At 35.4% G+C, this 288358-nt stretch overlaps 6 protein-coding genes and 1 long non-coding RNA gene across 19 annotated transcripts in view; 4 read left to right on the top strand and 3 right to left on the bottom strand.

Annotated features, from left to right (window-relative positions):
- The window catches only part of LOC136039422 (uncharacterized), a 17528-nt gene extending 17150 nt beyond the window's left edge, over window positions 1-378 (top strand). For both annotated transcript variants that reach the window (XM_065723159.1, XM_065723157.1), the window contains one exon: window positions 1-378. This exon is cut by the window's left edge and continues 352 nt beyond it. In XM_065723159.1, the coding sequence (XP_065579231.1) occupies window positions 1-328 (328 nt within the window). In that variant the 3' untranslated portion in view covers window positions 329-378.
- The window catches only part of LOC136039424 (uncharacterized), a 64163-nt gene extending 22845 nt beyond the window's left edge, over window positions 1-41318 (top strand). For 2 of the 5 annotated variants that reach the window (XR_010620443.1, XR_010620445.1), the window contains exons 2-3: window positions 25057-25903; window positions 36481-41318. This is a non-coding gene — a long non-coding RNA (uncharacterized LOC136039424). Of the gene's footprint in view, window positions 1-11345; window positions 11557-12784; window positions 12913-25056; window positions 25904-36480 lie in introns of those variants that run through there. The other 3 variants (XR_010620442.1, XR_010620444.1, XR_010620446.1) reach the window with 3 other exon arrangements.
- Window positions 1361-5838, bottom strand: LOC136039418 (putative nuclease HARBI1). The gene is made up of 3 exons (XM_065723148.1): window positions 5809-5838; window positions 4343-4480; window positions 1361-2495 (listed from the first exon to the last, which is right to left on the bottom strand). The coding sequence occupies exons 2-3, from the start codon at window positions 4460-4462 to the stop codon at window positions 1419-1421; spliced, it is 1197 nt and encodes a 398-aa protein (XP_065579220.1). The 5' UTR covers window positions 4463-4480; window positions 5809-5838; the 3' UTR covers window positions 1361-1418.
- Window positions 41319-50663: 9345 nt separating the features above from the next.
- LOC136039417 (sideroflexin-1-like) lies at window positions 50664-78781 on the top strand. Its single transcript, XM_065723146.1, has 7 exons — window positions 50664-50873; window positions 55668-55834; window positions 59701-59871; window positions 64125-64395; window positions 67408-67525; window positions 71638-71822; window positions 78534-78781. Exons 2-7 carry the CDS (start codon window positions 55671-55673, stop codon window positions 78591-78593), a joined length of 969 nt encoding a protein of 322 aa, XP_065579218.1. The 5' UTR covers window positions 50664-50873; window positions 55668-55670; the 3' UTR covers window positions 78594-78781.
- Window positions 78782-90817: 12036 nt separating this feature from the next.
- Window positions 90818-125081, bottom strand: LOC136039416 (uncharacterized). Of its 3 annotated transcripts, XM_065723144.1 has the most exons (8): window positions 124988-125081; window positions 107990-109479; window positions 104006-104484; window positions 101597-101815; window positions 98115-98282; window positions 95840-96065; window positions 93510-93658; window positions 90818-91953 (listed from the first exon to the last, which is right to left on the bottom strand). In XM_065723144.1, the coding sequence occupies exons 2-8, from the start codon at window positions 109464-109466 to the stop codon at window positions 91885-91887; spliced, it is 2787 nt and encodes a 928-aa protein (XP_065579216.1). In that variant the 5' UTR covers window positions 109467-109479; window positions 124988-125081; the 3' UTR covers window positions 90818-91884. The 3 variants fall into 3 exon arrangements, 2 of the variants coding, with proteins under 2 accessions (XP_065579216.1, XP_065579217.1); XR_010620436.1 differs by lacking the exon at window positions 95840-96065; XM_065723145.1 differs by lacking the exon at window positions 101597-101815.
- A 1901-nt stretch (window positions 125082-126982) lies between these two features.
- LOC136039414 (soluble calcium-activated nucleotidase 1-like) lies at window positions 126983-160133 on the top strand. Of its 4 annotated transcripts, XM_065723141.1 has the most exons (8): window positions 126988-127054; window positions 139534-139641; window positions 141437-141889; window positions 143106-143313; window positions 147259-147462; window positions 149259-149416; window positions 155277-155342; window positions 158535-160133. In XM_065723141.1, the coding sequence occupies exons 3-8, from the start codon at window positions 141449-141451 to the stop codon at window positions 158748-158750; spliced, it is 1293 nt and encodes a 430-aa protein (XP_065579213.1). In that variant the 5' UTR covers window positions 126988-127054; window positions 139534-139641; window positions 141437-141448; the 3' UTR covers window positions 158751-160133. The 4 variants fall into 4 exon arrangements, with proteins under 4 accessions (XP_065579212.1, XP_065579215.1, XP_065579213.1 ...); XM_065723140.1 differs by lacking the exon at window positions 139534-139641 and having other exon boundaries at window positions 126983-127054; XM_065723142.1 differs by lacking the exons at window positions 126988-127054; window positions 139534-139641 and adding an exon at window positions 139650-139796.
- A 10106-nt stretch (window positions 160134-170239) lies between these two features.
- On the bottom strand, window positions 170240-274495 carry LOC136039413 (uncharacterized). 3 transcript variants are annotated; one of them, XM_065723137.1, is made up of 10 exons: window positions 274375-274495; window positions 265753-265865; window positions 222254-222365; window positions 211187-212805; window positions 201322-201476; window positions 194224-194410; window positions 186500-186599; window positions 178067-178148; window positions 173522-173675; window positions 170240-170440 (listed from the first exon to the last, which is right to left on the bottom strand). In XM_065723137.1, the coding sequence occupies exons 1-10, from the start codon at window positions 274472-274474 to the stop codon at window positions 170360-170362; spliced, it is 2703 nt and encodes a 900-aa protein (XP_065579209.1). In that variant the 5' UTR covers window positions 274475-274495; the 3' UTR covers window positions 170240-170359. The 3 variants fall into 3 exon arrangements, with proteins under 3 accessions (XP_065579209.1, XP_065579210.1, XP_065579211.1); XM_065723138.1 differs by having other exon boundaries at window positions 222254-222362; XM_065723139.1 differs by lacking the exons at window positions 265753-265865; window positions 274375-274495 and adding an exon at window positions 232794-232940.
- Window positions 274496-288358: the final 13863 nt, after the last annotated feature.

Genomic DNA, 288358 nt, shown 5'->3' with positions numbered 1-288358 from the left:
GGTAGTTTTAAAAGACACTGTGACAGCATCTGAAGAGAATGTTCCCTCGCCTGCCCCTGGTGAATTTTCTGTTGAATCACCTGTTGACACAGAAAGTCCATGCTCTTCTCAACAAGCGTTCAGGCATAATAAGAGGAGGAGAGTTAACAGCGAATGCTCTCTACCACAAAATAAAATAGCCTCAAAGCCTACTGTGGCAGAGGCAATCTTACAAATGAACGAAGATGCAAATAAGCGTCACAAGGAACGGATTTTACGGCAGGATTTAGCTTTGGAAAAAAAGAGTGCTGCTCTGGAATTGCTTCAAAAGCTAATTGAAAAATTTTAATTTATTTTAGTTTTTTCTTCATCAATGTAAAAAATAAATGAACTTAAATATAATAAACTTTTTAATATTATTTGAACAGGGAACAGTAAACAATCACAGGATAGGAATTAGTTAAGTGTATTATTTATAAGAAAGTAAATTAGAAACAGAGTATATATTCTATGTTTTTTTTTTCATATTTGTGTGGTTGTGACCTGGAGCAATTTTCCAATGAATCATTGTTCTTCCAGAAAAAGAAACAATAATCTTAACAATCATCTGGAGTATTTTATTTATAGGCCTTCTTTTCCATACAATTCAGCCAGGAAAAAATACCACAGCACTTGATGCCTTTTGCATGCTCCTTTCCAATATAGGGACTAGTTCCATTTTGTATCATTCATGGGGACCACAACAACTCATTATAGGCTTGTTTTTAGGGTAAATTTGTAGTCTTGGATAGTTCACAGCATAAATTTTGTTTTCCTTATTCTTTATAGTTAGATGTTAGTATGAAAATAATTTGCAGAATTCTTAAAGAGCCTGAAACTCCTCAAAAAGGACTAAAGTTTTGCTGAAGTCATGTTCAATGGGTGTTAGACTCTTTTTAAAAATTCCTTTAAATTTGTTTTTAAATAACATTTTACTATGTAGTAAAAGCTTGCAAGGGCAGCCAAAAAAACATCTAAATTACTATCCAGGCCCTGTTTGAACAAATAGACAGAATAGAACAAATGTTTTTATTCCCTTCACTGGCAGTGTCAACAGATAAGCCAGGGATGTATTGTTTTAATTCCCAGAAAAATTAGTTTTATACCTGGTCTCAAAAGCGAGATAGAATTTGTCCTCCTGTCTGTTTAAAGAACGGATGTACAATTGAAGTTTTGTTCTTTTCTATCTTACATTTAATGGGCTTAAATGGTATATGTTCCTTTATTCATCTGTCTTGTTCCTTTTCCTTGTTTTTGTCTCATCTTTAGAATGATATAAAAAAATTTTTTTTGAAATGACATACTTGAAGTACCTATTTTGACCTATCTGGTTCCAAAGGTATAATTGAAAACTTTTTATTTTGTAAACATGGAAAACAAATCGTAAGAGGAATAAATACTTATGTTGCAGTAACTTGGAATGAAAGCCTAAGATTTGCAGCAATTTGGTCACGTTTACTTTTTCCATCTCTCTGTTGGTTTTCTACTATTCTCACATCAAAGTCAGTATTAGTCAAACTTGGATCCCTGTAATTTTCAGCATCAACAGGAATCAAATCACTGTTATCCACACAAATGTTATGTAATACACAACATGAAATCACTGACTTACATATAAATGCAATATCTGGGGAAGGGAAAAACTGTAAGCGACGGAAACGACCTTTCATATGGCCAAATGCCCTCTCAATTGTCATTCTTGTAGATGAGTGTCTGAAGTTATAGTTCTGCTGGTATCTAGTTAAATTTCCTGTCTCTCGATAGGGAGTTAATAGATATGGGCTCAATGGATAAGCACTGTCTCCTATAATATGACAGTCTGGTGGAAAGTTTGTTAAATTATTTTCTATATCTTGCCCCAGGTATGAAAGTCTATATACACGAGCATCATGTACTGAGCCAACTTGACCAACATAGCAATTTGTAAACTTTAAATTATGTTGGCAAACTGCTTGCATTTGAACTGAATGGTACCCTTTTCTGTTCACATATGAATCACTATGCTCAGTAGGAGCTGGTATTGGAATATGAGTTCCATCAATACAGCCAATAACCCCTGGAAACTCTGACATCTTGTTAAAATGTTCCCTTACATTCTGAGCATGCTGTCCTTCTGGCCATTTTATGAAAGAAGATGCCATTTCAACAAGAACATCTGCCATTCTTCTCAAAATTCTAGCAACAGAAGATTTTGAAACATTAAACCTCTGAGAGACTGATCTATAGCTGTCAGGGGTTGACCATACCCATAAAGCAATTAAAAGTTGCTTACTGGGGCAAATTTCTGGCTCACTATTGGCCTGTTTAATCATCAGTTTGGAGCTAATTTTCTGCAGCTGAGCTTCAGCTGTTCCCCTCTCTAGTCGGAAGTGAGACTTAAATTCTTTGTCACTCATAACAGGGATTGTTACTTCATAAAAGCCTTTTATTTTTGATAGATAAATCTTTTCATTGGCTTCTCCAGCAGTAGCACATGCCTAGAAAACAAAAATCATGTACAAACTAAGCAAAATATTACTTAAAGAAAACTATAAGTGGTTTATAATTGAGGCAAAACATTAATGACCCTGATTCATCTCCCAACAGTTACTGGCCACACAATTTACATGAAATCAAAGATTCACATCATCAGCTAACCCCTATAATTCAATATATGTGACAAAATAATTTCTAAAGAGCTTTGTTTTATTTCTTCCTACAAATACTAAAATTCTACAACAGAAAGACATTGATTCATATTAGATAACTAATTTTTGGACAATTTTTGATCACATCCAATAATCTATTTAGACGAATTTACTGTAGCTACTAGCCCCTGACAAATCTTGGAAACAGAGTCTTTAGATGTAAAGTATAATAAACCAAAGATGTTATCATTGCAAGTTACTTAGTATTACAATGGACACCACCAAATTAAGTATTTATGTTTGTGCTAATTTGTTGTAAATTCAGAAAAACAAGTTGATGTTTATGTTCCATCAGAAATTTGTAATTTTGCAACAAGCCAACAACTGCATCCATAACCAAAATGATAAGATGCTTATCAATGTATTTCTGAGGAAAAAAAATATATGAGGGGAGAATTTTCTGCAGGAGAAATTCTCCACAAAGAGGAAATTCTAGCTAGGAAAAGTTATATGATTTGATTTCCCCTCCACAATACTCTGCTCTTTATGCTACAGTTTGACCTTTTGTCCCAATTCTTTAAGAGCAACTCTTGAAACACAAGGGCCATTTAAATAAAATGAGAAAATTTTTTCAGACCTAAAAAACTATTTCTATGTAATATAAAGAAATTACAAATTATTGGCTTTGGGCAAAACGAATGTTACCAGATAGTACATAAGAAATTGCGCAACATGTTTCTTTTCCAAATGAGTTTTTGCTAAAATTAATAATATGTATTTTTCAAGAAAATCCTGACATGGGAAAAATGGGGACAGTTTTTGGAATTAACATATCAAATAGCATGAAACTGGGCAAAATACTTTATGGAATTTTCGAAACTTTAATTTTGCAGGCCAATATTATCTATGAGTAAATTTATTAATGCCTAACCTGAAAGAATTAATTCCAAGAAATTAGAAGTTTATTCTACAAAGACAGTGACAGGTGATGTAGTCTATATGAATATTTTTGCTATTTAACCAACATTCTTTCTTGGCAAAAAAGAAAATAACTACATGAAAACCATAAAATAGCCCATAGTAAAATAAAGAATATTTCTGCTATTTAACCAGCAAAATAAAATGAGCTAAATAGAAAGTGTAAAACAGACCATAGCCAAAATCCAGGAAGCAAAAAGAGACCTGTTGGTTGTACAGGCTGTCAGGTACTTAGTCAAAATGTTCCTATTGGGTTAGTTGGTCTATATGTATGGTAAATTTTTTCTTCAAATATACACATCAAAATAAAGACTCACAATGATTGTATACAAGATGATAAATAACATCATAATCGCAGGTTACAACAATAAATGACTTTGTAGCAAAACAAAATACTGTATTTTAAAATAAAATCAATTTTTTTTTCTAAGTCCTAAAAAACTATTTCTATGTAATATAAAGAAATTACAAATGGTTGGTCAACATAATACTTATCTCCACTCCAACATTCATTTATAATATACCCCACAATAGAAAGAATGGGGTAGCTAAGTAGTAATGCTATTTGGCAGTTGCTGCTAAAGTGTCAGCAGCTTTTGGAATTCTGTTTAATTGTGCTATTGGCAACTTTGGAACTTTGTTCATACCTGAATATACAAGATTGTGTCTAGAAAAAGTAGAACTTGCAAGGTTAAATTGAATATTATATTACAACTTACCACCATCAATTCTTCATCTTCATCTGATTCTACATCAGTATCCATTATTTCATCAATAAGCAACTGTAGAACTAAATAACGTTGTGCCACATCTGATGTACCACTGACAGAGCTCATCATATGAAGATTTGAAAAAAACTGTAAAATTGTAAAATCTAAAATTGTTGTGAAAAGTTGTGATCTGATACAAGTTTAATCTACTCAGAAGCAAATACTATAAAATTCTGTAAACAAATAAAAAACACAAATTCTATAAAAATGCAGACATGAAACCCTTACAATTTTCTATGAATAAGCTGAAATCAGTCAAGTATAAATAAAACAAAATCCAGGACACGAGCAAAGTCTTTTGGCTGTGCTAATTCACGAAACTGTGGATAGAAGGCAGAAGGGAATATATTTTGAAAATTTGGGGGGGGTTCCTTGATGGATGTACCAAAATATATATATTTCAATGAAAATTCCCAAAGCATTTTGCCAAATCTAGGGGAATTCCTTTTCATTTGATGCTACTGTTGGACCCTAGATCCACTACTAAAAAATCATTTAGCAAGCTTAATTACTTTTCAAGATAGCTTAGTGAAAAGGCCATCACTTAGAAATCTTAACTAGCCTTGTCTAAAATTCTAACCTTAATATTTCAATTGAATGTCAGAAGGTGATAATCCTACTCTAAAGAGTTTCAATAATCAACTCTACTATATGCTATCTCAGACACTAATGCACTGAAATTAATATAGAAACAGGATATTTACATCAAATCTAGGTTAATGACCACAAATTTATTGCAAAATTAATACTTTCCCATTATAAATTTAGCATTAAGTTATTTATACAACATTAATATGAAACAATTAATATAGAAACAAGATATTTAAATCAAATCTAGGTTAATGTCCACAAATTTATTGCAAAATATAATACTTTTCCATTATGAATTTAGCATTAAGTTATTTATGCAACATTCTGCTTTTCTTTTAGGGAACAAAGTAGGTCAATTTTACACAGTAGGTCAAATCTAAAATATAGGATAGGCTAGCTTAACCCATCAGGAAACAATGCAGAAAAGACTAATTCTGGTAAAATTCTAGTTTAGCTACTTTTTGCAATCTTGGCAAGGGGTTAGGTTGTTCAAACTATACCCAGGCCAAACAAGTTTATACATGCAACTAGAATATCCTGTTCATATAGGCCTACCCCTAGAGTATATCAAAATTTTTGAGTTCAATGTCAGTTCCAAAATATTCTAAGACTTTCCTCTACTAGTCAGTGGCTTTAGCTAAAATATTTACAAGGACTTATGCGCAGGAAGTTATTCTAAGTTCAGAATAAATGAGTCTAAAGCAAATTTTTATCAAATCTTGGTCGTAATATTTTTTTCTATCTGAATAAGACCTTAGTTACTACAAAAGCCGTTCCTGGTGAATGTAAAATTTAAGTAACTTCTCTAGTTACTTTAAAGTTACTTGATTTTTCAGCTGGAACACCCTCTTAGACTTTTGGGCAATTCATTTTAATTTCCTTCTTCTTCTTATTCAGCAGACGGGCTTTTCAGTCAATACTATTTAGCCCTTTTCCTTTTGGCTCACTCTGTGAAATCGACAGAGCTATGGAGCTGGTTTGTCTTATATGATTTGTATCTGCTCAGATTTCTTGAAGTATATCTTTTGATACCAGCAGTTGAATTATAAGAGAGTATATATTGATCTCTGTGCTCTGCGAGAGAGTATGGTCAGCAAGACTCTTGGCTGTTAGTGGAATTTTGTGGTGTTTGAAGCATTCTAACATTTTACATCGCAGGGTATACTGTGCAGACGTCAGCATATTACATTCAAATAGGCAGTGATCTATTGTTTCATTCTTAAGATTACATGACCTGCAAAGGGGGGACGAGGAAACTTCGCCACTTGAATTAGGGATCTGATAAGAAAATGCCTGAAAATTTAGCCCATTTGAACCTGACCGAATTCTATGATAAATCTTGGAAAGGTGCTTACTTGGGAAAGGTGATAGGGTAGGATTCTTATTATTTATCAGTACCTCTGTAAGTCTCCAGCGGTAAATATCTCTAATGGGGATTGGTCTCCCACTTGGCTGGTCAATATTCAAAGCATTTTTTGCTATTTCATTTGACTTATGGTTCTTCTTCTTCTTATTCAGCAGACGGGCTTTTCAGTTGATACTATTTAGCCCTTTTCCTTTTGGCTCACTCTGTGAGATCGACAGAGCTATGGAGCTGGTTTGTCTTGTATGATTTGTATCTGCTCAGATTTCTTGAAGTATATCTTTTGATACCAGCAGTTGAATTATAAGAGAGTATATATTGATCTCTGTGCTCTGCGGGAGAGTATGGTCAGCAAGACTCTTGGCTGTTAGTGGAATTTTGTGGTGTTTGAAGCATTCTACCATTTTACGTCGCAGGGTATACTGTGCAGACGTCAGCATATTACATTCAAATAGGCAGTCATCTATTGTTTCATTCTTAAGATTACATGACCTGCAAAGGGGGGACGAGGGAACTTCGCCACTTGAATTAGGAATCTGATATGAAAATGCCTGAAAATTTAGCCCATTTGAACCTGACCGAATCCTATGATAAATCTTGGAAAGGTGCTTACTTGGGAAAGGTGATGGGGTAGGATTCTTATTAATTATCAGTACCTCTGTAAATCTCCAGCGGTAAATATCTCTAATGGGGATTGGTCTCCCACTTGGCTGGTCAATATTTAAAGCATTTTTGGCTATTTCATCTGCCTTATGGTTACCTATTATACCTGAGTGGCTTGGAATATACTGTATATGAGTTAAAATACCTTTTGAAGCAAAAATATCAATAATCCTAAGACAAAGAAATGTGTCAATATCCATCTTATTTTGAGAAGCTGACGAAAGAAGCTCTAGGCTTGACAAAGAATCAGAATATATTATAATATTATTAATATTAACTTTCATATATTCATTAACCATGAGGAAATCTAGTGCCATGATTATGGCGTTTAGCTCGGCAGACATTACAGATGAATTATCTTGTAATCTCTCTCCTAAAGCGATATTATGGGTTGGGAAGAAAGCTCCGCTTGCCACTTTCTCATTCATTTTGGACCCATCTACAAAAATTTGGAAATAGTTTTTATAAGCAACATTATTTATTTCGGCAAATTTTTTCTGAATAAAAGAAATGGGGGTAAGTTCTTTGGTCCACTTTGAGAAGTCAGTCTTTATTATGGGGGTTGACCAACTCCAAGGGGGGGTTTGGGGGAATGTGGGTGCAATAGATTTTACTGGCACTGGGAACTTCTTCTGGATATTTGCATATTCATTTGCAACGCCTCTAAACATAGATGGATTTCTTAACCAGTTATGCAGGGTATGAGAATCATTGGCTTCAATTTTTGTAAGGTACTTAATTAGTAGAGATCTTCTTCTTTCATTTATTGGTGATAGTCCACTCTCAGTAAGCAGAAACTTAGTTTTTGTTGGTTTCCTAAGACCAAATATAAGACGAATTATATCATTTTGTGTCGTTTCGATTTTTTGCATGTGGGTCTTAGCACAAGCACCATACACTATGAGGCCATAATCAATATGGGGTCTTATATATGATTTATAAAATTGAATTAGTGTTTTCTCATTACAGTTCAATTCTCCAGGGAATTGCACATCTTCCGGTTCTTCATAAAGCGCTATCAGTGTTGAATTTTTCCGCCCAGCGTTGCCACTCATTCTGAAATTATGGCGTCCAATAGCTCAAAACGCCTAAAACCCGCAACACCCGAAAAAGGAGTCGATAAGTGTGCTGTCTCTGGTTGTGTTCTGAGTGAGTCCTCGCCAGCCATTCAGTGTGATGAATGTCATAAATGGCTCTGTGCAACATGTCTAGGAATGAGTACAGCCAAATACAACATTTTCTGCAAAATGAATGAAAGACTTGGAAGTATTTGGACATGCCCATTATGTAAAACAGGTTCCAGTAAGCCTGATGTTCCAAATATAGTGAAAAGCACTCTCGAATCCCATTGTAGTGAAATGCGTGACATGTTTGCTGGTTTCAGATCTGATATGCAGACTTCTTTGGACACTGTGAGGGCTCAGGTGGAAACGCTTGAGACGGCTATACAATCAAAGGTTTCCATAGATGATGTGCCGAAACTTGTGGAAAACTCTATAACTACCCGTATCGAAACAGACGTCCGCAAAATAGTGAGACAAGAGCAAGACAGAAACAGAAGACGACTTAATCTGATTGCCTATGGCGTTCTTCTGCAAACCAACGATGCTCAGTTCATCTCAACTTACTTAAAAGATGAATACTCAATTAATGTCGGGGCTATTACTAACTTGAAACGTCTACCTAATGGTAAGAATGCAAATACCATAGATAGACCCAACGCAATCCTTTTTTCTATAAATGACTACAAAATAAAAATGAATATATTGAAAGCCTCAAGAGAGAGGAGGGGGAGTATCTCATTCTTTGCTGATGCATCCAATGAAGACCGCCAGAGAAGGAAAGAACTAATTGAAGAGATAAAGAGGCGTGCAGCAGCCAGTGAAAAAAACCTTGTCATCCGTGATGGCGCCATCGTGTCAAAAAACGTGATCCCCCGGGGAGAGGGAGTCCTTCCCCCCCCCCTCGCTCGATGGTTCACTAGACTTACTCATATCCCTTGTAAATAGTGTAAATAATGCATCAAGCCTAGCCAGAAAGACTTCTATAAGTTCAACCTTTGTTTCTGCGGCTTCGGTTTTGAGCTCTGTCTCTCCATCAAGTGCTGCATCTGATTCGTCTGAGACCAACTACGTCACTGCTAGTTCGGGCGACGAAAATCCATATTTAAAATTCTGGACATGACATAAATATAACATTCACAAAGAAAAACCATTCACAAAATTTTACTTTTGTGCTCAATTGCCAACCTGAGCAATTGCCCTAAATTTTTAAACCTTGCAAAACATTCACCAGCCAATTCTTATGACCTACACTGTTGTCTGTACATCAAAAACTCATTGAAAAGGAAGGACCACCTTACTGACATTTCTTCCTTTGTACTTATATTTAATAGGTTTAAAAGAAAGCTCCTATGGCTAAGTCAGAAGCCTAGTAAAGGACCAGGTAATCCTTTAGACAGGAAGTGCAATAGGAAGCTAGGGGCCAGTCATCCTATGCTTTTGCATGTCCTTCCTGCTTACTGACCCCAGATTTCTCTAGGTAACCTGTTAAGTTTGGGCCAATTCTGGCTGAACTTACAGAGTTACATCACTGACCTTTGTCCCAAACCAAATAAACTGTTAATGCCAGAAATTAAACCTGTGCCCTTTGGATAAAGGATTTTCAACCTAGAGTGCCAGCCCCTTAGGAAGGAACACAAATGTCACCAGAGAACAAAAATTATTTGGAAAAAAGAAAATATTAAAAAAAAAAAAAACTCAAGTCATAGTTGCTCATTGCTGTCCCACAAACAATATGTATTTCATTAAGACAAATAAATTTTTAAACAGGTATCAACAAAACTCCATCAGGGATTGTATTTACTTAAGGTACAATCAGCAATATTAATGCTTAGTTTTGTGATATTCTGGTTTTGAAATAATAAAAAAAGAGAAATTATATGTTCTACTTGTTTTCCACAAGCCCATTTGAGAAGAATCATTTGTGACAACAATATACCCATGGTTGGCTCAGAATCTGTCTAAAATTCTTTAAACAGAAGGAATTTAAAAAAAAATTATACTCATCAGCAAGAAAAATATTATCATAACTCTCTAAACTTGGCACTTTTTAAGACAATTTTTAGCAAAGCAAATGCAAAACTTTAATGGTGTCCTATGTCATCTAAAAAAAAAAAAAAAACACAACATTAAAATGTGTCAAATGAATTTTGATGTAAGATGCCTCAAATACTTTCAGTTGAATCTGTGAAATGAAGGGCCAGGTATTCCTTTACATTTTATACAATATATAAAAAGAAAACAGTTCAAATTTTTTCACAAAACAAGAAGCTTGATGTAAAAAATAAATGTATTTATAACAGAAAGCAACTGACATCAATGAAATCAAATAAAACAAAAATTCATGGAGAATAAATAATATAAGCCATATATTTAACCTATAATGAGGTGGCATAAAAGATTATTTCTAGAATTAGAAAAAAACAGTGTTACGGCTTAAAGTTCTGCTCAATCAACAGGAGTTGTCTAAGGCCAGAATAATTAAGAACTAAGGCCAGAGAAAAAGAAACTGATAACCAAAAATTAAGGCACCCAAAAATTTCAGGACCCTTTAGAGGGAAAAGAAGTAGAAGTAGGTACTTCAAAATACCTTCCTGTGACATACTTTAGCCTGTAGACACATCCCTGAAAGTTTCATTTTCCTAGCCTAACCTCTTTCAAAGATAGCCAAAAGTAGCTAAAGTAAAATTTTACCCCTACTGTATCTTAAAAATCCAGTTTAAATAGCAATCTCAACAAATATAGACTATATAAAAGGCTATAGGTATTGGCCTAATCATTCTAAATTTTTTCCAACTAATAGTTATAGAATGGTTTAGAAACTAGGCCTGTTTGATATAATAACATTTGACTAACTCACCAATGTGATAGCTGCCTCCCTAAGAATCAACCTTTTTAATAACAAAAAGACTTTTCTTCTGACTCCTTATGAAGCTTAGCCTATGCAAGACAGGCCTAGAACACCAAAAACCCTTTAGATACTAAGGAATATGCATAATATTACTTACAGGTCACTGAAAAGCTAAGATTATTTCTATTATTTACAGTTTCCTTGTCTTTTCTCTAGACTTAACGATTTCACATGTTTATCCATTTAAAAAAATATATAGCATTGACGTCACAATCCTCAAATAATCTTTTTATTTGGGGGTTATAAAGTGCCAGCCCACCGACAAGTAATCCTGAGCGTTGGTGGGGATAATCCGACTAACCTCTGAGGTCATATGTGTCTGAAAAAACGCTTGGATTAATCAGATTAGTAATCGGACAAGTAAACAAACGCACCCTAAGCCTCTGATTTTCCTTTTAAATCAATCTATTGATTCATAGAATTTCGCTAGAGCTCATACCATATGATCTCTTGGCTCTTAGCTCTTCTTGCCTTGTCACAAGTGCCATATGAACTCTTAGCTCTTGTTCTGCATTTGGTATTGGAATTTTTCTAAGTAGGCTAGTTGGTCTCTTAAAAGGAAATGTTCAAATAGGTAGGCTATTTTAGGCTCCCATTAGATTTTTGATTGGTAAATTTCTAGTATATGTACTGTTTGTTATCTTGAAAAGGGGTTAGGAAAAATGAAACTTTACCATTTTTAAGAGGCCAAAAAGTGCTTAGATCTGAATTTCTGATAGAAGCAATTATTATATTTGCAAAGAGCATAAAAAAGGCATCAAGTGGTATATTCACTTTATATGATAGCCAGTTACACTGTTTGATACAAATTTACCCAAGAATGAATCTAGGGCCATAAACATACTCTAGAAAGGCAAGCTAGCCTATTGCCAAACTTCCATGTTTATCCTCTTCTGATTTCTATGTCTTACTAATTTGCCTACTTGATAGGTCAAGGCCATACCTATTGAAGTTTTGACAAAACAACATTATACATAACTTTCAGTTAGGCTATCAGTTTTCTTTTTCTCTGGTTTTAGTTCTGAAAATGCAATTCCTGTTATTTGAGTAGCCTATCATTTTTAACCATAGTATTGTGAGCCATATTGATGGTATTTTCAAAATTTAGGAAATGTAGCCTATTTGTGGATTTTTGAAGCCTCATAAATCAGGATTGAGCAAAGTTGTGAAGCTGAAAACAGTTTTGTTGTAGCCTACTTCATTTAAGCAGAAGCTCAATTTTCAATGTTTCACTTTTATAACAAAAGTATTTTAAAGGTCATCAGAGGTCAGGGCCCTCCAGAGAGAATGAGTAGAGGTAGTTTCTTCAAAGTACCTTTTCAGGACATTATTTAGTCTGTAGACCCATCCCTCAAAGTTTCATTTCCCTGACCTAACCTCTTTCCAAGATTGCAAAAGGTTAGTAAAACTGTAATTTTACCCCTAGGCTATTTTAAAATTTTAGTTTTGCTGCTTTTTTCTTTCTCAGAAAAGGGTTAAGCTATGAAAGTGAAACTCAAGGATGGGTCTACAGAATAAAGTATGTCCTGTGAAGGTATTTTGAAGAACTTATATCTGCTCATTCTCTGTCTGGAGGGCACTGACCTTTGATGGCCTTTTAAACATCTGTGTTTTAAAAGTGAAATCTTGCAAAATAGTACTTCTGCTTGAAGAAAGTAGAAGAAAACTGTTTTCAGCTTCATAACTTGGCTTAATCCCAATTTATGAGGTTTCAAAGATCTACAAATAGCCTACATTTCCTAAATTTAGTGTAAAAACATTCATAGGCTTAAAACTCTACTCAAATAACTGGAGTTGCATTTCCAGAACTAGAACTAGAGAAGAAGAAACTGATAACATAAAATTAATTTAAAATATTTTATTTTCAAAAGTTTAATAGATATAGACCTATCAAGTAGACAAATTTTGAAGACTTAGAAATCAGAAGCAGGTAAAAAGAGAAGCTTGGCTATACCTTGTTAGAGTATGTTTTTAGCTTTGGATTCAATACTGAAAGTTTCATTTTTCCTAACTCAATGCCTTTGCAAGATAGCAAAAAGTAGCTAAACTAGAATTTTATCCCCACTATAAGCATGGTAACAGTTCACATAAATCACTTACAAATAAGATAAACATACCAATTGATGCCTTATTTATGCTCTCTCCCATTGTTTTTGTCACAAATTCAATTTTAAGCCCCCTATGGACCCTCAAAGATGATCCCCTTTCTCTTATTTAGATATGTGTTATTTACCTTTGTTAACATTGCTGTTGTTTAGACTGGTTCTCTGTAAACTGAAATGAGGTTAAAATTCTACATTAGCCCCTTTTTGCTATCTTAGGGGTTAGATGTTAGGTTAGGTAGATGAAACTTTCAACTTTCAACTTTGCAGAAACATCTGCAGACTAAAGTATATCCTAGGAAGTTATCTAGAAGCAGGCCCCTCCATTTCCTCTCCTCCTTACTGACTGTTGATGACCTTTAAAAACTTTGTGTTATAAAAGTGAAACCTTGCAAAATAGATATTCCACTTCATAAAGCATTTTATGAAGCATAAAGCATTCCTGTTTTCATGAATGCTCATTAAGCATTTTTATAAAGCATTTAATAAAAATGCTTTATAAAGTTCATAAAGCATTTTCAGATTCACAACTTTGCTTGATCCTGATTTATTATGGTTCAAAGATCTGCAAAATACATTTCCTGAATTTAGAAAAGAATCCATTGATATTGCTTAAATTTCTCCTCAAATAGGCCTAGTATGAATTGCATTTTCAATATTAAAACCAGAGAAATAGAAATTGAAAATTGAGGAATAATGTTAAATCAAAATGCCGATAGGCACAGACATAGTCTGAGCATTTTGAGAATGTACTAAACTAAGATAGAGTTTTAGGAATACCTATTGAGGAAATGAAAAAGTTGGTAATTCCTTGTATATGAAGGAAGGTTTGTTTTGTGAGGAAGAATTAGCAGCAATTCTAAAAGCATTAAAGATTAATAAGGACCCAGTTGCTGATGATTTGGAAAATGAGTTTCTCAATTATGGTGGCTACAAGGTTAGCAATAGTTGCTGAAACTTTTGAATATGAGTTGTGAAAAGGGGGAAGTACCTACTAATTTTAAGAAAACCCTAATAAAACTACTGTACAAGAAAGGTGATACAAGTGAGATTGGTAATTATTGAGGCATTTGCCTGATCTCTGTAGGCTGTAAAATACTTAGTAGTATTTTACTTTTTAGACTGTGACATCATGTAGACAAAGTTTGAAGAGAACAATAGTGCAGTTTAGGAAGGGTATAGGATGGTTTGACCAGCTTTTTCTTCTAAGGTTAATAATTAAGAAGTGCCTGAGTTATCTAATTCCTATAGTCCTCAGTTTTATATATTATGTGCAAGCATTTTATTTTGTTGATAGAAGAGCTATAGTGAATGTCTTATCCCTGTATGATATAGCAAATATATACATTACCACAAATTACCTTATGATGGTGATGAGTCTCCTGTAGAACATCTTACTGGTGGCGTAACATTACTGTGGTTTGGCATCCTAGGTTAGCCTGCACTCTACATTGGCCCAGTTACAATCAACTAGTTTCAATGGGGGACTTGTAGCTTCTTTGTGTAACCTCTTGTTTTGCTTGAAAGGGATGAGGAGAAAACTTGACTTGAGAGGTTGTTTTCAAGCAATTTACAAGTAGCAAGTGTATGTCTTCTCTTCCTTTGATAGACTGGGGTGGAGGGTTTTAGGGACATAAATCATCCTCATATGACTTGTCTTGCAAAGCTGGTTTGAGTCTGGTTACTTGTCTTTGGACATTCTTGAGTGGTTTAATGTCCATTTTATAGTGGGGAGATGCCAGGGTTATTCCAAATTTCAGATGTGGATGTACAATATTCTTTGTCAAGTCTAGACTTGAAGGATGCAGTTGTGGGTGCAGTCATTGTTTGGCCCGGTGGCTCTTCCAGTCAATAATGACATTTGCAGCAAAATAGTTTTACCATATTTGTGTTGTCACATGATCTGGGGGGGGGACTGAAGGGAGAGGAAAAATTAGAAAAATTGAGGTATATTTAACTTATGAGTGGGTGATCGGATCTTAATGAATTTTAATATTTAGTAGGACTTTGTGACTCAGAGCTCTTATTTTAAATCCTGACCGGCATTAAGCCTCTGATTTTCCTTTTAAAGCAATCTATTGATTCTTAGAATTTTGCTAGAGCTCATACCATATGAGCTCTTGGCTCTTCCAACCTCGTCACAAATGCTATATGAGCTCTTAGCTCTTGTTTGTTTTGGTCTAAACACACCTATTTCCTAAAACAGTTGGTTTTCTCTTATTTCTAAATAGCAAATCTGCTGGAAACTTAATTATTCTATGGCTCTGCCTCAAGCTTTATTTTCTTCTCCTTTCCTCCCTTTTGTTAGTTTCATTAATCTTTTTCGTTTAAAAATGAACACTTCATTTTCAACATGTTTGAGTGTGTAATCTATTCTTTTTCCCAAAAGTATAGTCAGTGTAGTTTTATGGCACTTGGTATTTAGCAAGTGACATATAGCAATCACAAATTCTCTTGGTCTGTCTGTCCTGGTTTTGCTAGTTTGAGCGTTTCCAGATAAGCTACGACAATGAAATTTGTCAGACATTTCAGGGACCAGACCAGATTAAATTAGAAATAATCGTTTCTCCGATTAGACCATCCGGGGGGGAGTGGGGGTGGTTAATTCAATTCAAAATAATTAATTAATTCAAAATTAGAAAAAATAGGGTATTTTTACCTTACAAACGGGTGACCGGATCTTAATAAAATTTTATATTTAGAAGGATATTGTGTCTTAGAGCTCTTATTTGAAATCCTGATTGGATTTGGTTACATTTTTTTTGGGGGGGGGGGGGTAAGCCTGAAATCTTGGAAAATGGTTAGAGTGGAGGGATTGGGGTGAAGTTTGGTGGGAAAAATAAGCACAAGTCCTAGATATGTGACTGACAGAACTGGAACAGATCTGCTCTCTTTGGGGGAGTTGGGGAGAGGGTTAATTCTGAAAAACTAGAAAAAATGAGGTATTTTTAACTTACAAAGGGATGATTGGATCTTAATGAAATTCGATATTTAGAAGGATCTCATAACTCAGATCTCTCATTTTAAATCCCGACCGGATCCAGTGTCATTGAGGGTGGGGGACTGGAAATCTTTGAAAACGCTTAGAGTGGAGAGATCGGGATGAAACTTGGTGGGAAGAATACGCACAAGTCCTGTATACGTGATTGACATAACTGGATCGGATCCGCTCTCTTTGGGGGAGTTAGGGGGGGGGCGTAATTTGGTAATTCAGAAAAATTAGAAAGAATGAGGGATTTTTAACTTACAAACAGGTGACTGAATCCTAATGAAATTTGATATTTAGAAGGACCTCGTATTTCAGAACTCTTATTTTAAATCCTGACTGGATCCGGTTATATGGGGGAAGTTGGAAGGGGAAAGCGGAAAACGCTTAGAGTGGAGAGATCGTGATGGTACATGGTGGGAAGAATAACTACAAGCTCTAGATATGTGATTGACATAACCAGACCAAATTGGCTCTCTTTGGGGGAACGGGGGGGGGGGGGGTAATTCGGAAAAATTAGAAAAAATGAGGTACTTGCAACGTATGAACGGGTGATCAGATCTTAATGAAATTTAATATTTAAAAGGATCTTGTGCTTCAGAGCTCTTATTATAAATCTCGACCAGATCCGGTGACATTGGGGGGAGTTGGAGGGGAAACCGGAAATCTTAGAAAACGTGAAAATTGAGGTATCTTTATCTTACAAATGGGTGGTCATATCCTAATGAAACTTGATATAATGAAAGATCTTATATCTCAGCTGCTCCATTTTCAATTTGAATCGGATCCAGGGACATAAGGGGTTGAAGGGGGGAAACAAAAATCTTAGAAAACGCTTAGAGTGGAGAGATCAGGATGAAACTCGATGGGAAGAATAAGCACAGGTTTTAGATACGTGATTGACATAACTGGACCGGATCCGCTTTTTTTGGGGGGGGGGAGTTGAGGGGGATTTCCATTGCTTTGGTGAGTTCGGTGCTTCTGGACTTTAACTTGTGAACGGGTGACTGGATCTTAACGAAATTTGATATTTAGAAGGAACTCCTGTCTCAAAGCTCTTATTTTAAATCCCTACCAGATCTGGAGACATAGAGGGAGTCGGAGCGGGAAACTGGAAATCTTTGAAAACGCTTAGAGTGGAGAGATCGGGATGAAATATGGTGGGTAGAATAAGCAAATGTCGTAGATACGTGATTGACGTAACTGGATTGGATCTGTTCTTTGGGGGAGCTAGGGGGTCAGTGCTTTGGCGAGTTCGGTGCTTCTGGACTTGCTAGGACGATGAAAATTGGTAGATGTGTCAGGGACCTGCACAAAGTGACTTGATATAGTCGTTTTCCCTGATTCGACCATTTGGGAGGCTGAAGAGAGAGGAAAAATTAGAAAAATGAGATATTTTTTGCTTATTAGTGGGTGAGCGGTGATCTTAATGAACTTCGATATTCAGAAGTACCTTGTGTCTCAGAGCTCTTAGAGTAAAACCCAACTGACATTAAGCGTCTGATTTTCCTTTGAAATCAATCTATTGATTCTTAGAATTTCCTAGAGCTCATGCCATATGAGCTCTTAGCTCTTATTTTCAAACCTAACAAAGGTCTAACCTGAAAAGGTTTTAGACCTTTTTTCATATGTGCAAAGTTTGTCTATTTTCTAAATTTGAATCAGAGGACCTTAAGATGATTGCTTTTAATATGGAAAACCTAATTCTAGTTTTACATAAAATTCACAGAAAGCTTTTATCAAAACGCTCATTATCTCTCATAATTTATATAAAGCAGCACATGAAATTCTACCCTCCCCCTTGATATATTTTTGAATAATTTCTTTTTTTTAGCTTTCTGCGACCTTAGAGTTTATTATTAGGCTATTTCTAAAATTATAGTCTATTTAGTTTTTTCCATAACTAATTCCAAAAGGTATAGTTATCAGTAAGATGTTTGTTTTATTTTTATCGTGAGCTAATAGCCTATTAAGTGATATTTAAACCTAATAAAGAGTAAACCTAGGCCCATAGTTACTTAAACTTAAAAATCTATAGTCATAATGATCCACTTGGAAGATTCTTTCCACTGAAATCCCACTCCCCAGAAATGTCTGTATATGTCTCAGTAACAAATACTATAAGTTAACAATGGGGAAATAGTATAACTTAGTCATTCCCAAGGGAATCTTGCTATTCTTGAAGACAGAGTTATTGGACTTTTTAACTATACAGAATCAAATTGGTGTCAGAAAATTGAGATTGGCCGCCTTGGGGAAAAAGAGGTGTTGCAGTTGTTGCCCTCTGACCCTTTTGGTCACATGAAAAAGGCACTAAAACCTACTGTTTTCATTCAAACAAGCCCTTTCCCAATCCCTTAGGTTCATTGGTTTGTTACAATCACTCAAAAAAAAGTAAACCTGTACTCTACTGGCAAAAAAGACATATTTTTTTTTTTTTTTAATAGGTGTTGGAAATATCAATAGTAGAGCACTCGGATATGGTGCGGATACGGACATTAAAACTTTAAACGAACATAAATTTCTCCGTGAATGAAAGGGGCTGCTCCTTCCTCAACGTCCCGCTCTTAACGCTGAAGTTATTTACTGTTTTATAAAGTAGAATTGAGAGAAAGAGTAAAACTTTAGCGTAAAGAGTGGGGCGTTGAGGGAGGAACAGCCCCTTTCATACACGGAGTACTTTCTGTTCATTTTAAGTTTTAACTTGTGTTTTTTTTATTTAATATTTCTAAAAATCATCCAAATCTTTTAAGGTTTGTAGCTTTCTGATGGGTAAAACTAAACTTGATGGATATTAAATGTTTGGAAGCAGCGTAAAAACCCAATTCTTCATTGGGTTGGGTTGGGTTCATTGCCTTCACCACGATGTGTGGTGATGGGTAAAACTAAACTTGATGGATATTAAATGTTTGGAAGCAGCATAAAAACCCAATTCTTCATTGGGTTGGGTTGGGTTCATTGCCTTCACCACCATGTGTGGTGATAGGTAATAGGATAAATATTTAACAGTTCATATTATTGACTTACAACAAAGAGGAGAGGACCCTCGAAAAGCCTGAAGAGGAGGCTGTAATCACTGGTGCTGTCAGTGCATCAGCTACCTCAATCAGTTGTGAGAATATGGCTACTGGGTTTTGTCAGAAGAGCAGCAACTCTAAATGTCTTCATGATCATACATGAAACAAAACGAGGCTGCTCGATCAAATAATGTATCAGAACGACAATGCAGAACATAACGATGTGATTCGGCGTCTAGTAGATTTATATCAGGGCTTATCAGACCATGCCAGGAGATCAAAGACTGCTCTAGTTGGTGCAATCTATACAACCATTGCCTTCTGGAAAAGATATTTTACTCAGCTGCCATGGATTGCAGCTTTGGCAAGAAAAATTCTATCATTGGCGGCTACAAATGCTGCAGCAAAGGTTCTCAGGGATACAGGATTGATTGTTGCTCCTAACCTCTATGTTCTTTACTACTAATCTTATTTATAATATGCATAACATCATCTAAGAAAATGCTTATATGATATCATAAGAAATGCTTATATGATGTGCCATCATAGTAAATGACGTCATTTGTAGAAGCTCTCGACGCTGTCGCTCTCGCTCTCGAATTTTCTCAGACTTCTGACCTATCTAGATCGTTCCATACATTCCATACGGCTGGTCAAACTGCAGAATGAATGAATGAACCTTATTATCCGTAAAATTATAAAAAAACACAAAGTACGGAGTATTATAAATAAACAAAAACGATAAACAACAAGAAAAAAATTCTAACTGAAAAAAGACAACATGGACTAATTAACCAGTATCAATATGGAAAAAAAGGCTGCAGAGGCTCGTAAACGATAGTCTATATACATAAATCATCACTGGAAGACCGAATCCAAGAAGGCATATCTATTGAACCAAATCGAGCAATTATTTTTTTGTTTTGGTGCCATCTAGGAAGCCGGAGGAGGAATTTGCAATATCTGAAATAAACCGCACGTAGAGTTTGGCGATTTTTCTTACGAAATAGATGAGCCATGCCTGATAAAAACAAAAGCACAGGGGCACAATAAGCGTTATAAATCATGCACAAACTGTTGCGGTTGTAACAGCTTTTGTTTGGGGATATTTTTCCGTAAACGACGCGTAGGTTTTTCACGGCTTGATTCACTAGGGATGAAAAGGTAGTGGTTGGACCGAAACACAGACCAAGCCAACTAACTAAAGAAGAACATGGCAGAATTGAAGTCCCAGCAACGAAAGTAGCGACCGCATAAGGGCTATTAGAACAAATAAACTCGCATTTAGACGTATTAACTGACAGTCCAATCTTAGATAGTTCATTGGTCCAGGGCGAGTCCAGGCAAAAAGAAGAACGCCGTCTGCATATGCAACAGAAGACAAACCAATATTACCGTAAGAAACAGAACTTTTAAGGGGACACAGGCACGATGCAAGCATCTTGCACGATACATTTAAATATACTGGAAGACAATACGGCCAAAGTTGCAACCTATCTAGTTCTAGCAGCAATTTTCACGCCATGAAGTGGCAAAAACCATGAGACTAAGTCGAAAATCTTCGGAGAAAAAAGGAATAAAATAAGAGCTCATATGGCACTCGTGACAAGGTCGGAAGAGCCAAGAGCTCATGTGGCATGAGCTTTAGCAAAATTATAAGAATCAATAGATTAATTTAAGAGAAAAATCAGAGACTTAATGCCGGTCGGCATTTAAAATAAGAGCTCTGAGACACAAGGTCCTTTTAAATATCAAAATTCATTAAGATCCGATCACCCACTCGCAAGTTAAAAATACTTCATTTTTTTAATTTTTCCTTTCCCTTCAGCCCCCCCCCCTAGATGGTTGAATAGGGGAAATCAACTTTATCAAGTCAATTTGTGCAGGTCCCTGACACGCCTACCAATTTTAATTGTCCTAGCACGTTCAGAAGTAGCAAACTCGCCAAAGCACTGGACCCCCCCTAACTACCCCAAAGAGAGTGGGTCCAGTCCGGTTTCGTCAATCACGTATCTACGACATTTGCTTATTCTACCCACCAAGTTTCATCCCGATCTCTCCACTCTAAGCGTTTCCCAAAATTTCTGGTTTCCCCTCCAACTCTCCCCCAATGTCACCAGAACTGGTCGGGGTTTAAAATAAAAGATCTGAGACATGAGTTCCTTCTTTAATATTAAATTCAAAAATACCTCACGAACGGTCACCCGCTCTTAAATTAAAAATACCTCAATTTTTAAAATTTTTCTGAATTAACACCCCCTCCAACTCCCCCAAACTGAGCGAATCCATTTCGGCTATGTCAATCACGTATCTAGGACTTTTTTATATTCTTCCCTCCAAGTTTCATCCTGGTCACTCCACTCTAAGTGTTTTCCAAGATTTTCGCCCCCCCCCCCAAATCCCAATGACGCTGGATCCGGTCGGGATTTAAAACATGAGATCCGAGTTACAAAGTCCTTCTAAATATGAAATTTCATCCGAAGAAATTCAAGATATGATCACTCCTTCGTAAGTTAAAAATACCTCATTTTTTCTAGTTTTTCTGAAATAATCCTCCCCCCAACTCCCCAAAAAAGAGTGAATTCGTCCTGTTTATGTCAATGACGTATCTAGGACTTGTGCTTATTTTTCCCACTAAGTTTATCTCGATCCCTCCACTCTAAGCATTTTCGAAGATTTTAGGTTTTTCCCTCCAATGTCACCTGATCCGGTAGGAATTTAAAATAAGAGCTCTGAGACCTGATATCCTTCTAAATATCAAATTTAATTAAGATTCGATCTAATTTTTGTCCTCCCACTCCCCGCCCCCAGATGGTCGAATTGGGAAACAACTATTTCAAATTTAATCTGGTCTGGTTCCTGATACACCTGCCAAATTTCATCGTCCTAGCTTATCTGGAAGTGCCTAAATTAGCAAGACCGGGACTGACAGACCGACAGATTTTGCGATCACTGGATGTCACTTGGTAAATACCAAGTGCCGTACAAAGTAATTTTTCTCTGGGGATGGAATATTTGGTTAAAGGCTGGCTTCAGTATGACTTATTTTGGAAAAGGCTTATTTCCAGGATTTTGACAAGCCATGGGTGGAAGTAGTTACAGGCCCTACTAAACTGAAGGAAAACTCGACTTTCTTAAAACTTGAAATCCCCTCCCCCTCGCCCTATTTTAAATAGGGCTTGTGATATCAGAGCTCGATATGAGCCATGATCCTAGTCATCTTTGGTCTAGCTTTCATTTGAATCCGTTGCTCCATTTGCAAGTTATGCTAAATTAAACCAAAAGCTTGGCTTTTTTCAGCACTTAAAACCCACCCCCCTTCGTTCTATTTGAGCTAGGGTTTTCATCTCAAAACTTGGTGCTTGTCACGGTCTTAGGCACCTTTGGTTCAATCTTCACTGAGATCCATCAATATCTCGCAAGTTACACTGAATTAAATGAAAAACTCAACTTTTTTAGTACTTAAAGCCCCCTCCTTTTAATTAAGCTAGGGTCTTCATCTCCAACCATTATGTGTCTTATGGTTTTGGCATCTTTGGCTTGAATTTCATTGAGATCCATTACTACATTCACAAGTTAAACTGAGTCAAACAAAAAACTCAATTTTTTAGCACTTAAACCCCCCTCCCCCTCATCCTAATTAAGCTTGGGTCTCCGTCCCAGAACTCAATGCATATCATACTCTTAGGCATCTTTATTCAATTTTCATCGAAATTCTTCTCTCCATTTGCAAGTTAAAGTGAATTAAATGAAAAACTCGAATTTTTTTTAACACTTAAAGCCCCATCGCCCTAATTAAGCTCAGTTTTAATCCAAATAGTTCAATTTTAATACAAATCTGACTGGCGGTTCTCCCACTATACTCGATTGCACAGACGGGCGGACAGACAGACAGATCTCAAAAACCTATCTTGATGGATATTTTCCACTATCCAAATAGGTGATGATGCCTGCATGATGATATGCTTTTGTTTTCCTTTTTTTGGATCCAATGAGCCAACACGGTTACCAAAGACGTTGCAAAATCCGTCCATCTGTCTGTCTGTCTGTCCGTCCGTCCGTCTGTGTAATCACGTTTAGGGGGAGAACCGCTGGTTAGATTTGGATGAAAATTTTGGTGGCCAGATTTGGTGCCAAGGATCATGAGACACATCAAGTTGAAAGATGAAGACCCTAGCTCAAATAAAACAGGGGGGAGAGGGCTTCACCTGCCAATAACAGTTTTTCGTTTAATTCAGAGTAACTTGCGACTAAAGTGACCTGAATGAAAATTGAACCAAAGAGGCCTAAGACCATGACACATATCAAGTTTTGAGATAAAGACCCTAGCTCAAATTTAACAAGGGGGAGTTGGTTTTAATTCCTGAAAAATTTAAGCTTTCTGTTTAATTCAGTATAACTGGCAAATGGAGTAACGGATCCGAATGAAAACTAGACCAAAGATGCCTAAGATCAAGGCTCATATCAAGTTCTGGTATCACAACCCCTATATCAAATAGGGCGAGGGGGAGAGGGTTTCAAGTCTTAAGAAAGTTGAGTTTCCCTTTAATTTTGTAGGGCCTATAACTTATGAATGGAGCGACAAATCTGAAATCAGATTCGTCTGAACACCTGAATTTGCTGGAACGAATTTGACAAAATACCACTGCATTGGATCCAGCTAGAATTCCCTAGACTTGTTTATTGCAGACAACATTTAGATGGGCAAAGATTCATAGCTTCAGTAGTTTTACCAATAATATGGTCCTGAGGATGATGAAATGGTAGAAATCTGGTTCAGTTGACGAGATGACAAAACTTAATCATTAATGTCAGAAATATAAGCCCAGATGGACTACAGTATGCAACATTTAGCACAAAACAAGGGATTTTAGCTCAGTGTCGACCAGTGAATTGTGAAATAATTTCAATTTTCTTTTTTATATAGCTTTTAAACAAAAATTTAACCAAGTGTTAATCATACTATAATTTTTTTTTCATCAAAAACAAATACCTTATTTCATATCCAAAAATAGGGCATGGAGCTATATCTGAGTTTACTCTAAGTCTAAAGGGTGATGTTTTCTTGTACATTGCCAAAGCACACACAAAATTTTCGTGTCAAAGGTAAAGTATTTGAAAAACAAGTACATTAAAAGTATCTTAAGTAATAAGTATTTCGTAATCTTACTTAAGTATCAAGTAATAAGTACACCTTAGAGTTTTTACTTAAGTACAAGTACAAGTAATGGAAAATTTTACTTAAGTAGTACTTCAAGTAAAAGTACGTCAAGTAAGTGACAGCACTGTACCCGAATAATATTAATAATGATATTTGCCTTTTGACTCAACATTTTCAAATATATGGCAACGTCCTCTTGATTTATGTTTTTTGTCTGATTTCCCAGGTTATATTCAGGATTATGAAACAGTTTTGCTTTAAAAGCAGAAAACATGCAAACAATCGAGTTTTTCTTATATCTTTTTCATTTCTTTCATCTTTGGAAACTGGATCCCTGGGTGTCTCAAGAAGCTTGTTTCGGGAGGTTTTGCTCGGAAGATATTTTCTGTTTCCCATTTGTCCAGAATGAAAAAAAAATACTGAATTTTGAGTTCAATAAGCTTAGAGGACTTTCTGTCAGCAAGAATTTAGATAATTAAAAAATATTTCCTTGATTTTGACTTTCTGCTTCTTATTTTCTGAGAAGAGTTTCTCATTTTTCACTAATCCCTAACGTGGATGTTTTATTCAGTAGTCAAACTAGACAAAATAAATTTACTATTTAAGCGAATCATTCGTGTTTACACTCTCAATAAAATATTTGGGATAAATTAGTTTTATGCTTTCGTTCTATTTTTCCTTCTCTGTCACAAATTAGCTTTTGGTTGTTCTACTGCTCTTTATGTCTTAACTATATTATGACTGTTCTATTGTAACTTTTTGAATTGATTTTTGTGTCGTTTAAGTTCTAATTTGATATTTTCTTTAGATCTGAAAGATGAAGCTATTCCTGTAACCTTTTAGAGAAGAAAGAAATCGAACGTAAAATATGGGCATCAAAGGTTTGCTTACTTTTGTTGACAGGAACCAGAACCAGTTCATGGTAGAACTATGAATTACATTCATCCACGATTTTAGTCGATGTAAACAACGTTCTTTACAAATTGTAAGACACATGCAATGGATCAAATGCAGTTTACGGTTGTGCCTATGATTTAGTCTATTCACGTTTTGATGCATTTTGTTCCTTACTTGACTCATGTAACATGAAACATATCATGGTTTTTGATGGTGGCCTTGATGTTGATAATCATCAAGGACTAAACAGCGGATAACAGCGGGAATATCTTGTGATCCATCTCGAAAAGAACGTCTTAATGTATTACCACTTTTCGGAAAGCACATTTTTACCGCTGCTTGTAAAAAGCATAATTATCAAGTAGTTCAATGTGATTATGAAATTGTATTGCTATCAAGAATTTTCAAGTGCCCTGTTTTAAGTGGTGATTCAGATTTTATCATTTTTGGGATTGAACTTATTCTTTATAATCCTCTAAGTGTTTCTTTCCCGCCTATCAAAGTTAATGGACAACCTGCAATATCCTGTAAGATGTTTGCTACTGATCGTTTTTGGAAGAATTTGACTCCTTTTCTAGATCCTATTTACCCCTTGTTGGGATTCTTCTTGGCAACTACTATGTAGATTTAGAATCCTCCCAGAGACTTTGGTCTGGGAAGGTCATGTAAAAAAAAAACGGAAAAATGGATACTCATACAAGACTAATAGAGGTTACATCCTGGCTTCGAAGACAGACATCAAATCAGCTTCAGAAAAGGTATGGGTTTTTCTATTTTTAACATGCCAATGAAAATTTTTTCTCGAATGAGTGTTGACATCGATTTATGTCTCTAATCCTACTTTCTTCCTCCCTCGGCTATCGCTTAATTTACTTGTCCAGAATGTGATATTTGACCCGACTAAGCTTAACTTTTGGTTCTTCTCTCTCTCTCTCTCTCTCTCTCTCTTTCGTTTATTGTTAATGGTTTTATAGCTTTGATTTGTTGGAAGTATATGAATCAATTAGAGGGAAGATTTCAATTACAGGGGTTTTCATGTAAGGTCAGGTAAGGTCCCCCACTGTCCAAACTGAATTTTTTAGCCATCAATTTTTCCAGTAATTGCGTTATAGTCATCCAAGCAAAAACAGCTAATTAAATTTATAGAGAGTTTGTTTAGCAAATCAAATCAATGTTAAAAAATTTCATGTGCAATATTCAAAACTGGATAATGCAGCAAACAAGGGTATATCTAGGATTGCTATGGGTGGACAAAAAGTTTAAAGGCCCATAAGCAAATTTTGTTTATGCACATTTTTGGGATGTTTTTGTAAGTCAGACAAAAAATTTCGCGAACGAGGGAGGGATCGATCCCAGGTACCTCCATCCCATCCTTAGATACAGCCTTGCTGCTTGAAATTTGAGCGCGAAAGTAGCCTCTAATTAAAAGAAATCATTGGTTTTAAGAGAAAAGAATTGGGGTAAAGTTTTTTTTTATCCTTTAAATAGTAATATACCTTGTTTGGATCCACGCAACATAAGTAGGGAATAAGTCTTTCTCTTCTTTAATTAATTTGCTCTATGTAACCCAAATTCCTAGTATCAAAGCTTCTCCTATCCAGAGAATTTGAACAATTTGGTTAATTGGCTCCTTTTTACCAAGATCAGACTTTCCGGCGTTTCTTTATTACTATTTCCAGATTTTCTCTATATAACAGTCTCTTAGAATAAGAGATTAATAAAGAGAGAATAATAAGACCAGAAATGGACAATGGACTAAGAAATAAGCTAATTCTTGCAGAGGAGTGAGTAACTACCTCTGAATTTCCAAAAACAAATTTTTACCAGTAAAAGACATTCTACTTCGTATAGTTCATGCTTAAAAATAAGTTTTACTTTTTGAATTCTAAGAGCAGAAAACAATTTTCGTGCAAGAAAATTCATTTTTCTAAGATGTCTAGAGATTTAAAAATCATGTTCCTTAAGGTTAGATTTTTCTACTGCATTAAATTTCTTACAATTTAAGTATGAATTGCATACTCATGGTCATCAGAAATTTATTTTTGTCAAAAAAGAATTTTACCTCTTAGGATTTTACCCATTACCTTTTTATCCATACCACTTAGATCTACTTTGGTAGCGCCTATGATAATTTTAAAATCTCATCGTTATTTATTCATATCAAAAGAGGGAAATATTAACAATGAGGAAATCGTGCTAATAGAATTTAAAATCTAGACGAATTTACGCAAATTAAAAAAAATATATATTCATCTTGCAAAAAATTGGATAACTTTGTAGTTCACCAATTTACCTACTTATCTAGATCTATCTTGCTACCTATATCTATGTTCAAATAATATGCAATTAAAGACTAGATATACTTGAACAATTTGGGTTAAGTTAAATTAACCTTAGCTGCATCATCCTCGCTTTAGATTAAGTTAATGTAGATTATGCTGGTGTACTAACCAAAGTTAAATTTACCTAATATAAACCTTGAGTAGTTTGGATAATATTAGTTTAATACATTCCAAACTACTCAAATAAATTCGTCTATCAAATTTTGTTCAAATTGGGTTAATATAGGTTATGCTGGTATACTAACCAAAGTTAATTAACTTAATATAAACCTTGAGTAGTTTGGATAATATTAGTCTAAAACATTCCAAACTGCTCAATAAATCCGTCTATCAAATTTTGTTCAAGAAAATCTAGCCTTTAGCCATATATTAACTTGAAGTATGTGTAGGTAGACGATGGTAGCTGGACAGGCTTAGCTAAGCAGACTATGGTTGGTAGGTAGAGTTCTGATTTTCCAAATTATCAAAGTTATTTTAGTTTTAAATTTTTTCGTCATCTAGTCGTTTTTAATTGTTTGTTCGATGAATTTTGTCTTTATCAAACTTTGTTGAAATTATTTCGTAAATTTATCAAACTTTGTTTTTCACGATTTTATCTGTATTCCAATTTCCCCTCGCAAGTTTCCATGTTTGTAAAATGTTTTTTCATGAATTTCAAATTACCTTGTTTCAAGATGGCAAGATTTTCGAGCAGTTTTGAATTTTGTTGAAGTAAACTTTAATTTTTATTTTGTTAAGGCGATTTTGTTTCTTTCAAATGTTTTTACATGTTTCTGAATTTTTCAAGTTTTTTTTTTTACGTGTTTCAAACTTTATTAAAACCTGTCGGCATGTTTGGGATTTTTCCAAGTTTGTTTCTAGTTTTTGTCTGTTTCAAGTTTTTGTCCTCGCTTGAACTAGATAATTTGACCTAGCTAGCTCCACTTAGTTATACTTAGCTATACCTCGACCAAACAAAGAGAGAGAAAATCTCAAGATGAAGAACAAAAAAAAGGGACTTTGCCCAATAGAAGAAAAAGACAAAGTAAGCGAAGCAGATATTTCGCCTATATAAAACAAGACGTCTCCAGCACTATTAGTTGAAGAAACGAAATAAAAGAACCAAAGATAACAACTAAAATAATCTATAAAATCAAAAAAGAAAAAACTTAGAACTAAGAACAATAAACAACAGAAATAATAAACAAACCTGTATTTATATATACAATTAATTCTACTGTAATTGAGTGCCAAAGAGTATTTCTCGAAGCAATTACGAGTGACTTCAGTAAACACACAAAAGCAACTGGATAAAACATAAGGAAATGAATAAAAAATTAGTTATTTTGTTGTGAAATAATCCTTTTGTTGGCATCAAATGCTAAAATTCTTCTTGCTCTTGTATTTACTCTAGTCTCCTGGTGATTTCGAGGACCTTACTATCAACTATAGGTTCAATCTACAAAAATGTCATAAATCGAGTCAATATTTAAATTTACCTTATCTTTTTTTTCATTGTATCAAGCATCTATCGCTAAAAATGTCGTTTGCCTCAAATTGTGCGTAGCGATGAGGGTAGTTGAAAATGTGTCCTGCCAAAGCTAAAAAGACGTTTTCAGGAGATTTTCATAATGCAGGCATAAGGCTTTACTTGACAAAATTAAATCATGTGGAAAAATCATTAAGGTGGGATTTCATCCTTTTTGGCAAAAAAAATTGAATTTCCAAGAGCCATAATAATTCAGTTTGTGGTGAACCAGGAAAATTAGTACTTCTTCCATAAAGATTGGTAAATGGTTTTTCACCTTTGGGCTTTGAGTATTAACCTTCTGAAAAATATAAGATGATATCACTAGTATAGTTTAGTTCTTTTGGTTGTGAATGGCATAAATTTGAAAACACTAGGGATAAGATTAATAAAACGGATCCGTACTATGGAGGAAAAAGATAGTTGTCAATAATTCAAAAAGGATAATAACTAGGTTTTTGAAGAATGGGGAAGAGGAGGGGTTGATAACAATATATGTGACAGAAATTTAGGCAAATCAGGGGGATAGTGGACATAAGAGAAGACTTTTTCACCTAATAGTAATTGCTTAGCATCCGTGGTTTCGTGAATTCTTAAGCTGTAATTGCTAATACTCCCTTCCTTTTTACATTAATGAATGAAGACGAGAATTCAAAAATCCCGTGAATAAAGTGGCAATATGTAATTTTGACCCCCTTTTTAAAACTAAATATGGAATTTCCAAGGGCCATCAAATGTAATTGTTGGTGAAAAAATCATTACTTTTTGGTAATAAGTGAATATGTTGGTAGATATACATATCTTACTTGAATTGATGTTGAAATGGGGAATACTCTCTAAAAATATGGACTTTTGACATGAAAAAAGGGTTTTCCCTATTGAAATTTGAAATTAGAAGTCATAATTTGTTAGAAAATGAAAAATAATATGAGGTAGAAAAGCCTTGCTTGAAGAAATATTACATTTAAATCCTTTTTTTTAAACGCAAACCTTTTACATAAAAATGGTTTATGCTACTAAAATTGAAAACAGAAATGTGACAACTAATGAAAGAAGCGAAAACAGAACGAAGTAGAAAGTCTATTGTTGCAAAATTTATGTTTAGTAATTTAAGTCAGGTGAGAAAAATCGGTGTTTTCTTATCCTAATAATGGAATGACTTTTTGTTTTCATTACCTCTTGGCTTGTTTAAAAATGTCGATAATCATGGCAGTGTAGCTGAACCACAAACAGTTGAAATTTTTCTGGGGGAAAATAGTTTTCTCAGAATATAAGCATTAGTTTTCCGTTTAATGAACCCTCTTTTGCTCTTCTACGACTATTTGATTAATACTATTACCCCCGGAGAAAGAAGAAGAAGAAAAACAAACAAATAAACACAAAAACATCATATTTCTTCTGAAAAAAATCCAAATTAGGGTTAGCTGATACGCTGAATCTGATAGTGCTATTTTCAATAAAGTCTCTCGACTTTATGAGAATGTTTATTTTCAAACAGTACGTGGTAACGAACTGTAGTAAGGAGCGACCCGGATCAATAGTAAACGAAACTCTAAAAAACGAAATTTTGATACTAATAGATACATCAAATGAATCGGATTTTTACGCTGATTTTAAACATATAAGTTCCATCAAATTTAGTCTTACTCATCAAACGTTCAGGACCTGAGAAAATTTTCCTTGTTTTGGAAAATAGGGGGAATCACGCTCTAAAAGTCATACGAAATCACACCATCGCATTCAACGTATCAGAGAACCCTATTGTAGAAGTTTCAAGCTCTTATCTACAAAAATGTGGAACTTAGTATTTTTTGCCAGAAGACCGATCGCGAGTGCGTGTTTATTTGTTTGTTTGTTGTTGTTTTTTCAGGGGTGATCGTATCGACCAAGTGGTCCTAGAATGTCGCGAGAGGGCTCATTTTAACGGAAATTAAAAGTTCTAGTGCCCTTTTTAAGTGACCAAAAAAACTGGAGGCCATCTAGGCCCCTCCCACGCTCATATTTTTCCCAAAGTCAACGAATCAAAATTTTGAGATATCCATTTTGTTCAGCATAGTCGAAAAACATAATAATTACGTCTTTGGGGCTGATTTACTCCCCCACAATCCCCAGGGGAGGAGCTGCAAGTTACAAACTTTGACCAGCGTTCACACACAGTAATGGTTATTTGGAAGTGTACAGACCTTTTCAGGGTTTTTTTTTGGTTGGGGGATGAGGGGAGTGGTCTACGTGGGAGGATCTTCCCTTGGAGGAATTTGTCATGGGAGAAGAGAAATTCCATGAAGAGGGTGCAGGATTTTCTAGCATTATTAAAAAAAAATAAATATGAAAAAAAAATTTTCCACTGAAAGTACCAGCATTAAAACTTAAAACAAACATAGATTATTACGCATATGTGGGGTTCATATCTTCTTAAATGCCTCGCTCTTTACGCTAAATTATTTTTAGTAATTTCAACTATTTATTCTACAGCCTTTGTGGTTCAGGGGTCAATATTAAATAATTGGGACAAAATTAAAGCTTTAGTTTAAAGAACGAGGTATTAACGAGGGGGAAAACCCCTCATATCTTACATAATAAAAATATACGAATGTAGAAATTTCGATCCGTAAGTTAATTTGTAAGTTACGTATATCTTTTACTAATAAAACATTCGTTAAAAATTAAAAATTCTAGCTGCCTTTTAAAGTAACCGAAAAATTGGAGGGCAACTAGGCCTCCTCTCCCACCCTTTTTCTCAAAATCGTTTGGTCAAAACTAAGAGAAAGCCATTTAGCAAAAAAAAATTAATACACAAATTTCGTTTTAATTATTCATTTGCGAAGAGCCAAAATCAAACATTCATTAATTCAAAAATGTTCAGAAACTAAATATAAAAAAAACAGTTTTTTTAACTGAAAGTAAGGAGCGACATTAAAACTTAAAACGAACAGAAATTACTCCGTGTATGAAAGGGGCTGTTCCTTCCTCAACGTCCCGCTCTTTACGCTAAAGTTATTTACTGTTTTCAAACAGTTCGTGGTAACGAACTGTAGTAAGGAGCGACCCGGCTCAATAGAAACCAAAACTCTAAAAAATGGAATTTTGATACCAATAGCTACATCAAAAGAATCGCATTTTAATGCTGATTTTAAATATATAAGTTTCATCAAGTTTAATCTTACGCATCAAAAGTTACGAGCCTGAGAAAATTTGCGTTATTTTAGAAAATAGGGAGAAACACCCCCTAAAAGTCATAGAATCGAGAATTACACCATCAGATTTAGCGTATCAGAGAACCCTACTTTAGAAGTTTCAAGCTCCTATCTACAAAAATGTGGAATTTTGTATTTTTTGCCAGAAGGCAGATCACGGATGCGTGTTTATTTGTTTGTTTTTTTTTCCCAGGGGTGATCGTATCGACCCAGTTGTCCTAGAATGTTGCGAGAGGGCTCGTTCTAACGGAAATGAAAAGTTCTAGTGCCCTTTTTAAGTGACCAAAAAAATTGGAGGGCACATAGGCCCCCTCCCACGCTAATAATTTTCCCAAAGTCAACGGATCGAAATTCTGAGATAGCCATTTTATTCAGCGTAGTCGAAAAACCTTATAACTATGTCTTTGGAGACGACTTACTCCTCCACAGTCCCCGTGGGAGGGGCTACAAGTTACAAACTTTGACCAGTGCTTACATATAGTAATGGTTATTGGGAAGTGTACAGGCGTTTTCAGGAGGATTTTTTGGTTGGGGGAGGGGTTGAGAAGAGGGGGATATACTGGGGGAACTTTCCATCGAGGAATTTGTCATGGGGGAAGAAAATTTCCATGAAGGGAGCGCAGGATTTACTAGCATTATTTAAAAAAAAAACAATGAAAAAATAAATATGAAAAAGTTTTTTTTCAGCTGGAAGTAAGGAGCAGCATTAAGACTTAAAACGAACAAACTTATTACCCATATGAGGCGCTCACCTCCTCTTAATACCTCGCTCTTTACGCTAAAGTATGATTCAGGAGTCATTCTTAACGAATTGGGACAAAATTTAAGATTTAGTGTAAAAAGAGAGGTACTGACGAGGGGGCGAACCCTCTCATATGTGTAATAAAAACATGAGAATAAAAAATTCTTTGCGTAAGCTAATTTATAAGTTACGTATATCTTTACTAATAAAAAGATTCGTAAAAAATTAAAAGTTCTAGTTGCCTTTTTAATTAACCAAAAAATTGGAGGGCAACTAGGCTTCCTTCCCCGCTCTTTTTTTCTCGAAATCATTCGATCAAAATTATGAGAAAGCCATTTAGCCAAAAAAAAAAAAATATGCAAATTTCGTTTTAATTATTCCTCTGCGGAGAGCCAAAATCAAAACATGCATTGATTCAAAAACGTTCAGAAATTAAATAAAAAAACAAGTTTTTTCAACTGAAAGTAAGGAGCGACATTAAAACTTAAAACGAACAGAAATTACTTCGTATATGAAAGGGGCTGCTTCCTCATCAGCGCCCCGCTCTTTACGCTAAAGTTTTTTACTGTTTTAAAAAGATGAGTTGAGAGAAAGAGTCAAACTTTAGCGTAAAGAGCGCTAAAACGCTCTTTACGCTAAGAGCGTTTTAGCGCTCTTTAACCATTGTAAAAATACAATGGTTAAAGCTCATATTCCTAGAACTAAGATCAATGGAAAACTGCTACACATGTGATTAATTTACGCTTATTTGATGATAATTATGTTTTAATTAAAGATTTAAGTAGATTATTGAGAACTCAAATTACCAAACATAAATCGAAAATGTGTCTTTGGACCCACTGTGGAAGACATTTCAATGAAGAGCAAAACTTTAAAACATTTTTAAAAGGATAATCTTTATCATTACCAGATTACCAGGTTTAGCATTACCAGAGACTTTACCGAGAGTTCGAGGTTTAAATTACCCGGTACACACAAAATTGTTGGATATGGATCGGAAGTGATAGTTGAAACTAAAAAAAAAAAAATGTGGTAGACCCAAGAAAATACAATTAGAAGTGGTTAAAGTACCTAAACAGCTTGGAAGACCCACAAAAGTTGCTGGAGCTGAGATTTCACAATTTATCACTATATCGCTATATGTCTGTCCCGGTTTTGCTATTTTAGGCACTTCCAGGTAAGCTAGGACGATGAAATTTGGTAGGCGTATCAGGAACCAGACCAGATTAAGTTGGAAATTGTTTTTTTTTTTTTTCGATTCGACCATCTGGGAGGGAGTGGGAGGACGGTTAAATCGGAAAAACTAGAAAAAATGAAGTATTTTTAACTTACAAACGGGTTATCAGATCTTAATGAAATTTGATGTTTGGAAGGATATCGTGTCTCAGAGCTATTATTTTAAGTCCCGACCGGATTTGGTGACACTGGGGGGGGATTGGGGGGGGGGACATAAAATCTTGGAAAATGCTTGGAGTGGAGGGATCGAGATGAAACTTGGTGTGAAAAATAAGCAAAAGTTCTAGATACGTGATTGACATAACCGGAACAGATCCGCTCTCTTTGGAGTAGCTGGAGGGGGGGGGGGGGGGGTTAACTCTGAAAAATTGGAAAAAACGAGGTATTTTTAACTTACGAACGGGTGATTGGATCTCAATTAAAAAATAAGCAGAAGTCCTAGATACGTGATTGACATAATCGGAACGAATCCGCTCTATTTGGGGGAGTGGGGGGATGGTTAATTCTGAAAAATTAGAAAAAATGACGTATTTTTAACTCACGAAGGGGTAATCGGATCTTCATGAAACTTCATATTTAGAAAGACCTCATAAATCAGATTTCTTACCTTAAATCCCAATCGGATCCAGCGTCATTGGGGGGGGGGGAGTCGGGGGGGGGGGGGGGTGGAAATATTAGAAAATACTTAAAGCAGAGAAATCAGGATGAAACTGGGTGAGAAGAATAAAAACAAGTCCAAGATACGTGAATGACATAACCGGACCGGACCCGCTCTCTTTGGTGGATTTGGGGGGGGGGGATAATTCGGAAAAATTAGCAAAATGAGGAATTTGTAACTTACGAACGGGTGATCAGATCTTAATGAAATTTGATATTTAGAAGGATCTTGTGCTTTAGAGCTCTTTATTTTAAATTCCGACCAGATCCTGTGACACTGGGAGAGTTGGAGGGGGGAACCAGAATTCTTGAAAAACGTGAAAATTAGGGTATCTTTATCTTACAAATAGGTTATCGGATCTTAATGAAACTTGATATATAGGAGAATGTTATGTCTCAGATGCTCCATTTTTGACTCGAATTGGATCCGGGGACATAGGGGGTTGGAGGGGGGGGGAAATAGAAATCTTGGAAAACGCTTAGAGTGGAGAGATCGGGTTGAAAATTAATGGGAAGAATAAGAATAAGTTCTAGATACGTGATTGACATAATTGGAACGGATCCGTTCTCTTTGGAGGAGCTGGGGGGGTGTTAATTTGGAAAAATTAGAAAAATTGAGTTATTTTTAACTTAAGAACGGGTGACCGGGTCTTAATATTTAGAAGTAACTCATGTCTCAGGGCTCTTATTTCATACCCCGACCAGATCTGTTGACATTAGGGGGAGTTGGAGGGGGAAATCGGAAATCTTGGAAAACGCTTTGAGTGGAGGAATCGGGATGAAGCTTGGTGGGTAGAATAAGCAAATGTCGTAGATACGTGATTGACGTAACCGTACTGAATTCGCTGTCTTTAGGGGAGTTAGGGGGGGTTCAGTGCTTTGGCGAGTCTGGTGTTTCTGGACGTGCTAGGACGATGAGAAATAAATTCGATATTACTATTCATTTTAAAGGTGAAATGGTTGATCTATTTGCCCCTAAGCGTTTTGATTCTAAAGCAGCTGATCTTGAAGAGAAATTTAAAAAATAAGATAAAGGTAGGATGTTAAAGGTTATTGAAAGAAAAATAAAGATAAAATAAATTATTTAATTATTGATATCCGAACTATCCACTAAATATTAAACTACTATATTTGTATCGGTAGTATAGGACAATGAAATATAATTAAACCCTTATTTCACAAGACCTGTCGTGATCTTAAAGCTCAGGATGGAAAATTATAAAGACGTCGGAAATTTTAGTTTAAAATGATGTGAATTCAATTGAAAAGGGGGTAAATTGATAGGAGGATCTAGAACCCGTATTCACATTGTGAAAAGTATAAAAATACGACCAAATTTGATTTCCAAGGACCTGTTTTCATCTTGAATGTAGGGATGGAAAATGTTCAAAATGTTTAATAATTGATATTAAAATATTGTAAAATGGACTGAAAATTATGTAAATCGAAGGGATGAGTTGGGTGGTCCTGGAACTCCATTTTATATACTACTAATATCAACATGTTTTAAATAATTATTTCAATTTGGGGAGCCTTAATTTTTTGCTTTTTTTTCGAATCAACTCTGATTTATAAAGGGCCTTTACAAGGTAACGGCCCATTATAAGGTAATAGCAATGGGAATTAAAAAAAAAAAAATCATCCTATTCTTTTCCAGGTATTATTAACATTTCCTGGCAACAAAAAGGAAGAAGTCCGAAAGCTTATAGAATGTTCTTTAAGGAGAGATGAGGAGATTCAACATGGGAAAGGTCTAAGCCTTGTTAAAAAAAATACTGGATGAAACAGAACATAATACTTCAATTTATTCGAGAAATAACAATACTCCTCCTCAGTAGTTTATTACTGCTTATATGAATCGTAATTTCCTCTCGTGGATGCTGCATATTATTTGCAACAATAATTTTGGTCATTTGGCTCAGGTAGAAAAAGAAAGCAGGCCTTATAGCCTGTTTAGTGCGATGGACATATTCAGAGCAATTTCAGTAATATTACTAAGTGTTGATTATCCTGATATATCGTTGTTAAGCAGTGACAGTGCAGAAGCTGTAGGAATTGAACTTGGTGTACAGGTCGGTAGCAAGCAGAGCCAATGAGTCCCTCGATTAAGAGAAATCCCCGATTTATCTTCTCGTGTTTGACTTGATTTTCTTAGGAATGTCTTAAAGATTGATGAAGCTCGTAGCGGCGTAGTTGCTTTGTTTCCAAATAGAAAAAACATAAAATAAAATTCCAAATAAAAATAGAAAAACCTTTCCTTATCTAAAACTGATTCGATTGTCTCTTTTTGAAACCAGGATGTAACCCCCTTTATTCTTCTGTGAGTTTTCACTATTCCTTTTTCTATTGACATGACCATCCCAGACCAAAGTCTCTGGGAGGATTCTAAATGTATATAGTCGTTGCCAAGAAGAATCCCAACAAGGGGCAAATGGGATCTAGGAAGGGAATTGATTTCTTCCAAAAACAATCAGTAGAAAACATCTTACAGGATATTGTAAGTTGTCAATTGACTTTGATAGGCAAGAAAGAAACGCTTAGAGGATTTTAAAGAATAAGTTCAATCCCAAAAATGATAAAATCTGAATCACCACTTAAAACAGGACAATTTAAAATTATTGATAGCAATGCAATTTCATCATCGGCTTCGTAATCGCATTGAACTACTTAATAATTATGCTTTTTACAAGCAGCAGTAAAAATGTGCTTTCCGAAAAGTGGTAATAGATTAAGACGTCCTTTTCAACATGGATCACAAGAAATTCCCGTTGTCATTCACTGTTTAGTCCTTATTTCCCATGTCATCTCCTTCCTATTATCAACATCAAGGCCACCATCAAAAACCATGATTGGTTTCACGTTAACATGAGTCAAGTAAGGATCAAAATGTGAATAGACTAAATCATAGTTACAACCAAAAGCTGCATTTGATCCATTGCATGTGTCATACAATTTGTAAAGAACGTTGTTTGCATCGATTATAATCGTGGATGAATGTAATTCATAGTTCTACCATGAACTGGTTCTGGTTACTTTCAACAAAAGTAAGCAAACCTTTGATGCCCATATTTTACGTTCGATTTCTTTCTTCTCTAAAAGGCTACAGGAATAGCTTCATCTTTCAGATCTAAAGAAAATATCAAATTAGAACTTAAACGACACAAAAATCAATTCAAAAAGTTACAATAGAACAGTCATAATATAGTTAAGACATAAAGAGCAGTAGAACAACCAAAAGCTAATTTGTGACAGAGAAGGAAAAATAGAACGAAAGCATAAAACTAATTTATCCCAAATATTTTATTGAGAGTGTAAACACGAATGATTGGCTTAAATAGTAGATTTATTTTGTGTAGTTTGACTTAACTTAATAAAACATACACGTTAGGGATTAGTGAGCAAAGAGAAACCCTTCTCAGAAAATAAGAAGCAGAAAATCAAAATCAATGAAATATTTCTTAATAATCTAAATTCTTGCTGACAGGAACTCCGCTAAGCTTAGAGCACTCAAAATTCAGTATTTTTTTTCATTCTGGACCAATGGGAAACAGAAAACATCTTCCGAGCAAAACTTCTTGAAACAAGCTTCTTGAGACACCCAGGGATCCAGTTTCCAATGATTAAAGAATTGAAAAAAAATCGATTGTTTGAATGTTTTCTGCTTTTAAAGCAAAACTGTTTCATAATCCTGAGCAACATAGTGCTGTTTCTCTCCCCCATTTTTTATACCTGGTTCCTTTATTGGACATTTTTAACCATTGAGATAAAGTTGAAATCAGGAGGGATTATTTCAAATATTTAAAGCTCTTTATTTGGGTTCATTCTTGCAAAAGGAATCGTGGATTGCGGGAAAGAGACAGCTTGCCGGATGCTCTTGATGCTGCAGACAAGCTTTTTTCCATGCTCACGGAATAACCGTCGAACCACCCTTAGGAGGTTTTTTGTTTTAATTCTGCTTTGATTATTTTTTTTAATGTTTTATTATCATTTTTATTTTGTATTTATTTGTATAATTCACTTCGAGAGGTTTGCCACTCTTGGAGTGGCTTACCTTTTCGAAATGTTTGTTCTATTCGTATTATTAGTTTGTATGTATTTGCTGTTGTTTTTTTGTAGTAGTGTTTTTTTTTTTGTTTTTTTTTTTTGTACATGTGTCTTTTTTCTTCTGTTTTTCCTTCTTTTTGTATGCTCTATCGCCTTGTCTTTTATTTTTGATGGCTATCATCATTTCATTAAAATAAAATCATTCATTAATCAGAATCCAGTGCAAACGCTGAGTTGTTTACTAGACTATAACATCCTTGGAGTGCGCCACTCCTCGAGGTCAACCTCTAGTGCTGGTAACTTGCTTTGTTTTGGTTAGAGAAACTATTGAAAGGTCCACTCTGATGCAACACAAACAATGATTTAGCTGTCGGGGATTTTGACGGACACCAAACCATAGCTCAGCCCCGGAACAGCTCCAACTTTTTATACCTAGCACGTCATCGTCAGTACTTACATCAGGTTTAGGGCATCCTTACCTGGCACGCTGTTATTGCTGTGACTATTGATGCAGGTGCTAAATTTACTTCTAACCCAGTGAATATGTTAAAGTTGAATGGCCGAGGCCCAGGGTGTTTTTCACTGTCTAAAAAAGGTTCGGAAGAATGGAAGATAAAACTTTGAACCAAGATTATAATTTTGTAAGTTACCGTGACGAAAGCGGTCAATTATAGTTCTGATACGTCGGTGCTGTGAAAGAAGTTGGCGGATTACTTACAGTTCGTTGCCCTCGGCTACTATCGATTCTTGGAACTTCTACTTCTTCGCCATACGTAAGGGATGGACCTCGAATGATGTGCTCGTCTTCTAGCTTCGCTAATTTCATCTTTGACATGTAAAGAGCAATATTAAAAAACCCAGAATGATCAGAAATAAAGTCTTATAATTCATCAAACTTGAAGCTTTTAGAAATGACCATGAAGGAATGGTTGAAACCTGAAACGACCAGAAATTTAATTAAAAACTGTCAAACTTAAATTTAGCAGATATTTCAATGAAGGAATGAAGAAATAAATAAAATAAGCTCAATCTAAAATAAATAACCGAGTCAAACTTAAAAATAAACAGAACCTTAGAAAAGTACTGGTATGACCACCACTTCAATGGGGTGTTGATTCCAAAAAAAGTATAAGGTAAAATCTTTCTCGATTTTTCAAAATGAAGATAAAAAAAATCACTAAAATCTCGAAGGAATTTTTAGTTTTTTTTTAGACAGTGCCAAGAAAATATATTTTTCAGTATCTTCCTTCATTTGGGGCCCTTACGCCATCTTTTACCCTCTAAAGCCTTTTATTGGCATTCTGACTTTACTGAAAACGACTAATATTTCGAATACTGTCTTTTTTTCACAACAAAAATGTCACAATGGTTTGGAATTAAGAGCTGGAAAAACAGAAGATTAGGTAAACTGCCCGTTCAAAACCTTTAGAGGTAGTGCTTTAAGAGGCATCACTGTCCGAATACACAGCCATAAGTGTTCGACTTATATATTTTTCTTTCTCGGTCACTTTATGTGTAAGGGGTGGTAGTAGAAATTTTTGAAAGGATATTCAACTGTAATCTGGAAGAACTAGTAGTCTTATTGAGTAACCAACCATCTTTCAGACCTTATATTTACCACCAAACCCCAAAGATATCCGGTCATACTTTGACCTCAGAAAGTCATTCTATTCAATATAATCAAAAGGTCCAATAAATACGCATCCATGGATAACATGAACCCCATAACCCCTGATGTAAATACTGTAAATAATGCAAAATATCAACAGTTTTGAAATAAGGGTTTTACAAAGGAAAAGGACAGATGATTGACGTTGGAAGGGGGATTGGACCAAATGTTTCAGATACAGTTCTTTGGGTTGAGAAAATCAAACATTTGGTTGGTGGGGGGAGGCTAGGCAGCCCAGGAATGGGCAAAACTTTTGTTCTGATTAGTCTGTTGATAAGGCTTAAGGCTATAATTCCTTTGGGCAAGAAAAACTTAATGTACAAAAAAATTTTGGGTACCCCAATCCCCCCCCAAAAAAAACTGGGCTGACAACTGTTTAATCTTCTTAACCCAAAGAACTATCCCCGATAGTTTTACTCCAATCCCAAATCTCGGAATTTACCAAGCGGTTCAGTTTTTTGTACTAAAAAGTGCTTTTAATAAATTTTTGATACGCTGACAGTAAATAAAACTCTCGAATTAACAAGCTAGCTGAGTTTGTTGAAGTCAAAAGTGCTTTTGTTATTTTTTTTTTTTTTTGTACTTAGCGAGGAACTAAAACACTTGGAATTTATCAACAACCTTAGTTTATTGTAGTCAAAATTACTTTTATTGAATTTTGATGCTCTTTTAGAAACTAAGACACTTGGACTTTTCCTACTAGCTGAGTTTGTTGTATGCAAAGGTGCTTTTTTTTATTAAATTTTTGATACTCTGTCACCAATTAAAAGACTCGAAATTTATCAAGTTGCTGAGTGTTGTTGTAGACAAAAGTGCTTTTTCAACCCTCCCCTTAACATTGTCTGAAATTATCGCCTGAATTTTCTCAATAACATATACTATATGTAAACAATCAACAAATTTGCTAACTTACAGCCCTTGTCCTGAGGGCTGTGAGATTGCCCAAAAAAGATATAATTACTGAACCTGTATAAATACTGTATTCATGTTTCTCCCGGCAAAGAGGGGAAAAGACCAAGAAGGGTATCATTGACCTTGGGGAACGGTTGGTAACAAGTACTACCAGGAGCTTTGTTTTCGCTAATCTTTAATGCTAATTTTCCTCTTTTACTACTTAAATTTTTAAAGGTATTTAAGCCAACGCATACAATGTATCAAAAAACACTGTCGTGGAAGTCGCTATAATTCCAGCCACGTGGAAGACCAACTCATGCAGAACTTCCACTCACATTAACAACAATTCCCGTATCTGTCCACCCAAATTTTCAATATTTGAATTCTCAACCAGAGAACTGAAAAACCGAGAAATAACAAGTCGATTTACAAATGTTGGTATAATACACTGTAAAAAAAAAGAAGCTTCCAATTTCCCTTCTAAGGAACATGTGGAATCATCAATGGAGAATATAGGCATAAGAGAATGGATATACTGGCTCCTGTTTGTTACTTTTGTCTATTGGGTATAGATGTACGTTTATTAGCTTGCTTTGGCATTCAAATTTTCCTATTTAGGTTAGACCAACGTAAAATTTTCTTCAAAATTACCCGAATTTCCTTTTATTTCAGTCGCTTATTTACTTCTATTTTTCAGCTAGTTATCCCCTTCCCATTCTTCAAACACAATTCAATTTCTTATAACAATTGTCCTAGGAAAACCCACAGGAAAGCACACTTTCAAATTTGATTTTCAATGACAATTTATCGTACTCACTTGTGTTTTTCCAGTTTTCTGATACCCCCCCCCCCTCCTTATATTCAATAGCCATAATCAAACCTTTTGTGATAACGAACTGTAAGTAAGGAGCAATTCGACTCGATAGTAATCAAAACTAGAAAACGGAATTTTGATGTCAATAGATCCACAAAAAGAATCCGCATACTATGATGATTCTAAGCAAATAAAATTCATGAAGTTTATTGTTACCCAACAAAAGTTACAAGCCTGAGAATTGAATAGGCTTGATCAGTAAGAGTATCAAGAACAGAGACAATGAGATGAGATTTGGTTCGATTTGACGACTAAAAGTACCATCAACACAGACAATGAAATGATATTGCTGCCATCTATTCATTTACAGTCATAGATCACGATATGTTTTACCATCCCTAGAGCAGTGTTTCCACAATGGGGATTTCCCCCCTAAAATGGGGATTTTTCAAGTCTTTTAGGGGCGAGAGTTTTTTTTAGGGATTTTGGGATTTTTGCTCTCCCATGGACTTTTAGGGAAATTTTTGGGGGTTTTCCTTTAATTCGTTCATCAGCATCATCTTCTTGATCAGTGAAGCAGGATAATTCAATTTAGGATCTGTTTCCTTGCGAATCACAGAGAACTTCTTCAGTTGCTTAAAAAATTTTAACACCACACAGATTTTGAGATGTACAGGAGTCCTAAGTAACAAACTAACAACAAAACTGTTTGAAACAGTTCCATGCTGATGTGGGCTTCAAACAATAATTTCAGCTTGGACTGTTCTCGATTAATGAAGTCATATGGTTTGTCATTTTTGGGTTGTTTTTTCATAAGATTATTTGGTAGATAGCATGTCATTTTTTACAGTTCAGATAAATAAAGTTATAATATATTATGATAGTTTTATAGGGTACGTAGTTATTCTTACTGTATTCAATTATTTTGACAAGCATTGCATGTACGATTCTTTTTCTCCACAGTACTTGTATGGTGTTAGCGATTTTTGTGTAAAATCGAAAAACTTGAACTTGTAGCCAGCTTTATAAGTACTAACGTGAATAATAGAGGTAGGCTGTAACTATTCGAACACCTGTCTTACCGTTTCATTACCCTAGTTTTTAACAGACAAACAAACTGACAGCCATTTTTTAAAAACAATGTCACATGTAGGAATAAATTGATTGTGTGTTTTTGGCAAGCCTACGTACCCAGGGGAAAATCATGAATCTTCATACTATAATTGGTAAATGTTTTGTCGTTAATTTTTTTGACTTGCAAATAAAGTTAACATACCACCCGATGTCTTTTTTTTATGTTCTTTACAAATATAACAGTCACTTCTGTCGCAAATTCAAATTTAAGCACGATTTGAGCTCTTGAAAACAAAATATTTCTAGTTTTGGGGTATAAACAAAGCTTAAAACATTGGTCTCAGCATTGAACTTCCTGCAGAAGGACTATGTGGAATCAACTAGTGCTTTAGAAATCGATGTGAACAATCGGAAGTTTTAAGTTCCCCTTGAAAGCGTTTATTTGGGTCCGGACAAGATTCCCTCTGTACGTCAAGGTCAGATACCGCCGTCCCCCCTGATTCAATCGAAGTAGTTCTCAAAGCTGCACAGGCATTCCATATCAAAGCAGTAGGCCAGATACAGAAAAGGTTCCATTTCGAAGACAACATTTACAAATATGCTGAAATGGTTGACCCAGTGTTTGCCCAATTACTTCAGCCTGCCTCTCTGCTACCTTTTGTTAGGAAGTATGGACAGATCCCATGGGACGGAACCAAAACCGAGCAGGAGTGGAGGAGGCACAGCCTCGTCGATATTGAAAACACCAAAACAATGGATGCCGTGACCTGCTGGTGTTTGGTATTAGTGAAAAAAAAAAAAAATGCTGGGACAGAATTTCTATCCTAACCTGAAACCGGCAGTGTTATTTATTTCCACTGTTACATTTTCTAATGTCAATGTTGAGAGGTTTTTCAGTGCTGTAAAAGTAGTAAAAACTGACAGTCAGAATAAATTGAATTCATAAACTTTGCTGGGAATTCTAAAAACAAAATATGGAATGAAAAGGGCTCAAGAAAGTGTGGAATGTGAAGATGATCGGTTACTTCACCACATGAGAACGGTGAAAGCTTCAGCCACCATACAAAACATGTTGAAGACACATCAGGGGAAGATAAGGTCTGATTACGTTTTACAAGTTGCAATTGAACAGTATTAAACATCTTGTACTGTAATCTACATTACAGTATTACATTTTCTTTTCTATTTGTTTAATATTATTTGAAGTATATTTGAAGCTATTTGTATTTAGATGATGATTAAAAAGCACATTAAATGGCATGACAAGACATATGGTAGTGATAGCTTGAAAATATGTTACCTTTTAATGGTACGGTTAAAATGAGATAGGGAAAAGCGGTTCAGGGAGTAATTAGAAAATGGGAGATTTTTAGGGATTTTGGAACTGAAGATGGGGATTTCTAGGGATTTTTCGCTCTTTATTAGGGATTTAAAAAATGAGAAAGTGGAAACACTGCCCTAGAGATAACTTACTGCTTTAAAGTTAGTTGTTGTTTTATTTTTATGGCACTTGGTATTAACCAAGTGACATATAGCTATTGCAAATTCTGTCGGTCCCGGTTTTGCTACTTTAGGCACTTTCAGGTAAGCTAGGACGATGAAATTTGGCAGGCGTATCAGGGACCGGGCCAGATTAAATTAGAAATAGTCGTTTTCTCGATTTGACAATCTGGGGAGAGTGGGGGGCTCGTTAATTCGGAAAAATTGAAGTATTTTCAACTTGCAAACGATTGATCAGATCTTAATGAAATTTGATGTTTGGAAGGATATCGTGTCTCAGAGCTGTTATTTTAAATCCCAACCGGATCTGGTGACATTGGGGGGGGGGGAGTTGGGAGGGGAAACCTAAAATCTTGGAAAACACTTAGAGTGGAGGGATCGGGATGAAACTTGGTGGGAAAAATAAGCACAAGTCCTAGATACATGATTGACGTAACTGAAACGGATCCGCTCTCTTTGGGGTAGTTGGGGGGGTTTAATTCTGAAAAATTAGAAAAAATGAGGTATTTTTAACTTACGAACGGGTGGTCGGACCTCAATGAAATTTGATATTTAGAAGGATATCGTGTCTCAGAGCTTTTATTCTAAATCCCGACCGGATCTGGTGACCTTGGGGGGGGGGGAGAGTTGGGAGGGAGAAACCTAAAACTTGGAAAACACTGGAGGGATCGAGATGAAACTTGGTGGTAAAAATAAGCACAAGTCCTAGATACATTATTGACATAACCAGAACGGATCCGCTCTCTTTGAGGTAGTTGGGGGGGGGAGGTTAATTCTGAAAAATTAGAAAAAAATGAGGTATTTTTAACTTACGAACGGGTGATCGGATCTCAATGAAATTTGATATTTAGAAGGATATCGTGTCTCAGAGCTCTTATTTTAAATCCCGAACAGATCTGGTGACATTGGAAGGAGAGTTGGGAGGGGGAAACCTAAAACTTGGAAAACACCAAGAGTGGAGGGATCGGGATGAAACTTGGTGGGAAAATAAGCACAAGTCCTAGGTACATGATTGACATAACTGGAATGGATCCGCTCTCTTTGGGGTAGTTGGGGGGAGGTTAATTCTGAAAAATTAGAAAAAATGAGGTATTTTTAACTTACGAACAGGTGATCGGACCTCAATGAAATTTGATATTTAGAAGGATATCGTGTTTCAGAGCTCTAATTTTAAGTCCCGAACAGATCTGGTGACATTGGAGGGAGAGTTGGGAGGGGGGAACCTAAAACTTGGAAAACACTTAGAGTGAAGGGATCGGGATGAAACTTGGTGGGAAAATAAGCGCAAGTCCTAGATACATGATTGACATAACCGGAACGGATCCGCTCTCTTTGGGGTAGCTGGAGAGGGGGGGGGAGTAATTCTGAAAAATGAGAAAAAATGAGGTATTTTTAACTTACGAACGGGTTATCGGATCTCAATGAAATTTGACATTTAGAAGTATATCGTGTCTCGAAGCTCTTATTATAAGTCCCGACCGGATCTGGTGACATTGGGGGGAGTTTGGGGTGGGGGAACCTAAAATCATGGAAAACGCTTAGATTGGAGGGATCGGGGTGAAACTTGGTGGTAAAAATAAGCACAAGTCCTAGATACATTATTGACATAACCAGAACGGATCCGCTCTCTTTGAGGTAGTTGGGGGGGGGGGTTAATTCTGAAAAATTTGTAAAAATGAGGTATTTTTAACTTACGAACGGGTGATCGGATCTCAATTAAATTTGATATTTAGAAGGATATCGTGTCTCAAAGCTCTTATTTTAAATCCCGAACAGATCTGGTGACATTGGAAGGAGAGTTGGGAGGGGGAAACCTAAAACTTGGAAAACACCAAGAGTGGAGGGATCGGGATGAAACTTGGTGGGAAAATAAGCACAAGTCCTAGGTACATGATTGACATAACTGGAATGGATCCGCTCTCTTTGGGGTAGTTGGGGGGAGGTTAATTCTGAAAAATTAGAAAAAATGAGGTATTTTTAACTTACGAACAGGTTATCGGACCTCAATGAAATTTGATATTTAGAAGGATATCGTGTTTCAGAGCTCTAATTTTAAATCCCGAACAGATCTGGTGACATTGGAGGGAGAGTTGGGAGGGGGAAACCTAAAACTTGGAAAACACTTAGAGTGAAGGGATCGGGATGAAACTTGGTGGGAAAATAAGCACAAGTCCTAGATACATGATTGACATAACCGGAACGGATCCGCTCTCTTTGGGGTAGCTGGAGAGGGGGGGAGTAATTCTGAAAAATGAGGTATTTTTAACTTACGAACGGGTTATCGGATATCAATGAAAATTGACATTTAGAAGGATATCGTGTCTCGAAGCTCTTATTATAAGTCCCGACCGGATCTGGTGACATTGGGGGGGGAGTTTGGGGTGGGGGAACCTAAAATCATGGAAAACGCTTAGATTGGAGGGATCGGGGTGAAACTTGGTGGGAAAAATAAGCAGAAGTCTTAGATACTTGATTTACACAATTGAAACGGATCCGGTCTATTGGGGGGAGGAGTTAATTCTGAAAAAAATTGAAAAAAATGACTGGGATCTAGCTTGATCCAAGTCATTGATCCAAAATGACTTGGTATGACAATAGATCCACTCCATTGAGGGGGAGTTAGTGAAATTGATCAGCAGTTTTACTGCTGAGACAAACTACTATGTAGGTATATTTGAACTAAATATTTGGTACTTATATGTTATAGCGACCCCATTCAAGGTCTTTGTCTGAGTAGAACCGGTTTCTTTGATCGTGGATGAAATACATTTAGTTTTCGATCTGTGGTGATAGGGAATAGGATAAATATTTAGCAGTTCATATTATTGACTTACAACAAAGAGGAGAGGATCCTCAAAAAGCCGGAAGAGGAGGCTTTAATCTCTGGTGCTGTCTATGCATCAGCTACCCCAATCAGTTGTGTTAACATGGCTAGTGGGTTTTCTCAGAAAAGCAGCAACTCTAAATGTCTTCATGATCATACATGAAACAAAACGAGGGTGCTCGATCAAATAATGTGTCAGAACGACAATGCAGAGCATAACGATGTAATTGGGCGTCTAGTAGATTTATATCAGGGCTTATCAGACCGTGTCGGGAGATCAAAAGACTCTACTTTAGTTGGTGCAATCATTACGACCATTGCATTCTGGAAGAGATATTTCACTCAGCTGCCATGGATTTCAGCTTTGGCAAGAAAAATTATATCATTGGCGGCAACAAATGCTGCTGCAGAAACACTTTTCAGGGATATAGGATTGATTGCCGCTCCTAAGCTCTGTGCTTTCCCTAATGTAAATAATTGGTGTGTTGGAAACTCAACATTCTTATTTATGCTGTGCATAACATCATATAAGACATGTGTATATGATATTCGAAAGAAATAAGTGTGTATAATGAAAATAAAAAAAGAAAGCTGTTATACTGAAACTCTTTATTTAAGTTGAAACTGAAAGGAACTAAAAAGTTGTTTTTGAGCTCCTAAGTTAAAGAGAACTTCTATCATTGGCAGCAATAAATGCTGCAGCTAAGTTATTGTGTTGCGAGAGCAACACTTTGGTTTTGTCGTAGTTTTTTTTTTTTTTTTTTTGTTCCTAGCACCCCGATTTCAGCTTATTCTTAGAAAGTGGTAAGGATCTAACCTCTACGGTTTTTACGGAAAGTGTGGACCTTAGGCCGGATTGATGAATATGACTTTACATTTTGGAAAGCTTCGTAGAACTCTTGCCTGGGGCCAAAAAGGATGGTTTTTGCTTATCCTTGAGCCAGAGCCTATAGTGTGTGAAGTGAAGAGGAGTTGTATAGCCTATGTCAGAGAGGACTATCTGAAGTTATGCAGCCAAGCTTTCGTTTCATCAAACCATGTTTCTGCTTTCGAGTGGAAAGCTCCGTTCTAGCAGGCAAGCAGGCAGGCACCAGTTTCAAATTGAAGATGGACTAAAATCTATAAGCGTTAAATATATGCGACAGTTACCCTGCCCCACAGCCAATATATCTTCTTTGAGTGATAAATAGAAAAATTTAGAGAAGCAAAAAAGCGGCATTTTCCCACGGGTCCGAAAGTGCTGCCATCTATTGTTTCTACCCATTTCTGTTCGTGATTTCAGCTGAGTTTATCATTCGGTTTTTCGCACTTGGGATTGCGGTAGAGAAATGGTATCAGATGTGCCTCTTAAACTTTAAAAATTCTCTCATTGCTAAAGAAATGAGAGTTTATCCTTTGCTCCTTTCTAAGTGATGACGTTAGAAAGTTGGCCTACGGCAAAAAAGTCAACTTTTGAACTAAGACAGATAGATTTATTTTTTTCACGGCAGTCGATAGCTTTTGATGAGCTGATCAAAGTATATGTCATCCATTTTTTTGTACAAAAATTCCTTCATGAGATATACCAGTTTGAAACTTTAAAGGGGCTGACAACTTCAGTAGTAAGGTACACACTGAAACCACTGGTACACACTGAATAGGCCGATACCAATTGTGAGACATATAGGGGAGTTTTAAGCAACAGTCGGCTGTTAGCTCATAATCATCCTCGGCAATGAGGGGTTCGCAACTCTTACTAGTTGGCGTACCTATTTTTTGTTTCCGTTGTATTTGATGATAAGACCAATTTGGTTCCAGTGGTAAGACATGTAGGGGACTTGTAAGTAATAATCGGCTGTAAGGCTACAATCATCTTTACCAATGAGGAGTTTGCAACTTTTGCGAGTTGGTGTACCTAGTATGTATTTTAGCATCCTTACAGATTAACAACTTCAGCGTTTAGTCACAGCGAGGAAACAAAACCAAAGTGTTGCTCTCGCAACAGTTTACTCGGCGAAGCCGAGCAAAGGTTGCCGCAACACCTCACGTTGCCCATGCAACGTAGATCTAATTTTTCTTAGATTCTTAAGTTTTTATACGAACTTAATGTATATTTATCCAAAAAGCAATTTAAAATTGCTTTTTACTTACTATTTTCTAACACTATATGTATATGGGATGTTACTATTTTTTAATCATGTTAGTACATGGGGTAGTATACAACTCCATGCAAAACATCGTTCTCCCCAATTTTTAAATAAGGGTCTAATATTCTAGTGTAGAATATGTAGAGATCGACAATAGTGATTTTAATGTTGCAACTTTCATTTGCATATGCCGCCATTTTCGAGGGGTTTCAAGGTGTCTTTTGAACTTACCATCAATTTCGTTGTCGCAATAAATGTTTACTTTTAAGATTAACCAGGAGACACATTTTCGATCTTCGAAATAGGACACTTGAAAACTTCACCTGAAGGTTCTAGACGCTGAAAAATCGATTTACCATGTTAGAATCCGCATTTTGAGGCATTTGGGCCCTCTGTGGTGATTCAGCTTTAAATCGATCTTCAGAATCAGCTTTAAATGTCCTTGATACTTTAATGATGTCAAATAGTAAACATTAAACTTAATCCCCTTATGAATGTTCAGCGGAAACGAGTATTTTTATCCGTATCTAAACGCTTGGCTTGCTTTACTTATGCGCTTTCATTTTTATCAAACAGTTCGTGCTAACGAGCTGTAGTCAGGAGTGACCTGGCTCAATAGTAAACAAAACTATAAAAAAAAAACTGAATTTTGATATTAATAGATGCATCAAAAGAATCAAATTTGTATGCTGATTTTAAATATATTTTTTCATCAAATTTAGTCTTACTCATCAAAAGTTACGAGCCTGAGAAAATTTGCCTTGTTTTGGAAAATAGGGACCCCCCTAAAAGTCATAGCGTATCAAATATTGAAATCACGACATCGCATCCAGCGTATTAAAGGACCCTAACGTAGAATTTTCAAGCTCCTATGTTCTAGTTCCATTGAAAATAGGCCTATGTTTTTAAAAATGCCAGAAAATGTGCTAATTTGAACAGTTAACTGCGCAAATTGCCCAAAAGAGCGTCTGAAATGTATAAACACAGCCTGCTTCAGGAAGCACATTCTTAAAAAGTAGATGTCAAAATTTGAAAAAAGCGTTTAATTTTCTGTCACGTTCCTTATACTAATTTTCCATAAGGAAAATCAACTTTACAATATACGGTAGGCTAGTTCTATTTTTTTTTAATCTTGGAGGCTGTTTTTAGAATTATTTCATAGAGAGTGTAATTCTTGTGTTTATTCTCCTTTGATTCAAACACAAAAGAATAGGCAAGCATTCAATTCCTAAATTAACATTCCCCTTCAAATATTAATATTTTCTGTTCGGACAAGTGCAAAATTGAGTTACAACTCATTGATAAGACTAAATTGAAAACTTGGTTACTTTACTCAAATATACCTTGTTTGGCATTATTGATGAACTGTTGGTGAAAAGTATGTTGCAAAATGACAAAAATATCTTGGTTGTCCAGTGTTTCAGTATTGCAGTGGAACAATCCCTTCAAGTATCTTTCCAACATCAGAACTAATGCTAATTGGCCAGTACTTCCTTGTGCCTTTCTTGCTACCCTCCTAATATATAAGGGTTATATAGGCTGTATGCCTTGTCTTAGATGACATAGCCTATTTTTTATCTACAGATTTCTAAAATCACCAAATAAGTATGATTAATAGTTCAGCATGGAGATATTTAAGAAGCTTGGGGCATAAACCATCAGGTCCCACCAACTTATTTTGGTTCAGCTTCATCAAATAAGTTTCCAAGTCTAACCTAATGGCTATAATTAGGTTTAGAAATAAGAGTTCTAGTATATAGGCCTATGTATTTATTCTGGGAGTTAGGCATCATCAGATAGAGCAAATACAGAGGTAAATTGCTTGCTTGTACATATTTTTAGTAGTGCAATCAAATCTAGTATTGCCTCATAGTCATCTTCTATTACAAAATTCAGCACTGGTTGACTGTGACCATCCCATGCCTAGTTGGGAAATTAACTGCTTGATAAAATGAATACCTAGCTAGATACTCTCAAAATGGTATAATAGATTGCTAGCCAGAGCCATCCACCCACTGGACAAAAGGGTTCTAAAGCCTATTGATAAATTTTATTACTTCACAGACAGATCTCTATAAGTTAAGGGAACTTGGACTTCTATAAATTGTACAAAATTGCATTAACTTACCTGATAGATTTACTGATGTCCACATTTATTTTATGTAAGGCTCTTAATCAGAATTAATATTTCCTACCTGGAAACTTTTTTGGATGTACAGAACAATTCCACTTTCTTCCTGCATTTATAGGTTGGTGACTAGTTTGTCCTGGTATTTTTATTTGTTGTTCTGTTAGTGGAACAGTAGACCTTTTAGGTTTGACTACATAAGAAGCACAAATATCTGTTGTTTTTAATGTAACAACACACTTTATTTCTGTTGAATGCTTACACAATCAACATGGCTTCAAGACAGCACCAAGTCTATTAATTTTTTCACTTCTGCTTCTTTCAGAAGAAGTTGATGATTTTTTAGAACCTGTAGAGTTAATGATGTGTTCTGATCTTGCACTTGAAAATATTTTGACTAACTTTTCACTAGCAAAACTATATTCACTAATGCACAACAGAAGAAACCATTTACAAGGTTAGGGGGCCTACTTAGAGCTCTCTCTGAGCTGGAAGGGGAATATTTTTCTTTATGGCATCCTCCAACCTTGAATGCAGACAACCTGCTTTCTATTTTGGCCTCAAGAGGTGGCCATAAAGGACAACATTGGGCAATCTGTCCTCCTCTATCTGCAGAATGTGACCTAGCCATCTCAAGCTTTCTCTCATTATAGCTCTAAAAAGCAGGATTGAACCACACTTTTCACACAATTTGCTGTTTGAAATACAGTCAATCAGCCAGGTACCCAGAACAATCTGTAGGCAATTCCTCTGGGAAACATCTAGCAAATATTTATCCACTTTTTGAAGCTTTTCACAGCAGAAAGACTATCAGAAAACCACTTTTTGAACTAATGATGCAGGTATAGAGTGCTGAAACTTCAATTTCAATGGAAAAATCATGATTGTAAAAGTTCACAAGAAAAGAAAAGAAGTCAATATGCAATAACTGGAGAGCAATAACGCTCCAATAGGTTTTAAATAAGGCTCTCTGCCAAATACTTTGAATGGAATTCAAGCACAGGTAGATTCTGTGCTAAGGGATGAAAAACATGGCTTTTGGCCAAATGGACTATGATGCAACCTTATATTCACCCTTTGGGTACTGCTTAAAGAACCAAAGAAATGGCAGTTACAGATCATCTTGGTTTTCATTGACTTTCTGAAAGCTTTTGATTCAGTCTATTGTGGAGAAATGTGAAAAACCCTTAATTTTTTTAATCCCTGAGAAAGTTATAAAGATGATCAAAACCATATATGAAGTTGCATACAGTACAGAATAAAAAGAGACAGATGGAGTGGTTTGCTGTAGGTGTGATGCAAGGATGCCTTATATGTCCAGTCTTATTTGACATAATTATAGACTTTGTTTTGAAATCTTACAACTTCTGTGGTAGGGTACAGTTAAACTCTCAAAGACAACTTTATGAATGCAACTTTGCCAACAATTAGACTTGCTGCTCATTTCACAGAAGATATGCAGTGGAGCAATGAGGAGCTAATTTCAAAAGTCTCCCAAACAAGTCTGTTGATCAAAATGAGCAAGACCAATGTGATGTCAAATGCATAAATGAAACCAAAAACAAACACAAATTACAATAACTAACTAAGTCAAACTCAGAAGAGCAGAAATTAACATGAGTAGGGCTCAAAACCCCTATGCTTTGTAAAAGCCAGAATATAATTTGCACTTTACTGAATTATTGTTTTTTAATGTTTTCACTTTTGTATCATCAATAAATCCAAAATTAGTTAAAATTTTAACAAGCAAATAGCAGCATATATATATTAAACTAGCAATGCATATTCATTTGTGTTTTTTTTAGTAAAAGTTTTAGCTTGATACTCTTAGCCATAGTGGTAGTAGTATTGAAATAGTACCTTTTTATTAGCACAACAACCTCCTCTACAAGCCCTGAGGGTTTCAGCTTAATACTCTATGCTCTTCCCTAGATATTGCTGATACACCCTGTTGACAACCTGTAAGCATTCAATGTGTTTTGATTTAGTTTGTTATCCCCCTGAACATCCCTTGAAAATTTTACCTTAATATACTTAAACTCAGAAGTAGTTATAGTAGAAGCAGTAGTTGTAATATTGACATGATGTGTTTTGTTTTATTCAACATGTCTTGAAAGTTTTAGCCTAATACTTTGAGCCTAAGCTATTCCTGAGAAATTGCTGATATGCCCTTTTGACAACATGCATGCACATAGTAGTTTTGGTTTAGTTCAACTTGCCTCTCAATATTCCCTTAAATTTTCTCCTTAACACTCTTAGCTTTAGCAGTAACAGTAGTTATTGTAGTGGTAGTAGCAGTAGCTGCAGTAGCAGTAGCAACAGTAGTGTATACGTATTGCCTTTTGGTCAGTTGAACATTCCCCTTGTCATGTCCTGAAAGTTTCAACTTAATACCCTAAGCTGTTCCTGAGATGTCCTTTTGACAATCTGTGTGCATGTATTATGTTTTGATTTAGTTCAATATCCTCTCAACATGCACATAATACTCTTAGCAATAGCAGTAGCATTTGTATTAGTAGTAGCAGTAGTAGTAGTGTGCACTTTCAGTTAGTTTACCCTTGACCCCTTTTTGTATCCAGTAAGTTTCAACCTAATACTCTAAGCTGTTCCTCAGGTAAGATGTTTATTTCAAAAAGTTTCTATCACAAGCCCCAAAGGGCCAAATTCGGATTTTGGAGTAAAAAAACAAAAAATCATTAAAAAAGCAATAAAACTGAAAAACCAGCAAACAATGCCAAAACAACAATATAGAATGAAAAATCATTCCTTAGTCAAAGTAATTAAATGCAGTATCTGATTAAGTTAAAAGGTAAAAAACTGATAAAGCTAGGAAGGAACTAGATAATATGTACTATTAAGAAACATTTAAAGGGACATACAAAAAGGGGGAGGGGGACAAATCAAGCTAAAACAGTAGAAAACTTGGGTAATGTCAGTACGAAATAGTTAAAAAGGGAAAACTACAAGGGATGTGTTGTTGATTTTTTTTCTGTAGTGAAAGGGACAAATAAAGAGCAAAATTTGCTTTTTTGACAACTTGCAATGCACATATTGTGTTTTGATTTAGTTTGACACTCCCCTCAACATTCACTGGGAGCTTTAGCTTAATAACCCTAGCCTTTTTAGAGACAAAGAATCAAACATTCCCACATTTTGCAATAGCAAATACTAAATGCACACAATGGGCAAATTGCATAACTTGCTGCCCTTTCTTCAGGGGCTATATCATCCCCAGAGGCACAGTTTCTGAACCCCTTATCTATACTGAATAAAATTGCCTGCTCAAAATTTTCATTACATGTCTTTTGAGGAAAAGGGGGGCATGGGAGGGGGTTGGCTGCCCTCCAATCACTTTCAACTCTGAAAAGAGTACTCAAATTTTCTATGAAGGAGCCCCTTCTTGAGTTTCTACAATAACTCCTTCCATACTTAGTGCCATGGAAACAAAAATATGAGCCCGCTTTGTTCTTTAGCTGGGACGCGCTATTGTGCTACCTATGATAGTTTGTTCCACCTTGCGTTTGTGTCCATTTTCATCTCCCTGATAGGAAATGCTAAAGAAAACTTGGATTGGTTGGGGCTTGACTCTCTGTTTTGCTATTTGAATTGATACATATGGGTTTTAGTCTTAAGGAGAGTGCCAGGAATTTTTTTTTTTTTTTTTTTTTTTTTTTTTTTTTTTTTAGTGGAGATATTTTGAAACAGAATAAGTAGGTTCTTAAACATCTATTGCATTTATTGCAGTCTTTTAACTTTACCTCTTTTTTTCAGGAAATGGGAGATGAGCAGCCAAAGAATGTTAACTTGGATGCACCTCGGTGGGATCAAAGTACTTATTGGGGAAGAGCAAAACATTTTTTTACTACTACAAACCCCTTAAATGTTCTCTGCTCAGATTCAGAACTAGATAGGGCCAAGGAAATTGTGAACAAGTATAGGTAGGAAACTCTTGTAAACCTCCCTTTCAGGGGTTCAGACGACCCCCCCCCCCTCCTTTGTTATCTAGCTTTAAGAAGATTGTTTTTTGTTTGATAAAATCATAATTAAATTATTGAAGAAAACATTTTTGAAAATTTTCACAGAAAACAAGTATGGAATTTTTTTTTCTTTTCTTTATTCTTTTTTAAGATCTTCAATAGCTTAATTAATTGAACTTCCAACAGTGCTGAAACCCTTCTGTTTTTCTTATCTTTTAGCCCTAAGCTTGGATAGCAGTTTATGATAGTGTATTTAGTTTTGAACTTTGGTGGCAGTGTTTGTTCAATCGTTTTTTCAATGGGGGCACAAGTCTGACCCTTAGAGGTTTGTTAGACTTTTCCTGCTGTGAGGTAGGGGGGGACTGTTGTTGTTTAGATACAACCAATTTAGTCTAAGTTATAATGTGATCGGTAAGGAGTTTCAGTTTCAAAGAAACCACACATCTCCCAAGCAGTTGAAAAGACAGCATTCCAACTCAGCAGTATTAAAAGTTATGAAGCTTTTATGTTTATTTGCTCTTAGTTACAATATGGAATTTGCAGCCTCCAGCTTTTTTTATAGAAAAGTTTAAACCTGCAAAAATGGAGTTCTAGCCTTGAAAAAATGCTCTAATTTTTCAATTTTTAATTATTCCAATTGATGTTGTTAAATTTGAAGAACTCTAGCTTTGCAGAGAAAATCTTCCTCTCCCACCTCAGAAAATATAAGGTGTAAATTAGTCCTGCTGGAAGAATAACACTTGGCTTTGTCTTGTGTTTCTTTTGCCTTAAAATTTGATATTTTGTGAGAAAATGGAAAGCTTTTAACCTCGGACTTCTAAATAAAGTATTTTCCCTACTACTTATTGTCTAGGGACAAAAAAGATGCTTCTTGTTTTTCTTTGAGGCTGAGCGTTCGGTATGCGAGCTGAAGGAGAGTCTAATAATCTGTCATTAGAGGGGACTATCTGAAGCTGTTAAGCCAAGCTTTCGTTTCTTCAACCCATGTTTTGCTTTCTTGGGTAAAGCTCTCTTCTACCTTGCATGCTGGCAGACACTTGTTATAGATTGAAATTAAAACTAAATCTGAGAGGGCTTAAGATGTATGACAGTTCTCTGGCTTCACTGCCAAAACCCTTTCCTAAAATTTAAATAGTAAAACAAAGAAAACATACAACATTCAAGAAAGGGAAAATAGGGGAAATTTAAATAAATCAGTGAAAAAAGACCTGAGTATTTTGACTTCAAATGTGGAAATCCGAATATTTCGAATCCATGTCCAGGAGCATTTATCAACAAGAAAAAAAAAGTTAAACCTAACTTAAATCAAACGTAACTAATAAATAAAAAGAAGATAAAACACATACACACGCACAAAAGAAACAAATAGATGAAACTCACGTTTTAATAATCTCTAAAATACTGCAATCACTGTAGATAATCAGAATAAGCACACAAAAATGACAAAAGATTGTCTCTGGTACACCAGATTGTCTCTTGTATAATTATAAAAGTCCTAAAAAGGAGGATTTCTCAGTAGTCCAAACTTACTTCCGTATATTGTTACTAGTCATTTCTATTCGTGATTAAATAAAAAAAAAACTAGTTTTTTTAACTGAAAGCAAGAAGCGACATTGAAATTTAAAACGAACAGAAATTACTCCGTATATGAAATGGGTTGTCCCCTCCTCAACGCCTCGCTCTTTACGCTAAAATTTTTAATTGTTTTAAAAAGTAGAATTGTGGTAAAGGGTCAAACTTTAGCGTAAAAAGCGAGGGATTGCGGAGGGGACAACCCATTTCATATAAGGAGTAATTTCTGTTCGTTTTAAGTTTCAATGTCGCTCCTTACTTTAGTTAAAAAAACTAGTTTTTTTTATTTAATTTCTGAACGTTTTTGAATTAATGCATGTTTGATTTTGGCTCTCCGCACATAAATTATTAAAATGAAATTTGCATATTAATTCTTTTTTTGGGTAAATGGCTTTCTCTTAGTTTTGATCAGACAATTTTGAGAAATGATGGGTGGGGAAGGAGGCCTAGTTGCCCTCAATTTTTCTGTTACTTAAAAAGGCAACTAGAGCTTTTAATTTTTAACGGACGTTTTTGTTAGTAAAAAATATACGTAACTTAGGAATTAACTTACGTAACAAACTTTCATATTCTTATATTTTTATTATGTATAAGAGGGGGTTTGTCCCCTCGTCAATACCTCGCTCTTTACACTAAATCTTAGGTTTTGTCCCAATTCTTTAAGAATGACCCCTGAATCACAAAGGCCGTAGAAAAAATAGTTGAAATTACTAAAAATACTTCAGCATAAAGAGCGAGGTATTTATCTCCTCCTAAATACCTCGCTCTTTATGCTAAAGTATTTTGAGAACCCCTCATGTGCGTAATAATCTCTGTTCGTGTTAAGTTTTAATGCTACTCCTTACTTTCAGTTGAAAAAACTTTTTCGTGTTTATTTTTTCATTGTTTCTTTTATAGTAATGCTAGAAAATCCTGCGCCCTTTTCATTGAATTTCTCTTTCCCCAAGACAAATTTCTCCAAGGAAAGATCCTTCCACATAGCCCACGCCCCTCAACACCACCCCCAAGCCAAAAAAAAAACAACCTGAAAACGTCTGTACACTTCCCAATAACCATTACTGTATGTAAACACCGGTCAAAGTTTGTAACTTGCAGCCCCTCCCCCAGGGACTGGTGTGGAGTAAGTCATCTCCAGACATAGTTATTTTGGTTTTCGACTATGCGGAACAAAATGGCTATCTCAAAATTTTGATCCGTTCGCTTTGGGAAAAAATGAGCGTGGGAGGGGGTCTAGGTGCCCTCCAATTTTTTTGGTCACTAAAAAAGGGCACTAGAACTTTTCATGTCCATTAGAATGAGCCCTCTTGCGACATTCTAGGACCACTTGTTCGATACGATGACCCCTGGGGAAAAGAAAAAACAAACAAACAAATAAACACGCACCCATGATCTGTCTTCTGATAAAAAATACGAAATTCCACATTTTTGTAGATAGGAGCTTGAAATGTTTGCTACAGGGTTCTCTGATACGCTGAATGCGATGGTGTGATTTTCGTTAAGATTCCGTGACTTTCAGGGGGTGTTTCCCCCTATTTTCCAAATAAGGCAAATTTTCCCAGGCTCGCAACTTTTGATGACAAAGACTAAATTTGATGAAACCTATATATTTAAAATCAGCAGGAAAATCCAATTCTTTTGATGTATATTTTAGTATCAAAATTCCGTTATTTAGAGTTTCGTTTACTATTGAGCCGGGTCGCTCCTTACTACAGTTCGTTACCACGAACTGTTTGATTTCAGTTGAGTTTGTCATTTCGTTTTGAGGGTTTGGAACTGAGGCAAAGAAATTGTATCACGTGTGCCCCTTAACTATAATTATTCTCTCATTGGTAAAAAAAAAAAAAAAAAAAAAAAAAAATCAGATTTGCTCCTTTCTTACATGTTGATATTCAATGGCAGGGCTGACTTGCTTCTGTATTTGGTTATGTCTCGGGTTAAACGGAAAGCAGATCATCCTTTGTTGGGGTGGGAGGATGTCGTAAAGAAAACTTAAGGAAAATGGGAACTTCCGGGAGTTTGTAAAAAGGGAGACTTTGAATGGCTTCGGATGGAGGGGGAGCGTGCGTAGCTGTGTTGGTCTCAGGCGACTTGGTGCTGTGGTGAGTTCTTAGTAGTAGTAGTAGTAGTATTTGTTTATTGATTGCAATTGTTGCCTCAAAAGCCGGTGAATAGATTTGTGCAAACGGGTGTCTATTTTCGTTTATAATTGTTGTGTTTGCACTATTCTTCATCCTATTATCTTTTATTTTAATAAGACGGACTGGCGATGCATCTGGACTCACTTTAAACCAATTGTGGGATGCTAAAAGCATCTATGACTCAGCATTCCACCCTGACACTGGTGAAAAGATGTGGTTGATTGGACGGATGAGTGCTCAAGTCCCTATGAATATGGTTATTACTGGCTGCATGCTTACGTTCTATAAGTAAGTAGTTTCTTTAACTACAATTGTATTGTATGCTTTTGCTCTATAAGTAAGCACTTCTTTAATATTGATTTTGTTCTTAATTAGTATACATATATATATATATACATATATATATATATATATATATATATATATATATATATATATATATATATATATATATATATATATATATATATATTAAAAAACGATATTTTTTTAATAAGCTAAGTTATCTATTGGGAAAGACTAAAATAACAGTCCTGCAACTTATAATCAAATCGAGAAGAAAAAAAGTACGAAACCAGTAGAAAAAGTAAGCTCTATTGGAGCACTTGAGGGAAACAAAAGCTAATCAAATTTACAGAGAAATTAAAATGATATTTGGGTAAACAGTTTTGCAGAAATTTTGCATTGAAGATATAAAACTTGTGTATAAGTTTTGCTATACAGACACTAACTATTTTCACCTGATTGTATGAGAGAGGTAGTTTTACCGAAAACATGCCAGGAAGATATTCTTTTCTAAAGAGTTTTTAGTTTAGAAGGAAATATTCATGATGAGTTGAATTTTGAGGGTTGAGCAATTCCAGTGTTAAATGATGATACTTACACATATTTCCTTAATAATTTGAAACCTTCTGGGTCATATTTTTTTTCTAATACGACTAGTATAAAACTTAAAAGATTGAGGGAAAAACAACGAAAGTGAGGATTCCATTGAAGGGGACGCTGACTTCTCGCCACCTGGTGTATATCTCGGAACTCCGCGTGTGCCGCACAGTTTTGTCATCCTTAGCACAGTTCCCGAAACTCTTGTCGCACTTCCACCACGCTGGGCAAGCACCACTTTTTCTGAGAGAGAGCCATTCCTTGTTCAAATGCTTAAACTTCGTTAAACGTTTCAGCTTTGTCTGAATGCTACTCTGATTTGAATTCTGGTGAAAAATTACGCAATTTCTTCATTTGGCAGGCATGTAACTTATCAACTTTTACACAGTGTGTGCAATAAAATTGGACATTCGATCGTACTTCGTTCTGGATAAATGTTTTGTGGGTCTTTCCAAGGAAATACTTTTTGTGGATTTCAAGAATTTAAAAATTTCGCTCTCAAAATTCCACCTGTATTTTTGCCTACACGTCTGTAAATAAGAAGTCTTGCACATATTTTTTATTTTAAAATGGTGGAGACAACCCTAAAATTATTACTGGGAACCTTGGGTTAGTTTGAACTTTCGCTTTTATAAAATATTTGTGAACTTAAACGTTTTCCACTAAAAGTGATGCAAGGCGAAAACTTTACGGAAAAAAATAATTTTGACAGTTGGAATTTTTGCAGTGTCTTTATTATATATATGTTTAAGTAATTGCTCCTCACTTAACATTCCATGGTTTTCTAACTACCATTATAATTTTATGTTCCATTGAAAATCTTAAGTATCATTCTCTTGATTTTGCATGAAACTTATTTGTCTTCGCACGTAGCTTCTTTTGATTGTTTTCTTAGGCCCCCACCCCCGCCTTGACGAAGTGCTGGCTACAGCCTGGACCCAGCTGCATTGCAAAGGGTATGATAAGGTATGTTTAATCAGGTGAAAAGTCTACTAGACCTCAGCGTGGCTGTTGCCTGCACGCTTCCACTTTTTGATATTTTTTTCTTCGTAGACAACTGTTTACGTACGTCCGCTGCAGTTTTTAGTGCCAAATCTTCAGGCACGAACAGAAATGCTCCATTTTTTTCGTTCATAGCGGTAAATCGGATACAACGGAAGCAAGGTTTCTCAACCTGGAAGAATAGTTTATTTTCCCTGGTAATACAGTATTGTCCACCTCTTTTTTCCGAATCCAAACAAATGTAGTTGACTCTTTATGCTGAAAGTTTAATCTTCTAGAAACTTTTTTATAGAAGAACGATCTTTGAACTGGAGATGGATTCAGCCAAATTAAATTTATTTTCAACGTAAGGAATCTGGTACCTTATTAGTCTTTTTTATTTAATTGAAGGACGAGGAAGCTGTTTGGAACAGACTTGGGCAGATGGAACGGAAAACCCAACAATTTATATATTATAGAAATAGGTGGCTGGAGATTAGATGTCATAATAACACATTTCTGTTCGTAATTTTTATTTTTATTTTTCTTAGATTTAGTATACCAGGAAATAAAAAAAAGTAATTGAGTTTTCGATTTATTTTGAAGGTTTGAAGCTTGAAGATAGCTCTATGCAAAACTGTTGAAAATATGCCTTGCCCCAGCACAAAGAGTGAAAATTGGAAAATATGGCGTTATATTTGTTCTAACAAAATAAAACTGTTTTCGAAAAAAAAACCTAAGAAGTTACATCAGTTAAATAAACAAGAAGTTAATTTGTTCGTCAGAAGTTTAAAACTTTAAAACTGTGAAAACAAATTCTTAGGAAATAAAGTCTATTTTAGTTAAGATGGAATCAAGATTTCACTTCCATCAGAGCTGTGACTTTACGCTGACACAGAGTTGGGAAGGTATTAATAATAGAATTCTAGTGGCTCATTTTATGACTTAAAGGTGCAGTGCATCAGTTATAGTAGTATATGCCCCTGTAGAACCGACTAATGGAGATAGTAGCTATTCAGATAAATTTTATTTACAGCCACAGCAACAAATAGACAAGGTCTAAGGTAGAAATAGGGCATTTTTATTAGGAGATTTTAATGCCCTTGTCGGAAGAAATAGGGATAGAATGTATCCTACCCTAGGTAAATTTTGTGTAGGAAAAGAAAACGGCAATGGTTACAGACTGTTGCAATTTTGTAGGTATAATAACCTAGTTACAACCAAATCGTAAAATAGCCCATAAGTTAACATGGCGTTTACTTGGTGGTGAGACAGCTAACCTTATTAACTATGTTATTGTAAACTGAAGACTGTCTGGATTAGTACAAGATTCTAGGGTATATAAGAGTGCTGCTATTGATATTAAAAGTAAAGGTCATTATCTAGTAGTGTCTAAGGTTAATATAAGCTGAAACTTAGGAAGAGTAACTATTAAGAGTAACTATCTTCCGGGAAGCTAAGATGTTGCTAGACTTCAGGATGAGAATCCGAGCGAAATTTTCCAGTAACAGTTGAATATTAAACTGGGGAGTTTAAAATTTGACAATGTAGAAGATGGATAGAATAAATTTTAGAAAAATAGTTTGTGAAGTCGCAGATGGTGCCTTAGGGAAGAAGGTAGGAGGGTCTTGTGCAAGAAATATTTGAATGATAGACCATATGAAAATAAGAGGAATGTAAAAAAATGTGGAGAAAGCATTGAAATATGAATTAAGGAGGTGTGAAGAGGCAATGGATAAAGTTGCTGAAGATCCGGAAATTGCAGCCAGACGGCATAATGGTAAACAATGTACTAGCATATTAATAAATTAAGAGGGAATGTTAAATAAATAAATTAAATTGAGAGGGAATAGTCAATCTGGACCTGTCTCAGTTATAGATAGGAACCGGCCCACAACATGTGATAAAGAAAAAGGTAAAGAGAGATGGGAAGAACATTTTGACAATGTGATAGTTACACTTTAATAGAGTTTAAGCAAAAGATACAGAAAAGAATGAAAAAGTTTACGACGTTTTGGATGTGAAGGAAGATTTGTTTTGTGAGGAAGAATTAGTGAGAGTGATAAAAGGATTGAAAAATAATACAGCCCCGGATGCTGATAGTGTGGTAAACGAGTTCTTTTAATGTGGTGGTTTTGGGGTTAGAGATAAGTTACTGGAGATTATGAATATGATTCTTGAAAAAAGGTAAGTACCTAGCGATTTTGGGAAAATCGTGATTAATAGCCCTTCTGTTATCAGTGACATTTTTTACCTCGGTTTTCACTATTTCCCCCCGCCCCCCTTTCTTCTATTTACGCATTCGCAACTATAATTGACATATTCGACGCGCTAATCAAAACAAATTGTACTGTCTGCCTTAAGTCCAATTTAAGGCAAGGGTTTGGTTGGCTTTAGATTTAGCTGACTTTTAAGCCAATTATTTTGTGTGGAAGAACTTTTTCTGAAATCATTCTTTAATAAATTACTTTTCATCGCCATGTGGTTTTTTAGCGAGTATTATTTTAGTATAGTGGCAACCCTGATGAAGAAGGTATCTCAATTTGTTATGTTTACGCCCTTGAGTCAGTGGTGAAAGTGAAAACACGAACGGCAGATGAGTATTTTTTTAAAAAGTACTAACTATAAAACATGAATGCTTATTGATGTAGGGATATGACTGTTTGAATCTGTTTTAGAACAACAAAGGAGGTTGTCTTTTGGCAATGGTTTAATCAATCTTTCAACGCAATTGTCAATTACACAAACCGAAGTGGTGGCTCTGACATATCTAACAAGCAGTTATTAACGTCATATGCCTTGGCAACAGGTGGTGCTCTTGGAACGGCTCTTGGGTTAAACAGATTAACAAAGGCGATGCCACCATTGATTGGTCGATGCGTTCCTTTTGTGGCTGTGGCAGCCGCAAATTGTGTTAATATCCCTATGATGAGGAGACAAGAAATTCAGGTGAGACGATTTGATAGATTTTGATGAAGCTTAAATTTTAACATCTCTCGTGGTATTCGTGCTCTGAATGGGAGGGCTGAAATTTTACTGTATTTCTACCTCCTATTAAAGGAGGTAGAAACTTCCAGATTTAGTATAAGCTCTTAGCCACAGTTCTAGAGGCATAACTTTAGCGCTTTCATTATATTTGTCATTAACTTTTTTTAAGGTGGCCTGTATCAAGTTTAAAGAAATTAATGCCGAATTAAAATAAGTATCAATGTAAAAAAGGGAATGGGGGCTATGTATTTTTTTTTTAATTCACAATTTTTCTCTTCTGGTTTGTTCCGTTGTACTTTTTGATGAAATTTACAGAAACATCTTCCAATCTCATGGCTGTTATTATAGCACTCTTGTATGAGTTACAGACAACATTGCGCAATAACAACAGGGTCGCAATATATTGCGACCCTGTGTATGGGATTTTCATTAACAATGCTGATTTGGACTATCCAACTTCATAGTTTTACACCATTTTATGAATGTTGGTCAGAAGATTTGAAAAACAGCAAGAAACAAAGCAATCCTTAACAATTCTTTTAACCTCCTAACCCTTGCAAACCCATGCCTAAGAAAAGTAATTGATTGTTGATAAGTAAAAAATAAGTTTACGTGATTGAAATATTAATTTTGCCCGTTATATTTGCTAAAAAGTTGCTAATTATGTTTAATCTACAAAAGTAGCGTGGTACGGGATTTGGAAAAAACAGAAAAAACAATAAAATCATGTAAAAACTATTGGGACCATCCCACTCTCCCGCTACAAGAACCTAGAAAAAGTAATACAACGCTGATAAAAAGTTATTTTTTTCGATTAGGTTGGTTCCATCATTGTTTTCTAAAATTAATCACTTGAGTTTATTCTACAAAAGTGGCACGGGATAACTAAAAAAGCCTCCGTCTAATGCAGTAGAGTTATACTATATATCCACAATAAACTAGAATACTACAAAAGTCATTAATAAATGTTGACAAAATTACATTCTCCATTTCCATCATAAGATAAAATCGCTACTAGACAGCAGAAATCTGGCCTCTGCAATTCGGAGTTCAGAAGGGTGGAAAAACTTCATGAAACTAAATTTGAATACTCAAGATGAGAAGTTATCTGGAGTCAATAACTTTTTAATTGTAATCTCTATCGGAGTAATTTTTGAATCGAAACGCGAATGTCAAAAGGATGCATTAAGATAGGTTTTCTGAAAATTGCAGATACGATGGTTGTTTTGTTCCCCGGTGATGTATTTCTAAGATCAACCAATTTTCGTACATAATAACATAACAAGAATGCTATATTAGTTTAAACGTGGCTTGTGGGTGATTCCTGGTCTTCAAGCAATAATTTTAATCAGGTTATACTGGCCATTACTAAGCTCCTTTTATTTCCTTGTGGAAATCAAATCCCTTCTGTATGTTGTAAACTCCCTGTATGTAATTCCCCTTACTTAAACTAAGGTCCATCATTTAAATCAAACAAGTTTGATGATGCCCGACCTAGGACTGATTAAAAATTTTGCTTAAGGATGAAAATTGCCTAGTATTTCTGAAGCCAGTGGTAAGCTCACCTTATTCTTTATCAAAAATATCCAGTTACCAATCAGATCCAAGGTGTGTTCCGTAACATAAAAATTTAGGTCCTTAGGTGATTGTAATGTTTTGTAAGCTTTATGATTATTCCGGTAATTTTGGGTCTCAGACTTACTGATAATGTCCTTAATAGAAGTTTTTGAGATTACGATGCACATGACATAAAAATGAAGTGCTGGTTAACCCGGTTCAGACATTATAAAGAAGCGCTGGCTAACATGGTTTGGAAATTTCTGCTGACGATCATAAGAATTTCACGAAAAAAAAGCACTAACCTGCGTCCCTCTTGGAAGAAATGCCTTTGTGGTCATCGCAAAACCTTATTAACCACGATAAAGACCGATATGGCGTGTCTAGCTTGCTTTCGTCGCCATTGAGGAAGATATGACCTGTCGTGGCCAGAGATTAACACTTCTATGACCGAAGAGAAAGTACGCCAGCTCTTAAGTGCCAAGGGTAGCTGATGCAGTTTATGTTGTTGCTACGAATACAAGTGTTTTGAACCTGTAGGTTCCTTGAATTACTGGCACGTGGGACCATTTTTCTCAAAGGGAATAATTTTACCCGTTAGAATACCAAATTCAAGTCTAAACTATCACGCACTTTGTAAATTTGTCAGTAACAGTTTGGATGGATTCAGCGTTTTTAGCGTTATCAATAGTGTCAGTTATTTTTGAGTCATCAGCATAAAAACCAATATGTGTTGTTGCTTTATGCATATGTATGGGAAAGCTGGGTCTAAAAGTTTACCCTGGAGAATCCCCATTTTACTCTCCTGACATTTTAAAAGAATAAAATTTGTAAATTTTTGTATTTGTGACTTAAAACTGTCTAAATACTTTACCCCCTCCCCCATATGCAAATATATAGCCCAAATCATATATTTACCATCTATTCTATCACTTGTCTTTGTCTTGTCTCACGCTAAGCTGAAAGAAACTAACGAAGAAACCGGATTGTTCACGAGTTTTACGCAGCGTAAACTTGAATGAGTGGCATATTTTACACAAGAACCAAAATTCCTTCCCCCTACGAAAAAAAATAGCTCAAATAAAATTCTCAAATTTGGAAAAACCTTATGGTCCACGAGGGTAGGGATTTCTCACGGGGGGTAAACGCCAGTCACCACCTGGAGAAATGTGGGCAGAAAATACAGTAGGCATCGGATGATTTGCCTTCAGCCGCACATTGTACTCCCGACCAAAGGCAGAGACTCAGGAGGTCGGTACCTGCGCTACGCAGACCATTGATCAGCATGAAAAATTTTTTTAGAATCATTGAGCTATAATTTTGAGTAGACGTATCTCTTTCTGATAATTATTTTAATTGGTTTGATGTGTTTGGTCTCTGATTTATTCCTTTGTATTGTTTTTACTGGGATAATAGAACGGAGTACCAGTTACTGACGAAAATGGAAACAAGCTTGGAGAGTCAAAGATTGCTGCGAAACGTGGCATCACTCAAGTTGTGCTTAGTAGAATAGGCATGGCCTCACCTGGAATGTGTAAGTCATTTTTAGTTTGTTCTTTCACTCTTGCCCTCGTTTTTATGTCATAAATGAAGCGAAAATGAGTTTTAAAAAAAACTTGCTTTAATGGGTAAACGCAGAAACTCCGCTACAACGAACTCTCTGTTTGTAAAATTCAGAATATTTTTTCTACCTCTGATAATGGGATATCTCAATGAGAATTGATCATTAAGTATGTTCCTTTTGACCGCGGAAATTCACAAGATGCTACTTGACAATGAGTTCGTGTAAAACTTAGTTTTGTAGCCTCGAACCTCAATCTTAGCAAACGCTATTGACGGGTTTGTTATGTTTTTACCTCTCATTGGCTTCCAAACTGTTTAAAAGCTAATATCTTTTCTAAATGCATTATAGCCTCTTCTCTAACTCGGATAAGTAGTTGGAAAACGGAGATTTTGATTTTTCTGCCGTGTATTGGATGAGTAAAGCAATTTCGTTTGTACAAAAACTAGTCCTTAATCATATTGAGAAATTTTTAACATATTTTGTCTTTGCTGTCCTATAAGATTTACCTAACTTGATTGGTGGTGCCAAGGGTAATCAGTCAATCAGTTTGTAGAACAACCCTGAATGGTTGGATTTTATTGCTTCAAATGCCTTAGGAAAATCTTTGCGGGGGGTATGGAAGAAAAAGTGTAAGGAGTTCGTAAAAACGCATGTAGTCTGTTGTGTAATGTAAAATAATAGATCTAAGATTGACAATAGCGAGATCAAAGGGTTCATGAAGATTTATATATGCGTTTTTTGTGACCTTGGAGTTGTACGACTGTGACGAGAAACTGTAGATATAATTATGGCTTTTCTGCTGTCCCATAAAAATTACAATTGAAATATAAAAAAAAACTGAAATAAAAATTACAGTTGTTAAACATCACTTCTTTACTGCTGCCAATGTGATATATTTTCTTCAAAAAAGAAAGTTAACCGGAATATAAAACTAGACTGAAAAACTATCAGCTAGACCCTTTAGACCAAGCAACCGTTTTATAGACTGGGAAACTGTTTTCCTGTGTGCCTGAACCTCCCATTAATGATAGTATCATGAGCACAGACAATTCCAATTGTTTAGGATACCAAATTTCTATTTATCCCTCTGATATTAGAAATGTACCCCTCCTTGCAACTTTGTGCAGTATTGTGTTCTTAAATGTTACTCAGTATATTTGTTCAGGGTAATTTAGATGAGATAAGACTTTTATAAAATATGCTCTTACTATATAAGGAATTCGCAGGAAGTCTAGATGGAAGATCAGGTTAAACTACCCTGTAATTTCTTTTGGGGGAGGGGATTGAACAAAAAATGGCCAGAAAATTGTCATGATTTACAAAATATTAATATTTATCAAATATTTTTTGCCTTCTAAAGAGGAGAATTTGATCATAGGAATTTGACAGAGTTGATAGTTATATTAGTTTGGATAATCTATAACACTAATCCTTCACGTTTACACCTATGACGGTCACTGACATAGGAGTGTTCGAAACTACACTGAGGCAGAATCGAATTTTTTGGCTCAAGAGGTAAAATATATGACTCCAGTAGATGTTGTGGTGCTGAGTTATATTGGATGTGCCACTTGAAGACTAATTTGTATAATCTTACCATTAGTATTTTTTTTCAGGTTTTTGGGCAGGGTTTTCGTCAGGTTTCTGTCTTATTATCAAAGTTTTCGGCAATGGTGATCCCAATGGTCTATTTTTTGTTTCAATGCGACGCCATTTTTGAGGAGTGTAGGGTATATCTCAAAATTCTCATAAATTATTTTTCAAAATAACGTTTTACTATTAATTCTAATATAAATAATAGTTACTATTCCTGAATCAGCTGCGAATGGCGATTTTTGTTTACAATGTTACAAAAAACTTTAAAAATACATCAAAAATTTTGTATATCCATTATTGTTACGTTTTTACGAGTAGGACAAACATTCTGAGGGGGGGGGGGGTTCAAAATCAAACCCCCTAACTGTCCTCGATACGGCCTTGTCGTGATTTGAAATACTTTTCTAATACAGATTGTAGCTTAAATTGGAAGAATGTAGTTAAATTTTTTTGTTTCTAATGGCCGCAGTTTTTGTATAATGGTTTGAGGACACTGTGTCCGGAACATAGAAGCTGAACCAAAAAAGTCACATTGTCACTTTCATAATCGTGACAAGTCATAATTGTAAGTGCTTGAAAACATTTAATTACACTTTCAAAATTAAGATACAAACAGCATTAGAAAATATTCCTAAATAGTTTTTTTCTTTTCCTTTTTAATCCATACCACGGATAAGCTGCGATTCATAAACAGCAATAAAATTAGACTGGAAAATTGCTTAAAATATGCAATAATTACACACATGTTTGCTAAATGCTATTAGAGTTTTTCCCTCTCTCACAGTTTTCGCTTGTTTATTTTCGAATGTCTTAGTTGTTGTTTCTTTTCTTTTTTTTTTTGCTAGAACGCTGGAAAATAAATAAAGAAAAGGAAATGAACTCTGTCTACAAACTAAGAATGGATTATGAATAAACCAAACCCAACAGATTTTATCTCCTTTCTCTTCAAGGGATCAGGCAAAAATATATTTCGGACCAAAATCAGGAGTCCTTTAAGTCAGGAGTCCTAAAACATTTATTCAAGAGTCCACGACGTTTTGTTCAAATGGTAGACCTTAAGTGAGAGTGGGATTCACAGGAGCCTACCTATTGTGACTGCTCTGAAGATCAAAGAGGCAGTAACAAACAGTATTATAGTGATGTGCTCACAAAAAAGTAAGTCTTTCCATTTGAACGAAGCGTCGTGAACTCTTGACAAAAGGTGTGACATGGACATGACATGGAGAAAGCAAAAGTTTTCTCCATGAAAATGTTCACTCACATGTGTCACTGCTAAATCGAGAAACAGGTCAAAACTGAGGTGGGAGACCCTTTCACTCTTCCAAATCACCCCTACTGTCCTGACCTAGTCCATTAGACTTTTGTTTGGATTTTACCCCTTAAAGAGGCTCTAACAGAAAGTATTTTGATCCAATGATGAAGCTAAAAATCAGGTGTGAAAGTGGCTTCGAGATCAATCTAAAGAATTGGATGCCAAATCACAACTTAGAAAAATGGCGGGACAATGTCTACAAATGTTTCTCAGGACTGTGTTGACAAGCAGCCAAAGTTTTGAACTGATTTAATAAATCATTTCCGAGCTACAGCGATGGTAAAATGGTATTTAAAGTGATAATTGATCATAGTAAGTAAAGAGCGATATAGCTTCAAGGGTAAGTTTTCTTCTTCTCCGTGGGCCACTTTGTATTGAAGGAGTTGTCTTAGAAACTTTGGAGGGGGCTCATTCGATTGGAATTCCAAGGTTCCATTGTCCTTTTTAAGAGTCGAAAGTAATTACAAGGCAACCAGCGCTCCTTCAAGGTTGTTTTTAGCCACACCTCCCCATACCTCGACCAGCGATCCTATCAGAATTTTGAAGTAACCATTTTGTCAATAATAGCTGAAATATTAATTAGCTGTGCCTTCAGTGAAAGGTTTTAATATTGGGAAAGGGAGCATGTTTGACTCTTGGTATCCGAAAAGGCTAAGAGTGCTGATTTGAACCTTTCAGGGAATATTGAGGGTTGTTGAAATAAATCAAAAGACTACGTGCATTCTTTTTGTCAAAGGGCAGGATTATTTGCAATATATGAGGTACAGCTATATGAGTTAAAGGTTTAAGGGACCCTGCTGAAGCTTTCAGGGAACTTCGGACGCGGGAGAATTAGAGTTTTTGCCTTTTCATGCAGAGATACACAACGGAAATATTTTAGCTCGTTAGTTCTAGTTTGTTTCATTTGAACTCAAAGCAATTCCATTGCAGAGTCAAGAGAGAGGAGAAGAAACCCTTTCCATTTGGATAGACAATTCTAGGTTCGTCTCGAAGGTTTCCTTTTTGAAGGACTGGGTTTAAAATGCACTTCTTCATTTTTATACTCTCTCTCCGCCATGAAAAAATCGTCAATCATCACTTAGAACCCATAGAGACCAATGAGAAGAAACAGAAACAATTCAGGTTTTCAAAATGTAGCAGCAGCAATGAAACTAAACTGATTTTTTTTTTCTAGTACTCCCGCCCTTGTTAATGAATTACTTAGAACAGAAAGGAACGCTGGCACGTTTTCCCTTCATTGCAGCACCGCTGCAAGTTGGACTATGTGGCCTCTTTTTAACTTTTGCCACTCCAATGTGCTGCGCCCTCTTTCCACAAAGATCGTCGATAGCAGTTTCAAGTTTGGAGCCAGAACTTCAGGTAAACACTTTATTTAGTACTAATACGACTGCAGGATATTCTTTCATAACTAACCATCTGTAGGGTTTTCGTCTACTTCGTATGCAATTTCATACGCCACAGAGTTTGTGCGAGTTAAATTGGACAAGCGGTCGTGTTTGTTTCAACTTTTTTTCTATTTAGAGTGCATGTAGTCCCACTAGAATGGCTATGGTCTTACCTTTCAGGGAAATCCCAGTATGTTTCAACTCATGTTACTCATTCCTCTACTTTGCCTATATAAAACGGTGCGCCACATGGCTCTGTGCTCGGACTTCTTTTGTTTTAATTTATATTAACGTAAAGATCTTGTTGATGGTCTTCATCTCCATTTGCACCCTGTCCTTTTTTCTGACGATAGTAACTTCTTCATTGCCGCAGTGGACCTGCCATCTGCTACTTAAATAGCTCAAGATCTTCTTTATAAAGAGACGGAGTGGTGTTGGTCAAATGGTATGGATCTTAACAGCCGTAAGAGTGCTGTTATACATTTCTGAACCCCGTAGCATGTGTCTGACGTGACTTACGGGAACGATTGCATATCGCAAGGTATTACGGTGAAATTTCTTGGTGTGTTTCTTGACAGATTTCTTTCATTTAAACCCCATTTTACTCACACCCCTTGCCTCATTTTCTGCCAGTCTTCGATGTTGCACCGAGTTAACTCATTTCGGTAAAATTCTAGTTAATTGACTTCTTGCTATCTCGTAAAGGGTTTAGGTTAGGAAAATGAAACTTTCAGGGATGGGTCTACAGACTAAAGTATGTCCCAGGAAGGTATTTTAAAGTACCCATCTCCACTCCTTCTCTAGAGGGCCCTGGAATTTGTCTACATGACAGGTCTATACCTATTCAAATTTTGACAAAACAACATTTTACCTTAATTTTTAGTTACTAGTTGGTTTTTCTCTGACTTTAGTTCTGAAAATGCAATTCCTATTATTTGAGTAGAATTTTGAGCCATATCAATGTTTTTTTTTCAGAATTTAGGAAATGTATTTGCATATCTTTGAAACCTTATAAAACGGAATTGAGCAAAGTTATGAAGCTGAAAACTATTTTGTTGTACTTCAATTAAGCTGAAAATCTATTCTGCAAGGTTTCACTTTAATAACACACATATTTTTAAAGGTCATCAAAGGTCAGGGCCCTCTAGAGGGAGAAGGAGTGGAGGTAGTTGCTTCAAAATATCTTCCCAGGACAAACTTTAGTCTGTAGATTCATCCCTGAAAGTTTCATTTTCTTAACCTAAACTCTTTCTGAGATAGCAAGAAGTCAATTAACTAGAATTTTACCCTCATTTCTTCCCCCAGATGTTGTGCTTTCTCTTTATTATGTCTTTATTTTTCCTTACCTTTCATATTGTTGTTCTGTCTGGGACAGTACTAACAATCCTTTTCTATGCTCATTTCAAAGAGCCCAAAAGGGCAGTGAAGGTTATTTTTCTTCTCCCTTGGCTTTACCCTTTTTCTCATCTATATAGTGATACTGGAATAGCTCTGCTGGATCGTATTGTAGGTAAAAGTAAAAAAAAAAAATTTTTGCATTCTGCTTTTCTAAGTACACTTCTACCGTCTCTACGGCAGTTTTTTTTCACGGGCAGACTCAGGTGGGTATTCCTCTTCTTTACGTAGTTCTTCTCGCAGATTTATTTTACCTAAAAGATCATTAACAGCAAGGCCGTTTCTCGCAAGGCAGTTATCTTTCCCTGCAAAGGCAGTTTCTCGGCGGGTCTTTCCGTAGTTTTAGTCCAGTATATTTTCTCTCTCCTTTGTTTATTTTTCACTTTTTTTTTTTTTTTTAATTTTCCTTCTTTCTCCTTCTTTCAATTTCCTTCTTCCTCTACTCTCTTGGCTTCTGTTCATCGCTATCATTAGTAGTACTATCTTTTTCTTTTTTTACTGTATTCTAATGAATATTCTCTTTTGTCTTTATTTTAGCGCATTATTTATGGTTCTTTTAGTGTTTTATGATTGTATTTTTTGGCCCACAACAAGCCAAGAATCTTGGGCCGAACAACCCAATAACCTTTTAACGTTTGTAAGAATATTTAGTACGAATAAAGTGATTGATTCATTAATTGTGTTTATAACTACATTTCAAAAAGCTTACATTTCAGAAGAAAAAATGCTTTAAAAATATAATTTCTAACATGGGTATAAAGCTGTGTATATGCTGCAGGAACGAACAACAAATCTTCATATAAAAGTTGAGAATTATACTAAAACTAAAGAGAAAAACTTGGTGTATTAAAGAGGGAAACCAGGTGCCTACATTAGGACCTCCGCTGTTAGCGCAAAATTGTCACTTGCGGTTTATTGGAGTCAACACCTAACCTGAAAACAAAGTGTTTGTTTAGAGTACGACAGACGCACTCTATCACGTTTTTTGATATTTCAAAAATAAAAGATTACCAAGTTATTATTTTCACATATAAATTTATCTATGATATTCTTCCCTCTTCTTTCGAAAATTTTTCTCCATTAATAGTGATCTTCATAGCCATGATACACGAGGGGCATCAAATCTGGTACACCCATTAAGAAATACGGTTAGTGCTTCTTTTGTCATTAGAAATTTTACCCCCTCTGTATGGGATATTATTCCAATTGAAAGAAGAAATTCCAGTCGTCTGACATCCTTCAAGACTGCAGTTGAGAGATTTTTCCTTGCAAAAGAATAGTATGTTTGTATGTAGTTTGTATGTTTGTATGGTGTTTTGTGTACATTTTTAAAATAAAATTTATCTTATCATGTGCAAGTACACCGGAAACACCGTGAATCAATATCAAACCATAAGAAAAATTTTGCCTATGGCTTAACAAATCTCGAATCTATACTCTTAAGGGTTAGTAATTAATTACCTATTGTAGGTGGTAGGTATTGGCTTTAAAAGTGTAATCTATCTGTAACCTATCATTGTTAACAATGGCTGCTAGTAACCCATGACAAACGATGGAATTTGTTTTTTTTTTGGGGGGGGGGGAGACTAAAAATGTTAGTAATGTAAAAGTCTTGACCTTTATTATTGAGTAAGGCAAGCTAAGTTAATTTGAACTCCAAGCTCTTTTAGTTATGTGTGATCAATTTTAATCGAGGTTGCAGCTCAAATATATTACCCATTGCAGAAATTTTTTTGTGTGGCCTAGGGGTGAGACACTTGCACCTTATTGTTATTATTGCTTTTGAATTATTGTAAATATTGAAAAAAAAATGTGATCTGTTAAAATGGTAATCCTGCATGAGTGCTACTTCTGCGAAGGAAAAGCTATGATAACAAGAAGAGCGATACCATTGAGTTTCCTATTTTACGCTTTTCAAAGTATAATGGCCACTACAGTGGTAATTGCCCCCCTCCCTGATGGGGCCAGATGTAGCCCTAGACTAACTGCAAAACTTGGGAAAAGTGGATTAAGATGGATGAAACTCCTAAAAATATGATTCTGCATACCGTTAAGTAAGAATTCTGTCATTGTGGTGTTTGCTTGTGAAGTTGTGTATAAGGCCTAAGGCTATGTATAGCCGCATTCGGGAGGGGAGGGAGCACATGTAGTGGTAATTATATTTGGAAAGAGCGTTAAATCAGGAATTCGATGGTACCACTCTTATTGTAGTGTTTCCTTCTCAGAATTAGTCGTCATACAGGATTACAATAAAAACTATGGACGTCCTTAGATGGGCGTCCCTATCTTGACTAGAGTACCAGGGGAAATCATACCTAAATGTTAATGTTTTCTAAAAGATTCCTAAAAAGATTTAATTTTCAAGCTATCGAAGATGACTTTTTGAGAAATGTAACCGTCTAAAGCATATTGGAAGTGCAAAATATAGTCTCTCCCAATGGCCGGTAGTTGGCTGTGAGATTGTTTTCTTTAGCCGAAATGTTCTAATTTTCTAAAGTATATTTTGATTTTGTAAATTTTGCTTATAGGTAATGCATAAATAGGTTACAGTTTCAGACCACCGTTTCAAACTACTTACACATAACGGGAAAAAGAGGTATAATAATTGGGTATTGTCTACGCTCTCAGTTAAGGCTTGCACAAAACCCCTGCTATATCTAGATGTTCAGGATTAAATTGATCATTGGGGCACAAAGTTCTGATCCCAAAGAGAGGGGATAACAGTATTTTTCCAGGGGTTAGGACAGGGGCTGTAGAAATCATAAAATTGTTATGTTTTTCTATGCTATAATTCTTCCAGAAAAATAGAACACTCGTGTAAAAAAGAGCTATAAATTCAGCAAAAATTACGTATTTTTATTCAAATTAATTTCATTAACAAAAATAAGCCATCCCCTAAAGAGGCCGTCCCCGGGGACACAGGAAGTACCGGCTTATGGTGGAAGTCCTTGCTTATTCTTCTATAATTCAGTTTGTTGATTCCAATAAGATTTGTTTTGTTGACATTGTGAGTTTTATCACATTAGCAGTCGAACAAAAGTTGAATAAGCTTCGAAGTAAACTTGTGTCCCGCAATTGACAGGCAATTAAAAATAATAACTTGAAAACGCTTATTCTTCTGTAATTAAATTTGTTGGTGTCCGTAAGTAATAAAAATAAAATTTAGATTTTTTTTGGGATGGTTAATTCTCTTATAGTTGCAACTTCATCGTCCTTTTTTTCGTTGTATGCGAGGTCATAAGAAGATCTTTCCAAAATACTTAAATGGTTTTTGACTGCTTATCTGGCATTTTCTTTTGACCCTTGTAGTAAGCTAGCTTTGGTCACGGTAAAACTGGTTACCTTCGGCTTGTTATCCGTCTTTGGCACCTTGGATTATTAATTTATCTTCGAAGATTCTATTGTTTTGTGACGTGGAAGGCATTGTCGTTGAGGAAGTTTAATCTCAGCTATGCTTGGTTAAGTAAAGGGGGTGGAAAAGGAAGATGTATGGGTAACTGGTACGTATCTACAAGGAGCCGTTATGAGGGAGCATTTTACGAAGTTTGTTGCAAAAGTTTCAAGTGTTTCAAAGGTTAGTAACCGATAGCATAACCAACACAAGGTTGAAAACACTAAATATGTGCAAGCTCAGCTGGTTCTACCTGTAGATGGTTTTGCAATAATGCAACATCTCCTTGAGCTGCCGGCTCCTTGGGCTGCGGTTTTGAATAATGTGATATGTCAATTTTTGGGGATCATCGTGGAAGCTCCTTAAACAATTAGATGAGCTGATTGAGTTCTTTTAGATGTACATCTTTTCAATGCAGAAAGAGCCAGTGCAATCCAGTGATAATTAATAAATTGTTTTATTACTAAAATTACTTGCAAAGAATACTTTGATTTTGCTGATCGTGTTATTTGTTGACCAAGGTTGCTAGCTTTACTAAAGTGTTTCATTAGGAAAATATTGAAGTCCATCTGTGCAAGATGACTCGGGCAATGCTTCAGCTAAGTAATAACTAGTCTTAAAAATCTGTCACGGCTAGATCAGGTTCAGTTTTAGTTTAAAGTCGAAGAAGGGCACATGTCTGCGTCTAAGAAGAGAAGCCTTCTCCTGGAAGAGCATTTTCATTGTCTTCATCGTTTATCAAAGCCTCCCTCCCCTACCCCCTACCCTCTCATAAACTTTGCAGATATTCTGAAGATACATTGTGTAATATCTTTACCTATAAGCTCTGGATCATTCAAAGATGAGTGGTTGCTCGTAAAGCTTGTGTTTGAGTTGACGACTGCTGAATAGAAAACCGAAAATATTGAAATATTTTTTTCACCTCCACGTCACTTCACCTCACGTCACTATGGTTAAGGGCAGTTTATCCCTGAAAAATCGTGTGGCCGATGTCAAAAGAGCCAACTCAAAATTCGGTAAAGTTCTGACTGATGCCACCTCCTTCAATTTGAGAATGCTCAAAGAAAAGCTATCAATTTCTGACCCTGCGAAGAACTAGGAAATCGAAGAAAATTCATACTTATTTCTTGAGAGCTTCTTGACCATAATAGCCTTTTCAGACATTAATACCTTGTCTACCTTGAGAATAAGCACCGAAAGAAAGATGTGATGAAAGTGTTTTGAAAGAAGGAGAAAGAAGAAAAAATTTTAACAGAAAGAAAACGAGTAGCTAATAGTTAGAGAAAAAAAGCAGGCACAAAGATAGAAGAAAATTGCAACGATGATTAAGTCATTCACATCGTATAAAGAAAATTGACAGAGAAGGGTATAAAATCGAAAGATATCGTTCTACTTCGTTGAAAAGATGTCTGGAATGTTCAGGCATGGTTGAAGCTGCCAAGAGAAATGACGACACCTGGCAGAAAGAATCCAAAAGGCAAGCAAACTTGGTTTGATCGCTTCTTCCAGAAAAATGGAAGTGAATTCAAACTACTTATTTCAAAGTCGTTACCGTGCAATGTTTCGGGTTCCTTTTTTATTGTTCGTTTGTATATGAAAAAAATTAGTGGAAATTATAAAAAAAAGACACACTGAATTTAATGATGATGGTGTTACCCCAAACTTCATTGTCTACTGTCTAAAGCCAACAGCTAATTGTAGTAAGAAAGCGCATGTTTAGTGGTATTCGGTTAGTTTTAGCAACTATTTTAGCTACTTTTCAGGACTTAAGAAGTATCCAAAGCAACATGTTTTATGGACAGGGCTCTGGTAGTACAAAGATGCAGGTTTAAAAAAAAATGAGATTCTGCGGTCTTTTCTTTCATATTTAATAAATAATAAAACCCTTTTCTATTTCAGGAAAGAATTTCGAAACTGCCCTCACCGCCATCTGTAGTATATTATAATAAAGGACTATAGATGTTGCACTAATCGCGCTTCCTTTTTGAAGAGGAAAAGCCCAAGGCAATACTTTAATCATTATGCTTTACGGTACAGGAATGCTGCCATGCTTAGTTGGAAAATATTGTTGTCATGACAAGGAGCTTTAGTTTTAATTGTTTTACTCTGTGATGTTATATAGTGAGAATTAAACAGGTTTTAACTAATTAGTTTACGACCCCATAAATCTGTTAAGTTATAAGCGCTTTCAGCCCTAGACAGGTCATAAACACTCTATGTTTCACTTTAAGTAATCTCAATATTCTGTTCCTATTTTTCATACCAAATAAACTCATCCATAGAAGTTAAACCAGGGCTTCAGTCCGTAAGCCTAATCCCCTAGTCATCTTTCTTTGGTGGTCTGTTGAAAAGGAGTTGTCGAAGAAAGCAGAAATAAGTATTTTACATAGAAAAAGGTGCTTGAGCATAAACTGGGATAGTATTTCATCGTATGGTGATCACCGCTCTCTTAATTATCTACAACTTTTGCATGTAGCACGGATTGTATGTCTCCTAAGAATTTTCGGTGCTAGGCGTATCCCCCACCTCAAAAACTCCTTCCCCTTTCAGAAAATACTAATAGGTGATACGCACTTTAAACATAAAAACATCCATAAATACACATAGATATCCCTGATTAGAACCAGTAAAGTCAAATCGATTATTTCCTGATTTGTTAACGATGACGGCCGAGCTTCAAAGACGTTTGAAGTTTTAGTAAGTGCCGACGTTGTTTCAGATCATGAATTGGTAGTCGCCACATTGAAATTGAAGTAAAATTACTGAGACAGAAGACACACACACTCAGACATTTTGGCTTAGACCAGCGAAGTAACAAGGGAGTCCGATCTTAGTTTGGTATAGGGCTGGCCAATAAATTGAAGCCCTCGATGACCAACCCAGAAGACGTCAAGGAAGTCTGAGAGACGTTTCGCAGGAGATGGTGGACGGGTTTAAAAACGCTTAAAGTTTCATAAATACCGACGTCGGTTCAGATCACGAATTGGTAATCGCCACATTGAAATTGAAACTTGAGTCAAATAATTGGAAACAGAAGACGCAGAGACTCAGACGGTTTGACGTAGACAAGCCACGTGACAAGGGAGTCCAGTCTAAGTTTGGTATAAAACGTGTTCAATAAATTTGAAACCTCGATGACCTCCTCAGAAGACGTGGAGCTACTTGGGAATGATTTGTAAAAACTACTCGGATACAGCCGAAGAAACCCTCTGGTTTAGAAACCCGACTAAGTAACAGTTGATATACACAAAGACCTGGGATATCATAGCAAAGCGCAAGAAACTGAAGCGGAATTGTCTTGGGGAAAATGGTCAATTTTCGTCGAATAAAAGCTTGGCGTACAAAAAAGTAAAGAAAAATGGCCAGGTCCAACAGATGGCAATATGAACGAAAAGGCAAGACAAGCCGCGAAGACACGAGCCGTGTATCGCCTTACCTAAGAAATTGTAGGCGAGCTGAATTTACACAAATTACCAGTAAAGAATGAAGGAGGGTGGCTCCTGACAGACGTGGAAGAACAAAATTGAACGATGGGCTAGCTAATTTTCAACTCTAATAATCCGTCCCGCACCTAGTAAGTGTCTTAAAAGTCCAACCACTGAGATACCCCAGAGTGAATTATTATCTTCAATCGTCGGACGTTACAGTAAGTGAGCAAAATAAGTATCTTTCTGATGACTATCAAATAGTGGGAATGCCTGAAAGAACTATTTAAACCTAGCAATTTGAAGTAAACAGGGTAAGACAAAATGACTGTATGCCTTATGGATGAAGAATCATCAAAAATGAACATTGTTGCTGAAGTTAATGTGTATTGAGTCACCTATTAAAGTAAAAGAAGTTACCCGGCAAAAATGGTACAACAAAGAAACAAAAAAGCTATCCGACAGTTATGCAATAATGGTGGTTTTTGAAGGTAATTGTCTTCCACCAAGTGTGTGGTTTTGTGGAAGAAACAGGAGGTTATTACAGTGTCAAAAATCTGTCCATAAACAGGATGTTTATTGAGCTCAAGTTGATACATGCCTAAGAAGCTCAGGAAGTGTCAAAAAAGAATGATACCTCGAAGCCCAAATCATACATATATACCAATTGCAAGGGCAATCATTCTTCTACACCATTTGCTTGCACACTTAAGACCAGAAATGCTAAAATTAAGTGAACTATCATCACCATAACGTATAAATAAATTATGTACCCTTTTACATGAACTGCAACTTGGACAGCTAAACAAAGATGAAATTAGAAATGTATGTTTAATTAACGAGACAGCAGCCCAGCAACATGGACATTAAAATCTTATCGTGGAATTCACAACCAGTGAGGAAAGAGAAGAAAGATCTTGTAGTTGATTTCTGCCATAAAAACTGTAGTGTTGTCTTATATCTCCGAGGAACCTAGATAAAACCCTCTGGAAATATGAGTTTCCATGGGTACAATATTCTGAGGAAAGACCACAGCTTAGATACAAATACAGTTATGAAAACTCGATTTATTTTTGGGACACAGTGCGCGGTAGCGATGCTAGCGGCTTGAGACAGGAAACTGTTATTGGTATCTAAGCCGTATATGCAACAAAACAAAATTGCGTTCCCGCCTATGGTGTTGTAGTACGATCAACTCGTCGGAGCGCGGACTTGGAGGAGGTGCCAAGGTCAGAGCTCTGTACCAAAAGCTTCTCATGGGCAAGATAGGATTTTTCATAACTGTATTGGTATCTAAGCTGTGGGAAAGACACAAATGAACCAAGAAGACGTGGGGTGTTGATAGGTATTAGTGAAAAAATATCATAATAATCACAATCATAACATCAAAATATCATACAATAATAATCACAAAATACCATAACATTATCATAGTGTTATAAACGTTTACAGTTCAAATTGGAACAATAAAGACATTGGCGTTATAATAAATGAACTTCTTGATAAAATATCAAATTAATATACCTAGTATAAATTAATACCATTAAAATACCTAGAGCAGGTTGTTTTAATTGGGAATTTTAATGCCCATGATAAAGTCTGATGAAATTATGATTTCCTGAATGCTATAGGTAAAAGCCTTGATGATGTGTTACTGGAAAGTAATATATGCTTAATGACACCAAAAGGGTTTCCAACTCGAAAAAAATCCTATCACAGGAGTTTCCGCCACTATAGACTAGACCTTCAATAGTCCAGATCTAACAATATCAGCAACTGCGTCAACCTTAGTAAACACAGCTTTATTTAGTGATCATGACCCCATTGTATTAAATTTTTGTGTGGGTCAGTTGGAGATTTCTGATAATATTGAGACAAACAAGATTACTAAGTTTCAAATCAAGAAAGTGGATTGGAGAAAATTTCAAAAATATTTTGAAAAAAACAGACATTTTGGCTGTAGTAGAAATAAAACAAAGTGAAGGTTTTCCAGAATAGCACAATTGAAGCTGCAAAGAAATCTGTTCCACTGAAGGCTGAATATAAGAGACAAAGGAATTCATGTATTAGGTGGAAAAAAAAAACTGTGATGCAGCTAAAAACAAATATCTAAAAAGAAAAATGAGTAGGAACAAGCATAAATAATATATAACTATATTGAGGTGAAAAGAGCTTATCCAGCATTTAAGAGAGTGATTTCACAAGCCAAGAAAAAAGAGCTGGGAAAAATTTATTGGAAATTTGGACTTCTGTAAATCAGTACGTAAGGTACTCATTAACCAAACGCAACGTAATGAAACGTAAGGGTTTCATTAAACAAACGCAAATAAACCTCCAACCACGAAACCACCCCCCCCCCTCGGAGTGTATAATAATTAGTTACTACTGACAGTTAAAGATAAAGCTAATGCGAGTTCCCATTATCTAAATCAAACCATAGGGAATAATAATCCAAATGCTATAGAAGTTACCAGAATGACAGCTTCAGTCAAACGATTGGCAAATAAGGATTCTCAAAGCCCATAGAATCAGTTATTCACCAATACTGAAATTAACAGTGTAATAAGAAATCTCCCTACAACCTCACCAGGGGAAGGTATGATTTATCCACAGTTTTCTCAAGCTTTACCAAAGCAGTGGATAACGGTGTTGCTTGCCATTATCAATTTGGCTGGGAACAATGGATATTTTCCAATTGCTTGGAAAAGAGGCCAAGCAATTATGTTTCCGAAACCACAAAAAGATAACTCAAAACTGAAAAACCATCGGTTCATAACTTTACCCCCAGTTTTAGGGTAAGTATAACAAACTGTTAAAAAAATACTTAATTATGAAGTAAAAATAAGGGCAGTCTTAAAGTCATTTTAAGGCTGTCAAATTCAAGTTCAGTCAAATTCAGTAAAAACAAAATCACTATAAAAAAAATTGCTATGCTTTAAACAGGATGCTTCATATGTTCTCCAGAATGGACTAGTAACGATTGCAATTGCAATTTTCTTTGACGTCAAGAGTGTGTTCGATAACATTGTGTATAGGCAATATTGTCAGGAATTATTGAAGCTAGAATAAGAGGAAGAATGTTGCTGCTAAGTAAGAGTTACCTTGAAGAGCGAGTTGTGGCAGTGGGAATAGTAAACACAATATCAACGGTTCTAGTAAGAAGAAGAAGGGGAGTACCTGAAGGGTCAGCTTTAGGACCTGATGTTTACAATATGGGAGTGTCTAATATGGTTATTGGAGAAGAAGATTCAGATGTGGGAATTTTTGCTGAGATAGTACTCAGTGGGTTATGGCAAGGACATTGGAAGAAGGTATAAAAGCTATTTCAGAAGTATTAGAGCAAATTGAAAACTGGGCGACTGATGTCGATCTCGATTTTTCTACATTTAAAACAAAAGCCATGTTAGTAACTCGACGAAAAATGAAAGTGACCCAAATAATTAGGTTTTAGAACAGTTTGGAGTTACACTAAAAATGACAGACATGTTACGAGTTCCAGCAATTTTACTACCTGCTTCTTAGGAAATAATTAAACTACAGTGTAGCCTGAAGTTTAAAATGAAAGGACAACATGATTCCAGGACAAACTTTAAGTTAATGATGGCAGAGAAATACAGGAGACTCATTGATATATATACCGATGGATCTAAGAAAAGCGGGCCAAATTTGGTTATCTTTCAATGATACAAGTGTCGAGGTCATTTAAACTGTATTCAGAGGTAACGATCTTTCAAGTTGAAGTAATAGCTATAAAGGAAGAATTTGTATTTGCTAAAGAAAATGTTAGTGGCCAAAGGAACATAGAATAGAATAGGAATAGGTTTTATTTGCACAATCTTTCGTAGTCATAAAACTAAATGGTGCTTGTGCTTACAAAAAAGAAAAAAAGGATTAAATCAAACGACAAAAAAAAATCAGAAGACAATTAGGATAAAATCAACAATTGTTATACTTTGATACAAAGAAAGGGATGAATGAGTTGGAAAAACGATTTGTGCGTGAAGGAGGTGCTGCTAATCTGTCAAATTTCTTCAACCTAGTACTTCGATGTTTCACTAAAACTGGTGGTAGTATCGATCTGTATTTATCACTTCTGAGAAGATATTGGCCAAATTCAAGGATCAAACTGAGACGACGCTCTTGAAGAGAGGGAATTTGTAAAGTGGATAATGCTAACTTATATTCGGTAAAAGCATCGCACAATATTACTTTGACTGCTCTTTTTTGTATTGATTCAAGCTGGTCACTTAGGTAAATAGTGTTATTGACTTGTGGGCCCCATACGGGACATGCATACTCTAAAATCGGTCGATTGTAAGTAAGATAGGCTATCCTTAGTTGTGTCACTGAAAAACCAAATCGACGCATTAGTATAAGTGTCCGCATCGCACTATTTGCCTTTTTGATAATTGTATCGACATGGAGGCTGAAAGAGCAGTCGATGCTAAACTTGACACCAAGCACTACTGCCGAAGATTCACTAGGATAAGGAGGAGGAGGGCACACAAAGTCTCTCTTCAGGGGATTAAAGCGAAGGATTTTAGTCTTTCCTTCGTTGATTTGGAGGCTGTTCGCAGTACATTCATCTTTGAAGTTTTTGATTATTTCGTTACAGAATTGGGGGACAGCCTCAGACTTCTCAACATTGTACTTCAGTAGAACTGACAAGTCGTCTACATACTTAAATCTTTCTTCATAGCCGGAAAGGATGAAATTTATCACTGCCAAAAACAGTAGACTAGCGAGCTTAGTACCTTGTGGGGCTCCGCATGTAAGCTCGACCCATTCGGAGTCGGTATCTCCTGGGAAAAGACTGTAAACGCACTGATAGCGGGCTTGTAAAAAATTGATCACTAAAAGGAGAATATGTTTTTGCGCACCCATGGTGCGTAGATTTGTGATAGCAACGGAATGGCGAATAAGATCAAAAGCCTTTCGGTAGTCTACGAGGAGAAGGTCGACTATAGCACTTCCTCGGTCGAGCCAGTCGACAATGAGATGGTACATCCGTACTAAATAAACAGTTGTGCTGCTGCCTCTTAAGCATCCATACTGATACGGGTCTAGATCTGCAGAGACCTGTGACATAAGTTTGCGGTAAATAAACGTTTCTGCAACTTTAGAAAGGTTCGGAGTTATTGATATAGGCCGGAGTTGATCACAAGATTTTGGACACCTTACTTTTGGAATAACGCGGACATATGCTCTTTTCCAAGCACTAGGGAATACTTGCTGAAGGAAACATTGGTTGATTATAGAAGAGAGTGGCTTAGCAAGAAAAATGGCGAATTCACGTAACAGCTTTACTGGAAGCTCACCTGGGTAGGACGCACAGTTCGCTTTCAGTCTTAGGAGTTCCTTATAAACAGTGAATTCAGAGACCTCACATACGTCCTCAATCTCTGCACCAGCAATGATAGTATCAATTTCTGATTTGGTGATTGATGGAAATGAGGTACAAATGTCAGCAAAAAAAGAATTGACTTCATTAGCTGAGGTTAAGGTACCGTCCTCTTTGAGGAGCCTTAGATCTCTGAGTGTTGTCTTACCGGTAAGTCTTTTTACTGAGGAATGCCATTTGTGGGGGTCTATTGTGAGTAAGGGAGTAATTTTATCCCTCACATACTGCCTCTTGGCACGCTTGTTTAGTTTAACAATATGATTACGCAACTTGGCTGAAACATATTGTTTTCAGATTCAAAAGGGCATTCGAGGCACATGATTTTGATCATAATGGGAAAATTTCAAAAGATCTTGTATCGAGCTACTTGGAATAGGATCATTTATGTCGCCAACAAACATATGTCTTCAGTGGATCCTGGCCCATGGTCAGATTGAGGGGAATGAGAGTGCTGATAGAGCCGCTAAAAAGGTGTGCGAAATGATAAGTGGTTCAACTCCTAGATTTGTAATGCAAATAGATAAATTTATACAACCAGTGAGAGAGTATGATTTTGAGGATAGCAGAAATCAACCTGGAAATTGGTTTGTTACCCGAAAAGTAGCAAGAACGTTTGAGAGACATGTGTACCAAGGATTAAGTAGGGAAGATGGAAGATTAGCATTTCGTTCTAGATCAGGTCATGCAGATATAAAATCACACAGCGCAAAGTTTTATGGAGAGCCAAGTAACTGTTAGTTTTGTGACAAAAAAGAAATTCTGAAACATCTTCATACAGATTGTGATAAGTACAGTCCCCAAAGACAGGATATCAGCACGTTTCTTCATGAAAGAAGGAAACAGATGAGCGTCAATTTGATTCTAGGAGGATTTGAAAATGAAAGTGACAATATAAGGATCCTAAAGCTGGTGGCACAATTTATAACTGCCTTTGGGAAAGACTGAATGATGTGACGGGAAGAATGACTATTACTAATTAATGTGATGGAGCAGATTATTGAGGATTTATAAACCAAAGCGGGACCAAGGTTTATTGAAAGAAGACCCAGCATTAAAAAAGGGGCTTCAATTTGTTCATCATCATCATCCAGAAACTGAGATCAAACACTTATTATTATAGTAATTTTACCGATTGCATCAATTTTGTCTTATTCTTACACCAAAACCATGTGAAAAACATCAAATGCTAGATGGTGTTGGTTACTTTTTCTCTGTTTTGTAAGTTACCCATGCTATTTCGCCTGGAACTCAGGTAGTCGAAACTAATAGGATTAATGACTTCTAAGAAAAAAACTGCTACCATCTATCGATCCTCTGTGACGCACTTTTATTGAAAAAATGAAGCGGGCTTCCCCCTTCATAACGTCCCGCTCTTTACGCTAAATCTGAATTTTTGTTCTAATTATGTAACAACAACTGCTCAGACACAAGGGCCATTGATAAGAAAAAAGAAGCATTTTTAGCCGCCATAAAATGTAATCAGCAGATAGCTCAGGAATTTTGAGCCCCCCCCCCCCACTCATATACAGAATGATATTTATCCGTTTTAAGTTTTACTGTCACTTTTTACTTTCATTCGAACAAAATTATTCAATCAGTAAAAAAAATTTGATAAATAAAAATTAATGAAAAGGTCATAACTTCCAATTGTTCCAAACGAGAGCACCTCGCGCCCAGCCGCCAAGTTAAATTTCCCAGTGTCATTCCTGATACGATTCGACCTACCTTTCCACATTTTGTGGCTTCCAAAATGTGAATGTAATTTTTATCTTACACAGAAAAAGATTTTCTGTTGTCACCCTTCTAAACTGTATTACAGGCATTTTACAAGCGAAAAATCCTGGAATCAGGAGGGATTTTATAATAATTTTATAATTTTTACCCCTTCCGCAACTCCAAACCTCTATCTGTGTTTATCTGCTGGCAAATGGAGAGTTAGAAAATTTGGGCTTAAAAATCACACTTTTTGAGGTTTAAGTCCACTCTCCTCAGCAATAAAAAAAAAAAAAAAAAAAAAAAAAAAAAAAAAAAAAAAAAAAAAAAAAAAAAAAAAAAAAAAAAAACACACCTGCCCTCTTCCGTAATAGCTGATGTACAATTAATAATATAAACTATGAACCTCAATTTAGGAATATGTAGAATGTTCGTCATGCTGTTTTTATAAAACAAGGTTTTGTGCCTTTTGGGCCAGATTAAGTATTACATCTTAGGCCGAATGTAAAGAAAACTAAATAAAAAGTTCAAATTTGTGTCCGATAAAGCCTTGCTTTATTTGTTTTCATGACAAAAATCGTATTCAACCAGGCAAAAAGAGATATAGGAAAATAATTCAAACAGAAGAAAAAAAAAGATTCAATATTGTTCAACGATTTCCTTTTTTGTGACAAGCGGGATTGAACCTGAAATCTTTTAGAAATAAGTTATGCCAATATCCACCACACTGTCACAAGGTAACCTTTAAATTGATTTATCTTTGGAATTTTTCACAGACTTGTAATAAAAATTAGTCAGACTGATTTTTTTCCTGGGGGGGGGGGGGGGTTAAGGGGTCTGCAAAGCAATAGCAATATTAGCGATTATGATATTTGGGAAAATGTACCACACGAGATATAAAACAAACTAGTATTTAAATATTTATTTTTAAGTAATCTATTTCACATATACTGAAGATAATGAGCCTTTGACTGACAATGAAGAAATCCGAATGATATAATCAGAACAAAGACGTAAAAACAGAGCATACTAGTGGTTGGTATGCCGGACCTCCATTTGTGAGGGTGTTCAGGGGTTAGGTTACCCCCCCCCCCAATTTGGAAAAAATGGGTATTTTCCTTAAAAATCCCTATTGTCATGTGTTTCGATTGGTAGACAAAAAGAATGCCTTCATTGAAATCGAAAATCAGATCATCCCTGAATGGGGTGGGGGGAGGTTGTAAGGACAGATTTAAGGAAAAATAGAACTTATTGGGAGAGCATAAAGAAGAAAGCTTTGCATAGATTTAAATGAAGGAGGAGTGTGCGTAGCTGTGTTGGTCTAAGGCGGCTTGGTGTTGCAGTGAGTTGACAATTAGCAGTATACTACACAAAAAACACGTTTTTTAATGCAATTAACAAATCCATTAAAGAGAGAAATGATAAAAAGAAAAGTAAAGCTTGGTAGACATATACCCTGAATATTACTAGCTACAACCAACTAATTTACATAAAACTTCATAACAAATTCATTAAAGAGACAAATGATAAAAAAAAGTAAAGTTTGGTAGACATATACCCCGAATATTACTAGCTACAACAAACTAATTTACATAAAACTCCATAACAAATTCATTAAAGAGACAAATGATAAAAAAAAGTAAAGTTTGGTAGACATATACCCCGAATATTACTAGCTACAACAAACTAATTTACATAAAACTTTTTTTTTAAACGTTTTTAATCTTCTTAATATTCCTAAAAAGGACGAGGGGAGGGCTGGTTGCCTTACAATCCCCTTGGACTCTTAAAACGGGAACTAGAACTTTCGATTTCAAATCGACTGAGCCTTCTCCGAAGTTTATACGACCACCACTTAATAAAACCTCATATGGTAAAAATAGGCAACTTGCATAGCTTACAGCCCTTGCCTTGGGGGCTGTGGCTTTTTTCAAGTCATAGTTATGTGACCTATGGACTATTTTGAACAAAATGGTTATCCCTAAATTCCAAATCCTTGAAAATTAGAAGAAATATAGTAAATTTCTCTTTATTCAAACAATAGAAAAAAGTAGAAAATACAGATTGGTTATAAATACAAGCACAGAAATCAGCCATTACTTTATTAAACTCTAAATACTGGTGAAGAAATATTGCGGAACCAGAGAAAACTTGGATTTTCTCTGGTTTGAATAGTCATTGTTAGCTATTTTGGTACTCTGGTAGTAGTAACGAGTATATGTTATAAATGCTGCCTAAGCTATAAAAGTCCACAAAGTAAATAGTCATTGAAAGTTAATTGAATGTTACTGGATGTCTATGTTATTTTAAGGTCTTGATGCAAACAGACAAGACATGGAAACCAAAGAAAACGATACAATTATAAGTTATAACACAAATTTTAGTAAGAAATTATCTCTTAGTATCATTCAAATAACAAGTAACTCTCAGAACAAAAACTCGCTTCAGAACCAGTTATTTACAAAGTACCTTGTAAGACATGCTTTGAGTATTTATCGAATGTTTAGCTCATTTTCATGTCCAAATTATATTCACGTAGTCTTTCGCCACTTAGGAAAGTATTGCCTCTATATCTAACATAATTAATGGACGTTCATTAGGGAGGGAAGAAGCTCACTGGATTCTTTGGGATTAAATTTTGTCATTATATCGTAGATTTTCAGAGGGTCCTCACATATAAGAGTTCTAAATAAATTAATTAAATCTAAAAGCCGAAACAAACTTCTAGAAATCTTACAGAACCGTTTAACTTCTCGTGTTTAATGGTGAAGATAGAGATAGTCAGTTCCAATGAAACGTGGATCGTCAGAAGGTGTGAAATTGGTCTTTTCGGTGCAAAGGCTCCTCCGCATAGCATCGACCACGACAACCCGAAAATTCTATGAATTATTTCTTTAACCAGTAGTTGAAATTGCTCGATAGAAATAGCTCAGGGTAGGCTGAAAGACAGCCCGGAGTAGCTCTTAGATCTCACTGAAGCTATGAATAAAAAGTTTATAGGAGATTATTCAAGACGGTAGCTATTTTTTTTTTTTTTTTTTTTTTTTTTTGTCGCTATTGTTAGATAGTTTCAAATCCTGTTATTCAGGCTGAATCTGCAGGTGAATCACAACCAAGACTATCAGTATCGTCTGAGACTTGAGACTGCAGTATCAAGACTAGATTTATGGGAATCCTTGACTTTTTCTCCTTTTACCAAGGCTCAAACTCAATCTCTTTTCAAGGAATTTTTTTCTCATTTTTTTCTGTAAGGAAAATATAATAAGAGCTGCCCTTATTTTTTAAGCTGAAACTTCCAAATTTCATCACATTCTGTAAATTTGCGAGGCATTCAACAATTGGATACCGTAACATTTACGAACATCCTCCCTATCCGTCCAAAGCTTTTATTTGGGTCCGCCTTTGAAAATTTTCAATTTGTCTCTACTGTTTTTTAAATACTTTTGTTGTTTAGTCAGGAACCTTTTTTACCAGTCAGATTTTAGATTATTTAGCAGCTCAGATTACTAAATATTAAAATCCCAGCTTCTTTTGAACCAACAAAAATTTATTTCTGTTCCAATAGAATTTTTCTTAAATTGAATCATATGTTGATATTTCTCAATGTGGTGGTATGATATGTAATTCTGACATTTCATATCAACACAACATTTCTGTTGTGTCGATATTTAATAAATGCTGAAAGCCCAACTTCTTTTTCACCCAACGAATATTTTATTTCATTGAATCATGTGTTGATATTTCTGAATGTGGTGGTATGATATGTCATACAGACATTCCATATCAACACAACATTTCCGTTGTGTTGATATTTATGAAAGACTAAGAGTCCAACTTCTTTTTCACCCGACGAATATTTTATTTCATTGAATCATGTGTTGATATTTCATAAATTTGAAAAAACTTCTTTGGATATTAGAGGTAGAGTTAAAAGTCCATTAAAAAATGACTATACATTTTTTTTCTCTTTTAAAGCAGGAAAGCATAGACCAAGTCCCCCCCCCCCACCACCAGGGAAGAATCGAAAAAATCTAACAAATTGGGTTCTGAAGCAAAACTTTAGTAGGTTTCGGTTATAAAGTGCGACAAACAGAAAGAAAGAGAAAAAAAAAGAGACACCAACCTTAGAGACAAATCTGGGTACAAAGAGTAAAAGGATTCTAAGAGTAGCGAGTATTTTAATATGAAGTTTGAGACTTAACTTTGGTCAAAGGGGATTAAGATACTAGCGTCACAAGCAGTAAAAAACCGACCGGACGAATTAAAAACAAAGTAACCTAAAAAACTTCATCGCAGTGAGAAATATAGCGACTCGGTAAAATTAAAAAGTATAATTAACCTAAATCGTTCGAATGAGAACGTTCCAACCAACGTAAGTTATTAGGTAACATTTGAATCTTTGTTTTTGCGCAATTTTTCATACGCGAAAAAAAATGAAGCCAATGTTAAAAAACCCATAGGCATAGGCCATCATTACAACGACATTGTATTGCAACCCTCATCTTAACAAAACTACCCCTCCATGCCTAAATCACTGAGAATTTTCCAAACATTCCACAGAGGGGCCAAGAAAGAAAAAAAAATATTCAACGCAAATTTATCTCACGCTTTAAATCGTCTTTAAAATAGTGATTATGATACAACAGCATCACTATTAAATAGATTGTTATGGGTAACAAATCACACACTTGATAATTTAGAAGCTGTGAGATCAACCTGTTAGAATGCTTTGATGATGTGCGAGATTTATTCGTCCTTTCAGGGCACGCTCTTGTAAACGCTGCAATAGAATAAACTGGATTAGAGTTTAAAAGTAGCTTGAACATGACTAAGCATAAGCACCGTTTGGAGAAGTGGCGGCTTCAGAAGGTTTGTTTCCAACAAATGGAATATGTTATAAAATTATAAGCAAGAAAAGTTTAAGTAAGTGTTACATATTAAAAAGTAAAAATAGGAAACAATAAAATATTCTATCTTTAGTTTGACTTGAACTGATGGCAAACGAGGTAGAGACTCTGTTGATCAGTTGTAATGGCAAGCACAAACATTTCACAATAGCAAAACTAAAAAAAGACTAGTATTACTAGATGCTTGGTACAATATGGACCAGTCATGAAACAAAAATGTGGCGAAGCCACCTTTTCTCGATCAAAAATGCACCGAAGTTGTCGGAGAATAGGGTTGATTCCATATACTAAATACGTAGCCGCGGACAATAAGCGCAGTTTTTATATTTGTTATTGTATTTTTATAGCAAGATTCTTAGCCCTAATAGCCGGCGACATCTCCGTGTCCCACCCATAGCTATAAACATAAGCTTTTCAGTTGCCTTGTAGATTTATTACTATTATTTATCCCTCCTATCGCCATCGTTACACAAAGATAAATTACACATTCAAACTTAATAAATCAACTTTTCATTCAAGGGGGATGGAACGTATTTGACATTATTTGCAGTAAAACGTACAGGGGTAACTCAAAATGGTAAATTTCTAGTAATGACAAAGAAAGGGGTTAACTCATCCAAACAAATCTGCGCTTCGTTCATACACAAGAAGAATCAGATGAATGTACCCCAAAACACAAATATAAAAACTCTTTACACATAAACATAAATCTCCAAATACAAAAATACAAACATCTCTTTCTATTGAAAGCTTAAAACTTCTCTCTTTCACCTTCTTAATTACTGTTGTACAGTTTGAAAATTATAATTCCTGCTTTATTGACCCTTCAGAGATCAGCTTGCAATAAAACAAGATATTGAGAGTCTTTTATATTTTTTCAGTTTTCAGTTTATTATTTTTTCTAGAATTATTTATATTTAGCTATTACACAGTAGTTTTGCCAAGTATATTTTTGGGGCCTCAGCACAAAGATCCTCATCAAATTAAGCACAAAAAAATGATATGAGACATTTTGGTTCCGGTAATACTGAAATATTAAAAAAAAGAGATCCCCCTCCCTTCACTTCTTTAAGCCATTCGGTTTGAAGTTGGCCATCTGTCTTGTAAAGTTTATTTTATCCAATGTTTAAAATACAACTTATGTGTTACATTTTATTTGTTTTGCAAATAACTGATTTCTTGTTTTTACATGGCGTTGTTTCTTCTGCTAACCACATTTTATTTCTTTTTCCCTTAATTTAGTTGTTGTCCCAAATCTTAAGGTTTTACGCTTGAAGCGAGTTCGAGATAGTTTGTTAGAAATAAATATTTCTATCTTTCAGTGACCTTATCCAAGTTTAAACTCGGTTTTGTAATTATTCTTCATCATAGCCTAGAAAACACTTCGTGTATTTTGTCTAGTGCCCTTATATAGGATTCAGTGGCGTACCTTTTGATAGAGCTGCACCATAAGTCTGTTAGCCCTTGCAGCGTCTTCTCTGGCCTTTTCGAGAGCTCGCTTCTGGGCCTCTGGTAAACGGCGGAACATCTTTTCAGTTTGTTCCCTCATTTCTTTATGCGTGAACATTCGCTGAGAACCTAAACAATGACATTATTAAATGTCTCCCTTTATTTTAGAACTACTAAAACACATTTGAACACCTACTACTAAAACACGAACTACTAAAACACATTTGAAAAAAACAGTTGGAGATGAGATACCAGTTCAAAAGGATTAGGAACAAAATTCAAACACTAATCCCATTAAGATCCAAAGATTCTGATTTAAAACCCTTAATACCTTTAACAATAGCCAACTTTTCGACTGGGATCACATGTCTCTGATATAAACGTAACGGCAAATTTTTTACATCTTTAAAATGGAAAAAAAATGCTAGCGTTTTCATGTTCTAAGCATCAGATTAAAGAAACACTAACAAACACTAACAGAAACACTAGTAGAGTAAAGAAACACTTCAACACATAAAAAGCAAATTTACAAATCTCCGAATGTTAATGAAACCTATATTTTAGCCATATGTTACAGACGGAGCAAGTCATTTTGACTTGCCTTCCACCTCCTCCACTTTTTATTTGACTTGACCCCCGCCTTTCCTTCAAATTTTAATCCCCGCGAAGCTAGTTAGATTTCGCAATACCTGGCAAAGGATTAATTTTCACGACCTGAATAAAATTATTAATCAACATTTCAATAAGTGAGAGATAATCCTATGGTAATAATTATCAAATTATTTAGACTCATTAATTATTTTTGCAAATTTTTAGTAATAAGCGAGCAGAAGAGGGGAGGTTTTCTGTAGCAAGCGTCGTCGTAACTGCAGCGGGCGGTGTCTCCCTCAAATTGCGAGGAATAGATAGCAGGAGCCTACGCTTCCCTCGCTTATTGGCATTTCGAGCTTCTGGAATTTAGCCAACTATCATTCAGCTCTCGTGCCAAGTAGCAAAAGGTTTGTTTTATTGTTTGGAGCTAATGACTATTTTAGTGAGTACTCTTGCAGATGTCAAGCTAATCAAGTACTTTGACATTAAATGACCCCCTTAAGATTACCTTCTGTAAGGCCCATTTAGTCTATCATGGTCAAATTTATTTTATGAAACAGGACTTGAAGCCAGAATCAGTTAATCATTTTTTTCTAAATCACTTTTTCCATTTTGCCCAATGCTATGTAGAGTTTACTGCAATATAGAACAATCCCATTCCACCATTCAAACATTCTTCTTCGCTATTATATTCCTTAGTTATTATGAACATGCACTTTGGTTTCTTTCTAAGCAGTTTCTAGGGAATGAATGTAGAATTAAACGTTCCCTTCTTTCTTTGAGTTATCGTTTGTTATTATATACGTTTCGCTTTAATTACGTGTGAACTTGAATACTACGCTGTTTTTACACACATATCTTTATTACCCTGCTTTCCACGGACATATCTATATTACCCTGTTTTTCATACACATATTTCAGTACCCTTTATTACCCTGTTTGTACTTTGGTGCACTGAGCTTTCTTTATTATATAATATTAATTTATTTTAATATTTTAATATTTAATATTTTATAATATTATTTTTATAATATAATTTTTTAATTTTATAATTTTTATAATATTTTAATATTTTTTATTTATTTTAATATTTGCATATTTCTTTATCATGGAATAAGTATGAAAGACAGACTTGAAATTGAAAACGTCTCGATAATATATTGAAGCTGTTCAGAGTAGTGTTTGGCTCTAGTTCTCCTATGTTGGCTTTGTAAGAATAAACCTCTTTTCTGTACCTGTACGGACGTGAGTATTCTGACCTGTGAAATGGTATTTAGCCTAAAACCCCTTTTGGGTGAACTAACAAACCAACCAGCAAAATGTTTAAATACAAGTTAACTCATGTGTGATAATTCATTCGTATATTTTTTCCCCTTCTTTTGATTTCTACTGGAACAACTTATCCCAGGTTTATTTTTCTAGGATTTATATTTTAGAGGATTTATTTTTCTAGGATCAACTTATTTTCTAAAGTTATTTCCTTCTCCAGTTCCCCCAAAGCTTGGGATCACTATATATAATATCATGATTTCCTCAGTGCAAATAAAACTGCAACTATTGCTAGAGTTGCTTGAAAAAGTACATGGGGACTTGAAGCGCTTTCTCTATAAATTTTGTAATCCCTGTTAATTTCCAAAGAAAGAAAAGGATAGAGAGGGGGGGGGGGAGAGAGACAGAGAAGAATGAGATTTGAGGTTTAAAAAATTGTAGGTTCCTTACCGATAGGAGAAGTAAATGGCACTTTCATTTTTGGTACTGCTAATATATTAGCTTCAGAAAATGGAGGTTTATCCGTTTCATGGCTGCCTAAATTAGAAGTAAGAGATACAAGTCTATCTCGACGTTCAGAAGATTTAATAATTCTCATCTCTTGAGCCTCATGTAGTATTTTCTGACGATATTCAGAACGGCTTATGAAGTCTGGCCGACGTTTTTTGAGGGATTCCTAAAAACATGTGCCAATTTGTCACGAAAGTCAAACATAGGGTACAACAGTAAATTATCAATAGTAGCCCTAGGTGGAACGTCCTAAAAAATTGCATAAAACTGGTAGTATAATCTGATGCTTAGTTTAAGTGCATAAAGCTTAAAATTATATCTCTTTACCTATTACGGCCTAGACTTTACTAGCATCAGGAATTAGAATGTCAATTGTACCAAAATAATTTCTCAGACCATACCGCCTTTCCATTTACAGTTACTGTTACTGCTACTACTATTTATGACTCACTGCAGCACCAAGGCACTGGAGGCAAACACAGCTACGCACACTCCTTCTCCGTCCGAATTCATATAAAGCCTCCCTCTTTTTTTACACCCTCTGGAAGTTCTAATCACCCTTAATTCCTTCCTTACGACCTCATCGAACCCAATTTGGGGATGACCTACTTTTCGTTGAGCTCTAGATGGTTGGCCAACAAAGACAATTGTAATTGTTCCACATTAAATTACTACAGAGAATAATTATTTTCCTTGTCTTATTCAAAAATTTGTTGTTTTTTTTCTTCAATCATGCTAAGTAATAGTTTGCTATTATCGAGGTTCCTTTTTCGCTGACTACTAAGAAGAATGGTTTGCAGTTAAGGCTACAAAGGTCAAGTAATTTTGTTTCTTCCTTGTGATCTATTTTCTTGTGGTATTTACCAGTTTTTTGTGCTTTTTTTAAACTTTTTTATAAAGCCCTTAAAACAGTTTTTTAAAGATATCTAGTATCTTTTAACACTTCGTGGATAACAAAAAAAGTGTAAAAAGGTTATATTTGAAATTACTTCAGAAGAAAAAATTAAAACTTTCAATTAATAGAAAAGAAACATTTCGAAAAGTAAGACGTCTAATTGCACTGAATTAATTTTTCAGGAGTCAAAGAAGATATATATATAACTTATTAATAAAACTCAAAACTTCACACGGAAAACCTTTCAAAAATCAAAAAATTTATTTTTCAAGTTTCAACAAACAGCTATATGAGTGCACAGCTTTAGTGTGATAGTGTTTAGAATAAGACAATTTCCATAAATTATTGCCTGCTATTGAAGTCAAATACATTAAGTTCTATTGAACTGGACTTTATATTGGCAGTAAATAACATGTGGTTCGACCAGAACTCAATTAAAACACAGGCAATTTACCCATATAATTGATATATCGGTCATTGAGTCAATCACCAATTTTCAACTATGAAAAGAATCTACTGACTAATACTATTTACAACTCACTGCGGCACCAAGTCCACCAAAGGCAAAGACCCTTACGCGGACTCCCCCTCCATCACAGTTTATACAACTTCCCAGGAAGTTTCAATTTCCCTTAAATAATTCCTTACAGCCTCCTCCCCCCTATTCAGGAGCAACCTTGATTTCGTTTGGCCCTAGAGGGTTGGCCGAAAAGGACGATCATTCGCAATCTGTCATCGTCCATCCGCTGCACCGGACACTAGAATCTTAAGTCAAACGAGTATTTTTCATTATAGCACACTCAACACTTTCCATACGGCTAAAAATCGTAATCAAATTTTTTGGATAAGTCCCTTAGGGGAAAGGGAAGGGAGATTGACATTTTAAGATGAGGATGGTGTAAACTTGTTTGTTTTTCTGTTCCTCGCAAAAAACAATAAACATTCTTTTCTCATCGGAAGTCAGCCATACTAGTAGATCAGTTTGGATAAGTCCCTTCATTTGGCTCCAAGCAATTAAATCTATACTAAACAGTGAACAATGAGAGGAGAATTAGTCTTTTTTTAAAGAAAAATCAACTGCTTATGATTGAGGCGTCAAATTTGTCATTGATCACATGAATCAATTGCATAATTTTAGTATGCAGTGGCGATGGTGAGGAAAGAAAGGATTAATAGGATTTAAGACATATGTGGCGTTAACTGAAATAGGGTCAATTTGGCTGCATAAAAGATGACCGGTATAGGACAGGCTTCAATAAATGACTGCCTGTCATCGCAATTAAAAGGATTAAGTGCTATTAAGCGTTGTCAGGAGTTTACCTGCAGTGTTGGAACTCGCTTTTCGTCCTTTTGCGCTGATTTTAAACCAGCCGTTCTACTTCTTGTATTTTTACTGCTACTTGTCGAATGGCGGCTTTCATTTAAGTCACGACTAAGTTTGATAACTGAGTTTCGATTCAAGGGAAAGAAAAAGGCTTCCGCTGGAGGCTAGAAAAAAAATGAATATTTAGGCCAGAAATATTAAGCTAGAAGAAAAGAAATTAACATAAATGAACAAAATGTTAAATCTACTTAAGAGCAAATTTTTTAAACCGTATTGCACGCTGTAGCCCAGGTAATCTCCGTGAGTCTTGGGAGCTTACAGTTGAACCAATTCTCACAATACATCTGAATTTCAGATACCAAGTAAGGCGGGAAATGCCTGTCCGTACTGCAAGTTCAAGTTAGAGCCCAAGTAATCTCCAGCATAACATTGGAAGACCAACGCTACGCAGAATAGAATATACTTAAAAAATTTCTATTACAGTATGGTTGCCAAATTTGAATTTTACGTCAAAATAGCACTAGTATATATATATATATATATATATATATATATATATATATATATATATATATATATATATATATATATATATATATATATATATCGAAAGAACTTGACCTTCACATCAATCATAATTCATTGTACAAAATACATAAATGTACAAATACATATTAAAAAAGAGTCAATATTTACAAAAGGGGGACAGGGTACAAGGGTAATGTACCAAGGACCTACCCAAAGGTAGATCTTACCCAACAGGGGATTGTTCAGATCTACTCAACAAAAGTCATTTTGACTGAAAACCTTATTTTCTTTTTTTAACTCCCCATTGAAATCTCCTCATAAAAAAAGACTCCTCATAAAAAAAGGGCGAACTGTAAGAAAGATAAAATAAGTTTCGAGGACTTGAAAATTAGAAAGCGGGCGAGGAGGACAAAAAAGGCAAAATTAGGCGAGTGTAATGCAAAATACGAAAAAACAAAGGATAAATCTTTAAAATCTTTTTTGGAAGAGGAGGGGGCTCTACGGCTCCTGTAAAGGCGTTTTAATTTATTTTGTGCATTATCCTCATTCAAGTCAAAGCAGGGAAAATCAAGTCAAGATAATAATACAAGTTCAGGCATGTTCTTTGACAACAGAAGCACACCTCTGTATATAAGGCAGTGAAATACACAGCGCTTTCCATGGAAAAAAAGGATAGTGAACAAAAATCCAAAAAAAGACCAGGAACCATTGAATCTGGCTCACAATTGTCAAACTTATCAAGAGGGTTGGGAATAATTCTTTTATAACTAAGCAGCTCAACGCCAGGGAGAGGTAATACATCAAACGCTAATTAAGTAAGTGTTCCTTGTCTATCTGACACTTCACAATTTTACAAGATTTTACAATTTTACATTTTGCCTTACGTTATCTTTATGTCACCTTTGTTAACTTTTACTTTTAATTATTACATTTTACGCATCATTTGTTATGTTATAGGTATTACGTCTTGTATGTTACAGTTATATTACTTATTACTGTTATAGTTGTATTATATATATGTTATAGTTATATTACTTTATATTGTTTATAGAATGTTATAGTAACATTTTGTTACATTACTTCCCCTTTTTGCAGAAACAGAAATGTAAAAAATTGTACATATAAAGACATTTGGAACAAAAAGCCAATCAATTAGTAAGCTACGATCCCATTAAAAGAAGTCAAAACATGTTTTAAAGCTCTTTTGAAATTTAATTTTATATTCAATATTTTGGATCCCTCGTGTTAATGTCTGGTAATACTTAGGATTTTCAAAAAAAAAATAGCTACAAATTTAACATATTTTTCATAAAGTAGAAGTGAAAGCAAACACACACGTAGAACCCTTTACAATCAAATTTCAGTAATGTTTCTCGTCAAAATTTGCATTCTACTAAGGAAGGGTGTGCAAAAGCACAGGATGGCTGGCCCTCATCCTCCCATTGCACTTCCTGGCCAAAGGGCCTTGAGATAATAATCTCAAATAAGAGATCTGATTTACGAGGTCCTTCTAAATATGAAGTTTCATGAAGATCCGATCACTCCATCGTAAGTTAAAAATACGTCATTTTTTCTAATTTTTCAGAATTAGCCCCCCTCCCCCCAATAGAGCGGATCCATTCCAATTGTGTAAATCACGTATCTAAGACTTCTGCTTATTTTTCCCACCAAGTTTCATCCCGATCCCTCCAATCTAGGCGTTTCCATGATTTTAGGTTCCCCCACTCCAAACTCCCCCCCAATGTCACCAGATCCGGTCGGGATTTAAAATAAGAGCTTTGAGACACGATATCCTTCCCGATCACCCGTTCGTAAGTTAAAAATACTTCATTTTTTCTAATTTTTCAGAATTACCCCCCTCCCAACTACCCCAAAGAGAGCGGATCCGTTCCGGTTATGACAATCATGTATCTAGGACTTGTGCTTATTTTCCCCACCAAGTTTCATCCAGATCCCTCCACTCTAAGTGTTTTCCAAGTTTTAGGTTTCCCCCTCCCAACTCCCCTCCCCCCTAATGTCACCAGATCTGGTCGGAATTTAAAATAACAGCTCTGAGACACGATATCCTTCCAAACATCAAATTTCATTAAGATCTGTTCAACCCTTCGTAAGTTAAAAATACTTCAATTTTTCTATTTTTTCCGAATTAACGGGCCCCCCAATTACCCCCCCCCCAGATGGTCAAATCGGGAAAACGACTATTTCTAATTTAATCTGGCCTGGTTCCTGATACGCCTGCCAAATTTCATCGTCCTAGCTTACCTGGAAGTGCCTAAAGTAGCAAAACCAAGACCAACAGACCGACAGAATTTGCGATTGCTATATGTCACTTGGTTAATACCAAGTGCCATAAAAAAGACAAAGGTGAAAAAATGTAATTAAAAGATAAAGGTAAAAGGAGGTAACAAGTGATGTAGCGATCTGTGCTGCCCTCAGCTATTTTCAAGATATCATGATGGCTCCTTACTATTTTTCCTTATTGCTTAACAATCATGTAAGGCTGCGCCCTCATTCTGTTGCTTTATTGTTGCAGTATCAATAAAGGAAAAAGTGTTTTCGATTTTTCCTCTATTATTACCATTTTCTGACACCTTTTATGCTAGTTTTCATTTGCACTATCTATCAAGGCCGTATCCAGGGGGTGGGGTTCAGGGTTTGAACCCCCCCCTGGAATTTTTATCCTACTAGTAAAAACGTGACAAAATGTATACAAACGATTTTTAACACGTTTGTTAATGTTTTTTTTACCCCCAACCCCCGAAAAAATTACACCCTCCAGGATATACTCTTGCTATCTACTGTGTAATTTTGTCAAATCTTGACAGTCCTCTCCAAAATTCTAAAAGGTTGAACAAAAGTAAAAGAATTTACGACTGTCTGATAGGCAGATTTTATTACAAATTTACACTTTGATTCCTTAATAAAAATGGGCTTTACAATAAAGCTATACCTTTGAATTTTTTGGGGTAAGGCGAGAAGAGTATTTTTTTCCACTTGAAAATCCTGAAGCATTTTTGGATGTCCTTGAGCTTGATGGATGTGGGGATGTTTGAGTTCCAAAAGTTGTAGTTCCTTCACGGTCCCCTCCTTTCAGAATGGGGGTTGGACAGTTTTGTGAAAAGTTTCTGCATTTAGCAGCTGGAGTACTGGTATTCACCCCAACTGATACCTGAAAATTTTAGGATGTTAATCAGTGGCGTAATTTCACCAAAACCCTGGGAAAAGGGGGGGGGGGCAAAGATGCCAATTTTCCCAAATCAAGTGAAAATGCAAAATGAGCCATATAATACCATAAAGGTAAAGATATACTAAAGAGAAATGACCCGTTTTTCTGGATGCTTGAATTATCTAGGCTTATCTTAGCTATCACAAAATTTTCGAAGAAACTAAATTTCAGCTGGAGAGGGGGGGGGGACAAATTTAAGTCTGGGGGAGGCAGTTACCCCCTGCCCCACAGAAAATTGCGCCCTGATATTAATAATCCTAAACAAACAAAATAAAATAAGCATTTTCATTAGATCTTTTAGGGTAATGCCTCATATTGTTGCATTATACCCATGCTTAGAATTTCATTTGAAATTAGCAAGTAGGTTCCCATAAATCCCCTAATTGGCCTTGTGTAAAGTTATTGCATTTGATTTAATCCATGGCATGGGTTTGCATGGGAGACAGGCAAGATTTGAAAAAAAAGAAAGGTGCCCACGAAGGACATGAGAGCGGGGGGAGGGGGTTCAATCCTTCTCTTCCCGTGGAAGACCAAAATACATAGTTTTAAAAGTAAAATATTCTGAAACCTTCGTGAGGTTTGAAAGAGATGGCTGGATGTTTTTACCGACCCAAAACACAGGTTATTGAGCCTCCTGTCTGGAATGCAGACTAGGTGAAAACTACTAAATGACTACTTTTGGTATTTGGTTCAAAATGCAAAATGGATCATCGGTATTCATCTACCCCAGCAAACTATATTTATTAAACGTCTCTTTCTGTTTAGGAATTATTGTACCATGTAGTCTCTAATGTTATCGTGGTTGCAGCAGTAGCTGCCACCTAGTAAAGAACGAACCTCGGCCAATAGTAACCCAAAATTAGTTATTTTGAAATCAGATCGGATCATAAAAAAGTACATCATTAGAATTGCCATGGACGAAAACCAAATACAGGAAAATTACAGACTCCTGGCTTAAACGATACGGAAAATCGTTTTTTTTTTTGCATGGGAAGGACTTATGTGTTCCCTTTTTTTTTTCATCCACTGCCAGTGGGGAACTGGAACATCATAGGAAGCTGTTTAAGGACTCAAGTTAATATAAATTGCTGCATCTAAAGCTTTTTGTAATTAACATTATTAATTATTTTTTATTTTTACAAAGAACTGTATCTTCATTTATATTGTGATGAATGATGTTATACTCGTTTTAATCTATTTAACACAATTTTTGTCTATTATCTCCATAATCAGCGGCATAATTTCGTAAGAATCCTGGGGGGGGGGGGGGTAAAGTTTGAGTCAATTTTCCCAAATCAAGTGAAAATGACAATGAAAACTGAAAAATGATCCATTATCATAAAGAGAAAGATATACTAAAGAAAACTGATCTGTTTATCCGAATACTTGAATTATTTAGGCTTATCTTAGGTTCAAAAGATTTTTGCGGTATGGAGTGGGGGCAAAATTGGGTCTGGAGGGTGCAGTTACCCCCCTACCCTACCTCATAGCAAACTACGCCCCTGTCCATAATACTGTTTTCGTACATTTTTCCCTTTGTTGAGGATAGTTTTACAGCTCACTTTTATTTATCTGAATGCTTGTCATTCTTTTGTTTCTTGAAGATTCAGGTCAGTATTTTCTTCTTTTTTTGAACTAAGTAGTTGCTTTTTCATTGATTTAATTAAATGATTTAATTGTCAATTAAAATCAACAGTAGAAAAAAAAACCTAAAAGGAGCAAGATTAAGGATAATAGGAAGGGTAGAAAAGAATTTCCATCCTTTGACAACTGAGCTGAGATTGGCTTGACAAAACAAAAATGTTGCCCTTTCAAAAACGTTCCCTTTCAAAATTAACCAGTACAAGTAAGAAAATTACTGTATAGAAACAAAACAGATTGAGGTCAAACCTATGCACAACCATAAAATGAGCCGTTGTTTACTTTTCCTGATTGGAAAGAATAGTAGCAAAAAAAAAATCTTGACGCTATTGATACTTCTCTCTGCTATCTCTCTTGCTTTTAATGTCAACTGTATTTTCTCGCTTTTTTAGCTATTTTGAACATTCCTAGGTGAAAAGTGACATTCTTCATACAATGTTTGAGCCTGGGAGTTCAGCATATCATAGCAGAATAAAAAAAAAAAAAAAAAACCTTTCTTGTCCGAGAAAACGAGCCTCTTTTTTCTCCGTCATATCCTCTAGCAAATGCACTTTTGAAAGGCTCCTGTATTCCTTTCCTGTAACCAAAATGCTGTTGCCCACCTGTCGACGCCATTTTTGACCGAATCTTATCCAGATGACAATCAATAGACACAGATGCATACTCCCTTATCAATTTCGGAGGATGACGAAGAAGCACATTGGAGGCCATAGTTTCTTCCGACGGAGTGGTTGGAGCTATCGAGAGTGTTACTGATTGACTTAGGGTTGTGGGAGTTGAGCAAGTTTCTACTCTGCATGGCGGGCTTGAGGAAGAAGCCAGATTTGGTGTTAATGCTTCAGGGGGAGCCAGAATACGCCATGTCCGCTCGAGCTGCCCAATATACTCTTTAAGCCCTTTGAGATGCTTGCTAAGCTGTTTACAGGCTTGAAGTTGATTACTCACTTCCTGATCCATCACCAAAGACTCTCCTGTAATAAATAGACAGAGCTAGATTTTTAAACGAGCATTAATTGTAAGCCTATAGATAAATTTTTTTTTATCAAAAACGACACTATATTTTTTTAACCAAAATTGGCATACTAACATCTTCTGGTGTTGGCATACTAAAATCTAGATAGGCCATGACTTTGGAAAATCCGTTTCCCTCTCCCGAAACCCTTATTATATTTGTCTTAAATCGCTTGCTAACAGAAATTAGAGACCCAAAAACCGGAAAAACTGTCAACCTGAAGGTTGACAGTTAGACAAGGGTGTATGAATATCACTCATGTCATTACTATTCTTAAACGTCCCGCCCCGGGTTTATTTTCCATTGTTTTATATCTCCTATTTGCATCAAATTTATATATGCCAAATGTTTAATTATTTAGCCGCCTCTGTCGAATCTTGCAGGTTGACAGAACGGGTCAACTGAACTTTGAGAGTAACTTTAGCAAGATATTCAACTAAAAATATTATTATTTTGGACTGGATTTTTAGTAAAGCAAGTTAGTTTTTCCTTTTATAGTTCAGGGCCACCGATTCACAAATTGACTAGGCATAAACACGAAATGGATTTCAATACAACTAAATTCAGAAAAATTACACAAAAAGCTTTTTCCCACGTGAATCAGGGTATTGAGGATAACATTTCCAAAGCAGAATTCCATGGGGGAGAGGGGATAATACGCCAGACACCGTTAGTAAGACTAAAATTTGCTAAGTACGTAAAAATTTTCAATTACGTCATGTACGTCATGAGATAATATAATATCATTCCTCGTATGTAAGATAGCTGAGTTTCCAAATTTAGTCAGTTATTTATCCAACATAATGTCTGTAGGAAGGCCCCAAAAGCGAAAATTTGCAGTTGCACTTACTATAAATAACAATTCTGTGGAATCAACACCTAAACTATCAACCGTGATAAGATGTGAAAATCGACAACCAGGACCATCAGCTGCAACAACACCAATACGGGCATCTAGAGCAAAGGCCATTGCTAAAGTGTCTGAAGTAATCAAAATGCAAAAACATGTCAAAAATGAAAATGAACAGCAAAGGCACGCGCAGTTGGAAGATAAACAAAAGGAGAATTAGAGCGAATCAGAAATGAAAATGAAGAACAAAGACGCATGCGGCTAGAAGATAAACGAAAACGGGAATTAGAGCGTGTCGAAAATGAAAATAGAGATCAAAGGCGCACGCGGTTAGAAGAACAGCCGCGTCGTAATCTTCGTCACCAACGACGTGTGACACAAAACCAGGTACACACGTACAAAGATCCCATAAACTCAGTAAGTGTTACATATATGTCTTTGGGACCTATCAACGTTGCTTGTATTCACTGTAGAGCCCTCCATTTTCCAGAAGAAAGATTAGAAAACAAAATTGATTCATTAGGAGATTGCGGCTTGCTTGGTCGAATTGCAATGTCACCACCTCAATTTTCAAATGAATTGGTTTGCCCTTTTTTAGGACGTCACTTGCTGTCTGAAGAGTTTCATAAACGTATTCGAAACTTGAACTCGTGTTTTTGCTCTAACTTCATTCAGCATAAGCGATGATCGAACCATAGATAGTCAGAATATGTGTGGAAGGAAGCCAAACCCACAAAATGTCTTATTTTTAGAGATTTTAAAAAATTAATTACACGATTAATAATCGCAATATACATTACATCATTGGCATTTGAGGTCACAAGAACGATCTAAATAGGTCAGGAGTGCCGGGACCCGGCAGCGAAGCCACCGGGCTTTCGGTACTATATAAAGGGTGTCTAAAAAGTGAAGTATCCTAATTTTGCATACCTAAAGATACGGTCTTTGCTAGAATACTTTTCACTGTCAACACAATACAAATTGCTTTTGTTAAGACAGAGGTATCTCTCATGCATGTTTTTATACCCATGGTTCGTCAAGTAGAACAGATGTTCGTAGAAAGTTGAGATAAAGCTCAGTAAAATGAAAATTCTGAGTTATAATATCCTTAGTAAGGGCTAAAACTGATTGGGGGCTGCCTGACACACATCATAGAGCCATTAGGCCTCCACGTGGCGCTGGATCAAAATTTCCAGGTATCAAACAGGTCAAATAGTCCAAAAATGTTCCTTCATCAACAGCGTAGTCTGTAGATCCCCAGGGACAGGGACTCCAACTAGTGCAAACAGCCTATTTGGAGCAGACTTTGTTGAAAAACATTAAACGAAAATTGGACAGCGTACATCTTGTCAAATTTAGGGCCCTATTAGCATTTTCAAGCTGTATACTTTATTACTTTACTGTATATTTTGGAAATTATAAGATAAGAAAACATTAGCCAGATGTTTCATGAAGTATTTGAGTTTCATCAAATATGAATTCGAGACCCAGGAACAAGGACAAAAGTTATGCAGAATCTTATTTAAATCAGAGACTTTATAGATAGAATTTAGTAGAAAGACTGAAATTTTACATCTTGTTGATAGCAAAACCATGCAAGGTTTTTCCAATTTGTATGATTGGAGAGGTCTTTGGATGAAACCTCTTTTATCTTAAAAAAAAAGGATGACCAGACATCACTCAGGAAGCTGAACGTGCAAAGGAGATGACCACAAAGAAACCCAAAGACACATCAGGAGGCTAAATGTTCAACGGAGGTAGTCCCAAAGAAATCAAAAGGGAGGTCCTTAATGCAAGTCAACTTAACTCCCGTGCTCTCCCCGATTGCAATTTTTTCTAGGATATTCATTTTACCTGTAACCAATATATTCCAAAAAGTGTTGGGACTAAACAAGCAATTAGTCTGCTAAGGGAGGTTGAAAGCTGCCCTTTTATTATACAATGGTGTCTTTAACAAAAAATGTTAGATTTCAACTATTGCAGCAATGTGGTAAAAATTTGAACTTGAGCGTAAAGAGCAGGGGGTTTAATTTGGGCAAAAGCCTCTCTTATATTTAGAAAAACTGTATTGTGTTGATTAAAGCAAATACACTTAAGCAACTGCCTAAATTTACTTCATAAAAACGGCCGTGTCGGTCGTGGGAGTCGGCTGCCCCTGAATGTTTTTTTCTTTCAAAGGGGGTGATGTTGTGAAAAGAATATAGTAGATGTAACAGCTTCATAAGAAGTATTTCATTAAATACATTTTAAATCGAAAGATTCTTTCGTAAACTTAAAGTGAAAATTATCATAACAAATAAATAAAAAATAATAGCCTAATCAGTAACCAAAGTTTCAGCTTTATTCCTTTATATACATAAATTTGTTATGTTTTTCTTTATAAAATGTAACTTAGAAGCTTTTTACTCTAAAAAAAAGGCAGTTCAGAGGAATACAGGACTATTTTTTGTTAGTATTATGCACAACACCAGCCTTCACCTTTCTTGTTTGATAAAAAACAGTGTTAATTAATATGAGCAAGTTGCTTGAGAACTATAGGGCAAAATTTGGCTGAGAAAAGAATTGACGCATATCAAAGTTTCTTGCAAATAAATAATACTAGTATAAAATATACCTTGAGACTGTTGGTTGGAGTCTTCGGGTATTTCACTATGGCCTGTCGTTGCAGCATAGCTAGGCAACGAAGAAGAACCTCTGCCACCAGAGAAAACACTACCACTTGAATACCCTTCTTGCTGTCTGTTATGATTAAATACATAGTCATCATGGTTTATATTTGAACTTTCAGTACTAGTACAATTTCGTCTTGATTTCCGTACTTTTCTGTATTCAAAACTAGAGGTGGCCATTTCACTCAGTCTATGTTTTTTTGTTTCAAACATGGAGTCAGTTTTTTCTACAGGAATAGGTCTTGTTAGTGTACAATCACGTGGGCGATCAGGCTCTTTGGAGCACGACGGCTCATTCAGAACTAATTCTGATTGAATGTTTAGTTTTTGCTGAAGAGCAAGTGCAAGAGCATTGACAAAGTCAGAGGAAACCAGTTGATTAGCAATGCTCTGAAAATCAACCTTTTCTCTTTGTGATTTTATGGAAGAATTTAAGGATTCATGGGAAGGATTTTTACTTTGATAAGCATGACCAGGTAAATACTCAAAGCTTCTTGTTCTGTCATCAAGGGTTTGATCACTTGAACGTTTTGTTTTTCTTTTACGTCTCTTTGATAAACCAAATCCAGAAGAAGTACTTGTCGATGCTCTATGACCAGACGAACTATGAGAAGAATCATGAGTGTTGGCTTTAGGCATTATAGTTAGCTGGGTTTTAATACTTTCCTGTTCAGAATTGGTTTCACTTAATATATGTTGAGGAGTGCCATTTGCAATAAGGGTAGTAGTGGAACCAAAGCTTGACTCTCCATGTTTTCTTAGGAAATTTTCAATATGTCCTCGAACACCACTGCCCACTGAGACAGATCTTGATAAGCTTCCACCTATTTCAGATCGAAGCTCGCAAAGTGATGATGCTTTGGGCATTTTAGCAAAGAGGTCGTATTTCCGTGAGCTAGACACAAATGCAGAATCAGTAGATTCACTAGGCAATCGATCTAATATCAAGCTTGGCTTTGTGGAATCTTCATCAGTTGAGTAGTCAACAATTGCTTTTGATTTTGGTAATCTTTTTAATTTTTCCTTTTCATTGTACGATTTAGATGCACACCCTAAAGCAAGCTTTTCAATTGCCGTTAAAGATGTAGAATTTGGATTCTCTCCTTGATAGCCGACATCTGCGGCAGAGTCCCATTCCAATCTTTTTGATCCAGTACTTAATTGAGAAGCGCATGTAGGCGACAGATTACCTTGTTCCTCTGTAGCACTGTATTCTGAATCATTATGACTATCTTCAAGTCCAAAAGACATTGAAGAAACACTTGCAACATCACTATCTCCTAAAATTACAGATGTTAAGGTCCTGACAGATAAAAATCTATTATGACCTCTTTCTTCTAGGTCCCCCAAATTTGTTTCACTTTCATGATTTAAGTTGCTTGGACTTTTTTCGTCTTCTTCTGTGTGTGCGTTATTTGCCATTTATGGTTTGCATCTGGAATTACAATTTCAAGTAAATACTTAATAAAATACATACAACAAAGAGAAGTGTAAATATACTTAAATAAATATATATCAAGCAAACAAATTTACAAGTTTTACTAAAGACCAATTCACGATGAGACTTTACGAATACAAAGATTCAGTTTATGCTAATTTGGGCCAAACAGATTTTTCAAAGGATTTTCTGATTGGCTAGAAAATTCTTACTAGCTCAAATTAGTGTTACCTAAATGAGCCAACATGAATACCTAAGACGTTGCAAAATCCGTCCGTCCGTCTGTCTGTCTGTCCGTCCTTCTGTGTAATCACGTATAGGGGGAAAACCGCAGGTTGGATCTGGATGAAAATTTTGATGGCCAGATTTGGTGCCAAGAATCATGAGACACATCAAGTTGAAAGATGAACACCGTAGCTCAAATAAAACAGGGGAAGTGGGCTTTACCTGCTAATAACAGTTTTTCGTTTAATTCAGAGTAACTTGCGATTAAAGTGATGGATCTGAATGAAAATTAAACCAAAGAGGCCTAAGACCATGACACATCAAATTTTGAGATAAAGACCCTAGCTCAAATTTAACAAGAGGGAGTTGGTTTTAATTCCTGAAAAATTTAAGTTTTCTGTTTAATTTAGTATAACTGGCAAACGGAGTAACGGATCCGAATGAAAACTGACCAAAGATGCCTAAGATCAGGGCTCATATCAAGTTCTGGTATCACAAACCCTATATCAAATAGGGCGAGGGGGAAAGGGTTTCAAGTCTTAAGAAAGTTGAGTTTTCCTTTAATTTAGTAGGGCCTATAACTTATGAACGAAGTGACAAATCTGAAGTAAGATTCGTCTGAATACCTGAATTTGCTGGAACGAATTTGACAAAATACCACTGCATGGGATCCAGCTAGAATTCCCTAGACTTGTTTACTGCAGACAACATTTAGATGGGTAAAGATTTATAGCTTCAGTAGTTTTACCAATAATATGGTCCTGAAGATGATGAAATGGTAGAAATCTGATTCAGTTGACGAGATGACAAAACTTAATCACTAATGTCAGAAATATAAGCAGCCCAAATGGACTACAGTATACAACATTTAGCACAAAACAAGGGATTTTAGCTCACTGTCGACTAGTGAACTGTGAAATAATTTCAATTTTCTTTGTTATATAACTTTTAAACAAAAATTAAACCAAGTGTTATTCATACTATAATTTGTTTTTGTTAAAAACAAATACCTTATTTCATGTCCAAAAATAGGGCATGGAGCTATATCTGAGTTTAACTCTAAATCTAAAAGGTGATGTTTTCTTGTACATTGCCAAAGCACACACACACAAAAGCTATATCGAGTTTGCTCTAAATCTAAAGGTGATGTTTTCTTGTACATTGCCAAAGCACACACAAACAAAATTTTCGTGTTAAAGGTAAAGTATTTGAAAAACAAGTATATTAAAAGTATCTTAAGTAATAAGTATTTCGTAATCTTACTTAAGTAAGATTACTAGTAATAAGTAGTGTACTAGTGTACAGTACTGTGTACTAGTAATAAGTACACACTAGAGTTTTTACTTAAGTACAAGTGCAAGTAATGGAAAATTTTACTTAAGTAGTACTTCAAGTAAAAGTACTTCAAGTAAGTGACAGCACTGGTTGCCATCCTCACAGACATAATTTCCAGATCTTTTAACTATGTTGAACAAAATGCATATCTCAAAATTTTGATTGGAAGTGTTTGGGGAAATGGTAGGTGTGTGGGAGGGGAGTCATTTGCCCTCTGATAACTTTCAGCTAATAAAAAGGGCACTGGTTCTCTCAATTTCCAGTCGAATGAGCCCTTTTTGAATTTTATGCAACAGCATTTTCTATAAAAAAAAAACCTTATGTATAGTAAGGGCATCACTTATAACCCTTGCCCTCAGGACTGTGTGTGTGTGTGTGGGGGTGTCATCCTCAAAGACATAATTTCCAGACCTTTCAACTAAGTTAAACAAAATGGCTATATCAAAATTTTAATCAGAAGTGTTTGGGCAAATGGTGGCCAAAGGGTGGGGGGGTGGATTAGCCCTCTGATCACTAACCACTATTGGAAACAGCACTAAGCCTCCCAATTTCCTATCAAATGAGTTCTTTTTGAAGTTTCTACTACAACGCTTTCTATAAAGACCTTAAATGCCCCCAGGGAATAACTTACAACCCTTGTCCTGAGGGTTGTGGGGGAAGGTCATCTCCAAAGACATAATTTCCAGACTTTTCCACGTGTTTGGGGAAATGGTGGGCGTGAGAGGGGGTTAGCTGCCCTCCAGTTACTTTTGACTATTAAAAAGAGCAAGGGCCCTTTCAATTTCCAATCAAATGAGCCCTTTTTGAATCTTCTATGACAACTCCTTTGATATGAAGTGCCCTGGTCTAAACAAATCAAATAAAATCAAAAATAATCATACATTGTGCCAACATTGTTCTTTACTTAGGCAGTGTTATTGTGCTGCCTATGGTTTGTAAGCTAATGCCAAATTCAAACAAAGGTTCCAACTGTTCATCTTCAAAAGACTTGGTACATTGTATTGAGGTTGTTCCTTATTTCCTTGCAAAAATTTTTCCCTGGTAATTAGCCATGGTTTACTTCTTGATTCTTTAATGCCAGTTACCCATGTCACCATACAGGGAAAACCTCCATTGTTTTATGAACCCTTTCTTTGGTTTTACAAGACAGTGTTTTATAATTTGTGGAGTTCTAAGACAAGTCCACCAATTTCTTCAGAAAATGGTGTTTACCCATGAGCTCAAGTAGTACTAATGAAGCTGGTTCTCATATACTCAATACATACATTAAATATCTAAGTTATACTGATGAATTGGTTATTTTAGCTATTTGGCTATTGGTATTTAGCTATTGGTAACAAAATTGAATTTATTATTGTTAAATTCTCAAATGTTCCTGACTACCCTTTGTTGCAAATAGCCCCTTCTAAGAAATTAAAATCATCTACTAATCCAAGTACAATTCCAAAGCTAAAAGTTCTTGGAAGCAAAATACCACTGAATCTTGAGAGCCTGAAGGATGCTAGAAAATTACTCCATAAAGATCTCAGCAGTGATAGCTGCAACCAAGTAAAGAGTGAACCTTGGCCCATAATAACCGGGAGTTTAAAAATAAATTTGAAAAAAAACTGTCTAGTGACGAAAAATTCCCAATTGAAGCTAATTAAGGAATGATAAATTCTTATTTCAGTAACCAGTCATCTATACTTACAATCTCACACACTGATTGACACCAACTCACATACACCCAGCTCAACTGAAATACCCAAATACCCACATAAAGAAAACTCTATACAGATCAATAGTGTTAACCTTGCCATTTCTAACCTCTAACCTTGACTCTAGCCTTGCCTAACCTTGACCATTTTCTAAAATGGTCTGTCTTAAGGCATGGAAGGGGGGGGGGTCATTCGACTTAGGAAGAGGCCAGCATTTTTTGCATCAGCCTAGACAGCACCCATGCTGGTTCCCCACTGGGATAGTTTTTGCTATCATCAATGGCTGGAATCCATGTTGGATCTCACTTAATATACTATTTGTAGAAAGACAACACAGCCATACAGACCATTTTTGTTCTTAGTTTGCACTGTACTATAAATAAGATAACATAAGTTTGTTTAAAGTTTATATTCCAGTATTTATTCTCAACCTGAAATCCAACTAGGGTTAGAAATGGTCATGCCCTCTAAGTCAATTGTAAATCTGGGTTATTCAATTGATCAAACTCCACAAGTTACAGCATATGCGAATGTTGATTGAGAAAAGAATTGGGCTTCCTAATGGAGCTCCAATTCCATCTAAGCAAAATTTAAATGTGTCACTGTATACTCAACTATTATACTGCTATACTTTTGTATTCTCAAATTTATGCTGCTGTAGTGTTATCCATATTTCTTTATGTTTTGCTGTTCTGGAAGCTACTGAGTATTTAGGACAAAACATTTATTTACTAGAATATTCATTGGTTACCTCCTTAATGGGTCATTAAGAACAAGTAGATTGTATATAATGAGGCAGTATTTAGTGTCTGATCAGTACAGCCCTAGGCAGCACCCATGCTAGTTCCACCACTTGGGATACTCCTTACTATCATCCACCTTACTTATTATATCATTAACAGAAAGTCAACACAGCCATATATACCATTTTGGTTTTTAGTTTGCTCTGATGTTGGACCTAACTTATTATATTGTTAGCATAAAGACAACTGAGCCACATGGACCATTTTGGTTTTTAGTTTGCTCTGAAGCATAAATAAGATAATATGAGTTTGTTTTAAGTTTGATGTCTTATTGGAGTAATTATTCTTAAACTGAAATGAAACTAGGGTTGGAGATGGTCATGCCCTCTAAATCAAGTGCTGTTCTGGAAGCTAATTAGTAATAAGGACAAAGTATTTATGAGACAAATATTCCTTGTTTACTTCCAATTCCTCCTTGATTGGCTATTAAGAACAATCAGTTTGTATTTAATGAGGTGGTATTCTGCGCTGTTGTAGAAGCATAATTGGAAAAATGCTCCAAGAGAGTAGAGGCTACTAATTCATAAGCTAATTTATACTCATTTCAAGTTTTAAAATGGCTCTTTATTTATGAAAGAAAACCTGTGTTTTTGCAATTTAGTCTCAATACAAGAACAATTTCAATGCTTCATTTGTACCTGACCTTGAAAGAGATTTCTTGCTCTATATTTCTGTTGTAAACATGTATATAGTTTCATTAACAAAACTCAGCTAGAAGTGTAATTTTTGTGAAGTCATTTATGGTTGGGTGATGACAGCAGATAGGGAGACCATTGACATTTTAAACTAGGTTGAGCTTGTATGCAACAAATATGGTCAGTTGGTAAATCAACACGGCTTTATTTACAAGCTGCCTTTCAATAGGCTATATGTAAACTAAAAATTATATTACTTAAAAAAAGAAGCATCTAGAACTTGGGGCATTTGTGAAAAAGAAAGAAACCCTTTTTATTTCATTGATATTGTGAAGTCTTCAATATTGGAATATTGGGGGGGGGGGGTTGAAAATAAATTTTAGTGCAAAAAGTGGAGGGAGAACAAGCAGCCCCTTCATACATGAAATAATATCTATTTGTTTTAATAAAATATATTTATTGTAATATCTATTATCAAAATAAAATAAATACCCTTTTATTGGCTAAGAATACTTACAAAGAAATAAAAAACTGATCCGAGAGATAAATACACCCAGCATTTGAGAAAAGAATTAGAAATTTTAAAAGACAATAGACTAATTGCCCCTCAAATGCATAGAAGATTTTAACCCAAAGGTTGTTCAGCCCCAAAATTTTATGGTCTACCCAAAATCCATAGAAGGATACTCTGTTATGTCCTATTGTAGCACGTTATAGTTCTCTATCTACAGGTGTAGGAAGGTTCTTAGCTACAATTTTCAAGCCTCTTCTAACCAAACAGGAATCTTATATAAAAAATTTCATAGATGTTGTTGAGAGAAAAAACTATCTTATCTAGTTTTGATGCAGTTTGTATGTACACTTCATGCAATGTCCACAAATGTGAACAGGCCTTATAAACAAAATTAGAGAAAAATTCTGTTTAGTCAGATTATAAAACCTTGGATATTGACACAATAATGACCCTTGTACATCTTTGCAATAAGTTCTGTTTGTTTTTATGTTGCGTGAAAAAATATTTTGGCAAATTTTTACATGGATTTCATAGAACATTCTGCTTTGAATAGTTTCCCCTTAAAATACTCTCCCTGGTTTTGCTTTGTTGATGATATTCTTGTTGTTTGGGAACATGGTCAGTACTCTCTAAAAGATTTTTTGGCACATTTGAACTCTTTTGAATCTTCAATTCACAATAGAACTGGAAGATTCAGGAAAGCTACCTTTCTTGGATGTTTTAGTTATAAAAAATACTCCTAGCCTTGAATTTTATATATATAGAAGGCCAACCCATAATGATTGGTATCTACATTTCTTGTCAAATCACCCTCCTTTTGTAAAAAGAGGGGTAGTGTTTTCTTTAGTCAACAGGGTTTTAAAAATATGTTCACATAATCATGTAAAATCTGAGTTAGATTACATTAAAGATATTCTACTCTACAATGGCTACCCAATCAACCTCATTGAAAACCTAATAGATAGACGACTGAAAAAGGTAATGCAGGAAAATAGGGAACCCATCTCCCTTGATTCAGTTACAATGACAATTGAGAACAAAACTTTTACCACATTACCATACATCTTGAAACTCAGTGACAAGCTTGGAAAAATTAAAAAAATAACATGATCTCTCTGTTTCTTTCAAAACTGAACAAAAAGTTGAACCTTTTTTCAATTCAAGAAAGGATAAAAATGGACCCTATACTAGGTAATGGTGTCTACAGAGTCCTGTGTTCATGTGGAAACTTTTATATCGGTTGGACCTATCAGCAACTAGGGGAATGACTGCATGAACACAAAATTCCAATTGATAAGTCTCTGAGATTTGAAAATAAAAATGAAAACTTTGATTCAGCTCTGGCCCAGCATATATACAAAAATCCTGACCATTTAGTTATTTTTAAAGAGGCATCTTTAATATCTACCATAAATGACCTACCACAATCTTTTAAAGAGGTTATTGAGATAAAAAAAAAAAAATATATATATACACAGAAATTTGGCTATAAATAGAGACACTGGGAGATATTTCCTTAAGCCCAATTTATAACAACTTAATATTAAAAGACTCTATCAATATTTTCACCCATTCTAATTTTTGCCTGTCTGCATATCTGACAAAAACCAAAATTGTAGACAGGCAAAATCTGTTGCAAGGCAAAGGATATTTATTCAATCTAATTGGTAACTCCTCTTTTATTGATTTCAGGTTGGTTTTCGTTTTTGATACAGTGTCTTTTCTCCTCTTGCAGAGTTCACTTCAGAAGGTGTTTTTTCCCTTTTCTTTCTTCTTTTTGAGCACTGAGGACGACTTGGCAGAGATCCTTGTCAAAATATTTGCTTAATTTTCATCTTAATATTTTGCTACTGGCTGACAAAATCATGCTTTTTCACCTATTGACTTACTTCACTTAAAGTTGTTCAGCACCATCCAGCAGTTGCCTTGACTGTTCAATACCCTCTGTTTGTTTGATGGGTTTAATAATAATAATTTATTTATCACCCACTTTACAAAAACAGAGGTTAAGTGGAGTAAAATACAAAAGAAAAACAGCAAAAGTAATACAAGAAACAAATTTAATCAGATACAGAAAAAAGACGGATAAGGCGATGAAAACATCCTAGCCTATAAATCGCTTCAATAACTAGATTGGCAGATAATTTTTCGAAAGAACCAGTAATATCTGTCGCACAATACTTTTTAACCAGTTTTGTATTCCGGTAAGAACGAGGTAGATATAAAAGAAATTTGCAGTACCGGTAATAATTTATACGAATACGTTTTAGATCACCAGTCAACAGAAGTGACCTAATACCAGAACAGAAGAGTACAGAATGATCACAAAAATTTGAGTAAAGCCGAGTTAGCGCTCTTCTCCTATATTGTCCACGATTTGCTACAATCTTAGACTAACCGAGTCTCAGCTTATCACTAATATCTTTGACAGCACGAGACTGGAGAGCATTCATAGAATCGCAAACTGTTATACCAAGCCAACGAAACGATTTAACACGAGGAATACTAAAACCACCGCAGTGTGGTGAATCTGAACAATTATTACCGTTGAAAACAAGAAACTCGCACTTGTCAATATTTAGGTACAGGCCAATATCGCGGAAAGCAGAAGTAACTGACTTCACTGAATGGGAAAGACCAGACTCAGTTTGACTAATCAGAAGAAGGTCATCCGCATAAGCCAGATATGAGATATCAGATGGTCCTAGTAGGCACGTAGTCGATATTTTTGATAGTACATTTTCCATACAAGCATTAAAAATATACGGCGAAAGAACTCCCCCTTGTCTTACACCACAACGAACAGGGATATGACCAAAATAAGAATTATCTAATAACTTAAGGCGAAGGTAAGAATGGGAGTACCAAAAACAAAGCAAGTGAATTACCGACGGATTTACTCCTCTCTGGCATAATGCTGTCCATGCTTGAGTATGACAAACACTGTCAAATGCTTTAGACAAGTCTAGGGTTGCGAAATGAAGTACACGATGAGTGCGATGGGCATCTTTTAATAAAGAAGTCAAAGCATGGTGAGCATGCTGACAGCCTAGCCCCAATCTAAAACCAAATTGATTATCATCATTTAGAGCAAGCTTAGTGATATAAGGTAGTAGGAGGTGTTCAAAAAGCTTGCTAAGAGTACAAGCTACCGTTATTGGCCTATAAGAACTACAAGAAACCGGATCTTTTCCTTTTTTTAGAAGTGATGTAACGCTACCGCATAAGAACGAGTCGGGCACACACAAACTACTAAAACACATTTGAAAAAAAAGTTGGAGATGAGATACCAGTTCAAAAGAATTTGGAACAAGATTCAAAACACTAATCCCATCAATATCCAAAGATTTTGATTTTAAACCCTTAATACCTTTAACAATAGCCCACATGTCTCTGACATAAACGTGACGGCAAATTTTTTTTCGAGCAAACGTGAGAAACGCTTATGCACTGCATAATTAACTTTCGAAAATATTTTTGAATAATGTTCGATCCACGAGGTATAATGTCACTAGAACTTGTATCCAGAAACTTGGCAGAATTTATCACTTTTTGCCACTCACTATTACTTTTCGGAAAAGTTTCACCGGAGTAACGAACGGCACGAAGATGGCGTTTATATTCGAGTTTCGCCTTTTGTTTTAGATCAAACACAGTACCCCGAGAAGGTCGACCACAGGCAGACCAGATTCTTAACCAGAATTTGGCCTTATTCTTGACTTTTTTCAGCAAAGGATCACACTTCCAAATTGGTTTATGGGTATTCCGCCTGACACAGATCAGTGGGACGGCCACATCTTCAGCTTGCTTTATACATAAGATAATGTCATGATAATAGCAATTCAAATCAGCACGAGCATTGTCAATAATGGGGTACGCATTTGTGCAAAGAAGATGGAAGGGGACACGTACGGTGGACAGTAGAGCTCCAAGTGTAGCAAGGTAAAGGGGCATGTTCGCACTAGACCAATCACGTTTTTCAAACCACTTATGCAACAGTGATGGTTGGTTCGAGTATATGTCAGAAGTAACCGTAATATCAAAATACAGAGGTAAATGATCATAATCTCTCTCATCTTCATTAACATGTACTGCTGAAGTTTGTAATGAATGATAGCAGATACAGTGGTCCAAATTTGAGACAGAACCACTACAGTGGATATATGTAAAACTGAGGTCTTTTGCTAGGACCTTAAATGCTGAGGGTAGACACTGAAAAAGCACTTCCTTTCGTATCGAGGAAACGGTGATGTCACAGTTTAAGTCGCCTATAAGCAACCACTTGTATCTGAGACACTCAATACCAGATATGAGAGCCTTTAATTTGTTGCAGGCATTAGCATAACTGGAGAAGGAAGAAACAGATCTTCTATCATGGGGCAAATAGGCGTTGATTAGGATCACATCTGCAAGCCGGATTGCAAGATAGTGTTCAGAGGATTGGTAGCAGCTAGGAGACAAATATCTAGGCAAAGATCGCTTAATTATACAGGCAAGACCGCCAGAAGGCCTGCCTTGGGTACAGCAGGCATTTGTGGTGAAAACAGCATGTTGAGAACTTTGCCTTAGAAAGTTTACACTGCAACTTGGGAGCAGGTGTTCTTGTAAGAGAACAACATTATGATTAGCTAGTTTCTCATCAAGGCTTAACACTTTATCCTTTGTCCCATTGATGTTGAAAGAGCACACTGAGACGTTATACTCATTCATGATTGCAAGCGAGAAGGTCGGGGAACTTTGGAATTTGCAAGAGCCTTTAGTTTGGAGCAACGAAAACTGTAAGCAACATGATCTCCACTACAATTTGCACACTTTGGGGTGTTACTGCAAGGTGAGTCACTAGAGTTCATATGGGGACCAGAGCACTGTGAGCATTTGTAGTTTTGATCAGGACATTTTGCGGCAAGGTGGTCAGGTGATTGACATTTCCTGCAGCACCTAGGAATTCGCCAATATTCATACACTCGGAATAGTTCATAGCCTATCTTCAATCCAGATTTAAGAGCTGAGGAAAGAGAGATTTCGTCTTTGAACGTAATTTTCACACAATTTGAGCTCCCAATTCTCATAGCATCTCGAACACCCCTGCAAGCTTTAAGAGGCGCAAAATCAAGATCTTGTGCAATGCCTTTCATTATGCAGAAAAACTTTTTCTCCACCATTTTTGCTTCACAATCACAAAAAACCGAGCGTGCAGATTTGCAAAAGTCAGCAGCGGCCACGCTATCAATCTTCACAATCAATTTATCACCAGAGGCGCGCACAGTATCAATGCACTCATGACCAGAAATACAGTCAATTCTTTTCTTCCGTTTAGAAGCATTATCAACATCACGCGATACATTCGTGATAATAACAGTGGCTTTGCTTATATCACTACCAATAGCACTGCTTGGGAGGCTGGGGAAATTCAGATCGTAAGTTGACATTTTCTCATTAACTTGCAAAAGAGTCTGTTGAATTTCGTTAAGCTTGGAAGCTATCCTGGAGTAAGCAACTGCTGGAATACAGGGAACTTCGGCTGGGGAACAGATAACAAAGACAGGCATGTCCTCAGAAGCACTCTGATTTTGAAGAAGTTCTAACATGTCTTTCAAATGATCCAGAGCTGCATTTGAACCCATGTGCCTTGGGTAGGGCTCGGTCAATTTTGGCAGCAAATCCCACAGGATTTTCTTTGATTTGGCAATATCACTTGACTCAAAAAATTCAACAGCAAATTTTAAGATCACTGTAGCTTCGACACCTTTTCCATTATTATACTGCAGAAAGTTCAGAACTGGGGCATAAACAAAGCAGTCCGTATCCATATCAGAGTCCATTTTCATGCAAAAAGTCTGTTAATCCAATTCCAAGTCAAAAACATAGCCATGGGCAAAACACGTCTTAACTGCACAAAAGCTGAATGGTAGTTGGCAAAATTTCAGAAGCTCAAAATGCCAATAAGCAAGGGAAGCATAGGCTCCTGCTATCTATTCCCTGCAATTTAAGGGAGGCACACTCCCGGCAGGTACGACGATGCTTGCTACAGAAAACCTCCCCTCTTCTGCTCGCTTATTAGTAAAAGTTTCCAAAAATAATTAATGAGTCTATATGATTTGATAATTATGACCATAGGATTATCTCTCACTTACTGAAATGCTGGATAATAATTTCACTCAAGGTCACAAACTTTAATCCTTTGCCAGGTATTGTGAGATTTAACAAGCTTTGCAGGGATTAAAATTCACTGAAAAAGCTTACTGGTTTGAAATTTATGATATCCAATTCTAGATAGATGTTTTCACCTTGAACTACGAAACGATACTGAATAAACGATACTGTTTGTAGTCAATTGATCTTTAAGTTATATTGACCACTCAGCAAATGCATTTAATTTGTTATTGTGTTTCTCCCAGGATTTATCAACTCTGTTTTTGAAGATATTGATGTTTGGTGCTTGGATGGCATGTTCAGACAGGTTGTTCCATGTGTTAACTGCTTGCACTGAGAAAGTTTGCATGGGCACGTTTTCTGGCTTGTACACCTTTTCTGAGTGGCTTCTGGTTCAGTTTATGGCTGTTTTCCTGAAGAACCTTTTGAAGAGCAGATCTTCTATTTTGGATTTGATCTTGAACATCTGGATGGCGTCTCCTTGCTTATGTCTGTACAACAGACTTGGCAGCTCAAGAATTTTCAGGTGGTCTTTGTATGGCTTCCCTCTTAGGCCTGGCATCATTCCGGTTGCTCTATGTTGGATTTTACCACAGCTGTGCAGTCCCCAATGTAGGATGGCCCCCAGGCTATGTTTCCATAATTGATTTGATTTTTCTCTTTTTATTTATTATTTCCTTTCTTGTTTCATATGTCATGCATAGCCAGTATGGTCTCAGAACGTATTTATGAACAAAGACGTGAACTTAAAAACACTTTTCTTGTACCTCATTTGAGCATATGATCTATTTTTAACATTTCACTTGTTAAACACAAAGATTCTTAAAGGGCAGTGTCCTCTGAAGAGGGAGGGAGTGGAGGTTGGTGCTTCAAAACATCTTCCCAGGTTACCTTTAACACTCTTGATGCATTCCTGAGAGTTTTATTCACCCAACTCAACTACTTTCCAAGATATCAAAATGTAAAATTTTATCTTAATTTGGGAGCTAAAAGACAACATTTGTCAAGTGCCATGCATGACATTTTTAAAGATTTTTTGAAAGACACTAAATACTAATGCTGCTTGTTTTATTTGATTCTGTATAGTGATACATTGTCCTTTTTCCTAGTCATGAGATATTAGACAGAAAAAAGAGAAACATGACCATTTTTGATTCTCTATTCATTTGTGATGGCAGTAATTATTATACTTGGAAAGAGTATTGGTTAGGGAATTGAATTGCAGCCATGTTACTTAATTAGAAACTTTAATTTGCACTTTGGAGATAAGTCAAGTTCTACACTAGATCTGTTGTGCTCCAGGCCAATGATAGCCAAACTTAGGTGACATCAGTAGATAGCTGAGTGGGATGAACAGTACTTCTTATATTCAAATGATTTTTTGGTATATTTATACAGTTTATCAAGGAAGAAAGTGAACATTTCACTTGATGCCTTTTTTATGTTCATTCCAAATTCAATAAGATCTTCTGGGGCAAATTCTATATTTTAGCCCTTAAAGGGGCTCAAAGAAGCCTATAGTGAGCAAAGGTTTAAAAAGATATTTCTAAAAAAAAACCTTTCAAATGATAAATAAAAATTGTTATTTGTAGCTGGTTCAGGAATGATAATTATAATTTTCATTAGTCTTGATAGTTAAATGTTATTTTGAAAATGAATTTGGAGAAATTTCTAAAGAGCCTATAATCCTTCAGAAAGTCATCACAAGAAAACAAAAGTACCTGACTAGAATTATCATTTTTGAAAACCCTGAATAAGAAACTTACAGCCCCCAGCTTCAACAACAAGAAAAATCACATTTTGCATGGGTAGCACTGGTGCATCCTCTTTTTCTTTTTTTGTCCTATTTTTTTTCTTCTTTATGCCCAAGAAACAGTAATTGAAATTGGAAAGGGCACAACAGAGGCATCAAATGATGTTATCACCTCTTCCTAGCTAAATTATATAAAAATGTATAAATTTACTGGCTTTTTATTCTATTCTTTTCAAGTCTGGACTTGAAGGATGCAATTCTGGGTAAAGTCACCATTTCAGCTTGGCAGCTATTCTAGTCCTGGTATAAGTCTAAAATTAGGGCTATTGAGAAGGAAACATGTTGAGAAAATAATTTGTACTTCATAATATGTAGACAAATTTCACTTAGCACATTTTTAAGGTGCTTCTTCTTTGCTTTACCCGTAAGCCTGCTATTGTTATAAGCCTGCTATAGAGCAAGTTGTATATTTCCAATGTTTTTTATGATTTCTTGATTTTGTCATAATTGATTCAATTTGTGGGTACATGGATTGAAACAATAATAATACTTTTTAAATATATAATTTGGGCTATATATTTTTACATTAGGGAGGAGAAGGGTAGAGTATAGCAGAAATCCCTTCACTACAATTTTACTATCTATGATTCATGGTAAATTTTTTATTGTTCATATTTTTAACTTACAAACAAACTGAAATAGATGCATTTTTTCATGTTCTTTACAAATATAATAATTGCTTCTATTGCAAATTCAAATTTAAGCACTTTTTGAGCTCTTGAAAATAACCAAAATATTTCTAGTTTTAAGGTATAAAAAAGGTTTTAAACATTGATCACAAACTTGCTGTTTTATTATAAATCCATTTTTTAATGTTATATAACCCACAGGCACTAATTTTCCACAATTATGTTGGATAAATAAATTACACAATATTATTTGTTTTCTTCTTCCTTGGTGCCAAAATTTTTACAGTATGTGCTTTTGGTTGTTTTTGACAAAATAATATACTATGTTTCTCAGCACCAAAATTTGTTAGGTTAGGTCAAAAAGTGCTTAAATTTGAATTTGCAATAGAAGCAATTATTATTTTTGTAAAAAACATAAAAAAAGGCATCAAGTGGTGTGTTCACTTTGTTTATAAGTCAAAAATATGAACAACAGCAAAAAATAACCTAATTCCTTCACTATACTGAATTTTCCTGCAAATTGTGAAGTAAGATAATTGTTTTTCTAACATCTAGCCTATCCTTTGAGAATATTAGCCTAGCTTTTGTGAGTGGCTTATTGTATGCTACTGGCTTGAGTATTTGGTAAAGTGGGATTTATTTTGTTGCTTGTAGGTAAGCATCATGTCTCCACATTGGAACCTAAAGACAGGCTGTAGCAACTGTAAAAATTTCCATCACTTTTTGCACAGCTTTGTTTTTCTTAATTTTTTTCCTTTTAATCTTTTAGGCTAAATAGGCTATGCAGGATGGCAATTTCTTTTTTTCAAGAATTCTGTTGCTAAAAAATAAGGAAGTATTTGGCCTATCTTTGAATCCCATTTTAGGATCATATGGAATTTGTAGTGGTACAAATCAGTATATTTGGGAAGAGTGTGGTAAAATTCTAGTTAAGTGACTTCTTGCTATCTCAGAAAGGGGTTAGGTTACAAAAATGAAACTTTCAGGGATGGGTCTACAGGCCAAGGTATACCCTGAGAAGGTATTTTAAAGTCCTTCTCTTGCTACAGAGCTCTTAAATTTGCCTACATTAAAGGTCTATACCTATCAAAATTTTTGACAAACGACATTTTACCTTAATTGTCAGTTACCATTTGCTTTTTCTCTGCATTTAGTTCCAAAAATGAAATTAGTGTTATTTGAATAGAATTCTGAACCATATCAATGTTTTTTTTCAAAATTTAGGAAATGGCCTATTTGCATATCTTTAAACCCTTATAAATTAGGATTGAGCAAAGTTGTGAAGCTGAAAACAATTTTGTTGTACTTTATACAAGCAGAAGATCTATTTTGCAAGTTTCACTTTTATAACACACATATTTTTAGAGGTTATCAAAGGTCAGGGCCCTCTAGAGAGGAGTGGAGGTAGGTACTTCAAAATACCTTCCCAGGACATACTTTGGCCTGTAGACGCATCCCTGAAAGTTTCATTTTCCTAACGTATCCCCTTGCTGAGATAGCAAGAAGTCAATTAACTAGGATTTTACCAAAGTGTGTTACTAGGCACATTAGCCTACTATTTAGCTAGCAAATGGGCCTGGGCCTAATTCCAAACTAGGCCTAAATTAACGGGCTAGCCTACAATATGAGAAGTCTTATAGATAGAATAGAGCACATTTCTCCTGAGAAGCTGTTTCTTATATTTAACTTCTCAATATTTACCCTTGATGTCTAGGAATTTAAATTAATTTGAGCCTTGAAGAAGAACAATAAAATAAAAATTTCAAGTTTCCGCCATTGTCAGGCACTGTTGTCGCCGTGAAACTTTCTTACCGATGCCTTTTCATGTCAACCAAATATGTTAACGTAACTGTTAAAGTAAAATTTATTGAATTAAAATGGAATAGTTGTTTTGAGGTTCTTCAGGTTCAGCAAGCTCGTTTCTTCTATTATAATGGAAAATTTCCATTATAATGGAAAATTTTCCAATACATTTGATACTGTGTCGGGAGAGTGGCAAATATATTGGAAAGTTGGACTTGTACTGAAAAATGATGAAGACAGGGTTGCTTCCGAGGTCACACTCTTACTATTTTTGTCACATTTTAATTATAAGAATACTTTTTATGTTACATTCCCAAAAAATTTACTGTATTGTTGCGTTTTTGAATTTTTGTTACACTGTCTTATGATACGCTTTTGAATAAAGAATAGTTTGCACACTTTCTGAGTAATTTATTTTTTCCCGTGAAAAAATTTTGCTGTTCCTGCTTTAATTATACCGACATGAATATTGACATTCTTGAAATTATCATGAAAATATTTTCTGCCATCGAAAATCTCAGTGATAAGCTTAAAAGAGTGAAATTTACAATTTTATGCTACGTTCAGACACATAGAATTGCTTTTGAAGGGCGAAAGGAAATATTTTAGGTAAATATATCAATTTTCATACTATTGACTTACCAGTAAAATGAACATACCAGTCAATGCCTTTTTTCTTTGCTCTGCAGGAAAATAAAAATTGCTTCTATCGCACCTTCAAATTTAAGCAGTTTTTGACCTAACCCAACCTAACCTAACTATTAAATAATTTTGGCACTGATAAAATATAATATTATTTTGTCAAAAGTGACCGATAATTCATACTTTAATCGAAATTTCGTCATTTTCAAGAGCTCAAAAAGTGCTTCAATTGGAATTGGCAATAGAAGCGATTATTCTACCTCTTCTTTAAGAAACAGGATCCAATCTATTTAGCAAAAGTTAGCTGAGGCCAAGAAAAACCTGTCCATTTACAACCAATTTCTCAGATCATCGGAACTTCAAGAGTATATAAGATATGCATCTTATCGCAAAATTTCATCTATACGAGCTTTGAAAGCACAGAAAAGAGTTTGATGTTGGAACACTAAGTAAAAAAGATAATAAAACGCCGTTCAACATTTTATATCAATCTCCAGATCGAAATACAATTTTAAATCAACTCAAAAGACCCGTTACTGTATTTAGTTAAAGTTTTCTCCAAGTATCGACGAGTCTGGTAAAGTAAAGTCATTTGTTCCTCCGTTTAAGATATTAAAGAATGTATTCCTCATGTCGATCTTGAAACATTAAACACAGATTGAATACGTCTTTCTATTATAAGAAGTAAGGTAGATTTAGGTCCTAATCAGTCTGTAGTTACTTAAGTGTGTTTTTCTTCAAACTAACCTAAATTACATCAAAATCTATACACCCGATTTGTTTCATTTCGTTAAAATCTAAGGGATTTTTGTCTGAAAAGGTCAATGAAGGTCAATTTTAGTGTTTATGTTTATTTGATTTGCGTGAGCACAAAAAGCCATTTAGAATTGCTGGAGAAAAAAAAATGCCAAACTGATTCCGAATCTGCTCGATTTTTGTTAATGCATGGATATTTATGATTCAAAAGCAAAAAGGTTCCAATTCATTAGAACTTAAAAAAGAGGAGCGGTTCTTCAAGTTTTTTAATTCAGATACAAAAAAGGTACCTCTTAAAATTTGGAGGAGATTTTCAATGTGACTAAAAAAGCAGATATTTTCTGAAATATGCAAACTAAAACTGTATCCCCCTTTCAAGTGTCACTCGTAATTGCTAAATAAAGATACCCTGCCTTGAAAAGAGACTTTCCTATCAAAAGTTACGAAAAAGTTGCGTTTTGATAGTTTGGACGTATGAAATTTTTTGTTCTAGTCGCAATCTTCACAGCATAATTATCCAAATCATGAGAATGTGAATTTTCGTCAAAGGGCAAGATCTGACAGGCTGTATGCAGTTTCTTTCTCGATCAAAATTTTCTAAAGCCACCTTACTATTCTTTCATATATTTTAGATTTTTGATAGACCTTTAATAGATTAGTCTACTGAAGTTTTCTTCTCCTGTGCAATTAATTTTTTTTTCCTTTTGCAGCAGGGCATTAAGACTAGGCTATCTATCACACTGAAAAATATCCAGGGTAACTTGTTCAGAATAAGCAAAAAAAATGAAACCACAATGTGCAATCTTACAATTAAACTTCTGGCCACACAAATTATATTAGCCTACCAATTCTGAAATAATTACTGAAGGTGTATTTTTCTGTACAATTAGAAACAGGCCCAAAGCCCCAGCATATTCCCTATCAGAAATTCACAATTTCAAACAATGCAAGAACTCTCTCATAATTATTTTAGGCTATATTTACATTCCTGATCAATGTTGTTAATCTCATATGCTAGTTATCTGTAGTGCTCCAGGTAACATGTGGCTAGATAGGTAAAATTATAGCAAGTCATATAACTGGCTTTCATATAAAGAAAATATACCAATCAATGCCTTTTTGTATACTTTTTATGAATATAGTAATTGCTTCTACCTTAAATTGAGATTTATGCACTTTTTTAGCTCTTAAAAATGACAGATTTTCAAAAAATTATGACAGTTTATATAACTGACTTACCAATAAAGCAAATATACCACTTGATGCCTTTTTTTTATTTTCTTTATGAATATAATAATCACTTCTACTCCAAATTCAAATTTAAGCACTTTTTAAGCTCTTAAAAATGACAAATTTTCAATTAAAGTACAAGTTATCCATCATTTCTGACAAAATAATACTATGTTTTCTCTACTCTGTTTTTGACAAAATAATACTACATTTTCTCAGTGTTAAAATTATTTATAATAAGGTTGGGTTAGGTTAAAAAGTGCCTAAATTTGAATTTAAGGTAGAAGTGATTATTATATTCATAAAGAGCATAAAAAATGCATCTGGTGGTATGTTCACTTTATGCAAAAGCCAGCTGTATGATTTACTATAAATTTACTGCTGGGTAAGTATTTGTTGTTATCTTGTAAGGTTTTCACCAAGGATAAGTCCAAAGTAACTGGGTAAGTAAAGGAATGCAGTTTCCAATTCTTGCAAAGTCATATTTTTTTTTTTTCAATTAATGAATTTCAACTCTTTTGACAGCTGTTGTAGACAAACTTATGATATGCTATAGGCCTACTCTGTCACATTACTTTGATAGTCTACTAGTGTCATTAAGTTGGGTGTAAGTCTAGGAGTAGTCTTGTTGAAATACAAGGAAAGAAGTGAACATAAGGTTTTCCCTCTACAAAATATGTCAACTAAGATTATCTACATATTATGAACTAAGAATTGTTTTCTGAACATGTTTTCTTATGTACTGAACTGTTCCTAGACATACACCAGACCTTGAAATTACCTTAAATTGCAGCTTGGAGCAATCTAAGGATTTCCTCCTTGTAGGCTCCATGAAGAATTAAAGGCAAGTTGAAGACTCATGGGCTTCTCAATGCTATTTCCACTCAACATTGATCCATTTAGCATCCACTCTTGATTTGAAAGTGCCAAGACAAGTTGCAGAGACAGTATATTCTGACAGTCTATTTCAAAGGCTGGTGACTCTGTTCAAAAAGAACTGATTTCTCTGGTGGAGTCTGCATGACATCTTAGACAGTTTCTTTGAGTGACATCCAATAGAAGAGGTGGCAGCAAACAAGATTAAATCTGAGACAATGTTTGTCAAAATAAGTTTGAAGGCAGTTATGACATCCCCATGTTTGCACCTATATATTAGGCCTGGTAGTTTGAGGCAACAAAGATGCTCACAATAGGGGACTGTTTGGAATTTGCTAATCAATTTTGTTGCTTGCATTTGGACTGCTTCTAGAATGAATTTGTTGTTTTTTTTTGTAAAAAGGGGATGCCAGTGTCATGCCAATTTCAAGTTAGGTCTAACAAGAGCTTTATATAGGGTTGTCATGACTTCTGGAAAGTGGCTGCTGATTGCTCTCTTTATTGTTCCTAGGGTCTGGTTAGCTGGCAAAGCAGCAATAGTAGCATGAGAATCAAATTTAAGTTTTTTTGTCAACCAAGACACTCAGATCTGTATCCTTGTGAACAGCCTTGAGTGGTAGGTCATTGAGAGTGTACCCAAAATGTAAGTTATTTTCTCCAAAATGAAGGATATGGCATTTAGATATGTTCAAGCTCAATAACCAGGTATTTGCCCAATTATTAAGTTCATTTATATCATGTTGAAAAACATCTGAATCAAGCTGGTTTGTGATTCCACCAATAAGTTTAAAATCATATGCATATAAAGTTAAATAATTGTGTACTACACTAGGGGTATCATTAATAAAAATATTGAAGAGAGTAGAGCCAAGGATAGTACCTTGTAGCCCACCACTCTTGACTAGCAATGAATTGCAATAAATCAGCATTCCATGAGTAAATATTCTGACCTGTTAAGTTGTGTTCTTGAAAGAAACATTATTGTGACTGTCACATAAATCATGGATAGTTGATCACTTATAAGAATTAAATAAAAAAAATAGTTTTTTTACTGAAAGTAAGGAGCAACATTAAAACTTAAAACAAACAGAAATTACTCCATATATGAAATGGGTTGTCCCTTCTGCAATCCCTTACTCTTTACGCTAAAGTTTTTAATTGTTTAAAAAAGTAGAATTTTGACAAAGAGTCAAACGTTAGTGTAAAGAGCAAGGGATTACAGAGGGGACAACCTATTTCATATACAGAGTAATTTCTGTTTGTTTTAAGTTTTAATGTCGCTCCTTACTTTCAGGTAAAAAGCTAGTTTTTTTATTTAATTTCTAAACGTTTTTGAATTAATGCATGTTTGATTTTGGCTCTCCGTACTTAAATTATTAAAATGAAATTTGCATATTAATTCTTTTTTTGGCTAAATGGCTTTCTCTTAGTTTTGATCAGACAATTTTGAGAAATAAGGGGTGGGGAAGGAGGCCTAGCTGCCTTCCAATTTTTTGGTTACTTAAAAAGGCAACTAGAACTTTTAATTTTTAATGAACATTTTTAATAGTAAAAAATATACATAACTTAAGAATTAACTTATGTAACAAACTTTTATATTCTTATATTTTTTATTTTATATATATGAGGGGGTTTGTCCCCTTGTTAATACCTCGCTCTTCACACTAAATCTTAAGTTTTGTCCCAATTCTTTAAGAATGACCCCTGAATCAGAAAGGCTGTAGAATAAATAGTTGAAATTACTAAAAATACTTTAGCATCAAGAGCAAAGTATTTATCTCCTCCTAAATACCTCACTCTTTATGCTAAAGTATTTTTAGAACCCCTCATATGCATAATAATCTCTTTGTTTTAAGTTTTAATGCTACTCCTTACTTACAATTGAAAAAACTTTTTCATGTTTATATTTTCATTGTTTTTTTTTAATATTAATGCTAGAAAATCCTGCACCCTTTTCATTGAATTTGTCTTCCCCCATGAAATATTCCTCCAAAGAAAGATCCTCCCACATAGCCCCCCTCTCCTCAACCCCACTCTCAAACCAAAAAAATCCCCCTGAAAACGTTGGTACACTTCCCAATAGCCATTACTATATATAAACATTGGTCAAATTACGTTTTGTAACTTGCAGTCCCTCCCCCAGGGACTGTGGGGGAGTAAGTCATCCCCAAAGACATAGCTATTATGGTTTTCGACTGTGCAGAACAAAACGGCTATCTCAAAATTTTGATCCGTTGACTTTGGGAAAAAAATGAGCATGGGAGGGGGCCTAGGTGCCCTCCAATTTTTTGGTCACTTAAAAAGGGCACTAGAACTTTTCATTTCCGTTAGAATGAGCCCTCTTGTAACATTCTAGGACCACTTGGTTGATACAATGACCCCTGGGAAAAAAACAACAAACAAACAAAGAAATAAACATGCACCCATGATCTGTCTTCTGGCAAAAAATACGAAATTCCACATTTTTGTAGATTGGACCTTGAAATTTTTTCTATAGGGTTCTCTAATACGCTGAATGCGATGGTGTGATTTTCGTTAAGATCCTATGACTTTTAGGGGGTGTTTCCCCTATTTTCCAAAATAAGGCAAATTTTCTCAGGCTCGTAACTTTTGATGACAAAGATTAAATTTGATGAAACTTATATATTTAAAATCAGCATAAAAATACGATTCTTATGATATATCTTTTAGCATCAAAGTTCTGTTTTTTAGAGTTTTATTTACTATTGAGCCGGGTTGCTCCTTACTACAGTTCATTACCACAAACTGTTTGAATCACATCAGTATTGAAATAAAAGAATAAGGCCCCCTATACTTTACCAATGTGTAATCTCAGACAGATATTCTGATTAAAAAATATGGTATTTGTATGCAATTAGAACTATTGAAAAGGAAACACTATAAGATTTTAAAAACAACTTGAAAAGAATACTTACTTGTACCATTCCTAAAGTATTTTTCTTTACTTTAGTCCCCATCCCCCTAATGCACAAAAATATAACCCAAATTATATATTTTCTATACATCTTGCCATACATCACTCTTTTGTTTCAAATTAATACCTTTGAATTGAATCAACATTGACAAATTCAAGAAACTGACAATTCATGAAAATTATATAGCTTTCAGGATTGGGTGACTACAATCTTGGAAAAATTCAGGTTTTACAATGTTTGAATTTACACAAAAGTTACCTTTACAGCCTAGCCTACTTAAATACAATTATTTTATTTCACTACACTTGTCTTAAACTAAATCTGTCCAAGATTGACTCTGTCTATGATTTGAATATGTTTGGTAAGTCTAAGGTCCTGTGTCCAAGGTTCAATGTAAATTAATGTTGAAAAATAATAGCTATGATATATATTTTGCTTGCTCACCACTTCATGTTTTTGTTTGATACAGTAAAACTTTTCAGAACTGGATATATGATGGTGTAACATATGTGAGAGCCAGAGCAACTGGCATATATCTGGTTCAATTTCAAGATTCAATTATCTTAGATCACACTTGCTAGCAATATGACAAATTCTGTGTCCACCAGCTTCAATGATAACAGTTGATTGTCCAAGGCATCCCAAAAGGTGCACCATGGCTTATAGTGTTTCTTTTTCAACAACCCCAATTGTAGACTGATATCAGAAGTATTTTTCCTATAGATAAACATCTGCCTCATGCCATCTGGCTGTTTCTTCCAGATATTCAACAATTTAGTCCATGTCCTCTACTTGGCGCCTACTTAATTCATATTTTAATGCTTTTACCGTTCTTATTTGATTCAGTTTGGAGTCTTTCTACAGTGTTTTATATGGCACTTGGTATTTACCAAGTGACATATAGCAATTGCAATTTTTGTTGGTCTATCTGTCCCGGTTTTGCAAGTTTGGGTACTTCCAGATAAGCTAGGATGACGAAATTTGGCAGGTGTATCAGGAACCAGACCAGATTCAATTAGAAATAGTCATTTCCCTGATTCAACCATTTGGGTGGGGAGTGGGGGGACAGTTACTTTGGAAAAATTAGACAACATTAGGTATTTTTATGGCACTTGGTATTCACCAAGTGACAAATAGCAATCACAAATTCTGTCAGTCTCTTGGTCTGTCGGTCTGTCTGTCGGTGGATGATGAAATTTGGCAGGCATATCAGGGACCAGACCAGATTAAATTAGAAATAGTCATTTCCCCAATTCGGTCAAATGGGGGATGGGGGGACAGTTAATTCACAAAAATTAGAAAAAATGAAGTATTTTTAACTTACAAATGGGTGGTGGGATCTTAATGAAATTCGGTATTTAGATTGATATTGTGTCTCAGAGCTCTTATTTTAAATCCTGGCCAGATCAAGTGACATTGGCGGGAGGAAACCTAAAATCTTGGAAAAGGCTTAGAGTGGAGGGATCGGGATGAAACTTAGGGAGAAAAATAAACACAAGTCTTAGATACATGATTGACATAACTGGAACGGATCTGCTCTCTTTGGGGGAGTTGGGGGAGGGTTAATTCTGAAAAATTACGTATTTTTAACTTATGAAGGAATGATTGGACCTTAATGAAATTTCATATTTAGAAGAACCTCATAACTCAGATCTCTTATTTTAAATTTTGACCAGATCCAGTGTCATTGGGGGGACCAGAAATCTTGGGAAATGCTTAAAGTGGAAAGACCAGGATGAAACTTGGTGGGAAGAATAAGCACAAGTCCAAGATACATGACTGAAATAACCAGACCGGATCTACTCTCTTTGGGGGAGTTGGGGGGGGGGGTAATTCGGAAAAATAAGGTATTTGCAACTTACAAATGGTGATCAAATCTTAATGAAACTTAATATGTAGAAAGATCTTATGTCTCAGATGCTCCATTTTCAATCCCAACCAGATCCGGGGACATAGGGGGCTGTAGAGGGAAAAAAAAGTCTTGGAAATAGGAAATTCCGGAAAGCGCTTAGAGTGGATAGATCGGGATGAAAATTGATGGGAAGAATAAGCACAAGTTCTTGATATATGGTTGACATAATAGGGATGGATCCACTCTCTTTGGGGGAGTTGGGGGTTTCCAGTTCTTTGGCGAGTTTGGTGCTTCTGGACGTGCTAGGATGATGAAAATTGGTAGGCGTGTCAGGGACCTGCACAAATTGACTTGGTAACAGTCGTTTCCCCAATTTGACCATCTGGGGGGCTGGAGGGAGAGACAAAATTTCAGAAAATTATAGGTATTTTTAACTTAGGAATGGTTGATCGGATCTTAATGAAATTTGATATTTAGAAGGACCTCGTGTCTCAGAGCTCTTATTTTGAATCCCAACCGTATCTGGTGATATTGGGGGAGTTGGAGGAGGAAACAGGAAATCTTAGAAAATGCTTAGAGTGGAGAGATTGGGATGAAACTTGGTGAGAAGGATAAGCACAAGTCCTAGATACATGATTGACATAATCGGACTGAATCCTCTCTCTTTGGGGGAATTGGGGGGGGGGGGTGTTAATTTGGAAAAATTAGAAAAATTGAGTTATTTTTAACTTCAGAATGGGTGACCAGATCTTAATAAAATTTTATACTTAGAAGGAACTCATGTCTCAGAGGTCTTATTTTAAATCGCAACCAGATCTGGCGACGTTGGGGGAGTCAGAGGGGGGAGCCGGAAATATTGGAAAACGCTTAGACTGGAGAGATTGGGATGAAACTTGGTGGGTAGAATAAGCAACTGTTGTAGATACTTGACTGCCGTAACCGGACTGGATCTGCTCTCAATTGGTATATCAATTGGTAGGCGTGTCAGGGAGTTGTATAAATTGACTTGATAAAGTAGTTTCCCCGATTCGACCATCTGGAGGGGGGGCTGAAGGGAGAGGAGACATTAGAAAAAAGAGGTATTTTTAACTTACGAGTGGGTGATTGGATCTTAATGAATTTTGATATTTAGAAGAACCTCGGGTCTCAGAGCTCTTATTTTAAATCTTGACTGGCATTAAGCCAGTACAATTTTGCTGAAGCTCATGCCATATGAGCTCTTGGCTCTTCCACCCTTGTCACAAGTGCCATATGAGCTCTTAGCTCTTGTTAACTTACAAACAGGTGATCGGATCTTAATGAACTTTGATATTTAGAAGGATATCGTGTCTCAGAGCTCTTATTTTAAATCCCGACCGGATCCGGTGGCATTGGGGGAGTTGGAGGAGGAACCTGAAATCTTTGAAAACACTTAAAGTGGAGGGATCAGGATGAAACTTGTTGGGAAAAATAAGCACAAGTTCTGCATACGTGATTGACATAACAGGAACGGATCCTCTCTCTTCAGGGGATTTGGGAGGGGGGCTAATTCGGAAAAATGAGAAAAAATGTGGTATTTTAAGTTACTGACAAGTGATTTGATCTTAATGAAATTTGATATTGAGAAGGACCTTGTAACTCAGACGTCTTATTTTAAATCCCGACTGGATCCAGTTTCATTGGGGGGAGCTGGGGGGCTAGAAATCTTGGAAAATGCCTAGAGTGGAGAGATCGGGATGAAACTTGATGGGAAGAACAAGCACAAGTTCTTGATATGTTATTGATATAACACGACCAGATCCGCTCTCTTTGGGGGAGTTGGGGGGGGGGGATTTCCTGTGCTTTGGAAGTTCGGTGCTTGTGGACATGCTAGGACAATGAAAATTGGTAGGGGTGTCAGAGACCTGCACAAATTGACTTAATAACAGTTGTTTCCCCGATTTGACCAACTGGGGGCTGGAGGGAGAGGAAAAAAAATGAGATATTTTTAACTTACGAATGGGTGATTGGATCTTAGTGAAATTTGATGTTCAGAAGGACTTCGTGTCTCAGAGCTCTTATTATAAATCCCGACTGTATCCGGTAATATTGGGGGGAGTTGGAGGGGGAACGGGAAATCTTGGAAAACACTTAAAGTGGCAGGATGAAGCTTGGAGGGAAGAATAAGCACAAGTCCTAGATGCATGGTTGACATAACCGGACTGAATTCACTCTCTTTGGAGGAGTTGGGGGGGGGGGTTAATTCAGAAAAATTGAGGTATTTTTAACTTAAAAATGGGTGACCAGATCTTAATGAAATTTGATATTTGGAAAGAATTCATGTCTCAGAGCTCTTATTATAAATCCCAGTCAGATCTGGTTAGATTGGGGGAGTTAGTGGGGGAAACCGCAAATCTTGGAAGATGCTTAGAGTGGAAAGATCGGGATGAAACTTCGTGGGTAGAATAAGCAAATGTCTTAGATATGTGATTGATGTAACCAGACTGGATCTGCTCTCTTTGGGGGAATAAGGGGTGGTCCAGTGCTTTGACGAGTTTTGTGCTTCTGTATGTGCTAGAACGATAAAAATTGGTAGGCATGTCAGGAACCTGCATAAATTGACTTGATAAAGTCGAATCCCCCGATTCGACCATCTGAAGGGGATGGGGGTAAAGGGAAGAGGAAAAATTGGAAAAAATGATGTATTTTTAACGTATGAGTGGGTGATGGGATCTTAATGAATTTTGATAATTAGAAGGACCTTATGTCTCAGACCTCTTATTTTAAATCCTGACTGGTATTAAGCCTCTGATTTTCTTTTTAAATCAATCTATTGATTTTTGGAATTTTACTAGAGCTCATGCCATATGAGCTCTTGACTCTTCCAACCTTGTAACAAGTGCCATATGAGCTCTTAGGTCTTGTTTTTTATCAATTGATTCATCTTTTAGAATATCATTGTTAATCAAACCAGTATGCATGTTTTGGTTCCCAAGCAGCTGAAACCTGGTTTGACTTAACTCTGCGAAACTGAACCCATTTAATTGAATTCTTGTCCAAATCAACCCCTTTTTAACAAAACTCCCATGCAACTGAACCCTTGTGCAACTTAACCCCCAGTTAGCTGCTATCTCATGCAACTCAAAACTCTAACTGAATCCCCATTTAACTGAACCCTGAGGCAACTCAACCCCCCCCCCATTTAGGACAACCATTTTAGACTCAATCCCATTCACCTCAACCCTACTTAAATCAACAATATAACTAGAATATGTAATTCAGCCTGTTTCATCACAAGAAATAGAAATAACTTGAATAAAATGTTCTTTATGTATTGATCAATTCTTATGGAATTTTTCATATTTTTTTTTTCATTGGTCAATTCTTATGAAATTTTGTTTTTGTTATTGTGCTCAAATGCCAAACTATCCCCCTTCCCCCTCTAAAAACAACAATTTATCTGACTGTCTCATATATTTGGAAGTGCCCAAGGTCTGAACACATTTGTATCTCATGGTTGCAGCATTAGCTGCAGCCTAACACAGAAAAAATCATGGCCCATAAGCCAATAGCTTAAAAACACATAAAGGACAAATTTGTCTGGCAAAAAAAAATTTGAAATTAATGCTGATTCAGGAATAATAGCTATTACTTAGAATTGTCTTAATAGTAAAAGTTCTTTTTTGTAGAAACAAAACTTTGGGAATTTTCAAAAAGAGCTCAAAATGCTGATAAGCCTGTTTTCTTTTTTACCCCTCCCATAATAATAGGGCACAACAATTTACTTGCTTTTCGTAATTTGGTCACGACAGCACCGCCATCATAAATTGCTTTACGGTACCATATATGATTTTAGTGTCATTTCTGGAGTGTAAAAACTTGAAACCATAAATGGTATACTACTGAAATCCCCATGATCCAAAACACCTTTAACTGGTGTTTAAAATCTTTCTTTTGAATTCTCCCCTTCTGTAGCCTATCCCATTTGTAAGTGGAAAACTAAAAAAACTAAGATTAAATAAAATCTTGAATTATAAAACCTAAAACTAAATAAATCTAAAACTAAGAAATAAAAAAAAATAATTTCTATATTACAATTAATACTAATATGATTGAGCACTAGGGAAGTTAGTTAGAGTTACGCCTACTTCAGTGTTCTCAGTAAATTAATTCTAACTAATTTCTGTGGTGCTCAATCATAGTAGTATTAATTGTATGTGTAGATATTGTTTTTTCTTTTTCTTAGTTTTATATTACATTTAATTCTAGGTTTTATAGGTAATTTTAGATTTTATCTTTGTTCTTAGCTTCGAAAACGCCTTGTTTTATGCAAGCGAAATATTCGCTTTGTTTTAGTTTGTCTTTTCCTTCTACTGGCCATAGTCTTGTTTGTTTTTTTATCTTGCAATTTGTTTCTTTCTTTGTTTTTGTCGTGGCTGGGCAGATTGGCTTTAGTTTTTCATTGTAGGAAAACCAGGCATCCCAAAGTAACCAACAACCCTAAGGCTTAATTTCCTTTCTTTACTTGGTTTGCAACATGTGGGCTAAAAGTGACACCAATTTATAACTGCAATTGAGATAACTGGGTACCATGGTTCTGGCCAGGAGAGATCACGTTTCAGAGGGTTGAACCTCATCACTCTTGTTGATTTGCAGACCATATGTGTAAGACTGGCTGAAAAAAAAGTTGAGTTGAGGTCCCTACTGAATTGCTGAACAACTTGGTGCTTGTTCACTAGGTATTTTAGCAGCATGAAAAAGTCATCAGCATATTTAAAACGATCCTCAGCTCTTGGAAGCACTTAATTTATCACCAATATAAACATCAGGGCTGCAGGTTTTGTGCCTTGAGGTGTACCACATGTTATTTCAGCCCATTCTGAGTTGAAATCTCCCAGGAAAAGTGCATAAACACGCTGATAACAAGTGCAAAGAAAATCAATAACACACAACAGAATATACACTTTTGTATCCATCACCATTAAGTTCTCAGCAGTGGTAATGTGGCAGATTAAGTCAAACACTTTTTAATAATCAGGTAAAAGTCCACAATAGCATTTATTTGATCTAGTTATTTGGTTATTAGGTGGAATAGTCTTACCAAGTAATGAGTAGTGCCACTTCCTTTCAGATAACCGTATTGAAATGGGTCAAAACAAGTGCTAATTTGAGAAAGAAGTTTGCAGTAAATGAACAATTCAATCATTCTGGTTAGATTGGAGCAATTGAGATTTACCACAGCTGATCACAGAATTTTTGATCTTTGACTTCGGGTTTAACTTGTATGTATGCTTTCTTCCATGCCTGAGGAAATCTTTGTTCCTTAAAACACTGGTTAATCACTGAAGTGAGAGTTTGGCCTGGAAAGCTGCATATTCAATAAGAATATTTAATGACTGTTCTCTTGGATGTGAAGAACAGTTCTTTTCAGCTTATTGGTCTCTTTGAAGACCAATTCTTTGGAAGAAAACTCTTTGGAAAAATTAGTGTTTCAACGTCACAGTTGTTGATAGAAGGGTAGTGGTGCAGATTGTTGAGAAAAACGCGTTCACTTCAGTAAATGTCACAAGTGATCTGTTATCTAGATGTATCTTAATGTCACTGGCTATTTTCTTTCTAATTAATCATTGGACCTGAATATGCTATTTTTGAGGATCAGTATAAAAAAGCAGTGACACTTCCTTGCAGATGTAATGTTTCCTAGCATCTCTATTAACTTTAACTTCAGCATTCCTCAGTAACTGCACAATATTTTACTGACTGCTGAAGTGAAGCTGGCAGTTGATCATGATCATCTTTTTAATTTATTATGTCGCCCATGGTTTGTTGCTTTCACTGACTACCATGTTTTTTGTAGGAAAATGCTTATGATGCTTCTTTAGAAGTAGAGACTTAAGGGCATTCACTTACATGCTCAGGTCTATCAATGACAAATTTCCTCATAGTTAAAAGTACCAACCCGGCGTTCAAAAGAACAGTTAGATTCTTTGGACAGGGGCTGGGTAGTAGTTCGAGTTTTTTTTTTGGGGGGGTCAGAAAATTAACTGTAGTTTTCCATAGAATAATCAAGTGGTCTGAGTTTTGGAGTGAGCTGAGTGATTGCAGGGTTTCGTAATGATTGGCCAGATTGGTGAAAATACGATCCAGTATACTATCACTTTGGTGGGTGGGAATATGAATGTTTTTTTTTTTAGGTCAAGCATAGATGACAGCAATTGCTTATTACTTTGACTGAACTGACCAACTATTAAGAACCCTAGCGCAGTGTATCTTCAGCAAAATTTTCTGATACATGTTTGATGGTATTGTATTAGTTCTTTCCTGTTCTTATCACTTTCAGGAAAGTAAACAAAAATTATCATTATGCAGAAGAATTGTCTAGAACAAAAGCACGGTTTAAACTCAGCTCAGATCATTTTATGGCAGAAATCAGCGGGCTCACTTTGTTATTTGCAAGGTAAATCATCCCAGGAGTATATGCTGACACGTTTGCCACAGCGCTCTAATGTGCACTATTGTATTTTGTTAAAAAAAAATAAATAAATAAAAAAAACAAAAAACTGTGCAACCTATGATAAACCCAGTTTTTTCTGTAATTTCCTAACACTCAGTTATGAAATTCAATTCTCATGCTTGGTTTTATAATGATGGTGCTCAATGAGCTGTTTCTCCAATTGATGGCGTGCGAAAATTTTCACAGGAAAAATGAAAACTGCACCTTCTACTCTCTAGCCTTTTACTTGTCATATCTCTTCTAGAGATCATAATATTTGATGCAGCTTTTGTGGACTTAAGTGAATTACAGTGTCATGTTTTGATAAAGTCATTTTCAATTTTCCACTCAGGACTGGGCTAAGAAATAGGACAAATGGTCAACATCATTATTGTTCTTTTCTCTGTCTATTTCCTTAGTGTCTTTTTGACAAAGTCATTAATGACCTTAATTGGATAATACCTGCAGAATAAAACATGTCAAAAATATAGGAAATTCTGTATCCAAACAATTTGGAGAAATGGTTCTTAGAACCCTTTCAACCATAGAAGTTAGTACTCCTTTCTTTAATGATTCTGGATGAAATGAATAGAAAATAAAATATATATCGATCAATTTGCATTGCCTTTCAACAAATTGCAAAGATAAACTGTTTATACTTAAGTTTAAATAAAATATTCAATGAAGATAGCAGACAAACAAATTTAAAGATTTAAATATTTGAAAGTTAAATAAAATTATCTATTCCATATTTTCAAATGCATAAGATATTAGTAAAGAAAATTCAAAAAAAGGAGCATCCATGAAAAGTCGAAAAATTACTCTTAGAACTTAATAGCCTCTATAGCCTATTATTAAAAGAGTGTAATTGTATTTTTTTTCAATTCTGATTTTTTTTTTTGTAGGAAAGTTTGTTGTTTAAACTGTAAAATAAATGTAAATATAAAGAGAAATAAATATAGTAAAAAAAAAACTACAGGAATATAAGAACCAATCAAGTGGTTTGATACTAAGATCTTAGTAAATGCAAACAAGAGGACGCAATCAATTTCGTTTCTGAATGGTTCTGTTGCAGACTATGTGCCTACAGAATTTAGGCTTAGATGCTTTTTAGCTCGTTTTTATATTATTCCTACCTAGATATGAGAAGAGTGGAAGTTTTTCACTTGTCACTGATTCAAAGGACACCCATCCTTCAGGAAGATTAACAAATATTGTACTTAAAATGCGTTCTTTTATTCACCCCTCCCCCCTTTCTCTAAAAAAATATTTGATACAGCCTTCCTCTTTTTTCTTTCAAAGGGTCAGTTCTGTTTCTACCTATGATAATATTTAGTGTAACCAGAGTTGTGTCTAAGGGAGTGAGTGGGGTTGTGGGCTTCTCCCTCCCAAAGTTCCAAGGCGTCAGCGCGCAGTGCTGACGCTTAGCTTATGTGTCCGCATTTGTTGGTACACTGGAATTGTTTATCAGCGCATTCTTTATATCCTCTTTCAAACTCAAAACCGTAGCTTTGCCCCTGGTAAGTACTGCTCTATATTTTTTATTTTATTTTCATTTGTTTTATAATGGACTCTATATGTGAATATGTTTCTTCTTTTTTCAGATGCAAAAATAGATGCGTGTTTCAAGAATTAGTATTTTGGACTTACCTCCACATCCAACAATGCCTCTTGAAACACCTTACCAAAGGCTTGAACATGGATTAGCTTATCATTTCACAAGAGCTCCTGTCTATAGGATTGGAAACACTGCTCTAAGAATTCAAAAGCGCCATATATTTTTTGTATTTATATCGTTCTTATTTTTGGTTGTCATTTATACTTTCTTTGGGAGTCAAAATACCAACAAATATTTGGACAATAGGAAAGATTATAAAACAATTGTGTATGAATCTCCATATCCTCTGACACCCCCAGTACGGACAGAAAGAGGTTTGAAGTATAAATTTGGAATTATATCAGATTTAGATACATCATCCTTAAGCAAAGATGTAAAAAACACTTGGCTGAGCTATCTCAAAGCAGGTTACCTGACTGTGGACATTCCTGCTCAAAAGGTAGGTTGGATAATTAGTGAACAATAGAGGTTTTTTTTAATTCTTGCAAAATTACTGGTTTCTTCCATTGTGTCTATCAAATTAACTTTTCTCCAATATTTTCATTTTTATTTCTTAATAAGGAAAAGACCTTTTTAATTACCAGTGCCTGATCCAAAGACAATGAAGTAACCTGTTTAGGATCTTACCATTATTGCTTAATCATGGCTCTTTTAGTTCAAAACTACTAACGCTGCTAACTTTGTATTGTTACCTAGGAGAAAAACAAATGTTTGTATACACCTAGGAAAATTGTGGCCTTAAAATGTGCCTTTCCCAATTCTCAGCCACCCTCCATTGCTCCTGAGATAAGTTCTGAAAAAAAAATATATAAATTAGGTCATTCAGCGCTTTTTTCTCAAGAAAAAAAAGGTTGTCAAACAGTTTTCTTTAAGAAGTTATATTAAACAAGTTTTTTTTTCACTGAAAGTAAGGAGCAGCAGTGAAACTTGAAACGAACAGAAATTATTCCGAATATAAGGAGGCCTGCCCCTTCCCCAACCCGGACTTTTTTTGCTAAAGTCTGGAAGCTCTTTAAAAATATCACTCGTTCAAAATCAAGGTCCTTGCATTTGAGCAGTCTTTCTAAAAAAAAACATGAAAAAAGTCAAACATTAGCTCAAAGAGTGAGGGATGATACATCAAGGTTTTTTCTGCTGCTCCATAAACTGGCAACCGCTTTTTGTTGGTGCAAAAAAATAGATATAAGCTAGGAAAACTTTTTTTGAAATATTTGTTGATGCTTGATTTTGCGTGCAATTTGAAAAAACAGCCATTTAACAAAAACAATGAAGACAGAATATTGAGTTAAGCAAGATTCAGATATAGCACCAAATAAACTGATTACATTATCGATTTGTAAGTTGCAATATTTTCTACTTCAAGATTTTTGAATTTTGTGCTCCAATACAAAACTGACCAGCTGTTTTTTTTAGCTTTTCTCTTTTAGAATTTGCCAACAATTATTAGCAACAAATTCCTGTTGGAGGACAAAAACACCTCAAGTATCAATATGTTAAATTCATAATTTTTTAGTAAAGGAATGCTAAGAAAAAAAAAGCTTAACAATTGTTTACTGATAAAGAAAATATTCATTTGAAAAACAAAATTCTGTGTCTGAGCTCCCCTCATTCAAATCCCCCCTTAAGGATTTGCCAATCTTTTTATATTGTTATAGGCTTACATTGAAATAGAATCAGGTTCCCCTATTGTTTTGTCTTCAAACATTGCGAGTGGCGGAAGAGGAATGGAACTATCAGAACTGGTTGTGTTTGATGGGAATGTTATGACGTTTGATGATCGGACTGGAATCGTATATGTGATTGAAGGGAAGACAGCCTATCCATGGGTTATATTGACTGATGGGCCTGGAAAAGTATCCAAAGGTATGTGAAGACTTTTATCATATGCCATGTCATATTCTTAGCATACGGTGAATCAAGAGTGGTCAAATTGTGGTGTTCCCTGTCATTCTGAGTAATCCTCTTTACTTGTTTATGCCCATCTTAATTACTTTTGCTTCTAAAGTATTTTAGACAAGTTCAAAATTTTTGAATGGGTTTGTCTCGAGTCTCTTTTACAAAAATTTCCCTTTGTCTACTCTATTTATTTGAAAATTCATTGAAATTAATTTAAGTATTTTTGCCTATTAGTTTTGAACCTCTGTTACCTAAGGTGACTTGTGCAATTCTTACAGAAAAATTCTAGTCTTTTGTCCATTTATCATCTTACAATAGGCCATATGAACTGTTTTAGCGTATTCTAAAATGATGAGTTGAGTCTTTTGAAATGCCACTCCAAGTCCAGTTTTTATGACCGTTATAGATTTTAGCATAAAGAGACTTAGTTCACTCTTAACTTTACTGAATCACAACAAGTAATTTTCCACAGCTAAGAATCCATACCAAAATTACAAGATATTTTTTGCCACAACATTCTCGAAATTTTCCCCACTAGATGATTGTTCAACAACAGCAGAATCAGTAATAAACATCGTGATTGCAGCAATAGCTGCAATCAAACAGTTCGTTGTAACGAACCGTAGTAAGGAGCGACCCGGCTCAATAGGAACCGAAACTCTAAAAAGTGGAATTTTGATACCAATAGTTACATAAAAAAATCGCATTTTAATGCTGATTTTAAATATATAACTTTTATCAAGATTAGTCTTACCTATCAAAAGTTACGAGCCTGAGAAAATTTGCCTCATTTTAGAAAATAGGGGAAACACCCCCTAAAAGTCATACAATCTTAACGAAAATCACACCGTCAGATTCAGCGTATCAGAGAACCTTATTGTAAAAGTTTCAAGCTCCTATATACGAAAATGTGGAATTTCGCTTTTTTGCCAGAAGACAAATCACGGATGCGTGTTTATTTGTTTTTTTTTTGTTTGTTTTTTTTCCCAGGGGTGATCGTATCCACCCAGTGGTCCTAGAATGTCACGAGAAGGCTCATTCTAACGGAAATTAAAAGTTCTAGTGCCCTTTTTAAGTGACCAAAAAAATTGGAGGGCACCTAGGCCCCCTCCCACGCTCATTTTCCCCCAAAGCCACCGGATAAAAATTCTGAGATAGCTATTTTATTCATGATAGTCGAAAAACCTAATAACCATCTTTGGGGACGACTTACTCCCCCGCAGTCCCCGTGGGAGGGGTTGCAAGTTACAAACTTTGACCTGTGTTTACATATAGTAATGGTTACTGGGAAGTGTACGGACGTTTTCAGGGGGATTTTTTTGGTTTGGGAGGGAGAGTTGAGGTGGGGGGGTACGTGGGAGGATCTTTCCATGGAAAAACTTCTCATGGGGGAAGAGAATTGCAATGAAGAAGGCGCAGGATTTTTTAGCATTATTAAAAAAAAAACAATGAAAAAATAAATATGAAAAGTTTTTTCTACTGAAAGTGAGGAACAGCATTAAAACTTAAAACGAGCAGAAATTATTGCGCATATGAGGGGTTTATCTCCTCGTAATACCTCGCTCTTTACGCTAAAGTGTTTTTAGTAATTTCAACTATTTATTCTACGGCCTTTGTGGTTCAAGGGTCATTCTTAAGGAATTGGGACATTTAAGCTTTAGTGTAAAGAGCGAGGTATCGACGAGGGGTGAACTCCCTCAGATACGCAATAAAAACATACGAATATAGAAGTTCCTTGCGTAAACTAATTCGTAAATTATGTATATTTTTTACTAATGAAAATGTTCGTAAAAAAATTAAAAGTTCTAGTTGCCTTTTTTAAGTAATCAAAAAATTGGAGGGCAACTAGGCTTCCTCCCTCGCTCCTTTTTTCTCAAAACTTCCGATTAAAACTATGAGAAAGCCATTTAGCCAAAAAAAAATTAATATGCAAATTTCAATTTAATTATGTATGTGCGGAGAGCCAAGATCAAAACATGTATTAATTAAAAAACGTCCAGAAATTAAATAAAAAAAACAAGATTTTCAAATGAAAGTAAGGAGCGACATTAAAACTTGAAACGAACAGAAATTACTCCGTGTATGAAAGGGGTTTTTCCTCCTCAACGCCCCGCTTTTTACGCTAAAGTTTCTTACTGTTTTAAAAAGTAGAGTTAAGAGAGTTAAACTTTAGCGTAAAGAGCGGGGCGTTGAGGAGGAAAAGCCCCTTTCATATACGGAGTAATTTCATTTCGTTTTAAGTTTTAATGTCGCTCCTTACTTTCATTTAAAAAAAACTTGTTTTTTTTATTTAATCTAGTAAAGAGCGAACCACGGTCCACAATAACCGAAAGTTTAGAAACTTGTTTAAAAAAAAAAACAACTACTTAGTTAGAAAAATTGCCATTTGTAGCTGATTCAGGAATGGTAACTCTTATTTCAATTCATCTAAATAGTGACGGTTTACTGCAAAAACCATTTCGTGTAGATTTCGAAATAGTGCCTCAAATTTCTGGAAAATGGTATCGGATATAAGATAACCAATCGATTTTTCATTGTCTACAAACATCAACTGGAAATTTTGAGTCCCGCGTCGTCAAAAACGAGGAAAAGCGCTTTTTCCCACAATTAGCATGCATCTCATTATTTTTTCTAATTTTCTTTTTGCCAGGGCTAGAAGGTTGCCAAAAGATCGCAAAGTGATGTTCGGTGGCTCAATTAAAATCTATAGCCTCTCTCTACGTGCCCCTGATGAATTCATCTCGGCAACCCTATCGTAAAATGCCATACAGCACCAAAAACGATATTTTAGTGCAGTGACATTTTTTTAGTGTAAAGCTGGGGAAGCACAGTAAGAGTACCGCTATAATCTCCATGGATAAGCCTAAACTGGAGGCTTATAATGCTGCCCTCGAGTATATTCTCCTTCCCAATTCCCTTTTAAAAAACTGAGTAATGAACAAAAAAAAAATTAATTTCATCATCACCAAAATAGATGATTTTTTTTGTGTGTGAACTTTCAAAGACAACGCTGACAACATACCACTCAGGTTTTTTTTTATTATGGGAACCAAGTTGTACATACCTTATGTGAAAGTTAATTGGAGATTGGAATGGAAATGAGGTTTAATGTTTTACTTTTACAAAAAAATCATTCTGTGACTGTGACTACTTGTAACTGCGATTACAAGTACTTGCTATTGAGACTGCTGCTATTTCCGACTGTTACTACTTACAATTAGGACTGCAACTACTTACGTCTGTGACTTGTTGCGTCCGCGACTACTTGTAACTGTGACTACATACGGCTGCGACTAATTTCGACTTTTGACTAATTAGAACCTTCTGTATGGCTATAAACTTCAAGAACTTTACATCATGTGGAAGCCTTACATCATGTTTATATCAAACTTCACTTTATTGCTCAATATTTTATTCTGAGAAAAACTGGTTAAGAGCTATCATTAGAAAGATAAAGAGGGAGATCAGGATAACTTTATCCGGGAGCTGTCATCCAATGCGTTTTCTGATGAGGTAGAATAAATATTCAGTATCAATTACTGAACTTTAAGCCAGAAATTGGCTGATAATCAAAATGTTGTTAAGATTTGGATACTTATGATCGTAAAGCGTTGTCAAACTTACCGAAAAATTCGGCTTATTTATTTCAACAGTTCAGCATGGCAACGCTAATGAAAATGTAGTAGTGTCCCAGGAACCTCATCATTTGAAACAACAACCCCCCTAAAAAAAATATTCACACCCATTTCTAGGTATGAATACACCTATGTTGGGTCCAGGGGGGGGGGGAAAGGTTTTATTCTGATATCCTTGGTGCTTTAAAGAAAATTTTGACCGACTAGCGACATTGTTTTGCCTAGTCTTCTTAATATTTTGTTTTGTGGTTACTGATATACATATTTCTATTCTTAGGTTTCAAGAGTGAATGGGCCACTGTGAAAGATGGGTACTTATATGTTGGTGGGCTTGGAAAAGTATGGACAAATTCTAAGGGTGAAACTGTCAATCATTTTCCTCAATGGGTGAAGTCAGTATCTCCGAAAGGACATGTTAAGCACCATGATTGGCAGATGAATTATGAAGCTTTAGCAAAGGCAGTTGACATTCAGCATCCAGGTATGTGAAAATTATAAAATTGGTAAATAAGATAGAACAGCAATGTCCACTTCTTCTCATTAGCCGTGGAAAATATGTAGGGCTTAAGCATGCACCCTCGGCAGCTTTAGGAGGATTGCTCGGTCAATTAAATTCCTTAGGCAATTAAAATATGCTCTCAATGTACACTTGATCCGTCTTTGATTAACATCGATCATTGAAATCCGTCGGTGTAAAAAAAAAAAAAAAAAAAAAAAAAAAAAAAAAAAAAAAAAAAAAAAAAAAAAAAAAAAAAAATCAAGTCGTCTAAATATGCCTAAAATAAATTAGGCAATGATATTGTTTTATTTTATTTCTATTACTCCCTATCGTTTCTTTGTCTTTAAGCGAGTATTCATGAGTATCCATTGTGATTTTTTTTTTCTGAAGGCATTAAAATAAGTAGTCTTCAGCACCGTTCTTTCAAATGGTTGATTTTCTCGAACCAGTATTAGCTCAAGTTGGTTTACAAATGAATGTGCCCAAAAGTTAGGGTTGAAGGTAAGCTGTGCCCTTCAAATATCAGTTGTATACCCACAGTGATCGTTCAACTGAATCCCATTCAAATCAACCTTTTTAACTTATCTCTCATTCATTTCAACTCAGCCCAATTTTTTATTTCTGATTTCTCAAAATTTTCTAATAGTCCTGAGTGTTGTTGGGCTGTTTTTCAACATTGATGAAACAAATTTTTGTTTCGTCATACGTTGTATTATAGTTTTAGCAAATATAGCTTTAGCAAAGGCAGTTGACATTCAGCATCCAGGTATGTGAAAACTATAAAATTGGTAAATAAGATAGAACAGCAATGTCCACTTCTTCTCATTAGCCGTGGAAAATATGTAGGGCTTAAGCATGCACCCTCGACAGCTTTAGGAGGATTGCTCGGTCAATTAAATTCCTTAGGCAATTAAAATATGCTCTCAATGTATACTTGATCCGTCTTTGATTAACATCGATCATTGAAATCCGTCGGTGTAAAAAAAAAAAAAAAAAAAAAAAAAAAAAAAAAAAAAAAAAATCAAGTCGTCTAAATAATCGCCCGTTTTAATTTATGAATATCTACAATACCAAGAGTAAAAATAAATTAGGCAATGATATTATTTTATTTTATTTCTATTATTCCCTATCGTTTCTTTGTCTTTAAGCGAGTATTCATAAGTATCCATTGTGATTTTTTTTTCTGAAGGCATTAAAATAAGTAGTCTTCAGCACCATTCTTCCAAATGGTTGAGTTTCTCGAACCAGTATTAGCTCAAGTTGGTTTACAAATGAATGTGCCCAAAAGTTAGGGTTGAAGGTAAGCTGTGCCCTTCAAATATCAGTTGTATACCCACAGTGATCGTTCAACTGAATCCCATTCAAATCAACCTTTTTAACTTATCTCTCATTCATTTTAACTCAGCCCAATTTTTTATTTCTGATTTCTCATAATTTTCTAATAGTCCTGAGTATTGTTGGGCTGTTTTTCAACAAATTTTTGTTTCATCATACGTTGTATTATAGTTTGAAAGATCAAAGAAAGATCATTCTAGAAATCTCTAGTAAAATCTTTACCAAACACTTGAAAATATTTAATACTAAAAAACATCTGAGTCGTGTTTAAATAATTTCTTGAGCTTGTAATTTTTTTTATTCTGGCAGAGCACACCAAAATTTAGCTCTGACAATAGTCAATAGCTCTGACAAGTTTATTTTTTGTGGATTTTAAAATGTTATACCAAACACATTGCATGGGAACCTTTGGAGCATCCATTGAAACTGGCCTATAACTTTAGGTTATTTGATACATGAAGCATGTGCTTGGAGTGACATTAAACGAAAGTGGGTATTTCTACCTCGAAGAGAGAGTAAGGAAGCATATAATGAAGAAGACGACGAAAATAGAGGAACAAATCTGATGCTAATTACTGATGAGGATTTTTCAGATGTTGAGGTGAGTGATTACTGTTTTTATCTTTTTCGGAAGGAAAATCTATGTTAAGACTTTTCTCGAATCTCCGGTCTCTGTGGCCCGACATATATATCATAGTATTGTTTAGTTCCCAAATTTCTAATGCCTTAACCATCTGGCGACAAGTTATTGACTTCCTGATTCTCGTAGAACCTACATCCTAGTCCTCAGGAATTTTGCTTGTCATCGGCGTCTTCTCTCGGTAATGAAAGAAATAATAACATATTTGTAAAGGCTAGACAAGCGTAGCATTTTTTCCAGCATTTCGAAAGCGTAACTATCAGAACATTAATTATTTTTTTTTCTTTTGCTCATGGAAAAGACGACCTTTTCGCAAATATTCTAAATCTGTAAGTATGAACGGGCGAAAAATAGAATAAGTTTGGCCAACCGTTTCCGTGCATTTAAGATGATTGTATGAGCTTAATCCTCTTTTCGAAATATTGTGTAGTGAAATATCCTATAAAGCAAATTCAATATCTAAAATATTTGGTCTGACTGAGTCAATGTGTCACACTCAAATAAGTAGTTGTGCAAATAATATAAATAAAAATGAAAATAAGCGTTAGTCTAGAAAGAACTCTTACTTCGAAAGCTACCGTGAAATGTCCTTATTGAATAAAACAGTTGTTTTTTTATTGAAAAATGCCACGTTGGCTCAACTTTAGACAGATATGTGTTGTTTTTCGTGTGATCCAATATCCGTCTGACGCAAGGATTTTTATTATTTTCTTACAGCCTGTGAGCTAGCCACGAGTACAAAAAATTGAAAAAAAGTGATAATTGAAAAATAGAAAAAAAGAGAAAAATACTAAAAAACATAGTGGGTAATATAAATATGAATAAAGTAAATAGTGAGAATAGCATATAAATGGAAATAAAAGCAGTAAGACCTTTCTTCAGAGCAATAAGCTTCTAGTAGTTTTAAGACCAGAAAACGGACTTAAAAGATGATTTTGTTGAATAGTGGTGTCTTTCATGAAACATCGCAAACTCTTTCCTATATTATTCGGATGCTAGATGGAGATATAGTTACTATTCATTCTAGGCGAAACTGACAATGTCCTCTTTCTGTCTTAATCTGTTTAATCCTAAGGCTTATATACCCTGTAAAGCATAGGATTTTGCAATACGCCTACAGCCCTAAATTTCAGCAAAATGACAGGATACTTATGCAATCGGGATTCATTAGTTTGGACCTATCCTTTCACCAATCCATAATTATGATTTTGCTGTGACTTTTTCTTAGAGAATATTCTAAGCTTGCCGAAAAAATAGAAAATATTGCTATTTTTGTCTATTTCACCTTTCCTATTTTCTATGTTGTTTTCTGTTCTTAAAATTTGTTTCAATCTAAAAAAAGAAGAATGTAAAGTGAATATCAAAAACGTAATTCAGTAGATGGATAAAGAAGAATTTCATCTACTAAATTATACCAAAATTATAGTCTCACGTTGGAACTTAAAAAAGGTAGGACTGCAGAAAAACTTGCACAAGAAACATAAACATTATACTTTTTAAGTTATTAAAATAACAGACTAAGAAGAAGTAGGCAATGAATAACGATGTAAAGGAACAAGAGATACTGAAAGATAATTTATTTTAGCATGGTTTTATTGAGTGGAAATACTATTTTAAAAGAAAAGCTATAACCAGAAATTACAGAATAAGAATTTCCAAAATTATTTTATAGAAATAAGTGAAAAAGTTTCTTTTCTTTTTTGTCATCGACAAAGGCAGAAAATTTAAGAAAAAGGAGTGGAATAAAGAAACATAAAAGTATAGATGGTGTTTGCAACCTATGAATAAAAGAGTTGTAAGATTTTTCCCAAATTCGTTACAAATCTCCATAAAACCTTGAAGGAAGAAAGAGAAATAAGTATTTAATTAAAAGATTATCTTAATAAAAGAAAATCTAAGCAATTAAAGGCAGGGAAGTGGTGTGTTGTATTAACGAACATCTTTCTTTGACAAATGACTTCTGGCGGTCGCTTTAACTATCTTAATGTATTGACCGAGACCATAGTAATTTAACAATGGCTCTGCTTAACCTCTAATGTCAACTAAAGTCACCATTGGGGAATGCCCATACCATCTGTAAACATTTTATCCTTTTTCTTTTTTAAAAGTCCTGACCCATCGTTAAAAATGCATATATAGACAATAATAAAACAGTTCGTGGTAAAGAACTGTAGTTCGTAAGGAGCGACCCGGCTCAATAGTAACTGAAATCCAAAAAAATGGAATTTTGATACCAATAGCTGCAGCAAAAGCACAACATTTTAATGCTGATTTTAAATGTATAAGTTTCATCAACATTAATCTTACCCATCAAAGTTACGAGCCTGAGAAAATTTGCCTCATTTTAGAAAATAGGGGGAAACACCCCCTAAAAGTCATAGAATCTTAACGAAAGCTCCTATATAAAAAAATATGGAATTTCACATTTTTTGCCAGAAGACAGATCACGGATGCGTGTTTATTTGTTTTTTTTTGTGTTTTTTTTCAGGGGTGATCATATCGAATCAGTGGTCCTAGAATGTCGCGAGAGGGCTCATTCTAACGGAAACTAAAAGTTCTAGTGACCTTTTTAAGTGATCAAAAAATTGGAGGGCACCTAGGCCCCCTCCCACGTTCATTTTTCCCCAAAGTCACCGGATCAAAATTATGAGATAGCCATTTTATTCATCATAGTCGAAAAACCTAATAACTCTGTGTTTGGGGACGACTTACTCCGCCACAGTCCCCGTGGGAGGGGCTGCAGGTTAAAAACCTTGACTTATAGTTTTGGTTATTGGGAAGTATATAGACGTTATCGGGGGAATGTTTTGGTTTGAGGGGGGGGGGGGTACGTGGGAGGATCTTTCCATGGGGGAAGAGAAACTCAATGGAGGGGGCGCAAGATTTTGTAGTCTTATTTAAAAAACAATGAAAAATAAATATGAAATTTTTTTTCTACTGAAAGTAAGGAGCAGCATTAAAACTTAAAACAAACAGAAATTATTACGCATATTAGGGGTTTATCTCCTCGTAATACCTCGCTCTTTACGCTATAGTATTTTTTAGTAATTTCAACTATTTATTCTACGGCCTTTGTGATTCAGGGGTCATTCTTAAGGAATTGGGGCAAAATTTAAGCTTTATTGTAAAGAGCGAGGTATCGACGAGGGTGAACCCCCTCATATACGGAATAAAAACATACGAATATAGAAGTTCGTTACGTAAGTTAGTTCGTAAGTTCGTTACGTAAGTTAGTTCGTAAGTTACGTATAGTTTTTACTAATGAAAACGTTCGTAAAAAATTAAAATTTCTAATTGCCTTTTTAAGTAATCAAAAAGACGGAAGGCAACTAGGCCTCCTCCCTCGCTCCTTTTTTGTTAAAATCTCCCGATTAAAACTATGAGAAAGCCATTTAGCCAAAAAAAAATTAATATGCAAATTTCGTTTTAATTATTTATGTGCTGAGAGCCAAGATCAAAACATGAATTAATTCAAAAACGTCCAGAAATTAAATTTAAAAAAAAACGAGTTTTTTTTAACTGAAAGTAAGAAGCGACATTAAAACTTAAAACGAACAGAAATTACTCCGCATATGAAAGGGGCTTTTCCTTCTCAACGCCCCGCTCTTTACGCTAAAGTTTTTTACTGTTTTAAAAAGTAGAGTTGAGAGAAAGTGTCAAACTTGTAGTAGTTTTCAACATTTAAAGTTTTAAGAATAGGTAACAACTTAGAATGAACACAAAAATTGCATCCTGTAGCATTGGTGGACCCGGAAAGATTGATGGTCTTTGCCTAATTTTGGGTAGTTTTCACTTGCATTTCTATGAATTTATGGGGTAAATAAAAGTAATAAGGGTCTAAATGATTGTGGGTATTTTCATCAACATTCAATCATTTCCTTTATCAAAAATCAAAATACGCTATTACACGTTTTTGTTCAGTATTTTAAATACATTTAATAACACAAGAGTTTTATGGGAGGAGAAGAATTTTTGTCTCTAACGCCATCCTCCCACCCTAAGGACGTCCCTTCTTGTGAGGAAGCGTGCATCCTCCTGCTCCAAGGGTGGTCAAAATGTTAAGCCTTGTTCTTTATGGTGATTCTGTCTGCCGTTAAAAAAAAAACTCGAGACCTGTCTATTAGCTATTATTTGGCGCTTATAACGGAACTCATTTTTAAACCTGTTTTTATTTAGCCTTTTTAGACAGCTCAACTCCTTTGCCCCGGATTCAAACAAATCTCGCTTACTAGGAAACTTTGTCATTTTGAAAATTGATTGAATAAATTTATTTTTGATAATATTAAAAAAAATGTAATTGTTTTTTTTAGCCAAACAACTTTTACAAAAATAAAATTTATACAATTGCTGTTAGTAATAATTGACGTATGTAGTTTTGTATATTTATTCATTTTTAATTTGCTTCATCTGCCTATTTAATGTTTCGTAAAAATTGAAACCCCATCTTACATCCAAATTTTTATAAATTATATCATCGTGGAAAAAAAAAGCATTTTCAAGAAAAGTACACAAACAAATGCAGTTTGGTGCTTTTCCAGGGGGAAGGGGATTCGGTCAAAACATAGTCCTATGTGCAACGTCTTTTCACCTGATCACAAAGAAAAACTAATTAGACAAATGTCTCAGGATTATTGGTTTTGGTAATTATCAGTATGAGTAATGGCGGTTCTTCATATCTGATCTTTGGTTATTACGTGAAATGTCAATACAAATATAGTCGAAATTTTTTGAAGTGAGCAAGCTGATTTGTCATTTAAGAAGAATTTCTTAGATAATTTTGTTGATAAAATTGCGTGATGCAAGAGGGAAAATAATTAGCGCTTAAGCTGTAAAAATCTCAACCTTTTTTCTGATATACGTCTTCATAATCCTTTGTGTAGTTAAAAACATTTAATTATAAATTTTCTGAACTCTTGAAATATAGCACTTTAATAAAGCTCCTAACGGTGGATATGGGTTTAATCTACCTCCCTCCTGTTCCATTTCCAAAAAAATTAAATGAGCTTTTCTATTATTTTATTAATTTGTCTTTGTTTTTGTCTTAAAAAATTGGCCGACATCTCCAGAAATAGTTTCTCGTAAGTGCAAACTTCAATGCTTTTGAGAAAATAGAGCTGTACCCTCGTTTATGGCAGTGAATCTTTGCCAGGATCAAACCCAAAAGTGCTCATAGTAGACAACGACATAGAAAGAATGGGGGAGGGAGTGGGGTTCTAACTCAAAAACAAGCAGTGAGTAGTTTTCTGGGCTGGGAGGAATCTTCATGTGAAATCTACTTACCTTCAGTTAACATGAATATAGCCAACCTACTACTCACTCTTCAACAAAGAAATAACGTGCTCCATCATAAAAAAACATGAGCATCTACAACTAGCGTCAACGGTGGCATCAATTGACAAAAATGAAGGGGAGGAGCAAAATGTATTTTAAAAATCTGAGAGGGGGTAATTGGGCAAATTCAATATAAATTCTAAAAAAGGCATTTCATTTGTATGTATTTTTAACCTTCAAACGGCTATACAGAGACCAAATAAAATCCTGAATATATCAGAGGTATATTTCCTATTTTTTCAATAGTCAGAGTAAAGGGAACCCCGCTTCAAATGACGTTTTATTGAAGCGGTTTAGCTTTCGATATTGATCATTGATCATTGATCAATGATCAAATATTTAGTATTTGATTATTGTTTTAAACTTTTCTGTGCCTTTGCCCTTGCCTGAAAGGCTCTCCTAAGCCTTCCAACCTCTCAAAACTTTTACGAATATTTCTTGATTATAACATCTTTGAGTTGACAATGGTGTTATCAGGACTTAATTTCAGGAGTTCAGTTGTATATTCAGTCCAAATCACTCCAGGGAGATGGAGGGGGGTTCAAGTGTAGGAAAGGTATGTTTCTTGTTACAGTATAATCTAAAAGTACGATTTTTCCAATTTAGGAGTGAGGTTGCAAAGCCTTACTGCCTTTGCCAATAGATGTGTCACTGTTATATGAATACATCCATTGTTCAGTGTTCGGACTCGCCTATAAATTCCAATAAATTCCTATATTTTAATGCACTACTATAACATGCCTATATTTTGGCTAAAATCCTATTATTCCTATATTTTCGGCTGAAGAGCACTAAGAACATTGCTCATGATTTGCAATTTTCTGTCTTTTGGTGTAGATTGATAATTAATTACAACTGTTGAGCTTTTTGAACTTAACTAATGCTTTGTGTTGGGCTTAGTAAGCTGCTTCTGCCTGGGCTATGCTGTTGTGTTGACTTAGTAGCCTATGTTTTGTTTTTTGTCATGTTGGGCCTGTCCGAACATGAGCAAAGATCAGTATATAGGCTAGCAGTCTCTGCTTAATGAGACTGGAGTTCTTGCGACTTATGTGTTTCCTGGCTGAACGCTGGCTGGCTGATGTGAATACGGCCAGTTATTCAAATGAACAATTCTAAGATAGTTGCTAATTGAGGGAAGTATAATAGACGTGCACTGGGTAGGCTATATGCTACATTCTGTGATCAATCTGTCCTTTATCTATCTAGTCTTTATCCCCTTCTAAAGAAAAACGATGTTACTCAGATTCGGACTTTTTATTTCAGATAGTGTAAATTTTTACTTTATCTCCCCCCTTGGTATAGCAATGGTAAGATAATTTGTAAGTTTGATGTCCCTGATATAAGTGCAAAGTTGGCCCTCCTGCATGGAAGATTGTTGGAATCAGCTTTTTATCGTTTATCACCTCATCATCCTTTGGTCCGTCTGTTCGGTTAATCTCATTGTAGCATAGTTTTTTTATGGCACTTGGCATTAACCAAGTGACATATAGCAATCGCATTCTGTCGGTCTGTCTGTCTCTCGGTCCTGGTTTTGCTACTTTAGGCACTTCCAGGTAAGCTAGGACGATGAAATTTGGCAGGCGTATCAGGAACTGGACCAGATTAAATTAGAAATAGTCGTTTTCCCGATTTGACCATCTGGTGGGAGTTTGGGGCCTGTTAATTCAGAAAAAATAGAAAAATTAAGTATTTTTAACTTACGAAGGGTTGATCAGATCTTAATGAAATTTGATGTTTGGAAGGATATCGTGTCTCAGAGCTGTTATTTTAAATCCTAACTTGATCTGGTGACATTGGGGGAGTTTGGAGGGGGAAACCTAAAATCTTGGAAAACACTTAGAGTGGAGGGATTGGGCTGAAACTTGGTGGGATTCTGAAAAATTTGAAAAAATGAGGTATTTTTAACTTACGAACGGGTGATTGGATCTCAATGAAATTTGATATTTAGAAGGATATCGGGTCTCAAAGCTCTTATTTTAAATCCTGACCGGATTTGGTGACATTGGGGGGACCTAAAATCATGGAAAACGCTTAGATTGGAGGGATCGGGATGAAACTTGGTAATTTATGTGGCCAGGCATCCCACGCCATCTACCACAGATCTGATCCCGAGGACTTCCGAATCCTATATTTGGTCTATATTTGGGCCCGGGAAATCCTATAAAAATAGGACAGAGCCTATAATTTGAAACGCCTATAATTCAGAAACTAGTTCTGTTTTTTTCTTTTTTCTTTCCATGAAAAACTGAGACACGTTATGGGAGTTTGAAACGGTCATCCAATTTGATAACTGCTCAATACTACGAGTGTAAATTAGAACATTGAAACAACAGTTAAAAACCTAAAATTTAAATTGAATTAAAATTCGGATTTGAATCATTAACCCATAATTGAACATGGCCCCCTGGTGGTGATAGTAAGGTTCAGCTCCCTGTCGACATGTCCTTTTCCAAAAAATTACAAGTTTATGAAAATTCTCTGAACGAACGTACAGGCTTTCTGGCTCTGAGAAAAGGTTATCTGGCTTATAACACTTCCCTACTAGGCTTCCCCTACTAGACTCTAGACTCTTTCTGCGTTATGGGCATTGGTGAGGCAGTTCTTGGGAGGTTGAGCCGAATTTTGACGCAGACCTTTTATTTTCGAACTTGAGAGAAATATATATATACCAAGGAACCTTTCAAGCCTTATTGGTTGGGCAGGAGTGGAAGTAGGAGCAGAAACATTTTCTCAGTCCCTTTTTGAGACTGCAAATGTATTTCTGGGAGTTCCAGTCACATAGAGATTGATTATAGTTTTAGCTGACAAAAGGGTAATTTCTTGACCGAGGGGGAGGGAGGAGAGAAAAGGTTAGAAGTAGTAAGTAGTTGAAAGTAGTTGAAGATATAATACCCATGCTCCTGTGAAAAGCTGAAAACTTTGTGTTGGCTCTTCTGTACAGTTGAGGAAGTGCAATATGCACCTGTCTGTTTTGGGCACGACGAATTGTCCTCTTTTGAGAAAAATAATGGCGTATTTATGTACATAATCATTTGATTTTGTTTATCCAAGAAAACAGTTGTTATGTAAAATATGATAGCTTTCCGATCTCGAGGAGTCTTGGTATCCGTCATCATATCTTAAATGAATTGCGATATTAAAATGTAAGAAATTAATATTGGTTCAAAACTAGGAATAAAGATTATAATTTCAGCTAAGATAAAGAATTCTTACAACAAGTCAATTAACAAGCCTGAGTTTAGTTTTTGTTGTAAAAGGTTCGAAAAAGGGACAAAGTTGCTGTTGCTTGAAATTAATGGTTTATGTATGGAGAATATCATAGACAGGATTATCAAGAAGTCCGTGTGAACTTAGTGCTTTAAGAATGTATTCCACAAAGTTGTATGTATGAATATTTGTTAAACATTGTCATGACACTCCTACTTTTATCTATGTTTCTTCAGCTTGAAAAATGCGACAATTGAGACTTAGTATTGCCTTTAATTAAGATTTGAAAAAAATATTTATGATTATCTATAATGTTTTTATTAGGACAGTAATATAAAAAAATAATGAAGAGAACATATAAAACACTTATACTGGCTGAGTTAATAAAATGGGTGCAAATGTGCTTTCTGGTATCTTGTTTTAAATGTTTGACGACTTGTTTCTTCTCCGGTCTTTGTTCAGTTCATTTAGCATTTTACGCTATAGTCTAGAGAAATAGAGAATCAGTATCGTTTTTTCAAGTCAGGTTTTTGTTTTTCAGGTCAAACGCGTTGGCACAGTAACTCCAACTCACGGTTTTTCGAGTCTAAAATTCATCCCAGGCACTAATGATGAATGGATAGTCGCACTAAAATCAGAAGAAACAAACGGGAAAACGTCTACATATGCATTGGTTTTCAACATGGATGGCCACATCATTTTACCAGAGACTCAAGTATCTGCTGAACATAAATTTGAAGGGATTGAATTTTTATGAAGTTTCTCAAACATTTAGGGTTTCATTGGTCTCTATTTATTCTTTTAGCTATTGAATTTGCTACTAATATGTTTCTATTTTACTTGTATTTGCTGTCATATTTTAAAATTTTGGTTTCTAGGATTTTATTGTGTATTTTAATTCGTGTTTAATTCGAGAAGGATTAATAGGCAGTAATATCTCACATTTTTTTTTCAGCGTTGTCAGTCAGCTTTTCAGTTTTATGCTAGGTTTGATGGTGACAGGTTAGGTTAAGTTTTTAACCCATTTCTGAGACTTATGACCTAATTTAATCTAACTTTAACTTTTACCATCAAAGCATGCATTAGGCCGAAAAAGCTGATTCACAAAGCTAATTCAATCCAAGCAGAGAATAAGTCATTTCGGACATTAACTGTTGAATGTCAATATTAACCAGATTTGGGAATTCACAGTAACATATATATATATATGTATATATATATATATATATATATATATATATATATATATATATATATATATATATATATATATATATATATATATATATATATATATATATATATATATTTATATGTGAATTTTTCTTTCGTAGAGTCTAAATTAGTTTCAGCTCGCACTGACTCCATAAACCGATAAAAAAAAAAAAAAAATGAGTCTACTTGTGAAATGATATTTACTACACAAGGTCCAGACTCATGTGCAGGGACTTGTTTCTTTTTGGTTGTCGAATTCCTCCAAAAATATGATTTTTAGGAAATTATGTAGGAAAGGAAGAGGATCGCTAGTCTCGGGGAAAGGGATAATGTTACTTCCCTTTGTCCAAGGTTTTATGGTTTTAACTGAAATTCAAGAAAAAAAAAGAATACGGCATTGGACTTTACAGTCCCTACCAGCGGTGTTGATCTCTGTTTCTTAGCCCTTCAGCCAGGAAGTGCAACGGGGGCTGGGAACCTACCATCCTGTGCTTTCGCACACTCTTCCTGTTTATCTTCCCCAGATTTCTCTAGGTACCCATTTAGAGCTGGTCAACTATGGCTGAGCTTACAGAGTAACGCCATTGACCCCGTCCCAAACTAAATAATTGGGTATGCTAGGGTTCAGCCCCTCGCCCTCTCGGTCAAAGGATCCTAAATCCAGCACACGAATCTACTCGGCTAGATTCAAGAGTTTACAGTAACTCAAAGAAAGTAAATTGTTAGAAAAATTTGGGCTTTATTGATAGTTATTTATTCCCTTTTATTATGCATTTAGCTATAAATTATGGATTTTATATTTATTCTTCTTTTTTAATTCTAAATTTTGGAAGTGGTTTACAGGATCCAGTTTCAGGGAGTTTTGTTTTATGATACGCTTGGTGTCGTTTTGCAGGCCTTATGAAATAAACTCTTTTTACTTTTATCTAATAGTCTTGAAATTTTGACCATCCTTAGAACTTACTATTACCAAGCTGATGTTAAAACGTGGAAAATACGAAACCTGGTATTTGTATAAAAATTTTCGGTTTGGTTTACAAGTTATGACTTAAGGAGTTTTTAGAGAGAGAGAGAGAGAGAGAGATATCGGTATATTTAAATCTACCGTGGCATAGCTAAATTCATTTTTCTTACAAAATCATACATTTAAACAAAAATCACACACTACAACCCAGCATTGAAAATTTATGTGAAGAAAGGCACAAATGAGTTAGCGTAAGATTAGTTCGTATTTTAGGGGGGTAGAAGTTTATTTTGTAACCGAGTTCGACTATTGGGAGGGGCTGGTTCGGGTAGTAAGGATCGGTGGCTCTTATTGGCTAGGACGGATTTTCCAAATTGCTGAATCAGGTGTTCAAGCCTGACTTTAAGTGGAGATAAATTTAGTTTCGCGAGGGGTTGATAATAGGTTACGTCGCGGTTTCAGAGTATAATCCTTGTTGCTCTTTTCTGGACGGAATCTATGTCGCGTAATAAGTACGCCGTGCGGATAGCAGACCACGCACCAGGCACGCGTACTCGAGCAAATGAGGCGAACATAACACATGTAGGCATGGAAAAGACTCTCAGTATCATACCCAAAACACCTCATTTTGGTAAGTGTCTGAAGGCTTGCATACTAGTGCAAAAGAAAACAAATTTTAGGTAAGTAATGGGTATTTTTGTCAGATGATTTTTCCCCAACCATGCATTGCACTCTCAGCCGACGACAGTGATTCGGAACATCGATGCTTGCACAACGCATACCATTGGTCAGCATGGGAAAAGCTTTTTAATGGGTATCTTCTCCTGAAGAAGTTGTTCTACTGTTCCCAGATCACCTTTTAGAGTCTAAAATAGCAATTAGTACTCTATAGGGATAGAGCTTTACGCTGGAATACTAACACTAAACGACTGACTTGAATACACTCGACAATGTTAAAGGAGACAAAACGAGTTGCCTCCCTGTCTCCTTTGTATAAGATTTATGTATATCGTTTCTTGTTTAATAAAGTCAAGTCTAAGTTGGTCTAATGGATGGAATTATTACGGAAGAAAAGAAAATTTGGATAGGCATGCAATTTGAAAGAAAAAGGAATATGTTATTGATTGGTAAAGAATTTATTCGCACTTGACTGATTTTTAGGTTAAGTTAGGTTTAAATTAACCTGAGAAAGCTATTTTAAGTTTCATAACTGCTATCTTACACAAATATAAAATTTGGACTGACTGCAGATCATTCATACTAATGAGGTTACTGCAACTGCCGAAAAAGATATGTCAAGAAAGTTCGTGTCTTCCATCTTCTGTTTTTGCGCGTAATTATTAATGGGAGACAGGCAAATTTTATAGCAGCATTTTATAGTCTAGAGTCTTGGACCCGTTCGACCACCGCTGCCTTCGTTATATGCCTCGGATCTGGTCTAGAATTCCGAATAACGAAGTAGGAAGCTGTTGTAGCCAGTCTCAAGAGCTCCTTCGCCGCCAAAGACGTCGCCTCAAGCTCATTGGCCACATCTTGGGTCGCCCCAGGGGTACGATATGTCGAGATTTCCTCATCTGCGAGCCAGCACATTCATGGAGACGACAGCTTCGAGGACAGAAGAAAAATCTTTGGCAAAAATTCTAGGAGGACCTTGTACCATTGAGATCCTTCCGGACAGGAACAGGGAGAAGATCGCTGGGGAAGCTGCAGCTGATAGGTTGAAATAATCGTTAGAAGTAATTCGAAAATCCATTGGTGCCTCGCCGGACAGTTCTTTGTCTGGTTCCTGCCGAAAGTAAGTAAGTAAATTTTATAGAAGCATAAAGTAATTTAATGATCAATGTTATATAATTCCATGGAATTCAGTTCTATCCATCTACCGCATTAAGTTTGTTTTATAATTTGATGTACATGGTTTTTAGATTGAAAATGCGTTGATTATTAGTTGAAAATTGTTGAAAAAGGAAAAATGTTCCTATTATTATACAAGTTTAAATCCTTCTCTAAGAAAATGCCTAATGCCCGAGTCATATCATAATTGCATCTGTTGATAAAACAGATATGATTTTCTTCATTTTGGTCCCACACTTATATTTAAGAAGGGGAAAATTAAAATTGCAAGGAATTAGCTTAGAAAGTTTGCACCAACACCAATGTGAGTTCAATTACTCTTTATTAATACTACGTCTTTCTAACTTGTGTCAGATTCTTGCAAAAGATAGAAGAACTGGTGCTCTAAGTTTCCATCTTTCCTAGTTCTAAATAGATATTCTTTAAATCTTTTAATCTCTGATTGGTCAGTTAAGAATTTTAAGCTAGAAAGCTGACTAATGTTCGACTCGGAAAGCAACGAACGGTGAACATAACTGGCGATGGAATCGTCTGTATTTTTTATTTTATTGACAAATGTGACTATAATGTGGCCTGGGCATTAGTAATACCAATATTTCGGCTCAATGAATGGACAGATCTGAGACTGAGGTATCCAATAATACAAGTATCTTGCCTTTTTGGTGCAAGTTACAGCTACAGGCTTTACGCAAATTCACTTGTTCCAAAGGGAACATATACCTTAAGGAGGGAAGTTCGATTTGTAGCTAGGAATACTAGCGAAAACGCTTTAAGCTTAGTATAAGAGAGAAGGGGTAGGTATAGATCATAGGAGAATAGAAGGAAAGTTTGGGAAGTAGAGAGGACATTAAAGTGGTGATTAAGGAGATGAGACTCATGAATAAACTGGCCGATGATCTGGAAGATGCAGCCAGGCGCCATAAAAGTAAGATGCTGTATTGGCATGTTAATAAAATGAGAGGGAATATTCTGTCTGGGCTGGTCCCAGTTAAACACAGGAAGAGGGCCTCGAGTAATGCCGCAAGAAAAAAGTATTCGTAGGACATGGGAAGAACATTTTGAGAGTGTGTCAAATCGTAATAAAGTTAGAAAAAAAACATATTGTAAACTTACTTATTAGATTAAGAGATGCTGTAGATAATTTTTAAGAGAAGGCAGTATGGTTATTGGAAAGGAAAGAATGGGTAGGTAAATTTTTCATTCTTAAATTAGTAATTTAAAAGTGTCTGAATTATCAGACCTTTTCATAGGCCAAGATTTACCAATAGGCCTATTAGGCCCGGGCCTAGAGGCGCATAATACTAGGGGGCGCAGTAAATTATCACTGAGTGATTTTTTTCTTAACAAAAACTGGACTGCTGTGATTTATCGTTAAAATGCCAAATGTAGTCCGCCGCCGCATTGCCTATTCACAGAAAATTGATTTTAAAACAAGACAGAAATTCCGTGGCCACTTCTAAACTGTCGGGGGTCTTCCAAGAATAGCAGCTGAGATTTTGGTATCTCCTCTCTCTTTCATTACTTTTGGCTCACCAGTTGAATTCTGTTCAGTGCTTCCATTGTCCCCGAATTTTCGGGGATTTTCTTGAAAATCTCGTAAAAACGCTTGGGCCTAAAAGCAGCAAAGCTTTAAATCCAGCCCTGCCTTTTCATTCCTCAGTTTTATTACAGGCGTTTAAATTGAGTAATGGAAAATTTTTTGTCAAAAAAGTTTGTTAAAGTGCTATCCTTGCATGATAAATACAATAAAGTGGTTAGTGCTATTTGCGATAATAATATTGCTATGGTTAAGGTAGGGAGTGAAGATGGTAGTTGCTTCGTCGTAAAATCAGGAGTTGATTAGGGTTCTGGCTTATCCCCGTTTATGCATTCATTGAACTTGTGCTTAAAAGAATCAGCAGATAAATTGGACAGAACATGGATGTGCAGTATCAATTACAGATATTTTGAATTTTTGATGAAACTGTCTGTAAAAATCGGTGATACTTACCTCCTTTCCCACGATTGAAAGCAAAGAATGTCCTTAACCGTACCCATTACCAAAATATAGCAATGTTGCCAATTATGTTGTGGTAATAGAAAATTTTACATTGTCAGGGATAAATAAGTAACAAATCTAAAAGTTGACAATAGTGCTTATCTTCTCAGTTCATGTTTGCTCACTGAGCTAAAGGTCCGAAGAAGGCCTATGACTATACAGGTACAAAACAGGTAATACTCTGTTTATTGTTAGTTGTCTGCATTTCTGGCATTAATCAGCTTATCTTGCATATTAAAAAGTTTTTTCCACAAACAAAATATTTGTGATAATCTTTTTCGCACGAAATTTTGGAACTTTTTTTATGGCATAATTTTTTACAGTGACTCGAATTTGTTGCGCTTTCTTCCACATTTATAGTTGAAATTGAAGGTCACCTTCAATAAGGATTGTGAAACTATGGAAATTTGTATAACTAAATATGGAAAGAAAAATGATCCCAAAGAGGTGGCTCAGGCTTAATGATGGATATCCTAAGGGATTGGTCTTACGAAAAACAGAATATCGACTTAAGTTTTGCTTGAATATTTGATTTTTTTTCAAAAGCGTTGAATAGACTAAAGATGGGTTAAGAGGAAAGTAGCCGTTCAATGTCGTCCTTTGCATGAATTTTTTTGGGTAGAAAAGACATTACCGTCGATGCAAATGCATCCCTAAGGCTAGTAGTCATATTTTTCTGTAAGGACCTGTTTCGTGTCACCTGATCTGATTAGGGGAAAAAATTCAATCGATTTGCCAAATATGTTGCTCGCTTCTGTTTTGGATCGCATATGAAATATGATTTTCTTCCCCATCGGCAAAATTGTGAGGAAAATAAATAAACCTGACTGTTTATAAGAAAGTGAAAATGTACTATCGCTATTCCTATTTAGATGAGTATACAAAGAAGTCTTTTTCGGAAGTTTTTTTTTTTCAGGAATACTTCAGTAATTTCGTTTTCTATTGTACATACCATCCGGAATTCGCGTAAAGCGTCGTTTAGCTGTTTTCGCTTGAGAAAACTTACCATTTTCTTTCAGAACATAGTTTTATAGTAAAAAATCAGCGAGGAAAAATATTTTAATCTGATTGAGTCATCCTGCTGTGATACATGTTTGGCATCTAAAAGATAAGGCCTGTGAGACATGATCAGAATTTTCCCTAGACTAACCGAATTTATGCAATTTATGCTTGTGAAATTTAGACTCTCTGCACATATTTACGAAAATTTTAAGCTTGAAACAATTCTTTGAGTAAGCATGAAACTTCGAATAGAGTTTGCCAGCATAATTTGGAAAATCGACCCCATCTAGAATACATGAAGAGCAGCTTCTGTGTTATTTAGTGACCTGTTCATGACTACTGAAAATCGTCACCACGAATGTACCCGAAACTCAAACGAAATGAGCTTTTGGTTTTCTCTTAAGAAAACATTTTTGATTGTTGTGCTCCTTTTTTTTCTTCTGCAGCACAAGAATTAATTATGCACTTCTTTGCTTTTAATAAGGAAGCACATATAAAGTAGGTTTTTGTTCTTGTTCATCAATTTGTTTTCGCAAACTCCAGGGTCCCCTTAATCGCCTCCAAGCCACTTTTTGGATGGCTGAAACCCCATTATGGTGTTGGAATCAGGCTAAAGTTAGTGTGAAGGTTCCACCCCCACCTAGAAAAAATAGTTATGTCAAGACTTGTTTTTACAACTAGTCAACAAATGTGTTCTTGTGAAATTACAGGCTTGTAGCCAATAATTCTATTGAAAAAGGCCAAAAAATAAAATCCTTGTTAGACCTTTTTATGATGAATTTAAGGCGTTAAATTCGAGACTCGTGTTGAAAAACCGGTAAGCTTTGGCAGTGCTAATGGAATAATGCTAAAATAAAAAAAGACTATATTGAAACAAGGTGTTTTTTTGAGAAATTGGGTTCTTGGTAAATTTTGTTATTAGAATAGTTATAAGTCGCCCTAAACAGTATGTAGCAGCAACAGTTTTTGAAGATGCGTGATAAAATTCTAAACGTTATCTCGCTGCATCGCTATCCCAAAGGAAGGAACAACGTCTATAATATATTGACCGTATTCTAGAGTCATCAACCAGATTAAATACTATTAATCTTTTCTCGTCCTTATAATTATCACTGGTACACCACTTCCTAAATCAATTCCAATTTACAGCATTAAATAAAGATAATTGGTTGTTTTTTAAAGAGAAACTGATCTTCGATCTATCGTTTCCTGTAAAATTATATTGTAAATATCTTTCCATCGTTTATGACGGTGACAAAAGGGGGGAAAATCTGTAGTTATGTTTATCTTGTCTCATACAGCGGCCAAAGCAGATCATCACCAAAATGTAAATTGTTGGGTAATTGAGTTGAATAATTTTAATAAAAGTCAATTGTGTTTTTTTCTATTTAGTTTCCATCTTCTCTGATAGACTCCTCCCGGATGAAATAGATTCAACATTTTTCTTTCTTTCTTGTTGTTCGGATTAGTATGGAAACGCTTTTGCATAATCTCATCACCAGAATCGAACTCCGAGCATTGCAGTGTGTTGCAACAGCTGAGTTCGAACTCTGGGTCCCGTATTGACAAGCTGAGACCAAACTCACTTGGCCACTAGAGGACTTCTATAGTTTTAAATTGCTCTTGGGCTAAATTCTGTTTGGGTAGGACCCACAAACAAATATTTAAAAAAGTTATTCGAGTATTAAGTTATCAATAGAAAATTCTGAAGTGAAGTAGGGGATTTTGATTCTACCTTAGGCCTTCAGACATTCCGTGATTTGGGTAACACTGCCCTTTTAAAGAGCGAATCTAATTTCAGTTAGTGAAAAAGGTGATAAAACACAGACAAGTATTGTATTGAAATTCTTCAAAAACTAAAAAGAAGGATGAAAAACAGGAATAACACAAAATTAGATGAACTGTTTTAACATTAAAGCAGAGAATAAGAAGCGAGGAGGAAGAAAAGAAGGAAAAGAAGAACGATATTGAAAAGTGACAAACATAGCAAAAGTTGAAGCAAATTATTAGTCCTTCTCTCTTTCAAAGTGATTAGCTCAGCACTTTACGCTGTTCATAGGTCTTTTGAAGCACACTTTCGGATAGACTTATTTTTAACAGGGGGTTTATTACAAGATCAGGGGGGTCATTCCTACAGTGGTCTAATCAAAAATTTGTAAATGCAGATAGAATGGGAAAGTGACGCTTGAGTATATTTCAAAACTAAAGTCAGAAAAGACAGAAAATAACTTGATAAAGGGTATTAGAAACATGGAGAACCGGTCTAAGGTAATTTATATCGCTACCTCAAGAGATTTTACATTAGTCACGGTCATATCAGATGGACTTCCATAAAAGAAGATGGAGAAGATTTAATAAGATTTAAGCGTAAATAAGAATAAGCTGAACTTTTAGTTTATTCGATGTTTTTTTAGGATCGTATTGTTTAAATGAACAATTTGATGCATTTTTGGAGCGCTACCCTCAGTTGCCAGGCGACTAGGACTCAATATTACATAACATATTTACTTTTGATTGTTCAAACTAGTTTCTCTGAATTTTGAAGCCGGACGAGAAGATACCTTTTTGTGGTCACCAGGAAACAGGCTCTGCGGACATCTTGACCGTTTTTGGAGATCTGGGGATCTCGAAGAAATTTTGAATAATTTTCGTTGTAAAATATTCATAATTCAATTCATAACCTACGATTTTGACAAGATTTGATATAGGTCTTCAACAGTGTTGAGAAGATATCAATGAATACAAATAAGCGTTTACATTAGTATTAGTTGAGGCCCCTTTTGTAACTATGCAGTCGATAAAGCCTCACACGGAAACCAAGGAAACTGCGGTTCAAACCTGTCTGTCGTAAGGCGCTCAAGGACTGGTAACCCTTGAGGCAAACACAGTGAAGGAACTACCATAGTTTTGCTCTGTTGTATTGACCTCAGCCAGCTTTGTACTGATATAAGTTGTTATATTGCATATTGGACGAAGTGTTATGGTAAAAGGTGTCATAATTTTTTCAGTCATCGACAAAGTGTCATTGGAAAGAGTCTATTTGTTTTTTCCCATTGGACAAAGAGCTATTGTTTTATCTGACGGGTCATCCTCAAAGAGATAATTTTTGGACCTTTCAATAAGGTTATACAAAATGGTTATCTAAAAATCTGGATTAGATGGGTTTGGGGAAATGTTAGGCGTGGGACGAGGGTTTGCAGCCCTCCATTCATTTTTGACCATTAAAAAGGACACTAACCTTTTCAATTTTCAATCAAATGCGCTCTTTTCAAAGTTTTTAAGACAACAAATGGCCATCTCAAAGTTTCTACCGTTTCAGGAAAAAAAGAAGTATGTGGGAGGATATCCACCCTTCGATCACTCTGAATCTTAAAAAGGGCACTAGAACTTCTGATTAACAATCTAATGAGTCCCCTCCAAGTTTATACGGTCACCCTTTCTATATATACCTTATATGCCCCCCAAGACATAACTTACAACCCATGCCCTAAGGGCTCCAGGAGGGTTGTCTATAAGTGCAATCGTTTTTTTAGTCTTTCGGCGAAATGGCATTGTTCCTATGTAATCATGTTGTCTGTTGAGGTAACCTGCTCCATCTCCAGCTACATCTAGGCCCCATCCTCCGCCAAAATCTAGGAACATTCCGTTTCAGTGAAAAATTTACTCTCCAAGTGCGAGATTTCTATTACTTGATCGAAAGTTCAACTCAAGAAAATTGCATCCGTTGAAGATTGTACCTACGAAAAATTACATAGACGCCCTTAAAAAATTAACCTCAACAGGCGACGACGCGTTTCAACAATCGACAAATTCATGATATTGTGTACGATGACAGAAAAAAAAGAAAGGCTTTTTTCAGTGACAGATAAAATCAACGACACTTTGTCCCATGACAGAAATGAGCGATGATACTTTTTGTGACAGAAAAAATGGCCATTACTAAACATCGATAACAAAATGTTCTTGTGGCAAAATTTTACAGAACTTTACTTAAGGATTTCCACAAGGTTTAAAAAACTAAATAAATACATGATTTAAAACGAAATATTTAAATGATAATATTTAAAGTACAAATAAGAGTAGGTGTCATTTAAACTTAAATAATATATATCTGTTTGGAAAGTTTGAAACATAAAACCACTGAGAGGAGAGACGGTAAAAATTTAATAATAATAATAAAAAAATAACAGTAAAGCAAAAGCACTAAAAAAAGGAACAAAAGGAGATCGAAAAAGGTGACTAACAAGTTATTTAATGGACGACTACAATCCTTATTTCATTTAGAATTCCTGTTGCACTGTCAACATTGTTTTGTTCTAATGAATTTATATCGGGAAACTTTTTCATTGAGTATAAATCAAATTCTTGACACCTGAAGAGAGACTCGTCATATTTGCCAGTCTTCACATTACACAACTTTTGTTCTGTTATTTTAACCTACATAAACTGTGGCGTGAATTGGGGGAGGGGGCATGTGCCTCCTACATTTTTCCGCCCTCCCCTAAATTTAAAAAAATAATTTTTCTGGGGAAGGGGGTATTTTCATTGGAAATTGTCTTTTAGTTATTTTCATTAGAAGAAAGGAAAAAACAACAAATTTATTTCCCCCCTAGACTTTGAAAAATACATTTTGCCCCCCTCTGAATTTTCATGAATTACTACCACTGTTTGCCAAAAAAAACTACTATTTTCACCCGTATGAACCAGAAAATATGTTCTTTTCGATTTTATAAAAATGGGCCTCGATCGCCCAAAGATACGATAGATTTCTTTTGTCATCACAACGTCAGAAGTTAACCCGGAATTGACCAAAACAAATCAAATACATATTAGTTGGAATAGTTTAGATACCCCAATTCTTCGCTTAATCGATCAGCTTCCGTATCGCCCAAAGATACGATAGATTTCTTTTGTCATCACAACATCAGAAGTTAACCCAGAATTGACCAAAACAAATTAAATGCATATTAGTTGGAGTAGTTTAGATACCCCAATTCTTCGCTTAATCGATCAGGTTCCTCGTCAGCCCGAATTGCCCAAGGTTTCGGTTCACATCATCTTTCTATTCAATGTCCGGGCTTTTAACAGCCGAGTCACTCTTGGGTAAATTTGATTCATGGTATAGTTATTTTAAACATCACCTTGAAACCCCTTCCCTACTGAATAAGAACCAAAATTGACATACTCCATAGGTCTATAATATAAACGAAGTCGCGATAAATATAAGAACAATAACAGAATTTAGTCTTCCAGTCCCACAACAACAACTCAAAAAATTAATTTAAGCAATGAACAGTTACGGATTTGGCAGTGGTGGTAGTCTAGGTCTTGCTTTCGATTCGGTGTCGAGAAATTCCAGGAATGCTGCAGTCAGACTCTAAAATAGAAGAAACAAATTAATATTTCTTAAAGAATACTACTACTAACAACTCTCTGCAGCACCAAGCCACCTGAGGCCAACACAGCTACGCACGCTCCTCCTCCATCTTAACCTATTGAAAGCCTCCTTCTTTAGATCCTCCCAAGAAGTTCCCATTTCCCTTAAATCCTCTCTTGCGATATCCTCCCACCGCATTCGGGAACAGTACTAAGTTGAAATCCTTCTGACATTTAAAGCTAAGATAATCCTCCGTCGTTCTTACGCTAAGATTACGAAAGACTAAGAATTACGAAGTTTGACGCTAACCTAAGAAATTTGACGCTTCTGTTCGTTCTTAAAAATTAAAAAGAAGCTCTACATAAGTTCCGATAATTCATGCAAAATTAGTTAAACCCGCCAAATATTTCATAATTACAAAACACAATAAATCTGTGAGATTTCAATGTGAAAACTACATACATCTGCAAAGAAGAAAAAAAAAAGTTGATCTGACTGGTTGTTTTGTTTTATTTTTGATTCAGGTGATCTTATTAATAGGTTTTGATTTTCAACTTTTGAAATATTTTGTAGATTAGCCTTCATTCGGGATAATCTGGAGGCTTGAGCTTTACCCAAAAAGCTAAAAATGAACAAAAGTACAACATTTGCTAAAATTTGGGAAAACTATCACAGTTATTTCAAAAAATTATTTTCTCTCTCCAGACCTTTTTACCAAAGTCCCCCCATGGGCACCCATAGGGGGGGGGGGGGGTGCGGCGGGGCAGCCCCCCTTGGCTAAATAACACTGCTTTATATTTCTATATTTTTCTTTTGAGATTTCGGTTATACAACATTGAAAGTGCCGATTAGACCAGGTAAGCCCCCCCTAATGCTCAGCTTATGGGCGCCCATGCTCCCTCTCCGCGAAAATCTCCACGGATGTTCCCGGTAGTTTTTTTTTCTTTGCCACCATCAGTGCTTATCCCTATTCCTAGTGTACTCTTCAAATGCTTTTCAAGCAGCTTTTCAAATGACAAATATAATATAAGAGGAAAGTTAAAACTAAGGTGTTTAAAGACTCACATCCATGGAACAAGCAACTGAGAAAATTCGAGATGACTAACAACTGGTTTCAATTTCAATTAACAAATCGTTATATAGGAAAAGTGGGGAGGTTTTTTGTATTTGCTCATGCGTCAGGACTGAAAACATGCTTAGGACTAAAGAACGTGCTCAAATGCAGTTTGTTAATGAAGTCATGGCAACTTAAAAAAAAAGTACTACGTAGCCGAAAATTGTTGAGCATGAAGCCTTGTCCTTAGGCGTCAGACATAAATTAAATCAGACATTTCTACGTCCTAATTAATTTACCACAATTTTTTCGTGAATGATAATAGAAGTACTTTAATAAATTCAAATTACTGCTTCTGTCTGTTTACGGATTTAAACCCTAAAACTCATCTTAGTAAATTAGTTAATTTAAAGGTCTTTAACCAGGCTGGTACAGAAAGAGGAGGAATCCTTCACAGTTCAGATATCTCCCTTATTTCCTATATTTTTTTGGCATAATTTACCTGCCTTTTGGGATTTTGCAGCAAAATTACGAAGGAAGATATGGTAATTACTGCATCAATATATTCTTTTATTCATGGCTAAGAAACAAATAGTATGTCAATCCAAATAAACGTTTAAAATAGATGGCGTAACAAAACTGTACTATAATTTTAAAATTCTAATAGCAACGAAAACAGTTCCGGTTAAGTGCCAATTATCTGCAAATACCTTTCCATCTTCACTGCCACTGGTTCCCACTAACCGCAAACCTGCCTCTATAATTAAGAAAATCAGGCTCCCTGTGGCGTCAGCTCACAAAAATGTTGAGGCTGCGTAAAACATATTTTTCAAAATCTAGGAGGAGGCATATTCGTCACCTTTTTCGGTTTTTTCAATGAGGCACCGAAAAATAGCATTTTCAAATCAAAATGCTCCCAAGGTATCTTTTGAAATCTACAGGAAAATCTAGGAGAAACAGACCCTTCCCTGATTCACCTCTCAATTGACCCTATTTCAGGATCCAATTGCTTACAATTTATTTTAGGTTTCTTTTCTTTTCATGGGCTAATAAAATAATGACGATTGCTTTGATATTGTTAAGATAATGACGATTGTCGAGAGAAAATTAAAACACTCACAATTTTCTTTATTGTTTTTCTTGTCTAACACCTTTAAGAAATAAGTACAATTCCTTTTTTTCTTTGCTTACATGAATATGTGCACCATTGCTGGCACACAGGGTGTCGAATCGACGTTTCACTCCCTGGGTCTTTTTTTACAGGGACAAGTAGCAAGCTACTGCCTAATTGCCCCTATTGCCCAATTTTGTGGCAGCAGAGATCGATTCTTGACCCTGTACTGCTAAGCTAAGCGTCAATCGACTGTGCAGCCACAGGTATAAAAACAATTAATCCGATTGAGTTTTATAATTTCTACCGTCTTATTATTAATGTATGTATCTAACGAAGAAAACCTACACATATCATTTTGATTTAGAGAGGTTAGGTAAGTACTTTTTGAATAGGATTTTTCCACTCCGAAAGATGGTTTAATCCTTGGGCATGAAACAGTTGGCGTCATAATATTTTTAATATGTTTTTTTTGCTATCAATTTTTTCCATCAAATTTTAACAATCACTTTCTAATAAATTTTTTTTTTCTGTTCTGTAGTTACCCAATACTCTTTTTGAAATAATCCAAAATATGTAAAAGCTACCCTAGAGTGTCCTCCATCTATTTTGAAGTAACATGACATTTTGTCACAGCCACTTGGAGGAACAACCAGGAATTATTAGGAAGTTTTTGAGGGATCATCCACTTTCCACAAACCGGTGAATATCTCGATGCACCGTGTGTGTATTTAAATTCCGCCACGCTTGGCATAGTACCCGAAACGCTTGGCACAGTTCCACAAATCTTGCTGTCCTACTTGGAAGGCGCAATATAGTATAAGCGATTTCTGAAAGTCGGCACTCCCTCGGAAGTTCGAAAAGAAAATGACAAAAATGACTAGACATGCTCAGACAGGAAAAAAAACCAAGATACCTTTGAATCACCGACCGGTAGCTGTTCAATCATTCCACATTTCCTCTTTTCTTCAGAATTGAAATTCAAGACGTTTGAGATGAGGCTTAAAACTCGCTGTTTATCGCTACTAGGTGCGGAGACATAGCCACAAATCAGATTGGCAACTAAATATCTGTAAGGAGAGAAGAACTGAGGAAGATAGGAGAAGCCAGAATCACAGTTGCCACGAATTAAAACACTTTTGGCTGAAAGTTTTACAAGGATTGATTAAAATAAAATAAAATTTATTTCTTTTTCCTTTTTGATTCTCAATACAATATATTTATTGACGTTTTACGAAACTTCGGAATTACCCCTTGAAAGAGGACAATTTCCACTCTACTCGCTCAAATTCGACTACGTACAGGTTTTGATTTTTTTTTTTTTTTTTTTTTTTTTTTTTAATGAATAGTTAACTGATGTTTTGCCTTGTAAAGCTCCATTCTTTTAAAGAGGCTAGCTAATTTCCTCTAGTATTTGAAAACACATAAATTTCGATAGGGCAAAACGTGTTTTAAATTTAGAGCCCGCCACCTCAACATGACATAGATACACCTAAAAAGCTGCGTTATTGTACTTCCCCCCAAATACCCATAAACATAAAAACCAAAACTAAGTAAGGCACATTAAACATAATGCCGTTTCTTTTCAAAGACATTGCATAAAAAAAGAAACGAAAAAATGCATTCTTGCATAAATTTTAATTTTATCAGTAACTCAAATGTTATACTTGCAAAAGAAAAATTGGATAATTAATTACAACAAATTTTATTTGAAATGCCATAAATGCTACAAATCAAATCCCAATTCAGGGTAATACCGTAATTATTCTTTCTCGGAAATACCATGTTTGATTAAAATAGCGACGAAGTGTGTCAGCATATATATTCTGCGTGCAAGGAAATAATTTTATTTTACGAGCTATTAGTCAACACGAACCTAAATTGAAACGTGAAATTCAAGTCAGCAATTAAAATTAGATCTTGTTTAGAATAAAAGTCAAAATGAAAAATGTTGTGAGATTGTAAGAACAGCAATGAATTGATCTAAGAGATAGTATGCAGTAATTCTCTTTTGGGGGGTGGGGGCATATCTGTTGAATCTACAGATTAAAGGAAGGTTATAGTGTCTATGATGCGAAAGTAGCAAATATAGAACTTATTATTGGCTTCAATGAAAAATTTACATTTACAGTAATTTTTTATTGAAACAAGACATCTCACAAATCCCCTTCAGATCCAGCCCTTCCCTGGAAAACAGAGAAAAAATACAAAAAGAAGATGTACCGCTAGAAAAATGTTGGACCTCAATACATTAACTTATTGATTATTTGAAGGCAACTGAAATCAGAATTAAAAAGAAAACTACAATTTTCACCAGCATAGTCAAACCGCACCAAAGTAATACATTTTCCAATTTTGTCGTGTTTTTCTTTTATTCGTTTATGCCCAAATTTACGTTCTTGGGAGACTTCTTACATTATTATTGGGTCATAATTGTAGTTTTCTCTGTTGCTATTCACTTCTAGCTTAAATGGAGGAAGATATATTGAGGACAATTTGTATCGTCTTATTAATTTCGGAACAGATTGATTATAATCGATAAAAACATATATTTCAATAAAGTGACATTACTATTACTGTTGTTCTTTTCATCCATACAACAATCAGTTTCTTTGTCTATGTTTATTTTCCTTATTTATGCAACAGACAATAATTTCTTCATTTTTATTTGTTCTTCATTTTTAATAGTTTCTTGACAATTTTTTTGCAAGGCGAAAGTTGCGGTGTTTAAGCTGAACGTAAATAAAGATCTTGCAAGAGCATGAGCAACCAGGGAAGAAGAAGAAGATATGCTAGACGTTTTATTCAAATTTTTATAAACCGAATTTATGAATATATATATATATATATATATATATATATATATATATATATATATATATAGAAAAAGAAAAACGCAATTAAAACTTGTTAAATATTGATTAAGTAGGCAATATTACTTACATTTATTAATATTTTAAAGAACTTAGCAATGTACTTTATATATATTGTACTTTAATATTTCACTCCGTCCTTGATGCGTTCAAAAATTGACAAGTTAAAAAAAAAGAAATCTAAGGGCATCGATGGTATATCTGGTACCCATTGAAGCTTTGCCAGCAATCTTCTCCTAGAGCACCTTTCTCTGCTATTTCAAATGATTTTCGTTACTGGCATCGTTCCAGACAGCTTTGGTGTTGCATTGGTACATCCTATTCTCAGAAAAGGTAAACCAGCTGACCAGTGCGCTTCATATCGTCCGATCACTGTTTCAACTACTTTTTGTAAGCTATTTGAATCCCTTATTTTTGATGAAATTGCACTTCGATGCACTACTCCGGACGACCAGTTCGGGTTCAAAAAGCACTCAGGACAGGAACACGTTCACAGCGTTCTTGCAAATCTTCTTATTGATGCAGATAAAAATGGTGATCTTCTCGTCTTTGCAGCATTTGATGTTAGTAAAGCCTTCGATTCTGGCATCCATGGCCATATCCTGCTCAAAGCCCTTCAGCGAGGTGTTTCCTCTTGCATCCTTTCCCCTGTTTACAGTATGTGCAAAAAGCTCTCGGCTGTTATCCTGATCCCCTCTCCGTCGGGCACTTTTCCTTCTAAAGAAATGCTGAGTGTCAAGAAAGGCGTACGTAAAGGTGGCAAAACTTCTCCATCACTGTTTAATAACGGTATTATCGAAGCACAGCAAGTAATAAAGCCGTCGTGCTTTTTCCGTGGGATTAATCTTTCGCTGCTGAACTTTGCTGATGACATTCTTCATGTTTCTCGTTCGATATCTTTATTTCAACAAAATTACGACTCACTTGCAGCGGCATACAAGCAGATCGGACTTTCCTTCAACGAATCTAAAACAGAACTTCTTTTCTTCAACGGTTCAAAAAATTAGCTTTCAATTAACCTCTCCGTTAAAATTGGCGACACTCTGATTAAGCCTTGTGAGTCCCTTACGTATCTTGGCCTTCCTATTTCTTCTACACTGAAGGACACACGCTCAGCAATGACAAACCAGCTCTGTTCCCGTCTACGAGCGTCTTACGGATTACTTGTTGCCAATAAGTATTGTTTCAACCGTCCTCTCCTTGCCCGGCTATACAATGCTTTTACTACCTCCCATCTGCTTGCTATGGTTCCCTTCTGGAAAATATTCACAGCTACCGAAAAGAAAGCCATTTGCAGCGCATTTTACAGATATGCTAAGTTTCTCCTGCATCTCCCTTTGTGGCACAGCAATGGCGACATCTCCAGGAAATATAAGGTCACCAACCCTTCCATGGCCACAGAGAGAAGAATCTCCAAATTCAGTAACAATGTTTTAAGAGCCAGCTACCCCTGGACTAGTGTTATTTTATAATATTTGTAGTGGAAGTGTATTTAAATTTTTGTGCTTTTCTTTCTTTTTCTTTTATATACTCCGTCTTTTCCGTTTTTGACGGGTAATAAATTAATAATAATAATAATAACAATAGTGTAAGCACTCAACCTCTATAGAAGTTTGAAAATTTTTCGGTGAATTTAAAATACAACGACAAAACGAAGTAGATTTGGTTCGCCATTATTAAATTAGGAAATCCCGTGTTTTTACGGTACTCCAACAACCGCTGAAATATCCCACTTTATGTATTAATTAACACAAAATTCACTAAGGCCTTGAAAAATAGTGACTCAATAGCGTTAAATTGTCGATTCTTTAGCAATGGATTTATAAGATTGAATTTACCCAGTTTGATACTGTTTGTCTTGCAATCATTGCTTGGTAACTTATTTTAAAAAAAATAACTGAAATTGACAAGTGCAACTTTCACACGTAACGACCACGAAGCAAAGTCCTAAATCCATTTTTTTTCAAATAAATCAAAATGATCCTTTCAGAAACAAATTTGACCAAATCCAGATAAATTAATAGTAGAAACATAAAAAGGATTCTTTGTTGGTTTTAATTTTAATGCAACAAAAATGCGGCGGACAAAATTTCCAGAATTGTTGTTATCCTAGCAAGGACTAGAAAATAGAAATTTTCTTAGAGCAGTATTAACACGCATGTCCAGCTCGAAGTCTATACCTAAACAGGGATGTCTGGTTAGGCACAGTAGTTTCTCGTTATGCAGGTTTTCAAATCCCATGTTCTTGAAATATATACCTGGCCAGATACGTGTCGATACATGGAGATCTCGCTAGAAATCCATGTCAACGCTGTTTAAGTGAATTCTAGAATGAATTTGATAACCCCCTAAAAATGATGTTTTCTATCTTTTTTTTTGTTTATATTTTTAGAGTCTATCGATGTGATTACATTAAGCTATATAATAGTAAATCAAGAACTTTGACATTAAACCTAAAAAGGATGTAGAAAGAGAATTTAGTCGGATTAGCTTCAAAAAGACTCAAAAAACAATAATATTTAAAAAACTTGGCATGGTTCTCTACGAAATCGCTCCTTCAAATATTTATAAAAGAAGAATGGACTAACCTGTCAACAAAATTTGCTGCTGATTCTTTTAACTTGCTTAGTTCTGCTTTCAACTCATTTTTTTGTTTTTCATTTCTGTCAACTGAAAAAAAAGGAAATAGAGACATTAAAATGTAAAAATTGGGACATAGAAGTACATACTTTAGTTTATTTTATAAGAACTGAATAACTTATTGCACATATAAAGGTATAAAAGAGGTAACCCTATGGCGTCCAATATATTTGAATGGTTCGTCAATTGATTTGGAACCTGTTTTTTGTTTCTTTTTTTGTACTTTTTATACTTTTCGGCTTTTTTCTTTTCTTTATTTTTCTTATTCCACTGTCTGATGTTATAAAATAAAAGAATTTAATATCCGAGGATTCTTAATCACTAATCAATAAGATTACTAATCAAATTCAGGCTTCCCATTAATCAGTATTTTTTCTAGGACGTTCCACATTACATGAGTTTTCACTAAAACATTGTAAATTTGTTCCATTGTTTATAATATAGACAGAAAAGTTAATGCATACTAAGACGTTTTAAGTAGATTTAATTCTCGAAAGAAACTCAAGTCAACCAAGATTTGGGAAAACATCGCATTGCTAAGAACTTGTGTAACCTAGAAACACCTGAAACTAGTCGAGGGAGAGTCCTGGTCAAACGTGAAATCATTAAGTTCAAAGAAGAGAAAACTCATGTAAATACGACAGCAGTGAACCTTAGTAAAAAATTAAATAAAAAACAAGTTTTTTTAAAATGAAAGTAAGGAGCGACATTAAAACTTAAAACGAACAGAGAATACTTCGTATATGAAAGGGGCTGCTCCCCCCTCAATGCCCCGCTCTTAACGCTAAAGTTTGACACTTTATCTCAACTCTATTTTTTAAAACAGTAAAAAACTTTAGCGTAAAGAGCGGGGCGTTGAGGAGGGAGCAGCCCCTTTCATATACGAAGTAATCTCTGTTCGTTTTAAGTTTTAATGTCGCTTCTTACTTTCAGTTAAAAAAACTTGTTTTTTATTTAATTTCTGAACGTTTTTGATTTAATGCATTTTTTCATTTTGGCTCTCCGTAGATGAATAATTAAAACGAAATTTGCATTTTTTTTTTTTTTTTGGCTAAATGGCTTTCTCATAGTTTTGATCGAATGATTTTGAGAAAAAAGGAGTGGGGGAGGAGGCCTAGTTGCCCCCTCAATTTTTTAATTCCGTTTTTTAGAGTTTTGGTTACTATTGAGCCTTACTACAGTTCGTTACCACGAACTGTTTGATAGACTAAACATTGGGTCTAAGGTAAAGCAAAATTGGTTGAGTTTCTATTTCGCAAACCAAGGCTTACTGTACAATCATTCTGAAAAGGAAAGTCTGAAAAAAAAGGGTAAACAACTACTAGCAATACCCAACAAAAAAAAAAGTTGATGGTAAAAAGCATATTAAATTTTTTTTTCCAGGTTTTTGTCTTTTTTGTACATTGCTCCCTGATAAGAGAATAAAATTTAAAACACTACTAGTTTTTTTCAACTGAAAAGAAGGAACAACATTAAAACTTAAAACAAACTGAATTTATTGTATTATGGTAGTGTGAAATAGAAACAATACTAATAGAAAAGTTAACTGAACCAGACCACAACAGAAACAAATAGACATTTTCCCCATTGACATTGGCTCCCCCGAAGAATGTCACAAATGTGAACACAAACCACTCTTTAGAAAAAAAAATTCCAGAGTAATTTTTAGGAATTTCCCTTATTTTCTCTAGCGCAGTGTGTGATAATTAGCATAGGCTCATAATTCATTCTCCCGATGAGGGGGGACTATATAATTTTTGTTTAGATAGACGGGTCCTGAAAATTTATAAAGTATATTTTCACACCCAAAAAGATGAAACCTTGAACACTATCATGTGTTTTTCAAAAGAAAACAAATCTAGTAAGGGAAGGGACTTCAAACCCTCCCGAGGGAAGAATTCAGCCGCAACCTCGTTCCTTTGTAATATAACCTCTGTATGTAACCTTTATGAAAGTCATAAAGTAAGAAGCACAAATCAGCTCTTGCAACGAATCATGCGAAACACAGATCCCTTAAATTTGCCAAAGAAAATAAGAAAAAGGGGTACCTTAGAGTTGTAGGATACCATGCACTTAGAAGGAGGGTTGCTCACGCCCTGGGAGTCTTACAGCAAGTCCGGTACATCGCTAATAAACCAGTACCTGATGTAATACTCACTGGGAGAGAACAGCATGCGCATACTGCTGAAGACTGGTTCACACCATCATACATCATCAACTGAAAACTGTTTGCAGGCCGTAATGTCTACATTGCAATAATTACAAGCGGACTACATAGATTAGGTAACCAAGGCAAAGCGTTCTAGTAAAGCTTACCGATATTTACACATGTTATCAGAGAAATTCCGCTGATAAGAGTTAAAAAATTTTATTGGCGATGATCACACCATATTTTCAGCCAATCTCGTTAAATCGCCAGAGATAAATACCACAGCTTTGGCTGACCTAATGAGATTAACCTCCAAGTGGGTAAGTTTTGTGCAACGAATTACATAACAAATATGAAGACTTGCAAAGGGAACAATAAAAAATCAAAAGGACTTGAACCCATAATCATAGGCACACTGTGTCCGAAGCTCAAATTGGTAACCCCATACAAATATGGTGCCTTGGCAATTAATTATCTGACCTGACAATTTAAACAATTGTTTTCCTTAGAAGGCCTTATATAACTTCAATTTCCACATAAAATACAAACAAGTTCAATACACAAGTTTCCATGCGCTAACTTAAATTAAACCTTGATACAGCGTCACATAACTGAATTTTTCTAGAGATTTGAATTAAAAAATGATTTATTTTTCAAACGTCAATACTTCCGAAGTAATGCCCTGAAGTCAAAAGAAATACTTGAGAAAGATACTTTTGCGGCACAATTGATGCAATTATCTAATGTTACTTCCAGGGTGTCTCGAACCCATTTTGTAAAGTACTTACAACTTAGCTTAACTTACTGACCCTATATAGGGGTGATTATAGCTAATTATACCAACTGTCAACCTGAATGTTCAGGGTGCGCGAGTAACACTTATGTCATTGCTATTTTTGAATGTTACAACACGGGTTAATCAAATTTGTATGCACCGAATCTGTATGGAGGAGAATTCACATATTAGATTGTCTCGACAACATTCTTTTGGAAAATAGTAGCGTAGGCAAAATTTTTTTGAAGTCTTAATTTTGGTCCCTTGCTATTTCCCTAAATGATTTCTCTGAGTACAGGTGATCAAATATGGAACGAGGCAAGTTTTTTCTAGTAAATGACACATAGAAATTAAGTAATTACAACCCCTAAACAGCGAGTCACCGAATGAGTGGGTTAGGGGATAAAATTACCTATCTCAAGTCCCAGGAATTTATGCTAGACTCCCATTCAAACACCAAATTTCCTTCCTAGAAATGAGAGCGCCGGGATTTGCATTTGCCGTAGTCCGTAACAGCCTCAACCACGTAAATTAAAACTAATATGCAAATTCATTTCGCATGTATTAGCCTGGAAAGACTCTAATCTACCCATATGATGTGAACAATGCTGGCATATTAACTTGAATTAACCCCCTTCCTCTCATTTCATCGCCATCATCTGCAACCGCAAAAAAAATGATAAAAACTTATTTTATTGAGAATTAAAATAAATAAGAAAATTTAAATTCATTAAAGGAAATCAATTTATAAAATTTCACAATTAAAATTTATCACACTTGGATTAAATAATAATAGTTAAGCAGGAAGTGATGATGGTGATAAAAAAATCTTAGAAATTAGTTCACATGGTGGCGCTTAGCTGCAAAATGATCAGTACTTAGAATAGCTTAAAAACTTGTGTATTGTCCTAATTGTACTATATACAAAACGGTTTAAACTGAAGATACAATACCTGAAAGTTAACGATTCACTTAAAAGGAATAAAGCGCAAAAAGAACCTTTAGAAAGTGATATAGCAAATGGTAACTAATAACTGAAACGGTGCACAAAACTTGTGTGATATTAGCTGAATCTCTCAATGTACTAACACCAAGCCAAAGCAACGAGAACGTGACACTGAATGAGAAACACTTAAAAATCCGAGTTATATTTTTAAGACACGCAACAATAGAATGCAACTGAGCCAAAATACTACAGCGACTTTTTACCAAATTTCTTTCTAAACTATATTCTGAAATTTAAAAACAATGTCAATAGTTTGATATCAATTTATTTTCTAAGTGGCCCATTTACGAAACAAGGGTTATATTTTAACGGCTAAAAATAAAGCCCTGCAACCAAGACAAAAAGGAATAGCCTTTTATTTTAAAAATTCTTCTGAATAGTAGCCGTTAAAATATATTTGGTATTATGAGGGTTTAAATTAGGGAACCGATTTAAATCCAGAAGATTGGTTGATAATTGATGTTTCATATCCGGCTGCGAAAAATATTGGGCCATATAATTTTTTATGTCGTAATTTTTATTTACTTTATTTAATATTATTTATTCTAGTCTTTTTTTTTTTGGTTGATAGTAAGTGTAAAAATCCCTTTGATTAGAAACGGTATACAATCTTAACAAGCCTGACTTCCATTGGTTGATGTGTTCCTTTGTCAGTTCGAAAGGAAAACCCTTATTATTATTATTATTCAAAAATCTCTGATTAGCTGCAAAAGGGTATGTTTCTTCTGGAAGATTGTAATGGGATATTAAAAACAATATGATAGATAAATTTCAGCATTTTAATCAATAAACAATATTACTTCACACACGGATTATTTGCGTCATACGATACCCCGACCATAAGCTTGCAACAGAATTTTAGAATAGTCTGAAAAGAAGTTTCATCATTTTAATCAGCGAACGGCAGCACGGAGAATTTGAGACAAACATTCGTGGGGAATAAAGATTTTTCTTAACTCTGATGAGTCTTTGACTGTCTCCTTAAACTGTGAATACTTGAAGGGTTTTGACATAATGGTTTGTTTTGAAAAGACTTATGACAGGTAATAAACACAGAAATTTTAGGAAATTGTGGAAAAACTGTAAAAGCTCGTTTTTTCTTTGTGAGTTGGATGCAGGAACTAGTCAGGATTTTCCTTCAGAGCGGAGGGACGGACTCAACATCAAACTTAGAAAAGAGCAAGGAAATATCTAAATATAAGTAATTGTAGAAGAAATAACAGAAATTTTGAGATTTCACTGAGAAGCCCCTCCTCCACCCAAATTATGTGCATGGTGAAAACAGAAAAAAATGAACTAAGTAAAATAAAAAAGGAGCTCCAAAAGCTACACAAACGCACTTAAACCAACTAATATTGATTATAATTTATTGGATTATTAAACATTGATTTGCAATCATCTTGTGACTATAGTGGCTATTTCTACGAACACAGCGTAAGATATGTTAAAACAGTATACTGTGAGGGATAGAATTTTGTTTACTTAGATGTTAAATATCGGTAGGAGGGAATTTCTAAATCTGAAAAACGTTTAAAAATAGGGCCTAATGGGACACCATAATTTAGGTATTGGACACCTTTACCAGAAAATGGTGCCTTGCCCCCTTTAGACAATGTACAAATAGACAGTAGAACTCGGGCATGTGCTTAAAACTTAAGTTTAGGAGGGGATAGGGGGGCAGAGAAAATTAAAGTGTTGACATTTTCGGAGGACGTTGACCCCCTCCCCTCGCGACACCACCAGAGTACGCGTCTGGTGAGCCTACATAAAATAATGAATATTTCTTTCAAACTTCGCAAAAATTCAACAATATTATTCAACCGACATCTTGTGGGACACTGAGCGTATGCTAATGTACAAAAAAGCAACATAAAAGCAAAGAAGCGTAACTAAAAATAAATGACAAACCTCAAGCCAGGCTTAGACTGAGAATATAGCTGACACTATGCCCAAAATGCAACTGATATCAACAGGTATGCTGGGATTACCTTTAACGTACCCAGAATTACCTGCTGATATTTATCGCACAAGGACCAGAAATTAAATCAGGCTGTACTGATAAAAAGGCAGATAAAGGAGTTTGGACAACAACATTGTGACATGATCACATTCATGCGTAAAAATTAATAAGCCAATCTTAATCCAAGTAAAGTTCTGTCGTGTCTAAACAATTAATTCATAGCTATTTATGAAATAACAGCAAAACAAGGCGCAATACATCATGAATACTGGGATGTATGATGGGATACATCAATACTTCCAAATGGGATAAAAAAAAAATATGTCCATCAACATTCTTTTCCAATAAGCAAGGGCGTCCACAAGCGAGGACAGAAGCTACCTTTTTGGGAGACTGAAAACACACATCGAGTGCAAAATTTCATAATATTCGAGAAATATGGCATTTTCCCAGTATATATAAAGAACATTTATTTTTAACTTTAAATTCCCCACATAGATGTTTGTAGACTCACCCTTTCCTCTATAGCTTCCTTAAATGCAGTCACCCAATTCACCAGAAAATACAATGAAAAAATACCTCGTTAGAAATTCCACGATATATGGAAGCGGTGGTTTTTAGAAATTCATAATTTGGTGGAGTGGTGTATTAACTGCGTAGATGATTTTTATCATTGATCTTTGGTTTTCTTCAAATACAGAACATGTGCAATGCGATTTTTTACTGAGCTACAATATTTTTATAGTAGTCCACTTGCTATTCAAAGATATGGTGTTTTTTTATGATCTACAGAAATACTACCTTCTTCCGAAAATTATCGCATGCAATTAAAGTTTAATTTTTTCAGCTTTCGCCACAGCCTGCTTCTGAAAGACAAATTTCTTGTTTCTTATAAAAATCAGGTGTTTTTTAAACTAAGCTGTGAAAATACCGCCATCTTTTGGAACATTTTATCACGCAAGCTTTGAATTTTTGCCGTGATCATACACCACCCTTTTAAATTTTCTCCGAAGTCACCTCGAAAAACCTAGACTTCTTCTGCTTCGTGAAACCGGAAATTAAAAGAAACCATAAATTTTCTTTGAGTTTGGAGAGGACGATACAGAATCTGACACCAGAATCAGAATCAATTTTCGTTACCACAATTTGGCCAAGAGTGATCCTCTAACACCAAATATTATTTATAGAGCTGCATCATCCATGAAATATGGTGAAAGTTTTGTACCCAAAAATAGGAAGACCACTAATACCCAACAGAAATTCGCATTCTTATATTAGTAAAGAAGAAAAGTAGCGCTTGATGCGAATTTCGATGATTCTTAATGCCTCGGAAGGGGGGAACTTTACAACCCTGGGACAGCAGAAGAATATTAAGTCGCATGTCATTTAATTCTATTAAAACAAGCTTAAAACTAATTATTTATTTGATTGAGTGCTAAGTACCAAAAATCCGATTCCCATTCATGCTTAGCTAGATATCACTATCTAGCCATAATCAGTATATACCAATCATAATTTGCTTTTTCTTTTACAAGCAGCTCTGATATGTCAAAAGTAGTGACGGCTAAAATTAATGTCTAGCTAAGGACACGTCTGAACAGGGCTTTACAAAATGACATTGCAATATAGTAATCTGAGATAATATTGCCATTGAAAAAAGGAGATATTCTACTACTTTTTCCATGTCAGGTAAATATTACAAAACTTCAGAAAATTATGTAGAAAATTAGACAACATCACAAAAAGTAAATCGCCGCTTATTTTTCTATGGACAACTATGTTATAATTTCTTTCAAAAGAACATCTTCTCAAAAGCCTTTTAGAAAAGTTAATTCCAAAAATTAATACAGTTCGTCCCTAGAAAATGAAAATACTTGCGAAAAATTACAAAATGGCTAATATTTGCAAATACAAATGACAGAACAACGCTAACAGCAAACACACCAAAACTGGAAGCATAAATATTGGCCAAAGATTAGGAAAGGTAAATATAGAGGCGTAATTGCTGATTCTTGGTCTGATAAGTTGCCTGAGAAAGGCAAGGACGCAGAAGTTTATTCCGGAATGGAAGGGGGAGGGGGTACAAATTTATTTAGCCAGCAATAAACCTACCAAATAGGTGAATAGTACAGAGAACAAAAACAATAATACAGTTTAGACGTGAGCGAGGTCCAACTGTTGATGTATTTTGAAAAAGCTGACAGACGTTTTTTCTTAATCTGAAAAACTTAATCAAATGCTAAAAAAATTAGCAGGGTAGTACCCACATTTTTTTTTTCTAGTAAAAAGGGATTGGGGCTTTTATAAAATATACTTATATAAACTATCCAATTAAATGAGACTTTTTTTGTCATTGCCCGGGGTAAACTTTCACGGTAATTCTTTTGTTTGAGGTGGGATTTTCAACACCATAGTTCTCTACAATATGGGCTAATAATTCCATATGATGGCATAAGAGTTAAAGCAGGAAATAAGTATAATTCACACTTACGCTGTAACTGAAGAGTGGAAACAGTTGCCCTGTGCTTTGAAAGCTGTTCATCCAAATCACCTCTTTGATTCAATTGGCAATCAAGTTCATGGATTTGGGTCTTAAAAAGAAGATAAATTTTAAGAACGGTACTAAATTACCAACATGGGTACACATAGCCATAATTTTATACAAAAATTCGGTTTCCTTTGAGAGAGGAGGGGCGTAAAAACTGAATATTAGACCCAAATTTCTAACTTTAAAAAATGAATTTCCATTTTTTCAGTAGCTACGTTACCCCCCCCCAGATATATTATTACAGAACTAATAAACTACAATAATGCAGTTCAGGAGCCTCGGACAAACTTCCGGTCTAAAAATAAATACCCTTAAAAGAGGAAGGAGATGACAAGGCGGGCAGTGATAGCAGATCATGATTTTGGAAGGGAGGGGGGGATAAATTTTTATGCTCTTCTTTTTTGCTCAACACGTTCGTGCATGAGTAAGCGAAAACAACAAGAAATTTTACTAACGCCCTTACAGGGGGGAATGGGTGATTAATTAAAAGCCAGGATATGAAACCACATCAAAAGAAGAAGCTCCCCTCCCGCTGAAACCTTTAGTGAGTCTGTGCTACATCTAAACTAACTGCAAAAGCGCATAATAAAAGAACAGCTAAATCTAGAGCGTCTCACATCTATACTACCATGATTGGCGAAGAAAAGTTCACCAATAAAACCCTATTTCACGCAACCAACATCTTAAAGAAATCATTAATCGCGCTTGACTAAAATAAATTTTTGTATACAGCAATCTTAAATTATTTTAATTTAGGAATGGAGTTTCTACTAAGGAATAAGGTCAATTGGCTCTCGACCAAAGTATCCTATCCAATAGCTAAGCAATTAATGCCAAGAAACTTTTTCTTTTCAAGCTTGCAATCAAAAATTTTACCTTTATTATATATTTTTTATTTCATTTTAATGATAGTATGTAGCTGAATTATTTGGCACCAAGTTGATACACATTGCACAAATGAAGTCAGGTAACTTTTCATCTTAGGCTAATGAAACATTTTCTCCGTCAATCTTTCCAACCTCATATGAGACAGAAAAAAAAAAACTTTTTCATTTACTATTTGATTTCCAAAAAAGAAGCGCAAGACAAGACCCCTGGTTTCGAGCAGGACGACTTAAAACAAAACCAACAAAAACGCAAAGCATGACGATAAACATGACATATCTCGATGATAGTTAGGTAACCTTTCATCTTGAGCTACTGGAACACTTTTTCCGCAAATCATGGCCAGTTTTTCCAACCTCATAAGGGACAGAAGCACCTCTACAAATGCGCCCAGCGGATAAACACCCAATTAAAACAAATCTTTTCATTTTCTATCTGATTTCCGAAAAAAGAAGTGCAAGACAAGACCCCTGAATTCCGAGCAGGACGATTTAAAACAAAACCAACAAAACGAAACACAAAACATGACGATAAACATAACGTAAAATCGTCAAATACCAATGCGCGGCAGCGTAGAAAAAAGATTCAACTTTAAAAAAGTGTCAAATAGAACCTATGGTTTTGGTGAGGATGACACGTTCAAAACCAACTACGAAACACAAAACACGAAGTCTTCCCATTACGTTTCATGATGTGAAGCCATCCAGAACTAACGTGAAATGTACGACATAAATAAAAACAAAATTAACATACGTCGTTTCATCTCAGAACGGTAGTATCGCAAACCTTATACCAACTTTACAAAAATGAGGTTAATGCACTACATTCAACTATGTACTAAACGAATAGATATAGTAACCATAGAAAAGCATTTACTTATTAAACCATCTGTCTTTTCAGTAATGAAAACATGATAAGGAGCCCGCATTATCCAACTTTTCAGATCCCCAATCCTACAGATCACCTGGCAGAGAATTAAACAAGAAAAGCAATGGCCTAACTTTTATCTTAAGTCAACAGCTTCGTCATTTGCGTTAGAATAATGGTAAACATTAATAGCAAACTTGATAGTAAATCTTATTATCAAACCCAATAAATAGGGCATCAGAAGTACTACATTTCGCACAAATATACGACAGCTAAAAGGCAAATCTCAGCATGTACACAAACCATAGTAACAGTCTAATTTATCCTCTCTTATGGACTAAAAATTATAATAACATAGGTTTTGCTTCATTGCACTCATAAAAGCTGATATACTCTTAAATACCTGGATATGGCCCTAGACTGTGTACAGAACTTTCCTCATTAGTTTGCATTATTTTTCTACTTGTTTCTCCACAGCGGTTGGTTCGGAGTACCAAATATTATCAGATCGAATAAAAAACAACAAAATCAGCAAACTCAGGCTATATATAGGCTTCAGGTGAGTTGGGGGAGGGGGAGGAGTGAGGTGCATTTAAAATGGAAGCCACTTTAGTAAACAAATAAATCGCTGTTTCTGAATGTAATGAGGTGAACATTTTGTAATTATACTGAATAGTTCAAGAAGAGGGGATGAACTAGGCTGTTACCAAATCATCTCAGGAATTGTTAGTTTGGAATTTTCGCAGATATAATTTATCTGGATGTTTCCCCCTAGATTCAAAGTCAAGAGAGAAAACAAAATCAACAAGTCAATTCTCTGATTATACCTGTTTTGATACTAAAAACATTAAGACTTAGTCAACCTTAAATAATTCACCTTAACTAAATTATTTATAACTTTACTATTAATGATTGCTAAATAAAATATAAAACATACTTCAAAAAGTTATTTTGAAAACAAATGATTTAAACACGTGTTTAACATCTATCACTACTACCAGATGAGGAGGGGACGGCGCAAAAAGAGGACGCTGAGTCGAGAAATGTAATAACACAAAGTAAAAGGCTTTCTCAGAAACTCAGTTTTCGATCATCTTCGAAACAAAAATATTTAAATCTGATGATTTATGTTTCCCACAGCAAAGAAATTTTGACTAGCAAAATGTTTTTTCCCGAAATTCTCATACATTTCGATTTTTTGGCCTTCTGGTATTTCTAGCTTGGCACAAGTTTAAACGTCCAAAACTAGACAGTTTTATTTCATTTCGAATTCATTGAGATGTTCAATCAACTTCAATATCGTCAAGTTTAAAGTTAATCTCATCAACTTGATGGTCATTTGCTGGAATTTAATAAGTTATTATTATGATTAATTGCAAGGAGTACAATCTTGTCAGTCTGTTATAGGTAAAAGTACTCTTTATTTTGCGCATTCTGCTTTTCTAGGTACTCTCCATCCGCCCCTACAGCAGTTTTTCTCACGGACAGGCTCAGGTAAGTACTTTTCTTCTTTACGTAATTTTTCTCGACGATTTATTTTACCAAAACGATCTTCTACAGCAGCCCAGAGGTCCCCAGTATATCAATCAATTCTATTATGGAACTCCATCCCTTCGGATGTCCCTCTTTTTCTTTCTGCAAAGGCATTATTCCGTCGGGTCTTTCCAATTCAATAATTTTTCTCTCTCTTTATTAATCCTTTCCTAATTTGTATGTCTCTTCTCTTCTTTTAAAATCATCTTCAGCTATATGTTAAATCTCCTTCTAAATCTTCTATCCGTTAAATATCCTATCTATTCAATGTCCTTGTCTTGTTCCGGTGGTTTTTTTTTTGTATATATTTTAGTGTTTTATTCTTGTTCTCTGTGGCCCATTACAAGCAAAGCTTCTTGGGCCTATTAACCACTTTACTTTTGTGATAGTTTTTCTTTTAGTATCAATAAATTGATTGATTGATTGATTGATTGTTGTCCAGAGCTGACCAGAGTTGTGCAACAACTAACCAGTTTAGGCTTAGGCATGAAATCATCGACAAATCCCCTAAAATTGTGTATTTTTTTTAATCCCTAAGGCTAAACTATAACAATAAATTGGCTTCTAATGCAGGATTATATTCATCATTTTCTTTATTGATCTTTGTCTGAAGGAGATTCTCACGCTTTTTCACTGCAACCTGAATCGCTTCATCATAGATAGCGCCCACAGTAAAATATAGTAACCTGTTTTAGTCATTTGATTAATTTATTGATTTGTTTCTTTCGAAATCAAAGAGTATACAATATAAGTAAATAGATATGCAAAACACCCCAATAGACAAACAAAACAACAATTTCAAGAAATAGAAAGTAACTTAAAAGACATAGAAAAATAACTGAATAGAATACATCACACAAAAATAACGAAAAATAATTAGAACCTTTAGTATTTATTCACAGCTAGGAAAAAGGGGAGGATTACCGATAGAGGGCATATTTTCAGATTTACAGTAAAATTATCTTTTTAAATCTTTACGCTTGAAACGGTTCATAGATTTTTCATACTTGCTAGAAAACTCATTAATTTAAGGTACTAACATACTGAAACGATTTTCAGGCAAAAACGCGAATATTCTTCCAATACGAGTCTCTTATTGGACAAATACCTATTTGTGAGCTTTTAGAAAGGTACGCCCACCTAGAGTCCCAGGTATTGAATTAAAATCAATCAGTTGTGGGCATCAAGCCATGGCTAATTGTAGAAAAAGCCAAGACAGGTAGTCCGAGTGAGTAAGAGGCAAATCTGGCATAAGCCCTTTTTAGGATTGAATAAAAATGATGTTAGTTCATTTGTCGATAGACAAGTCTATGTATCATCCGTCCATGCGTCGTTCTTAGGGCAGAACGAAGGTATATAGTCATAGAACTAACGGATGAAAGAATTGGATTAGTTTTGGGTTGATGCGTGACGGACACTGGACTGGAATAATTTAAGATGTCCATTGGACTTGTATGTAAAATCTGGGACTGAATTTGCTTGGACTCACAGGTGAACAAGTAAAACCTAAGCCTAATAGGCTTGGCCGCTTATAATCCAAAGGTGGAATACCGTGTTATAGGATTGACAAATGACCAACAAGTCCTCTGGACTCGCAGGCGAGCGATGAAACCTATAGTTTTCCAAGTGTTTGGTTAAATCGCACGGGTAAGCGATGGGAGTAAGTATGACTCTTATTGAGCACATACTTGTTTTTTAGCTATTAGAAAGGCACGCCCGCCTAGAGTCTCAGGCAGGTTGACCAAGAATTTAAAATCGATATAGGACCGTTAGATTGCCTTGAATGAGAGGTAAACCTTCCAAAAGATTTTATTGTCTCTAAACCCATCAAAGATCTATTCATGCCTCAAAACCTTGATGTTCTAATATTTTTCTTGAGGTTGTTTCAAAATTATTAACTTTTTTGGATAGCACATTTTCGCGTTACCAAGTTGAACCGCGAAAATGAATAACTGGAACTGATTAGTTAAACTTATTAACGCTCTCCGTCCATAAAAGAATCAAACATTTAATAATCTGGCGATTCCCGATGACAACTATACCGTCAAAAAAGCTTCACATTCTTAGTGTTACGTGCCGTAGGTTTTTAGCCTATTTTTTGTTGCGTCTCATCGACCTTTCTTCTTTTCAAAAGTGGGGCATGCTACTACCAGAATTGCATAACTGCACAAGTCTTTTGAAATGAAAAACTGAATTCTAAATCTTTTATGCATTTTTTAAGATATATATGGTTGTCCTAGTTTCCGTTTTTCACTGTGTTTGGCACCTGAAAAAGTTTATTTGGTTTCAATGTCTAAAATTACGAGCCTGTCAACCTATCTCCAGCAATTTTTTTGTAAGTAGATCCTCAAATCAATCTAAAGGGGAGGGGTACCTCTCCCTTTATGACTGTGTTTAGCCAGGTTAGTCCTGACACAATAAAGACAGAATTTTAAATCTTATTACAAAAAAAAAGAAACAGGCATAGATTAATGAATATAAGGATTATATGTCTTTGGACTTGGATTGAAGTTTAAAAGTTCGGAGTGGCGTCACATCTTGAAAATTTAGAGAGGGGCAAATTTCGGTCTTGTTTTTCAACTTTTTAATTTAAATACTAAAAAAGCATGTTTATGGAGGGAGTCAAAGAAATTTAGGAGGGCTCATACGCCCTCCAATGGACATCACCGAAAGTATACGGTGTTTAATTAGTTTGACGATTATTAACTGTCAAGCTCGGGGTGGGAATCATATTTTAATGATAATACTCTAAAATCATACAGTAGATAAATGCACATAAAAGTTTCGTCACTTAAGCAAAAGCTGCAAAGGGATACATTTCGACGTAAGCATAGTTCTGCCATATCTATATATTCACTAATCTATATATCTAGCTATTAAAAACATTAAACTTCTATTAGAATGTAAACCAAATGTCATACAATGGACCTTTAATCAAATACCTAAAACGCATCCCTTTTCTCATATCCTTTTTGGATTGATTAGTCAACGTATCTATCCAGAGTTTCGAAATCAAGTAGTCTTGCCCCTTCAACAAAAATATTTTGCTTGGGGTTAGCATGCACATTAAAAGCTTAAAAAACAGCAGAGCTATAGTGCAGGAATTAGTAACATAACACGGAGGTCTTTGAAATAAAGAAGGCTTCAATTAAACAGTTGCATAACTTTCGAGACTTGAGTCAAAAATCAGGTTCCAAAACTGTTAATATTTATACTAAGTTGTGACGCGAGCAGTTTTTAGATTAAAAATAAACTAGAAAACGTTTAATTTATGAAAAGAATAACCAATACTTTCTTTTTGAAAAATTTAACATCACCCAGATATATTAGCATTTATTTTAAAACCAGCGTAAATAAAATTACAAATCAGAATAGACGTTTTACGAAAATCAAAGACATCAACAAACTTGAAACTGAATATAAGATTAGATGTGACAAATGCTAACAGAAGAAGAAACCTCACAATTGAACTTTTTAGTCGCCAGACACCTTGCGGCCCTTTACGCTCTTGTATGATTTAACTTTTTTAAGGTTTTTGTATACTCGCGATTTTGCTACCTGGTATTATTCACGGTTTATCATTCGCTGGGGTTTAGTTTTTTCAATAATATTTCTTGTTCAGTAAAATGGTGAAGCAAAGACCTCTGCCGAAATATTTGCTTTTTCTTCAAATATTTGCCGACTAGCAGAAAACTTTTCCTCACTTTCGCGTCATTGCCGTTTTTCATTCAAACCTATGTTACAGAAATTACAACGATAATTTCTAGATTATTCTTTTTAAAACATCATCACTTGTGCTTACTTAAAAAGATTCTGTCAGAAAAAAATTCAGGAGAGGGTGGGGTTATTCTTTCGGAAGAGGAGAAAAAAATTTACAGAACGCTTAAAAAAAATGTATATGCATTTTTGCTACTTTTTAAAAGGCCGAACAAAAATTTCGAGGGGGGGGGGCAAATCCAGTAGCAGCCTCATCCTTGTTTACGGCTTTGCTTCGTGATAACACAAGTTGGAATGAAGTAAAAAAAACTAAAATTTCCATAAGAACTCAAGGGAAGCGACAGCAATGATTCTGAAAGTGGACATAACGTTGTTAGCCAAAAATAGTCAAATCAAGTATTAATTATATGGCTATGATTAAGTTAATGATATGCTTGAATTTACAACTCAAACAAAACAAAATATTCTTGTACACGTGTATTTAGATTATGTTATTGCGTTTTACAAAAGACCAGTTTGTTTTACAAGACTAGTACTTCTAACTTGAAATTTTGTAATTTGTTGTTGCATTTATCATTGCTGGTATTGGGAAACAAATCAATAACGAGACAAAACTAGAGAAGCTTAGGACAGATAAATAAAAAAAATACTAGGACTTTTCTTACCTTCAGGCCCTCTATTTCTCGGAGTAAAGAACTTTTTTCTTTCTCTGAATTTTCCAGTTGTCTTCTAAGTCGGAGGGTCGCCTCTTGAATCTCACTAGCCTTTTCTTTATGAACAACATCTAATATTTGCTGAAGGGTATTTAAACGCTTCGAAAGTAGAGCACATTTTTGCTCCATTTCACCATTACTGAAAATAAATAAAATTATGAAAGCTAAGGCTTTTTTAAACCAATTAAAGGATGGCAACAGGACACGGAAAATTAAGAAAATAAGCTATACCATATTTAATTTACTCCTTTACTGTTCTTTTCAGAAGCCTTTTTTGCTTATTTGATTAAAATAATAAAGTAAAATAATATAAGGTTCAACCTTATACTGGATTGGATTCGTCGGATGAAGTTCACTTCTAAAGAACATTATATTAGTAATGACTTTGTAAATACGAGCTATTAAAGAGTGACAACGAAAGCACACCAAGCTGGAGCACTATGGTTGAGCAAAAGTATATTCTTCACTATTGTTTCTATGCAGTTGCAATAAATTTTGTGGGTGTAGTGCAGCCTTATCAGGTCCGTCATCTAGCGGAATTTGCAATACATCCTCAATTTCCTTATTTTTTGAAGAGAACGAAGTACAGAAAAAAGTTATTGATCGATTATCACCAGGCATTGCACCTAATCAGTGGTGTAGCTAGGGGTTGGGACAAGAGGGGCCGGTTTCCCCAGGGAGCAGAATCTAATGGGTGCCAGGCTGTTTTTTTTTTCAACACTATGATTTACTTAAATTATGGTAATAATGGCGAGAAGGGGCAAAATCTATTGCCCCCTCTCACACAGCTTTGGATTATTTGTGCATGATAATATCATATACTATAAATGGAATTTAATCTGGATCTTTTCTTCTTTAACTTTCGTTTAAATGACTTTATATGAAAATATTTTAGAACATGATGTTACATAATGTTTTAGTAATAGCTTGGATGGACTCTCACAGTGATTTCGATACTGAACCCCCGAAGAAACGTTAATTAAAATGGCTTCTTCATTGGCAAAACCAAATTATTTGTAGTAGGTATGGTAAAAAATTTGCCCAATCACTATGAGAGGAAAGATTTGAGTCCGCCTTATTAAAAGACGCGTGTCCCGTGCTTTATATTTGGAATGCTGACAATTAAATATAAGAAACTTTAATGACAAATTCCTTAAATTGTGGGCTTTTTCATACAGATGTCTCACCAAGAATTGGCATATATCAAAAATATTTCTGTGCCAATGTTTTTTGGCAATTGTGAAAATTCCGTTAGTATTACCTATTGAGTTTTGATAGATTATTATAACGTAAAGCCTCACCAAGGGGATAAATTGATCAAGATTCATGAGCGAATAGCCCAATTGCAAATTACTTGCATGCGAGCAAAATTATCATAAAACGTAAACGGAAGAGGATGAAATTTCAAGTTGCATACTTTGGGATAGGAAACTTACAATGGTAGGATTTTAAATATTTCTTCTAAAAATGCATATGGAATCCTTACAATTTGGCTTGAATTGGTGAGAGAGTCCTCCATCCCTGATATTAAGACATCATATAGCTTCCTAATGCTACACTTGTCTGCAGCACCCAATCATACAGCGAAAGCTGAAACAGGAGAGAACACTGCTCCTCCATTCCACTCTGTTTAAAAGCCCTCCTTTGCCGTGCAACAGCACTAAACTACTCTAATAAATACAAGCTGTTCATAACTCAACAACTCTTCCCTTCAATCACCCACAGAGAACTTTCAATATGTATATTTACAAGCCCAAACAGGTGTAAAATGCCAATACAATTTCCAAGCAAAACCACCTGTACCAACACATTCCAAATTCACAGCATTTGCAATTACGACTTCTATTCATCAATAAAAACATTATTACATGCAATTTTAAGTGGTATTTAGACAGGACATAATTATCCCAATAGATTATAGTATTAATAAAAATGCGAAAGTTCTTAGTATAAAATAGTAAACAGTTAAGCTATAGAGGAGCCACAGACCAAGGAGATACTAAGATACTAAGTTGACATTTGACACTCATATTTTACTGGAATAGATTTATTGTAGTCAAATCTGATATAGTAAAGAATTGTAAATCTTATAATTCAACAATTTTATTTGCAAGCGCAATTTTATCACTAAGTCTAGCGCTCCAACAACTTAGCGAAACGTTTCATAACTGGGTGCAATAAAAATATTTATACATATTATATATATTTTAATTATATATATTTCCAATCGAATGAGCCTTTTTTTAAGTTTCTACGACAACAAATGGCCATCTCAATATTTATATCAGATGCATTTCAGGAAAATACAGGGCGTGAGGGGGAGGAGTATCCACCGTCTGAATCACTCTGAATCTTAAAAAGGGCACTAGGGCTTCTGATTAACAGTCCAATGAGCCACCTCCAAAGTTTATACGATCACCGTTTCTATATATACCTTGTGTGCCCCCAGAGCATAACTTACAACCCTTGCCCCGAGGGCTCTGGAGGGGGGGGGGGGTTGTCATCCTCAAAGACATAACTTTCGGACCTTTCAGCTACGTGGAACAAAATGGCTATCTCAAAACTTTGGTTGGACATGTGTGGGGAAATCGTGGGCGTGGGAGGGGGGTTAGTTGCACTCCTAACACTTTTGTCTATTAAAAAGTGTACTAACCCTTTCGGTTTTTCGTATAATGAGCCTTTTTCGAAGTTTCTACGATAACAAATAGTCATCTCAAAATTTCTATCAGATATATTTTGGGAAAGGCTGGAGGTTACGAGGAGCAAGAGCGGGGTATCCACCCTAACATCACTCTGAATCTCAAAAAGCGCACAAAAACTCCTGAACAATCCAATGAGACCCTTCCGAATTTTATACGATCACCCTTTCTATATAGACCCTTAATGCCCCCAGGGCACAACATACAACTCTTGCCCTGAAGACTCTGGAGAGGGGGGAGGGGTCATCCTCAAAGATATAGTTTCCGGACCTTTCAACTATACGGAACAAAATGGCTATCTCAAAATTTTGATTGGATGTGTTTGGGGAAATGGTGGGCGTGGGAAGGGTGTTAGTTGCCCTCCAATCACTTTTGACTATTAAAATTGGCACAAGCTCGTCCAATTTCCAATCAAATGAGCCCTTTTCGAAGTTTCTACGACAAATTCTTCGATACAAAGTGCCCTAGTAAAAAAAAACAACAAAAAAACATTGAGCACACATCGCTCTTTACTACACATCTTTTTTACTTAGGCAGCGCTATTGCGCTGCCTATGATTAGGAAAGCAATCGAAAAAAAACAAAAAAAAATTGCCAAGAAACTTTTCATTGTACTTTTTACTTCAGAAAATCGTAACAAGATCTTTTCACTTTTAAGATCCCGAAAAGGGGAAGGGAATACTTTCCGGTTCCAGTTATGGTTCTCGGCAACCCTGCACATACGAATTGGGATAGAACCCCTTCGTCCTTGATTAATAGAAGTTTCAAAAGAGAATAGAAAATTTAAAATTGTAATTAAAGATGTCCCTTTACGTGATCAAAGGTGACTTAAACAAACTTCAATTCCAGACACAACAAATACAATATAAAAATTTCACTTTTAAAAGACACGGCTAAAAAGGGGGAAATAAATTTTTCGGTTCCAAAGAATACTTTTGATATACATACTTCAAATTTTTTCTGAATATTTTGTATGTCAACTTATCAAGCTCTTGATAAGAACTGTAAAACTACTTTTATAAGATACTTGTCTTTACTAGAACTTGTAAAATTTGTTTAAAGATTTAACCGTAATGTGCATTTTCAGTCAACTACCAATTGATATATAACTATCTAAAATGCGTACCACGCCGAAATTTTTAGAGAATTTTTACAAGTTTGAGCAGAAGAGTTCAAATTTATTTTCCCCTTTTTGGTTCATGTGTAAAACATGGTTTTAAAAAAAAATTGTATAAAGGTCTCTTTTTGGTCTCCAGGTTAAGAATGGCCCGGAAAATGCTGCATAATGATCTGGATCCAGAATCTCTTCGGATTTGGATCCGGAGAGATTCAAATATATAAGAATATTAAAATGATGGGTAAAGCAAAGCTGTATGCAAATTTTGAGCCAAATCGGATAAGAGCAGGGGCATTGCTTGGAGGTGGGTGCAATTGCCTCTCCCTATAATGTGAAGAAAAAATTATTATATATTCCATGCCCCTTGACTATCTGGATATGGACCCCTCTTGCCCCCCCCACCCCTTCCACAATAAAAATGCTGGAGATTAGCCCTTGGATGCGAGGACGGGTTCGAAATGAGCATCACAAAATTTGGGGACAGACAGATAAAGAAAGTAAGTTAAAAAAAAAACATGATAAAAATGAGAATTAAATGAAGTTATTCAGAATGATTAAACTACTCAAACTTTTTTAAGAAAAAAACAGACATTCTCGCCATGAAATTACTAATTTAACATGGATCTTCATCCATATGCGAACATATATTTGAACGCAACTCAATTGATAATCTTCACTATCTGTAGCAAAATAAACTTAAAATAAAATAGCTAACAATAACGTTAATTACCAAGGCTGTATCCAGGAGGGTGAGCGTTGGGGAGTTTGAACCCAACCTCACCACCCCAAAAAAAGGTTTGTCTGACTCGTAAACGTAAAAAAATGGATTAATATATTAACTTTTTATGCGTTTTTTGTGTACCCCCCCCTTCCCCGACAAAAATCCTTGTGTAAAACAAATCCCGAAAAAAAATCCTGGATAAGGCTCTGTTAATTGCATTGTTTTTTTCTCTTATAAAGTAAATCAAATATATTCCCATTGTGTTTAAAGCTACTGTCTTTGCCACATCCCAATGAATCTAAAAAAATTTTAGGCCATTTTTAAGATCATATTTCAGTCAAATCTGGAACTATCACTTTACAGAATTATGAACTATTATTGGTACTACAAACCTTTAACAGGGGATTTAGCCGCCTGTCGCTGATTGACACGCAAACACTTTTCTAGGTAAGATCAAGTTTAAAGCTTCTGCCTTAGCTACATTCCCGAATTTCTAGTTCTCGAAGAGTTCAGGTCAAGTTTATAATTTCACGTTAATGCCGTATGCGTAATGCCCAAGTTAATGCCGTATCGAGGGGGTTGGGGTTACCGAGTTTGACCCTTCACCCTCCCAAAATGTTTGTCCGAATCGCAAAACGCAACAAAACACATATTAACACATTTTGAAGCACTTCTCGTTATTTTTGTAGCCTCACCCCCCCCCTCGCCAAACAAAAATCCTCGCTAAGCCCTTGGCCTAAGTCATCTAAAACCCTTGATCATTACGTAGTGGGAATGAAAGACTTAATTTATAAAGAGTAGGGTTTAGTATCTCACCAGAAAGGGTGAAAAACCCGTCAGGATTATCGTAGGTAATGCTAGTTTATACTGATAATGTCTGTTTCGTATCACCAAATAATAAGGAAATTAGTCCCGCCCATTCCTTATTAGCGTCCCAGGATGCCGGAGTAATTAATTACTTCCTTTTCAAATGAAGAATTGAATAAGCCGTATCGACATAGAACGATGCAGAATTCTTTATATAGAATTAGGATATCATTAAAGATAGATCAGTCCAAGCCCTGTATTGGCGCAGTGGGATTGATCTCAGCTGGGTAATACAGAACCCAGAGTTTTCAACTCAGCTGTAGCAACGCACTGCAGGGCGAAGAATTTGATTCCAGTGACAATATTATACGAAAGCGTCTCCATACTAATCCAAAGAAAATGAAAGGTGAGCTCGAACTGACCAACTGCAGGGCGAGGATTTTGATTCCAGTGACAAGATTATGCGAAAGCGTCTCCATACTAATCCAAAGAAAAAGAAAGGTCAGCTCGAAAAGAGCCACTGCAGGGCGAGGAATTTGATTCCAGTGACAAGATTATGAGAAAGCTTCTCCATACTAATCCAAAGAAAAAGAAAGGCCAGCTCGAACTGAGTCACTGCAGGGCGCAGAATTTGACTCCCGTGATTAGATCGTGCGAAAGCGTGTAACAATTCAAACAAAGAAAAGAAGAAGACGTTTCCGTACTTGAGATAACTGTGTGAGTTTTTTTTGCTGTTTCATTGTTTTTGTTTTCTTTAGGATTGTACGTAGAGGAGGAGATTTAAGTTCTATAATAAAAAAAGCTAAATCAAATAAATCCGCTAATGGTGTTTTTTCTGGCTTTGAATTATGCAAAACTAGTGCTTTACAGAAAATACAACGAAAATATAGGATTTTTTTACAGTGGGAACATAAAGCGCTTTTGTTTTTTAAGACTTTTTAGAATTTTTTTTAGGAATAAGAAGAACAACATCAGTTCAAACCCACCCGGCGTAAGGCGTGGAATGTGACTCTGGTGATGAGATTAAGCAAAAGCGTCTCCCTGGCAGTCCAAACAAAGAGAAGAAGAGAAAGATCTTCATCCGTGAGATAAATACCGACGTTTTTTTACATTAGTTTCTTTTTCATGATAGGTTATGCTATTTTATATGCCTCTTTTAGGACCACAAAAAGGTTAACTCCTTTGCCAAAATAAGGTAGCTGGAAACAAATCTTACAAAGTTTTGTATGAAAATTTCTAGATAATATGCATGACCAACCTAAATTTAATTCTGACACCGAATTATGACAGCTAATGTGCTTTCATTCGAGGAGCCTCTGATGGATGTAAATTACTCACATTATGGCAATTGACCCAAGATAACATCAGTACCACATATTACAGACAAGTTGTTCCTTACCCCCATTTATTTACCAAACGTTACAAAATCTTTAGGAAACAAATTTGAACTTAGGAGCAAATAACGAAAAGAATGTTCTCTTTCGTAAAACCCTTTTTCAAGTTACATACATAGAAATAATTTTTTATTGTTTGAATTAATAATTTTATACGAATAGTTATAATGGTGAGAAAACCAGGTGACTTTATAATTAATTCATCCTGTGGTTCTGAAGAGGAATGTTAACAATAGGAGAAAATGGCAGAAGGCGATCTAACAGGTCTAAAGAGTATGTGACAGAAGCAATGTATTCAATAGATAAAACAAACCTTTGAACGACCTGGAGTTTTTCCTCGGCATCTTTTAGTTTCTCTTTTAAACTTAGCAGCTCAGAATTGTGGCAATTACGAATCTTTTCAATTGTTTGTTTCAGATTAATAGCTTCTGAAGTCAATAAATTCTCCCTCTCCTTGAGTTGGGTTAACTAAAAAAAAAAATATATTACATATCTGCATAAGCATTTTTTTTTCTTGCAATGAGGTATTCTAAGGGAAATAGATACAATCCAGATAAGAAACGATAAAAAAAATTCAAAAGAAGATACATTTATGTTTAGATTTAAATTGATAATTACCCTTCTAAGCAAATACAAATTATTGTATGGACTTAATGGACTTTGCTTCTGAACAGTTAAGTTGTTAGTCTTCAAACAGCAGTAACATGTGAAAAAATATTATAATATCTTCAAATAACAATACTATCTTTAAATCACCTAAACGTACAAAACTAACAAAGTGTGAGACTTTTGAGACTTCATTTCCAAGTTTTGAGCCGGAATTAAATAAAATATTGATTATGAGCGACACACTATATTTAAATCTTGAGAATAATATTTTATAATCTTATTCCCTTTCTTCTTTATCGGATGCTCAAATTGGTCCTAAATCAGTTCCCTGTATTTGTTGAGACTTCATTTCCAAGTTTTGAGCCGGAAATAAATAAAATGTTGGTTATTAGCAACACATTATATTTAAAACATGATAATAATATTTTATGATCTTATTCCCTTTCTTCTTTATCGGATGCTCAAGTTGGTCCTAAATCAGCTCCCTGTATTTGTTGAGACTTCATTTCCAAGTTTTGAGCCAGAAATAAATAAAACGTTGGTTATGAGCAACACATTATATTAAAAACATCATAATAGTATTTTATGATCTTATTCCCTTTCTTCTTTATCGGATGCTAAAATTGGTCCCAAATCAGCTCCCTGTATTTGTTACAAACCTACTAAGATTTGCACATAAAAACTGAAGAACACCTTTTTTCCTCCATGGAGGTTTACTCGACTTCTAAGGCCTCGCGCAGAAGCTCCTTTTTAACGTTGTCCAAAGATCTGGGATGTGTGCATCAGATTAGGTCTCGTACAGATATTCTTTTCTTAATGTTGTCCAAATATCTCGGATATTGAACATCTTCCCGAAACAAGGTTACACACAGAAGACAGCCTGCCAAGACCCCTCTGAGCCGGAGTCAGAGCCTCATTATTAGGGACAATTACTAGCAATCTCCAGCAAGTCACTCGGTATAACGAAGCATTGAACTTACGCTTTTTGAAGAGTCCAAAGTAGATTGGACTGTTCATTCAGCTGCTTTAATGTTCTACATGGTCCCATACTTCACAAAGTGGTTCATCCATTTTTAGATTCTGCTCTCGGGAGGGGTTTTACAATTTTTAATGGATGCGCAAAACTGCATTTGACTGTCTTGAACAAATCTGTTTTACGGCCATGTCGGACACAGAATACACTTTACGACTAATCAAAATGAGGTTTAATAGTGTCCACAGGCATTGTTTTTAGCATACTCTGCGATATGAAGTTGATCAGCGACAAAATAAAGGATATAACACAAAAATTTATACGAGGGTCCGACCTTTTTAGGTCACCCTGCATTGTGAACAACCAACATAATTCCATGCAACGACAGAAATTTGTTGCAAGCAATTCCTCGTAACTTGATAACAAAAAAAAATTAATCAGATTTGTTAGTGTATTCGAACAAGTCAAGAAAAAAAAATCGGAGCATGAGAAGAAACTTCACAGATTCATTTATTTAATAAATGATTTCAAACTGATTGCCTGTTCTACTACCCAATGTTTAATTTTATGTATGTTTCTAACATGTAAGCTATTTAAAATATTTGTGTATATTTACTAGTTAATTTTGCTAGTTAAATACCAAACCATGTTTCCCTGAATCTCGATCAATATTTTTTTTTTCTTCCTTATCGTTACTATTTCCACACACAAACAAAGCGTTAAAAAAACAACATCAGCAAAAAAAGGACCATAGAACCGTGCCTTAAGGTTTATGTTTCCTCTGCAATTTGAAGTACATTATTTTTCTGCTCTGCAACGGTTTGAATTTATCAACAAAATAAAAAAAACTAGTTTTTTTAACTGAAAGTAAGGAGCGACATTAAAACTTAAAACGAACAGAAATTACTCCGTATATGAAATGGGTTGTCCCCTCCGCAGTCCCTCGCTCTTTATGCTAAAGTTTTTAATTGTTTTAAAAAGTAGAATTGTGGCAAAGAGTCAAACTTTAGCGTAAAGAGCGAGGGACTGCGGAGGGGACAACCCATTTCATATACGGAGTAATTTCTGTTCGTTTTAAGTTTTAATGTCGCTCCTTACTTTCAGTTAAAAAAACTAGTTTTTTTTTATTTAATTTCTGAACGTTTTTGAATTAATGCATGTTCGATTTTGGCTCTCCGCACATAAATTATTGAAATGAAATTAGTATATTAATTTTTTTTTTTGGCTAAAACGTCTGTACACTTCCCAATAACCATTACTATATGTAAACACTGGTCAAAGTTTGTAACTTGCAGCCCCTCCCCCAGGAATTGTGGGGGAGTAAGTCATTCCCAAAGACATAGTTATTATGGTTTTCGACTATGCGGAACAAAATGGCTATCTTAAAATTTTAATCTGTTGACTTTTGGAAAAAAATTAGCGTGGGAGGGGGCCTATTTGCCTCCAATTTTTTTATCACTTAAAAGGGCACTAGAACTTTTCATTTCCGTAAGAATGAGCCCTCTTGCGACACTCTAAGACCACCTGGTCGATACGATGACCCCTGGGGAAAACAAAAAAAAAAACAACAACAAACAAACAAATAAACACGCACCCGTGATTTGTCTTCTGGCAAAAAATATGAAATTCCACATTTTTTTAGATAGGAGCTTGAAATTTTTGCTATAGAGTTCTCTGATATGCCGAATGCGATAGTGTGATTTTCGTTAAGATTCTATGACTTTTAGGGGATGTTTCCCCCTTTTTTCCAAAATAGGGCAAATTTTCTCAGGCTCGTAACTTTTGATGACAAAGACTAAATTAATTGGAACTTATATATTTAGAATCAGCGTGAAAATTCGATTCTTTTGATGTATCTTTTAGCATCAAAATTCCGTTTTTTAGAGTTCCGTTTACTATTGAGCCGGGTCGCCCCTTACTACAGTTCTTTACCACGAACTGTTTGAAAAGAAAATAATTCGGTATTTCGGGGCTTCTGACATTATTACTCCTTTGCGGAAGTTAGGCTCAAAATTGAAAAATGATTATATTTTTTCTCTGGGCCCCTTCCACCTCTTAGTTCGTTTATTTTCCCGTTAGTTTTCACCTGTTTTCGCTTTATAGTTGTGTTATCTCTTAGCAGTTCTTTCGTTAGTTGAGTTATGGTTGTGGTATATATGTTTTATCGCTCGTATAGTTGTGTTATTTTCAAATTATACTCCATAATAGAGAGGCTCCGAACACCCAGCATTGTATATTAAGCTCTGAATTTGACGTTTTTTTCTAACGTGACCAGATTCATCCTGCGCCCTTTTCATTGAATTTTTCCCCCATGGCATATTTCTCCAAGGAAAGATCCTCCCACATAGCCCCCTCCCTCAACCCTACCCCCAAAACCAAAAAAATCCCCCTGAAAACGTCTGTACACTTCCCAATAACCATTATTATATGTAAAAACTGGTTGAAGTTTGTAACTTGCAGCCCCTCCCCCAGGAACTGTGGGGGAGTAAGTCACCCCCAAATACATAGTTATTATGATTTTCGACTATGCTGAACAAAATGGCTATCTCAAAATTTTGATCCGTTGACTTTGGGAAAAAATGAGCGTGGGAGGGGGCCTAGATGCCCTCCAATTTTTTTGGTCACTTAAAAAGGGCACTAGAACTTTTCATTTTCGTTAGAATGAGCCCTCTTGCGACATTCTAAGACGACTTGGTCGATACGATGACCCCTGGGAAAAAAAACAACAAAAAACAAAAAAAAAAAACAAACAAATAAACACGCACCCGTGATTTGTCTTCTGGCAAAAAATGCAAAATTCCACATTTTTGTAGATAGGAGCTTGAAACTTCTACAGTAGGGTTCTCTGATACGCTGAATCTGATGGTGTCATTTTCGTTAAGATCCTACGACTTTTAGGGGGTGTTTCCCCCTATTTTCCTAAATAAGGCAAATTTTCCCAGGCTCGTAACTTTTGATGGGTAAGACTAAACTTGATGAAACTTATATATTTAAAATCAGCATTAAAATGCGATTCTTTTGATGTAGCTATTGATATCAAAATTCAATTTTTTAGAGTTTTGGTTACTATTGAGCCGGATCGCTCCTTACTACAGTTCGTTACCACGAACTGTTTGAAAGACGACTATCTTGATATCATTCCATTGCTGAGATTCAGCTCTATTCATCTGCCGAATCGAATTTTCGAAATTTTGTGTAAATGATTTTTTGATTGATAATACGATGAAAATCGTCAAACTAAGGACAATTTTTCGATTTTTTAAGCAATTTAAGATCCCACCCAAAGACAGTCTAAGTAATGCCATGGCTCTGGCTTGGTGAATGAATAGATCTGAGATTGCTTAAACCAATGATATAAACATATTGTCCTTTTGGTGCAAGTTACAGCTGCAGGCTTGCCATAAAATCGCTTTTTTCAGAGGGAACACATATCTTAAGTTCTTAAGTTCTAATATCTTAAGGTCGAAATATGATCCCAAAATGGGTGCTCAAAGTGAAATTAAAGCGAAAGGACTGTGATTTGGATGAGAAACGTTGAAATTGCTGGTACCACCAAATAGGAAGGTGTAGGCCGGACATTTACTGTCTTCCACCCAAGAAGACCAAAAATATACCAAGTAAAAAGCAGTGTAATATTTAATGAAAAAAAAAAACATCCTAACAAATAACAATTTGGAATCTTTGCGTTTCCCATGGAAAATGCTTGAAGTCGACACTAAGTATTTCTGTGGGCACTATTTTTGAACTGAGCCTAGTTACAAATCTTAAATAATTATAGCGAACATATACAAAGTAATAAAATGCATGGAAAACTGACGCTAAATTCACTTGGACTCTTGCACGGACTTTAAGGTTATTCTTCAAACATTCGAAGGTATAACAATTAGAAAATTGTAATTTTTTCTAGAAAGATTTTCGTCTAATGTGAAAAATCCTTATTTCGAATTACCACAATCTATTTCAAAACTTCAATATTTTTTTTAGCCAAAATTCCGTTGTATTAGCTACGGCACATGCAACCAAATGCATTGATAAATGTTGAATTGTTATTAGAAAGGTGGTTGAAACCAAAACCTACATCCCAGGGATTTAACAATCCTCAACCGGGGAACCTAATCCAGCTTTTACTTCTACTTGTATACCCATCATTCATGTTCTTAAAAATTGTGGCAGAATAATATCCTGCAAACAATTTCAAAATTTTCATAGAATTAAGGGCCCTATGCCAGTAGATAGTGCGCTGAACTGTCAATCTTATATCCCTCAGGACGGGATTCAAGTCCTGGTCTCTCCGATTATTTTGTTCTAGACGGGGTTCATTGACGTGACTCTGTGAGCTCAGACAGGGTCGACCTAGCTCCAGATGGGTAGCTGTAAAAACATGGGGAAGATAAATGAGTATTTGAAAGGACAGGATGACTAGATCCCAGCCGCCCATCGAACTTTCTGGCTGAAGGATCGTCTGTTTCGAGTGTGAAATTTGGTGCCGCATCTTTAAACTCGTTTTTCCTTTTAGCTATGTGTCTTTTTGCAAACTGTCAAGGCTACATCATAAGCCTCGTTCAGACACTGGACTCAGTCTTGGGAACAAGTTCCTAACTCCTTTAATGTTGAATCTGATTGGTCAGCTGCTTAAATCTGATTAGTCAAAGTTCACAAAATCTAAGCTTTTGACTCGATCCAAGACTGGGGGCCCAGCGCCTGAACACCGATATGCCTGCAAAGAGAGATGAAACTTGGAGATTTCCATGTCCAAATGTAGATTCGAAGGCCACCCAGAAAAAAAATGGGTTTTTTTTCCTAAGAAAAAAAAATTCTTGATCCCCAGTTAAGCACGACACCGTGGACTACTCCACAGCGCCGTGCGCCGTATGAATTAAACAAAAACTTCAGGATGGTAGTTCAGTAAACTTGATTTGAAGAGCTACCCCCAAACAGCACCCTGATTTACTGAAGCTGAACACAAAGAACGCAAAATGATCCATGGTTATTAATTTTGAGCGTACTGGAATTTGGTTTAATTTAACATTACCGGTCTCCTCCTGGAAAACAAAATGAAACACCCCTCTCTAATTTAAACGATACAACTTCGTCCCTCTCCAATATGGTTGTTCATTTTTACCTCCATTCATAGAGCTTGACGTTACAACATATTAAAATTAGCAGGATACTTAAAGCGCGGCATTCCATAAGATAATTCTTTTAATTGAAAATAGAATGTTCTTCTATAAAAAAACAATAAAAAATGTTCAATATAATAGCAATTTTTTCTCTCTTTTAATGGAACATCTGTCGTAAAAATGCTTGAATTTTTGAAAAGGCGGAAACGGTATGACACACCACTATGAGAAAGCCCTTGATAACAAGTAACTATTAGCCGGTCCAATAAATTCCCAAATTGTTCCGGTTCCGGTAGAAATTGCATACACCCTTCCAGCATCAACTGCAACTCATGAATTCGTGATTGGTTCTTTTTCTCTCTCAGGTAAGATACCTATAACTTGTTTCATTTTAAAGGTACCCGAATAAAGGGATTTTGAAGATACCCGAATAAAGGGGAAAGAAGAAGGGGATTGGGTCCTTCCCTTATAAAAAAAAAAACTGTAAAAAATGTCAAAAAACGATGTCACTGTCAAATTGCTATTTATCTTTTTCAAAACTTTTCCATGGCAAATTTTCTGGAGAATTGACCCCAGAAAATGTATGTGGGATATTTTCCTTTACTTTCTGTTTGAATACTCAAGCTTTTGACTGCAACCAAAGAAATGCACTCGAGGTATTTTCTTCGTAAAAGAGGAGACGGGTATTTTCTTCGTAAAAGAGGAGAGAAGAATTGGTAATCATTTTGGGTTAATAGAGGGGAATAAGATCGCAGAAGAAAAATCTTGAAAGAAAATTTTAAAAAAATGTTGACACACATGCATGGGCATAAGGAGGGGGCGGGTCATGAGGAGTTAATCAGAGATTGATCTTAAGAATTTCACCTAGAAAGATCGGAAGGTTATTCTCTAAAACCCACCCCTGAAATAAAATATCTGATAACCAGAAATTTTTTGGCGGAACGTGCTTATATGCACACTTTATTATTTTATTAAACTTAGGAAGATATAAATGCCTGCTAACCTTTCCAAATGGCGTCTCTTCCACCACAAGATTTATGTACTAGATCACTTTATTTAGACTATATTGACTAAGGGGCCGTTCACGCTCGTGAATAAGCCGTATAATCCATAAAATTACACTCCCAGTGCACAAAAATCTGTGATAAAATTTGTACACGCTGATAAAATTTGTGCTCAGTGTGTTAAAAATTAATAGAAGCGAATCCTACTATCTGTGCTAAAAATTATATATATATATACATATATATATATATATATATATATATATATATATATATATATATATATATATATATATATATATATATATATATATATTTATATATATATGTATATAAGGAAAGTCTATATACCTAATATTTTATTTTTCAAAAAGGAAAATCAACAGAACTTCTTTCTTCTTTTTTTTATTGACATTATGAGAAAGAGAGAGTACCGACTATGCTAATGTAACAAAATGGCAGTTGTTCCAGCTGCAACAACTTTAAACTTCCTATGATAAATGAAAACATTTGGTGCATAATTTTTTCCAACCTTGAACGGGGGTAGAGAATAAGGATTACACATGTACAGTTTATTTTTATTTATATTTATGATTTATTTTTTTTAGCGTAAGCCTGAACGGTCCTTAACAAAAGACAGGATTAGGGCAAGTTCCGAGACACAGAGAAAAAAGCCTGAGTTACAACATCAGTTACACTTACTCAAGCATATCAAAAACGGAGGACAAAAGGGGAATGCTCATTAGGAGCATAATGAGAAGTCGGCTTCAGTTTAAAAAGCAAAACTTAGACCAACCTGGGGTTGACTCAGTAGAGACGTATACAAGTTTTACCAAAGAAAAACATACCAGGAGGAATGAAGCTTCTATAACAATAATCATGCATGAAGACTGTCAGTGTTCAAAAAGACAATAATTCTGTCACGCGGCAGTGCCATTATCTATCGCTTCTTGTGCTTTAACTTCAGTCGCCCTTCTAAAAGTTGTTTATCAACTAATCTGTTTTTTTTTTCTATTTAGCGATTCTCATTTCAAGTCTTCTATTTTTTTCATATATTGGTCGGTCCTCACTGTGTTTTTATTTTCCCTGTCTATTTGCTGATCTACATATGGTTTCTGTTATATTATGCTATCGTTTTTTCGACTTAAGTTTTACTTGCCAGTTTTTTACTTTCTTTTCCATATTTTGAGCATTCTGTATTTCCAAGTAAAGCTTATGTTAAAATTGCATCCCACTAAAGACTTGCTCAGCAAGATTAAAAAGAAAAACCCATCAGGGTATCATTGTTCAGAAAAAGCATCCTTCAATTAACAATTTACGAATCACTATAAATTGCGGCAATTACGAAATTGGATTCGAAGTGGTTGGACAACATCATTATCAATAGTTGAAAAGTCATGCGAAAACCTGACAACAAGATTATCGAAGCCAACTACTAACCAGTTAACAACGTTTACCGTGTGATAAGTAAAAAAAACAACAGAAGAACTGCCCGCTAACACATCAAAAGACAATCTTTTTTGATGGCAGGTCTTAAAGTATTATTTTATACCCAGATTTATATCAGATTATTATACCCAGATTTCCTAAATAGGGTGCATACCCTACTAGAAGACAGGCAGAGACCCAAAGAAAGGCGGAAGAGGCACCCATCCGAATGTTGGTTACAAAGGATCTAAAAGCCTATAGAAAAAACAGTATTTTTTTTTTACTCTGCCTCTGAATATTCCTTTGAAACCCTATACCTAAGGATCAAACCTGTGTGCATACATGGAAGTTGTTCATAGAAGGGGCAGTTCGGGAACTCCGAGAAGTACGAAATATTTTGATATGAACAATTCACTTTCTGAACAATAATAAATTGTTTTAGAGGGATCCGCAGGGTGAAGGGGGTATTAATTTTATCAATCGTTAGGGAAGGGATCACTAAACGAATAGTGTTTGGGAATGAATAACTCGTAGTAACAAGACTCGATTGGAAAAAATACACCTCAAAATCAGTAAGCGTCCTTTCCTTTTAGAATTTATAGCTTAGTAGATAAAAAAAGGAGGAACAAAAAATACGGACATCCACAATCAAACAGATACACAGTAAAAATTGTCAACAGTAATATTGGAACAACCACGAACTAACTGGACACTCACCCATTTTGAAGACAATCATTGCAAAAGCCACTTACATATCACCGAGATAATCGCTATGAAATTACAGCGTTCCAATTTGGAATCCAGGCAAGATATTACACACAGATTGATAAATGGGGAAACAAAATTTAATTCCAGAAAATTTAAAAAAAAAGTATTTTTCTAATAGAGACCAACTTTGTTTTAGAGAGTAAATATGATAAGGCTTGCTTGGTTATAACCTGATAAAATATTGACAGAATCAGGATTAGATGTATGCATATCAAGAATAGAAAAACCAAAAGAACGTTATTGTAAAATTTTGAACAAACTCTGAACATAACATACCTCTTCTTGCAACTCATCAGAAGAACTGAATTGAACACCAACTTCAACAACGTTCTTCCTCTTCCTCTGACTTTCGGCAAGAGCTTTAGATAACTTCTGAACTTCTAGATGGTAGCTAACACTCTCTTGATGTTTTTGTTGAAGAGCCTGTATCAACTGATTCCTCTCAACCTGAAATTTATCAACTTGCTGCTGGAGCTCCAGTTTCGATTGTAAGTCTAAATTTAGTTGAAAATAACTTTCAACAATTAAACTTAGTAAGTGGTCTAATACCTCCTCAGTAAAAGGCCGATTCAGATTTTCCTGAATTTGGGATAAAATAGTGGTATACGATGAGTTTTCAAATAGGGAAATGATAGGTTTAATTCTATTCTTTAGCAAGTCAAGATTAATAGCGTCTGTCTGAGAAAAGACATCAGAAACAATGACGTCAGTCATAGAAAAACTATCATTGAGAGTAATTGCAGTTGTCTGAGACTCTTCACTCTTTTGTTCTAGCTCAGTTTGAACCATGATATCAGAGTTGGGAATTTCAGTCTGAGAACTAAAGTTTGAAAGTTCACAGTGAAGGTCAGTAGTCTTTTCTTTTAAAGAATCATTATCTGTTTGGGAGTAGGTGCAAGCAATATTTCTAACTGCTAATGATGGCTCACTAGTTAGTTGTATAGACTCCGTTTGATTGAGCTGATTTGAGACACTGACTTCTGTCTGAGAATTGGCTTCAATATGGACGACATCGCATGTTGTGCAAGCATCTCGAATTGTTGGACTGATCTGAGAAGTTACATCTATAGTTTCCTTTTCAACTGCGTCAGTCTGTGAAGATACATCTTCTAAACTAGAAATGATCGCTTCAGTCTGACTCTGGCTATCTATAGAAGAATAGATATCAGTTTGATTACCAATAGAACTTTGATCTTTTTGTAGAAAGGATTCGGTAGAAATTGCCATATCGAGCTGACCTAAGGTGCTGTCAGGCATACACGAGTAATCGGTTTGAACTGATGATTCTTTTGGGCTTTTAAGCATATCAAACTCTTCATACGCAGCCAATTGAGCCAAACCATCCTCAAGAGCATCAATTGAACTTGAATCTGAATTACTGACCGTCTTCATTAGATTTTCTACTTTCTTGGAAAAATTAATTGCTCTTTCGCATGATTCAGCGTGAACATCATGACTTAGTTTCTCAAATATAAGATCATAGTCAAAGGCGTGTTCTTTTTCTGTATTCTCCCAATGTCTATTTGCGAGTTCCTCCATTAGCTCATTCACCTTACGCTCAGCAGATTCCCTTTCTTCGAGAAGCTTTTTTAACTCAGATATTCGTTTATTCTCCAAGTCTTCATTGATTCGCTTCAAACGATCCACCTCAACTTGGCTCGTCCTCAAAACGGTTTCGATACTTTTTAATTTATCTTCCATTGTCTCATTGCGTTTCTGTTCTTCATTAATTCGGTCACCCAAATCCTTTTGCAGAATTTTGGCTTCCCTTTCAAATTTTTCGAGATCCTTGACTTTTTGTCTCACTTTGTTCTTATCATCATGTAGTACTTTGATTTGAAGCTCCAATTCCTCATTTTGCTGCCTTAAATCGGTTAGCTGACTTTCTGATTCGTCTGAAATTAAATGGGCAACTTTTAATAGAGTTAGAAACAATTATTGCACAAAAAGCTAACAATCCCGGAAAAATAGAAAACTAATTTATTTTCAAAATTGGAAAATACTAATTTAAATTAACACTAATTTAAGTTTCATGCATTAGAACTCTTTTGAACTTGAAAGTGTTCAACTTTCACATCTTTGAAATTGGTATAATAAAGCGGGGTTGTATCAGGATTTTAATACTGGTAGGGGAGAAGCAATTATAGATAATGCTCTTTTTTGTCGCTACAGTCATAATATGCCTTGTTACGTCATTTTTCTACATTCCCTGACAGGAGATTCAAAACCTGACCCACTTATCTCCAGATGCAGTCTAAGCTTAAAGAGAAGCCATGCTTACAGACGAATATAACTGGTGAAATCTCTCCTAGGAGCTCAAGGACCTCATCTCCACGAGGGTTTTGAGAAATACATAACTTACGGAAAATTCTGCATGTATGGGCCACTATAACAGCCAAATTTGAAGTTATGCTTATTTTTTTGAGTTTGTTTTATGTTGCTCAACCGTTCCATGGCTGAACGACAAATTCCGGTGTACGTTAATGAGCATATACTATTAGATTCTTGCGAAAACAATTTGAGACTTTTGAGAAAACTATAGCGCACCGATATACTACGCTTCATGAAATATTCTACCTAGTATCAGTAATATTCTTATTTAAACAAGCATATAAACCACAAAGTAAATACACTACTGTGGTCACTCTTTCTCATTATGAATGTTTTTAAACAAAACTTACTATTATGACTGGTTTCGAGCCCTGATTACTTATGCAGCTGAATCAGGAATGTCATTTGGAGAGCCAAAGGTTCTGTAAAGCCCAACTATATACCTTTAAAATGTCAGTTTAAAATCAGTTTTGGCTTCTGGCTAAACTCAAGGTTTATCTCCTCCCCAACTCCTGATAGAATTGGTTTGACGACTCTATTTCAGTTGTTTTTTTTTTTAGAAAAGCAGACCAGTATATTCTTTTTCCTTTTTTTTTTTTACATAAAAACTAGTCAATCAGTCTTAAAATAAAAATTGAAAAAAGATAAAGAGATAAAAAACTTTAACTTGAGGGAAATATGAAAAAATTGTAAAAGCGTGAATTAATATTTTTTTTTCATTAGCTAGGCAATATACACAATAATTATATAAACAGAACTATAATCAATATAAACAGAACTTCGTTTATAAATGAATTAGCTTGCCCCCACCTGCCTAGCCAAATGTAGTTAATCTTATGAGAAAGTCATTTGCAAAATCCACAGTATATAATACAAAAAAGTCAGAATTATAAGCTTATGAGAAGGAACAACAGTTACCACTGCTTTTTTAAAATTTTCTAGCACAAATCAAACTCTCGAATAACTGGTTGAAGAAAAGAAAAAAAAAATAATAAAAGATTGACAAGTGCCCTTCTTTACTTTGTTTTATCTTTTAACGAATGCAGTGAGGGAAAGGTTATGATGGAAAAGGTAAGAAGACTTAGGACATGGCATCAAGGGATTCTTTGGGGAAGGGCTCTTACTATGCATCTAAATAAAAACCGTTTTAGACAACAATTACCAGACCATCAGGAAAAAACGATTTTTGGAAAAAAACACTATTGCTTTCTAAATATTACAAAATCTAACTTTTATTAAACATATTTAGTACGGCATTAACCAAAAATACACAAAGGCCCAAGTAGGGCCGTTCCTAGGGTTTGTGGTGCCAGGGGCAAAATCAATTACAGCGCCCTCCTTCTGACTAAAATATAAGCAAAAAAAGCCGAATGACAGTGAACTAGCGGACCAAAGGGAGCAATTTCCCCAGCCGCTACACGCGGAATAACTTCCCAGATTACCCCCCCAGGAACGACACTGGGTCCAAGCCTGAAAGAGGACATCATAACCTTTTTCCACAGGCAAAGAACACCAAAAAAACGCATTATCAAACCTTTTAGGCTACAAGATACGCTTTTACTCTGTGCAAGATGTATCCCTCTTCCTCTACGACGGCATGTCTTGAAACCTAGGCCTTTGATCATAGGCAAACACAGACCTTGAGTCGAAGGCCTGTTTCAGACAATTTTTATTAAAGAGGGGATCGAAATCAAACATGACATTTTCAAAGCCATTTTTGGAAGGACCTTCCTGGCAGGTCTTAGGGAAAATTTCTTCGTGTCACCCCGTTGTGTATCTCCATGGCCTTAATCTTGCACCTTCTCCAAAAAACGTGAGCCGGAGGTCCAAAAATGTGTCCATACCATAACTTTGTAATACTCACGGCATCTACGGTACTTTCCCATTATTTCTTTTAACATACAAATCATTGTCATTTCGACGAAATATTTTCATCTTCCGAAATAAATTAAAACGCACGTGCCTACTACCGTTGATCTTGTGCTGCCCTGGCTTGTCCCATGTTGATTTACGTTTCTTTTGTTCATTTGTTTACATTAACATAATTTAACGCCAAATTATCCACTGGTATTAGCAAGATTCATGTCTATTCATTGATGAAACCTACTATGCCGAAGCACAGTGGATTAGGCACAGGTTGAACAACATATAATTTACTTGAATTTAATGCCACTTAAGCGTAGCATTGGGTATTCTCCATATTATGGCATTAAAATTGTTGAGAGTGAATTGCTTTCAAGAAGGTATAATAAACTACTTGTAGTCCGGTATATTAACTATCTGGACACGAATTTGTGGCTATACAAAAGCTATCAGAGAGAACGTAGTTCGTGGTGAAGTTCAAAGAAAAAGTTAGGTAGGAACTGATATTATAACACATTTATAGTTTCTTTTTCAAAGCTTTTTGAAAAAAAAACTATTTTTTTTAACTGAAAGTAAGGAGCCACATCAAAACGAACAGAAATTACTCCGTGTATGAAAGGGGCTGCTCCCTTCTCAACGCCCCACTCTTTACGATAAAGTTTTTTTACTGTTTAATAAAGTAAAATTGAGAGAAAGAGTCAAACTTTAGCCAAAGAACGGGAAGTTGGGAAGGGAGCAGCCCCTTTCATACACGGAGTAAATTCTGTTCGTTCTAAGTTTTAATGTGGCACAAGTTTAATGTTTTAAGTTTTTGAATTAATGCATGTTTGATTTTGGCTCTCCGCACATAAATTATTAAAATGAAATTTGCATATTAATTCTTTTTTGGCTAAATGGCTTTATCTTAGTTTTGATCAGACGATTTTCAGAAAATAAAGGGTGGGTGAAGAGGCCTGATTGCCCTCCAATTTTTGGGTTACTTGGGCAACTAGAACCTTTAATTTTTAACGAACGTTTTTGTTAGAAAAAAAATATACGTAACTTAAAATAACTTACGTAACGAACTTTTATATACTTATATTTTTATTATGTATATGAGGGGGTTTTGTCCCCTCGTTAATACCTCACTCTTTACACTAAAGCTTAAATTCTGTTCCAACTCTGTAAGAATGACCCCTGAATCAGAAAGACAGTAAAATAAATAGTTGAAATTACTAAAACATACTTTAGCGTAAAGAGCAAGCTATTTAGGAGATGAAACCCTCACACGCGCAATAATCTCTGTTCATTTTAAGTTTTAATGCTGCTCCTTACTTTTAGTTGAAAAAACTTTTTCATATTTATTTTTCCATTGTTTTTTTTTATAATAATGCTAGAAAATCCTGCGCCCTTTCATTGAATTCCCTCATGACATATTCCTCCAAAGAAAGATCCTCCCACATAGACCCCTCCCCTCAACCCCACCCCAATCCAAAATAATCCCCCTGAAAAACGTTTGTACACTTCCCAATAACCATTATTGTATATAAGCACTGGCCAAAGTTTGTAACTTGCAGCCCCTCTCCTGGGGACTGTGGGGGAGTAAGTCATCTCAAAGACATATTTATTATGGTTGTCGACTATGCTGAATAAAATGGTTATCTCAAAATTTTGATCCGTTGACTTTGGGAAAAAATGAGCCTGGGATGGGGCCTAGTTGCCCTCCAATTCGTTTGGTCACTTAAAAAGAACACTAGAACTTTCAATTTCCGTTAGAATGAGACCTCTTGCGACATTCTAGGACCACTCGATCGATATGATGACCCCCTGGAAAGAAAAGAAAAACACGCACCCGTGATCGGTCTTCTGGCAAAAAATACGAAGTTCCACATTTTCGTAGATAGGAGCTTGAAACTTTTACAGTAGTGTTCTCTGATGCACTGAATGCGATGGTGTGATTTTCGTTAAGATTATGTGACTTTTAGGGGGTGTTCGCCCCTATTTTCCAACATAAGGCAAATTTTCTCAGGCTCGTAACTTTTGATGACAAAGACTAAATTTGACGAAACTTATATATTTAAAATAAGCATAAAAATCCGATTCTTTTGATGTATCTTTTAGTATCAAAATTCCGTTTTTTAGAGTTTCGTTTACTATTGAGCCGGGTCGCTCCTTACTACAGTTCGTTACCACGAACTGTTTGATTTTTCTAGACATGTTTAACTCTGAATGTGAAACAATAAATGTATTCCTGTCTTGAAACTTGTTTTGCTATACCACGTTACCACGAACTGTTTGATTAGAGAGGGTGCCTAGCGTTCCGAAAAAATACAACAAGATCAAAAACAACTTATTAAATTGTTACACCATTATGGGAAAAAATCACCTTCCTTAAGCTTTTTTTTGAAGATCAGCTAGTCAAGTCTTCGATTTATTTTGAAACCCTTAGTCTATTTGCAACAAAGGGTATCTGATAACTTATCGCAAATCTACATCTTTCAGATCTAACACAGGGAAATCTAATATTGATCAGCCGGTATTCACATGTATGTCTAGCTGGATTTTTATGCCCAGACACATGTCCGACAAGACAGTTATAGTCAGAACGTACTTTATCAAAAAACCCAGATTGGGACCTGATTTCATCGATTACACCTACATACGCAGGGGCGTAGTGAGTGAAAATTTCTTTACCAGTAGGCATCTTATTGTAATTAAACAAAAAAAGAAGTTTTTTTTTAAATGAAAGTAAGGAGCAACATTAAAACTTAAAAGGAACAGAAATTACTCCGGATATGAAAGGGCTTTTCCTCCTCAACGCCTCGCTCTTTACGCTAAAGTTTGACTTTCTCTTAACTCTACTTTTTAAAACAGTAAGAAAATTTAGCGTAAAGAGCGGGACGTTGAGGAGGAAAAGCCCCTCCATTTTTTAGAGTTTCGGTTACTATTGAGCCGGGTCGTTCCTTTCTACAGTTCGTTACCACGAACAGTTTGATATGTTTATAGTACAAAGAGAAATATTTTCTTGCCACAAATTTCGCGGGTAATGTACTATGAGGAGGTTAAAGGTTTATTTCTACTTGAATAAATAAAATTGAAAAAGTAAATTCTTTTTATAATAAGCAAAATTGAATAAGTTAAATTTGAATGGTGTAATATGTATTTTCATTTCAATGCTGTAATAACTGGAAAAGAGAATATTTTTAATGTAATTCACTTTCAGTAAAGCGCCAATGGCGCAGTTGGCTTTAGATTTTTAAAGTTAGGAAAGGAGGCAGTAGCTAAATTCTTGTTTACAGTGAAACTAAATTTGCTGTGAACGGTACATTGATATTAGTAGATGTTGTATGTTCGTTTGCATTTATGCTACAACACACATATTCATTATGCTTTATTAATTTATATGAATACAACAAAAGAATAAAAATAAAAGCAATACGAAACCAGAAGAACAATGCAAGAAGAGATAAGAAAACTAGAAATTACATTTAAAAGAAAGGCAAGTCAAAAACAATTGACCCCCCTCCCGCACAAAAAAGCAAACCAAATATATTTAAGCTACTCCAACCAAACCCAGGCAATAAGAGCCCGGTCTAATACAGGTTAGATTTTAATTACTTCTAGTTTTAATGACGAAAAATTCAGATTTCACCTTCTCTTCTTCACTTGATTAGTCGCAATCCCTTTTTTTCTTGATGTTAGACGTTTTCGTTCTTTTTTGGTTTTTTATCGGCATTGAACATGTCTCGCTTGACACGTATTTTTTATTGAAAAAATTAGCGTTTTTATTTTTATCTTTGCCTGTCCTTTTTCGGTGGCCGGTGTTAAACCCCCTGGAAAATACCCACACCCCTACAGAAAATATCCCTCGCAGAAAATAGCCCTTCATGGATCCCCCTCTCCCCGAAAAATTTCACCCCCATGCAAAGGACTAGAAATCTCAATTTCTGATCCAATGAGCACACTCCAAAGTTTCTGCGACCCTGAGATGGATGCGTGGATGAGGAAGGGACAGTCCTCCTCCTTTACAGAATAAATCCTGCTCATTAGGGGTTTAGTGTTATTCTTTAATTTAATAATAACAGTGTAGACGAGAAATCGTAAGGGAGTAGATATCAATTTCACATTTTTGATGCATTTTAAAAAGTGTTTTTGTACCCCTCCCCCCAAAACAAAATTTGCTGGAAAACACCCTTTTGCTGAATTTTTGCTGGGAAAAAGGCATGCTTTTAAAAACAATCAGAAATTAAAGTCTTTTTGAAACGAAAGTGCACTAAGAAAAACTTTTCACCCCAGATCATCTGCAAATTTCACTGTCTAGGGCTAAACGGAAAGCAGGTCGTCAACGATTGGAGTGGGAAGATGTCAAAAAGAAGGATCTAAAAAGCTTCCTGGGAGGGTGTATAGAGGGAGACTTTGAATAAATTGGAATGGAAGAGGAGCGTGCGTAGTTGTGTTGGACTCAGGCGGTTTGATGCTGCAATGAGTTGTTAGTAGTATTAGTAGTAGTTGCATTGAATATTATAAGAATTTTAACGACAAAGACTACAATATTGAAAACATAAGTACCGGCCCGGAAGTATTACGGTTTCTATCAATTTTTAATGCAGAGATGTTCCAGTGGAATTATCCGGGGGCTATATTCTGCGTGTTTTGATTTCTGGGAATTAATTTACACGGAAGGGGGCATTTCTAGAGTGATCAAGAACCCGATTAGTGATTAGAGTCTTATTCAAATCAAAAAATTTAAACCAAAGTTTTTCAGGCTGAATCGTCCGCAAGCAACTTTACAGTGAGGGGGGATTCTCAGCGCGGGGGACTCTTAAACCATAACTTTCACAAATTAAAAATGCATAAAAACCGTGGCAAGAGAATTTTTACGAATTAAGAAATCAATTATTCAGTTTTTTAAATTCTCCGCGACGTTTGGATATGGTAAAACTTCTGGATAAGTTTACAAGATTAAAAAATTAAATAAATTCAAATGGATGAACTACTTTTCGAAGCGGTGTCTTCGCAAGCTTTTAATTTAAAGTATATCTGTAGACAAAAACATATTTTTATTGAAACAGCGAAGTGTCAGAATATCAGACACCAAACTTACGCAAATAATTAAAACGTGGAACCTCAGTTTCAGTATGAATCCTCTTATATTTGAATACTGGGTCTTGAATAAAAGGCCCAAATTCAGAACACTTTTTTCAATGGATATTCAATTCTGCGTGTCCTAACTCTAAATGTCAGTCTATTTTAAGATAAATGTATTCTTCGCCGGAAATTTTATTAAGCATTTGTAGTAAATTCTGAAAGATGGGTTTGAAATGCTAAGAATAGACCATTTGTGTCTACCTGAGAAGCAAAGAAAATGTGCCTTATTTTGGAAAATAGGGGATAACAACCCTTAAACGTCACATTATCTTAACGAAAATCACACCAGCATATCAGAGAACCCTACTGTAGAAGTTTCAAGCGCTTATCTATAAAAATGCCGAATTTTGTTGTTGTTTTTTTTTTTTGCCAGAAGACCGATCACGGGTGCGTGTTTATTTGTTTTTTCCCCAGAGGTGATCGTATCGACCCAGTGGTCCTAGAATGTCGCAAAAGGGTTCATTCTAACGGAAATTAGAAGTTCTAGTGCCCTTTTTAAGTGACCAAAAATGGAGGACACCAAGGCCCCTCCCACCCTCATTTTCCCCCAAGGTCACCGGATCAAAATTTTGAGATGTCCATTTTGTTCAGCATATTCGAAAAACATAATAACTATGTCTTTGGGGATGGCTTACTCCCCCAAAGTCCCCGGGAGAAGGGCTGCAAGTCACAAACTTTGACATATAGAAATGGTTATTGGGAAGTGTACAGACGTTTTCAGGGAGATTTTTTCTGGTTCGGCAGAGGAGGGTCGAGGGTGGGGGCTTACGTAGAATGACCTTTCCATGGAGAATTTATCGTGGGGGAAGAGAAATTCCATGAAGAGGGTGCAGGATTTTCTAGCATTCTTTAAAAAAAAAAATGAAAATATAAATATGTAAGTTTTTCAACTGAATGTAAAGAGCAACATTAAAACTTAAAATGACCAGAAACTATTGCACATATGAGGAGGTTCTTCTCCTGCTAAATAACTCGCTCTTTACACTAAAGTATTTTTTTTGTAATTTCAACTATTTATTCTACGACCTTTGGAATTCAGTGGTCATTCTTAAACAATTGGGATACAATTTAAGCTTTAGTGTAATGAGCGAGGTATTGACGAGGGGGCGAACCCCCTCATATAAGTAATAAGAATACGCGAATGTAGAAGCTTGTTATGTAAGTTACGTATATTTATTACTAATAAAAACAATCGTAAAAATGTCCTAGTTGCCTTTTTAAGTAACCGAAAAATTGGAGGGCAAAAAGCCTCCTACCCCATTTCTTTTTTCCCAAAATCGTCTGATCAAAACTATGAGAAAGCCATTTAGCCACAAAATAATTAATATGCAAATTTCGTTTAAATTATTCATGTGCTGAGAGCCAAAATCAAAACATGCATTATTTCAAAAACGTTCACAAATTAAATATAAAAAAACAAGTTTTCTCAACTGAAAGTAAGGAGCAGCATTAAAACTTAAAACGAACTGAAATTGCTCCGTATATGAAAGGGGCTGTTCGCTCTTAAACGCCCCGCTCTTTTCGATAAAGTTTTTTTTTTGTATTAAAAAGTAGAGTTGTGAGAAAGGGTCAAACTTTAGCGTAAAGAGCGGGGCGTTTAGGAGGGAACAGCCCCTTTCATATACGGATTAATATCTGTTCGTTTCAACTTTTAATGTTGCTCCTTACTTTCAGTTGAAAAAACTTCTTTTATTTAATGTTGTTAAAAACAAAACAAAACTCAAAAAAGGAAATTGCATGAAAAATATATAAAATAATGTTAAAATTGTGTAAGTTTTAGTATTTCTAAGGTGGGGGGGAGGAGATAATATCTCTCTTCATACCCACCCACCAAAGAACCCAGCCATTTTTACGATATTGTCGTATAGTCTACCCCTTTAACTTTGGACCCACTCACGTACTAACCTAAATACAGATTAATCCACTAATGAACTTAAGGGCTAGTGCCCAGATCTCTTATCCCCAAGGAGTATGAATGCCCACGGTTAAAATATGTAAAGTGAGAAAAGGGAAAAGGCTTACTTGATCTTTTCTCCAGTAATCTTGTCAAGTCTTGGATTCTGGCGAGCAGTTCAGTCCGTTCATCTTGTTCCAAAGAGGCATGCACATCACTATGTTGAATGTCAACATACTGCTGAAAAATTTATCACAAAGGTAAATAGACTCAGGCATATTTGCGTTTGAAAATTCATCAATGATAAAAGGGGAGGGAAGAACCGAGAGTACAGTACAGGAAGTTTCCTTGTTTGAATACCGCAATTTGTCTTATCCGTTTTCCTGGATACAAATTTTTACACCGCAATGAGCATTTAAAAATGACACAGAAGAATTTCCTTAACACACATTTTCAGATTGATGTGTACTTGAATATTCTCCTAAGTTAATTCTATCACGGGTTTTTAGGCTTCCTCCACAAATATTTTTTTTTTCTTACCATCTTGATTCTAGACCAAATGAGCCTCAATAGTAGGCTATTTCGGATTATGCCACCCCTTTCCTTGCCATTATTTGGAAATTACTACATTTCAGAATAAAATTCACAATATTATAAGAACATTTTTTTAAAACCAACAACAGTTCATTTTTAATTAAGAAAAAATAAATTTCGGATCGCAATGAACGTTGAAAAATTAATGACATAAAAGTGTTCGCAAATGTAATTGTTGTTTTGGTTAATATTATCATTTTTAGGTTATACATAGTATCTCATATATAATCTCTTTTAGATCTGGAAGCAAATGCCAAACGACAAAAAAGGGATAAGAATTCTAGCCGACAGTTCGGCAGCCCTGTTCACCTACTTGTGACATTGTGAAAATTGAATATTTTATGTACAAAAAGCCTTCAAACATACTAATGTATAATATATATATAAGCCTCAATATATATATATATATATATATATATATATATATATATATTCTCATCCATGAATATTTGTTGTGCGCCTATGATAAACTGGGTAGTCTACATTACAAAATAAGCAAATAAAAATATCATAAATTAAAAGTATTATAATATGGTTTTTATTAATTTCTATTAACCAGGAAACATCACACAAATCAATATTAAAGCATAAATGTTTTTTTTTAATAATCACCCATGAATGAAAACACCTGCAAAACAAATAGACACCAAAAACAGGAGGAACACTTGTGTCTGTCTAGGAAAAAAAGACTTTCGTGACACATAACACCCCGTCCTTCACACACCTGCAATTATAGCAATGATTAACTACTGAAAACATGGGGAAAGGCTGGAATTAACTTTCAGCGCAATCTGAAGTAGCAACTAAACAATTCTGTCATGCCCCTTAATTACTAACAAGAAGCTGCAGAGAAACATATCAAGATTTGGAGTTCAATAATTGTGCTTAGTTGAAATAAAGCAAATAATTAGTGAAGAAGGATTATGAGCAGATTTTAATTAGTATTAAAAAATAAATGAGTATGTCGAGAACAATTGATTATACAGATGAGAATAAATAGGCACATACATAAGAATTTTTTTGGTATATAAAAAGGAGGCACAGAGTTTTAAGAGCTTAAAACATCGAATTCCCGCAACTTATATTATTACTAATAATTACAGAGTGGCTAACAGTTGGAACACCAGGGACCTCAGAATGAAAATTTGCTTTTTCCCTGTTCCGATCTTATGTGCAATTATACTTGAAAACCTCGATTTCCTAAGATTGTTCCTTTTGATGTTGTAAAATTATAAACTTTTTAGGACACTACCACATTTTTGTCAGTGTTGCCGCGTTAAACCGTGAAAATAAATAAGGAAAGCTAATTCGTTCAATTTGACAACGTTTTTCGCTCGTAAAAATTTGAACACTAGCAATTTCTTGATTCCCAAAGACAATAAAAAGATAAAGATCTCCCAGTTTCATAGCTGGAGCATAGGGCACCGAATAGACGTTTCAGTAGCTAAGACTCCCAGAGAAAACTAAACCTCAGAAGGAAAACTACACGTTTTTAAGCTCATTTTTCTTGCGCTTATTCTTTCAATTTGGCACCCGCTATCACCGAGAACAACATAGCTGAATACGGAGGTCTATTTCACTAAAACCAGAATTCACAACTCTTTCTAATGTTTTAAGATATTCTGTAAGTTTCCACTTAACCAGTTCAAAAACATAGGGGTGCAGTTTTTGTTTACATATTGACTGCGATGTCTAACCCGCACCAGGAGGAGGATTTCTGAGGGAAATATTGACGATTTAATATGCAAAAACATTTTGTTTTTTTTCGGATTTCGGTCTGCCCTTAATAAAGCCCTTACCAGTGACTCATCACCTCCAACGAAATGTCAAGATTTTCATACAATTCCTCCGATTGCTCGATATAATTTCGTCTATTTTTGGTTTTTTTGAAGCATTGTTCCCGTCCTTCTGAAGCAAAATATCTGTCCAAGTGCCTTTTCTGACCTGTACAACAACCAAATGTGAACTGCAAACTACAAAATTCACAATAACGTTTCACTAAGAGGATCAACCAGAAAATATAAATGTCTGTTAATACTGATTGAACTGCAGCATTATACTTCAGGCATGTACACAAGAACTTTTTTTGAAAGGGGAGGGACAAATTTCAAAAACCCATCAAACATAGGAAAATTCTATGGGCAAAATATAAAGAATCCAGAAGATACATCGATATCACGAGAGGAAGGACACGCCACGACACACTTCTCTCTCGGGTACGTCGTTGAACCACCTACACAATTTGAACATGTTAGATGCAACAAGAGCACAATGTACCAACTACAGGCTTTTTGAGGTTTAAGACCATTTCTCGCTAAAGATAGATCTAAGGCCACTGGTCGTTTGGAATCATTCGACGCACTGGTCTTTCTTGGGAATTATCTATCTTTTGCATGGGATAATCAAGTGTACCACACAGAGACGTAAACAAGGAGAGATCACCCCATGCCCCCTTCCAATAAAATAATCCTGCGTATGTACCATATATCGCTGATAAAATAGTTTCATAGCATCATCAATTAGATGTTGTTAACGATCGTGATGTGGAAAAGCTTGCACAAGGGCCGCTTAAAGCATCGAAGCTTAGCTTAACAAAGCTCATGACTATGCCTTACAAAGAGTCGAACCTTAAGATAACCTGACTAAGTTAGATCTGTTAAATCCTTCTGTTTCAACAACCGTACGACTTTAGTCTGTAATAAAAAGCTCCCGTAGAAGAAGCAATAATCCGATATTGGGTGCCCATTGTGCTGTCAACCAAGGTCAGCGCAACCAGCCATAAAAAAACAAACTGCTGCTGAACCTTACTAGTTTCTAAATTGCAGCTTCATTAGGATAACAAGAGTTCTGTTGTAATCTATAATGACTCCATATTAATAATGCAACAGGCAAAACCACGGGATCAATACGAATGATAAATATTTGATGAAGACTAGAAATAATGATCCGAGGAAAAACGTTACTGTAATACAAATTTAAACATTGCTTCAAGCAAGAGTCAAAATGAGAAATTGACCAAAAGTGAATGAAAATTTAAGAATTGATTGCATAATAGAAGAAACTATACGAGTAATTGAATTCTAAGAACTATCTGAATTATTAATTGCTCTGATTTCCTTTTTTTGCTTTACTAGGGAGCCAATAAGTATTCATGCACATTCCAGTTTGGTACTCAAATAAATGCGGTTAAGTTTTGAAAGGCTCAGTCTACTGCCTTACCTAGGGATCTGAAAGGTCCAAAAACACAGCTCCGCATAATTCCAGTTTCGGACTTTTTAGCTTGAAAATGATCCATTTGGAGGACGTTTGGGGCTGGCCTCGCTCCTAAACGTGGAGATTTCTACTTTTTTCGATTTTTTCGCGTTCTTCCGAAATAAGTTTTTTGCATATTTTGCTCTTGACCATTCGTAACTAAAATATCGCAAATCTTTTTTCACAGATCCCGACGTAATGTATACTGTGGCTTTCATTATTATTTCATACATTCTTCAGATATTTAACTTCTTTTTAAATTTGGGCCTCCAACCCAAAATAAATTCCTACACACATGGCTACTCTTCATCTTCAACAAATAACAGTATGTATTTTTATTTCGCATTCGGGTTCAGGTTTAACAAACACTGTGTCTTTCCATCATCCTTATGCATATATACAGGGTAGTCTATGCTTATACACAGGGTAGTCTAAGCATATACACAGGGTAGGCCTATACCTCTTCTACCCATCATAGAAAAGTTATAATTTCACAAACTTGTTTTTGGCTAAAATAAAAAATGCACCTAGTTCAATCACTTCATCTAGCATGTACAAGTTCTCTGCAACGCTGAAACTTCTAAAATATTTATTTTATGACTTGGGAGGATCAGGGCCGTACGATGGGGGGGAGGGGGGTTAGGACAACCTTCTGAAATTCTATATCTTCAAAAATTTCTGGACAATTCTCATTCGTATTATCGAATAAGTTTTTTTTCTCACGTTGACCCTACCTCCGAAAAAAAAATTATGCGCAAATGCCTGACAGAGAATCATACCTCCATAAAACATGTTAAAAATAGGTAAACTAAAACATGTTAAAAAATAGGTGAATCAAACATAACGTAAAAAAGATTTCATTTTAAATCGACTTCCTCCTAAAAAATTATATGGTTCCCCTATCATAAAGATAAATGAAATTGACACTAATCAATCTTTCGAAATAATGCTACTTCTCATATTTTTGCCCAGTGAAAATATTAATTGATGGTGCTGAGTTAAAAATAAAAGGTGATATACAGTGTGTTCATCTTTGTAGATTCTGAATTCTAAACAGTTCGTTTTTCAAAGAATATTGAAAATACGAAGTTGACCTGACTTTTTCTTTGTTGTTGAGAACACAGGTTGTTGTTTTGTTGTTGAGAACACACTGAAAACATGTTGGGCCTGTATATAGTGGTCTACTATAAGCAGCACAAGTTATTTCCGCCACAAACTTTAAATTTTTGCTCAACTATCCCTTAGAAATTCCCAACAAGAAAATATTCGGGTCAGAGTAGTAACGTACTCTGTGTTGTAATGCAGAATGTACTACATGTATGCAGGAGCGGATCTAGAGCAAAATCTTGGGGGAGGCCCAATGTGACAAGGGCACCAATGAGAAAAATCTTGGGGGAGGCCCAATGTGACAAGGGCACCAATGAGCGAAATCTTGGGGGAGGCCAAATGAGATAAGGGCACCAATGAGCAAAATCTTGGGAAGGAGTTGTGACAAAGATGCCAATGATTGACCAAATTGACAAATTTATTCTAAAAAAGAGTAAAAAAGAGAAAGAAAATGATAAGAGGGCGCCAGAAAAATCTTAGGGGAGCTTCCCCCTCCTCCGGCCCCCCTTGGATCTGCCAGTGCATGTATGTATTTATTCACAATGGAATTATTGGAGTTAATTTGTTGGGGATTAAACATATTTAAAGTACTCCAAATAAAATTTAAGGTTCGTTTTTCACAACTGTATTTTACCGCTTGAAAGTGAGTAGAGTTTAAAATATGCGCATCGTCGATGCATAGATAAGCATATCATATCGGAGAGCGCAGTTACTTACAATGACACTGCTCATGGAAAGACAATTGTCCCACAATAGCTTAAGGCCGATTGACAGTGAGATTTTGCTAATGCCAAGATTTATCTAGCGCACATTTGATCAGAATTTTTTGGACAAACAGAACAATTTTTGAAAAATCTGACTATTTCAAATTATCGCTTGCTGAATCTAGCTATCAGTAAGAAAATTATTGCGAATTGGCTTTTTATTACCAAGGGCAAAAGTTACATTTAGATATTGAAACAAATAAAATTTTAAAGTCATAAGACCCAAAATAACATCAGTTATGGCAAGTAAGCAGGGGGGAGGGGAGCCTTCGGCCCCCCCGAAACTTTGTGAAATGTTTGATTTCCCCATGGTTTCATGGGATTTCTGGCAAAAGTAGGACATTTATTAAGAATCTAGATACATGTGTGAAGCCTTTTTTGGAGGATTTTACAGCATGCAATTATCCGGTCAAGTCACTGCCCAATTATTAACCCATTTTCTGTCTAACTTTTTACCCTCTTTAAAGTAATTAGCAATTGTACTGTTATTATTTTTTTTTGTAAAGAGAGTTTGCTTTCCACAGCAAAATAGAATTATCCTTGATATTATGGCGTTTATCCACCCTTTTCAGGATAAAGTACAGCTTTTAATGGATCAATTTGGAAACTATAATTTTTCATTAAAATCTACGTTTTTACAATAGAAGAACTACCCCCCCCCCCCACAGCACCCATATTGCACTGTTAAACCTTTCAATTTCCTGTTAAAATTTCCCTTTCAGTGGGATATAATAGATTAATCACTGGTTCTAAATCGCTATGAACATAACCTGAGCCTAAAACGTACTTTTGAGGCTTCAGTCTTCTTTCCCCCATCCGCTACAATACTACAGATTAAAGTTAATCTTTATTTTCCGATATACGTGCTTTTTGCATTGCTAAATAAAAACAAGTGCTACTTTATATCTGCTGTTTCGAAGGTTTTGGCCCCCCTGAAAAAAAAAATCCTGCGTACGTGCCTGCATCAGTTAGACTTCAAGTAAAACTTTTTACAGTTTAGATTATTTTTTTTCCATTCATATAATCTTATCAATTAGAAAAAAAAACATAATCCGTTTCCCACTTGAGCTAAAGCAAAAATGTAGCATCATTGTAGTTTTTCTCAGTTCTTTATAATTCCGGTGCAAATTCAAATCAAGATATCTTTGACAGAGTAACGGAAGGCCAAAGCAGGAAAACGAAAATGAGTGGAACAACATGCATCAACAGAAACAACATTTCCACTCGTCTAGCGGAGAAGCGTGACTCTGCAACACTATTTTCAATTACTTAAATCGAATACAGTCATAAAATTAGCAAGAGCTGAGTCCAAAATCTTAGAACACTTCAATCTTAAATATTTCAACGGCGGAACAGAGGGAGTTCTAACTTCAGACGTTTGCATGACAGGGGCTTAAACAGTAGTCTATATAGGAGTAATTCAAACTTATTAAATTAGGGTTTCGTCTGGCGGTTAGCTACCGGGAGAAACACCCTTCTGGTAGAAGTAATCTAATTTTTACTGTTCAACTACTTTGAATTACGAAATTCAATACTAAAGTAAATTTTCAAGGCAGGGAAGAAGAGAAAGAACAAACAATGGAAAGAAAGATCATCATCGGTTCTAGGGTTTCCAGAGACATGCTTTTAAGAAAAAAAGAAGAAAGATCAGTGACAATTTTTATGAGGTTATTTACCTAAAAACTTAACTTTACTTACAGCGCATAGAAACACAAAAATTAAGTAGATGGGCGATATTAACTCAAAGTATTGAGCAACAGTCATATAAAAATTTAGTTGTACTTCATGGGTGAAATAATGAAATATTTCAAATATTTCAAATTTCAATTTTTTTCAAATTTCAATTCATATTGAAAAAAATAAAAATATTTTTTCATATAAAAAACCTGCCCAAAGTTTTTTTTAGGAGGGATGGGGGGATTTTCCACTTAAATGAACAAACGAAATAAACTCTTGTACATTAATCCAGAAAAAGTTCTTCAGTAAGTTTTGAAAAATGGGTGATTTTCATAGGGCATAGTGGAACTTATTTAAAAAGATATGTCCAAATTCAGCACAAAACGACAATGCAGCTCTTAATAAAATAAAGAAAAAGTTTTGACATTTACCAAATATATGTTTTTGTTCGTTTGGAATAAATGGTAATAACTTATCTCGATGTATACATAAAGTAATCTAAGATTTTACGAGGAACAGAAGAAAATAAAGAGTATTATTGTTAGAGCAAGGAGTAAACCAAATTCCCCACTTTACAACATGTTTTGGCCTCTCTTGCGCCTGGGGAAAACTGTTGATTAACTACCCCTCTACCTGTCTCCCACAAAATTCCGATCAATAAATTATTCATTGTTTTCATTTGTTGATTGCACATTCTACTCCAATTTAATAAAAAAAATAATCAAAAATTACAAAATGATTATAGCTGTTAGATTATTTATTTGAAAGTTTGCGCCCCTAAAACTTCTTTGCCCGGGACAAGAGCCTCCTCAACCCCAACCCCCAACATCCTCTGCATATTGTGTGCCATCTTAGGTGATATGTACTTTTGATTCTTTCTTCATTAAAAAGAAAAAAAATGAAGACAGTTCGCTTCAGACACAATAATGTACTCCAAAAATACATTGGCCGACTATCAGAAGAAGCTTCTTGAGAGCAGAGCAGTAAAATGAAACAAAAGACAGTTTGAGTAAGCTGACCATTTTACATATGGATAGCAGACAGTCTACTAACAAATATCAGCCATACTTTTAATAACCTTTTCATCTCAAATTGCAAAGAGGCTTTGCCCCATGCCATCTCAAGTGGCTAAAAGGTCAAGTTGACAAATGGTTATCAACGGGTCAAAATTAATTTCTCAAAATATCAGTGAGTTTTTCAAGCATGATAACATAGATAATTTTCGCAATTTGTTCGGCTTAACAAATACATAAGATGACAAACGATGACCTCCTAGTTTTTAAACCATACAAAGACTTAAAAAACGTTTTGTCAAGTTAGTAAATATAGCATTTATCTTTAGGTCACATCAAATTTTGAGAAGCTCTGTTTTAATGTGTTGTCAGAGGATGATATATATATATATATATATATATATATATATATATATATATATATATATATATATATATATATATATATATATATATATATATATATATATATATTCCCACAATTTAACAAAATGAGGTTCCACTTTATGAAGTAAATTAAATAACAGTTAAGTAAATTCTTCTAGCTACTAAATTCAACAGCATAGAGGTTATATCCTAGTGAAGTTTCATCAACTTCATTCTTACCTATCAAACGTTACTATCCTGAGAAAATTTTCCTAATTTTGGAAAATAGGAGGAAAAAACCCCTAAACGTCATAGTATCTTAACGAAAATCACATCATCGCATTCAGTGTATCAGAGAACCCAACTGTAAAATTTTCAAACTCCTATTTATAAAAATAAAGGAATTTTTTTTATTTTTCCCAGGGGTGATCGTATCCACCTATTGGTCCTAGAATTCCGCAAAAGGGCTCATTCTAACTGAAATTAAAAATTCATGCCCTTATTAAGTGACCAAAAAATTGGAGGGCACCTAGGCCCCTTCCCACGCTCATTTTTTCCCTAAGTGAATGGATCAAAATTTTTAGGTATCCATTTTGTTCAGCAATAGTCTAAAAACCTAATAACTATGTCTTTGGGGGTGACTTACTCCCCCACAGCCCCGGGGGAGGGGCTGCAAGTTACAAACTTTGACCGTTGTTTACATATAGTAATGGTTATTGGGAAGTGTACAGACATTTTCAGGGGGATTTTTTTCTGGTTGGGCGTAGTGGGGTCGAGGAGAGGCGGTTAGGTGGGAGTGACTCTGTTAATAGCTAAGGAAGCATGAGTACCTACTGAGGTGATAGATTTCAGGATGGATGTCTACCCCTTAAATAGACCGAAAAAAGGAGAAAGTTAATAACCCCCAGAAAAATATTGCTCTTTTCTAGCAGAGGACCCTTTTCAAATCTCTGCCTCAACTTAAGCTTTACTCTACGGACTTAGTCCCACCCCCCCTCCTACTAAAAAATAATTCTCCGTCTGCTTATAATACAGACACATACTTTAGTGACTGAATTTACACATGAATTTACTATTCTAAGTAAAATACTAACTGAAAACAAAAAAAGAATAGCTTTAAAACAACCCCTTTCTACCCATTTTTCAAATTAGCCAAATATTGTGGTTTACCACAATGCTTATTAGCATCACAAAAGTAAAACAGTTCAAAATAGGGATGAAACCTGCTAATTGACAGTGAACAGATTTTAAAAATTTTAACTGGATATTTCGAACACATATACAGTGTTCATCATCAGCAGTAAGATTACTGCTGATGATGAACACTGTATATGTGTTCGAAATATCCAGTTAAAAAAATTTATATCTGTTCACTGTCAATTAAAAGGTTTCATCCCTATTTTGAACTGTTTTAATTTCGTCATGGGAAGGCAGTGTGATCTTCGAAGTTATCTTATTAGCATCCTTAAGGAAAGCATACCGGGAATTTCTCCGCCGAGAATGATACAAATATACAATATACAATAGCACTCTGGCCAAAATGGTAAAACAATCATTTCCAATCCTTGCATCCTTAACAAAATTTCGACAAAGCACGAGGGTATATCCCCCCTCCGAATTTTTCTAAGAGCAGCTATTGCATGACAAGTTGAAGAGTGGGTGATATACCATTAAAGAGAAATACGAAGGGAATGATTTGAAAATGGGTCACCGATACGACTTTGTCCACGAAACAGAATACAGTATTTTCAAGAAAACTTGAGCTCAATTATTTGCTAGATTTTTTTTTCATTTAGTGGCTTGTATATCAGAACAGCCACCCATAGTCCTGAGTATCGTGTATAGAAAAAGCGTAAAACTAGAGACAAATTCGCGCACCAATAGAGAGTTCCTACCTGATAAAAAGATTCAATTAAAACTTTGGATTTCCACTCGTATACCTATTGAAGTCCATGAAACGACTAACACCTGACTATGAAGAGGACAGGTAACCGCTGGAGATGAAAAGTGACGGCGGGTAAAAGCTGGCGACCTGCGGGTCCCATATAGTAACCGGGCTTACCAGGCAAACATCTCTGACAAACAAAACCGGGAGGGTGGAACCTGAGAAAACGCCTTGCTAATTGGATACCTTTTCGTTTGAACGACAGATGGATAAAAATCGGTAAACAAAGGCCTGTGGACCATTAAATTGATGAATTTAAAGTAATGTCATTTTATCACTTACAGCCCATCGACGCCCGAGTGACATTCTAATGGAAAAGAAACAGTTCCTGGTGACTTCACTGTTACGTTAGAACACGGATAATGAAGCCTATAAAATTTATAAGGGCAAAACTTTTGAAAGAAAGAAGATAAAGGCTACAGTTTTCACCAATACACCCCCCACCCCTTCGCAAACTGGCTCAGACACTCATTTCAAGAGGGAGTGAATGAACATAATAGAAAAGGGAAGGGAACGGGCTTCCTTAGTCCTTTTTTCACTAGCAATAATCCTCAGGTTCGAGACTATTTCCATAAACTTAGTCCCTTTTCTCGCCTTTCTAGATTGTTTTCCTGATAAACGAGGAAAATTTCAAATTTTCGATAAGGAAAGCGAAGATTAAAATAAACAAATTAATATATTATCGGACACCGACAGTTAGAAACAGTTTAGAGCTATTCCCCTCATCAGCTGACGCTGATGATCCTGGTCAATATCTCATTTCTAAGAAAGTTTTGCCTTTTCGACATATCCTAGGCAAGAAATTTTTGCTTTTCGGGAGCATCCTCTGCCTTCTTTGTTTATGCTTTTGTTATATTGGATAGCTTCCAAAATGCAGATACTAGATAATAAATTTTGTTTAATAAATATCTGTAAACTAAAGTTTAAACAAAAGAAAAATAAGAAATTAAGCAGTAATATACAAATTATGACAATTCAATTTTTTTAATTGTTATGACTTTTATAAATGATGATAAACTTTGAAGAAATCTTTCTGTTGTACAAAACACGCAAAAGCCAATTTATAGTCATTTGAAGCCGATCTAGGAAGGGTAACAACTCTCCAAAAGTATTACCAGTGATTGATTCTAGGATGAGAATCAGAAAGAAACTGTCCACGAAAAGTTGGATATTAAATTAGAGAGTTTAGAAAATAATAGTTCAGAAGATAGCTGGAACAATTTTAGGGAAATGGTTTGCAAAATAGCAGAAGGTGTTTAAAACACAACCAGGAATATTATTAGCAAAACGCTTAAAGATTGATAGAAGAGGGAAGCGGTTTTGCACAAGAAGTTTCTGAGGAACAGATCTCACGAGAATAAGGGAAATTTAAGGTAAGCGCAAATCGGAAAAATTAGAAAAAATGTGGTATATTTAACTTACGAACGGGTGATCAGATCTTAATGAAATTTGATATTTAGAGGGATATAGTGTCTCAGAGCTCTTATTTTAAATCCCGACCGGATCCGTTGACACTGGGGGAGTTGGAGGAGGGGGACCTAAAATCACGGAAAACGCTTAGAGTGGAGGGATCGGAATGAAATTTGGTTCTGGGTTAAGAAAAGTTTTAATAGGGGCCATGAATAAAATTACTGTGCGTCTGGAAATTACATCCAGACGGCATAATAGTAAGATATTGTCCCATTTAAATAATGTAACGATATATATTTGATACGTTAGTCATTATATCTTATATTATGTCATTATTTGTTACGTTAGTCAAGTTTTTACGATACTGGACCATGTTAAGAAAATTCGACAGAGATTTAGAGCTATTAAAAGGGAAATTTTGAAATACTAAGATCAAAAATTAGATTAAGATAGGAACAGTATGAAATTCAGCAGATAACCAGCACAGGTTAAAATAATACTATGATAAAATCCGAAAACAAAGAAACCCAATGTAACAAAATAATGCAAGATATATGAATAATAGTAAGATGTTGTTTTGGTATGTTAGGAAATTAACAGAAAGCAGTCAGCCTGGACTTGTCCCAAATAAAGATAGGAACAGGTTTCAATTAATAATATGGAAAGTATTAAATAGAAAACGACAGGAACAACTGTGATTACATAGAAAAGGCTAAACAACAAATATGCATTTTGGAAGTGAAGGGGGATTTATTTTGCGAGGCAAAACTAGAGACCACTAAAATGATAAACAAAAATGATAAGGTCCTAGTTACTGATAGAGTGGTAAGCGATTTTTTAAAATAAGGCTGCAAAATTAATGATAAATTGCAGAAGATCATCAAATCATGTTTCTAAAATAAGGAAGTCTCTGATGGTTTTAGGAAAACTTCAATCTAGAAAACTCCAGTGGCGAGTGCTGTAATTGCAGTGTCATTAACTTAATTTCTGTAGGAAGCAAATTACTTAGTATGATGATACTTATTTGACTAAAAAACGTTGTAAGTAAAATTTTAAGAGAAACATGTAAGCTTTGGGATAGGAAGAAGGCGCTTCGACCAACTTTTCACTTTTATATTAAAAATCAAGATTTGTCTGAATCATCTGATCCATCTATACGTCAGTTTTATGAAACAAGAACAGGCATTTGATTCAGCTGATAGAAAAGCCCCAATGAAGGTCCTATGCTTGCATGGCCAGAATACCGATCAAGTAAATTATAATGATTACTGGCATGTAAAGAATAGTAATGCTTGGGTTAATGCAAAAATTTGGTTTAATAGTTGATCCTTTGTGGAATCAGGAGTATATACTACTGTGGGTATATTACCCACAGTATATATACTGTGGGTATATACTACGTTTATATGAATCAATCTATAAAAAAAAATTATAAAAGAATTTCTTCAAAGAAAACTCCAAGAGCTACAATAGACTTAAGACAATTGGAAAAATAGTCAATAGTACTTAAACTGTAAAATGAGCACAAACCAACATCAATAAGGAAGCAAAACCCAAAAGGAACAGAGATTACAATAAATAATTAAATAATCAAATTAAACTTAAAACAAATACAAAATACTAACAGGGCTGGGGGCTAGCGACCCATTTGCCTTTTAAAGACTAGAAAGCTTCACTGAGCACAATTCTTCTTTTAAGCAACCACTTTTTATTTGTCACAAAAAAAAAGAAATCAGCATCATATTAAGCAAGATTTCCGAAACTAATTATTGAAATGCATATTGTAATTCTATATATATATATATATATGTATATATATATATATATATATATATATATATATATATATATATATATATATATATATATATATATATATATATATATATATATATATATATATATATATATATATATATATGTGTGTGCGTGTGTACATGCTTCTGTGTATGTCAGCAGTTCTGTATCTGCATTATTTAACGTTAAAAAAAGAGACATAATTTAGTTGCATTGTGTTTTCAATAAAGTTCAAACAACATTTAGGTCTTTACAAAGCACAGGGTGTTAACCCTACTCCTGTTTGCGGTAGTATATATTCGTTTTAATCTTAACTTAATTATTTACTGTAATTTCTGTTCATGTTCGACAAAAACTTTGCAACAAATTTCGATTACAGTTTTACTATAGAACTTTGTATGGCTGGGTAAGTAGAGTATTATTCAAGCAAATCCACTGAAGCAACATGAGTATAGGCAAATCATAATCCGCCACCCCCTCAACATGCTCAGAAAGTGCCAACTTAATTCACTTAGGCGTTCCTGACATATGGCAGATAAACTCTTTTGACAACCCTGAATACACATACATAGCGTCTTTTAATTTAGTTCAGCGCCCCTTATAATACCCTTCGAAGATCCTAAGATATTGTAGGTACGGTCTTTTAACAATCTAGATGCACATAGTGTCTTTTGATTCAGCTCAATATCCCCCAAAAAGCCCTGAAAGTTTCAACTTAATACCCTGAGATACTGCAGATATGCCCCTTTGACAACCAGGATGCACATATTTTCTTTCAATTTAATTCAAAATTCACCTCAACATTCACTGGAAGTTTCAACTTAATAAACATAGCCATTCAATAGATATCACAGATGCGCCCTTTGACAACCATGGATGCACGCACTAATTTTTGATTTAGTTAAACATTTTCAACGACATGCCTTGATAGTTCTAAAATAATAAACTTAGCTGTTCCGGGGACATTGTAGAGACGCCCTTTAGACAATCTGGATACATATTGTTTTTGATTTAGTTTTACATGTCCCTGAACTTTCCCCGAAAGTTTCAACTTAATATCCTATTTTGTTACTGATATATTGCACATACGGACCATTTTGAAGACCTGGATTCACTTAAACTGTTTTGATTTAGTTCAACAGTTTAGTAGTAGTAGTAGTTATATGGAGTAGCAGAACCAGTAGAAGCAGCAGCAGCCACAGTCTAAGTCACAGAAGTAGTAGTTTCAATCACAAGTAGTTGCAGTTACGAATTGCACTCACAGTCACAGGTAGTCATCGTCACCAGTAGTCACAGTCACAAATAGACACAGACCCAGTCACAGCTCCGGAATGTCACTTTTTCATGTAGTCGCAGTCGCAAGAAGTTGTCGAAGTCGAAAGTAGTCGCACTCGCAGTTACAAGTAGTTGTGGTGGCTAGTTGTCGCAGTCACAATTACAACAAGACACAAGTTGTCACAGTTGCTGTCACACGTAGTCACATTTGTAAGTAGTTAAAGTCGCAAGTAATCACAGTTGCAACGGAGTCGCTATTCTTAGAAGTTATATATATATATATATATATATATATATATATATATATATATATATATATATATATATATATATATATATATATATATATATATATATATATATGAAATGTCATTTACCTGATTTATTCCTTGCCAAAAACCTAACAAAACAAACCAATAATGGCATTACTAGAAAGAGAACAAGTTGTTTACATCAAATCCCCCCCCACAACACAAAAAAAACAATAACAACATATTGATAATATGAATAATGGCGGAAAATACGAAAGGGACATTAAAATCCGTAGAGTTCTGAGGCCATTATCCCAAACCAACCCCTCCTATGTATGTGACTGGCGAGTACACATCGGTTCAAAGTTTCGGTTACCTAGTCCCCTTAAATTCGCAAGAAAGGATTTAAAGGATGCAGGAAATTTTTGGCAGGGGCTAAAAAAGGAAGCCCTCTTTATACAGAAAGGAATTGAAAACACACAGGAAAATATCTTAGTTCGTAACTCAAATCTAGGGGAGCACCCTATATCAGAAATCACGGACATTAGGTGGCGCGGATCAAGCGTAGCGTAAGTGTGACAACCTTAGAGGAAGCTCCACCAAGCGTGGTACAAACTCTGCCAAGCGTGGGGAAAAAGTTTAAACTTCTATACCACGGAGGCAGATACAGTAAAAAAAAAAAGTAAAAAGAAACCGAGAGTTATATAAACGAGCCGAACCGATGCCTTCTTTTGTGAAAAATACAAAAAGAAACAAAATTAAACCATTTTTTAAAATTAATTATAATTTAGGTAAGGACTTTCTATTGTGTCTACCTCGCTTTGCAGCAGTTTTAGGATAGGTTAATGGAATTTTGTTAGTGCATTCAGTGACCTTGAGAATCTGGAAAGATTTTAGTATTTTACTAGCAGTAATTTAGCATTAATTCCCACCTATCCAAAAAGAAGAAACCGATGGAATAGAAAAAGATTCGCAAACTAGTGAAGTCGTGATCAGCGTTGCCAACGCTTTGAAGTTTTCCGACAGTACCAGTTTTCCGACATAAATTGTACCACAAAAGATCAATTTGTACCATCTGAACAGCATATTAAAAGTTTGCGGTAATCAGACGAAAATCAAAATACACCAGAAAATGTTCAGATCTACCGCACTGTACCAGAACCACTAAGGTATACCATGAACGGCACAACTGTACCGCGTTGACAACGCTAGTCATGATATAATAGCTAATGAAAGATTTTCACAACTGTGTTTAGAGAATGTCCAATCGTATTAGGTTTAGACACTACCATTGAAAAAGATCCTGGCAGGACGGCAATAGCCGTCCTGGCTGAGTGGTTGGCGCGCTGGCGTGGGAATTCTGTGTCTAAGGGGCACGGGTTCAATCCCAGTTGTGACCAGTTATTTAGTTTGGGACGGGGGTCAGTGGCGTGACTCTGTAAGCTCAGCCAGAGTCGACCCAGCTCTAAATGGGTATCTCGAGAAATCTGGGGAAGGTAAGCAGGTAGGGTGTGTGAAAGCACAGGATGGTTGGCCCCCGACCCCCATTGCACTTCCTGGCTGAAGGGCAATGAAACAGAGATCAGCACCGCCGGTTTGGACCTAAAGGGTCCAGTGCTGTCTTACTTACTTTACTTACATTGAAAAAGATAGAAAAAACCATTTTCCAGCCCTATTGACCAAAATAATATCATCCACATAAGCAAGATAAGAAACGTTTACTATATTAAAAATTCAAGTAAATGGAACAGTAGAATGGACAAGTAAATGTATACATGAAAGATAGAGTATGAACATCTAGGAACAAAAATTACCAAAATATTTTGGGAGCAATAGCTTGGGAATGCTTAACTTTCAAGGCCATTGCAGGGATCCAAGGTACATAAATTTATCTCGGATTGCTTTTAATTAGCTCCAATAAGGTAATTAGTCAGAATTCACTGGGCCTGCTGGCAGCCCAAACCAGCCGAAAACCAAATTTGATTTTCACAAAATAAATGGAAGAAGTTCTGAAAGGAGAATATACTAAAAAATTGTACTTATATTGCAGGAGACCCTGATAGGCGTATAAAAACTTTCAGGAACAACTGAAGCACATTAACACGTTTAAACACCAGTTGTAAATGTTGAAGAAGGGCTGGACAGTCAACATTTAGGTGCTTGGTGCTTATACCATCAAAACTAATAGAATTATACTTGAGCTTCCTTATAGCTATTTCTACCGAAGATAAATGAATTGGGAAGATTTGTTGCTGATGTAAAGATAAAGGAAGCATAGAATCAAGAGGCTTCACAAATCTAGCATCAACTGGACGATTTGCAAGATTACGAATTGGGCCGTACTATTTCTACTATGCAGAAGCTGATCAAGCTGCTCGATGAAAAAATTTAATAAACTTTATCGAAATTTACCATTCATTCATTCAAAATTAATTGTCGAGAACTTACAAAATTTTGATTTTGCAGATAGTAAATACATTTTTATATTCTAATTGTGTTGCGAGAGCAACACTTTGGTTTTGTCGCGGTTTTTCTTTTCTTTTATTTTGTTCCTAGCACCCCGATTTCAGCTTATTCCTAGAAAGTGATAAGGGTCTAACCTCTGCGGTTTTTACAGAAAGTGTGGACCTTAGGCCGGATTGATGAATATGACATTGCATTTTGGAAAGCTTCGTAGAACTCTTGCCTGGGGCCAAAAAGGATGGTTTCTTACTTGTCCTTGAGGCAGAGTCTGTAGTGTGAAGTGACTTGGAGTTTTATAGCCTATGTCAGAAAGAACTATCTGAAGTTATGCAGTCAAGCTCTCGTTTCATCAAACCACGTTTCTGCTTTCGAGTGGAAAGCTCCGTTCTAGCAGGCAAGCAAGCAGGCACCAGTTTCAAATTGAAGATAGATTAGAATCTATAAGCGTTAAATATATGCGACAGTTACCCGGCCCACATCCAATATATCTTCTTTAAGTGATAAATAGAAAAATTTACAGAAAGAAAAAAAGTGGGGACCGAAAGGGCTACCGTCTATTGTTTCTACCCATTTCTGTTCGTGATTTCAGCTGAGTTTATCATTCGGTTTTTCGCACTTGGGATTGCAGTAGAGAAATGGTATCAGATGGGCCTTTAAAAGTTCTCTCATTGCTAAAGAAATTAGAGTTTATCCTATGCTCCTTTCTAAGTGATGACATTAGAAACTTGGCCTATGGCAAAAAAGTCAACTTTTGAACTAAGACACATATATTCTTTTTCGACGACAGTCAATAGCTCTTGATGAGTTGATCAAACCGTATGCCATCCTTTTTTTGGTAGAAAAATTCCTTCACGAGATATACCAGTTTGAAAGTTTAAAGGGATTGACAACTTCAGTAGTACGTTACACACTGAAACCAAAAATAGACCGATACACAAATGGTATCAGATGTGCCTCTTAAACTTTTAAAGTTCTCTCATTGCTAAAGAAATTAGAGTTTATCCTTTGCTTCTTTCTAAGTGATGACCTTAGAAACTTGGCCTACAGCAAAAATGTCAACTTTTGAACAAAGACAGATAGATTTTTTTTTCGCCGGCAGTCGATAGCACTTAATGAGCTGATCAAAGTATATCTCGTCCAATTTTTGGTAGAAAAATTCCTTCATGAGATATACCAGTTTGAAAGTTTAAAGGGGTTGACAACTGAAAGCAAAAACAGGCCGATACCAACTGTGAGACATGTAGGGGAGTTTTAAGCAACAGTCGGCTGTTAGCTCATAATCATCTTCGGCAATGAGGGGTTCGCAACTTTTGCTAGTTGGTGTACCTATTATTTTTTTCGGCGTATTTGATGGTGAGACGAATTTGGTTTCAGTGGTAAGACATGTAGGGGACTTGTAAGAAATAATCGGCTGTTAGGCTACAATCATCTGCAGCGATGAGGGGTTTGAAACTTTTGCGAGTTAGTGTACCTATTATTTGTTTCGGTGTATTTGATGATGAGATGAATTTGGTTCCAGTGGTAAGACATGTAGGGGACTTGTAAGAAATAATCGACTGTTAGGCTACAATCATCTTCAGCGATGAGGGGTTTGAAACTTTTGCGAGTTGGTGTACCTAGTATTTATTTTAAGATCCTTATAGATTAACAACTTCAGCATTTAATCAAAGCGAGGAAACAAGACCAAAGTGTTGCTTTCGCAACACTTTACTCGGCGAATCTGAACAGAGGTTGCCGCAACACCTCACGTCGTCCCTGCAATGTAGATCTAGTTTAGTTTTATGTTTTTATTCAGGCCATCTGCATGAAAACTATTTACACATTCAAAATTCGGCTTTATTTCTCACTGACGGTATGCCTGGATTCAATGACCACGGCCCATTACATTTAACACATTTTTCGAGAAGGACCACCCTCTGAGCTTCCTTTAAGAATGATATAACATCGAAACATGATTTTTTTAAAGAAACTTTACCGTTGGCATATCCTTTTCAAAATGAAGTAGCTAAAAATATTTTTTTTTATCATGGATAAAAAAGGCGTAAGAGTAGGAATTTAGAGACTATAGTGATGACAGTGGTCAGGTACGGTTCTGAAGCATAGGCACTTAGAAATACAGAGGAAGATTTGCTAAATGTTTCCCAGATAAATTGCCTACTGATTGTTTGGGGTACCCAAATACCCAATTGACTGACCGTATTTCAAACAGTAGGCCTAGGTTGTACGAAAAGTGTTTTTCTATCCCATTTTCTAAGGCTATAATGAGAGAAAGGTTGACATGGCTAGGGTATGTTCTGCGTAGAGTGGTCAAGTATGGTACTGAAGCATTGGCGCTTCGAATTACAGAGGAAGATTTGCTAGATGTTTTCCAGAGAAATTGCCTACTGATTGTTTTGGATACCCGAATACCGAAGGACTGACCGTATGTCAAACAGGTGGCTGTACGAAAAGTGTGGTTCAATCCCGTTTTCTAGGGCTATAACAAGAGAAAGGTTGGCATGGCTAGGGCACGTTCTACGGATGAAATATGATAGATTACCAAAGATTGTCCTTTCCAGCCAACCGTCTAGGGCTAAACGAAAAGCAGGTCGTCGTCGGTTAGAGTGGGAGAATGTTGCAAGGAAGCTTTTAAGGGAAATGGAACTTCCTGGGAGGGCGCAAAAGAAGGAGGCTTTATACATGTTGGGATGGAAGAGGAGCGTGCGTAGCTGTGTCGGCCTCAGACAGCTTGGTATGGTCGTGAGTTGTTAATGATAGTAGTATTAACCTTATTCCAATTCCAATTTCATTAGGCAGACCATCTGCGATTCACCTGCGAGGTAGAGCTATTCGGCAACAGAGAAATGTCAAATATGAAAAAGTGTGATTGTCTGTATCAATTTCGGTTTCATCAAGATAAAGATTCAGGACAGAAAAATTAGGGTAGCAAAGAACGGGATGTATGTTAGTATGCTCCCAGAATGATGATGTAAAAAAAACAAAAAAAAACTGACAATTCTTATCCAATGGCCTAAACTTTCACAAAAACTCAAAGACCATATCATACCGAAGAATTTAATTCAGTACTTCAACTTGAACTTTTTCTTTATTCAACTTAAAATAATACAAAAACAACATTATGCCCCAGCAGCGAGCAGAGCTCGTAAGGTTGGGACTGTGCGAAAACATAAAAAAAAAAATCAACCTCTCATCATACTAATAATTCCACAATTAAACACGGCAAAAGACAAACAAAATAGAAAATTAAAAAAACTCATAAAAGAGAAGTAACAAGGATAAGTAAATAAATAAATATCGGGCAGGAGGGGCGTGGGAGGCCATCCCAGACACAGGGACACAAAAACAAAACACACAAATAAGAAGATCAAATAATTTAATTTTCCATCATCAATGGTGAATAATCAAAATTTTAGCAAACAATCTTTTATATTTGCTTTTTTAAATTTAGCTGAGATTTTTGGGATGGATCAAACAGAATTTCATCCTTCATCTTATAATTGTTTGCAATGAAGGGTATTTGGTACTTAATCGAAAACCTTGACCTTTCAGAACTTACAAAAGGAATTCGGTACATACCAGACCTCCGACAATCCGAACGAGAAAGTAAAATTAACAGAGATGTGTCATAGAAATAATTTTTAGAATTTTGAATCTAAAATGCCATATGGAAGTATTTAATACTCGTATATCATTTAAATCTAACAAATTTAAGAAGAGGAATAATGTTTTAGTTTGCAAAACATTTTCAAGTTTTGAAGATCGATGCGGATTAAATCCACGGCGACAACCAGTTGATAACAAAGAGATAACGCAGATTCCACTACCTTTTTTCCAAAACACCATCAAATACAAGTCTTGGCAAACTTACCCAGTAACTGATCTATTTATGATCACAAGGAAATATAAATTTATAAGTACCGGCAATTGGAACGGTCAAGAGGTTCACATCACCATGGAACAAGACTGGTTTCGTGGATAAAATAGAAATACGGTGCAAAACACAAGCCGGGCCTCCAGAGGGGCTGCCGAATTGTGGAATGAGAAGCATTCTTAAACGCAACTCCGTTTCAGCAAGTTTGCTCAAGCTGATGATAGAAAATACAGGGGGCACCTTTCGAGGAAGATTGAGTACAGGCACAAAAAGTACAAATTTAACCAGGGTATTACAATCACCGAGAAAATAATAAGGAGAACTACGCTAAAGCAACAACATACTAAAATTGCGAAGTCATTAACCAAAAAAAGTTTTTCTTACGGAATTAGAGAACAAGGTTGCAACTTAAAACGAGCAACTATTATTGCTTTGGCGGGTACAAAACTAGCCCAAATAAACTAACGCGTTATATTTTCCAATATATGTAGACTTCTAAATGGTAGTGCTTTATTATATATATATATATATATATATATATATATATATATATATATAGTCTTGGAGAAATCTTTTACTGACCATGACATCGATAATTTAGTGTACAAGTATAATTCTCTAAAAAAAAAAACTCAAGCTATTTTAGTTTCCAATTTTTTTCTTTTTTCATTATTTTTTATTTGCATGCTCCATTTTGAAATTCCTATAAATTTATGAAAATTATAGTACAGTCTATTTTGTGGCTGAACAGGCTGCACTGGTATAAACGTGACTTCACTAAGGCTTAGTAAAATAGAAACAGGGATATAAAAATCATTTGAATCGTCTTTCTTAATAAAATCCAGGATATCCCTCCACGGTTTAATGACGTTTTTAATCCAGATGGATTTAATCCATTTGTTAGTAGTGGTTAAACTGCATTCTGGTACACTAAAAGGGTTAATAGGGGACGTCAGTCCCCATCTAATGCATGGTAATTTATTTTATTCATTTCATGTTTAAACTGCTTCTTGCTTGTACATCAAAACTTTGTAATATATGTATTTAGTTAATGTACGTTTTTCGTGCGAATCCAAAGGAAAACACATTTCAAATACAAATGATAATAGCCTACGTATCTTATTGACAATCGATTCAACTTTAAAAAATAGAACGAATTTGGTTAAGAACAAAAAATCATGGCTATTCAAAGGGGAAAGGAATTACCAAGCAAAGCTACCTGGGAGTCCACGACTGAAGGGGCCGTGGTTAAGATACCTTGAACGGGGACTGCCTTAGTAGTTTCTGGTTCATACAAAAATTTTCAGGGGGAGAGGGGTTAAATTCTGCCCCAAACACAACGGACGGAAGGAACGGCTCAGTATGTATTTGCTTGAGCGCCGCTGTTTTGATGAATTTATCGTTTGACGAATTGTAAAATAGACAAGAAAATTAAATATTTGTTTCAAGTCAACTTCAAACATTAAAGTATATGGAGCACCAAAGGTGCAGCAAGAATATTTGATAACGTGAATCACGTCAGCGATAATTGCAAAAGCTCCTTTGCGGAAAACGAAAAATCGGATTTCATAATTCAGACGTAACATATTTCAAACATCTCCACCAGATTACAAAGTAAGCTATATCTACTTATCTTTCAATTTTAACGACCTTTTATGAGTTACAGTTCGAATAACATGAGCAGGAAGCTGATTAGGAAAAATACATAAATTAACAACTTAATTACAAATCAGGATCACGTACAGGACAGACAATGGCTAATGATGAAATCATAATAATAGGTGTCATACAATATAATGGAGTGGGCATCAGAAAAGATAATTTGACGAATAATTCCACACCGGCAAGCACATAGGATGGGGGACATGTCCCTTTAAAATATAATAGCTTCTCCCACATTTTCGTATATTTCGCCTATTTCAATAAATGCGCCTCTCCCCTGAAAAAAATTCGGGCCTGCCTGCCTGAAACCACCAGGGTTTTGCAATCAAGTTTATGTTGGGAATGTTATGTAACTCACCACTATAAGGGCCAAAAAAACTTAAGACAGTCAACTGTTCATGCTTAGACTGAGCAGGCCTATTGTATAATTTACGTTTTTTCCCATACGCTTTTTTACGTTTTGCACGAAGGAATGGAAAGTTATGTCAAGTGCATGAAACGCGAGGAAAAACAGTGCACGATCCTTTGAAAATACAAGGGACTTCGTCCAACTGACTTCAAACAATAATAAGTGCTACTAATAGAAAAGCTAGGACCCAATTTCCTCCACGTTCTGGGTAATTGCAAACTTTCTACTTTCAATAGACAATGAGAAGAAAGTTGAAATGGCATTGATGAAAGATCAATATTTGAAGTTTTCTTGAGGAACAAGAGCTAAGAGCTCATATGGCACTTGTGACGAGGCAAGAAGAGCTAAGAGCCAAGAGATCATATGGTATGAGCTCTAACAAAATTTTAAGAATCAATAGATTGATTTAAAAGGAAAATCAGAGGCTTAGTCGGGAATTAAAATCGGAGCTCTGAGTCACAATGTCCTTCTAAATGTCAAAATTCATTAAGATCCGATCACCCACTCGATAAGCTATAAATACCTCATTTTTATGGCACTTGGTATTAACCAAGTGACATATAGTAGTCGCCAATTCTGTCGGTCTGTCTGTCTGTCTGTCTGTCGGTCCCGGTTTTGCTACTTTAGGCACTTCCAGGTAAGCTAGGACGATGAAATTTGGCAAGCGTATCAGGGACCGGACCAGATTAAATTAGAAATAGTCGTTTTCCCGATTTGACCATCTGGGGGGGGGAGTGGGGGCCCGGTTAATTCGCAAGAAATAGAAAAAATGAAGTATTTTTAACTTATCAGCGGGTGATTGGATCTTAATGAAATTTGATGTTTGGAATGATATTGTGTCTCAGAGCTCTTATTTTAAATCCCGACTGGGTCTGATGACATTGGGGGGAGTTTGAGGGGGGAAACCTAAAATCTTGGAAAACACTTAGAGTAGGGATCGGGATGAAACTTGATGGGAAAAATAAGCGCAAGTCCCAGATACATGATTGACATAATCGGAACTTATTTGCTCTCTTTGGGGTAGTTGGGGGGGGGGGAGTAAGTCTTAAAAATTAGAAAAATGAGGTATTTTCAACTTACGAACGGGTGATCGGATCTCAATGAAATTTGATGTTTAGAAGGATATCGTGTCTTAGAGCTCTTATTTTAAATCCCGACCGGATCTGGTGATGGGGGCGGGGAGTTGGGAGGGGGAAACCTAAAACTTGGAAAACACTTAGAGTGGAGGGATCTGGATGAAACATGGTGGGAAAAATAAACACAAGTCCTAGATAGATGATTGACATAAACGGAACGGATCCGCTCTCTTTTGGGTAGTTGGGGGGGGGGTTAATTCTGAAAAATTAGAAAAAATGAGGTATTTTTAACTTACAAACGGGTGATTGGATCTCCATGAAATTTGATTTTTAGAAGGATATCGTGGCTCAAAGCTCTTATTTTAAATCCTGACCGGATCTGGTGACATTGGGGGAAGTTTGGGGTGGGGAGACCTAAAATGATGGGAAAGGCTTAGATTGGAGGGATTGGGATGAAACTTGGTTGGAAAAATAATCAAAAGTCTTGCATACGTAATTTACATAATTGGAACGGATCCGCTATATTGGGGGGGGGTGGGGTAATTCTGAAAAATAAGAAAAATAACGTATTTTTAACTTACGAAGGAGTGATCGGATCTTCATGAAACTTCATATTTAGAAAGACCTCGTAACTCCGATATCTTATTTTAAATCTCAACCAGATCAAACGTAATTGGGGGGGGGGCAGTTGGGGGGACCGGAAATCTTAGAAAATACTTAAAGCGGTGAGATCAGGATGAAACTGGATGGGAAGAATAGAAACCTGTCTAAGATACGTAACTGACATAACTGGACCGGATCTGCTCTCTTTGGTGGAATTGGGAGGGGGGAGGTAATTTTGAAAATTGAGGTATTTGTAACTTACGGAAGGGTGACCAGATCTTAATGAAATTTGATATTTAGAAGGATCTTGTGCTATAAAGTTCTTATTTCAAATTCCGACCAGATCCTGTGACATTCGGGGGAGTTGGAAGGGCGGATCCGCTCTCTTTGGGGGAGTGGGGGCAAGGGTTAATTCTGAAAGATTATAAAAATGAGGTATCTTTAACTTACGATTTAAGAAGGAAACATGTTTGAGAAGGAAGCATGATAAGAAAACAATTTACAATATGCATAACAATTGTAGCAAACAGATTTTGCATGGAACCCCCTATATTTGACCTCCCCCGCTTAATGTGTAAATATAAAGTCGAAATTATATATTTCCCCTCTATTCCCCCAATGCGTCTTTCTTGTTTCATACCTTGTACTTATTAATTAGCTCTTGGCTCTTCCGACCTCGTCACAAGTGCCATATGAGCTCTTAGCTCTTGTTTTCCCTCTCCCTTTGGCCCCCAGATGGTCGAATCTGGGAAGACGACTTTATCAAGTCAATTTGTGCAACTCCCTGACACGCCTACCAATTTTCAGCGTCCTAGCACGTCCAGAAGCACCAAACTCACCAAATCAATGAGCCCCTCCCCCTAACTCCCCCAAAGAAAGCGAATCCAGTACGGTTACCTCAATCACGTACCTCGGAAATTTGCTTATTCTATCGACCAAGCTTCATCCCGATTCCTCCACTCTAAGCGTTTTCCAAGATTTCCGATTTCCCCATCCAGCTCCCCCCAATGTCAACAGATCTGGTCAAGATCTGAAACAAGAGCTCTGAGACATGAATTCCTTCTAAATATCAAATTTCATTAAGATCTAGTCACCGTTCTTAAGGTAAATATACCTCAATTTTTCTAATCTTTCATAAATAACACCCCCCAGTTCCCCAAAAGAGAACAGATCCGTTTCAATTATGTCAATCACGTATCTAGAACTTGTGCTTATTCTTCCCATCAAGTTTCATCCCGATCTCTCCACTCTAAGCGTTTTCTTAAGATTTCTGTTTCCTTCCTCCAGCCCCCTCTGTCCTCGGATCCAATTCGAGTCGAAAATGGAACATCTGAGACATAAGATCCTTCTATATATAGCAAGTTTCATTAAGATCCGATGACCTATTCGTAAGATAAAAAATACCCAAATTTTTACGTTTTCCAAGAATTCCGGTTTCCCCCTCCAACTCCCCCCCAATGTCACAGAATCTTGCCAGAATTTAAAATAAGAGCTTTAAAGCACAAGATCCTTCTAAATATCAAATTTCATTAAGATCTGGTCGCCCGTTCGTAAGTTACATACACCTCATTTTTCCGAATTACTCCCCCCCCCCCCAACTCCACAAAAGAGAGCGGATCCGGTCCGGTTATGTCAGTCACCTATCTTAGACTTGTTTTAATTCTTCCCATCCAGTTTCATCCTGATCTCTCCGCTTTAGGTATTTTCTAAGATTCCCCCCCCCCCCCAATTACACTGGATCCGGTTGAGATTTAAAATAAGAGATCTGAGTTACGAGGTTCTTCTAAATATGAAGTTTCATGAAGATCTGATCATTTCTTCGTAAGTTAAAAATACTTTATTTTTTCTAATTTTTCAGAATTAACCCCCCCCCCCCCCAATATACCGGATCCGTTCCAATTGTGTCAACCACGTATCTAAGACTTATGCTTATTTTTCCCACCTAGTTTCATCCCGATCCCTCCAATCTAAGCGTTTTCCATGATTTTAGGTTCCCCCCAAACTCCCCCAATGTCACCAGATCCGGTCGGGATTTAAATTAAGAGCTTTGAGACACGATATCCTTCTAAAAATCCAATTTCATTGAGATCCGATCACCCATTCGTAAGTTAAAAATACCTCATTTTTTCTAATTTTTCAGAATTAACCAGCCCCCCCCCCGACTACCCCAAATAGAGCGGATCTGTTCCGGTTATGTAAATCATGTGTCTTGGACTTATGCTTATTTTTCCCACCAAGTTTCATCCCGATCCCTCCACTCTAAGTGTTTTCCAAGATTTTAGGTTTCCCCCTCCCAACTCCCCCCCCCAATGTCACCAGATCCGGTCGGAATTTAAAATAAGAGCTCTGAGACACGATATCTTTCCAAATATCGAATTTCATTAAGATCTGATCAACCGTTCGTAAGTTGAAAATACTTCATTTTTTCTATTTTTTTCAGAATTAACCGGCCCCCACTCCCTCCCCAGATGGTCAAATCGGGAAAACAGCTATCTCTAATTTAATCTGGTCCGGTCCCTGATATGCCTGCCAAATTTCATCGTCCTAGCTTACCTGGAAGTGCTTAAAGTAGCAAAACCAGGACCGACAGACAGACAGCTGTCTGTCAGTCTGCGATTGCTTCAGTGCCATAAAAATGTCATCCATCAGGTAAATAACAATAAGACTTATGCAATAAGGTATACAACTAAGGAAAAAGGGGACTAAATTGAATCACATGTTGGTTCCGAAGCTGAATTTGATAACAAAAAGTATTCTGTGACCCAACACCAAGGGCAAACAAACTTTAGACTGTTAAACTTTCGGTACTTCTTTTCACTTGGCCCTATTGATTTTAGGTACATTGGAATCTAGGCATCATATTTTAAAAGTCGACAAGGCCAAAATCCATGTATTGTGATAGTTCACTTTCAGTCAGGCCAGTGACCAGCCCTACCTTATTTTGTTTTTCATTCCTAATTATAGGTTTTGCACTAAACTATCCACAAATTACTTTTAAGGCATTTTATAAAGAATTCCACGCCTTCCGTTGTGCAGCTTATACTACTCAAAGTCTGCTGTCGTTCCTCCTATCAGTTAACTTTGTTGTAAATTTAAGATATGATATTCTTGGTGAAATCACAATCAAACTAATGAAAAACAAAGGAACACCCAATGAATGATGTTTTTTTTGCCTCTAGAAGCAATCCTGTTGAGGAAACGCAGATTAAAACAGAACAGAGTAAGACACGCTATATGGTCTCCTTGTTCTGCATGCAGGAGTTATCGACCTCATTAGATAAACGCCCTTTTTCAAATTTACTTCAATAAATTATTCATATAAAATGAGAAGGAGGAAAAATAAAAATTTATCGTATACTTTCTCGGCAAAGAAATTCTTTAACTTTAAATGAACAGAATGATATCTCCCGTGTCAGTTTCATATGCTCTAGTGAACAATTCCACACCCGAGCACATCTTACATCAACCCGGAAATCAGATTGAACAGTCGGTGTAAAGGGCACAATGAACAGTTACTTTTCCCTTGGTCTTTCTTGGCGCGTTTCCGCCAGCGAAAATAGTTTGGAAAAACATGACGGCAGTACAGCATTAAAAAATTTACATCAGACAAAATTAGGCAAGAAGATAAAGGTTATCAAGTGACTGTGACGAATCGACCAGAAATCATTGTACCAGAAATTATGTTTTTTTATTCACCGCCAAATTGTTAGCTAACAGTTTTTGTTAGAACGACGGGAACAAAATTGTTCTGCAACAAAACTGTTATCTAAAAATTTGCAGAGACGTAATAATTGGGCGGGAAATTAAATAACAAACAAAAGGTTACTGAGTGCAATGGATTTGACCTTAGCATGGAAATACGGGACCCAGAGATCGTACCTTACTACAGCAACACAGTGAAGGGCTGACCCAGCGACCTTAGTAGTCGTGAAGCGTCGTTAAACCAAAATAACTTACTTTTTTAAGCTTGAAAATTGTCTTGTGGCGGCGCAGTGGGTTTGATCTTAGCTAGGTAATAGGGACCCAGAGTCCGAACTCAGCTGTAGCAACACACTACAGGGCTGACACAAGGCCCTTAGCAATCAAGAAGCGTCGTTAATCCAATACATAGATAAATAAAGGTTTGAAAATTGTCTTGTGGCGGCGCAGTGGGTTTGATCTTAGCTAGGTAATAGGGACCCAGAGTCCGAACTCAGCTGTAGCAACACACTACAGGGCTGACACAAGGCCCTTAGCAATCAAGAAGCGTCGTTAATCCAATACATAGATAAATAAAGGCTTGAAAATTTCAACTATTGTCTATGGGGCCAAAAAACTGAAGGCAGCAAAAAATAATTAGTGATTGTATTGATAAAGTGAAGACAACCAAAAGGTTTTGGTCCCCTACAACCGAAAATCTTTTGTCTCCAATTTGTTGGATAATTTTTTTTTGCTAATTTGTTCAGAAGTTTTGTCAAGGAATATTAGCAGTCCTGGACGTTTTACTAACGTTATAAGCATAAAAACTAGTTATCCTGCTTTGCTTCACAATCTGGTTGTTGAATATTGCGTCTCAAACTCTCCAACAATGATTCGATATATTAGAGAAATTCTCAAACAATGTCAATTAATACTTTTTGTTTGGAAGGCGGAAAAAAAGCCTCTAAAGGTTTTCCATTAAATTTATCGGGAACAACTCCAAACCTTCAAACAGTAGCCTATGTGCGACTGAAGAAGGGGAAATACAGAAGTCGAATATTTTTAGTGAGAGAGCAATGTTTCAGCTTGATCAACATTCCAAGCTTTCAGAAAACTTTTAGATCAATTACCAGTTCCGAGAATAATTTATTAGAACTGTATTTCAATTTTATTTTTTATCATATCCGTTAAATGAAAGTCTCTGTTTAACGGGTGTTCAACTTTCTTGGAAATGCCACTGTTCTTGTGACATTTTGGATACATTTCTAGCACCAAGCACATCGAAAGTACCCGAAATGACACTAATCCTGTACCTAGTTCATTCATTAGGTCTCGCAAATATCATTTGGTGACAAACCGACCTAAAAATGGACCCCATCCTGGCTACAGTGATAGCTGCAATATAGTACAGAGCGAACCACGGTCCACAGTAACCAAAATTTGATGCTTTTTGACGTCTAGTGACAAAAAATTACCATTCATAACTGATTCAGGAATGGTAACTATTGTTTCAATTAATCTTAATAGTAAAAGTTTATTGTGGAAACAAATTTATAGGAATTTTAAAGAGCATGGAACCCCTCAAAATAGCGCAAGGTCAGAATGAGAAGTGCACCATAGGAGCCACCGTGATCGGAAATCCTACACAACAGAAATCTGCCTCCACCTTGAACAAAAAGAAAAATAACTTTTTTGCATGGGAAGCACTGATGTCCTCCACATTTTTTCCTCGGGGGTTAAAACACCGAACAAGTATCTATAGAAAGTTGGGAGAAACGTCATTTAACAAAAATGCCCTAGCCAAGGCCCCTTTTAAGTGGAATAAAGATATCATGCCATGCCATGCCACATCAAAGCAGCGTTTTCTTCCACTCTGTGTCACTAAACATTAAATCCAAGAAAATGGAAATTCTAAGATGAGCAATCGGTTTTTATGGCACTTGGTATCTACCAAGTGACATATAGCGATCGCAAATTCTGTCGGTCGGTCTGTTGGTCCCGGTTTTGCTAGTTTAGGCACTTCCAGGTAAGCTAGGACGATGAAATTTGGCAGGCGTATCAGGAACCAGACTAGATTAAATTAGAAATTATCGCTTACCCGATTCAACCATCTGGGGGAGTGGGGGGACGGTCAAATCGGAAAAATTAGAAACAATGACGTATTTCTAACTTACGAACGGGTGATCGGATCTTAATGAAATTTAATATTTAGAAGGATATCGAGTCTCAAAGCTCTTATTTCAAATACCGACCGGATCCGGTGACGTTGAGGGGAACCTAAAATCCTGGAAAACGCTTAGAGTGGAGGGATTGGGATGAAACTTTGTGGGGAAAATAAGCAGAAGTCCTAGATATGTGATTGATACAGCTGGAACGGACCCGCTCTATTGATTCTTAGAATTTTGCTAGAGTTCATACCATATGAGCTCTTGGATCTTCCGGTTATGTCAGTCACGTATCTTGGACTTGTTTTTATTCTTCCTGAAAATAAGTCCAAACTCTGATTTTCCTTTTAAGTCAATCTATTGATTCTTATAATTTTGCTAGAGCTCATACCATATGAGCTCTTGGCTCTTCCGGCCTCGTCACAAGTGCCATATGAGCTATTAGCTCTTGTTATTGTATAAAGCCTTAAGTAAATGGTTTAACCCCCCCCCCCTTATTTTGAAAATCATATGAAAATGGCATTTTCTGACATTTCGTGTAGCAAAACCTCAGTTTTTGCCCAAAGAGGGTCAAAATGCCAGGTAATGCAGATTCTAAAAGAGCCAATAGTTTTTTCATGGTCTGAAAGTCTATGATGCATTAGTCCCTCCCCCGTCTTGAAAAACGAAGACAAAAGCTTTTTAGGGGGGGAGTCCTCCGTATTATAACAGACGATACACCGTCCCAGAAGATTCTCACGTGGAAAATTCTATCTGTAGTCTAAAATACGTGTTAAATATGAGGTATAGAACCAAACAGTTCGTCATAATGAACTTAAAAAGTAAGGAGCGACTCGGGCTAATAGTAAGCAAAGCCTAAAAAACTTATTTTGACAACAATTAATACCTTAAAGTAATTGGCTTTCTATTTGGATTCAGATATAAAAAGTTTATTAAGGTTAATGTTACAAATAAAAAACTACGAGCCTGAGAAAATTCCCCTGATTTTCAAAAAATGAGGAAAACACCCCGAAAAAGGCAAGTGATTTAAATAAAAATCATAGCACTAAATTCAGCATATCAGAAAACCCTAATGGAGGGGTTTCCAAAATGTGGAAAGATGTGGAATTTTGTATTTTTCCCAAAAGAAAGAGCAGGGATGCGTGGGTCTTTATTTTTATCCTATTTGTTTGTATTTTCTTTTTGTCTGTGTCAGAGGGATGACCGTATTGAATTGACAAACCTAGAAAACCAAGAAAGATCTCACTGGAAAGGAAATGGGAAGTCCTAGAGCTCTTTAAATTGACCAAAAAGATTGCGCCACGGGAAAGTGGCGTTTTCTATCGTTTTGTGGCACCAAACTACGATTTTTCCCCATGGAGGTCCAGGTTATAATCGATTAGACATTCTAAGACAGCCAATCGATTTGAAAGTAAAAAAAAAAAACTATGCACTGAGCATCCCAGAACAGCAGGAACTAATGCCGGGCGCTTAGACAATCATTCCTGAAAAGCCAAGTAATCTACACTAGTAAAGGTACTTCAGACTAGAAAACCTTCTGATTTATGCCTTAGTGAACGATACCCAATACTTAATTGTGACCAGGGGTTGATTACTTTCTCAAAACTTTCTTTACTCAAAACATTGCTTGCTTATTTGGAATAAGGAACTCTTTCAATTTTAAATTTGCATGGTTCTGACTAACGAGTTCGACTCCTTGTTATTTAGATTAAATTAGAAAAAAATACCCCTAAAAGGTATCTCACATGGGAAAACCTTCTAATGTACACCAGGTGGACGGAAGCTTGATCGTAAAGGGTGAACTGCCATCATGCACTATAGTTTCCGGCAGATACATCGCAAACGAGGGAGGAGGACACCCCTCCTCCAATGTTTTCAGCCAGCCAGATAGAAAATTTGAGTCGATAAAATAGTGGCGCAAAAATTCACCATTTTTCTGGCTCGATTTTTTTTCTTTTTTCAGGGCAAATTGTGTGATGGAAATAAATGACGGAAAATCAATGAAAGAATATCAGTCTCGGTCGGTAAAGAACAAAGAAACTGAGTAATTTTAACAGCAATATCACCCAAATCAGTCATTAAAAATGACAAACCAGTCGCCAAAATCCATTGGCCCTTTCCAAACGTTTTGGCTAGTGACGCCTCTGGTGAGTACCAGACCGACCAAAGATAATAAGACCTCCGGAAATAATTACTCACATTTCTTAGTCCCAGCCTGTTATCTCTGTATACTTCCTTCCATCATAGGGTAACTCTTCAACAGTTGCCATTAATTTCATATTTTCAAATTCTACACCATGTATTATTTTGGAATCCAGGTGGAATATTCGAAAATTCCTTCTTTTCTTCATTATTTTTATCTTTAATACTTCCTATTTGACGGCTCATTGTTACAGGAAGGGGTGTTTTCTGCAGGAAGGGGGGAATCCTCTACGGGGGAATACTTTAGGGGAAAATTCCCTACGAGTAACCGATTGAAAATTGAAAGTTCCAGTGCACTTTTTAAGAGTCAAAGTGACAGAAGGGTAACCAGCCCCCGTGCCCTTTTTCCCAAAATCCAGCCGACCAGAATTTTGAGATAGTCATCTTGTTCAGAATAGTCCAAAAGTCAAAATCTATGCCTCTGGAGTTGACAAAACCCCCTACAAACCACGTTTCAAAGGCTCTAAGTTATGAAATTTGCCCATTGTTAATGTACAAGGTTTTTATAGAAGGGCTGGCTGTATTCTAATAAGCATCATCCGGCTAATTATTTTGCTTCCTCTAGAAACCAAGCTAATGCCTCTATATTACCATACCCACTATTGACATCTTTCTTATAAAGTGGTTTTATAAAAGTTTTCATAAGATCACTAGGCACTTTCCCTTTCTTAAAAACCAAATCCCCAATCTTTAATAATGTATCTTACTTTGCAACGACCCTACTTCAAGACCTCATTTGCCACGCTAGCAGCATATGAGGCCTTAACGTTTTTTTAAAATATTTTAGTACTGTCTCAAACTCCTCTTTGCACTTCTCTTCATTCATTTCCAAATTGTCATTTTTATTACTCTTATTAACAACACCCCTCCCCCGCAAAAAATTCCCCTACATGCAAAATTGAGCAGCCACAGATAAAATACAAATGTCGAAAAGTCTCGAAACGTCGATCAGATGTCCTAGGAGGCAATAAAATAACCAGATGTCTGATTTTTAAAAGCCTTATTTTTAACATGCCTTTTTATTTTACAAGCCTTTTTCAGAAACAAAACTGAACCAAAACATTAATGGTATCAAACATTTCATCATATTTTCTGAGTAAAATGCAAACAGAACAACCCAGATCAATTGGCAACGCTCTAGCGTTGCATATAGTAAACAACCATGAGGCTTCAATGCATTATTATTATTCTTCTTTTTATACCAGAAGCACTTCATATGGAAGGGGTGGTCGTAAAAGCATCAGAGGAGGCTCATTTGATTGGAAATTGAAAGTTCTAGTGCGCTTTTTAAGAGTCAAAGTGATAGAAGGGTAACCGGCCCCCATGCCCTTTTTCCCCAAATGCAGCCAATTAGAATTTTGAGATAGTGATTTCGTTCAAAATAGACCAAAGGTCAAATACTATACCTCTGGAGTAGACAAATCTCCCCACAAACCCCAATGCAAGCTGCCCATTGTTAACATACAAAGTTTTTACAGAAGGGCTGGTCGATTGAACTTTGGAGGGGGCCCATTCGATTGGAAACTGAGAGTTCTAGTGTCCTTTCAAGAGTCAAAAGTGATCGAAGGGCAACCAGCCCCACACCCTCGCAGGCATATTTAACACAAGCTTTCAATTATAAGGAACCAAATGGGTATGTGGAAGTCTTTGGGGAAAAGAGGGGCATGGGAAGGGGGCTAGTTGCCCTCAAATCGATTTGGTCACTTAAAAGGGCACATAAACTTTTAATTTTTGTTCGAATGAGCCTTTTCCCAATCTTTTAGAACCCTTCGTTTCATGTGATCATACCTGAAAAACCATACCGGAAACACCAGCCCCCAAGACGAGCAGTGTCTCACTACAGTTGAAAATTAAGAAAAGAGAAGATACAAATTTATTTTTAAAATGGCCCTCAGTAACGAGCATTAATGTACTTAATACGAAATTAGTTCAAGGCTAAAAGTTAAAAATAAAATAACTACTACTACTACTACTAATAAATCACTGCAGCACCAAGCCGCCTGAGGCCAACACAGCTACGCACGCTCCTCCTCCAACCTAATCTATTTAAAGCCTCCCTCTTTACACCCTCCCAGGAAGTTCCCATTTCCTTTAAATCTTTATTTATGACATCCTCCCAACCCAGACAAGAACGACCTGCTTTCCGTGTAGCCCCAGACGGGTGACTGATATATGGAACCTCTGCTTGAAGGAATCGAAAGTCAGGTTTGAAGGAGTAAACATCACAGGGACATGATTCCAGATAGACGTGCATCGATGAGCAAAGCTGTCCTTTAGGTTATCACAGCGAGCCGCATGCTTACGTGTCGGTTTTGTCTGTTTCTATCTCAGAAAATTACAGATTGGCTCAGGAATGTACTAATAATAACGCTAGTCTTTCCAACATCCAAGAATTTATTTTTCCAGACCAAAGCTGGAGTCACGGTGTAAAAATTGTGAAAAATTCAACAAGGGTTGACGATAGAATTTTTCTTCCTCCATCCGATGCTAAAAACGGAAAACAGTAGTGTAGGAGCGCCAAATTAACTCTGTCCCGAAAATAATTCAGCCTTCTTATGATAGCCTATCAGAGCCAAATATACTGGACAAAGAAGCTGACACTATTTAGTCCAAGCCACTCAAGAAATTATTCCATAAAAAGTTGTCGTCGACCTGACATCGGATTTATAAACTAATTTTAAACTATCGGTCACCCTCTTTTCCTCAGGCGCCGCTGCCAGAAGTCTGTCCGTTGGTCCCCAGACCACTCTCCTTGGGGTTATTAGCCACTCTAACCTGTCACTCCAAAAACTAGCCCCCTCCTTCCTTCTACTTAACAATTTTTACCATATCAGAAATAGCCTCTAATCCTTTCGGCAAAGTTTCTCCCCTAACTTATTCTGATTTAGTAAACACAACACACAACTCTTTACATTGTATGTATTATCTAAAATAAAAAATTGTACACATCACTTATTAATCAATATTCAGTTTGATAGAAATATTCACTGGGAAATCTGTCAATTTTACCTGAGAACAATATGTAATAGATGTGCAATTCTGATGCAATAACTCCAGGGCAAAACCCAGCAAAATAAGTGTTTATCTTATTATATTTTCAAATTCACGTATTGGATTTTGAAGCAATCTCTACTTTTTTTAAAAGAGTCAAAATTGCCAGTTACACCAGCAATGTAGATGTCATTTTCCAAGTCTAATTGATTCTATGGGGATATTAAATAAAAAAAAAACAAGTTTTTTCAACTGAAAGTAAGGAGCGACATTAAAACTTAAAACGAACAGAAATTACTTCGTATATGAAAGGGCCTGCTTCCTCATCAACGCCCCGCTCTTTACGATAAAGTTTTTTACTGTTTTAAAATGAAGAGTTGAGAGAAAGAGTCAAACTTTAGCGTAAAGTGCGGGGCGTTGATGAGGAAGCAGCCCCTTCATTGTTCCTTCAAATATTGGGCATTTAGGTAATGGTGCTCCTTAAGGATCGGTTTTAGGTTCACTGTTGTTTCTGGTGTATGTTAACGATTTTTCTATTATATCTAGCATCGAATCTTCGAATACAATTAATGACGATGATGACTCTCATTTGATTGTTGCTGCTAGGACCGAAGTTGAATTGTTAGATTTTATGTACCAGAATACTCATTGAATCGAAAAGTGGACGTGATCAAACAGATTAAAATTAAACTATAATAAATTTTGTATTATAATTTATGCAAGAAGTACAAATCATCATCCATGGATAATGGACATAAGTATTGATAGTAGGGGAATAAAAAATTGTGTTAATACTCGTTATCTCGGAGGGACTGATAAAGTCACTGAATTTGAAGATCAATTTCACGTATAAGTAGTAAAATAGCTAAAAACGTTGGTATTAATGAAAAATCGAGCATATTTCTTATCGTAATATACTATGAATATTGTTTTCCTATTTAGTAAATCCATTATATTGTTGCTTGCTTTGGTCAAAACCATTTGCATTCTACCTCTTTGGGCTGTTTAGAATATAAGAGCGTTGATAGTGACGGACGGAGTGTATCAGTAAGGCATGGTTACCTTGAACCTCATATACTACCTATTGCGAGAATTAGTAAATTTTATAATGCTTTATTTGTGCATAATCATCACCACGAGTAATTAACTTCATTTTTTTATTTGTTTTTCAAATGTGCATCATCTCTTCAGGATTATGAAACCAGAAGCTCTCTTTTGATACATAGACCTTTAGTTACAACTACTGGATCGAAATTTAGTATTAGACATGTTGGGTCTCTAATTTGGGAAGATTTGCCAAGTAAGTAAAAATCGTATAATGTTTTATCGAAACCCGCAAGCTGTTGAAATTGCATTGTTTGGAAGTTTATGAATTTGGTGCATTGTTCTCAGCAGTCTAAGCAGTTATTCATTTTTTTTTATTGCTAGTAGTATTCTCGTGCAGACATTCAATCTTATTGTATAGTGTCTATTATACCGATATGCAGTGTCTGAGGCAAAGTAAATCACGCTCCTTTCGTCTTTTTCTCCTTCTTCTGTTCTTATTTAACAACAAAGCATCTGGACATTGTCGTGATTTACGAATTTGTTTTATAAATAAACACAACTATCGCTGTTAAAAAAGTTTCGAGGGGGAGAAAACTACAGCGCTTAATAGAGGGATAAAGCAAAGTGTTAATCCCGCAGCACTATTATCTACAAAGCCAGCCAAAGGGTGCTATGACCCTTCACACCACCCTGTTTAACGCACATCTAGCCTTTGTTTCTTTTGAGATTTGTTTCTTCGTTTATAATAGCTTACAAGACGTATTGACCAAGACACAAAGACGTACTCACGAAATTTTAACAGTAGCACCTGATCAGCACGATTCTCTCCAGTTTTCACCAATATTCAAAACCATGAAAACTCCCCACCAATGGACAACATGTGTTAGGCACTAGACCTTGAGAATGGAACTTTGGTAAAAGCCAACTTTCCGCAAATATTTGCACATGCATGAGTGAAGTTAGAAATTGCTATCCTGAGATAAACTAACCTACTTATTGTAACAATATACATGAATACTTTGTAATCTATAAAATAGCTCATTTACCACTAGATCAGAATTCAGATTAAATTGGAATGAGGCTAATTAGCCACCTGGTACATTTGCTTAGGATTAAGCTGCGTACCAAGAAACTTGTCTTTTTAATCCTGTCACACAAAAACTACAAAAGTTGTAAAATCTGAAAATTATTCAGGATGGAGCAAGATAAATTACTCTACATAGGAGAACGCGAAAAACTCGTTTTAAAACATTGGTACAGGGCAGAGGAGAGAGGTTAATCCAAACACTTGTATTTTTAGGCTAAACTATTAAAGACCTGAGGTGGCACCGTAGATTAATCTCTGCTTGATATTACGAGACCATGGGTTCGATGTCAGCTGCCAAAGGGACAGCTTATCCAATAGTGTATACTAGGTTAAGCATTGCATTCTATTCTGCTGTATTCTAGCATACTATATATAGCGGCATATTGCAATAGACCAGTTTACAGTACCAAGGACATTAAAATAACTACATTTTTGACCCTTGTACAGTTTTACGTTTATCCGTTTCTGAAAACTGTGATTTTCTTTTAGTTATTTTCAAATCATGAAGTTTCTAAAACAGTGCCAAATTTTCGTCGCATTTGCCACATCGAACAATGGAAATATATCAGCAATAACTAAATAGCTAAAGTTGACAACGCTTTTTATCTGTAATAATACAAAAATGAACAATATGTTCGATTTTTAAAGACACCTGCACCTTTGCTAATTTTTCGCCCCCGTTTCTTTTTTTTTTAATTTGGTTCCCGCTACAACCAAAAACTGCATAATTGCACATGGGGTCTAATATTCAAATTAAATTCCCGATTTTTTCCTATTTTTAAAGATATATATGGTTGTATAAATTTCACTTAACTAATTCATACAATCAAATTTCAGTTTCAGTGTCCTTGGTACTTTAATAAACAGTAACGATAAATTTAACCAAGTCCATTTGGGGCAATTTATAAAGAGTAATGTTGCGCTTAAGAAACAAACGACACAACTACTAATTATGCAGTGCATAAAATATCAAAGTAAGGAGCGAAAATTTTAGTAAAAAATGTTCCACCCAAATTGGTCATTGGTGTAGTTTTAGATAGTGGGGGCTGACAGTATTTTTAGTTTTTGTGTTAGAATTTCGTTACATTACTCGCGTAGCCTTTCTTCTTTCTTTCTTGATATTTTTGAGAATGAATGGAGTCAATAAACAAGTCTATTATAACAGAGCTGAGCTGAACAGAACTTAAAAAATAAACGAAATAAGTTCCAAGTCTGCAGTGCATGGAATATCAAAATGAAGTATGAAAAGCCACATCTAGATTAGGAAAAAATGTTCCATCCAATTTGGTGATTGACGTAGTTTTCGGCTGACAGCATTTTTACTTTTTGTCACCGAATAACTCACAGTTGAGTTATTTACTAGTCGATTTTGTGTCTGTGTGTGTGTGGGTGGTGGGGGGGGGAGGGGGAGCGTTAGTAATGTAATTTCGCTATGATACTGAAAATAGGAAAGTAGTGGACATACAGTCAAGAAAATTTACGATCGCTGGGGAAGGAAAATAATGAAAAAAATGGAGATATAAAGGACAAATACTAAAAAGAAAGATTTGTAACCGCTGAATAAAAAACGAGAGACAAAGCAGGCGTCTCAGAGGAACTCCACCAACCCATTTTCAATGCTACAAAAATGAAAACACCCATTCGATACGCTTAAGAAATAAAAATCACTTGCAAAAAAAGGCCATGACGAAAAACTTCAATTAGCTACCTAAAAATCTTCCTTGTTATCACTAGTCCTATCGGTTCTTCACTTCTTTTTTTTCTTTGAGTTTGCGGCTGCTTATATTTTATAAATTGATTTTACAAAGAACAGATAGCGCCATCTAAAATCCCGAACACAACCAATTATATGATTTAAACCGGATTCTGTAATTTAAAAAGCCAAAAGATTACCTATTCTGAGAAACCTTTTCAACCAAAAGATATCAAAACCTTTGAACAGAAAGTAAATAACAACCCTTGTCAATAGTAATAAAGCCCGACAAATAAAGATTCGAAAACAATATGCGCATAAAAGAAAACTTTTTATGTTTTTCCCAATTTGGAAAATACTCAGAACGGAAGTTTGACCTTTTTATCTTTACAATTAAAAGACTTTTTAGTTCTTTCTTATTTAGAAAGGGTCTTGGGCTAAATTTAAAATAAAAAAGTGTTACGGCACAAAAACTGCCCCCCCCCCCCCAAGACCCATATTCTACTTGTTTGACTTGTTGTTTCTACTTGTTTGATGCTGTCACCACACCCTACACTCTAATCAGCAGTAGTGGTTTTAGCCACTATCTTTCTATGTTAAATCGCCGAAGATCTAGCTCTTATAAGCTTCGCTTTCTCTTTGATCTGGGGAAGTATTGCACAGATAGAGACAAAGGCTCGAATGTAGGTCATCTCTGTCTTCGCGTATCAATCTGATATTCTTTAAATTCTCTAGTATTTTTGTTTCGTGTTTAAGGAAAACTGTTGGCCATAAAGCCATGTAAGTTATTACTTCATTGTCTCTATTCATGAGTTTTTCTGGGCTATCTTTATTTTCTGTATCTTTGCGTTCAGGTACAGTGTCGTTGTAAAAAAAAAAAAAAAAAAAAAAAAAAAAAAAAGTGGAACTGTTTTTCTTTTCGCCATTCTTCACTTAAATACCTCTATGGTCCAAAGATAGTGCAAAGAATTTTTGGTCCAGAGATAAGTACCTAGGATTTTTGGTAAACTAAATTGACTGCTGCGAAATTTAGGGCCCTTCCAGTAAATCCACTGCTGGGAAGATAGTTACTAAAGCATTTTATTTACCTATTGTCTTTCAAAAGAGTTGAACTAAAAATTGTACCCCCGCATTGTTGGCAAAAATCTTTAGGATTAAAAGAAATATGTCTTAACGAGCAAATTAATTTTTAAAGCATCATAATATGAAAATAATGTTTTGAACCGCATACTGTTTTATTGAAGCATAAGTTAAACTTTACAATAAAAACCAAGATTCAGTTCAAACCATCCAAAAAACCATATTCAACTGGGCCAATGATTTTTTCACCTTTGTTCCATATCACAATTGATAAAATCACTTCTTTGGACAACAAAAGAGTGTTTTAAAAAGTGTTCAATCAGATATCCCAGGCAGAATTCACGAACCCAAATCATAGTTTAACACTTTTGGCGAGCTGTCTTTAATAGCCTATCACCTTGAAGATATACCAGTTTCTCCCAATAACTAACCATGCTAACTAATCTAGTTACTCTTACCCTAGTTAGCACTAAATCGTCCCTTAAAACTAATCCATTAGACTTATCGCTTAGACCCACCAATTTCTTAAAGAAACTCGACTGAACCCTCTCTAACTTATTCCCATTTTGGAATCCCCTAGCTCCACAACCATAACTAAACACTGGTCTTAACTTACTATTGAAAATCTTCTTCATTAACTTAATGTTGCTTAGGCGTATATTTCTTAAACTACTTCTCAATATTGTGCCAACTCTAAATTGCTGGAGAATGGTTCTTGAACCACACCTACCATGTGATCACCGTTACCGAGTGGGCTTAAATTGCATCTCTCCAGCACTCTCTAGTCCTGATGGTTTATCGCATGACCTTAACACAACAACCAGATCTATCGCCATCATCAACAACGGAGCATCACAGTTCTTGCAACTAATTCACTCCAAAGTGCGAGTTAAGGTAATTGAGTCCATATAGCCTTTAATCCTCTATTCTCCATTAGATCAATATTGCTACCCCATCTACAACTTGATTATACCGTGCCACCTAGGTAATGAAAACCCATTTAAAGTTTTCAATTCATTATCATTTACATTAAAATGTTCCTTAAATTGCATCTCATTCCCAAATACTACTACAGCTGGCTTATTTAATTTTAGCTTCTTTATTGTTTATACTCTTGATTCAAATCTAAAAGTCTGCAATTCAGTGCCACTTGTTGCTACCTATGCAATGTCATCAGCCAAAAGAGGGGCAAACAAGGACTTCTCTGATAAATACACAACAGGTGCTACCGTATTATTAAAGTTATTCTCTACGGCATTGATAAACTAAGAAAATAGCCTAGGTGACAAACTACATCCTTGCTTAAATCCTCTACTAGGATTTCCAGTTCCAGGTCCAAAATTTGTATGAGGGTATATAGACTACCATTTAGTGCTTTCGTCCCTATTTATTACTCTAGAAAACTGTTTTCGAACTCGAACTACTTGCATAACAACGCTATACATTGCTACTCAAATCTTAACAAATTTCCATGGTAATCCTGATTGTAATACGCTCTTAAAAACTAACTCCCTTGCTATTTCATCGAAGCTCCTTTCAGGTCAAGAAAAGCTGCGTGCAGCCTTTGTTTTATCTCAATGGTATATTTGATTATCGGCACACTCGAAATGAAGAGCTGATCTACTGCACTATAATCTTTCTTTTGTCCTGTGGTGGCGCAGTGGGTTTGACCTTAGCTTGGTAATACGGGACCCAGAGATCGAATCATGCTGCAGGAATGCACTGCAGGGCCGACGCAGGGACCTTAGTAGTCAAGACGCGTAGTTAATCCGATACAATACAATACACTATAATCTTTCTCAAAAACTATAAGAAAAGTTTTAATTAATGATTAATGTACTATAATCATTCTTCTGTAACTCTGACCATTTATCTAATCTGAAAATGGCTGTCATTTTTGGCTTTTTTTTCTTTCTTTTTTATAGCAAAGGGTGGGATTACAAATATAATTCAACTATGTTTTGGCCTTAACTTGGCTCTTTTGGAACTCACGGCAGCTGTTTTTTTTTCATACATTGGCACTAACTCCCATTTGTAAGTATGCCTTTTAATGAATCATCTAACTGTATACAAGTAATTTATGCAAAAAACAAGCATTGATAGAAATAAGAAAGAAGCAAGGAATATAATAAAGATAAATTCAACCTACTTGAGAACATCCACTACCAGCATTCAATTCCAACTGTGACCATTCATCTTCCCTTCTCTTCACTGCTTTGTCCAAATCTTTTGCTTCTCCCTCTGGATTTTCTAATATTACTTCTGAAAAAAAAATAACAAATTTGATAATAAAGAATGTCACAAGTGTCCAGAATCAAAATGCACTAAGTCCATAATTATTTTCTTGGTAGGCAAAATTTAGAAAACCTTAGTAGGCTACCCAGTAAGAAAGATTTGGGTAAATATATCTAATGAGCCAAAAAAAAAGATATCTTATATTTCCTTCCCAGAAAAATTAAAAAAGTCAAAAGAACACTGGATATTCAAAAATAAAAGCTCAACTCTAAACACTTTGATTTTGGACAGCACATAGTCACTGATTAGAAATCTGTCTGAATTTTGACTAATAAAACAAAAATCTTCTTATGCAGGTTTCTGAGTAATACCAAAACTCTAAAAAAAAATTGGTACATTTTGATAATTTTGACTTGAGTCTACATTTCATTTACTTAAAGGTTTGAAAGCATAATTCAAGTAGGATTTTAAGCCAGACAGTTTTCCTACAGTGGTGCATGACCTTAGCTTTGTAATACATGACCCAGAGATCGAAGGGGCAATGCAGAAACATTTAAAGCGAAAAATCGTCATTAGTTCAATTACTTACTGCTTTAACCATATCAGTATTTTTTTTTTTTTATTTCAGATATAATTTTCCAAATTGTTAAAACATTATAAGTCACGGCCAATGTCTTTTGACCTTATTTGTCTGGTGTAAATTTCTGAACTTTTATTTTTATACCACTAGAGCCGTTTAGAAAAGGATGAGGTAGAGGTAGACACTTCAAAAGATCTTTACGGGGACCATTAAAGCCTTGGACACACTTACAAGATTTTTTTTCCTCAGGCTGAGTAAATATTTTTTTTTAGTTACATAGCTTGGTAGAAGATGAACACACCATTCAACGCGTCTTTTTGTGTTCTTTTCATATATACTGATTTCTTCTTTGCAATTTGAGCCCTAAACTGCTGCTTATACTATAAACAGTCACTGTAGCATCAAGCTCTCTGAGGCCAAAACAGCTACACACAAGCTCCTCCTCCATCCCAATATATTCAAAGCTTTTTACTAAGAGTTCCAATTTCCAGTATGTCCTCACTTACAATCTACTCCAGCCCCATTTGAGGATGAAGTAGGTTTTTTAGATTTTACTTATTATATTATTTAGTTTTATTTATTTGGGCACTGTGTCCAATGCTTCATCTTAACACCTTATCTGTCCATAATGTATTACAAATAGATCCTTATGACAAACTTGGATAGAAATAGTGTCTTTTGTTTAAGCTCTACATACCAAATAACATGCTCTGGAAGCTCACAACATGGCACTCTAGCTATTCCTATGCTATTGCAAATATATACTTTTGACTATATAGATATTGTTCCTGTTTCTAAAACAAGTGTTTTAAAACATTGTTTCCATGCCATTTTAACAACCAGGATGCACTTAACCCATTTTTACTTAGTTTGATAGTAGTAGCAGCTGAAAGTTTCAACCTAAGACCCCCAGGTATTCTTGATAAATTGCTGAAGCATCCTATTGGCAACCAGTCCTTTCAACAATCTAGATACACACAGTACCTATTGATTTAGTTTCAAACCCCATGACCTTCCCTGAAAATATAACTGAATACCCTATTATGTCCCTAGGACATGGCACCTATACCATATTGACAGCCTGGATGCACTTAATCCCTTTTCATCTAGTTTGATAGTACTGGGCCTGAACATTTCAACTTAACACCATCAGCTATTCTTGATATATTGCTCATGCCTCTTATTGACAACCAGTGTAAACATAGTTATTTTTAATTTTGTTTTATAGCCACACAAACTTTTCTTGACAGTTTCTACTTTATACCAAAACCCAGTCCTTAGACGTCCTGCCTATTCCATAGTGACAGCCTTGATGCAGCTAACTACTACTATTAACAACTCATTGTAATAGTAGTTCAACAGTAGCAGTAATACTAACAAAAAATGGTAGTAATATTAGTTTAGTTTTGTACTTTAAGATACTGCTAGGATATTGCTAATACATTCCTTTACAAATTCAAATTTACACAGTATGTTTTGATTTTATTTTTGATACCCTCTCAAAATACTCTGAAAGCTCAAACTTCATACTCTAAGCTGTTCTTGAGATATTACTGATACAACTTTTGACAGTTGGCATATAGTTTGTTTTGATATAGTTCAATACTACCCTCAGCATTCTCTGATAGTTTTACATTAACACCCTTAGCATTAGCAACAGTAATGCTCATAGTAACAGTAGCAGTAGAATGAGCAGAAGCAGTGGGTGTAGTAGCAGTATTCACTTAGTGTCTTTTTAGTTAGTTCAGCATGCCCTGATATTTTCAACTCAATACTCTAAGCTGTTTCTGGGATATTGATTATATGTCCTTTTGATATCGTGGATACACATAGCGTGTTTCAACTTTGTCCAAAAAGCCTTAGTGTTAGTAGTACTAGAGGCAGTAATAGCTGCTTTAGTAGTATTAGTAAGCACACAGTGCCTTTTTGTTAGTTCAACATACCCTAAAAGTTTCAACTTAATATTATAAGCTGTTTCTGATATATTGGTGATACACCATTTAGACAGCCTGCCTAAACATGACGTGTTTTGATTCAATTCAACTTCTCCTGGAATATTCCCTAAAATTTTCACATTCATATCCTTAGCCTTAATAGTAGTAGCAGCATGCACGTAGTACCTTCTGGTTGGTTCAGCATCCCCTTTACCATCCACTGAAAGAGTCAACTTAACACTAAGCTATTCCTGGTATAGAGCTGTTATGCCCATTTTGAAAACATGCATTGACCAAGCATGTTTCAATTTAGTTGAGCTCCCCCTCAAAATTTCACCTTAATACCCTTACTTTCAGTAGTAATTGTAGTAGAAGAAGCAGTCATAGTAGTAATAGTACCAGTAGTATTAGTAATAGTAGTATGCACATAGTGTATTCTGGTTAATTTAACATCCCCCTTAACATGCCCTGAAAGTTTCAACTTAATACCCTAAGCTGTTCCTGGGATATTGCTGATGTGCCCTTTGACAACCTGCATGCACATAAGTAAATTTTGATTTAGTTCAACATCCCCCTAAACATTCCCTGAAAGTTTTACCTTAATATCTTTAGCCTCAGTGGTAGTAGTATTTCTAGCAGTAATAGCAAAAGTGATAGCATACACATAGTTCAACATCCTCCTCAACTTGCCCTGAAAATTTCAACTTAATACTCAAAGCTGCTCCTAAGATATGGTTGATATGCCCTTTTAACAATCTACATTCACATAGCATTGTCTTATTTAGCTCAAAGATTCCTTGGCAGTTTTAGTTTTTTATGCTTAGCCTCAGTAGTAGAAGTAATAGAATTCATTTAATGCAGTTTGTAAGTTTAATATCCTCCTTCAACATACCCTGAAAGTTTCAACTTAACACTTTAGGCATTTCTGTTATTTCAACATCCCCTGAAAGTGTCAATTTAATGCCCTAAGCTGTTCCTGAGATATTGCTGATAACTCCCTTGGACAAATCACATACAAATTCTGTGTTTTAATTTAGTTTAACACCCCCCTCAACATTTCCAAAAACATTCACCTTAATACCCTTACCTAAGTAGAAGTAGTTGATTAGCTATAGATGCAGTAGTATAGCACAAACACAGTGCTTTTTCATTGGTTCAACATAACCTAAAAATTTCAACTTAATACTCGATGCTGTTCCTTAGATATTGCTCATACACACTTTTGACAACCTACAAGCCTGTAGTGTGTTTTGATTTTATCCAACAGTCCCCAAAGCATTCTATAAATTTCTTAATACCCTTAGCCTCAATAATAATCACAGTGGAACTAATAGTTGTAACAGCAGTAACAGCATGTGCACATTCCCTTTTAGTCAACTGGTCATTATCCTCATAATTCCCTGAGTTTCAACTTAATGCCATGAGCCATTTCTTATATATAATTTTTTGACAACCTGCATACACGTAGTGGGTTTCGATTTAGTTCAACCCTTCCCTCAACATTCCCTGAAAGCATTTACCTTCATGACATTAACCTTTTTGGATACCAAGAGTCAAACATACCACCCTTTCCCCATAACAAATGTTAAATATAAACAATATACAAATTGCATAACTTACAGTCTCTACCTGAGGGTTGTGGGGAGGGGGGGTTTTCCATCCCTAGAGTTGTAGTTATTAGATCTCTCAACTATAATGAACAAAATGGCCATCTCAAATTTTTGTCAGATGTCCTTGGGGAAATAGGGGGTTACAGGTCCTCTAATAAACAACAAAGAGAGATAAAACTCCACAAAAAAAACTCAAACAAGACTGCGACCAGTAGAGAAGAAAGCCTAAATTAACGCGGATATTTCGCCTGTATCCAAACTAGGCATCCTCAGCACAAGATAAAAAGAAAAAAAAACACTAAACTAAAAACAAATAAAACCACCACCAATAATAATAAATACAATTGTTGCTACTGATCCACGTAAGGAAAAGAAGCTATTAGAGTTACTTCAATGAGAACATCAAAGCAACTGAGGAAAAATTATGAAAATTGAAACTTAGTCAACTATCCTGTTGCGAAATAATCCTCTTGTAAGCTAATATTGAAGCAACTCTTTTTGGTCTAGTAGGTAATCTTGTCCCCTAGTGATTGTGTAAAATTTTAATTCCCTTATTGACTATTGGTTCATTTTTCAAAAGAAAGCCTCCTGTTATGCTTGAAAGACATACTGAGATTTGAATATCTGAGAATCTCAAGATTAAAAAAAAATTAATTAAATCTACCAGAGCTTGAAACCCAGAGAATTTTAACCACCAATCTATACCTATCAAATATAAAATAACAAACAAATATTTATTTGTTTTTTAAGTAGTATTTTGACTCATATACTTAGTTTGAAGCACATACCTACAAGCATCTTTATTAGAGTTCATATTTTTTTGACAATTTTAATCTTTATTTGGATATTTTAGAATGAATAGAAGATGAAATACCAACAAATAGCTCTAAACTGACAACACTCTAGCCTAACAGGGCTAGCCATTATAAATGTTTTTCTTGTTACACCCCTAAAAAAGCTAGCATTTAACGTTTAATGTAAGCTATCTTTTACAAATATACAAGTTAGATCTTTATCTTCATTTCCTAATCTTCATTACTATCATAGTTACTAAGCAATGCCACGAAGTTAGGTGACATGCTAAATGATTTGACCTATACAAATTGTCACAAAGAGTACATAGCCCCAAAAGATGGTTCAAGACCATTTTTTTTTTTTTTTTTTTTTGACAATAGAAAGCATAACTCACTTGCTATAGCAGTCAGAAGTGCAAAGGCAAAAAATTGTTCAGAAAATATAAAATAACATATTTTTTTGTATAGACAGTGAACAGTTTTTTTTTATGGCAAGGTGCTTTTTATAGCTTACCATTTTTTGTATCAATATTTTCATACCATCCTAATTTCAACAGATTTATTAGAACTTTAACCCACACCAGATCTACAACATATAATTGTCAAGGTTCGCTTTAATTTGTGGGTACTTGTTTGTTTGCAAGTTTATTAAAGCAACCTATTATGTGCCCCCCCCCTTAAAGAAAATCCTGGATCCACCCCTGGCCTTGTTCCCTATGAATAGGTCCAATATAATTTAAATCACAAACAAAGTGTGGTGAAAAATTGGCAAAGTGGCAACATCAAGAGTTACTTTCAACTGGGAGGTAGCTGATTCCTTATCTAGGAAATAATAAGCAACCAGATAAAAAAAACTCTTCTTATTGAAAACATCACTGAGCACAACAAGGATAAAAATACTTCAGTTGCTCTAAGCTAGGATTTAAGGCTATGCCCACTCTAAAGAAAACACTATAAAATTCAGGGAACAACTTGTAAAATTGTGTAAATTTACAGTTTTCAACATAATTTAGGTAGGATGAAAGTTAACACATCACTTGATGCATTTTCTCATGCTCTTTTATAGTTCAATAACTGATTCTGGAGGATATTCCATTTTGAACCCTTGATAATAATAATTTATTTATGCCCTCTTTACATACAAAAGATGTACACAGAGGAGTATGAAAAGAAAACTGAAAAATATTAGAATTACACTTCTATTGAAAATCCAGTAGATCATAGCTGTTTTTTGCATATAACTAAAAAAATCACTCACAAAACATGACCTATAAATGATAACATAGCTCATAAAATAGCACCCATAAACATAGCGTATAAATATCTATTTTATTACAGAAATAACAACAAAACTGTTGTTCCATTAAATGAGACAATTAAGGAGAAAATTTATTCTATTTTCTCTGGACTGTCTAAGAAATTTGTCTTATTGTTGATCCTTTTTAACAGTAATATTAAATATTCTGAATTTTTTGTATAATATAACTATTTTTGAACCATAGTGGAATTCCAAGAAAATATTTACAAAACCAGAAAAAGTAAATGCGGATACACTTTTATCACTTTTACTCAAAAACTTCAGAAATGGAACAATGAAAAATGCATGAGGTGAAACATTGAATTATAAATTATAGCAAGTTTTTGTTTATCAATACAATCCTTCACCCAGACCAGCAGGCCATATGTTTTCCCAACACAGATGATAACACCAACTCCTGTGTAGCTTTAATTGATGGACCAAAAGGCAACTCAAGGTAATTAATGGAATCTGGGGCCCCAAAAGGTAATAGTAATTAAATATAGTAACTAAAAGTTTAAAAGAACACTATTTTAAACACTAGTAGTGTTTATACACTATTTTAGATTTTACTAACAATGCATACCACCAAAAAGTATTGAATTAAATTTAGGTGTATCAAGAGAAAAATTTGCCTTAAAGTTATTTTGAAAAAAAAAGTTGTAAGAATTTTACAAAAAATGCCCCCCCCCCAAAAAAAAGAAAGAAACGATATCACCAGCATGATTGTAGCTAACTTGTTTTGTATAGAGCTTAGAGCTCTGATATACTTTACTCTTAATCTTCCTAATATGCAAATATATGGTGATATTCTAGTTTAGCTACTTTGTGCTATCTTGGAAAGGGGTTAAGTTAGGAAAATGAACTTTCAGGGATGAGTCTACAGACTAAGGTTTGTTCCAAGAAGGTATTTTGGAGTACTTCCCTCTATTCTTTCCCCCTCTAGAGGATAGTGACCTTTGATGACCAGTAAAAAATCTTCATGTTATAAAAATGAAATCTGTTATCAAAAAATAAAATCATGTTATCAAAAAATGAAATAGATCTTCTGCTTAAATGAAGTACAAGAAGAGTGTTTTCCACTTCACAACTTTGCCAAATCCAAATTTATAATGTTTCAAAATCTGCAAATACATTTCCTAAATTTACAAACCCACTGATATGACCTAAAATTCAACCCAAATAGCAAAAATTGCATTTTCAGAACTAAAACCACAGAAAAAGAGGTAATTACTTAGTTTCATCATAAGCTGTCTAAACTGGCCTATACTATAGCACTTAGAAATGCTAATTCTAGAAGCAAGCCCATTTCTGGTCTTGTTGAAGTGACTTGTCAAGTATGCAAAATTTATAACTTAGAAACCAGAAGGGGAGTGACATGGAAGCTTGGCAATACTTTCTCAGAGTATGGTTTTGGCCCTGGAGTCATTACTGTACTGAAAGTTTCATTTTCCTAACCTAGCCCCTTTCCAAGACAAAGAAAAGTAGCTCAACTAGAATTTTACCAAATAAATAGCCAAAATTAGACATTTCTCATCTATTCTCCTCATGCATCTATCTTGTTTCAACCCATGTACCTGCAAACTAAATGAACAGTGAATGAACAAGAACCAGAAAAACAAGCAATGGGAAAAACAAGCAAAATGCATTAGAAATATACAATTTGGGCTATATATTTGTACACAAGGGAGGAATTGATAAAATACAGCTAGACTGAATGCAAAATGTTTCAGATTTAATTATTCTGCATTTTATGCAATATGAACTGTTTTCCTTAAGATGTTTCCTTCTCTAGTCTTATACTTTTATTTTCCTCCAAAAAAAAATTGAATAATAAAAGAGAATTGAAAAAGGCATCAAACAATATATTTACCTTCATCCTATATAGATATAGATCAGGCTATGTTGTAAACTGCAAATTTAGCCTACCAAATATTCCTAGGCTATAATACTTACTTATATCATTCCTAAAAGTACTTTGATTGAGATTAATCCTTCCTCCCCCCTCCCCTTCATGTAAATACATAGCATAAACTATGGATTCCCCATGCATTTTTCCTTTCTTGATTATATCACTCTTTTGTTCAAATAGATTGAACAATTTTGGGTGTCTATTTGCACATTAGAGAGCAGGGTAAAGAAATATGAAGTGCTTTTAGGGAAGATAAGTGTTAGGATTTTTATGGTTGTTTTCATATTTTACAGTGTTTTCCTTTGGAGTTGGCCTAAACAGCAACCTAATATCTATGCCTTTTACTAGATAAAACTGGTCGATTCAAAACTGTATAAATAAGTTGTGAACTAAAAAAAAACTGTATGACCTTTAACATTTTCTTCGACATCAGCCAAAACTTCCTTTGCCAAAGTACTAAGTTGGTTTTTTATAGAGGATAAGTTTGTTCCTTTCATCAACCATGCCATAGTCGAATTTTAAATCTAAGCACTTTTAAACCCCATCTCTAATTTTGCAAAACTGGCTCGTCTTTGGTGCAAATCCCAAAGAAAAATTTAAAAAATTTACATAAAGATAAAAACCTATTTCTATCCACAAATTATTTTTAATTGCCAGATTTTGAAGCAACCTACTTTTATTTATAGTAGACAAAACATTTAATCTTTTATATTAAGCAAGTCACTATTAAGGATTTACTTTATGGTCCATTCAGAAAAAAACAAAAAGTGTATTCGCCCTGAAAACTTAGCTTAACACTCTATGCTGTTCCTGAGATATTCTGGATACGGCTTTTGACAGCATGCAAGCATACATTGTGTTTTGGTTTAGTGTAATACCCCTCTCAACAATCCCTGAGAGTCTTAGCTCGATACACTTAGCTTCAGTAGCAGTAAAAGTTGTAGTAGCAATAGCAGTAAAAGTATTAACGGTAGAATGAACTGAAAACAATCATTATTCCGAGCTGTGTTATTATTTCTCACACCATCATAAAAAAGAAAAAAGTTACCACCATAATCTAAATTACTGAAAAGAATAAACGGATGTGGCAGTAGTGTTTTTAGGCCGAGGCACAGCTGCCCCCCAGTTTATGGACACCTTACGTTTAATTCCTTTTATTTTATATACCTTAGTCAAATTAGATATGCCTACCCCCCCAGATTTGGAGGCCCAAAACCACTACTGAACTGTGGATCGGTAGTTTAATATGCACAAATGTTCATTGCTAAAGGTATTAATAATTTCATGTTTTTTAGTTATAAAAGGGAAAAAGTTTAATTATATTTTGTTTTTAGTAATAAGTAAATCACATTCTCGTTTATAGATGACACATGGGACGTTACCCCCCATTTTTTTTTATGGTAATTACCATCGTTTTGACTGTGACTTGTCTGTTTTTTTTTGTAATTTCTGTTTGTTTTATATTTCGCTCATTTGTTGATTACATTAAAAAATATTTTCTACAAAATGAGCTATTGAAAGGAAAGTAATGAACTCCAATAAATCAAAAATGAGCAGAAACTTTACCGAATAATCTACAGAAAAAGCCTTAATTGTTGAAAATGGGAAACTAGTGTAATTTATAGCCCTTGTCCTGAGGACCCTTGGGGTGATGTCATCCCCAAAATGTTTGTGGATCACTCCATATAGTGTTTATAGGTAATCTAAAGTGTTTAAATCTTTTGGGTTAAATCTTTCTACTCCGACCGAGGTAATAAAGCTCCTACTTTGATATTTAATGACAGACTTCTATGAAAAAATGCTTAAAAGAAAGAAACAAAAAAAAAATTCAGAAAAAATAAACAGGATTATTCCCCATTATTCCAAACAGGGTTAATTAATTTTGTTTGAAACAAACTAGCCTTTTAATCGAGATTTACACAGTGCGCAACACCATCCCAAGTTTTAGACGTAATGCAAGGTCCAAATTCAAAAAGACTTTGACTTGTTATTGGCCGGTACGAAAATTCAGAGAATGAGTAATTTTTTTAAACTTTAAAACTAGCAGTGGTTTCAGTCGTAGCATGATTTCAAATTTGTGGTTTTAAATTTGTCAAGTACCTGACAAATTTGAAAAAAAATGCTGATCTATAAATCCATTTATCTTTCTTAATATTTTAATATTCCTTTTTAGCTCCTGCTTCTTATTTTTATCAATTTATTTTTTTAGGTGAGTTATTATTATGCTACTTTTTTCAGTTCTTTATCTAGCTATTTTATATGTGAATTATGCCCGGTATAGCAATATGCGGTGGTAAATTCATCACATATAGGTTTTACATAAAAATTAGTCGGATTTCCTTTTTTGTCGAAATTTTTGGGATTGAGTACAGCTCTTTTTTAAAGCCTTTTTATGCATCTAGAACAACTTCTTACACTAATTTCAAAGTCTTTGCTACAATATTAATCATACTAGTTGCTACAATCTTATTACAAGTCCAAAATGTATACCTTTCTCAATAACTTATACTTTGTGTAAATGAACAAAATTTCCCTGGGGAGTCTAGGGGGGTTGACATCCCCAAAGACATTGTTATTGGATATTTTAACAATGATGAGCATAATAACTTTCTTAGAATTTTGATTGGACGTGTTTTCCTAAAACTGAATTTTGCTTGGTGATGGAGTAAAAAAACTAGGAAAGGAACCCAGTAAAAGTAAATGGAGGGCAAGCATTTCCCAATGGTTATCCTTTATCTACTATTGACTCTTGAAAGTGAACAAGAACTTTCGATTTTCAATCAAATATTCGATGCGATGTCTATACGACCGCCCGTTCCAAAAAACCTATATGCTCCAGGGCATAACTACCAATCTTTACCCCATGACTCTAAAGGCCTTTTTTCGCGTCAACCAAAGAGACTGTTTGAGCTCAACCACTCTGTGTGGTTGAGCTCAACCGCTGTTTTTGCGTGAAACAGTGACAAACCAGGTTGTCATGAAAAGTGATTTTGCGTGAAACAATTGACTGGTTGAACTCTAATTTAACCAGAACTGTCATTGTTTTTAACCGTAGGGTTCTACCATTCATAATTGTTGGTTGACCTTTTCAGGCGTAGATTTCGAAAAGAAGAATTCGTAGGCTATTATAAGCTGGCAAATAGAATTCTAGCCACACAAAAGTAAGGTTTAATTTTGTTTTTTTCGTATTAGGGCTATTTGGATAAATATTGGGTTATATCCTGCAATTTGATTCACATAGGCCTTAAGACAGGAAGTCAAGAGTTTGAATATGCTTTTGAAAACTTATGTAGATACTTGGAAATCTTTGTTTCATCCTTTTGATGCCCTAGGCTTGACCTTAGCTTGGTAGTTTGGCTTCAGAGATAAAACCTTGATGAAGCAAGACCCTAGTGGTTATAAAGCATTGTTAATCCAATTACTATTCTTACTAGATGCTTCAAGATGTGTTGCATCTTTGTCAGAACTCTTTACATTTCAGCCTTACCCTATAGGGCCATGGATAAATTTTCAGGTCAAACTCTAGTTTGGCTACTGTTTGCTATCTTAGAAATGGGTTAAGTATGGAAAATAGAACTTCCAGTAATGAATCCAAAGCAAAAATTCGTAAAATTCTAGTTTAGCTAATTTTCATTATCTTGGAAAGGGAATAGGTTACAAGAATGAAACTCAGTAACTAATCCAGGGTCAAAAACACTCTGGGAAGGTACTGCCAGGCTTCTATGTCAACCCTTTTCTGATTTTTAAGTCTTAGATAATTGCTTACTCAAAAGGTCTATACCTATACTATTGAAATTTTGACAAAACAAGGTTTACCTTAATTTTTAATTATCAGTTTCTTTTACTCTGGCTTTAGCTCTTAAAATGCAATTCCTTTTATTTGAGTAGCATTTTAAGCCATATCAATATTTTTTTTTCAAAATTTAGGAAATGTCTGCATATCTTTAAAACCTTATAAAGTGGATTGAGGAAAGCTGTGAAACACAAGTCTTAGAAGTATCTTATATCAAAATACACCTGATACAGTTTAATTTTGTAGAGATGACACAGAATAGCATTAAAGCTGAGTATTTGCTTTGCAAGAAATGTGTCCCTTCTGTTGTAAAGCATTTTGGATAGACACTAATCTAACCATGGGCGTATTGCTGTTGCAAATGGTTTTGCTTAAAATGGTTTGGAAAACAAATAGCAAATGTAAATTTGCTTTTTTATCATTATTTAAGACTAGAATATCACAAAGCTTTGCAATCACATTGCTTGTTGTATCTTAAGTAAATACAATCCCTGATGGAGCTTTGTTGATACCTGTCTTAAAATTAATTTTTCTAAATAAAATATATTGTTTATGGGACAGTAGAGAAAATGGCAACAACCATGAATTGAGTTTTTTTCAATATTTCTTTTTTCAAATAATAGTTCTCTGGTCACAATTTGTGTTCCTTGCTAAGTTGTTGGCGCTCTGGTTTGGGAATCCTTTGTCCAAGGGGTACAAGTTTAATTCCTGGCATTGCTAGTGTATTTGGTTTTTACCAGCAAAGTATTCACCATGCTAGTTTGCATCTTAAGTAAAACAATCCCTACTGGAGCTTTGTTGACACCTGCCTAACAATAACTTGTCTAAGTAAAATACAATGTGTATTGAAGATTAGTGAAAATGGCTGTAAATCCATCTTGTTTTTTTTCAATTTTTTTTTTTTTTAATAGTTGTTCTACTCTGGTCGTAATAATGTTCTTGGCTAAGTGGAAAGCACTCTTAGTAAGAAATCCTTTGTCCATGGGGTACAGGTTTGATTCCTAGTATTGCCTGTTTATTTGTTTTAAATGGGGGTCAGTGATGTTAGACAGATCTAAACCAGCTCTAAATAGGCAAATGGAGAAATATGCAAAAGGTAAGCAGGGAGGGTGTACAAAAGCACAAGATTTCTGGCCCCCAGCCCTTAATTGCAATTCTTGGCCAAAGGGTCACAAAGTGAAAATTAGCACTGCCAGTTTAGACCTTGATGTGTCAGTGCTGCCATACTTACTTACTTGCATATTGTTGTTGAGTTTGCCCACATTTTATCTTCATTACTATCTAAAATCATTTAGACATTCAGCAAACTATCTCAAAGCACAATTAGTATTGAATAGTTTTTGGGCCTTACTGACTTTCCCTTTATAGCAAAGGTTTATTGTTGTGTATAATGTAGATATTTTAAAGTAATCAATCATTAAGAATTCCCTTTTAGTTTTATCAAGTTTTTGAGTAATAAACCTTTTTAATTACCTTAAAATATTTATTCAGGTCCTTTACTATTGGCTGCCCTTTATATTACAATAATGATTTAAATATATTGTGGTAACTAAAAATTTGGATAATCCAACCTATTTTACCATCTTGAGGTTGTTTACAAAGGTGTATGAAATATTTAAGTACTGACTTAGCTACAGAAAACTTCTAGATATAATAAAATGTAAGCAAGATGGCTCTTACTTTGACCATATCTATGGAAGCACTAATGAGAGAGTGGGTCATTTGATGCATTTGTAGGATTGAGTGAGATGAGAAATGAAGTGTAGGTTTGATGAGAGATGGCTGGTGAATGTGATGAGGGATGAATGTTTTGCAAGATTTTAAAATTTTGGACAATTTCTCATGTTGACAGTAGAGTGCAGAAGTAAAATTTTGTAATTTTTTTTTTCTTTGTTTCTGTTATGTTAGACAATGTTGAATATTCTAAAGTGAAGTTTCTTTTTTTGTTTGGAATTGTGATGGCCCTAGGGCTTTAGTGCAATACAAATTACTAATGTTTATTCACTTTCTTTAAACAAACACAATGTCTATGTCTCCTAGCTTTAACAAAGTCAAATGTAATTTTAAGACCAGGGATTTCAAAGTAGGTCAAATGAACTTCTGGTAAAAATGAGCAATTTATGAAACATCTAGATTAAAAAAGTCTTTTAGACAACAAAGAAGACAATTGAATAAAGAAAAGTACCTTATATCATAATTGTTGTGCACCCTTAAGATAGAAATGAACAAAGCTTCAATTAAGATTCTGTTTTGTTTAAACAGACAGAAGGGACAAACCTCCAAGCTTTGACAAATACAATCTCACTTTGTGGCTCCTATCTTTTCAAAGGGGACTTTCTTTGGATTTTTTCTATCCAACTAAAACTGAAAAGGACAGCATGATATACAAGTGACCTTCCAATTACCCTACATAGCAAGAGAAAATCATTAAGTTAGGCTATGCTTTATCTCAATCCCCCTCCCAATGTGCAGAAATATGGCTCAAATTTCATATTTTCAATGCATTTAACCTCCTGTCACCTGTTTTTCTAGTTATTGTTTGTCACATTTGTTTAATTTACAGCTACATGGGATGAAGTTAGAGAGACAGACTGACAAAACAAATGGAAAATAGGAAATTTCAGCAATACATTTTTATATTGGGAGGATTGAGGGGTAAAGTAGAGCAAAGTCGAATGTAAAATGTGTTACCAGGTATTATCTAAAAATTATGAAGCATGAATATTTTTTTTATTATGTTTCTTTCTCTTCAGGTCCTTCTCTAGGGCTTTACCAAATCAAACATTCTATGCCCAATAAAATTAGCAACAAGGTATAGTCTATATACAAAGGCTTATGTTATTTAACTATGAATATGGAATTTATATGGCAATCAGGAACTGGATACAGGCTAAAGCAAGTAAGAAAGAAAGAAAAAACTTCCCTAGTTAGCTCAGGAGACTTTTAATAGATTACTCTTCAGATAATTGCCTATGATATATAATTTAAATATTTACCCCTGCACAGTAGGGCGTTAAAACAATCTATCACAATGTAAGAAACAGTATATTTAGATATGATGCTGATTTACAAATTCCAAGATTCTTTGTTGTAGTTTTCATAATTTTGTTGATAAAGTTTTATATATTCATCATATTTTATTTTATGTCATTAACATTAACCAAACTAAACTTCTCAATAGAACTTGAATGTGGTGGCTATAATGCACAAGTACTGCAAAAATCTTATAACACATTATGTGTTATGGTAACTGTTCAGTGAGAAAGAAAAATTTCCTAGTTTAGCTTAATTTGTTATATTTTTGTGCTTATCAGAAATATTTTGTTAATTTTAGGCAGCTGTCCCCCCTCAAAAAATTCTTAAACATTTGCTGGTTTATACTTAACTAGTATTCTACTGAAAACAAAAATTAATATATATTTTGTATTGAAGAAATATAAAGCCCTTTGAATTTTTTTTTTATTCAGATTAAGCAGTTTGCTATTTTCTTTTGTTAGGCTAAGCCTGTAATAGTGCTTTATTGTGAAGAGTCAAAATTTGCAGGGATTGCAAAGGCTAGCCTGAACAATATGTTATTACAAATTCTTAGGTTAAACTTCTGTTTGGTAAAATTCTAGTTTAGATAAATTTGTATTATCTTGAAAAAAGTTTAGGTTAGGAAAATGAAACTTTTAGGGATGGGTCTAGAGACTAAACTATATCATGGGAAAGTATTTTGGAGCATCTAACTCTACTCTTTCTCTCTCTTAAAAATGTTTGCCTTAAATTACCTTAAATCACATTGTCTAATGAAATAAGGATTAAATCCTGTAGAATTGCTGGTTAGTGATGATGACAGTTGGAAATCTCAAAATTTGGTCCACACCCTTAAAAATGCTTGTGTTATAAAAGTGAAACCCTTGCAAAATAAATCTTCTACTTAAATGACAAGAAAAGAGCATTTTTAGTGTCATAACTTTGCTCAATTTCAATTTATGAAGTTTCCAAGATTTGGAAACTTTCAGGATATACATTTCCCTATATTTAAATACGAAACACTGATATGGCTCAAAATTCTACTCAAATAACAAGAATTGCATTTTCAGAGCTAAAACCAGAGAAACAGAAACTGCTTGTTGAAAATTAAGGTAAGATGTTGTTTTACCAAAATTTTAATAGTTACAGACCAGTCCAGTATGCAAAATTCCCAGATTTAAAAACAGAAGAGGGTTATCACATAAGCTTAGCAATAGCTTCTCAGAGTATGTTTTTAGCTATGGATTAATCACTGAAAGTTTCATTCACCTAACATAACCCCATTCAAAGATAGCAAAAAGTAGCTAAACTGGAATTTGACTGGAAATTTAATCTATAGCCTGGTAGGCTAGTAGAATTCCAAATCCAAACAAAAAGAAGTCAAACTAGAATTTTATCCTTTGTTTAGGGTAGCTCAACAAAGCTAAAGTCTTATCATTTAGGACTTTTTTTATAGGCAATTTTGCTTTTACAGTATGAATACAACATTTTCCAATATATTTCCTGAACAATTTAACCAAAGATTCCACTAATTCAGACCCTTCCTATCTCTTCAAATATACCAGAGAGTATGCTAGATCATTTTTCAATTCTCTCTGACCTCAAACTAATGTGAAATATGTCAAATCCGGAGGAAATTAAGCCAGTGCTAAATCATGTAATTATAATAGAATGACACTCTTAACCAGTTCCAGTTCCAAAAATTGTAGGGAGGTATATGGACTAACAACAAGTCCTTTCACCTCTTTGACTTCTTCTTCAGAAAAACTAGCTACTGGAAGCGCTATTCTCCTCCAGTCTGTGAACAATGGATATATACGATTATGAACAATAATACACTGTTATTGATTGTGGGAAGTGCGAGTACCTGAGCTACCTGTCCCCAGCAGTTTTAAGGCACTAGGCCGGCCGTATAGTTTAACCAGTTCCAGTTCCAAAAATTGTAGGGAGATATATGGACTAACAACAAGTCCTTTCACCTCTTTGACTTCTTCTTCAGAAAAACTAGCTACTGGAAGCGCTATTCTGCTCCAGTCTGCGAACAATGGATATATACAATTATGAACAATAATAAACTGTTATTGATTGTGGGAAGTGCGAGTACCTGAGCTACCTGTCCCCAGCAGTTTAAGGCACTAGGCCGGCCGGTACCAATACGGCTCTTCCTACTCATTCCTGCTCTCTTCTGCACAATCAAAAACTATGGATAAATTGCGTCCCATTAAAAATTGACTTCTTCAAGCTTTAATCCTTATTAAACAATATTTCTCTTCTTTAAGGTATCAATTGCTGCCTTAAATATCTTACGATCAATTTCCCATGGCAGTTTAGAATCCAGGATAGCTGTATAAGTATTTGGAATCTTAGCCAAGGAGCAGAAACGCTTAAGAGCAACAGTCTCCTCACTCTGAGCCTGGCAATCAAATAAAATATGCTGGATTGTTTCCTCTGTTGAAAAGCAGATTCGGCATAAAGGGGAATGATGTAGCTTCCAATTAAATAACAAGCTATTTAGAAGTAGGGCACCTGATTTCAGTCGGTAATATAGCACTGTATTTAATCTTGTATGAAATGGAGATAACATTAATGTACTGTGATAAACTTTGGATCTTTGCCTGATAATATCTCGTGAATTGAGGTCAGAGGAAGGACTAGGAGATAACATGGAAGCCTTTGCTGCTAGAGAATCAGCCATATCATTATATTTTATACCTTTATGACTAGGAACATGTTGAAAATAAACTTCATTTTCCTTGATCTTAAGATTAAGAAGCTGTCTTAAAATATTATATAAATCTTTGTCATTAGCAATTCTATTAATATTTTGGATCAGTAGTAATGCTGATTTAGAGTCAGAGAGACAGAGTATATTTTCAGATTCAATGTTATAATTTATAAGAGCATCCAAGGCCAGGCAGATGGCACATAATTCAGCAGACAGGATAGAAGATCCCAATGGGAGAGGAGAATAAATATTCAAATTCAGGGATGGGATACATGCTCCTGCTCCAGCTCTTTCCCTCTGGACGGATCCATCAGTATATATTTTTCTATAGTTGGGGTAAGCCTTTGAGATGTGTTCAGCCAAAATAGTCTGGATCTCATAATTAGGAATCAAATCTTTACTAATAGAGATAAGTTCTACTTGACAGCTTGGAGGACTCATTTCCCATGGGGGGGACTCAGTAAAGGGATATGCATGAAGCGAATGTTGATTCCAGTTTGGGACCTCCAGTTGAAACTGATTCCATGATGAATGGGCATTGGGACAGGCTGACTTCTCAGCAAAGGTATGTGCATATACAGCATGCTTGGCTCCATAAGCCTGGATTTGCGAGAAATACTTTATCCTTAGACTAGATGCTCTTTCACTTAGGGACACCAATCCCGACAGTGTTCTTAACTTTGACAGAGGAGTATGCTTATGCACACCCAAAGCTATTCGAATAGCAGAATTTTGTAAAGATTCAAGGATTTTGAATGAGGATGGGGGACGAGCTGAAAATATTTGAATCCCATATTCTATATTTGAACGAATATATAATTTGTAAAAATCCAAAATAATCTTTGGGTGACATCCCCACTTACTTCCAGCAAGTCTTTTTAGAATACAAAGTCTCTGAATAATCAGAGATTTCAAAGAATTAATATGTTCATGCCACTGCATTTTAGAATCCATTAATAAACCAAGTAACTTCACTGAATTGCAATATGGGATCTCCCTTGAGAAAATTGTCAGTGGATTAGGAGGATCTAGAGTACCATTAGTAAATATAATGGCTTTAGTTTTACTGATTGATATTGGAAAGCCAAATGCTAAAGAAAATCTCTGGACTAGACTTATATCATGTTGAATAAGGCTTTGAAGAAGGCTAATATCCCTTCCTGACTTCCAAATGATCAAATCATCTGCATAAAGGCCAAATGATGCATGAGATACTTGAAATTCAGAAACATACAAGTTGAATAGAAGAGGACTCAATATTGCACCTTGAGGAAGTCCTCTCGTAATGGGGCATTGCTCACTTCTAGACTGATTTACTTGAACGTAAAAATATCTATCAGTTAGAAAAGACTTTATAAAACTTATAAAAGGATACGGGGAGTCAAGATTTATTAGGATTTCCAATAATTTATTGTGGACTACATTTCCATAGGCATTCGACCAGTCAAACAGAACAGCCATTGTGACATGTCTTTTTTTGAGGGAGTTACAAACATCAGTTTCTAGCCGGGTAATGTTATCTAAAGAGCTATGTCCTTTTCTGAAACCTGTTTGTTCACTAGGAAAGAGATTGTTGACTTCAGAAAACCACTCAATTCTTGATAAGACAAGCCTTTCCAGAACTTTACTAAAGGAAGGTAATACTGATATAGGACGGTAAGACTTGAGATCATTAGATGAATAAGAAGGTTTTAAAGCTGGGAATACCTGAGCAATCTTCCAGGCATCTGGGAACTTTTGACTTGACCAAATAAGATTATAAAGACTTAAGAGGGCTGTATGAAACACCTTTGGGGACTCAAGAATCCACTTCATATAAATACCGTCATAACCTGGGGAAGACTTGATGTTAAGAGAATTAAGTGCTACACAAAATTCATCTTGGGAAAAAGGTTTCATCAGAGTACCCTTATAAGAACAGGTAAGAGGGAGATTACAAAAGGGAGGTCGGCTGGGATGAAAGTCTGAGCAATCATTTTTAAAAACATTGGTAAACAGATCTGCCTTCTTTTTATCTGATACAATTGGATATCCATCCTGAATGATATCATATCTACGGTCATCATTAGGCTGCTTTCCACTATTTAGTTGGCTAATGAAATTATGGACCTTTGAAATTGGGGTTCTAAAACTGATACTTGAGCTGAAATTCAGCCATGTACTCTGTTTAGCTCTCCTACAAATTAGTTTCACCTTAGCACATGACTGCTTATAAAAGATTGCTGTTGACTGAGATGGGTGCTTTTGAAACATTTTACGAGCCTTTCTTTTTGCCAGAACTGCAACCCTACACTCATCATTCCACCAATTCTTGGGTCTTTTGGAGCCATTGTAAAAACGTACCCTAGTCATTGGAATTGCCGATTTAGCTGACTCCAGCAGGATTGATCTCAAATTAGACTCAATGGCATTAATATCATAATTAGGAGAAACAAAGGAAAAATCTACTTCATTTAATATCTCACGAAAAAGGGACCAATTACCTTTGGAGTTGATAAATGTAGGGACGTAGAGTTTGGGAGTGTAGCATAAATCTTGAAATGATGTAAGAATTGCACAATGATCAGATTGGAGAGACAACACCTTTACCATCTGAACTAAATCATAATATGAAGAAGGACCTAGAAGCAAATCTATAGTTGAGAAAGAGTTAGAAGAAATATTATACCTGGTCTGAAAGTCAGATGGAGTGAAAATCAAGGTGTCAGGAAAATTGGACAATATGTACTCTATTCCTCTTCCTGCTTTGTTGCTACCTGCTGATTGTTCCCAGAGAGGACTGTGGGCATTAAAATCACCAAAAATAAAGGTATTATTACCTGATAATTCTGTTTCCAAGATACTTTGGATGTCCTTACTCCCACATGGATTATAAAAGGATTTTATGGCAAGATGGTTACCATTAGCTAAGGTAATTAATATGCCTACAACATCTATTTCATCCCTGTAGATCGTTAAGGGTTGAGGGGAGTGTTGGATTGAATCATGAACAAAAATTGCCACACCCCCTCCCTTTCTGTTAGTTGATCTATCCTTCCTGTAGCACTTGTACCCAGGCATTTTGATTTTCTTGTACTGATGAAGATTAGTCTCTTGTAGACAAATAATTCCTATTCTCTTATCATTTGCACATTGGATAAGATCAGCAAGTTTATTTGAATTTAAAGAGACGCAATTCCATTGTAGGATCTGCAGCTTAGTTAACATAGGAAGGGTTGAATAGGTGACATGCATGATATTTTGAGAGAATGGATGATAATTCTGTTCCTATTTCATTGAAAATAGAATTGGAAAAGTAGTATTCTGCAATTTCTTTTGTTATACTGGCTTTTTTATCTTTAGCCATATTTGATTGTAATATTAGGTCCACTGATGCAACATATTTAATTAAATTAGTAATATGAGGTCCAACTCTATCTTGCATAGTTATGGCTTGAGTAGAAATATTAGGAAGAGCTGCCACTCTTTCAGACCAAGATTTAGGCTTAGTTTTAGGATTGTTGAGGGATGGGCTAGCTTCAGCCACCTTGGGATGCTCCTTAGCCAATGGAGGGTAAGAAGTCTCAGTAGGAGGTATGAGTGCCTGATTTGGGTGGTTCTTGTGGACCTGTAGCCAGGGTTTTTGAGGAAGGGCTAAATTTCCTTCTTTGGCCTCATTACCTCTTGGACCTGATGGTACTTTGGACCGCTTGGCCAGCTCCATTGCAGCTATTGGGAAAGGAACATTTTCTTGAAGAGCAATCTTTAAAACTTTAGCTCGTTGAACATATTTAGGACATGAATTGTGATCTGTTGATTGATGTCTACCATCACAGTTTGTACATTTAGGCACTTCAGTGCATCTACTTTCTGTAGACAGGGAGTGATTACCAAGGCAACTAGGGCACCCTGGCACAGAAGAAGAACAATACTTAGATGAGTGACCAAGCTTAAAACATTTTGAGCATTGAAGAGGTTTTTCTTGGCATATTTTATGAGCTTTTTGCTGACCAAAAAGGAATACTGAGTCAAATTGGGAACTAGCAGGTAAGATAAAGAGGACACTCTTACTACTTCTTGTTCCCTTAGAATCTAGTTTGCCCATACGATGAACATCCAGAACCTCCAGCATTTCCCCCTTATTGTTCATAAGGCCATCTTTCAAGTCGTCATTTGACAGTTCCAATGGTATGTTGTACAGTACTATTTTCTGAGAATTTTTCAGGGTTGGTTTCCACCATTCAGGTGTAACAGGGATATTGCCAATTTTATTTAGGCTAAGGGCTTTGTAGGCTTCATTTCTGTCTAGAAACATAACCATTAGTGAACCATCTCTGTTCACATTCACAGTGAAGCTGCATCTAAAAGTTTTGAAAAGATTCATTCTAATGTTAGTAATATTTTTGATAGAGAAGGATTGATCTTTTACTGTTGGAGCAAAAAGGATAATGGATTTGTCCTTTATCTCCACAGCTGGATTTGGGTTTGAGAGTCCCATTATTTCAGGAGGACTCATAGAAGGTTTTTTTCGTTTCTGTTTTCTGCCTACTGTCTGAAAATCCTCATTTAGCAGGTTGTCAGTTTCAGAGATTGGTGGCTCAGAGACAGTAATCATGGTCTCATTCAGGCTATCATCATTGGATATTGGAGATACAACAATAGGAATATCAGCTTCTGATATCCAATTAGATGCTTGGCCCCCTTCCCTGAGGGGGCTAGAAGTGTTAGGAAACATTGGGTTCAGGAAAGGGAAATTCCAGAAACTCTAACCACGCAATAAATTTATATGAAAAGGCAAAATAATACTTCTCAAACAAAAGTAGTAGCAAGAGCTTTAGTTCCCTTCACTCAGAAAATAAATGAAATCAATAATATAAATTT

This window comes from Artemia franciscana, chromosome 19, assembly GCF_032884065.1.
Source record: "Artemia franciscana chromosome 19, ASM3288406v1, whole genome shotgun sequence".
Classification (NCBI taxonomy): Eukaryota; Metazoa; Arthropoda; class Branchiopoda; order Anostraca; family Artemiidae; genus Artemia; species Artemia franciscana.
The sequence above is the reverse complement of the archived record's forward strand: the minus strand, read 5'-3'. Positions and strand labels throughout refer to the sequence as shown.

Bases quoted from the DNA above. Each gene is read 5' to 3' on its own strand.
- LOC136039418 (XM_065723148.1), bottom strand. From the start codon at position 4,462: ATGATGAGCTCTGTCAGTGGTACATCAGATGTGGCACAACGTTATTTA. The intron at 2,496-4,342 runs GTAAGTTGTAAT...TTTGTTTTCTAG, and splicing joins AAGATGAAGAATTGATGGTG to GCATGTGCTACTGCTGGAGA.
- LOC136039417 (XM_065723146.1), top strand. From the start codon at position 55,671: ATGGGAGATGAGCAGCCAAAGAATGTTAACTTGGATGCACCTCGGTGG. The intron at 55,835-59,700 runs GTAGGAAACTCT...TATTTTAATAAG, and splicing joins GAAATTGTGAACAAGTATAG to ACGGACTGGCGATGCATCTG. The intron at 71,823-78,533 runs GTAAACACTTTA...TTTCTATTTCAG, and splicing joins GTTTGGAGCCAGAACTTCAG to GAAAGAATTTCGAAACTGCC.
- LOC136039416 (XM_065723144.1), bottom strand. From the start codon at position 109,466: ATGGCAAATAACGCACACACAGAAGAAGACGAAAAAAGTCCAAGCAAC. The intron at 98,283-101,596 runs GTATAGCTTTAT...TTTTTTTTCTAG, and splicing joins TTACCCCAAAAAATTCAAAG to CCTCCAGCGGAAGCCTTTTT. The intron at 93,659-95,839 runs GTAAGGAACCTA...GTCATTGTTTAG, and splicing joins GCCATTTACTTCTCCTATCG to GTTCTCAGCGAATGTTCACG.
- LOC136039414 (XM_065723140.1), top strand. From the start codon at position 141,449: ATGCGTGTTTCAAGAATTAGTATTTTGGACTTACCTCCACATCCAACA. The intron at 143,314-147,258 runs GTATGTGAAGAC...TTCTATTCTTAG, and splicing joins GCCTGGAAAAGTATCCAAAG to GTTTCAAGAGTGAATGGGCC. The intron at 147,463-149,258 runs GTATGTGAAAAT...CTATAACTTTAG, and splicing joins AGTTGACATTCAGCATCCAG to GTTATTTGATACATGAAGCA.
- LOC136039413 (XM_065723137.1), bottom strand. From the start codon at position 274,474: ATGGCATGGTTGATGAAAGGAACAAACTTATCCTCTATAAAAAACCAA. The intron at 222,366-265,752 runs GTAGGTTGAATT...TAAATTTTTCAG, and splicing joins CTGGTAGTGGATGTTCTCAA to CAGTATGTTGACATTCAACA. The intron at 173,676-178,066 runs GTTAGTCCATTC...CTCTCCTTACAG, and splicing joins GCAGCAAATTTTGTTGACAG to ATATTTAGTTGCCAATCTGA.